Source organism: Leptinotarsa decemlineata, unplaced genomic scaffold (genome assembly GCF_025532065.1).
Source record: "Leptinotarsa decemlineata unplaced genomic scaffold, Ldec_3_MD MMD2_tig00000026_RagTag_RagTag, whole genome shotgun sequence".
NCBI classification, from domain to species: domain Eukaryota; kingdom Metazoa; phylum Arthropoda; class Insecta; order Coleoptera; family Chrysomelidae; genus Leptinotarsa; species Leptinotarsa decemlineata.
Genome location: NW_027412539.1, coordinates 9,065,170 through 9,353,527, shown reverse-complemented (window position 1 = coordinate 9,353,527; position 288,358 = coordinate 9,065,170). Strand labels below are relative to the sequence as shown.

The 288,358-nt window shown below is 34.2% G+C and overlaps 3 protein-coding genes across 7 annotated transcripts; 2 read left to right on the top strand and 1 right to left on the bottom strand.

Annotated features, from left to right (window-relative positions):
- Window positions 1–5,958: 5,958 nt before the first annotated feature.
- On the top strand, window positions 5,959–10,473 carry LOC141480939 (uncharacterized). Its single transcript, XM_074171687.1, has 4 exons — window positions 5,959–6,101; window positions 6,707–6,929; window positions 7,614–7,693; window positions 9,542–10,473. The coding sequence occupies exons 3-4, from the start codon at window positions 7,651–7,653 to the stop codon at window positions 9,832–9,834; spliced, it is 336 nt and encodes a 111-aa protein (XP_074027788.1). The 5' UTR covers window positions 5,959–6,101; window positions 6,707–6,929; window positions 7,614–7,650; the 3' UTR covers window positions 9,835–10,473.
- Window positions 10,474–102,845: 92,372 nt separating this feature from the next.
- Abd-A (abdominal-A) lies at window positions 102,846–236,855 on the bottom strand. 4 transcript variants are annotated; one of them, XM_074171675.1, is made up of 4 exons: window positions 231,399–236,855; window positions 225,651–225,695; window positions 185,344–185,403; window positions 102,846–111,076 (listed from the first exon to the last, which is right to left on the bottom strand). In XM_074171675.1, exons 1-4 carry the CDS (start codon window positions 232,060–232,062, stop codon window positions 110,679–110,681), a joined length of 1,167 nt encoding a protein of 388 aa, XP_074027776.1. In that variant the 5' UTR covers window positions 232,063–236,855; the 3' UTR covers window positions 102,846–110,678. The 4 variants fall into 4 exon arrangements, with proteins under 4 accessions (XP_074027776.1, XP_074027777.1, XP_074027778.1 ...); XM_074171676.1 differs by having other exon boundaries at window positions 225,663–225,695; XM_074171677.1 differs by lacking the exon at window positions 185,344–185,403.
- Window positions 229,125–230,686, top strand: LOC141480932 (uncharacterized). Of its 2 annotated transcripts, XM_074171680.1 has the most exons (4): window positions 229,125–229,695; window positions 229,890–229,943; window positions 230,029–230,133; window positions 230,241–230,686. In XM_074171680.1, the coding sequence occupies exons 2-4, from the start codon at window positions 229,913–229,915 to the stop codon at window positions 230,378–230,380; spliced, it is 276 nt and encodes a 91-aa protein (XP_074027781.1). In that variant the 5' UTR covers window positions 229,125–229,695; window positions 229,890–229,912; the 3' UTR covers window positions 230,381–230,686. The 2 variants fall into 2 exon arrangements, with proteins under 2 accessions (XP_074027781.1, XP_074027780.1); XM_074171679.1 differs by having other exon boundaries at window positions 229,125–229,943.
- Window positions 236,856–288,358: the final 51,503 nt, after the last annotated feature.

Genomic DNA, 288,358 nt, shown 5'->3' with positions numbered 1-288,358 from the left:
TTACAGAAATCCCCATTTCGTGGGCAATTTCTAGTAAAGAACAATCTTGATTAGCATAATTTTTTTAACTAGCCAATCCTAAATTGAAAAAATAATGTTTTCACTGTGTAAATTTTTATGTGGTAATATTTGCTTACCCATAACATTTATTTGATTCCTCATACTTCCAGTAACCACACATTTTCTGGTTTTCTTCGGGTATAACTCATCATACATATTCCTTGCCAAAACAGGATTTCTATTTGATTTTGCATCATTAAACAGCATTTCAGTCCTTTCTTGATTTGAATACATCTTTCATATGTTTTAAAACGTTTATAAAACGTCTGACAGTTCTCAACAGATATCAACAACGCATTAATTTTTCCTGCCCATAGAAATTAAGCAAAGCCTACGCGTTTAAGATGGTAAATGAATTGAGATGCTATTTGATCATACCAAATTATATAACAATCGAATTTCGACCAAAAACTGATATTTACTTCCAGTATTATGAATTATAAAAATTTTACGAATTATAATTGATCAGGGAGAAATAAAGCCTTGAAAGAAGGATTACGGCAATACAAAAATTTCCGAAACGAAAACGTATGAATTTTCATTTTGTTGGGATACCCACCTGTCGAATTTATCGGGTTGTCTGAATTATATTTTGAAGAAATCGGAATAATTTACAAAAGAAGTAACAACATGACCGTAATTTAAAATTGTTGTCACTGATGATGGTAGTTATTTCAAATGAAATGCTATGAAAATATTAAATGTGATATACTTTCGGATTGCGAATTTAATGCTTTATCAATATCAATAATAAAAAAGACTGGTCTGTATTTAAAAAAAAAAAAGTGGATGGTGGCCATGTTGACACGAAACATTTTACAGGATATTTATTATTACATCGTCATAGTACACTTTGAATTCAATAACATTTTTTTTTCCATTTTTTGAAAGTCTCCGAAACAACAATTCCATTCCAAAAAAAAAACAAAAATAGCATTTGTTGTTTTCCCGTATAACTCGAGAAGGGCGAGAATTCCCGTAAATTTTCTTCGGCCATTGTATTGTTCCCCATGACAGTTACCTTTTTTCTCTTTTAATCATCTTCGTATTTTTACGGTTTAGAATATAACAGTGTTGCCACATGATGAAAGAAATGGCCTGTATAGGAGTAGTTTTCTACTGTACTCGACTTTTTCAGTTGACGAGATAAACCGTCTAGTTGCTTTGGAGAAATTTTCAAGTAGAAAAACTATTTTTGCCTATTCTGTCTATCTGCCCGTCTATCTACCTGTTTATCAGTTCGAAGGTAATGATTATGATTGATTACGATTTAATCGATAAATATTTATAGGGATTAAATTCTTTGTGGTATTGTATATTTCTGGCTGTAGAAACATAAATTAATGAAAAATGTAGTGAACCTTGTAGTGAAGTTTGGACTATATAATACTTTCAACATGATACGAATTTATTTATATAACGGGTTTTTCATTAAGCGCTTCCTATCTTTGAATTTAAATAAAACAAAGAGAAATTCGTTTGAAAAACCTATTGGTGCCATTATGTGTGGAATATAACATCGTTCAAATGTTATCCACCGCTTCTATGTGTGAAGAGCATCCGAAACGTCCAATTTTCCATGACTCAGGCGCATATGACCGATGAAATGGTTTATGTTGACTTTGAGGACTGCTGTGGTTTGTGGCTTATTCGTATATACCTGCGACTTGAGAAAACCCCACAAAAATCTAACGGGGTCAAATCGCCCGATCTCGGTGGCCATTTCACATCACCTCCACGTGAGATGATCTTGCCTTCAAATCGCTCACGCAGAATATCCAATGTGGCATGAACTGTGTGGCATGTAGCATGTTGAAACTACATGCCGCTCTTGGATGTTATGTGGATTGTTATCGTGCCCAAATCGACAATTCTGTTTGTTCACGTATCAACATCCAGGAATGTCCTCATCGCTGAAGATTATTCTTCGATAAAAACTAGATAGATGAGACTAACACGTACGGTAAAGTTACCGCAGAACGGAAAAGTCTTATCGAAAAACAACTGCTGGAGGAGCTGTACAATGTTATCATCTCCGCCTCCGGTAGCAACAGCACACCGTCCACGTTCAAGTCGTGGACACACTCCGGTGAAATCATCAGAGCGGTTTGCGATGACGACGTGATGCTAGAGTGGTTGGGGAAAGCCACAGTGAACATTAAGCCGTCAGTGAGGACAAGCTCCCAAAGCTCACCAAAGCCTCGCTCTGGATCCCGGAGGATGCCCACAAGACGACATCTAGTGAAAAGGAGAGGGTTCTGGGTCGGCTGAAGGCGCAAAACCCTGACCTGATGGTAGCAAGATGGTGCACTTTCCACCATGAGGTGAAAGTGAACCCTCAGGGGCACCCAATCGTCTTCGGGGTCGGAGACAATGATATGGCTGTCCTCAAGAAGAAATCGATGAGGATAAACTACGCGTTTACCTCATTGACCATAAGGACTAAACGGAAAGAATCAGAGGGTACGTCTGGAGATCTTAGGACCTTGAAAGTCGAGCCACCTACAGTGGATATTGACCCTAAGGCCACCATCGGTCGAAAAAATGAAATCAAAGCATCTGAACAGATTACAGTCGATGACCTGGCGGCGGAGGCACCTAAATACAGCGAGGCCGCCTCCCTCTCAGCAGGGGCGCATATGGCCCTCTGAAAGCAACCTCGAATCCAACAGCTGCAACCTCCAACACAAAAAGGCGGCAACACTATGTCGCCACCTTGATGTATTGGGGAATGCAATAACTTTGATCCAGGAGCCCTGGATAATAAAGACCAAAATTACTGGTTTCAGTAGCCTAACTGGTCAGCTTACCAAGCAATCAGCAACCTAGGACTGCTGTTTACGTTCCTAGGAATCACAGAGCCTTACCGATGGCACAATTCTGCACCTCAGACATCACTGCGCTTAAAGGTCCAGATGTCCCTTCAGATGCAGCCACCCTACCACCGACCACAGAAATGGAGATACTAGTGGATCACTGCCTCAACCAGAGAGTGGAACTTATATTGGGTTGCGACTCAAACTCTCACCACTTGAGCTGGGGCAGCAAGGATATGAGGTAAGTCCATATATGAATTTATAATTAAGAAAGATCTAACAATCTTGAACAGAGACATTTATTAACGCCCGTAGCCAAATATTAATAGATCTCACGCTGACGACAACCAATATATCAAACAAAATCCAGGACTAGCAAGTGTCGGACCATTATCCTTTGACAGACTACCGCTGGTTGACCTATACGGTAAGCCAGAATCTCAGGACCACTCTAAAATCCCGTGACTCGAAGAGGACGGTGTAGCTCTCTATAATCGACTCTTAAAAGGAGCTCTGCGGGAAACAGAGGTCCTGACTTCTGGCAATAATGAAGAACTGAAAAGGTACACGGTATCTATCCAGAACAGAATAGACATTGCCTACAAGGAAACCTATCCGATGAGGATGGTTCAAACAGATGGCGCAACCAATACATGGTGGTGCTCTGAACTGGAACACCTCAGGAAGAGAGCAAGAACGACCTTTAACAAGGCAAAACGTACAATATTCGAAGAGGACTGGGATATATATCAAGCCAACCTCAAAGAGTTCAAGAAAGTCTGCAGACAAAAATTTAAAAAACCTGGAGAGCCTATTGTGAGGCAGTCAAATACTTTCCACTAGCTTCTAGGCTACAGAAGGCACTCTCAAACGACCACCATAAGAGTATCGGCCTCCTGACAAAAGAAAATGGCGACAAAGTCGCCAACCTCCAAGACAGTGCTGAGATTTTTATGGAAACTCACTTCTCAGGTTCTGTCTTTTCTGGAACGACGAACTGCACGGAAGTACAAACAATGCCCTCACAATACGACTGGCAATCTGCTAGTACAGCAATGAATGAGGATAAGATAAGATGGGCCATATAGGGTTTTTCCCCCTTCAAGTCACCAGTTCCTGACGGTATAAGACCAGCCCTACTTCAATGGGGATTGGATAGTCTTATGCCGTACTTGGTTGGAATATTCAGAGCCTGTCTAGCTCTGAGGTATATTCTCAGTAAGTGGAAAGAAGTACGAGTAGTATTTATACCCAAATCAGATAGGATGGACACATTACCAAAATCATTCCGACCAATTTGTCTCACATCGTTCTTTTTGGACCTATGTAGAGGCAATGTGAGCAGTACATAAGAGATGAAGTACTAGTTCACAATCCACGTCATCCAAATCAGCATGCATATACTCCGGAAAAGTCTATTGATTCGGCCCTTCACCATGTAGTTGGCAGAACCGAAAGATCATTGGACAACAAAGAATCCACCCTGGATTTATATCGAGGGAGTGTTTGATAAAACAACCTTCCCAACAATTATCCAGGAATGTACCTTTGGTACAATAATACTGGTATATTAATACTGGTACAATAGAGCGAAGTATCAATGTAGAAGACATCACAGTAAGAGGACTGGTCATGAGGGATGTTCACAGAGAAGGGTCTTATCACCCCTTTTTTGAAACATAGTTCTGGATACCATAATCAATCACCTCAACAATAATGGATTCTACACAATTGGATATGCAGATGACATAGTTATCATGCAGACAGGCAAATTTGTGAACACACTGTGCGATAGAGCGCAGGATGGGCTCAAATTGATAGAAACATGGTGTAAGGAACAGTCTCTGTCGATCAATCCCAAGAAGGGCTGAGCCTATGGCGAGAAGCGCTTACTGCGCAACCTCTGCTGCAGGCAACCAGGGATGCAATTGAATCCAGGTTTATGTTTAATGAACCCTATAAAATAGAAATAAAATATAACACAGAGAAAGATGCTACAAATGAAATACGCATATATACAGACAGCTCGAAAACCAAAGAAGTCTCAGGATCACTAAGCCTAAGAATCAAGTGAGGAATGAGAAAAAATACCAGCGTGGTTCAAACAGAACTAGATGGTATCTCAATCGCCACAAAAGAAATAACCAGGAAAGGAATTTCTGAACAGACGTGCTACCTCAGGGCTAGTACTAAAGTGCCACCAAGATTTAGCCAAAGCCTCGATAAATAATATTATTAACCTGAGGTGGATTAAAAGGCACGACGGGAGTAAAGATGATCGCATTGCCTAATCTTCAGTCAAGGAAGCGGCTGGACTAAGAATTTTAGGACCCAGTGGCACCCACGGCCTGATGACTTCGAGAATTGCGGAACTAGCCAAACATCACACTCATGTTCGATCCCTAAAGAGATGGGATGGAATCAAAGGATGTAATATTGCCTGTATCACCCTGGGCGACCTTGGGAAGCGGACGTCGAAGAAATATCTGGCGATGACCAGGAAAAACCTACGCTTAACAGTAGGATTTCTGACTGACCACTGTCAACTAAGGAAACACCTCGATAATATGGTGCTAGTGGACACACCTCTATGTAGGATGTGTGAACAGGAAGATGAAACTGTCAGACATGTCCTATGCGAATGTCCGGACTTATCGTCAATAAGAGAGTGTGTGTTCGGCGAGTCTTGGCCTACACTTGCCAATGCAAAGAAGATGTCTCCCAGGGACCTGTCCACCTTTCTGGAAAGAACAGGATGGACGGTGACTTAGGAGGGCAACTCCTTGGGAGGATGTACAATGGGTCACATGTGGCCAAAATGCTATGGGCCTACACTCACCCTCCCTAGTCTACAGATACAGAAGTATGTTGAACGGTTTTATTGAAAAAAAAAGGTTATAATGATGTAGATTATGTACTAAAAACTAAAGAATGATTCGGAAGGTTCTAGGTAGCAGTCATCACACCACTCCCTACAGCAATCTATGGTATTGATCAGATAAAAACAATTAAATCATTGGGCGTAGCGTAACTTAAGTAAATATGTAAATACAATTCAGTTGAACATAAAATTCATATTTTAGGTTATTTCATAATCAAATTTGAAGTTCCAAGAAGACCAAGAGTAAGCCGTTAGATTTTTCTGCAGCGAATGCAAGATAGAAGAAAGAATTTTTGACGGAGAGTGTTATGTGTTTCTCCAACTTGAAATGAATTTTAATGAAGGTAAAAATTGCATTCATCTGTAAACATATTATTTTCGCATTCTCAAGCTATTCAAGACAAGAATAATATTCTCGGTTCAAATGTGTGAATAACTCAACTCCCACCTTCCATACAAATTTTAGGCCATTTACAAATGGATCATCTTGTTTTTCGAAATCTCCTTTCATCTCATCACCTACATATATCTTGTGAGAATACATATACACGTCTATCAACTTATCATTAACGACTTCAAATCAAGGCTGCAATTTTGTCCCACGCTTTAGAATTTGTTTCCGTAAGTGGATTCTGAGAATATCTCAAGTGGTAAGCTAAATAATATTAACTCGAATGAAATATCCCATCTCACGCACATTACAGATAAGAAAAAATTATTACCGCTTTTTCAACCGTTATATTGGTTCAAAATATACAAGGTACATATTCTAAAAATATTTTTTTGAAGGGATCGATGTTTGTTATTTTTTTAGATTCTGAGCTGTCACATTGTGACAAAAATTGATTAAGCGATCAATTGAGATTCTATATCAGAAAAACCAAATCTGTTATTTTCAAAAATGTATGTAGTTTTCATCAGGTTTTAATTTTTTGTAACACATTTTCAGATCAGAGTCCCATGCTAGACCTGCCTACCTATACATACGTCTTCTACAAAAAACAAATAATTTCTGAAATGTTATATTCCGACTGACTGAAAATCAATCGATGGATGAAGATCTTAAAAAGTGCGAAGGGTGAAGAAAAGGGGAAATAGAGGAAAAGTTGTGTATTGTAGAGCCCACTATGACGATATTATGAACTATTTTTCGTAATTCCAGAGTTATATAGGTAAAAAAGAAAAATTCCATTTCGTCTTTTTACTAATATCTTTTTTGATTGAATACATCTACGAAAAACTTTTTGCACTGTGTCCTTATGCTGAAGAAAATATATAACACAGTGTAGAATTCTTTGGATCACCCCCCGACTTTGTCTTTTTTAATATGTACTTGTATTATTTACTACATTTATTATTTTTTTCTAGGTTCATTTTTTACTGAGATAATAAATATCAATCTCCAAAAGTGTGAAATATTTACTTTTAAGTGTGCAAATCATAATTGAAAGGATTATATTTTTAGGAGTCTTTAATTTTTGGGTGGTAAGAAAGTTTTTGGCTCCATCTTGATACAAAAGAAAGAGTGGGAATCTTCCAAAGAAAGGACGTGAAAGGAGATTTCGAAAAACAAGGTGATCCGTTTGTGAATGGCCTAAAATTTGAATGGAAGATGGGAGTTGAGTTATTCACACATTTGAACCAAGAATATTATTCTTGTCTTCCTTCCTTTCTTTGGAAGATTCCCACTTTTTCTATTAGTAGAAAGCCAAAAACTTTCTATAATACTTATTAGAATAAGCATACTTTTTCTTCCTGTCTCTTTGATGACATTCATCGTCCTGTAAACTTAGTAACTGAACCATGGTGATTTCTAGATAAATCGTAGCCTCACTGATTTATCGTTTTTTTCACAGACTGAAAATACTATTATCAAACTCAGAAGAATGCGATATGATCATCATCAAATCAAATAGAGCCTATTATTTTGGAGCAGGTAATATATTTTCATTATTTTATGAAAACTATTGAATATTTTTCACAAAAGAAATGATCCTTCTGAATCATCGCGTAAAATGGGCATTGTTATCTCAATTTTATAGTATCTAAACGTCCGTACCTTAATTACAATTTGAACGATAGTTCAAATGTTTTTCAATTGGAAAACGGACAGAAACCGAAAAATCCCTAGTAAATTACAGATATAGAAATGCACCAAAAATTATGAAATAAATCTGTCTGTGCAATTTCAGCTGGAAGAATTAAAAATCTAAAATCAAATGAACCAATTAACCTTACGTCATTATTTACATTACGTTTCAAACATATTTTAGATATGGAAAAACTCTCGGTCAATTTTAGATTAAAAGGCGACATTTTGTTTTCTTACGTGCAGTACCGTCTGTTCAGTCATCGAACAGTGGAAGGAACAACCCCAAAAATACGACTAGGGAATAGTGTACGAGTGTTCATCGTTTAAGAGCCCATACCATTTTTAAAACAATCGTGTACACCTTTTTCTCTTGGGATGAATCAAGTGTGAAGTTGAAATGACTTGAATTATTCTCATCTCAATAATTCGCTATTCATTGTCGTGAATATTCCAAAGGCGTTAAATCACACGATCTAGGCGGCCAATTGACGAGCCCCAAACGTGAGATAAACTGTTCACTGAAGGCGGCTCTTAATTGGGCCATTGTTTCGCGTGCCGTGTGGCATGTCCAATTCTTCCGTTTTGGGCAACAAAAAGTCGTCAATCATCACACAGTAGCGCTCGCCATTCACAGTAACGTTCCGGCCATTGTTGTCTTTGAAGATAATGCCACCGACCCATAATCCACACCAAACCGTGACTTTTTCGTGATGCATCGGTTGCTCTTGCAATGCTTGTGGCTGGTCTTCACTCCAGATGCAGTAATTTTGCTTGTTTACGTATCTAGTGAACCAGAAATGAGCCTCGTCGTTGAACACAATTTTTCGATAAAAATGTGGATCTTCCTCCAACTTTGCCAGCGCCCATTCACCAAATGTTAGACGTTGTGGCATGTCGTGTGGCTTCAATTCTTGCACAAGCTGTATCTTATAAGGTTTTACACCCAAATCCTTTCGCAAAATTTTCCACGTAGTGGAACAACAGATGCCCAATTACTGCAAACAGCGGCGAATCGACATTTCACGGTCATCACGAACACTGGCAGATACAGCCGCAATATTTTCTTCAGTCCTCACTCTACGTATGCGTGTTGGTGGTTTAATGTCCCATAATGTAAACTGGGTTCGAAATTTAGTCACAAGCTTCATAATAGCTCCCTTAGTAGACCGACGAAACTGGCCATAAATTGGAAGAAGTGCACGATGTTCTTTCTTAACCGAGCATGAATTTTGATGATAAAATTCGATGATTTGCAAGCGATGTTCATTCGTAAGTCAATTCATGGTTGAATTATAAACCAAACTGAACAAGTTTGACAATGACACAAGACACGATTCACGCGTGATCTGTCAAAAACAGTGTTCCAAAAAGATGCTAGCAAAAAAATCAGTCATTATAAATACATAATTTACAATAAGAAGTATCACTGACAAGGTGAATGAATCTCTTTCTGAATTGTTATTGGCACGCAGAGATATTTCTTGTCTAATTGAGTAATTTGTCCTTTCTTATTTGATACACTTTGAAAAGCTTTTTTGGTTTCCGGGAAGTGAAATCCCATAAGTTCTATCTAATGAGTTGTCACACGAGCGCATTCTGAAATTACTGTATTGATATTTTTGCAGATTTTCTGAAAAAAACAGCATTTTGAGCTTTGAATTTTTCAATACTAAAAATTCGAATGACTTTCAGGAAAGCTCCGGCAAGCCAACTGGTTTTGCTCTCCCGCAGCGCGGCAGGCCATACATCGCTGTCCGAAAAGGTCGTTAAGGAAACAAGAACAATATCTCCGGCAGCGGAAAGGATGCATCGCAGGGGAATCCGCAGTAAATGGAAATGTTGGAAATAAGAAGAATGCGTATCTGGGTCTTAAACCATCCGCGGACACCGCCTGCTGGCCTCCCATTGGCGCGCGGAGGCGCGTTTCCAAGGAAACGAGGAGGAACGTTTCGACTGCACCGAGCCAAGATTCATCGCCACCTTGAGATGTTTTAATGTTGCCTTTATTCAAATTAATGGTTTCGAATATTTTATAAGATTAAAGTGTACGCCGATCGTATCTTTATTTAAATTGGTCTGCATGCCTCTGTTGAGATTCCGGAGGATGGCAGTCGACGGGATTTATGGAGGTGTGCTCACCTTCGGAGAAATCCAGTTTCTGGGAGAGGTGGAGAGATTTGTGGGATTCGTTCGATTTCTACTGCTCGCTGTTAATTGTGTGCTGAAGTCGCTTTATAATGGCTTTTTATGGATTTATCCATCTACGCCTTTGAAGGACCAAACAAAAACCGTATTATCAATAAAGTATATCAATATACAATTTGAGTACATTCATAAAAAAATTTCAAAGAAATTATTCTTTTTTTCTAGAATTGCCAATAATCTTTCAACGGAGTCAAGTATCACAGTTTACAAGTCAATTGTTCAGCCACACTTCGACTATTGTTCCTCTATCCTATATCTATTCAATCAGAATAAATTGTCTCAACTTCAAAAACTTCAGAATGAATCGTGGTATGAGAATCATTTTGAAGTGCCGTAGAGATACTCCTATCACTATTATGCTCAATGTTTTAAATTGGCAATCCATTTCCCAAAGACTGCTATACTTCACAATGATCTTCGTATACAAAATATTGAACAATTTAGGACATTCTTATTTTAATCAGTATATTGTCTTTCATCACGATATTCACCACCACTTCACTCGAAATAATAATAACTTATATATTAACAGAACAAAAAACAAAAATACTATGAACTCATTGTTTTTCAAGGGTTTGATCGGTTCAACAAATTACCTAATGCAATTAAAATTAACCCATCTCTGAACATGTTCAAAAATGAACTGAAGAAATTTGTTTTAAATGTACAAATATGATATGTATTATGTCTTTGTTACCTGTAGCTGTAATTGGTATAATTCCATTCATCTAATGTTCGTTATATATTTCAAATAATTATGTAATTTATCTTTCTACATGTTGCATTGAAATTTTTCGAATGTATAATGTTGCTGTTTTTGTAGTAATGTCTTTAAATATATTTTATTGAACTTATGTTTGTCATACATTTAAGTCATTTCTATATGTAACACATACCTTTTTTTTAATTCTACCATTCTAGTTGATTTGTATATTATTAGGATATCCTATTTAAAATAAAGATCTATCTATAAAGATCTATCTAGAATTGTATCTTTTGTAATTTTATAGGTCGTACGTGATTGTTCATTAGTAATAGCAGGTAGATAAATTTCCAATAAAAAGTTGAAGAAAGAAGTTCTTGATACATAAAAATCTAGTGGTATCTCATTTGAACTAGACGATACTTGCATGGGGTGGAATTCTCCAAACCCATATTCAACCATAAGAAAACCTTCTAAAGGCATTTTTCATAGCGATTCTGCGTTAACCTAGTATATATTCACCTGAGAAACCATACAGTATCTAATATACTTACTATACAGTAAGTAGATCTTTATATGTTCAAACATCATACACCAATCGATATTTCTTCAAGTCGATATGACACCAGGACCAATAACTTATGTAATGTTTCTCACATGAAAACAACAATAGAACAAAGAAGTATTACTGGGAACAGTTATTGAAAATTCATCACCACAAAATATTTCAATTCTGCGATCTTTGAAAACGTTCAAATTTTCGTGAAAAAATTATGTATGGGCAAATAGAACTACCGTAAAAAATGTAATTGATACAAAAAATTATTTAGAAAGGTACCTTGAATATGTATTTCGAATATAACAGTATAATTAAATATAAAGTTATTTCATATACATCTAACCTATTTTTATAATTTTAACTTACCAGTATACTATTCATTTTATCTTTTTAAATAAGCTGTGTTCTATTCTAACAAAAGAATTATTATATCTGTACTAATCAATGGTATGTTCAATTTGAGTAAATATCTTCCTTTCTTGTTGATAGTTCCATTTGTTATTATCAATATGATCTGTTGTATTATAATATGCCTGTTTTTGATCTTTTTGTTACCATATTCTTCGTACCTTGTAAGTTCTGAGTATGATATATTTATATACATACTCTTTTGTTATATTTTATATGTTTTTGATATATTTTTTCAATTGTCAACGTTTGGCTAACCTGTTACTCATCAAATATAAACGTTTTCATTATTATTATACGGTCATTTCAAATGTAATGGCAAATTACTAAGTTTGACCAGAAATGTTAAAGCTTTCGAACACAATAATTGACTGTTCAAAACTATTTTTTCTCATTAATCATGCTTATATATTTGAAAAAAAATATATGAATTGAAAATGGAATATACTCCCCCTGTCTGTATATATTGAATGGAATATACTGGCTGAATCTATGCCGTGCTGGTAAACAGAACTGCAACTACGACTCTTCAAGGCGAGGCCATTAGGTTCAGGGTCACCAGGGGCTGCCCTCACGGTGGGGTACTATCACCCCTTCTGTGGTCGCTCCTGATAGATAGTCTGCCTAATGTCCTCGACAGAAGAAAAGTAGATCTGCAAGCTTATGCAGATAACCTTGTCATCTTGGCAAGGTCCTCATCGGGAAGGGTAGATTGTAATATCCTCCAAGGCACGTTGGAAGTTGTTCACAGTTGGTGTCTGAGGGAGTAGATGTCTGTCAACCCCAGCAAAACTGTGATAATCCCCTTCACCAGGGGGAGAAAATTGGACGATCTAACGACACTTTTCCTCAATGGTGAGGGCGTTCCATTTGGAACGGAGGTGAAATATCTTGGCATTGTCCTTGATAAAAACTCACCTGGCACGCTCACTTGGAAAAAGTTTTACACAAATCCAGACTGTCCCTATGGACATGTGGACATGAATTTGTGGTAAAACTTGGGGTTTAGATCCCAAACAAATCCATTGGATTTATGTGATGATTGTCAGACCAATGATCACTTATGGTGCAATTGCCTGGTGGCCGAAGGCTTTACAGAAAACGGCTCAGGCGAAGCTCTCTGGCTTACAGAGACAGGCTTGTCTGGCCATCAGTATTGCCATCAGTACCACACCGTCAGCAGCCATAGAGATCCTTCTAGATATTCCTCCTCTTCACATTTTTCTGGAGAGAGGTTAGATGAACTGCATACAGACTTGTGCACATTGCCAATTGCACAAATCAATTAAATGCAGAGTGCAACAGATTGTTGGGTGACGCTGGAAGTCACAGCATTCTGGAAATGACCTCTGATTTTATGCCTCCAACTGTCAACTACGAACTGCCTTATGAAGTACTGTTCCCGAGTAGAGAGGACTGAATCCTCCGGGAGAAGGAAATATTAAGAGGAGATGACCTCTGATTTTATGCCTCCAACTGTCAACCACCAGATTAATCACCGGTTTTAGTGCAGGTTTTTTTTGTCGCAGACCCAGGACAGATATATCTACCTGCCTAGGAACCTATGCGACTGTATTTCAAGCGGAAATTTACACTATTGAATTGTATGCGGAGAGATTAGAAAAATTCAACCTCATACACAAGTCAATAAAAATATTCTCGGACACTCATGCGGCGTTGCAAGCTCTTGGCTCCTACCGAGCAACGTCTAAATTGGTAGGAAATTGCCAAAAACGGCTCTCTTCGATATGAAGACTTAACAGATTGTCTCTGATTTGGATTCCTGGCCATACTGGTCTGGAAGGCAATGATGTTGCTGACTCCCTTGCAAAGGAGAGTGCTGCAAACGGCTTCATCGGACCTGTCATTGGCATCGCTTTAGGCTTTGCCAAACAATCATTGAAAACCTGGATGGCAAAAAGATTCATTGATTTCTGGCAGAATCTTTCAGGATTGGCTCACTCCAAGGCGTTTATTCACCCTTCGAAGCTTGCTTCCAAACAGTTGTTGGACTACAGTAGGGATGAAATACGATGTCTAACAGAGCTTCTTACAGGTCATTTTCATTTGAATCATCATATCTAGAGACTCGGACTGTCGGAAGACAGTGTGTGTCGCCTCTGTTTGGTAAATGACGAAACAGCAGAGCATATACTTTGTGCCTGCACCGCTGGGGGCCTAATCAGGTTTTTAGAGTTCGACAGAGCCGTACATAATAAACCCTTGCGGGTTGCGGTGGAAGCTGGAATAGATCCACTCACTTTAGACCTAACCTAACACCACTTTGGATGACTTCCTCTGTCCCTTTCCTCGAATCTTGTTGGAAAACTGATTGAAATCGCACGCAAATATACAAAAATCAATCAAAAACTATCGAAATCGATTGACAGTTTTTGCATTAATTGGATATTGAATTTCATTTGGCACAAAATTTTCTCAGTTCAGCTCCCTTTCTTATGAGAGGTAGCCGTTTGCGATTTTGAATTGATTGAGCCTGTATTCTTTTCTCCGTTCAACATTTTACTAGCTGTTTCTCTCAGTTTTCCTTTAGTTTCGTCGGGTTCTGTCATCATAATTTTGACGTTGTTCCAATTCATCATATGTGCACTACTTGTCAAATATTTCTTATAGATTATTCTGATGTGCGTTTTTTCTAATTTTGAAATGTCTTGAGGTTTCAAGAGTATCTCCAGAGGCTCCAATAAATTTAAGGCATCGCCACTTAGTGACATGACTATCGTCAAACTCAAACCAGTCCAATTCGTCTTTGACCAATTCGTGAAAATGGCCAGATTCAACGCCAGAACCACAGTGAACAATGACTGCATGAAGATTATAATATTGGTCGGCTAGATTGAAGTGTTCATGCATCTATTTCGAACCTTCGTAAGAGTTTAGTACTTCCGTCACACTTCGGGCAAATGAGCCCCAATGTAGCCATTATACCAAAAATATCCATATCTCCCAAACCAAAGCTTGGGAGATATCTAACCAGAATAGGAACCGTGATTATTCCCTGGGGAAAAATCCCTATAAATATTTTTTTTTCGAAAATAACTGTACTATACTGTCGCTAGCAAGAGAACTATAAAAAGAAAAGTGGGAAAACTCACCATCCGTGAAGGGTTTTATCTTGTAGTCACAAAAAAGGCATTGGCGTGATAAACAGATCACACTTTCCACAGTAAGCAGAAATACAAGCTGTAACTCTGAAAAACAAATAGGACTACAGCGTATGCAGTTTCTGTGAGAACAAGTTGAAAATAGAAAAGTTATGATTTATTCTGATGGTGAATCAAGAACTTATAATTTTCCTTGTAGTGACAACTTGTGAAATGTGATTTATCTTTAAAAGAGGCTTTTGAATCGATATTAGCATTGGGCAGGTTTCTATGGATGAGGTTAGACAAGCAACTTTACTCTGAAGCTTTTTTTTTAAATAACAAAATAGAGTAGCGAATATTTACATGCTTCAATATGTATACTTATATTTGAATTGTCACTTGTATTTTCATTGTTATTTGTGTCTTCGTGTTATTTTGCTCACTCATAAACAAGTGGAAATCTCCACTTCGTGGCTCTGAGCTGATTCATTCAATCTATTTCATCTATTTATTACTCACTGTATGATTCCAAATGGTGAATAAATATATTTATCATTTCATCACATATCAAAATTAATATCATCACGACAAGATATTGTATTAATTCAAAATTTTTCAAAATATTGATAACCATTGGGAAAAGACAGTTTTTGGCTTTGTACAACTCCATCTTGATACAAAAAAATGTAGGAATCTTTCAAAAAAAGGAAGGAAACCATCAATTTCAAAAAAATGTTTACTCTTTCATTTGGTATATGTTTAGGAATCCTTTGTATGATTTTTGATTCAATTCCAAACGAATGTTTGGAATACAAACTGAGTAGAGAAGTTTTTTTGTACAATTCAGTGTTCATAAAAAATTATTTGTTTCGAAAGTATATTTCTTTCGTGTAATTCAATGTTTATATGAAAGTAGCTGTTTCAGGAAGGTTTTATTTCCGATTTGTGTCTGAAAGTTACTTCTTTGCATGATCTACTAATCTATGTATACAGTTATTTCTTTTAAAATTAATTACTTCCTTCTTCTTTTTGGGAGATTCCCATATTTTTTATATCAAAATGGAGTAGTAGAAAGCCAAAAACTTTCCCAAAAATACATCACTCCTGAAAATATAACCTTTTCAATTCAAACAATATTGGTACATATTTATCAATTTGTTGGTTGATTTTGACAAACGGTTTTGTTGTATTGAATACAAAAAAACACAATCCGCAGAGATATAAGTACTCGTATATGCATTAAGGATTATATCCACCCTTTCTAGGTTAAATATTGACTAGAATTAATTACCTAGCATCTTCTTGTGTCGCTTGAAGATACCATTTTGACGCCTGAAGTGATAATCTCACATTAAAGTATTTTGTTGATGAAATTCAAGTATGCTGAATGAAAATAATCTTTGTGTTTGTTGTATGTATAATGTATAATCATTTATGCAAAATAACATGAATAAAGTATATACAGTGCATTCCATTTAAAACGAGCTACACTGAATAACTTTTGGTACAGTGATTTGCAGGAAAATTTAAAAAAAACTCGTCAAGCATAGTATACAGGGAGACACATTTTGACATATTCACATTTCATGTTACTTCCCCCAGTCACACCCCCAGAGCATGTCACCAATTTTTTTAAATGATCACTTTTTATTGTTTCGCATTATCAGATGCTCCATGATGAGCAGATTTCAACAAAGTATAAAACATATGGTCAGAAGCTTATGGTTCGGGAGCTACAAATTATTTGTGTTGAAAACGAGCCACCCTGAATAACTCTTGGTACAACGATTAGCAGGAGAAATAAAAAAACACCTCAACAATATTATACAGGGGAACACATTTTGACATATTCACATTTCATCTAACTTTCCCTATCAGACCTCCAGAGCATGTTACAATTTTTTTAATGGATCAATTATTTTGCATTATCAAATGTTTCATGATAAACAAATTTCTACAGAGTAGAATACATTATGGTCTGAAGCTCATAGTTTGGAAGCTAAAAATCATTTTACTGGAAAATGACCCACCCTGAATGAACTTCTGTACAATCTGATACCTAGGTTTCATTTGAAGTATACTTCATTTGTGAAGTATACTTCAAAAAAGTTTTTAGTGAAGTTTGAATTCGATATTCTCTTCGTTTTGTATTTGTCTCATTCTCCAATAACGATTACCTACCAGATGAAGTTACAATTGGTGTTATTGTTTTTGTGAATCCTTGAGAAGCAATGGTTTATACGCTTCGAGAACGGATTGAAATAGTAAGTTTGTACTATACCAGAATGGAAATAGTGCTAGAGGTGGTGCACGTATGTTCAATGATAATCATCCAGGAAGAAATGTACGACACAAATACGTTTCGGAATTATTGAACAAATTTATGGAAACTGAATCTGTTAACAAAACAAAGCATAACCGTTCAGGAGTTGTCAACGATAAAGCTAATTGTACTGCAGTTTTAGGGCACATCGGACAAATGTAAAATTCGCGATATCCTACTAAGTTATCCGGATAATCAGAAATCAATCGTACAAATGTTTTCAGGATCCTTCATGAGAACAAATTTCACCCATATAAGATTGGACTACTTCATGAATTCAACGAAAATGATTTCGATAGACGTATCGAGTTTGGTGAAAGTCTCTTTGAACGGATAAACTTGCATCAGAATTTCTTGTACCTATAAAATTTGTTTTTCGGATGAATGTACATTTAGTTTTAATGGAGAGTGATACGAATTCTCATTTATACCGTCAAGTTCATATCCAACGACCTCAAAAACTGAATGTTTGGGCAGGAATTTCAGGTAACCACATCATAGGACCTTTTTTTATCGATGATAATTTGACTAGTGATGAATTGAGGTGGATACAAATTTATTCGAAAACGAAATAGTTTCTCAGCAGGATGGTGCACCTCCTCATTATGCAGCTCCAGTGCGACACTTTTTGGATGATCATTTTCCTGGTCGCTGGATTGGCAGAAGAGGTCCTACAGAGTGGCTACCAAGATCTCCGGATATCACTCCTGTAGTTTTCTTTCTATGGGGTCATTTGAAGTCTAAAGTATATGAGATAGAATCAATAACATTAGAAGATTTGAGAGACAGTGCAGAGAAATAACTCCCGAAATTCTCAACCATGTGAGGGCCGCAATGGAGGTTCGTGTGTAACATTGTATGGAAGTTGATGGAAACGTTTTTGAACATTCTCTATAGAAAATTTTTTTCTTCTCATTGTCCAGTCATCAGATTTTGATTCAAGAATTATTAAAAAATATCTTTTTCTGATGTATTACTTACATATTTGTCTCTGGAACGAATATTGCAAAATGTAGCCTACTGTAGAATTGTTGAACTGTTTTTTTTTGCAAATCATTGTTTCAAAAGTTATTCAGGGTGGCTGGTTTCCAACTCAAATAATTTGTAGCTCCCAAATCATAAGCTTCAGACCATACGTCTTTGTTGAAATTTGCCCATCATCGAGCATCTACCTAATAATGCGAAACAATATAGGGTGATCCATTTAAAAAAATTGGTGACATGCTCTTGGGGTACGATAGGGAAAGTAACATAAAATGTGAATATGTGTAACTATGTCCTCCTGTATATAATTGTTGACGTGTTCCTGAAAATTATTTTACCAAAAGTTATGCAGGGTGGCTCGTTTTAAATATAATGCACTGTATCTATCTATCTAATTCCCAATTGTTAAAGAAAATGACAAGTTTATTTATTTAAGATACTATCAGAATTGTTCCAGGAATAAAATCGAAATAAAAATAGTTTAACAAAAGTTAATAGTGAATTTCTGCCTCAATTCGTTCCTAATACCTTGTCAGTATCTTATTTTATTTGTATGATGTTGATGAAGAGATGGACTTTAATTGCAATGCAAATTTGAAAAAAAGCATCTGTATTTTGCTAAATATAATCCAATCAACTTATATTTTATGACGATATTTCGAAAAACCGACTAAAAAAGAATATAATAAATAAGTTTATATGTTCACTATAGAAACAATTTATATGTAAATAGCCAATTAAGATTTCGACAGTATCATAAAATGAATTAACTACTAACAAGAAATACATTATTTAGTGGTTTTATTTTCCTCAAATTTCTGAATCAATGTCATCCTGGTAGTCTTCGAAATTCCAGCAAAATGAAGATGGAATGAGGTTTTGGAATAAAATTCTTCAGAATGTTTCAACAACAATTTCGGGTTTCACCTAAACCGTGACGTGTCATAAATTTGATGTTTATCAGTATCCAAATAGAAAACGGTTTGTTTATTGGTTTCAAAAATCTAGCTGCAAAATGTTATCTCCTGTACCAACTCAGGAAGACCGTCGAAAAATCTGTATTGATGATAATATATTTTGCACATTTTCATAGTATGGGGAGTCTCACAGGAGGTCGATATAGTACTCAGACTCCAGAAAAGAGCAGTTAGAAATTTCGTTGGAGTGACCAGGAGAGTAAGCTTTAAGAATATATTTGTACAGCTGAGAATCCTGACTTTCCATTCTTTGTATGTCATGCATATACTGATATATGCCAAAACAGAGTTGACCTCATTCAGAGCGCTGGAAAATAGTAGATATCACACAAGAAATGCAGCAATCCTGGAAGTGCCAAATCACCGTTTCCAAAAAACAGAACTCTGCCCAAAATACATGGCAATAACCGTGTTTAATCATCTACCAAACTGCTACAAAGATCTCCCATTGAATAAATTCAAAATAGTAGTCAACAATATCTTATTAAAAAAGCGTACTACTCTATAAGTGAGAATTTGGGAGACACATTTTTAACTGATTTTATATTTCATCAAACCATTTGTTTCAATGCTTTTAGATGTTTTTATGTATGATCTGTAATCTGTTTATAAGTTAAGTCTCTTATCTGTATAATCGAAAACTACGTGGACAATTTGCTCCTGACGCCTGACTTGTTCTGTATTATGTATTAAATAGTAATAAGAACCAATTACAAATAATTAACCACCAATATTATTTTATTGAGTCCTTTCACATGACTTCATGCTCTTAGTAACATCAATAAATATATTAATAATATTGACTACAATTTCTGTAAAATGTTTTTGATATCAATTTATCTTATACTGATACTGTACCTACTATACTGATTTGGTCTATATTATGCTAGACATAATCTAAAGAACTGATAAATTATTATTATTATAATGAAAATACCAAGCAACAAAATCGAATCGAAACTTGTCTATAAAAAATTTCACCAAAAGACGAATAAATTTTGATTACTGTGAACTTTCGAGAATTTGATGATGATAGGAAGGTAGCCTGGTGGGTTGACGTGGGTGGCTTGCTCCACTCACTCAATCGACCACTGTGTTAACCGGTGGTTCGAACCGCAAGGTCGCACGATCGATTTTCACTTCCTATCGTCCAACCCGTGTTGGTAATCACACGTTAAAAAGTAAGACCTCGTTAGCCTTTAGCTCACACAAGTTTTCACTTTTGAGAGTTGTCGTTCGTAGGGGGGCGACAACTGGTTAACGGAAAAACAGATTTTATCATAAAAAATCAATATGTGCGATAATACTTTCAACGAGTAGGTAAAGCTTTTTGAAAACTGAGCGATACGAACTATATTATAACAACTCTGTAGCCTGCGTAGACTTCAATTTGTAGGTTTTCCCGGTTTTCTAACAGCACAAAGTTCTTTTCACAAACTGTATTTATGGTTGAGCCAAATCAACTGAATAGTAGTTTTATAGTATTTTTCAACCAACAAATGTTTGAAGTGATTGTTTAAATTGACGCAACTCTGACACAACAAATATTACGTGAAACATACCACAATATTTTTGGGAAAGAAAATTTTTGGATGATTTCTACTACTTCATCTTGATACAAAAAAATATGGATATCTTCCAAAGAAAGAAAGGAAGTAATCAATTTCAAAATAAGTAACTCTATACATAGATGTGTAGATCATGCAAAGAAGTAACTTTCAGACAAAATGGAAGAAAATACCCTCCTGTAACAGCTTCTTTCATATAAACATTGAGTTACACGAAAGAAAAATTCTATCGAAACAAATACTTTTACGTGAACACTGAATTATACAGAAGACATTAATTATTCTCTACTCAGTTTGTATTCCAAACATTCGGTATGGAATTGAGTCAGATATTCACAGGATTTCTTCATAGGTAATATACTAAATGAAAGGTAAAAATTTCACTTACATGGAACACTGTCATCTTCACTAGTAGATATCGATGTTTCGTCATAATAAATAGGGACTTAGTACCAATCTGGATAACATTATAAAAAAACACACAATTCATTCATAAATTACGATTTTTTGTGACACGGAATAAGTTTGATCTATTTATGTCATCGATGACATCGTAATGACATTCATTCATCTATTTGATTAAATCCCAGCAAAAAAGAATCTTCTTTAATTTGAAAAGGAAATTATTATGATTATTTTTTCCCAAGGCAGAGTTTTGTAGCTGTCCAAAACATATTTGCTCACGTGTATGAACATTCCTGTCTAAATCAAATACAAAAAGATTCAAAAACTATTAAGTAATGGGTGCTACGCCATTAAAAAATTGTAATTTAAATTGTACTGTATTGTATTGTATTTAAATTAAAATTTAGCAATCACAGGTTTCAATTCTTTCTCAACGACGATAAAAATCTCTATTGAAGCCATAATTTCTATGAAATTCAAACCGTAACCCCACTTCGCGGCACATACATGAACTGAGGCGAGCCACCACAAAAAACGTAATAAAAGATTTCTATAACAACCCGCCATAAATCTATCCAACTTTCGAATTGAAGAAATCTGCTTCTACCATTACCAACAATATACCTTGGCCACGTCGGCTCCTACGATCGGTGCGGTTTCCCACCACGAGATGGCGAAAGTTTGAGCGGCATAAATCCATTTTAAGAGCGCATAAAACAAATTTCATCATCTCCCACGAACAAATATGTAACGATAACTATATTAGCACACAAAGAATGCTGCTTCTATAAAGACAGGTAAATTATCAATGGAATTGAACCATAAAACACGGCTAGGAATAAAATTGGCGTTTATTTCACTCTAAACTTAACGATCGCTTTAATCTGGGCCTTTTATTATTATCATCATCTCATAAACAGTGGTTTGATGATTGTGGCGCGTGCCTAGAGGAGCTCGTATTTTATTCGGCTATTTGGACGCACTTTTACAGTTTTAACTGCAGTAAAAGTCGCTTTAACGACCTTTTTATTGCAACTACCTACTACGAGTGGTTGGATGCTTTACTACTACAAATGTCACATAAAATCCTTTTGTTTTTATGTGGCCAAACAAACCATCTTCGTACTCTCAATGAGCCTTGAAATGTTGGGAAAGGATTATTGTTTTGTTAGAGAGGGGGATTCTTCCTTAACTGATATTTAAGCCATAATTAGACTATTGTTAACGTAAGAAAGATCCTAACCTATTAACACATCTTACCTTCTGTAAATCTATTATTAGCGCAATTCGATAAGTTGATTTTTTTGAAAAATCGCATTTTTGATCTGTAATTTTCATTGTGAAACAACACAGAACTCAGAACACATGAGAACACAACAGAAAAACAGCCCTTGTTGAACATGGAAGACAACATGGACATATTTTTGACTTTGAACATCGGACTATTCTAGATGTTCCAGATATTTTTTAGCGAAATACATATCCTCATAACACTAGAAGGAATGTCAATGGTTTCAATTTATTCAGTAAAATACCTGAATAACTTTCCTTTTTTATTCAATACAATACAATACTTCATTTTTTCCTGAGACTTTTTTACAAGCATGGCAATCGTCACATACACAGTAGAGATTGGAGTTGAAAAATATCAAGTGATAAAATATGGAACATACATTTAAAAAAATAAATCAATAGCAGATGTAGGAGATAATTATATAAGACAATTAAACAAAAACATAGAATAAACAGTAGAATAGTAAACAAGCAAACAATCGTAATGTCAAGCAGCCAGATCAGTTTGAAAATATTTATCAAGTGAATAAAAGGCATTTTTGTAGAATATACTTTTAACGCTATTTTTGAAATTAATGAGATTTGAAATTTTCTTAATGAATGTTGGAAGTTTATTAAATATTTTATAGACATAATATGAGGCCCGTTTGATACAGATGCTAATTTGTATACAGGAACTATCAGATTATAATTTTGCATAAGAATATAACCAGCAGCTATGCGTATATCCCTCTCCCTTTGCTGAAACTCATGGTAATGGTTCTTAATGTAAGTGACACAATTTAAAATATACATGGATATTCCAGTTAAAATTTGTAACTCAATAAATAACTGCTTACAAGAATCACCATATTTTTTGAAACACATGGTTCGTAGTATCTTTTTTTGAGCAATCAACAGATCATTCAATCTGCTGCAGTTACCGCAGCCGACTAAGCAATAATTCAGACTTGAGTGAACATAGGCACAGTAGTAGCTTAATAAAATATCAATGGGGACAGAATTCCTGAGATTTCAAATAACGAAACAATGTTTGGATAATTTAATAGAAATAGAGTCAATATGATCATTCCAGGATAATTGGGAGTCAATGTTCAACCCTAAGAATTTGACTGATTTTTTCTGCACAATAGATTCAGTATTAGCTCTAACCAATATACTGCTGTTCATTTCTCTAAGCAAGAAAACAATGGTATTAGATTTATCGCTATTTAGTACGAGGCCGTTTCTGGCACAGTAATTAAGCATAATAGCAACTGCAATATCAGTCTGGTGAGATAAACCTTCACAAGAAGAAGAACTCAATAAGAAGGACGTGTCATCAGCAAACTGTACAGTACAATGTTGTTGATTAATATTAGAGATGTCGTTGAGGAATAAAAGGAAGAGAGTAGGACCCAGGACACTACCTTGGGGAACCCCTGTTAAGATGTTACGATTTTCAGAATGATATATTCCAGATTTGAGCCTAACCTTAACAGATTGTGATCTACCAGTCAGATAAGTCTTAAACCATTTTAGATTTTGGCTGCGAACTCCAATATCATAAAGTTCATAGAGGAGAAGTTGATGGTTGATGGTATCAAATGCACGTGACAAATCAAATAGAATACTGATCGATTTTTGCCCTTTTCAAATTTGGATAAAACTTGATTGACCAGAGAAAGAGTAGCATCTTGGGTTGATAAACCAGATTGGAATATGTATTAGCTCTTTGCGGGTAAGTTATACTTTTTACAGAAGGATACAAGTCTGTTGAGATGTGATTTTTCGAAAATTTTTGAAAATGAAGACAGCAATGCAATACCTCTGTAGTTAGAGATTAAGTGCTTATCATTTTTCTTGTGAACAGGAACTACAATAACATGTTTAAGACACGAGGGAAATGAACCCTCAAGGAAAGAGAGATTAAGTAGGTATGTAAGTGGTTCCATGATCAGTTCGGCAACATTCAACAAGACTCTGCCTAGTAATTCATCAATGCCACTAGAGTTCTTGGACGATATGGACTTGATGATATCAAAAAGTTCACTTTCGTCTAGAGGATGAAAAAAAAGAGTTTGTTTTTATATCGTGATGATCTTCACCAGCAGGCTCAGTATCATTGGTTAGAGAATTTACAGTGTCAATGAAATAATAATCATTAAATACTTGAGGAATAACAGGACCACCATGAACCCGAGTTACATCATCAGTTTCAAAATAATTCAGAAAACAATTGCTCATATTATTGGATGTTGTTATGTTTAATTATACTCCAGGCAACTGTTATCAGCTACAAGAGATGTGTTACTGAAATATGCTATTCTCATTGTTTTTGTCATTGATAAAGACAGACACCACCTTATATGTGTCATAGATAAAGCCATTCGTTTATTTCATGCCTTTGTGTAGTGTTGTTGTCTTGAAAATTTAATTACAGATCCCTGAAGAAAAATTTGATTAAATTCGAAACGTTGGTAAGAAAACTGAGGATGTTAATAAGAAAACTGCTGTAAACTGAAGCAAGAAGTTGTATTCGTTGACAAATATGAATTGAGGAAGATATTTGATCAGTGATGAAACTGCATTCTGATAGCCAAATTGTTGTTATCTTTACCTTTACCTTCAACATTGGACATTGATATTGGGAAGACATATATACATGAACCTCTGCAGATCTTGCCTAACAATAAAAAGTGTGACTTATTCAATTATGTAATTTTTTGAGGACAAAACACAAGCACTACAGGAAAATCCTAAAGGCGCTCTTAGAGCGTCCCTGTGCGAAAACACTGAATCACATTGGGTTTAAATCGCTGAAGATTAAATCCATTTGGAAAAACGTCCACAGAAAGTTAATTCCACATAAACGCAGTTCTCCAGATGAAAGAAATCTCAAACAGTAAAGTTCTTGGTGTACTGAGTTGAACCTCATAAAGATGAACAGTTACAGTCCATCGCGTATTCCTGATACGTACCGCTCTTGGTGGAATGAAATGTGCCAAGTCACTTGAACACTTCCCGTGAAAGTATCTATAGAAGGGGTATGAATTTCCAACCTTTCATCAATGTTCCAGACTATCAAGGTTGCAAGTGATGTTTCCGTCTCCAATCAGGCGGATGGCTCCTTTCTGGGTGGAATCCAACAGTTTCAGATTATGTTTGGAGGCGAAGCTCCATACAGAAGAACAATACCCTAAAGAAGGTCTGATCTGAGCTTTATGAAGAATCAAAAGTTGCTGAGGTGTGTACAGTTTTCTGGTTTGGAACAGTGTTCCAAGCTTTTGAGAAGCAGCCTTTGCAATTCCAGCGACATGATTGTGCCAAGACATATTGGTGTCCATTTTAACTCCCAATCAACTTATCGAAGCAGAAAGCGGAAATGTCTGCCCTGACATTATTATATCCGGTTTGGAGACATTTATCTTCATGGAGAAAACCGATGCCTAGGTTTTTGTGGCATTAAATTGAATATGGTTACTTTCAACGCCAATTCGAAATTACTTCTATATCCTCATTAAAATATTCAACCTGCTGCTGCCGGTTGTCTTGGGATACAAATGTAATGACGAGATAAGTGTGCTGTCATCAGCAAAGGTATATATTGGATTCTTGGTTTTTCCCAATGAGTCGTTGATGTACAATAAAAAGAGGGGTTGGAGACAATATAGATCCCTAGGGACACCAGCGTTGATGGTGAAATAATTCGAGAGATATCCATCGACAGCCACTTGCAGGAAACGTTATTGACTCTTCACGTTCCTCAATTGCGTTATTCCAAATATGTGTGACCGACGATAGAAGGTCGCCTGTTGATCTTTGTTTCCGAAAGCCATATTGATGATCGCTCAAGATGGTGAAGCCTTCCAAATAGTTGAGGATATGGTGGTTTATGGCTTCCTCCATGATTTTTGATATTAGTGATAGCAAAGCGACTGGTCTATATTTATTTGGAAGAGTTTTCTTGCCCTTTTAAAGAATAGCCTGAACGCGAGCAAAAACCTTTTTCTTGTAAAACAGGTTGAAATGTCTGCAAAACACTGTTGCGAGTTCATCAGCGCACTTTTTAAGTACGATGACGGGCACTTCATCAGGACCATACGCCTTGTTGATATTGAGCTGTTTCAAAATTCGCCTGACTAGACTGATAGACCAATACTTGACATGTCATGAAATATTTCATTGATTAGGCCTGTCAAAAGGGGATCTACTGTGATTCAGAAGACTGTAAAGGTTGTCATTATTCAAAGATTCAGTTCAATCATATCTATTAACCCCGGAAGTTGTTACCAACTTACAACTTGAGGTCTTTAGTTTACCTTCTTACACTTTATTCTCTCCATTTTTCACTGTCTATTCATATTACTTAAAATAATTGACAAACTAAGAAATTTCAAAACTGAAATAAAAAACTTTATCCCAAAAAATAAGGAAACGGTCCATAAAATACAACGATAGGAAATATATCCACCATTGCTGGTAGCTCTGCCCTCTGACAATAGTCAAATATTCATAATTTTGGTTAAAATTAATGTGCACACATAAAATACACATGTGTTTGAAGTTATGCTTTACACTAGAGTCAGTTACCTTCCTTATTTTCACTTGTAAATTTTTGCCCGCCAAAATTTTAGCATAGTTCATGTACAGTACTAATTGTTTTTAGAGAAGCCCTGGACACAATACACACAGAGGCATTTACGCTAGGTAGTACTCAGAGAGCAAATCTAAACCCATTTTGTATAAAAAAGTTGTAATAATTTTATACATGCAATACTTGAACTTGAAATTTCATATGCTTTTTAATTTTTTATTAGGTTCTGGAAGCTTGTGCTTTTGAATCGCAAATTGCGTGCCAACAGGCCCCCCATCAACCAAGATAAGGTACACAGAGTAATCCTCTCAGGCTAGCTTATATCTAGGTCAGCTAGAACATATCTTCTAGTATATTTAAATATTTTAGACCTGCGTCTTACATCAATTAGCCAGTAGAATTGAAGGTTACGTAGACCTTTCCACTTTGTAGCATATCAAAGTCGCTTTCTGCATGGCATCTGGGACTTCGTAGACCTTGGAACCAACCAATACCACTCAAATCTATCCAGGAACCATTATTCGTACCACTGAGAAGGACAGGAAGCCATCTGTCATCCGAAACGTCAAATCTTTCAAAGTGAATTCAAGCCTAACCCATCGCTTCTGTATTTGTGCAGCTAGCAACTATGTTGATTGTAACAACCAAACTCAATCAATCCCATAAGTATTGTATCTTCGATCCTGCACATTGACTGTTTAATTGAGCAATTACTCTATTGGAGCGGTTGCAGATCTTATTAGAATACCTCTCTGAAGAAATCACAACTTTGTGTTAGTTTCTTTGTTTTCTCTGGGCTGAAATGTTCCTGTTGAAGTGTCAGATGAAGAAGTAGTTCCGATAATGGTAACTCTATCAAATACGAGGACACTGATAGTGGAAGGTTGCTTATCCTCTAATCAAAGAAAGATGTTAAGTTTTTGATGGCCTGATTTGAGGAAAATCTGTCGAAAAGAACGCAGCTTAACTTTGTTACAGATTTCCTTCAGCGCCCCACATTCGTCTTAGACATACGATCTTTGAGCTTCCTCTTGATCCCAATAGATGGCGTATTTGTTAGGGAAGTCCATATGTTTATTGGTTATTGGTTATTTAAAATTATTTTGAATAGTTCAACCATTTGAAAGGTGAAAAAAATCTGTTAAAATCATTTCTGTGTATCTTTTTACAGTTTACAGCAATAATTACCTCATTATTTGATCACACTTGAGTATATTAAGAAAAAAATTTGAAGAATCTATTCTCTGTATCATTCTATAGAATAATTTTTAGTAAACTAGTGCACCACAAAACTCTCTAAAGTACCTCATAAATACATTTCTTTTAGATTTGAACAATTGCCAAATTTCACATGGGACCCTCAAGCGTCGTAAGCACCCATAACCCCTACTAAGCGTCGATTCCGCCCAGAAAAAAATGATTACTTGTTTTTGTAGTTTGTGTGGTCCCGCAGCTGGCTGGAAGTATGTGATCTTTTGTTATTTTCATCGACGTAAAACAAACATTCGAAGGGTGATGGGGTGGAAATTGACGCAAAGCAATGGAGACAGTCTAACAGCACATTTGATGGGACATTTTCATCCCTTGTGGTTACGTTACCGTCGTTGTCAGCATGGGCGTAGGAAAAAGGCCGTAAATTCTGAAAAAAGGGTGTCGATTTGATTGTGGTGAACTTATTTTCGAAATTTTTCACAATGGAAAGTAATAGTAATGGTTAGTTAAGTATATCTTGAACGTTTTGAAGAAATAAGAAATATATATCTCAACTTATAACCCTGAGAATTTAAACATTATAATGTAAGTAAACTACTATTTATTTTTCACAAATAAATGATGATGTCATTTGATGTCGGGAATAGTCTTCACCTGGTTACCTATCCCATTAATGATAATGGAATATGGACACATAAGGTTTGGAGGAGCCTTCTTTGGCTATCTACTTTTCCATCAATATATAAGAAATGGGTAACTTCTGAAGGAAGAAAAATCAATTGCTTATATCAATGGAAAGAAGTTCATTTCAGATAAAAACCAAAAGAAGAAATCTTTCCGAAACATCTACTTTCAATTATGAACATTAAACTTTCACAGATATTTTCGTGGAGTAGGAGTCCAGAAAGGTTTTTCCCAAAAATAATTTATCCTATAAATATTTTCAATAAATGTAATTTCTTTGGCTGAGACTAAAATATCCAGATGACATTGAGAATGAGCGGATTTGTCTCTTTCAGTGGAATATTTTATGAAATATTTGCAAGAACTCTGAGCACGTCCAAAAAACTACTGGTGAGGAACTGAAGAATAAAGTTTTCTCCCGAAACTTTTTGAACCTACCTGGAGATTGATAGCGAAATTTTATATCAAAAATTTTTTTATACAATACACTTTGTGTATTCAGTTTGAACTGGTGCATGATCTACACATTCCTACAATATCATAGTTGATGTCTTCGTAAGGAAAAATGGCCATGCATACTTATACTCAGGTTTTTCTCTTAAGGACAGTTGAATTCAACAATAAGTTCAGATTTCAGCGATTAGATAACCTAAGTTAATCTAACCTAACATGAAGTTTTCACGAAGCTCCCAAGAAATTTGGAATGTTATTGGGAAAATCAAAACAAAAACAGGAAGTAGATATTTTCTTCAGTTTTTTCTGGTACAACTTCTCTCAGCTTCCAACCATAGGAGTGATGAATAAATTCACAGTTCGAGTTCAATACCATTTAATTTTTTCAACAGTGACTAGTATTTTTACATTTTGATCGACTTTCTCAAAAGTCAAGATGGAGCTGGACGTAACAGTTTTAGTTTTTCTTAAATTTTTGACAGTCAAAGAGTAAAAATATACGAATCTGGAAAATATGTTTCTCAACAATGGACATGAATCCACTAGGGGTTCCACAAGGATCTGTATTGAGTCCTGTATTGTTTTTCGTATATATGAATGAGTTGCCCTCGATTTTATCAGATACTTTTACTACATTATATGCAGATGACACCACTTTACTAATCAAAGATAAAAACTTTGACTCATCACAAACAAAAATTAGGAGCTCAGTCAACAAATTATCTGTTTGGTCCTCTGACAGATCATTGTTACTGAACTCTAGTAAAACTAAATATACAACATTTCATACTTAACAAAACGCAAACATACCGACACTAAACGTCAATATAATTAATAGTACCATTGATACAATAACAGATGTTACATTTTTACGAGTATTTTTTGATTCCACAGTGTGTTTTAGAACTCACTGTATTAAATTATGTAAAATTCTGAATTCTAAATGTTATCAATTGTGAAACCTAAAAAGTTCATTAAGTTTGGAGCATCTCCTAAGATTTTACCGTGCTGAAATTCATTCCAGAATTTCTTATGGAATTATTGTATGGAAAAACACTTCAACTGCACATAGTGTGTTCCTATATCAGAAGTGTATCCTAAGATGTCTAGTGGGCTGTCCATCTGGCCATTCATGTCGAAACATTTTTAAAGAACATAAAATATTACCAGTCAGGGGCATATTAATTCTTGAACTGTTGACATATGTACAATGTAATCAAAATACCGTCAGAAGAAACTGTAACCAGCATACTCACAATACTAGGAAAAGAGATAACTTTCAGGTACCCTTCAGGCACCTGGAACTATCCAGAGAATTACCACATAGTTTTGGTTTGTACTTGTACAATTCATTTCCACAGAAGTTGAAGAGTTCACTAACACATATTTTTGAGCGAAAACTAAAAAATGTTCTTGTTTGTAAAGTAAGATCTTTTTAATGCTTTTATTGACTTGTCCTATATCACATGTGATCTTACAGGATGGATAAATTATTGTATTTGTAGTTGTACAACATGGAAGGTTCAAAATATTTTGGCAAGTTTCTAGAAATTAGAATGGTATATAATGGTATATTAAGACAGTAGCAAGGATTGCTTACATTAGAGCTATTACAAAACCCTAATTTATTTGATAGTCATCAAAAAAACCTAGTAAGCAATTAATTGCTTACATTATGAGACGTTTCTGGGACAATTTTCTCTGAAGCACTCCTTATTCTAACCATAAGCTGTGGAGGAGACTGCGGTTACGTAACTTTAGATTTCACGAATCCCGAATCCCTATAAAAAAGGAGTTATAACAGGGACTATGTTTACCTATCAATCAGTTTGACTAATTGGTATCCAGCCACTCCAAAACCAATCCGCTGTAATTAAGAAGTACCTACCTCATGTTTCTAATAAGATCAGTTGACAACTCAAGAGCCCACTGGAGCACCTGATATGACACCTCTAGATATTTTTGGGGAAAGTTTATGAAACACATCCACAGCTCATAAAAGAAGTGCTATATTTCATAATGTAGGAAATAAATTTGTAAACAGACTTGATTATTGTCGGGGAGTGAATGGTAAACATTTTGTATTGGAATGAACTGAAGTGAGTTTTGAATATATATTTTTTTGAAATTATTTTAATTATCGCTTGTTTGAGGATTCATAAAACGAATATGAGACTGCTAATTACTCTGGAACGCCTATTCCGATACCCCAAAATAAAAAAGTGTTGGATAGATGATTGAGAAATACCTATCAAAAAAAGTTGGCAGTACCCTCTAGGCGACGAGTGATGCAAGCTTGTTATCATTTTTATCAGAAAGTACTAAAAATGATATATTTTTACGTAAATTTTTTCCGATTTTTCCTTGACAACAGATAACACAACAAAAGGACATAAACAGCTCCTTATATAAGCGAATGTGTGATGCAATGGCTCACAAGTAAGAAACTCCTGAACAACACAAATTATGTCCTGATCAATATGAAGAATCTATCAAGGTACCTAAACACAGAAAACAATACAGGAACAGGAAACAAGATTGTTGCAATGGGTTTCATAAAATGGATGCGGGCTTAAAACCCAATATATCAAATTCAAAATAGAGTTGAAAAAATTTGTTGACAATAATTATGATATGCCTTTTCTGATACCTGAATAGGAAATATCTATTATATTAGAGGTGTCTTTCAGAGCGCATCACAGACAGATCTTTCTGTCTCACTCTCTCTTTCTCGTCCTCCATCTTCTTCTTACTACCTCTTCCTTTCTACCCTCTGTTCACTATGTTTGGGTATACAGGAAAAGATATACTATTTAGTTTGCTGGCTACAATACAAGCTTGCATAGGCAGCCGTAACTTTCATTACAATTGTATAATCTCTACATTTCATGTATCTTTATTCATTTATTTCATTTTATTTTATTTTATTTTATTTTATTTTATTTTTTATTTTTTTTATTTTATTTAATTTTATTTTATTTTATTTTATTTTATTTTATTTTATTTTATTTTATTTTATTTTATTTTTTATCCTTTTGTTATAGACGACTATGTATTTTGTCTTATTACTGAATTGAATAAATTTACTTACTTACTTACTTACTTACTTCCTATTGAGAAGAGTCGTTTTTGGCAATTTGCTACCAATTTAGACGTTACTCGGTAGGAGCCAAGAGCTTCCAACGCCGCTTGATTGTCCGAGAATATTTTTATTGACTTATGTATGAGGTTGGATTCCACCAATCTCTTCGCACACAATTCAATAGTATATTTTTTCACTTGAAATACAGTCGCATAGGAAATAACATATGAAAGAGCATAAAATTTCACTTTCACCAAAGTATATCATCCTAAAGTTGTACCTACTTCCCAATTGAAGGAGTTTTCTACATAATACATAAAAAATCTCTTCAAATTAAATTTTTTCGTTATTTGATTGACATCCTCAGCCTTACCTTATCAAGTTAACCCTCCGATGAAACGCCTTTGGCTTATTTAACTGTCTGTGAAGTAGAGGGAAGCACCGGTCCTATGAGCTTTGCTTTATCGATTTACAGGATATTCCGATTAACTTTCGGGTGTGTGCTTGCATGAAACCCGGTAACACGTGCACGAGCGGAGAGAAAGGGGGACAACTCGATATTCTCTCGACGATAAATCAGCTTTAAAAATCTCTGGAGGCAATCTTTTAAGAATTCGAGGACCTCCCGAAATTTTGTTTATGGTTCGTCTACGTAAACACGAAGTATTTTCGAAGGAGTTGAATAGTGATGGAATTGGAAATAGATGAAGGAATGTATCGTTGGCATTGTGTTGGTAGTTTAGTGTCATTTTAGGAAACGGGCAAGAAAAATATAATTAATTTTCTGTTGTAGAAAATTTTTCTGACTTTAATTTTGATTTATTTTCATTTTCAAGGATATGAATCAAGTTGTGAGATGTTGTTTTCTAAACTTCAAATATTACAATACGGGATCTTTCACCATAGGCGTTCATTAAGTAAAAATAAATAGGTACAATTTTAAATTTGTTTGTCTAAGAGAATTCTCATAATACGTCTCGTTGAGAGGTTGCCTTATGCGTTACTTTTGATATAAATGAAGAATTGAGTTATTCTAAATGTTGTAAACTCCTTTTACAAATACATTATGTTAAGGTGAAATATAATACCTACATTGTAGTTTCGTAGGAATGTACCATCTTTCGCTCCAACCGATTTCCTGGAGTCTTTGAAGTGCACTAGATACTCGTTACGACAATAAGATGATTGTTCCGAATTCTTGGGGTTCTTGTTGAATACTCTTCGTGAGCAAAACAATAGCAGAATCAATAGTCCTGACCGCTCTGGATTGAATGATTCCGTACAGTCTATCTCGTCTTGTGTTTGTGAATCTTTTGCTGGAAAAATTCTCACTTGTTTACTTTGTAGTAAATGTTCAAGAGGTAGCAAAAACGCATTTCTGGAACTTCAACTAGCGTTTTCTAATATGACTAATTACCAGTCCGTGCAAAGCTTATTGTTGAATCATCTGAAAATGGAACTTTCAACGTATGATGATCAACTGTATTGCCAAACATGCGCCAAACTAACTGACTATTATGAGAAAACAAGTATAACTAAGACACCAGTCAATCTAATAATAACGCTGATGATCTTTAAACATGACTCAACCTCTGAAGGAAGCACCAAACTCTTACGAAGATTCGAAATAGATAAATATTTCAATCTAGCAGACTACTATTATAATCTTCATGCAGTCATTGTTCACTGTGGTTCTGGCGTTGAATTTGGTCATTATTACGCTTTGGTCAAAGAAGAAATGGACTGGTTTAAGTTTGACGATAGTCGTGTCATGAAGTGTTCTGGCGATGTTTTGAATTTATTGGAGCCTCTGGAGACACCCTACATTTTGTTTTATGAAAGAGGGGACATCGGCAGGTCAAGATCTTCAAATGATGTGGTGCTGCAGGTTTTTCCGGGTTTTCCTGCAGCTGAAAAGGCAAATGCGCCACTGGAATCAATGAAGTCGCCCCAGAGCGCCAATTAATTTTTGATACTGTTTTATAATTTCATGATTTGTATTTTGGATGTGTTATTATACCTATAGATGCACTAAAAAAAACCTGCATTATGTTACAAATTTGATCTTCCATCGCAGTCCAACTTTCTGTCCAAATAGAAAATTACTTTTATTAACAGTAGGCAATTTAAAAATCTTCCTGGCCTAACCTGTGGAGGTTATATTCTGTTTTTGAATAAGCGTCCAAACTCCTTCAGAGCGAGATATTTTTTTCAAATTTTTGAAGCAATACAAACCGTCATGTGAATGTTTCATTTCGAATAAAGTCACTGACGTAACTAGTATGGGTGGCAGTGTGGATGTTGGTGTCAATCCAGCCAAGAGACAAACAATTCAAAGCAATAAAAATCTAATGAATGCCAAATACGATATATTTGAAACATAGAAACAGAAGTTCCTCTTGAAGAATACTAATTCAAAATATCTTCTTTGCAGTTTGCGAATTTCAACTTTATACGGGTACAGGCCCAAGTCACGACGCCAAGTTGTGGTCTGCGAAAGCCCGAGTTATTGTGAGCGACGCAAAATCGGCAGATCTTGCGTATTATGATCTTTTTTGTTTTTCCATATTTATATTTTGTCTACAGCTCGTAGTTATTTGTATTTACAAAAAAATAAAGTGTAGCCTCCAGTGCATAGGACACATAATAATAATAATAATTGATTTTATTGATAGGAACAAAATACAAAGAAAAAAATATATATATATAAACAAAAATATAACCTCCTATCAAATGGCAGAATTGAATTCCTGACCATGCTACGGAGAAATCTCAACATGAGCAGACCTTGCTCTTCCATCCAACCAAAACATATTTTTCATAATTGTTTTCCACGTTTATTCTTCACATATACCTCTATGTGGGGAAACATTTTATATAAAATTCACTTCATTCTGTACTTAATCATGGCAGAAAAAGCAGTCACAAAGTATTTTGAGAAGTTCATCCAGTACAAGACACTCGGTAATTTCTTGAATTCTCAGATATTCAAAGTGTTATCTGAGAAAAAATTGTATTTCAACTCACCTTTTAACGATCAATAACGAGAGTCTTGGTGATGTATATCAATAAATGAAATTCAGAATGGAATTCATCCCAATTTTTCTTTTGACAAATATGTGGAACAAAATATGTACTTACACAACCCAACAAGACGACATATCCTAAAATGGTAAACCACGAACAAATTAAAAACAGTAATGTACACATTTGAAACAACTTTTTCACTCTAGAACAACAAAGTAAACCTTACAACTAAGTCAGGCTTCTTACGAAAAGTCGAATCCATTAAATATAAGTAGATACATTTTATCTCATCTGGTATAAAGAGATGAGCTTAATGAAAGAACGTTTGGTTAAGATCTCTGATCATACATACTGTAATATACAAATTCATCCCTTACAGGGGATAAGTATAAACCTAGATTTTTCTTCTGCACCAATGAAAAATCATAAACATTAATATCAACGAATATATCAACAGAAATATCTTGTTTTCTGGATCAGGTCACATTTCCCCTTTCATTGAATAATACCTTGAATTGTCGAAATGAAAATAATGCTAATTCTGGATCAACACCGATTGTCAGAATCATTTTGCCAACGCTTTCAATCACCGGTAAAATTCAACATTACCTACACCACTGCTGTCACAAAAGCGGCCAGTGACCTTCTTTCTCACTACAGCATCTGAATTAACGAATCGTTTGATATATAGACACCATGATTCTAGAACAATTTCGAAAAGCTAAAGTGTTTTCCCTCTATGTCGAAACTGTTTCATTCCCCAAAACATAATCCAAAACCGCTCAATTTTATCCACGCACCCTTCTCAATCGCGAAATAATTTCATTACACAGAATATGAATTTCCATTCTGACTGTAAGTAATAAGGAAAACATCAGAATCCACCCTCTCTCTATAGAAGAATATTCACCCAATAACATATTTTTTACGAAGCAAATTCTGAGCTTAACCTGAGCGCTTATAATATCTTAAATATCCCGCGAAATGTCCCATACAGAACATAAACCATAACCTACAAACTGTTTATGTCGCTATCACCCTCTCTTCCACTGAGTAAAACGGCATAGAAACCGAACGACAGTCCAAACTTTCACCAGATAAGCGATTCTCAATCGATTATTCCGACTATCAACGACGTACTTGAAATCTTTCCTTCTTGGTTAGTTCTTTGCTAATGCTCGACTGCGGGATTGAGAGCTTGTCGCGCTGGCTTCCTAGCCAATAGCAGACTCGTAATGGCCTCCGCATGCTTCGTTACACTGCCGGCAGATAGCTCTTAAATAGCACGTCGTAAATTTTATTTATCTCCCGCCCATAACCCTGCAAAGGCGGTACTAGCTTTATGACGTCAGAGCAACGTGCCCCACCAAAATTAGCAGAATTTTCGGGTTTTCTCTTCTCTCTCGGGTCCGTTTCGTTTGCTTGCAGTGGTTGCACAAGGAAGGACGGCGGTATACGCTGTGAATTTGTTGTTGAGTTTGTCATATGTTTCGTTGAAAGTGTACAATGTCCATAAACAACAGCTGGTTAAGCAAATCAGGGGGAAATTGTTTATGTTTGCATTTGGTGAAGCCAAACCGTCTATGAACTTGGATTTTATTTTACTTTGGTCTGTAATCGTAGGGTAATTCTCTTTATATATATATATTAGAGATTTCATATACATTGCGACTTCTTATTAAATTTTTCATGGCAAAACCTGAAAGGTGAGATTAATATTTTGAGGGGAAAATGCAATGAGTTTTCAAAAACTCAATTATGTATTGAATTCAATATGCAAGAAAAAAAAATGACAACTTAGTAGTACAATTGAATAATGTAAACAGATTCGGAAAATATTTAATAACTTCTTCAAGAAAAGTTATGAAAAAAACGTATTTTTGTATGAATTCATATCTATATGTTGAAAATATCGTGCATATGCTCTTAATATTCAGGAAAACCGTATTCAAAGTCGGAATGCTTACTTTGTCTGCCTGTCTGTCTGTTTTTCCGTTAACCAGCTGTCGCACCCCTACGAACGACAACCCTCAGAAGTCGAAACTTGTGCGAGCTAAGGATCAACGAGGTCTTACCCTTTAATGTGTGATTCCTAACACGGGTTGGACGATAGCAAGTGAAGATCGATCGTTCAGACTAGGGCTTGAACCACCGACTAACACGGCAGTCAATTCGAGTGAGTGAACAAAGCACCAACGCCGAACCCCTTGGCTACCGACCGACCTTTAGTCACGACTTGTGATGTTTCAAATATCTACTAGGTATTTGAGTAATTGAAGATAAGACATTTTGGTATTTCTTTTTTTGAAATAATCAGGTCTACATACTGTTTCAAAATAATCAATTTTGATATAGTTCTACAGTGATAAACGCACTAATATTGTTAAAAAGACCAGAAGACACAAGTTGCTTTTCCACCGGCTTGGCAAAAAATAAAAATGAATTTTTTATTTACTTTCTTTGCGTATACTTTCACCTTCCACGATCTGAAAAATATAAAAATTATAATGGAGAATTTTATACACGTGTAGAAAGGGCAAATTTTTATTGCAGGAGAATGAACATCGACAATTCATCAGAAACAGACAATCAACAGAATAAAAATTGTCAGAACACATTCTGAAATCAAACGGTGCACATCGAGTTGAATGGAACAAGACCAAAATGATTGCCAATGAACCTCACTCTAAGAGAAGGAAACTTAAAAAATCAGCGTATATTCTCATATCTGAAGATAATTGTATTTCGAACAGCTCCTTAGAAATGGATCGTACTTGGCTATTCATCTTGAAGAAAAATTTGGATAGTGGCGAAAGAACAACAAACTGATATCAGAGAACACCTTGTACTACATGTACAAAGAAAAAACTGTAAATGAAATTAAATTTTGTTCACTTCTGAAGATAGAGACAGAGTTTAACCTCAGAAAAGTTAAGATGAGTATTTCATAATGTCTTAGCTCTTTTTCTGATCGGCAAAATTATTAAATACGACAAGTAACTAATGAACAGAACATTTTTCTTTGTGAAAAATACTTTCAATTTACACAGTAACTTTTCGGTTTAAACTAAAAAAAGGTCGATAGAAAACTGATTTTTTCTTCACAAAAAATGACTTTCGTTCAATAAAAATGAATAAGTAGATTTTTATGTTACTTGAAAATAATTTAAAAAAATTTGTTTGAATGAAGGTTTTGAGTTTAGACGTATAACATGAAAATAATAACATAGATTATTCGACTTCACTGCAACTTATTCATTAGCTTTCGCAGGGCCTGATGTGATGTTCTATTTTGTTAAATTAAGTGATGACTGCTGGTTCAATTATTTTAATTAATAGAACGCTTTTTTGTAGTTTCATTCAACTAGAATATGATAACTATCGACTGAAAAGACGATGCACTCAATAATTTGAAATTCGCTAAGTTATCAATAAAAATAAAATAGGTTTTGCATACCTACACCGGGAAAAATGATTGAAATTTACCTCGGAATTTTCATTTCGAACGAAGAAAATTACTTCAGTTTTATTGAAAATATACTTTCGCTATTGAATAATTCACATCCCCGAGCGTAATTTCAGTAGGCAATGTACTTTTCATTGAGAATTAAATATTCATCTAATATATGTGTGAAATCATAACGTATTATTTCATGTGAAGAGAAGAACTAACTGGACGATGGGTATTCCCCCTTAGTGAAATGTAAATTTTCGCCATCTCTTTATCGAATGTAAAATTACGCTTGTATTTGTGAGTGATTATTGTATTGTTCATTCTTGTCTATAGAAGCGCATAGGTTTGTCTGACGTGTGCATTACAATATTTTTGTTGTTGGTGAAAATAAGTAAAGAAGGTGAGTACATTTCTTGTAAAATTTCAATAACTAGTCCAATAAACAGATGAATTCATTGAGTTTTCTCGTTATGCATTATAGAGTGTTTTTTTATTACAAGTATATCCTAACCTCACATCGCGAATTATTTCATACTGTATGGAATAGTACAACATATTTTAACTGATTTTCAAATAATTACAGAACATATATTTGAAAATGTTTGTGATAATTACTGAATGGTATTGAGAAAAAGAGATATACTCGATAGCAGTGGCGTGAATCATCAGTGACGCCGTATGCACTATCCATTTTAAAAATGAATTTCGATGAGGAATAAAGTTTCGTATTGGTGGTTGCAAATATCGGACAATGTTAAATCGTAATTTCATTCACCTAAAAAATATCTGAACGTTTTTTTCGTATCTCTCATAATTTTGGATAAATTTGAGGATTTGTGATTCTTATTATTGAACTTGAAAACATTTTCGCGATGGAAGGCAAGTTGAAATTGAAGGAATCGAGAAACACTTTAGGACCTTTTTGTTTCTGTTGAAGAGGTGAACAAAACACTTCATCACCACTTCATACCATATCATTATAGTTATATTTGCTATATTTCAGAAAATGTTGGAAAACATTTGGAAAAATCAAATTTTTTATTTAAACGGTTGAATATGTATCAAACATTTTTGAGAAATATCAATATTGAATTCAAACTAGCAGTAGTTTTTCTCTAGGAATGTGTGTTCGTCAACTTATTGTGATTTTAGATTTCTAAACCTATTCATTTGATGATATTTCATTTCTCTTTTAGGATAATACCACCATGAGCAAGAAAGAAAATGTGTTAATTTGAAGAATGGTTTTTTTATTTTGTACTGTTATTTGACTTTTTTGAAAATGAAAAAAAAAATGTTTTGTAGAATTTCATTTCAAGAATGTATATGAACTTATTTTGTATATACAATATAATATATCAATGTGTAATATGTCTTGTGCATTCAATTATCTAAATTATGAGGAAAAATGGCCACTTAAGAGTCAAAAGTTAACATCCGATTGAGGTATATATAGTGTATTCAAAACTACTCTGAATACGGACCTTCTTACAACGGAATATCCCAAGGTAATATAACCCGTAAATAAAAAAATACAATGTAAAATTTTATCAGACTATAGAATTCCACTGTGAAATTATATAAAAGTGTAAAATTCTACTGTAAAATTCTGTGAAGAGTGTAATATCTCGATATAAATTTATATCGCAAATTTACCCTATAAAGTTTTATTTCAACACAAAAGTACACTCAAAATGAAAAATTACACTGAAAAATTCCACACTTGTCTTCGGGGTAGAATTACGAAATAATATTCCGCATGGAATGTGAGATCACACACGAAAGTCATTTCTCGCTAATATGGGCGGTAATTAAATTGCCACCGGTACTGGTGGAAAAATTTTTACCAGTGTATGCATTTTTCTCTCTTAGAACCAGTTGTCTTCTACTGGTGATCCTCAGAGTCTTCAGTTAAGATGTGCCAAGTAGGTGTACAAAAGTTATTTGAAAGTGTAGATCAGATCAGACATTGATTTTCATACAAGAAATTAGATATTTCGACACCAGACCTTGAAGAAGCTTCCCATTATAAGCGATAGCTTGGCAAAGTTAAGCAGATTTTTCATTTTTTATTTTTGACTAAGAGACCCCGTATTTCTATTCCCTTAACATTCACAAAACTTGGAAAGTTCTTTGGGTGAACACAAGTTATACTTTTAATGAGGTTGGCCGTGTCAAAATGAATGTAAGAATTATAAAAACAATAAATGTCATTGAGATAAAACAATTTGATTACTAAATGAGGCACAATCATTATATGAATTAATAAATCGTGTCAAAAAAATCCCCATACAAAATCAATCTTGAATATTTCAGTAATAATTTTCAAAGTTCTCGTATTGTTTTGTTAAAAGTTTGGCAATAGTGTTTTCTCTTTTGTAAGCACACTTGTAGTGAGTAGAAGTTAATTTCTTCAGAAATACGCACATGCAGATTTGCTAGAAAACAGAAAATTAATAAGTGGTACTCAGAAATGATACCTATTCAATCAATTGAAAAATTTTCAAATAAGGGGCAAACTATAAAGCTTTCCTGATGAATAAAAACTGAAAATTAGAAGACTCGGACAATAAACGATGTGATGAATACTGTTTTGTAAAAAAAAATTATTTTCATTTATAATGTTGCTTTAGGAGATTTAAACTTTCGAAAACGTCGCCGTAGCATCGTAAATTATTTCGATAGTCATCGAAATAAGATTTGATTGTCTTGCCGCTTTATGAAGGAAACGTTGGTGAAACGGAAACAGATTGGTTCTGAGTCGTCCAAAAAACTGTCTCGGCATACCTATTCCATTCAATAAGTAAAGTTGTTAGAATACTCTAATTCAAATGTTTTTCCACATAAAAATTCCAAAAAACTTTCTTGTTCCATGTTTCCTCAACTAAGTTAGCATGATCAGGAGTAATTCATTCATAAAAACATTTTTAAGTGTGTTTATGTACAATCGGAAATTATGATAATCTGATTTAAATGATAGTAAGGCTGCTTTAAATGATAGTAAGGCTGATTTAGTCCTGACTGAAGGATCAGCGTGAAATTATTTGTAAATATTATTCATTTTCTCAAATCAAATCTCAAATATTCATGGTTTTAAATCGAATTTGAGAAGTTGGACTATGAACTTTATAGAACGGTATTCACTGTGTTAAGTAAGTATAACCAATATACCTATGATCTCACTAACTGAATAAATTTTATAATTCCCAGTTCAAAATTGAAAAGATTGCTGTAATGGGTGAGTTGATACCAAAATTATTTTTGAAAACGGGAGAGTTTTCATCTGTACTTATCTGATACAGGTAGTTTATCATTTAAATTGAAAAGAGAAGGGAAAGGTTTTGGTGGTTACTTCGTAACCACCAACCATGATCTACAAATATTTGTAAAAAGGTAAACTTTACATTATTTGCTTTCTTTAGAAGATTCCTATATTTTCCAATATGAAAATATAATGATAATAATATAATAATAATAATGTTTATTCAGATTCAAATCACAAAAAGAAATAAAATAATATCTACCTACATACAGTTGAATAAACATCATAGAAACCACAGAAGCATCAGATGTTGCTTGTATGTGGTGAAAAGGATATCCAAAGGAAAGAAATTAATATATCATAAATATTAAAGTATGAGAATGAATTATACAAAAGGGATTTGCATATGAGAATAAACTACTTAATATATGAAATTAAAAACACATAAGATAATATAAAATCACAAATATAAGTATAAATATAAAAAGTTTTCAGTTTTGACATATAATATTATTTAAATATAAAATCATACAAACATAAAACTAAATTGACAATTAAGTATAAAATCATAATTGTAAAGTACGCATACTAGTAATAATATATAAAAACATGTTGAAATCGATATGGATGTTGATGTTGAAAGGAAAACCTTTCTCTCTCTAAAGTTTATTATATACTGAAAATCTTTTGGGATTTACTTCAGAAACTATTATGAAACTCCTTACTTTGTGAATATATCTGTAAATATATCTGCGTAAGACGAATAGAAAATATAATGGAGATATTTTCAAAGTAGTAGAGATAAGCCAAATGAATGGTGTTCATGAAATAAAAAACGAATATTTGAATATATTAAAACATTCAATCCCACGGATACAAATTTATCAAGTTGCCATTGATTTACCATGCTTATTAGAATATAAATTGAAACAAGCAATAATAAATAATGGTTGACTATCTAAATGTGGTAATGGCCAACACTCTTCGAAGAAAACACAATTTTTCAATTTGGTCCCAAGATTTTTTTGTTTTATAAAAATGTGGTAAAATCATTTGCATTCGAAAATATTTTTAGTGAATGCCATCTACATTCTAATAAATAATGTACCTACCGCGAATGGCCTTTACTTCTCCAAATAAACACATTTGAAGAGGTGTTGGTTGAAATGAGAGAAATAGTAATTTTTGTGAATCTTGTTATCGATTCCGACCTTGAAGGTCATCAAACAATTTTTTTTTATATGGATACGATTTTCTATGGATTACGATTTTCTATGCGTGAATAACGTGCTCTTTGAAAAGTGGTTACTTTTCCGACGGTAAAGCATCTAGTCGGAAGGCAGATTATTCATGAAGCAATATTAATAATAACCGATGACTATAAAACTGTATCGTTAATGTTATTGGTCAAACTAGTAGAAAGTTTTATGTTTCGTATTTGATTTTAAAGTGTTAATTGGAATTTTGATTACGTTTCTATAATATATTTTAGTGGTTTCTATAAATCACATGATAAATAATGATCTAAATACATAACTTTTCATAGAGATGAGACTTCCACTGTAGGTAAATAGCTTTTGAATACATTCATTTGAAAATACAGTCTAATTTATTTCTTAGGAATGCCGTTTCCAAAGGAATAATTTTCTAAAATTTAGTTAGATGTGCAGCTACTATTAGCAGTTCGCAGCGTGTCTTTAACAGACACCTCTTTCGGAGGAATCAAGAGGGTTAGTCCCGACTTATGAAGGTAGATTGTGACTTGTAATGATCATGTCTCCAGTCGAGAGATTAGGTTATTTTGTGATTGAATCCAGTACCTACATTTGGTGCATGTTATATTTCCACTTGTGAACCATTAGTTATACACTCAGGTGCATTAAAAACGGCTACCTTGAAATGTCAATAGAATATTTTTAGCCCGATTTTAATATATTGCTTCAATGAATGAAAGGACATTAATCCCAGATTAACCCACATCGAAATGATTTCCTGATAAGGCCTGATTTATACATATTATAGAGGGGAAAACAGAGATATATTCCTATCATCTAGGTTTAACACACTATGTGATGAAATACAGCATTTGAATGACTCTCAAAACCTTCCTGTATGCAAGCTTGGTTCATTACCCCCACATTATTTCTCCATTCACTTTGATATCACGATTCTTTCCAATATATGAACTGAGTGAAAAAAATCCGAAAAACAATTGACCCTGCAGGTTTTTCTTAACAACTTCTCGATTCTTCTAGCTCAAAATTTTGAAAATTATTTCACGAAATCGCTTGAATGGAAATTTTCAAACGACACTATCTGTTTATTGAACGCGTCGATTTTCGACCGCTTCCCCTTTTTTTGAAAATTTTCAATTATTTTAGACGGAAGTTGAGAATTCAAATTTTTATAAAAATTATTTTCAAGGGGCCTCCATGCTTTCGAATCTCCAACAACACAAGCTAGTTTTTTGCAGACACTACTCGGTAAACGAAATTGTGTTTGAAATCAGTTACACCAGCACATATACTGAACCTCACAAACAAATATTGGATCAAGAAACATGACTTTGCTTCAGCAAGTATCTTCATTGCAACAAGTTCAGCAGCTATTCAACAATTTAACGAATAGCCAATTTTGAAATGTGGAAATTCCAGAGGCTATTTATTATATAGGGTATTTCATTAAGTCGACCTATAGTGCTCGCCGTCGACAGTGATGGCCTGGCCAACGTTGTTCTCAAAGAAATATGGGCCAATGACGCCGCCAGCCCAAAATTCACACCAAACAGTGACTTTTTCGGGATGCTCTTTAATCTTATGTGGATTGGTATCGTCCAAAATTCGACATTTTTATTTGATGAGATGAAGATGATTTTTCGATGAAAAAAAGGATCAGTTGCCACGTCGTTGTCTATCACTTTTGAAAATGCCTTTGCCGACACGATGGAACGTCAGTTTCAGCTTAACGTTGACAACGATTACGACATCGACCGCAATATGCTGTTGGAAGACCAGGTTCACCGTATCCTCAGGGAAGATGACGATGATAACATCCGTCCAGCTTCCGTGGAAGAATTGAAGGGTTACATTAGGGCCGCAAAGGCCAAGAAAGCTCGGGGGGTCGACTCGATAACCAACAAGTTATTGAAGAGGCTCCCAGACAACTGCGTCGACAACCTTATGTACATAATAAACAGTTCGTTGGCCCTCAGATACTTCCCCAGAAGGTGGAAGCATGTGTTCGTCGTTATGATCCCAAAACAGGATCAGAACCCGCTGTTCCCACAGAACTATCGCCCGATCAGTCTACTCTCGTCGGCGGCTAAGCTGGCTGAAAGAGTTGTTCTTCAAAGGCTCAACGAAGAAGTTGAGGACCGAAATGTTCTGCCTGACGAACAATTTGGCTTCAGGAGAGAACAGGCTCTAAGGCTGGTCGAAAACACCATCCATGAGCTGAATACTAATAAAAAAGTGCATATTGTGTTGCTAGATATCTCGAAGGCCTTCGTACGTGTATGGCACGAAGGTCTTCTGCACAAATTGATCGCGTTCGACCTGCCCCGGAGCCTGATCCGGTGGATTGGGTCTTTCCTGAAAGACAGAACATTTCAGGTTAGAGTAGGGGCTCTCTGTCTGACAACAGAGAGATCCTCGCTAGGGTGCCACAGAGGGGCCGTGCTCTCTCCGACGTTGTATTCACTTTACACCAGTGACCTTCCGAGGCCCGAGCGTGTGAAGATATCCCTGTACGCCGATGACACGGCTCTCCTCTCGTCTACCATGGGTCGGGAGCTCGGCGTCGTCTACATGCAACGTGCATTGGACGACCTGGAGCGCTGGTACATTGGAAGATCCGAACCCGAACAAGCCGATAACCATGGGAAGATTGAAATCTTCTCCGGCCATAAAAGTGAGAATTTCTATAAGGGAAATTGACTGGCAAGCGCAGGTAAAGTACCTCGGCATTCTAATAGAACGTAGGCTCACTTGGAACCCGCACATTATGTACGTTAAGTCAAGGATCGAGGGTGGGATAGCTAGTCTGACCCTTCAACAGAAAATCTAAAATAAGTTAAAAAAACAAAATTACCATCTACAATACGATGTTCTAGCCTGTCATCATGTATGCTTTAGGCGTCTGGGGACCAGCGGCTACGTGCAATATCTCCATTTTGGAGAGATTACAAAACAAGTTAATGAGGATGATTGTGAATGCTACTTGGTTCGTGCGGAATGAAGCCATCCGCAGAGATTTGTAGCTGCCTTCCAGTCGGCAGTCCATTCAGTCGAGGAATCGACGAGTATTTGATAGCGAGGAAACTCACGAAAATCCGTTAGTTAGGGAAGCTATGGATTATGCTATAGACGACTCCTCCCGATATAGAAGGCCCCGACATTCTGTCGAATGAGCTTTTCCATCCATCCCACCCCAGCCAGGTAGGGGTACCCCGTGAAGGGCGGTACTGATGCCTGAGGACTTGATACCGCCAACATCCCCTCGGTTATTTATTTATTTATTTATTTGTAATACAATACTCTACAGGACATAGCCCAATTACAGAGCAGGAACTAACAGAGTATAATAAATACATCACAAACAAGTGACTGTGAAGTCTGCAAACAATACAAACAAGTGACTATAAACACTACACATTTTATATTTATTATAGGTGACAAAACACTTATTTTAGGAAGTGGGATTTTATATTTGACAATTTGCAACTAAATATATCTAAATTATCGCTAACAGAATTTGTAACTTTACACACGGTATGGATCGGAGAATTCTCCAGAACATTTGTGCGAGATGTTTTTATAAAGAAAGTACTCGGGTGTCTGGAACAGATTCTCGGAATGCAAATATTAAACTTTTCAAGTAATATTGGGCAGTCAACTATGCTTTTGATAATTTTATAGGTTAGTATCACCCTATAATATTCACGCCTTTTTTCGAGACTGCAAAAGTTATGCTTTTGTAGCAATTCAGAGTGGGTTGTTCCTATTGGAGGATAAATGCCATCGGATTTTTCGGCTTAGCAATTCAATTGCTTCTATTCTATCAATGTGATATTGATATGAACCCATTTCCCCTTCTTCGACAAAAATCAGCTAAAAGGATAAGGGAGCTGGGCTCCATCCTGATTGAACTGAAGAGGTTTGGTCAGAGGGTCGTTTACCTTTAGTTCCTGGGTCAGTTGAATTTTATATGGGTGCAGGCCAAAGTCACGACGCAAAATTTGCCAAGTTGTGATATGTGAAAGGCACACTTTCACAGAGAGCGGCGATCGATGTTTACAACAGATCTTGCGATTCGTCGACGAACGGTTGTTGGTCGATCGTTTACTGAACCGGTGGACTAAAATGTATCCACCACATTGCGAATAGTCTTCTCGGTAGGACTATTATGGCGACCGTAAAATCAGCGAAGCGCGCGGTACGTTGCCCGAACAGAACACCCATTTTGATAAAACAATTTTTTGCTCGTGTTGTTGAATGCTATATCCGTCCAATAGTGATTTGCCTAAACAGACTGAATAAATGACAACTAATTTGACAGAGCTTCGAGAAGATCGCCATTATCAATTATCAAAGTTTGGAAGTCTCTGTTGAAAGACCATATATTTCAAAATACAGAGTACCTGCATTCTATTCGACTAATACCAGTAGGATATATTAAAAATCAAGTTAGCATCATCAGGTGATAATTCTACTTCAAACATAACTAAAATTGGCATACTGAATTTCAATGAATGCCCATGTAACGGTTCAACAGTTGGAAATTTGAATCACATGCAAATAATTCCAGAAAAACATCAGGGCTTTCTCACATAATTTATTTTATTTGATATACAAATTTACACTGACTTCTGCAATCACAAGAAAAAAGGAAATTTCAAAAAAAAAATAAATAAAAATATGTGTCCATTTCAAATTTATGTTAATCAATGAAAATTATTTTAAATTTTTTCAATTATGACGTAAAGTATTGATTTTACATAGATGGGAATTGTCCTTTCTTTCCACGGAAAAATTTGAGAGAGGGCTTATACAATGTATATTTTCAAAAGAGTGACAAAGATACGTTGAAAAGTAGCTCTATAAAAATTAAAGACGAATCTATAAAGCTCTGAAATTATCAGGTAAGAACAATCAAAACCAATTGTATCTTCAACAAACTTTATAAAAAACGAACAGGTGAATTATGTCGAATAGAGATCCTACTCAAAGCGTCAAGAAATTGTTGTATTTATTTTCATATAACTGAAATTTATGTATTTCCATAATTTATCACACAAAGTTTATTTTGAATGTTTCAAAATTTATAATACGTTTGTACGTTTAGTGTAATGCATACAGGAAACTTTTACTAATCCAATCAAGTTGTATTGACCACTTCGTCCCACTGTTACGAAAACTATATTACCGAGTGTTCAACTTATGAAAAATCAAAATGAGAATCTTAGAAATTATTATGTCAATTATTATTCCCTATGGAAAGACATTTTGAGTTATTTCGACATACAGTCTCAAAACAACATACTTTTCTGTGTAGAATTTACACTAACCCACAATATCTTCATAGAAATTGTTTCAAATAATCATCAAGCAAATTCATGAATCAAAACTTTTTGCAAAGTTAGGATACTCAAAGATTCAACTCAAAATCCTACCGTGTCTTTCAAAAGTTGTTGAGATGATAATTAAGAACCAAATTTGCAGCTTCATAAATGATAACCAAATTATCACACTTGTGTAGTCCGGTTTCAGACCTCAACACAGCACAACTACAGCTTTACTTTCCATCACCGACGACCTCGTCAAGGTTGTCGATGAAAGTAAATGAACTTCTTTAGTACTTCTGGACTACAGTGAAGCCTTCGACACTTTTGACTCTGACATCCTGTGTGATAAACTCAGCTTCTTCGATTTTTTTGTGAGGGCGGTGTCTCTGGTTAGAAATTACTTATCGAACTGAACGGTATCAACTCTGCCCGTAACTACAGGTATTCCTCAAGGATCCATCCTTGGTCCTTCACTATTCAGCTTATATATTTGTGACTTCCATCAGTCGGTAGAAAAATGTAACGTTCACTATTACGCAGATGATACTCAACTGTAGTTCTTTTTTTACTTCCCTGACGTCGATTCCGCTCAAAAACTCATCAATCGTACCTTAATCTACAGACCATCAGCTAATAAATTGAAAAAGTCGGCAGTAATGATCTTTGGACCGAAAATATTGCGAGATATTGCTAAAAATAGTCTTCATATTCATAAACTTGGTGACGTTCTTTTGTAACTGAAGCAAAGAACTTACAACTTTACAAAACACGTTAGACATTTGATCCAGAAGTCATTTAACATCTTGAGGAAACTGTTTCCAAATCGGGAATTACTCGTCAAACAACTCAAACCAAAATTATATGAGGCGCTATTCATTTCGAAAGTTTCATATTGAGATAGTATTTATGGCCCTGCGTTACTTGAATATGATTCCCTCCATCTTCAACGAATCCAAAACAGTTGCCTTCGGTCATGAAGGAATCAGTTTGGCTGAAACTAGAGAAACTCAGGACAGTACCTACCCACAGACACCCACAAAGTCTTGAACACTGGAATGCAACATTATTTAATGAAAAACTTGAGTTCTTTCTCAAATACGAACAGCTTTTCTACTAGAAACAAATCGTTACTGGTCATTCCTGAACACTAGTCTTCTGTTTTTACTCGCAGCTTCTCATACAACGCAGCTAAATTCTACAAACTCCTGCCCAGTGAATTCAGGTTCTACACGTTGAAAAACTTTAAAAAAATGCCCAAAGAGCATTTATTTGAGTAGTTCACATTCCTCATGCTGACCGTGGCTCTTTCGTTTACACAAAATATTTGGTGACTGAATAATAATGATTTTTTGAAAATATATGTATGTACTGTAATTTTTTTTATTCATTTCAAGTTTTTTTTTTCGAAGGTTGAGTTTAAAAACAGCTTTGCTGACACTCTGCACTTTCACCTCAATATGTTTTTGTATATTCTGTATGTTCTTACGTTGGGTGAATAAAGACGTTTTATTATTTTTTTTACCGTAGTATGCGGTGGTCAGGCCCTATCCCCCGAAGCCCCGATGCATTCGGAAGGGCGCGCCAACATTATCAACCATCGACCATTCCCCGTGGGGTAAGTAATCATTAGGTACGAGAATCATATGGCCTGAGCAAGCGCAGTGAGCTAAGAATGACATTTTTCTGCATCTGAGCGGCTAAAATTTCTGCCTTACTGCGGCAAGCCGGTATGATTTTCAGATTCTAGAGTAGGGAGGGCATCATTCCACTAAGGACTCCAATAATCAGAACAACCATCTTGACAGAGTGGTCTGTATAGGGTCTGCGGAGTTCGAAGAGAAATTCTCGATATTTTATCCGTTTATCCTCCTCTTTTGGACGATATTCGTCTCACCAGGAGCCTAAAACTCCACGACAAATATCGTCTTGCTCTGGTGGTCGAGAAGGACTACATCAGGCTTATTAGTTTGTATAAGCCTGAGGGTGGGGAACGAATAGTTCCAAAATATTCGGCACTTCTCGTTCCCCACAACGGATTTGATAAGCCTAGGTCATTAACATGTTATTGAAGAAGACCCCATGCATTGGCTAATCCTTGTGTTTCCGCAGAAGTGAGGTGATCTCTGCAGCTTTTATATGAGCTTTTTACTGAACGGGTTCCAACTCGGTGACAGAGAAGAATGCAGAAGAATTGCACAAGAATGTTTCTTGTGCAAATACCAGATTCCAAAACACATATTGACAGAACTTTTATTGTAATTGGACACGAAAACCTGCTGTTGTATAGACAATATTCAACTTCACGGCCATCCATTAGTCCACATAACAGATTATTGGTGAATTACAAAAAAAGAAAATGTTCGATTGAGCCTGTTGGTATTCACAGTATAAGGATGTTCGGATTATGTATTAGCAGAATTTTTGCATTAACCCAGTCCTAAAAATTACACAGGCCAAGGCATTCGTCGAACTTCAGCGTCGTGATTTGAAAATGAGTATTAAAATGTTCGAAATTTTGTTCTACGTAAAAATATAATACAGAAATGTGTTATTCTACACGGTCGTCGAAAAAATGTGTACGTAACACATCCGAAAACCGTTTTTTCCGGACTTGTTACGTAAATAACAATTCTACAGAACAAACAACTGATAGGACTTGGTAGTAACGAATCTGAAGCCGTCCCTGACCGATATGCCGACCGACTAATCGAACAAGCTCATGACATCACCGCGAAAGAATGCCGTCGGGAATCGTCGGTAAAACTCTAGAACCGAACCGACTACAGATTTCTAGAAACGACCATTACCGATATAAGCCCGTCTTTCCGACCCAAGAGGGCAGTTCAGAAACTGAATCGAGCGGCTAAACAAGAAATTCAAATAGTTGAAATAAATTAAGCGTTAGTTGCTAAGTGTTGTGAAAAACTTAGTTCGTGATTAGTGAAATATTGTTGGAAGTGAATTTGTTTCTGTCATTTCTTTAATTTCTTACAATATAATAACTTCTAGAATTTGATAAAATACATTTTGGAATACCAATGAACCTAAATAGCAAATCCAATAATTTGAGTACTGATCTTGTTGGTGTACTTAGCAGTAACACTTGAAAGGCTTTGTACACTGCTGTGTTTACAATCAACATTTTGTCTCTACCCAAAATGTTGATTAGGTAATTCTCTCAAAATACTTTACTTTAGCCCCGATCGCTCATGTAACCTTATATTTTTCCAATATTTACTAAGATGTAAACTTAAGACTTAATATTAAGTATTGGCATACCAATAAATTTTGGTATTGTTTTTTGAATTACAGAAAAGCGAGGATGGAAAAAATTCGAAATTTTTCATTTTCATGAAAAATATAAAAAACTTCGAAAAATCCACGATTATTTCATTTTTGAAAGGATAATTCCAAAAATATACCATCAGGATGGTGTGAAACAGACTACCCTCAAAGTACGGAGCCACTTTGAGTTCAGACGCCCTGTACGTAAGACATAAACGTCTGAAATATAAACAATGGAATGTGTACCATGTAACACTGATATGGGCTAAACAAATAAATAAACGTATTAGTCGCAACAAATCTTTGCTTACAATGTTGAGCACGGATCGAATATTAAAATACATCTCGCGGCGTTCCAAATTGCCACTAAATCATCCGTCATGCTTTGACTTATGCAAACTTCTTATATTTTCAAAATAACTCGACGTCGAGAAAATATACTGTAACACATCAATTATGTATTCCATCCGTTTGGAGCATGTTTAGATTTAAATATTGATGAGTGTGTTTCATTGAAGAAGGCTTTCGACGTTTTTCGGAAATGGAGATCTGATGGAATTGGCCGATACTTGATAAAAAACAATGTGAGATTATTACTGAGCAGCACGTGTTTCACCAACACGTGTTTCACTGAATACTAGCTTTGGATTTTGTAGTCTGAGGCAATGAACTCTATTATTATTATTATTATTATTTCGAAGGTAGAGCTGTCAGGCTCTGTAGGCTCTGTCAACAAAGCTATGATATTTTCAGCAGGACGCGTCAAAGTCACCAACCAATATCCATCCCCCACAATGTGAGGTAAGTGATCATTGGGTCCAAAAATCATGTGCTCCAAATAGAGGCAATGGGCCAAGAGTAGCAGCCTTCTGCATTTGTTCGACCAAGATTTCTGCCTCAGGGTGGCAGAGTAGGGAGTCGAGGGGGTCTCATTCCACCAAGGACTCTAATAATCAGAATAACAATCTTAGCATAGTGGTCTGGAAAGTCTGCGGTGTTAGAAGAGAAAATCTCGATATTTCATTCGTTTTTTCTCCCGGACTCCACGACGAATATTGTCTTGCTTTGATGGTCGAGAACACCTAGATCAGGCTTATCAGCATGTAAGAGTCTATGGATGGACAATGAATAGTTCCAATAAATTCGTGGTGTGGTGCCATCAGTACCACACCGTCAGCGGCCATGAAGATCATTCTAGATCTACCTCCTCTCCACATTTTTCTGAAGAGGGAGGCTAGATGGACTGCATATAGATTTATGCACATTCCGAATTGCACAAATCATTTTAATGCGGAGTGCAACAGACTGTTAGTTGACACTGGAAGTCACAGCATTCTGGAAATGACCTCTGACTTTATGCCTCCAACTGTCAACTACGAACTACCTTATAAAGTACTGTTCTCGAGTAGAGAGGACTGGATCCTCCGGGAGAAGGAAATATTAAGAGCAGGTAGTTGTTGGTTCACAGATGGATCAAAAACACCTACCGGTTCCAGTGCAGGTGTTGTCAGTCGCATACCCAGGGCAGAGATAGCAACCTGCCTAGGAACCTATGCGACTGTATTTCAAGAGGAAATTTACACTACAGAATTGTGTGCGGAGAGATTGGAAGAATCCAAATTCATATACTAGTCAATAATGAAAAAAAGAGAATTGAAACTTTCTATGTTTTACCACTTTTATTTGTAACTAAAGTTACGGCAGTTTCGCCCTATTGGGACATTTTCAAACTCTAATATATGAGTTTAAAAATGTCCTTAGAAAGTTTCAATTTCCTTTTCTTCATTATGATTTCCTACCACATCCATCAATTTATTGACAAGTCAATAAAAATATTCTCGGACAGTCAAGCGGCGTTGGAAGCTCTTGGCTCCTACCGAGCAATGTCTAAATTGGTAGCTAATTACCAAAAACCACTATCCTCAATAGGAAGACTTAACAGATTGTCTCTGGTCTGGATTCCTGGCCATATTGACCTAGAAGGCAATGAGCCTGCTGACTTCCTTGCAAAGGAGGGTGCTGCAAGCAACTTCATCAGAACAGAACCTGTTTTTAGCATCGCTTCAGGCTTTACCAAACAAAGATTGAACACCTGGATGGCAAGAAGATGGACTTCTGGCAGAATATTCCAGGATTGGCTCACTCTAAGGCGTTCATTCACCCTTCGAAGCTTGATACCAAACAGTTTTGGAGTACAGTAGGGATGAACTACGATCACACTTTTGTCTATTTTCCACGATATTTTTTTATTGTTGACTAGTTTCGGCTATTACACCATTTTCAAAACCAACTGATTACATTTGAATCTGAGTAATTTATACCTAAGTTGCCTATCCTATCATGAATAATTTGGTACCTACATTTTGTATACCTGTAATATCCATGAACATAACAAAACAAAGCTTATGATTTGAATTGAAGGGGTTATCTTTTTAGGAGTGATTAATTTTTGGGAAAGAAAGTGTTTGGCTTTCTACTACTCCATCTTGATACAAAAAAAGAATGAGGGAATCTTCCAAATAAAGGAAGGAAGTAATCAATTTGAAAATAAGTAACTCTTTCTCTATAAGTAATCAATCATGTATAGAGACACTTCCTTCTTTTATTTGGAAGATTCCCTCATCATTTTTTGTATCAAGATGGAGTAGTAGAAAGCCAAAAACTTTCTTTCCCAATAATTAATCACTCCTAGAAATATAACCCCTTCAATTCAAATAAGATTCCTCTTGGCTGGGATTAAGTCAAATAGGTGAATGAATGTCATTACGATGTCATCGATTACATAAGCAGATCAAGCTTATTCCGTGACATTAAAAATCGTAATTTATGAATGAATTGTGTGTATTTTCTATAATGATATCCAATTTGGTACTAAAGAGCCTTGGGGCAAGTGTCTTAAGGCGAAACATCGATGTATACCAGTGAGGATGACAGTGTTCCATGTAAGTGCAATTTGTTACCACTCATTTAAAGTAGAACTCATATGAATGATATCTGATTTTTATTCCACAACGAATGTTTGAAATACAAACTGAGTAGAGAAAAGTATCTTCTGTATAATTCAGTGTTCATATAGAAGTATTTGTTTCGAAAGAATTTTTTTCTTTCGTGTAATTCGAAGTTTATATGAAAGTAGCTGTTTCAGGTGGAGTTTCTTTTAGTTTGTGACTGATAGTTAATTCTTTGCATGATCTACACATCCATGTATAGAATTACTTATTTTCAAATTGATTACTTCCTTCCTTTATTTGGAAGATTCCCTCATCCTTTTTTGTATCAAGATGGAGTAGTAGAAAGCCAAACAATTTCTTTCCCAAAAAGCTTTTGATATAATGTAGGTTTTGGGAACTGGATTATAGGTTCAGGAGAGGACTATTATTTAGATCAAGTTGTTCGTTGAGGACAATATAATTGGGACTTTTCTTTGACCTGTTTATTTCCATAGATTCCAACAGATTCATCATTTTCCCTTTTTCGCATGTGTGAAGGATCTTTAAATTATCTTTATCTATTTTATGTTTCGAATTTTGAAGATGTTCGTACATTAACGATTTTTTATCCGAAATGACATGTTCATGGTACCTTGTATCAAAATTTCTACCAGTTTGGCTTGTATATATGGCGGGGCATTCACCACATTCTAGCCGATATATAACAGATCTCTTCCCTTTGTCTCATTTAGGTTTGGCATTAAATAATCTGTTTTCTAAATTTCCGTTGGATGTGTAGGATGTTTGTAAATTGAATATTGAGAGGTAATTTTTAATATTCTCGGGGATTCTACCTGCATAATTGATACTAACATATTTGTGTTCTGGGCTTGTGGAAATTGAATATAGTTATTTCATTATTAATTTTTGTTGATAGGCCCAGTCACTTTGGAGCTAACCTAACCTCACCTAAGTAACGCGCTCTGTTCTAACTCACTAGATGAAGAGAGCCAGAGCAGTATCAGTTGTTCAAGGCACGCTACTATTTTGTCGGGGACCGCAAGGCATCTGAGCAAATGCAAGATGAGCTCATGCGATAATCTATCAAATGCCTAGCAGAAATTCATTCAAACCATGAAGTTTCATCCCTTAATTACTGTATTTTTCTTACAGTACCAGTTGAATTCAAATGATATGTACAGAGAAACTACAACTACTCAAGAATATAATCACAATGATGGTAAAAATTGTGGAGAGGTGGAGAGGCAAACGCTCTTGTACCATGAAAACAAAAATCGCACCGAAAATATCGAGCAAGGAAATCAAATTCCACAAGAAGACAGAATAGCGAGAAAGGATATAAGAGAAGAAACTGAGATTATTGAAATAAAAAAAACATCCCAGTATTCGTTCAAAAATGTTCTTATAGGACGAAACTGCTGTAACGTTAGTTACAAATACAAGTGGTAAAAAACATGGAAAGTTTCAATTTCATAAAGCTAACTCTATACAGAGATGTAGATCATGCAAAAAAGCAACTTTCAGACACAAACTGGAAGAGAAAGCGCTCTCGACAACTCCCATGAGTTGCAACGTCTACGAGCTAGGGATTAACGAGGTTTTACCATTCAACATGCGATTCCTTACACGAGGCACGAGGCGGACGATACGCATTGAAAATCGAAGGTTTGGTCGTAGGGCTCGAACCGCCGTTCACACAGTTGTGGATTTTGTGAGTAGAATGAATGACTCACACAAGCCAACTAGCTACCGTCTGATTTTGTCAGATTCAGAATTGGTTTTAATATAATAAAAAAGGACCAATTTGAAGTCTGAAGCACTGCCGTATTAACTGAAGTACTCCGGACTTATACTATTTCAGCTGAATTGTCAGCAAATTTTCTATTTCTACTTTTCGCGATGATAATCGACGCAGTTCCCAGAGACACCCTGTATATCTGAAATCACGTCAATCATACTGAAAAACCATTGAATGATAAGTTGGTATTCACAATTTATCTCACCATTTCTGAGTCGATTAATGTCAAGCAAACGTTTTGTTCGATGATTGAGATATGGGCAAAGGTTTGATCAATTTATCATATCAAAAGAGAGAAAGTGATTTCATTTTTTCCGTGATGAGCGATTTATAGACCCGAAAAACAGCACTTGAACTCTCAATGAACTTTTTGTGCGGAATTTCAACATCTGGTGTGTTTTAAAGTGGCACACAGAGGTTTCTGGCGTAATGGAAGTAAAATAAATTCAGAACGCGAGATAAGTTCTGCATATTCATTAAGGAATAGAATATTTACAATTCACAGTGACACATAATTATAGTAATTTGTTTGAGTTGTTTTGGGAGGCTACACCTACCTAGTATTAAAGGAACTCATTCGATGAACTAACGAGTGTGTTGCATTCGAGATAATAATAATAATAATGATAATAATATGCTTTATTGTCCAAAGACTATTAGGTCTTATTGAGAAAGCTGCAAATTTTCATCAGTCATCATAAACATAAACATATAATATACATACATACATATATACATATATATATATATATATATATATATATATATATATATATATATATATATATATATATATATATATATATATATATATATATATATATATATAGTAGAGAAAAGTATCTTCTGTATAATTCAGTGTTCATATAGAAGTATTTGTTTCGAAATAATTTTTTTTCTTTCGTGTAATTCAATGTTTATATGAAAGTAGCTGTTTCAGGAGGACTTTCAGTTTGTGTCTGAAAGTTACTTCTTTGCATGATCTACACATCCATGTATAGAGTAACTTATTTTCAAATTGATTACTTCCTTTCTTTGGAAGATTCCCTCATCCTCTTTTTTTTGTATCAAGATGGAGTAGTAGAAAGCCATAAACTTTCTTTCCCAAAAATCAATCACTCCTAAAAATATAACCCCTTCAATTCATATATAAGGATCTTTAATAATTTTCGGGTATGCAGTCAACAAGGGGATGGTGAAATAACTGAAATCTTGTTTCTGTTTTAGCTTTCGAGTATTTATTTTCTCTTCATCAGGAACTGAAAGTGGGGTTAGGTTAGGTTAGGTTAGGTTGCCGCGATTTGTAAACATAACATATCCCAAACGACAAACACTCTTGCTAAAAAACAACATGAATATAAAAACTTTACATTATGTAATGATTGATCAGATTATAATTATTTGAAAAACATCAGTATTTATTTATCAAATCATGGTCTCCCATGGAGACTAACGGCATAATAATTGAAGTAACCACTAAATATCAATAAATGTTTGTTAATTGAACAAACTGTTTCTAAGATAAGAATACTCTAGATGTATTCTCGTGATCTTTTGGAACATACATTTCATATTTCCTAGTGCATAAGAAAATATCCTTAGAGGACGAAACTGCAGTAACGTTAGTTACAATACATCCACCAATTTATTTTTGAAACTGATTACTTCGTTCCTTTCTTCGGAAAGCCAAAATGCTGTCGATATCAACCATGTGACATGTTGAAAGGTCGATTAAAAACTACAGCTTGTAGTGTCGGCAATTTTGGTTTTGCTTTAGGAAAAACTTGAAATTTTCCATAGGAGGTTGACTCACAATTCATCTCTTAATCTCTCTCTCTCTCTCTCTCAAAACTGTCTGTTTAAAATACACTGTTCAATATAAGATCGCGTTAACCCACTTCGTGTACGCTACTGACAGAATAGTCGTCAAAACAAGCTAAAAGGGTATTGTTTTGACGCCCAGCACAAACCGTTTTCTGTTTGTGAACGTTCATGTGCCTTTATCACGAATTTCGAATGAATTTATGACGGAGGTCAAACGGCTTCTTCGGACAGACACATTCATCAAAATGTGTTTAGCCTGGCGCTTGGAACTGATATTTTGGAAGTTATTGTACGGCACAATGGCAGAATTAAGGAAAAAAACATAGTGAATTTATTACTCTGAGAAGACGACATTCAATGAAAGTCATTCGTAAATAGTAGGAATTGATTCAGGGTAGATTCATACACCATTCTTAAATCGTATATCTCAAGTTTTAAGTCTGCCCTGCAGGGGGGCATTAGAATTGTCCAGCTGGATTCTGTGAAACCCGTCGCGGTAAGAGTCATCCAGAATGACGCCTCATCCTAAAGTGTGTGTTCGTGTTAGGAATCACACGTTAAATGGTAAGACCTCGCTAGTTCCTAGCTCGCCCAAGTTTCGACTTTTGAAAGTTATCGGTCGCAGAGGGGCAACAGCTGGTTAACGGAAACCCAGATTTTAACAAACAGAAAGATTTCAAAACTGAACCTGACTGAACCCATCAGTAACACTAACAGAACCTTCGAATTACAGGGCCTCTCGTAGGACCCTTTATGGACCCTGAAGTAACCAGTATCCAGTTTTCCAAATCATGATCCTGCATTGTCCGTTTCGTCAGGTTCATCTGCCTTACAGATGCCCTAACAGGTTGTTACAGTCATTAATTTAGGAACCGTGCACCTTGAGCATCCGACAATTTTAATGTTGACCAGTTAAGTGAAATCTCTTCATTAGGTCATCATGGCTGCCGTGAAGAATATTCCAGCAGATGTTCCACATGTACAATTTCAGAGTTGTTCATTCCTCTGGATGGCTACAGGTTACCTGTGAGGAACAGAAGAGCATTCCTTGTATGGAGAGTCTAGTTGGTACTCTGCAGGCATGAGAGAGCACCTTCCTGAAATGCATCACGGGAGACTTACTACCCAAGCCACACATTGGTGGTGCTAACCTACCTGACAAAGATAGTCGCAGACTGGCCGCCGACCAGCTTATCACTAGATTGAGGAAAATGTACAATGATCTATCAACCACGGAGTGCTCTATACTATAATTCAGAATCTGATAGCAGAGCCCATACTATGGTCTACCCTGTCCCGGTCCGCATCAGATTTTCAGCGTTCGGCATAATCAACTAACTTGAAATATCACTTACCAAATGAGTAATAGGTTTTGTCAAGAAGCTGGCATTATTTGGTTGAGTTTGAATAGGAATAAGTATAGTGAGGGGGCTTACATGAAGCCTGGCTGTAAATCAAATTATTTAAAAGAACAATTCGTTCAGAATAGTCTCAACTCACACTGTAGGTTAATGTACTGACAGAAAATAACTACTCCTCTAGCAAGTACCACGAAGGGCGTTGGAATATATCTGACAGGTGTCAGTGCAGGATTCTTCACAAAAGTGATTCCTGCATATGCTGTTGGCGATACTACTACCGAAATCGATTTTCAATTATTGGAACGGACACACGTTTCGTTCTGCAAGTCGTAAATTTCCCTCGAACCCACCTGTCAGATATATTCCAACACCCTTCGTGGTACCTATAAGTTGTTTTCTGATCTGTGTCGGTCCATTAATCTACAGTGTAATTGAGTTGAGACTGGCCTGAATAAATTATTGGAACATCTAACATCTAACATTGTGATGGATACTGATCTCTACGAACAGAAGATCGAAGAGGTGCTTCAAAAAGGAAAATACATGAAGGTGTAAGGGATCCTCCTGCATCAATTGAACGGAAGTTTTACCAGACGTTGAAAGAACAACAAGTCTATTTTTAGGAGAAAGAGAGATCATCCCTAACACCGCACCACAGTAAGCCCCCTCTCTTTAATGGACTACCCAAAGTCCACAAAAAGCATGTTTCGCTCAGACCGATCATTAGCTCCAGAGATTCAGCAACTCAGAACTTGTCAAGTTTTTGACTACCAATAAAATTAAACCACTGCAAGGAAAAACATCATCATTTGTGAAATATTCAAGGCATTTTGTTGAACTACTAGGGGGAATCGAAGTCAAAAAGCAGGATCAACTGATCAGTTTCGACGTAGAAAACCTGTATTCCAACGTCCCTGTTGAGAAAGCATTACAAATCATACAGAGGGAGCTATCCGAAGATGGGGACCTAAAAGATAGAACAAACTTACCGATACAAGTAATCATGGAATCACTAGGATGCTGTGAACGAAACTGCTACTTTCAACTGATGGACCAATTCTTTACGGAAGATGAGGGACAGCCAATGATATATATATATATATATATATATATATATATATATATATATATATATATATATATATATATATATATATATATATATATATATATATATATATATATATATATATATATATATATATATATATATATATATATATATATATATATATATATATAGTGGTTTGAAACTTTGGCCATTGAAGAATCCCACAAGAAGCCCCGAGTCTGGTTGAGATAAGTGGAAGCATGGGAATGCAGAACTAGACACCTTCCTGAAGCACATCAACAACGTAAGTCCTTCCATTACTTTCACAATGGAGAAGGAAGTCCACAACGATATACTATTTTCAGACGTATTGGTGGAGAGGACCGACACTAAATGGGAAACACCTGTATAACGAAAACCCACTCACACAGGACAGTATCTGAACCAGGACTTCAACTACCATCAATCGACTAAGAGAGAAATCATCAAGACTCTACCAGACCGTACTTTCGGGCTCTGTTATATAAAGGAAAGTCTCGAAAGGGAACTTGGCATCATCAAAAATGACCTTCAACGGAATGGTTACTCCAAATTGATGGTGGAACAGTTTTTAGCTAGAAGACAAGAAGAGCTCTACAAGGAAGAGAAGCCGCTGCAACCAGTACTTGTACTTTCCTACATCAGAAAATTGTCGGAATGGATAAGACGGATTGGGTCCAAGTATAACATCAGGACCTGCTCTAGATCTGAGGCAGCCTCACGAAAACCAGGCCACCAAACGCGGACTGCGTTTCCAAGAATTGCATTTACCAGATACCATGCGAGTGCGGAGAATCATACATCGGTGAAACTAAGAGGCCATTGAAAGTTCGCATTGCCGAACATAAGAAATACACACAGCGAGGAGAAACTAGCAAATTGGGAATAGCGACCATGTTTGGACTCATCAACATAACATTGACTGGGCTCAAGATGAAATCATACACAGGGAGGAAACTGGTTTGGAATAGTCAGATCTCGGAGGAATAAGTCCAGTTATCACACGACGACGATTGTGGATACTAACAATCGAAACGTCGTGAAGTAACTTGGTTTGGAATCTTTTAATTTTCTTTTCTTGTTAATAATTTTTTAATTTTCATCACGTGTTAATATTTAAATTTTTTGGATTTTTTGATTTTTGCTTGTATTTTATTTCATTGTGATTTCATTTTTTTTGCTTGATATCATTGTTATTTTTCAGCTAATCTTTTTAATTTTTTACGCATTCTTTCAGGGATTTCAAATCAATGTATATCATGGAAATCCGAACAAATGAAATGCACCACGAAACATTGTCAACCATCTTCAAACAAAAGCTATCTAGGGCCTTCTGAAGATAGGTGCAAGTACTGACTGTGGCTTTGCCTTGGCAGTAGACGATGAGATGAAAATATCGAAGTACAAATGTCGTTGATACTCATCAGGAATAAAGTGACGCCAAGAACCGAGCCTTGTGGAACTCCGTTTTCTGAAAATTGCGGTATAGATATCTGCCCATTTGTAACCACTTTAAAAGAAGTTGGTTAAGAAATTTTGTAGAAAGGAGAAAATGTTTCCAGTTAGTTGAAAGTCTATGAGTTTTTCGAAAATGGTAGTTTTAAGAGTCGTGTCGAAGGCGCTGTCAATATCTGGACTAACGGCTAACCTAAATTCAAAACTGAAATGTTCAGACGATCTTTCACCTACCAAATTTATAATTTATATAATTCCGTTCCTGAAAGTTTGAAGAACCTCAGTATTACTTGCTTCAGATCAGAATATAAAAATAATTTATTCAAAACACAAGTCTAGATACCCCTCTGCCCCGCTGCCAAACCAACAAACATAACGATTTTCGTCACTTATCACTCATTTCTCTCATTGTCTATTTGTCAATTACATGTACAAACGCATATGAATTCTTCGACGCACTGTATTAGGGTTAAGTGGAAGAACATTTTCGTAGTAAAACTATCGTTTGTCTGCAGAAAATGAACTTCGCCCTTTATTTTCAGAATTTTTTTTATTTTTTGCATACAATGTTAAAATCTATATGTATATTATTTGAAAATAATGAAGACCTTTATTATTATTATTATTATTATTATTATTATTATTAGGTCTTTTGTACTTTCAGAAGCTTGTGAGATGTCTATATGTAAAGTAACCAAGTTATCTAATGTGCATCTGTTTGATAGAATACCTGCCTGTTCTATAGTTAAGTGGTTTTGCAATTCTAAGTACCAGTGTGAGGGTCTATTAACCATTTTCTCGAAAATTTTGCATTGACCACATGTTAGAAAAATTTGTCTAAAGGAGTTGGGAAGATTAGTATTCAAGTTGTTTTTTTATATTGTTATTATGAATGCTTCCCATAGAGCCGGAAATTGTTGGCTGCACCAAATTTTGTTGTAAAGTTCCAGCAGTTTAATTTTTGTTTCTGACTGTAAATATTTTAGGAAGATCATTGGTATGTCATCAGGTCCTGAAGCAGTTGATAGGGCTGAGGTTAATTGGTTTTATTACTTTTTTCTATAACAGATACAAGTAGTTGAGCGAAAGTCATTTTTTGTGTAGCAAACACAGTGTTTTATCGACCTTCAATGTGAGAATTGAGAATAACCAAAGACGGTGGATGAAAAAAAATTAACTGATTTTGTTATATTCAAAGTTCGACACGATTCGGGACTTCATTTATCATTCAAAAAATTTGGAGAAAATTAATATTGGTCTGAATAAGGTACGGAGTACGTACTACGTCTGTTACGTTCGCTAAATACCAAAGAATGACTTATGTTCATTTTATAGAAGAGTGATCAGCGACCTTGAAACCTATGAGATTATTCACAAAAACCCAAACCACATTTACACACACTCCGGTGAATCCAACCTCGCCCTTGAATATTTCAACAGCAACTTTTGAAATTCTCCATGCCTCGTATATGAACAACAATAAATTTCAATGAACGGCGACGTTTTCGAAGATGACTTTTTATATTTTATTGGCCTCGATGAATCCCCATTTTCATATTCCCGATTCACGGTGCTCTCGAGATTGCCCCTGCGACATTAGGGACTCACAAATTACATTTCCGCTGTCAAATACACGTTGCAGAACTAAGAATGTTTTATAACTTTCTCCGTTACAAAGGATTCTTTCCTTCAGGCCTCTTTTATTCGCACAGGGGCAAGAAATCGTAGTTTTCGACGTGTTTGCAATCGATCTTTTGTGAATGTGCTGTGGTACATAGATTACAACAATATCTTGAGGTTTCGTTTCAGAGATATTTAGTTTATAATGTACAAAGTGGGCCAAATTGGACAATGGATAGATGAAAACCGATGGCTGTGTCTGAGCAAATTTTCTGGCATACTCAATGGTAAAAACGGCATTTCGATATCTATCATCGATTCTGAGTTAGTGTATTTTTTCCTGTCAAAAATTTCTTGTTTCTATGAAAACATTTTTTAACGAAGAATTCAATAGGATATACTTCTTGAGACAGTTCTTGCAAATAATGTGCACCCATTCAAATTTTAGTTCTTAAGGCTTTTCAAGAATTTTCCTGCAGTGCGTATGTATCTCCAAAAAAGTAGGTCAAATGATTTGATCCTCATAAAGCCTTCTTCGCTCATCTTGACTGTCAAATGCTTCTAATGATCGGTAGATGTGGCTAGGTTATACTTTGTGTATACCTAGTTACCAGTTGATTCTCCGACAAAATTAAAAGATTTCTATTTTTTCCCAGTCTTTTCCAAAACGATAGTTGTTTTTTGATGTTTTCAGACACATACATCAAAAATGGTTTTTTCGATAGTATCCAGGGTCCATGAGCATGCTTAGGGGAGGAGCTGCATGTAACCAATGTCAAATCAACATCCAATTTGGTACCAAATGCATTAATTGACTAGCTAGCAGTGTTATTATTTAGGACCCATCATATAAACCCTTTTATGAAAAACTAATTCCTAGGTTTCCTGGTCATACTAACTCAAATTTCCTTCAGATCTCTGCTTGTTATCATCAGCAAAAATATGCATTGGTAGCTGAGGTTTGAACATCTGTATTGAAAGAAAAACATGAGTACTACTGGCATCACAGTACACAAAACGGCTCATCTTTTCCTTCAACACGGAATATGGATCCTTGGCTGAAACAATTTATGATGGTTAGTAAAAGAGAAACATTGATGATAAATTGAAGGAAGAATTAGAAAACTGGGAAGCTACGATAAAAATGAAGAGCAAAATTTCAAGGTAAGAATTATGGTCTAAAATAATGAATGCAAGGCAAAAGCAGAGCATTAGCCGGAAATTAGAATTGAAAATTAATATTATATATCATATCAGAGTCGTCTCATTTGCTATTCAAAAGTAGGTACTATTTTGATTGTTAACACTCCAGTGAGCCTATTTTAGAGAAAAATATATCTGTGATAAAGACCTACTTCACGACTCTACGAATGAATTTGGAATCCATTTCTTTCTTTCTCGAGATATCAAGAGAGAAAAGGATTTCGAGGTCATCAAAGTGTACAACCCTTCCATTTTAACTCATTGGAATTCTTCCGACACTACCAATATTTTGCCCAATGAATCATTCCGCTTTCTTGTTTAGTAGTCCGTGAAATTTATAGCTTTTTGGTACTCTGATTTTTATGGGCCTTTCTGAGATCAAAAATTATTCGGCGGTCGAATGCATAGAAAATAAAGCACGAATGACATTTATGTGGGAATCACGATGAATGATGCTCATAAAGGTATTTTTATAATTCTCATACAGTAAGATACCGATGATAACTCACACGTAGAGGATAAAAATAGCGTTTCATCTGGAGAGGTATACAAAATAATTCGCTCTAGGTTGAACTAATTCATTCGGTGTGAACTGAGGGATGTAGTAACGATTTCTTCAAGTTGGAAAAATGAAAACAAACATTAAAATCATTACACGAGTTAATGACTTTTTAGAGATATGGTTTTTTGCTATAGTCCATTTTCAAACGGCGTGGTAACCAATCGCTCAAAACGAATAATTGCAATGATTTGCTTACTTTTTGACAGCAATAAATGGAAAAACCCGTGGGCCTCTCGGGACGCTGTGTAAATAAATTGGGAGTGTTTTCGAACTTTTACGGTGAGTCCTCTTCCTGACACTTGTGATACGTTCCCGATGGCCCATTCTGCATATGAAATATAGGGATCTGTTTATGTTTCTGTAGAGTAGGGAGGGTGAGTGTAGGCCCACAGCACTTCGACGACATGTGACCCATTGTACATCCTCCCGAGGAGTAAATGTGATAACGTGGAATTAAACAACTTGGCCCTAAACAACTTTCATTTCAGAACTCAGGAAAAGACCCGCTTCTATCAAAAAGTACAGTCATACCATAGATTATATCTTAAAAACTACTAATTCGGTTGTTAACCCCACTTTTTTACAAAAACTGTCAAGGCATATTTTCGCGACAACATGGTGTAAATGGTAATTTATATGATACTACTACTACTTTTTGTTCAATATCAGAGTTCAAAGATGACCACCAAAAAGATGACCGTGCATTAGTTTTTATTTTTGTAGACTGTTACCCTGTTGCCCCACATTATGATGCCTTGGTCTACTGATAATTCATTTTCTCTAAATAAGAAAGGTTTTAATAGGTCATTTTCAACCTTATTAGGAAAACCATACCTAATATAATTAAAAACTGCACCCAACAGTGTATCTTTTCTCGTTTCTGATGGAATTTTTATAGAATCAATTGGCGATAAACTTTTTACCATATTCAAATAATTCTCTTCAGGCTCACAATTCTCACACTCACAATCGGGCAATGACAAACGCGACAAAGCATCCGCTTTTACATTATCAGCCCCTTTTATAAAACGGAAAGTATAATTAAAACTATCTAGAAATAATGACCATCTCTGGACACAGCCAGATGCCATTTTTCGTAAGCTTTTATATTCCCCGAACAAGGCTTGTGAGGGCTTATGATCGCTTAAAATTTCAAATTTTTGTCCAGCTGAATATTGGTATAATTTCTTAACTGACCAGTAAACAGCTAATGCCTCCTTCATAATCATAGAATAGTTTTTCTCAGCTTTCGTTAAAATACGAGAAATATAACAAATTGGTCTTTCTGAACCATCAGAAATTTCATGCAATAACACAGCGCCCAATACATTCTCACTCGCATTACACTGTAAATGAATTGGCTTACTTGGATCATAATGAACCAAAATTCAATCTGAAGCTAATTCTTGCTGTGCAAAATCAAAAGCATCAAAAATAATTCTCTTCCGGTAAATTGAGAGTCTTGGCTTGAAATGATCCCTCAGTTGGTGCATAAGCTCGTCAAATGTTTTTTGACTAGGTTTCAGTGGGCTGCATAAGTTTCTCAAAATTTTATATATGCCTTCGCTTGAAAATGTTAGCAAAACATTAACTTATCTGCCTGCCTCACCCATATTAGCTACGATATATTGCTCAAGCCTCTCCTCAAAAACTTCAAAGTCATCCCCTTGTTTGAAAATGCCCAAAGAAGCAGACACATTTCCAGCATTAATAACATCAATTACCGGTTGCTGTCCTGTCGAATTTTGTCTGTCCTGCATCATTTCAGAGGCTTCCAAGGAATTTCAAGTTACTCATCATGTGATTTTTCTAACCATAAAAAAATTGAGCCGACTTAGTTTCAAAAAATTGCTATGGTATACTTATGATGCACTGTTTGGAACCTTTGGTGTAGTAATGAATATTACTGGAGTTTTTTCCCAACACCAAATCGTTATTTTTACACCTCGACAAGTGTTTCGATCAACAAGTGATCATCTTCAAAGAGGAAGATTAAAACTTCCTCTTTGAAGACTAAAACTTCCTCTTTGAAGATGATCGAAACACGTGTCGAGGTGTTGAAAATAACGATTTGGTGTTGGGAAAAAACTCCAGTAATATTCTACGGTATACTGTTTTTCCGGTTGTAAATATTATGTTTTTCTCGTCGCCAAATATTGTAATAACGTGCAATTAAACAACTGGGCTCTAAAGAACTTTTATTTCAGAACTCAGTAAAAGACCCGCTTCTATCAAAAACTACTCATTCCATCGTTAACCCCACTTTTTTACAAAAACTGTCAAGGCATATTTTCGCGACAACACGGTGTATACGGTAATTGACACGATACTACAGTAATCGTCCATCCTATCCTTTCCAGGAAGGTGGACAGATCACTAGGAGACATATCCTTCATATCGGCAGGTGTAGGCCAAGACTCGCCGAATACACACTCTCTTATTGACGGTAACTCCAGAAACTCGCATGACACATGCCTGACAGTTTCATCTTAGAGGTGTGTCCAATAGCCCCATAATATGGAGGTGTTCCTTAGCAGGGCAGTCGCCAGTCACAAATCCTATTGTTAAGCGTAGGTTTTTCCTGGTCATCGCCACATATTTCTTCGACGCCAGCTTCCCAGGATCGCCCAGGATAATCCTGGAAAGACTGCATCCTTTGAGTCCATGCAATCTCTACAGGGATTGAGCATGGGGGTAACGTTTGGTCAGTTCCGCAATTGTCGAAGTCATCAGGCCGTAGGTGTCACTGGGCCTTAGAAGTCTTAGTCCAGCCGCTTCCTTGGCTAAAGAGTCGGCAATGTGAAAATCTTCAATCATGTCGTGCTCTTTTACCCACCTCAGGATAATGTTATTATCTACCGAGGCTTTGGCTAAAACTTGGTGGGACTCTAGTACTAACCCTGAGGTAACACGTTGTCTGTTCAAGGCTAATAATAGAGCTTGTCCACTATTAGTGCCGATTGTTATGTTTTTGCCAGAAATTTCATCCCGAGTTATTTTTTTTTGTGGCGATTAAGATACCAGTTGGCTCTTTTTAAACCACGCTGTTATTTTTTTCCATTCCCCACTTAATCCTTAAGCTTAATGATCTGGAGTACACTCCACATCCTGAGCCTTCTTTGGTTTTTGAGCCGTCTGTATATATGCGTATTGCATTTGTGCATCTGACTCTGTGTTCTGTTTTATTTGTATTTTGTAGGGTTTATTAAACACATATTTGGGTTCAATTGCATCACTGGCTGCCTGCAGAAGAGGTTGCGCAGTAAGCGCTTCTCACCATAGGCTTAGCCTCAATTGACCCATTCCTGCTTCGAGGTTTACACCAACCGTACGCAATCGTAACACGGCCATTAACGCAACCTCCTTAACGTACAGGTCCAGAGAAGTCAGACCAGATTGGAAGAATGAAAACAGACATCCAAATCATTACACGAGTTAACGACTTCTTAGAGCTATGGTTTTTTTGCTATAGTCCATTTTCAAAAGGCGCGATAACTAATCGCTTAAAACGAATTATTGCAACGGTATGCTAATTTTTTGTCAGTAATAAATAAAAAAAAAAAACGTGTGGGTCTCGGGACTCTCTGAAAATGAATTCGAAGTGTTTTCGAATTTTTACGGTAAGTCTTCTTCCTGACACTTATACCTTGCGATACGTTCCTCATTCTGTATATGAAATATAGGGATATTTTTTTATACTGTCAGATAAGTAGTTAGGTAAAAAATGCAGTTTATTGTCAATCTATATGAAACATAATATACTGGAGGGTTCAATCGCATATTTGAGACGCCTAACTTGAATAACTTCTGTGGATATCAAAGTTCTTTCTAAATATCATGAGATGGAGTCAATAGTTTTTTTTAAAATCTGTTTTTCCGTTAATCAGCTGTCGCCCCCATACGAACGACAACTCTCAGAAGTTGAGAAACTTGTGCGAGCTAAGGACTAACGCGATCTATCTTTTAACGTGTGATTCCTAACACGGTTGCAGAATCATCCCAGCTTCAACCAGATAAATTATCTCGAGAAAAATATCTGGTCGAGGCAGAAATCGAACCCACGGTCTTCCGATCGTGACTCGGGCGCACTACCACCGCGGCCAATTACACAAGTATCCATAAGTATTACTTAACGAAATAAAACGAATAAAATGGAATTGTTACTTCCATGAAAATTAATTTATTGCTATTTCAGTTTCAACTGATTACCCTGTAGATGATTTACCAATGTCATGGAGCGATAACGTCTTTTTCAATCGTGAAAACAGAACAGCACATCGCAATGAATGAATTTAATTGCTTTCAAAAAATAGTTCCAACCCACAAATGTCAACGCGATTTTGATGTTTGCTATCAAAACATTTTGGTGGTAATTCGATTTTATATGAAAAACATAAAATTCTTACCTCACACTTCACTTAGGTATAGCTCTTATAGCTCTATCACCTTCACGCTGGATCTGAAAATAAAGAAACTATTTTGTATCATCAGATATTAAAAATATGAAATTGAAAAAGAACCGGAATATGACAATGAACTGACTTAGAAACAGTAATAATATTACACTAATTCAGTGGGTTCTATATTATATTCGCGGAAAACAAATAATCTCTGAACAATTCAAGTAAATCAGACTATTTGATGGAATTCTAAATTTTTTATATTGTCCCCGAAAATTTCGATCAAAGTGTCATTCGATTTGTTTTGTCATGTAGAAAGTTTAAGGGAAAGTTCGAAAAGGTGCTGAAAAAATTACATAAGTTATAAACAAATTAGTAAAAAAATGAGGCTTGTTTTTTTTGAATATGTCGAAAAAAAACAATCCGCGACGGAAAAAATGTTTCCATTGATCATGCATTTGTCAATTAATAAATTTTTATAAAAACCCAGATAATTAACAAACTAAACCTTTGGATTTTTTTTCACTTCGTGAAGATATTCTCAATAGGCCAATGAATAGATCGACGTTGCATAAATTACAAAATTTTAATTCTCCACTTTTTTATTAACAATTGAAATTTGAATATTAAAAAAGGTAAATACATTTGTTTTTCCGAAATCTTAATTGTTTTTATGTCTAACTGTTGAAAGCTACTGCACTTGTTTGAACATTGTTATTAAAAAAAAATGTTTTAATTGAGATTAAAAAAAACCAATGTTTTAATTTAAATTTTAAAAAAGCAATGTTTATGAGTAAATATAATTTTTTTTTCGTAGTACACTTATTGATGGAAATTATAATTTTAAGAGAAAAACGGTTCCTAAAAAAATTTATCTGCAGCTAAAAAATACATTTAATTATTAACCATCGGTTTTTGCGACCAAATAATAACATTAAGGAACCATTTTTCATTTCTATAATCAAAATGAAGACGACATTGATAGTTATCAAGATTATCCAATGGGCGTTGAAGAATACTGCCAATCAAGACGACAATGAAATTATAGATATAGCAGAAACCATAGATGATGAGCCGCCGACCCAAAAACGATCCAAAAAATTGCAAAAGAGTAGTCAAAAATAATTGAAAACGTTTGTTAACTGTAAATGATATGATTAAATTATTTTCAACATAATATTTATTTAATTTTTGATTTTCTTAATATAATTCTTTATTATAATTTCATAAGATGTATTTGAAGATGTTTCTAAAAAAAACTTCATTACAATTGTAAATTGAAAAGTTGATGAGAAACTCCTATTTAATTTCAGCCAATAATGAAAGATAAAAATAAAATAAGAACAGTTGTGCATTGAAAAGACTTGGAATTTTTTAAAACAATATTCAATAATTAAATAAATAATAGAGCTAGAACTGAAATGAAAAGGTGAATTTGTTTATTAATATATAATAAACAAAAAACCTTATTATTGTCATATCTGCAATAGTTCAAGAGTTATTATAATTTCCTTTATATTACTCGTATATCTACCGGAACCAGAAAAAAATCTCAATCACAACCTATAATATTAACATAATTTAAAATAACAAACGTATGTCAAGACTTGAGATAAGTTTATGGTTATGAGTTACCGAAAAAATTCTGAATATCTGGTGAACAAAAATGTCTCAACAATTAAATGAAATATCCAATTTCCACATACCTCTATCCCTTAAACTACTGTAATTATTTAGATGTTTATCTATCTGAATATGGCTCCTTGACATTTTGAATAATGTTTTTCATTCACGTTAGGCGATTCTGAAATCAACATTACGTTAATTGATTGCTACATTAATGATGTCACATACCAATTTTCCGTATCGATTTCAAGAAATTAACAGGTGAACTGTTCTCAAGCGTTTCAAAAATGATACGTGTACATTATGTAAATATTCAACTAATGATCTAATGGATGATGGTTTCGAGTCGGGCCAAAATATTCGAACAGAAACGTACAAATTAACGAAAGAAATTTCGACGAAGAACGAAATATTGAAGAAGGAAATATTGAATGGACATTTGGGATAGAAATACGAGACCTGTTGAAACAATTAGGTAAGTGTTCAAATTTTGCAGCTGGTATGTTGGTATAACTATCTCGAACATATTTTCACAGTTACTGCTGTTCAGTTTGTTGGTGCGATGCATGAGTAAAAGTTATGTGTGTGAGAGCTCAATAGCTCCATTACATATCCGAAGTGAATTATATCTTAGGGAGGCTACTTTCAAGGGTACAAAATAGAAATAGATGAATAAATATTCTTTCGAGAAAAACGAAAATACACCCTATTTCAACACGCTTTCATTAGCTTCACCTGTGTGTATGTATGTTTGTTTGTTTGTTTGTAACTCCAGAATTATTGACATTATTGCTTGATCTTTTCGCGGAAAGATGGCGCTGTACGTAACCTCCTTGATATAATTCGAACTCGCTTTACATGTATTTCTTCATTTGAAAGAAGTATTTTTTTAATCAACTCGCGCGCCTGCTGCCTTCCTTGGGCTTGATAGCTGATTTTCAGGTTCCCTCTCCGGGATCGGAAAATATCAATGGTCATTTTTCTAAACAATATACGGCTGAATGATCCCAAAGTTTAGATAAAATGATAAATATAGATTAAAAAGACTAAAAAGCACGTTTTGAAGCATACGAAACCGAAAAATGAAAAATACATATAGTTTTAAAAAACCAAAAAATACGCTTCTAAAGAACATCGAACTAAAAAGTTGATTTTTTTTTTAAATGAGCTTAAAACAATAACGAACAAAAAATAGTAGTTTTATTGTGAATAAAGCGTGGGCATTTTGTGCCATATTTTTTGTATATCAAGCGCCCGTCGGTTTTTTCACAATAATACCAGTATTTTTCGTTCGTTATTGTTTCAAGCTCATTAAAAAAAATATTTTTAAACTTTTTAGTTCGATGTTCTTTGAAAGTGTTTTTTAGTTTTTTTTTCCTACTCTACAGGGTGTAACAAAATAGTGTAAAACATTTAAGGAGGTAATTCCTCATTGAAAAAGAGATAGGATCTTTCATAAAAAGAAATTTCATTGGAGCATCCCTTGTTGAGATACAGCCCCTTAAAGGGGGTACATAAAATTTGTATAACAATTTTTTTCAAAAGCACTGAAAAAGTTACAATATTGAAATTAACCTGATATTTTGTACTACCAAAAAGACACTTAGCCAGAAATTTATTTGGTTTACCTCATGGTTGTAAGGAGAGGAAAACGCAATCCCTAAAATTTATTTCCAATGTAACTTTTTGTCTTATTATTTTTTCACCATTTAAAAATGTATATCCGATAGCCTGTTATATTCTAAATAAAAAATGTCTCTTGGGTTTTTTGTCCAAAATGAACCAGTTCGCAGCAAAAAATTATTTTACGAACAACTACAGAGATACATCGTCATAAATGCGAAAATACGAAACTAATCTATCTAGTAGGTCGCTATTAGCGATAGTGACAATTAAATTGATATGACGCTGTCAGTTTGTGAATTTTAATAATTCATTTGTTATTAAAAGGGGATACACAAATGAGGAAATGGCTGATATGCATTACGTTTACGGTCTGTCGCAGGGGAATGCTGCAGAAGATATGCTGAAATGTACTCTCAACGGCAGCATCCTTCACATAGAATATTTGCTGGACTTCATCAACGATTACGAGAATATCGTTTATTCGACAAAAGATAGCAGGATTGTGGTCGCCATCGAGAAGTACGAACACCACAGCTTGATGAAGCAGTACTTAATTTGATTGAAGAACAACCTACTACCAGTACTAGAAAGATTGCTTGCCAGAAATGTTGATCATATGACGGTATTTCGAATTTTAAAGGAACAACTCTTATACCCTTACCATCTGCAACGAGTACAGGCACTGTTACCGCGAGACTTTCCGAACCGTCTTGAATTTTGCAATTGGATGCTGGAAATGATTAGAAGAAATTGTGACTTTCTGAAGACGATAGAATTCACAGACGAATGTAGTTTTTCTCGGGACAAGATTATTAATTTTCAAAACCCTCACGCTATTGTCGAAACTAACCATCAAGAACAGTTTTCTCTTAACGTGTGGCTCGGAGTTATTGGGGATGATTTGATTGGACCTCATTTTCTACCTCCCCGAATAAATGGTAAGGCATACGTTCAGTTTTTAAGAGAAGTGCATCCAGTACTGCTGGAGGACGTTCCTTTGGGAGTCAGAAGGGATATGTTTTTATGCATAATGGAGCTCCCGCCCATTTCAATCCAGTATGTTTGTTGATGACGTCACGATTTGAAGAAAACGGCTACTACGCCGCCATTTTGAACAGAAATGGCTACTTGTATTTTATCGCTGAGAAATGAATTAATATTCTATCAAATGATTTTAAAAAAATATAAAGCGTTTGGTTCAAATTTCTTGATTAAGGTCCATTTCTCGTTAAACCGGAAGTGATTTTCAATTCATTCAATCTCGGCTCCGATGAGCCATACCTTCATTTGAAATTTCTCATCTCACTGAACAGCGCCAAGTATTTCGTTGCCACTTCGTAAATTGAATTTTCAACAAATCCTGTAATAACAATAATTCAAAATTTCAATTTCGAAATCTTCAGTAACAATCACAAATTCATTACCCTGCTCTCGTTCACTCTCAAACGTCATCTCAAGCTGCTTTGAATGTTCTCTGCAAGAAATAGACTCGTCAGAATAGTGATGCTTTCAAAAATTAGCAAAAGCTTATGGTACTTTCATAGATTCCCGGAAAATTGATAATATCAACTTTTTGGGTGTCATTAGTAATCAAGTACTCATGATTTTTCTAAATTGCGTGCCTATATACTAGAATTTAGCATTTCCTGTAATTGGATGTTTATTTGAAACGAATGACTATCTATCTATCTATTTAACATACTAGTGTTGGTCTTGTTGTTGATAGTGTTTTTCTCCTCTTTACGAATCATATTCATTCTACCCACACCTGAATATAGTGGGAAAATATTAGTTCTGATAAATACCGCACTTCCCATTTCAAATGATACATTCAATAACCCCTGGACCTGGAGCATAAGACAACGGCGTGTTGAAAGTTGTAATGTCCAGTCAGTCTCGTGTTTGTGATGTGTACCGCTCTTAGTGGAATCGAATGTGCCAAGTCACTTGAACACCAACCTGTCTTCTACGTTCCAGACTATCAAAGTTGTAAGTGATGATCATGTCTCCAATCCGGTAGATGGCTCTTTTCTGGATGGAATCCAACAGCTTCAGGGTATGCTTAGGGGCGGAGCTCCATACAAGAGACCAATACTCCAAAGAAGGTCTGATCTGAGCTTTATAAAGCATCAAAAGTTGCTGAGGTTTGTACCGTTTTATGGTTCGGAACAGTGTTCTGAGCTTTTGAGAAGCAACCTTTGCAATTCCAGCGACATGATTGTGCAAAGACATGTTGGTTTCCATTTTAACCCCCAACAAACTTATCGAAGCAAAAAGCGGAATTGCCAATAGGTTGAGGTCCTATTTTCTGAGGACCTGTTGAATTACTTTTTTCGACTTCAGCCCACTTAGAAGAAGCGTAGATCAGGTGGTAGTGCTAGTCGAGTTCTTCAATGTTATAGAAATATAACCCAAGTATTGACCTATTCTTGTGTAGCCGCGGGAGTAAGGTAGTCTCTGGTATCAAGACGGTGCATAATGCTTCCTTCTACAATATTTGTATTCCCGTTATTATTGTATTTTTCAGAGGAGACCACTACCATAAGCTCATCGCTATCAATGACAAGTTCCATTTATTTTGCCTCTGCTTCAGATCATACAATTTTAGAATTCGTACTCATTTTCTTTCCAATATACAACTCTTCAAGAATTTTCATAAGGATTTTAACATCAATAATTCCATTTGAAAAATCAGAAAATGTTACTTTTAAAAGAATTTTCGATAATTCAAAGAATACTTTTGTTAACTACTGTGCCTTCAAGATTATTCCATAACAGTCCGAATTTTGAAGATAGACTGGTATCATTAACCAACTTTTTCAAAGAGATTTTAAAATTATTTTTCGAAACATAATTTTCAGAGTAATATCAACATTATAAGGAATTTGAAATCAATTAAGAGCAATTACCATTTCCAATTCTGAATTCCATAACAAAAATCTCCAATTAATTGAGAATCACCTATTGAAAAATAATTCTCCTAGAGCTCTTATAAGAAAAATAATTAAATAAAGAAGTTTCTCCTCACAAACTACAGGGGTGAAACCCAAATATCACAAAATTCCATTTGTAAAAAATGTATCTGATAAACTTGGAATGCTACTCAGTACCGAACAAATTGAAGTGGCCTTTTCAAATGAAAATACAGTTCGAAAGCATTTTTTCTCGAAATAAAAAACAAAAACACCACAAGAAATACAATCCAATATAGTGTACAAATTAAACTGTGGAAGCTATCACAATTGCTAAGTTGGTCAAACCGGACGGTATCATAAAACACGAGTTTCAGAACACATGATAGACTCTAAGAAACTGAATATAAAAAACTCCACAGCTCTCGTTGAACGTAAAAAGAATATTGACACATTTTTGATTTTGATCATCCAACATCCAACTATTCTAGATGTTCGACCATACTTATCCAAATGACTTTAGAGCCAAATGATATGCGACATATTCTCAAATGCGATAGTGTCAACACTAGAAGAGATGTCATTGGCATTAATAATGCATATTTCAATTTGATGAGTAAAATACATCAATAATTTACCCTTTTTTCATTCTTTTTCTTTCCGCCATTGATTAAAAAACAGACACCACGTTATCAGAATCACAGATAAAGCTATTGGTGTAGTCTTGGAAATTTGGTTGTTGCAATGTTTTTTATTTTATTTCAATATGTATCTAATATGTCTCATGGTTTTTGAAATAGTGATATTCAACACGAAAAAACAACTTTTCGGTGAGTAATTTTTTCAAGATCTCATTATTTCTTGAGAAATTGAAACGCTAATAATCGTATAAGTTTTGTGGAAGGTATGAAAATTCATTGTTACAGAGCCGTGAAGAAGAATTTAATATAATTCGAAACGTCGGCAAGAAAACAATTGATGTTTTTTTAAGAAAAAATTGATCCTGTTACCTAACCAACCTTTTTTCAGAAAAATTATTGTATCATGAAACTAGTTAAATGAATACAGATGAAGCTTCATTTTTCTTGCAGAATAAGTATCTTCTACTCGTAGTATTATATTTTCTTTTTTTACGATTGCTCTTAATACGCTCTGATCTTCATGTGATTGTTTCTGTTGGCGTTGTCGTCTTTTTTAACGAGTACAAAATGTCAGAAAAGGAATTGATTTCATAGGAATACCCTCGAAAACTGTTTCAGAAAGTAATTTTTCCACTGAAAATATAAAAACGATAGCTTCCGTAGCAATACTATCTGCTCAATCGCCCTGAATTCAAAATACCCCATTTAAGAGATTCCAATACCCATTTCCAGGGAACCAGCAGCACTATTATTAAACTAGTTTCCTGAAGAGAGTTCAATAAATTTGAATCACGTGTGTGGCCGTTTGTGTAGAATGTTCTCTCATCATCTAAGTGGGCGGAAAAAACAACCCATCAACAGATAAGATCCAGTTCGCAAGTTTTCCTAATTAGAAGGAAAAATAAACGGAACCGAGGCAGGTAGAGAAAAAAAGAACGGGGAGAGCGAGAAACATAATTGATGGGAATGGATAAGGCCGCTCGGTATCCAATCTCATTGGATCGCTAAAACACATTGGCGTGCCTCTATTATTCAAATCACAAGGAATGAGATCGCTATTTAAATAATTTAAATTCATCATTACTGGATGAAAAGTTGACAACTCTCAAGTCCATATTTTTGAATACTTAGAAATTAATCATCTTGAAGTTGAAATGCACAAGAAGTAGTCTTGGAGTTTTTCAACTTTTCATTACCTGAAACTGACAATCTGACAATCAAAACTTCTAAAGAAAATCTTTCGATCAGTCAAGAATATACTGAAGAAAGAATTGTCATCGTTGAACCTAACTAGAAGATTTCGACGATTTTTCATTATACATTATGAATAACGTAGTTGAGAATTCTTATGAATGATTGTAAATAATTTGGATATATTTATATTTAAATGACATTTGTTTAGACTATGTAATACTGAATTTTACCTAGAAAAGAAGTATGTTCAGCATGTAACATGCCAGCATGAGTAAATTCTTAACTTTCAATTGAAAAAACAAGAAATATTACCAAGGTCCCTATAATCAAAAAAAGCGATTTTAGTTTGTTTGAAAGTGATTGACAATGTCTCATGATGAATTTCATCAGCTCGGACTTCCATTGTCAGATATTATATAAAATGATTTTAAATCCCTGAAAGATGTAATAAAAAAGAAGAATTAAAAAAGAAAAGCTGGAAATAGGTAGGAAAGTAGGTAGGTGTAAAGTGAGTGGGTCTATTCGACCCTCCACTGCAACCCATAAGGGTTTATTTTGGCTCACATCCATTCACACTCGACCAAATAAACCCAGCTTCTTAACGAAGCCGATTAGTTTGTATGGTGAGTGGTCTTTCAGGTCAGATGGTGAGAGTACGGATCTGCCGAACTACTCTGCAGTTTCATTATTTTCCAGACAGAGGCGACACACACTTGCTTCCGACAGTACAAGTCTCTGCATCTGATGATTCAAGTGACAGTGACCTGTAAGAAGGCTTGTTAGACACCGTAGTTCATCCCTACTGTAGTCCAACAACTGTTTGGAATCAAACTTCGAAGGGTGAATAAACGCCTTGGGGTAAGCCAATCCTGGAAGATTCTACCAGAAGTCCATAACTCTTCTTGCCATCCAGGTGTTCAGTGTTTGTTTGTCAAAGCCCAAAGCGATGCCACTGACAGGTTCTGGTCCAATGAAGCCGCTCACAGCATCCTCCTTTGCAAGAGAGTCAGCAGCTTCATTGCCTTCCAGGCCAGTATGGCCAGGAATCCAGACCAGAGACAATCTGTTTAGTCTTCCTATCGAGGAGAGTCTTTTTTGGCAATTTGCTACCAATTTAGACATTGCTCGGTAGGAGCCAAGTGCTTCCAACGCCGCTTGACTGTGAGAGAATATTTTTATCGACTTGTGAGTGAGGTTGAATTTATCCAGTCTCTCCGCACATAATTCAATAGCGTAAATTTCCACTTGAAATACAGTCGCATAAGTTCCTAGGCAGGTAGATAACTCCGTCCTGGGTCTGCGACTGAAAACACCTGCACCAGAACCAGAAGGTGCTTTTGATCCATCTGTGAACCAACAACTATCTGCTCTTTACATTTTCTTCTCTTGGAAACTCCAGTCCTTTCTACTTGGGATCAGTACTTTATAAGGCAGTTCGTAGTTGACAGTTGGAGGCATAAAGTCAGAGGTCATTTCCAGAATGCTGTGACTTCCAGTGTCAACCAACAGTCTGTTGCACTCTGCAATGAATTGATTTGTGCAATTGGCAATGTGCACAACTCTGTATGCAGTCCATCTAGCCTCTCTTTCCAGAAAAATGTGGAGAAGAGGTAGATCTAGAAATATCTCCATGGCCGCTCACGTGTGGTACTGATGGCACCACTGATAGCCAGACAAACCTGTCTCTTGTTAGCCAGAGAGCTTCGCTTAGGTCGTTTTCTGTAAAGCCCTTGGCCACCAATCAATTGCACCATAAGTGATCATTGGTCTGACAATCATCACATGAATCCAATGAATTTGTTTGGGACCTGAACCCCAAGTTTTGCCACAAATCCTTCGACATGTCCATAGAGACAGTCTGGCTTCGTGTGAAATTTTTTCCAAGTGAGCGTTCCAGGTGAATCTTTCATCGCGGACAATGCCAAGATATTTTACCTCCGTTCAAAATGGAATGACATTGAGGGAAAGTGGCGTTAGATCGTACAATTTCCTTGTCTTGGTGAAGCGTATTAACACAGTTTTGCTAGGGTTGAGAGACATCTGCTTCCTCAGGCACCAACTGCGAACAACGTCCAACGCGCTTTAGAGCTGGAAATAACAATTATATTAAGCAAAAAACCCTGACATGGAATAACAGTGAAATGAAGTACAAGTAAAAATAGAACAATAAAAAAATGAAAAATTTGATGACTAGATTAATTCCTCCGAGAGATGAATATTTATGGGTCATTCGAGTAGGTACTTTCACTTATCTTCGCTTTCCTTTTGTCGCTTGTCTGATATTATATAAAATGATTTGAAATTAATGAATAGCTGAAAATAACAATTATATTAATAAGCAAAAAAATCTTGAAATTAAATAACATTGAAATAAAATACAAGAAATAACAGAACAATTAAACAAAAAATAAAAATAAAAAAATAAGAGATTCCAAGCCAACTTACTTCACGGCGTTTCGATTGTTAGTATTTATAATCGTCTTCAGGTGATAATTGGACTGACTCTGAGAGCTGACTATTTATTGGTCATTCCAGTACTTTGACTCAGTACTTTCCTTTTTCTACGATTTTTTCCGGGATTTCAAATCAATTTATATAATATCAGACAGCGGAAAAAGGAAAGCGGATATTAGTGAAAGTACTCCAATGACCCATAAATATAGTCATCTATCGGAGGAATAAGTACAGTTATCACCTGAAGACGATTGTGGATACTAACAATCGAAACATCGTGAAGTAACTTGGCTTGGAATCTCTTAACTTTTTTAATTTTTTTTTCAATTGTTATATTTTTACTTGCATTTTATTTCACTGTTAGTTCATTTCAGGATTGTTTTACTTAAAATATTTGTTATTTTTAGCAATTCTTTTTCAATTCTTCTTTTTTATTAATTCTTTCAGGGATTTCAAATCATTTCATATAATATCAGACAAGCGGAAAAAGGAAATCGTAGATAAGTGAAAGTACTGAAATGACCCATAGTCATCTGTCGGAGGAATTAGTCCAGTCACCCCGAAGAGGATTGTCGACACTAACAATCGAAACATCGTGAAGTAACTTGGCTTGAAATTTTTTTATTTTTTATTTAGTTGTTATATTTTCACTTGCATTTCATTTCACTGCTATTTCATTTCAGGGTGTTTTTTTTCTTAATATAATTGTTATCTTCAACTATTCGTTTTTAATTATTCTTTTTCATTAGTTCTTTCAGGGAATTCATTTTATATAATATGAGACAATGGAAGTACGAACTAATGAATTTCAATTTTGGAAAATTTGTCGAGAGAACTAGTCATAATTTTCATTTTTGGTTTCCAGGATATGCAACGACAGCTCAAATACAATGAGCAAAAATGGTAGCTGAACTTTTTCTCAAACATCTGCAGGTTATAAGAAGTGGAAAATTCTCACTGGAAATGCATATTAGAGGTTTATATCATTTCGAATTATTGGTGAAGTTTTCGACAATAAGCTGTGATACTTGAAAAATAACGATTGCTTCTATTCGAGTTATTATCGGTTTTGATGGAATATAATATAAACTAAAAACAGAAAATTGCTACAAAAAATATAAATCAGTGTTTGAAATTTCACAGCTGAGATTGTCCCAAGTCTGATGACACCCTGTATAAACATTCGATGTTCATATTCTGAGAGCATCAAAAAAGTTTCAACTGCAAACTGTAAACAGATTTCCAATATCACTGCAAAATAAGGTTTTGAAAATTTCGATTCATCTCGTATATCTCCAAAACCAAACAAGCTAGAGTCGATTTCTTGGTATCATACTCGTAGTACCCAGAAGCAGACAAATTTGCCATAATTTATCTTACTTTCTATCTCTTTCCGTTTACGAGATCTTCATACAGACATTTAATAAAATGCTTTCACACTTCAGCAAAAGAAATATTTGTACTCAACGCCTTTGCTCAACGAATAAAGTTGATAATAGAATGCAGACAAGTGAAACAGAGACACTGAAAAAAGTTGAAAGCCACTTCCAATCCTTCATGGATTGACGACGGTTTGAAATCTGACTTGAAAAAATTACATACAAAAACATAACTTTCATGTTAAAAGTCTGCTTTTAAATAAGTATCAACAATTTTCGTTAGAATTATTTGAGACACTTTTCATTGTAATCTATTACTGCTATTATTGAAAGAAGATATTTTCAGCAGTGGTAATATCTCCATAATTATTTTGATGTACACGCCACTGAGCTGGCATGAGAAAGAAATACTGTAATTAGATACAGAGCATCGAAAATTGGAAAGAGGGGCACAAGAAAAGCGCCGGTGTCAGACCATGAAATTAGAACTCGCCCGTGGGGCCAATAGAAAATAGGAACCTATTGGAGGGTGCTTGACTTTTTCAATATGCCTTAGAGATGGATGGTATTCTCTTTCTTCGAAAATAATTCAGAATGTTCAGGATAATTCGTCGTTGTAAATCAACAGATCATTATGAAAATTTCTAGATATATCACAACTAGGAGAATCTTATTGAATTCTTCTTCAGGGCTCTGTAACAATGAATTTTCATAAATATCCTTCCACAAAACTTATGCGATTATTATCGTTTAAATGTCACAAGAAATAATGAGTTCCTAATTAAATTACTCACTGAAAAGTAGTTTTTTCGTGTTGATGATATTACTATTTTAAAAACCATCGGACATATTAGATACATATTAAAAAATAAATAAAAAACATTGCAAAATAACCAAAATTTCCGAGACAATACCAACAGAAAACGACATGAAAGAATGAAATGGCTCTATCTGTAATTCTGATAAGGTGGTGTCTGTTTTTTAATCAATGGCAAAAAGAAAAAGAATGAAAAAAGTGTAAATTATTCCAATATTTTACTTATCAAATTGAAATATGAAGTATTAAGGCCAATGACATCTCTTTCAGTATTAACACTATCTCATTCGAGGATATGTATCATTTTGCTCAAAAGTCATTTGGATAAATATGGTTTTTCAAAGTTTTTCAAAGTCTCATGTGTTCTGAAACTCGTGTTTTAAGATACAACCCGGTTTGACCAACATAGCAATTGTGACAGAACAGTACAATTTGTACACTATATTGTATTGTATTGCTTGTGGTGTTTTTGTTTTTGTTTTTTGTTTCGAAAAAAAATGCTTTCCAACTATATTTTCATTTGAAGAGGCCACTTCAATTTGTTCGGTACTGAATAGCATTTCAAATTTATCAGATACATTTTCTACAAAAGGAATTTGGTGACATTTGGGTTTCATCCCTATAGTTTGGGAGGAGAAACTTCTTTCTATAATTATTTTTCTAACAAGGGCTCTAGGAAAATTATTTTACACTAGATAATTATTTCTCAATTAATTGGAGATTTTTGTTATGGAATTCAGAATTGGGAATGGCAATTGCTCCTGATTTCAAATTATTTATAATATTGATATTACTCTGAAAATTATGTTTCGAAACATAAAAGAGATAACACGTCAAGAGAAATTAAAATATAATTCTCAGGTATAATTTCATTTTTGATCGAATTAGAAAATTCGAATGAATCTTTCACATAGAATTAATCTTTTTCGAAACCCTGTGTCAATATTTCGCTAATCTATTTCGAAAGCCTATATACGGGAGAACCAACAAACCTAACGATAGGCCTCAAAGGTATTCCATTCTTATGTATTTTTGGTAAAAAATAAATTTGTTGGATGAAAGACCTGCTCGTCGCAATTTCGATTTCTCTGTAGCATGTTCAGAAATTGAATCCTGCCATTTGATAGGAGCATATGACATATGAGGTAGAACCAACGGGAGAACCAACAAAACTAACGATAGGCCTCAAAGGTATTCCTTCCTTATGTATTTTTGGTAAAAAATACATTTTAGGAAAAATTCCGTTGTTACATGTGAGGTATTCGGCCTTTTCAAATGAAAATACAGTTGGAAAGCATTTTTTCTCGAAACAAAAAACAAAAACACAACAAGAAATTCTATTCAATATAGTTTAACAATTGAACTGTGGAAGCTGGCACAAATGATATGTTGGTCAAACTGGGCGGTATCTTAAAACACGAGTTTCAGAACACATGAGAGGCTCTGAGGAACTGAATATGGACACATTTTTTATTTTGATCATCTAACAATTCTAGATGTTCAACCATATTTATCCAAATTACTTTTGAGCTAAATGATACATATCCTCAAATGAGATAGTGTTAAGACTGGAAGAGATGTCATTGGCCTTAATACTTCATATTTCAATTTGATAAGTGAAATACCGGAATAATTTACCCTTTCTTCATTCTTTTTCTTTCTGCCATTGATTTGAAAGACAGACACCACCTTATCAGAATCACAGATGAAGCCATTCGTTTGTTTCATGTCGTTTCGTGTTGGTGTTGTCTCGGAAATTTTGGTTGTTTTGCAATGTTTTCTATTTTTTTTTTAATATGTAACTATCTAATATGTCTGATGGTTTTTAAAATAGTTGGTTTTTAAAATAGTACTACTTTTTGGTGGGTGATTTAATTAAGAACTCATTATTTCTTGTGACATTTAATCGATAATAATCGTATAAGTTTTGTGGAAGGTATATTTATGAAAATTCATTTTTACAGAGCCCTGAAGAAGAATTTGATTAAATTCTAAACGACGGCAAGAAAACAATTGTGTTATTAAGAAAAAAATTGATCATGTTACCCAACAACCCTTTTTTAGAAAAATTTATAAAATATCAGAATTATAGGAATTATGATAGTCAACAACATGAGTATTGAATTTTTGTCCACATTTTATTCAATCGTTAATCAGATTTTGCACTTGTTTCCATGCCATTATCCTCATCCCTGCTGACCTTCTGTTTGCCAAGTTTTCACTCAAGAATTATTTATTGTAAAAAACATATCTGCAACCTTTTTCAGTTTGATATCTGCAACCTTCTATTCAGTGTGATGTGATGCGGTAAAACAAAAGTAATCGAGAAAACTTCATTATATTTTTCGTGACTGAGGTATGTGAAAGAACAGAAGAAGAGTAGACATAAAAACAAATTGAACGCTAGCACTGTCGTTATTTACGAGCAGGATTCTACAGAAACGGTAATGCGCGTCACTATCGATAGCGCAGAAGGTGTATAACACTTTGAAGAAACTGAACTTCATTTCTAAGACGAAAAGAGATCAATACTGACACCACATCATAGCTAGTCGAATTATTTTTATGGACTAACGAAGATACGAAACAAGAAAGTAACTCTCAGACCACCGAATCCAGAAGTTTGAAACCAAAAACTTCAGAACTGAGATTTCCACTTCTAGTAATTCAGCCGATACGAGGAAAAACTCATTATGCGTAAGGAATTTGATTTTCGTAGAAATCGTGTAGACCAACCAATCAGTTTCTATGTAGAGAGCCTTTACAATAGATTGCGAAGTTCTTGCAACCAGAACTATAAGTTGGTAGTAAGGGAAATTGATGCTTACTTGAAGTTGTTCTCTGTCAATCAGTTTGAAATAAGTTCTTATACAATATTTGTTGTGTTCATAAAATATATTCTTCCTTGGCCACGATAATCATGGATAACCATCGAGAGTCTATCAAAAATCACGTTCCAGGATTGACCCACTGGACGAGACAGAAGCCGTTTTCTGCTTCAAGAATTATCTTCCTTTCGAACAAATAAAACGCTGTGATACTCTCATTTATTTCCCTGTTTATAGTATTATTGGACAACTAGGCATATTTTTTACATTATTGGTATATTATTACGTCCTAAGCGAACTGCTGCTTCATTCTGCGAAGCCATAATGCCCTCGCAAAATTCAATTATAATTTCCTGATTGAGTTAGTGATGAATTTCATCGGTTTCAAAGACCAGGATATGAGCCAATAAGAAACACGAAGAGTACTGGAAAATTGTTCTGGGAATGATTACGGGAAAACCTTTATAACCACCTAAAAAAGTAACTGCTTCAACACAGCAGGAATCGGCTCAGTATAATTCCAGGGTTAGTCACTGGACAATGTCAATTATGAGTGCACAAAGACAAAGTAGAACTGTACAACGGACACTTTAACTACAGACGAAGGAACAGAACCAGAACCTAAAAATTTTAATGTACATTTAAGAGGCAAACTAATTGACCAAAAAAATATGACAAAGATCCAGCAAAGAATATGAAGAACAAAAATTGTTAAAATGGGTGTCATGCAAATGGGTAAAAAACGCAATAAACCCATGAAACTTTAGGGGGCCCAATTTGTATGACCGGTAGAATTATGAAGGACTTTGTGGTACTTGAAATATCACTTCAATGTGTAATTGTCGATGATAAATGGATAGGAATGCATTGACTGCAACTGACCTAACCCACCTTGACTTTTTTCTGCATGATTAATAGAATAGTGAGAGGAGAACAGTAGATGATGCAAAAATTGAAAGTTACTATTGGCAGGGCCTTACTGAGAAGTATTCCAGCAGTTCAGCACAACAGACATAAAATGTATTGAGAAAAGGGGTGGCTTGTTTTAGTAATAAAGTTGGAGTTCATCTTCTATTCATCCCTCATAACAAAAAAATTGTCAAATGCTTTCATGATGAGGTTTTCCTGTAATGCTGATTTAGGGAAAGAATGAAGTGAATGAACAGATAAACCTTTACTTCTTCCGTTTCCAAAATCAACTACAACAAAATATTCACCATTTTATGAAAGGAAAACACTACAATCACATTCAATCACAAAGAGGCTTTTCAGAATGGAGCATACTATAACTTTTTTTTTGTACGATTTGTTATTAGCCTCAAAATAGCCCTCAGTATCGACGATTACTCTTCATCGGAGCTAAACTTCTCTCCAGCGAACATTTTTTTGAGGTTGAAGAACAGGAAAAAGTCGCTGGGGTCAAATCTGAAGAGTACGCTGGATGCGGAAGCAATTGGAAGCCGAATTCATGTAATTTTGCCATCGTTTTCATTGATTTGTGAAATGATGAATTGTCTTTATGAAACAGGTCCTCATATTCCTCAAATGCGGTCGTTTTTCCGTGAGTTTGTGTTTCTAACGCTACAATAACGCTATGCATAAGTCGCTGTTGATGGTTTTTCCTTTTCAAGATGGTCTATGAATATTATACCATACTGATACCATAACCTTGCCAGCCGACATCTTTGCAGGCTTTGGAGTCGGGTCGATTCAAATGACGATCGTTTCATTCATTGTCCGATTTTTCAAGGGTTCAAACATTGCTTACTCAGAATCATCAATTTATTGTTGTTTTTGGTTGCGCGGCACTGAACAATGCTTTCGCATACCTAAATATTCATGCACGATATTTCCAAAACGTTCCTTTGATAATTTTGGAGCCTTAGCTATTTTGATCGACTTCATTTTGTAGTCATCCAAAATTATTTTATGGACTTTTCTGATGTTTTCATCGATAACAGCATCTTTGTGGTGTCCACTGCGTGCATCGTCCTTGGTGCTCATTTCACCTCGTTTGAACTCAACAAACAACTTCCCATCGGTAGATTTTCCTGGTTCAAATTCCGAATAATCTGCATCAAGCCAAGCCTTGGCTTCAAAATTATTTTTTTGACCAAAAGAAACGCTTTATCAACACACGAAAATACTTTCATACATATTCTTCAAACTAAAAAAAGTTGCTTCACTCAAAGTGTTCAATCCAACACACCAATAGTCCAAAAGCTGTGAAATTTATACACGTTTTTTTATGGTTAGAGTTAACTAACAATCATATGAATTTATTACTAGTAGAGCCATCTGTGTGGTAGCCTACGAAGTTTTCAGACCATCTAGTATTCAGGGCGATTCTTTGTGAATTCTTTATTGAATATAGTCAGCAGAATAGTTTTTAATGACTTTTTATTAATTGGTGTTATGAGAATACAGACAGACAGGCACAGAGACAGACGGTATGTTTTTACTAAAACGTTATTGAAATATTACAAATGGAAAAATAATGCGGGACATGAAATGGAATGAGAATGAGTACACAAAAGCGAAAAATAAAAAAGAAATCCGTCATCAAAGAAAAATAGCCAAGAGGCCAACTCAGATGTCTCGTGCAATTCAGTATCTACAAATAATAACTTATAATAACTTTATTCATTCATTTGAAAGGTTTCACACAACACAATAATAATAGTAATAGTTGAATAAAGAAAAACGACGATGAGTGCAAAAGCACTTGCTTCGTATAACAGGAACAATACAATTTCAAGAATTCATTAAAAAACAGATATAATATTATATAGATATAAGGTTGAACCTATAACACTAATGATAGTAAAGACAATAATATGTAAGAGTTCAAGATATAACTATCGATAGTGGTAATTTCAGTTATACAACGTGAAATACAATATAAATAAAAGTAAAACTTTTAAATAATGGAAAGAATAATACATACCTATATACTAGTAAAAGAAAATGACTCAATAATTGGAGTACAATAAAATATATAATATAAATAAAACGATGTAGTGTGTGGTTTCCTAATTGAAATGATAGTACCCAATCACGTACATTGAGTTCAAGTATTTTTTCTGCCAACAAAATCGGAAACTAGATTGAGAAAAAATGAACAGTCTTGATTTTTTTTAAAACAAATGAATTATTTGGAAAGTACCAATCTCTTCAGGAGTAGCATTATACAGTTTCGGAGCCAAGTAAGTATAAGAGTGTTGAAAAATTGATTTTTGTGTCTGGGGAATAACTTGATCATTTTTTCTGCGGGTGTTGTGCAAGTGAGTCGCTAGAGCGAAATTTCTGTTCTTATGGTAATGGATGATATTATAATAAAAGAACTGGCGAATATCAAAACCTTTTGCTTCGTTGAACAAAGTTTCAGTTGAATAATAAGGCGGTTTGGACAATATTAACTTCAGGAACCTGTTTTGGAGCACCTCAAGAGGGCGAAGGTGCGTATGGTAGGTTCCAATTCCGTAGCTCAGGTGAATCGCTTCAAGTGCATCGTACAAAATTTTGAGGTTAGAGTTCGTTAATATTTTTACCAAAAATTCAAGTTTAAAAAGTACACAACGCAACTGATTACAAATATACTGAATAAGATATGAATCTATCATTATACTGCTAAGTATTTCACTTTAGCTTCAGAAAGTATTACATATTGATCAATTTTCAGTTGTGAAAAACAAGGTTTGCTGGAATTATTGCATCTGAAAGGTATACAGTGAGTTTTCTCCAGTTTTCTTCAGAAAACTCACTAAATACCTTTCGATGTTTGAGCCAATTTTTAATGAAAACCAGATCCGATTTAACTACATGTTCCAGTTGCTCCCTGCTATTTGCCTTGTAAAAAATGGCTTTATCATCTACGAAATCCAATATTTCACTCTGCTCCTGATGGAATATAGTCCATTAATGCTGAAATGGCTGAAATGGCTGATATGGTTTTTGCATACGGCTTGGCTGACGGAAATTCAAGCGAGGCCAGACGCATCTATCAGGAAAGGTATCCCCAACGCGTGACTCCTTGTGCAGCGACATTTGCGAATCTTTTCCGGTGACTTTCCGAAACTGGAAGATTTGAAACGAATTCTTCAGTAGGACGGTCACGGACTACAAGAACTGTAGAATTGGAGGAGGCGGTTCTCGAAGAAATTAGTGAACATCCAGAGACAAGTTACAAGAAAAATTAGTCAAACTTTAAATGTGAGTCACATGACAATTTACAGAATTTTAAAGGAACAGCAATTATATCCTTATCATATTCAGCGTGTCCAGGCACTTACGCTACGTGGTTTCCAACCACGTATCGAATTTGCTCAATGGCTTTAAAGAAAAGTCCTCTCCTCTCCACAGATGAGGCTAATTTTTCAAGAAATGGTATCATGAACTTCCATAACAACCACATCTGACAGATTCTCTTTTAATGTATGGGCAGGCATAGTTGGGGATTATTTAATTGGGCTCTGTTTTCTCCCCTTACGTTTGAATGGAGATGCTTACCTACATTTTTTGGAATACTAGCTTCCCCAACTTATGGAACATGTTCCCATTGGTCTCCGAAATCACTCTTGGTGTATGCACGAAAAAGCTCCTGCTCATTTTAATGTGATAGCAAGAAATTTTTAGACGTATCATATCTCCAACGATGGAAAGGAAGAGAAGACTGAGCATGGGCCCCCGAGGTCACCGAACCTCAATTCCGTCGATTTTTTCTTTTGGGGACATCTAAAATCACTAGTTTATGCTAGCCCCATTGAAAATGAGGAAATGTTGAGGGATCGCATCATAGTTTGCTGCGAAACGATAAGAAACACTCCGAACATTTTTCAACGGGTGCGGAATTTTTTGATGAGGAGAGCAGAAGTAAGTGAAGTAATACAATTACTTCACTTACTTACTTACGTCACTTTGAACAGTTGTTGTGATAGTTGTTTCGTTAAATTTTTATATGTTTATTTTCCTAATAAATAACATAGTACTTCTCCGAATTGTTTTTTTTTACAAACTCCGAAATGTAGCACTTTCTAATTGAATAATTGAACCTGACAACTCCGGGTACCGATTTTCGTGCAAATAACTTATTTTAGAGTTATTTTCAAAAAGCGAACAAAAAAATTCAATTTCAACACCCCGTATCTCCGAAACGAAGCAATTTCAGACACAAGTTCATAAAGACTTTTTTTCTAAAAATTTGTCCCAGGAATTCGTCACTTGAATATTTTAACGTGCTTATGTTTCACCCTGTATATAATTGAATTCATTAGCGATTGCATGTTTTTCTGTAAAAGTATTACCTTCTTCGTTTTCTATTCGAGTAATTGGACGTTTCTTTTTTTGAGTATTGCTTCCTTCTTTGGTTATTTCCCATAAATATTTAGAGTCTGATGAGTTTATTTCAATTTTTTTTTTGGTAGTAATCAAATTTTGATTTTCTTATTAGATTTGTGAGTTTATTTTGATATATTCTGAGATTTTTCAATCCATCGGATTCAGTCGTACTCGCTTAAGTAGCTCATTTTTTGTGCTAACCGATTTCACCAAACCATTCGTTATACATGGTGTGATCTTCGTGTTTTTTATTTTTAGTCTTATTTGAACTATGCATTGCTTTATGATGATATTCAGGAAAATGTTCATCGCATAGTCTGCTGAAGTTACATTGAAAATAACATCCCAGGTTATATTATTCATCTGTTTCTTAAATTCGGAATGATTGGTACGGGTTTTTATTTTTTGATTGTTTTTTTATTACTTTGAGGGGTATCAAACATCAGATGCAGTGCAGTTGAAAAATGATCAGTAATATCAGTTTGTATCACCATGGCAATTATTTCCTCTAATAGTTGAGGAACTGTTTTGATAAAGATATGATCGATACAAGATCTGCTATACAAAAGCTGTACCAATACAAAAGCTTTTTAGTTTCCACTGTGTTCACGAAAGCCATTCTTCATCTCTCAATTTTCAACAAATGACTTACACTTCCATGCGTATCTATATGCTAAAATTATCGAAGAGAAAAGCAGAAAGAAAAATGTAGTGGCCGTAAAAGCTGTGAATTCGGGAATATCTGAATGCATAATGAAAAAGTGAACATAACAATATGTTCCAGGCGTATAACACACATTCTTCCAGTTTTCCCTTCCCTTTACTACATAATAAGACCCTTATACTGAGCTGGATGGGTCGTACAGTTCGTGTCTCGATCGTAGCCGAGGATACAGTAAGAACCACGTTAGGCTGCGAGAGAATAGTCCGTGCTGGGGCGGAATTGATCAATTCAATAACCGCAATGTGATACTAAACTTTCTGCCTCCTCCGCTGTTGTATTTACAAGCTGGAATACTGCATATACTGAGAGAATCGTCGCAAGAGCAAAGGAAAGGTTTCGGTGGTCTTTTGGATAGTTCCGTATATTTTTCCTAGAATGAATGGAAAAATGAATGAAATAATTCAGTTCTGATTATTTGTTTGAAGGTAGTTGAGAATGTTTCGTGGTATATTTCATCAGTTCAGACTTCCATTGTCTAATATAATATAAATTAATTTGAAATCCCTGAAAGAATCTGTAAAAAACAAAATTAAGAAGATTAACCGTAAAAATAACAATTTTATTAAACAAAAAACTGAAATTACAAAGAAATAACATATAAGCAACAATAAAAAAAATTAAAAATCGAAATATTAATACAAGCTGAAAATTAAAAATATTAACAACAAAAAATTAAATATTTAAATTAGAGGATTCCAAACCAAGTTACGTCACGACCATTCGATTGTTAGTATCCACAATCGTCTTCGGGTGATAACTGGACTTATTCCTTCGAGATCTGACTATTTATAGGTCATTCGAGTGCGTTCACCTATCCCCTCTTCCCTCTCAACGCTTCATTGGTTTTAACGGGAGATGACCGTTTGACGAGAGTTGGTCGTTTTCCGCTTGATTAGAGATTTCCATATGTTACGTATCTCTACGTTAGCTTGGCTAAATCGTTGTTGGACAACATATACGCGGCTTCTTAGAATTTTCTCCTAAACCAGTGTTCCTCCTCGTGGATGATTTCAGCTTGAGCCCACTTGATGTTATGTTGATGAGTCCAAACATGCTCTGCTATTCCGGATTTGCTGGTTTCTTCTCGCTGTGTGTGTTTCTTGTACTCAGCAATGCGAACTTTCAATGGCCTCTTAGTTTCACCGATGTATGATTCTCCACACTCGCAGAGTATCCGGTAAATGCAATTCTTGGAATCGCAGTCCGCGTTTGGTGGCCTGGTTTTCGTGAAGCTGCTACGGATAGTGTTCCCAGATCTGAAGCAGGTCCTGATGTTATACTTGGACCTAATCCTTCTTATCCTTTCCGATAATCCTCTGATGTAGAGAGGAAGTAAAAGTACTGGTTGTGACGACTTCTCTTCCTTGTGGAGATCTTGCTGTCTTCTAGCTAAAGCCTGTTCTACCAACACTCTGGAGTAACCATTACACTGAAGGTCATTTTTGATGATACCTAGTTCCTTTTCGAGACCTTCCTTTATATTACAGAGCCTGAAAACACGGTCTAGTAGAGTCTTGATGATTACTCTCTTAGTCGATTGATTTCTGGTTCAGATACTGTCCTATGAGTGGGTAAACAGATGCTTCCCATTTAGTGTCAGCCCTCTTCACCAGAACGTCTAAGAAAGGCAATTCGTTGTAGACTTCCTTCTCCATTGTGAAAATGATGGAAGGACTTACGTTGTTGATGTGCTTCATGAAAGTGTCTAGTTCTGCATTCCCATGGTTCCATATTATGAAGGTGTCGTCTACATATCTCAACCAGATTTCTTGTGGGCTTCCTAAATGGCCAGAGTTTCAAACTACTCCATATATATATATATATATATATATATATATATATATATTGGCTATAACCGGTGAAAGAATTCGTCCTTCACTTGGAAGTAGCAGTTTCGTACACAGCATCCTAGTGATTCCATGATTACTTGTATCGGTAAGTTTGTTCTACCTTTCAGGTCCCCATCTTCAAATAGCTTCTTCTGTATTATTTGAAGTACTTCTTCGACAGGAACGTTAGTGTTAGTTAGCATTTATTAGGGACTCTGAAGTATATTTTAACACGAAATTGAAATTTAACCGTTATATAAGTATATCACTAGGTTTTTTCAATAGAATATGCAGAGACTTCAACGATGAAGCTGGTAATGAAACTCTTGCTTTTGTTTCAGGCAAGTTGTATTTTTTTAGCATTATATTTAATCCATAGTATACCTAATACAATCAAACTACGTTAAGAAATACTCCAAAATAGATTAGATTTCTTAATTTCCAAATAACTAAAATCTGTTGTCAACCCAATTGGTAACGTTAAGCTTTCACAATAAAGAAAAATCATTTCAGAGGTTCTGATCTATTATAAAATTTTTACGAATCTTATTGATTGCGTGAGTTGGTAACAATGGTATCTTTCCATGTTACCCAGAGACTAACAGATCTATTTGACATATAGTCCTCCAATTTGGAAGTTTTTTCCATTATGAGGATAATATTCAGTTATCAATCTTTCAATATTTAATTTAGGATTAAGACAGTATGTCCCATCGAATGTAATTTTTCAGCTATTACAATTAATTTATTAGAGGATATTTATTTGGGTTTTAACCAGTATACACCATAAATTTTGAATGAATATATGAATGAATGAATTGATACTGAGTTCCAATCTGGAATTTTTTTTTCATGACACTGACATTATAAGGATAATATTCCGTCATCGATCTTTCAATATTCCTAATTCAGATTTGAGATACTGTGCTAATACAAATAATATTATTGTATACTCATTTGGATTTTAAACTGTATATGTCATACATTTTGAATAAATAAATAAATAAATGAATGGATACTGAGCTCCAATTTGGGGATTGCTTTCATGTCTTTCATATTATAAGGATTATATTTCGTTATTGATCTTTCAATATTCCTGATTCAGGATTGAGATAGTGTGTCTAATCGAATATCATTTTTCAGCTAATACAGTGTGTTTATCAGTGGATACTTATATGGGTATTAACCAGTAAATGTCATAAATTTTGAATGAATAAATGGATGAATTCTGGTAGAAAATACTTCCAATAATGATTTGTTGAGGTTTCATTGGAGTGAAATTCTCTTCACATCGATGAAAAATGCGAAAAAAAATCCTATTATAGATTTGTGTTTAGTTCTAGCCTAAGTCCTCCATAAAACTATCTGTTATCATCAAAGAACAATAAAAACGTCCTTCAATAGAGTTTATCCATTCAAAATAGTATGTCAACGCCTAAAAAATATTGAGCTGAACATTCCGTTAATTACTGTTTTGAATTTGTGGAACTCGCATTAAGTTTACCAAATGGATAATTTCAGCATGGGCTGAATAGATAGTGGTGTTAATTTTGTATAAAATGTCAACTCTGATATTACAACGACAACGGTTTCATATCCGTATTCATATGCCCTTATCTAGCTCAGACACCAATAACATAAATATGAGGTATAATTTTAACGCTTCTTGAAATTATTAAATGAAGCTTGACCCTAAATTATTATCATGAAACAAATTCCAGTAGTTTACTTTTAAAAATGAAAATGAATTTTATAAATCCTGTCTTTGTCCTGACTTTGATTTGTTTTTTGAAATGTTAATTTGATAGTCAGGCCTATCTTCCTTCGAGTAATAATGTCATCACCGATTTTTTTTGAAAGGAACAAATATTTTTATTATTCTGGAGTTATCTTGAAGACGAGAGTTGAAAGAAATATACCTATTTTCATCCGAGTGCTTTTACACATGAATTTTTCGGGATTACTTACCGAAACATAGGCCATTTTGAAGAAGCTGGGTATTACAATTCGATTTTTTGAATCATTTGTTTCATTTGTAGACAAAGTTTGTGAATGAAAGTTACTCACTAAATGGAGTCTTCATTGGTTCAAACTATGTAACTATGTATAGTAACTTCTCCGTATAGTAACTACCCTTCAGCAATTTTGTTCATTCATCAAATTGTGGAAGGATATGTATCCAAAAAGAAGCAAAAAAAACATTTACTCCTCCACAAAATATGTCTTTCAAAGAATAAAGTTATACATTACTGTGATTTTAACGAAATTACTTGAGGAATGAACGTATTTGAAATTATTAGATGAAATTACGTTGTTATGCAGCAACTAAGCACACTAGCTAAAACGAAAAAAAATTACAGGACATGTCAAAGAGTATTAAATTCATCTCTGATATTTTGCACACAATGTTCTGCAATTCCTGACAGATTCGATCTTTGAGATCATGTATATTGACAGATCAATGTATTCAACTATTGTAAGTAACTAATTAAATAGAAAATTTTATGAGAAATCGAGAGTTTTCGGCAATTTTCTGTAATATTTTCAATTTTATCCATAACGAATTTATGAAGACAATGTGAAATGAAAAGGTTATATAAAGTGACTAGTAGTCCACTTCAAATGAAACTTATAACCAAAATTTTAACTCCATAAATGAATTTTTGCTTGAATAATTCTAGACAATTCTTCTTTAGTTATAGCGTGCTATGGTGGACGCATCAAGATTGTATTTTCTTTTAATTTTCAATAAATCAGGTTTTTCCCTAAAATTTTTAACCATAAATTGATAAAAGATGCTTCGTTTTCATTTTCACACTTGTCTACCACATTCCTAATGATTCTCCACACTTCCATATTTATTTTTCAGAACATTCATTCTACTTATTTGGATTGAAATTCGGTATTTTGTATAGATTGAAATATCCAGAGAGAAATGTTCACGATCAAAACTGTGGAAAAGATATTGGAAAAACTGTTTCTTTTTGAGAATCGTTTCCTTATTGAGATACATTTCCCTATCTAGCCTGCTATTGATAAATTAGGGCTTCACCTTTGATTCTCAAAGGTGCTGGGTGTTTTTCTGAAAACTGCATTCAGCCCTCGGTTCGTGCAAAATTATCATTTAAGAAGGAGAGAACTACTTTTGATGCTTCACATTTTTGTTGTCTTTTCATGTGACATTCCAGTTTCTTTTGCATAGCGGTGTTTTGAGGCAAACCCTTCGAAGGTTCCCAATATTTGGTACCTACTACCGTCCGGGTAACTGTACCCATACTGTTTCAAAAGTGTACTTCGAAGTACCGTGATGTGTCACTTCGTTTGATGTTCGTTCCTTTACATATTCCGAAAAATGTGCATCATCCTCCGTTAATTAAGAGGTGTAAAAGAGCAGAATCAGTTGTTTCTTCAATGTTGCTGTTGGTGGGGTTCCCACGCTTTCAAACTTCCATGTCAAAACATTAGTACATCTGATACCATCAGGGCCATTTCCCCTATTTTTAATTCTTCCTAGATAGTTCCAGGTAGGCCTGATATCTGACATCTCAAAAAAGCGAGGGCGAGCGAGCATGAGCGAGCATTCGTGTACGTTTGCTCGTGTGCGCTCATGTTCGCTGGTGTTTGCTCGACATATCTTCAAGTTCGTAGTCGTGGTTGATCCATCTACTTTGTGCGAGCACCTTTGGATGTACCGCCTTCTTCTCGATTTTTTTTGAACGCGAACAAGCATACGTTCGCTCGCTCGTTAGCCTGTACTCATCAGACGATTATTGATGCAGCTCGTGCTCATTTTTTTGGTGAATACGCACCTTCAGATATTCTTTCTCCCCGATAATTTTATAATTTCCCCTCAAAATTGGGGTATGGTACCTCCATCCTTGTCTCGAAACCGGTTTTTTGCATTTGTTGGAATTTTTTTACTTTCAAATTTGAAGCACTGCTGATAATTCGTATCTTTCCCAAAATGAGACGTACCAATAACTTCTACACAGAAAAGGAAATAGTTTAGTGTAAAATAAGTGCTGGAAGAAAACTATCTTCCACACTAGTGTGGAATAGGTAATCTGCACGTGCATCACACCATACATTTTCCACCGTCAAATTGAAAACATATTTATTCAACTTCACACTACATATAGGGCGTTCCAACGAAAACTTGACCCTCCTGTAAGTCAGAAACGGACGTGTAATCGAAATCTCGAAGAAATCGTCAATTTTTATTTCTAGAAGGAATGATTCTGATATGGAAATCATATCCGAAACTTCACCCCCTTGCGGTCAGCAACTACCCCCCCCTATTTTTTTCAATGGTATGGGGGTTAAGTAATACACCATTTGAAAGGTCTTTTGTCCCTCTATTACTACAGTATTTTTTTTTCGAAATTGGTTCAATCGTTATTGAGAAATTAAATGTTCAACGTTTTATTCAAGAAAAAAACAGAAAATTCGCTGTCGCTGTCACTCAAAAGTTTAGAATGACCTCCATCTAGTTCCATACAATACAGTCTACTTTCGAAAGCGTTCCGTACATTGTTGAAGATGTCCCGAGTCTGAACAATTCTCTGTCGCAGGTCTTCTGTTCAACGTATTGATGACGCACGTTGTGGTCTGGATGATTCGTTTTATAAATTCTTGCAGTAACTTTAGCTGCTGCAACAATTTCTATTCTTTCTTTAGTAAAATAAACCATGTTAAAACACAGTGAACAAGAATGACTGAATAATAATTCGTGAAGAAGTGACAGTGGCCAACTATCTACTATCTACTAGATTCAAAAAAATTTACAAGTGCAGAAAAAACTAACAGTGTCGTCCATTTCAAAACGTTTACTACTAATTAAATAAATTCTACAAATCTAGAAGACCTGCGACAGAGAATTGTTCGGAAATGCCGATTTTTAACTCCGGACATCTTCAATAATGTAAGGAACGTTTTCGAAAGTAGACTATATTATTGTATGGAACTAGATGGAGGTCATTTTGAACACTTTAACCATTGATTATATAAATCGGTCATTTGCAGTGGGAAGTTTCCCGGAGAAATTCAAAATATCGGTTATTAAACCCCTATACAAAAAAGGTGATAAATTGAACATGGAAAACTATCGTCACATATCTTTATTAAGGAATTTATCAAAAATCATGGAGAAAATTCTGAAGAAAAGACTAGTCAACTACCTCAATAAATATAATATTATATCTGAAAATCAATTTGGATTCAGAGAAGGTCGATCGACTGAAGATGCATTGGTTAAAATCACATCAGAAATATATTGATCACTAAATGACACCCAACGACTACTTTGTATCTTCATTGATTTAACAAAAGCCTTCGACAATGTGAATCACATTAAATTATTACAAGTACTAGTGGCATTCGAGGAACTCCACTAAAATTATTTTCTGATTACTTGAGTAAAAGATAACAATGTGTGAAAATAGGAGAAACGATTAGTGAATTCAAAAATGTTGAATACGGAGTACCTCAAGGCACAGTGTTGGGACCTATACTGTTTAATCTATAGGTTAATGATTTACTCTCGTTGGAAACCAAAGGGCAAATAATCAGTTTTGCGGACGATACCACAATTTTGTATAGAGGACGCGGACAGATTTAAAATGCAAAGTTGAAACAGATCTTCAATATATATTTGCATGGTTCAACAATAGACTATTAACAGTTAATTTCGGAAAAACTTACTTTATCCAATTTTCTTGCAATAAAAATAAGCAACCAGATTTCCGAACATTATCAATCCCTACAGATGATTCCGATATCACCATACGGTCCACCGAACATTGTAAATATCTAGGAGTATACATTGACAGCCATCTGAAGTAGGATAAGCAAATTATGTTTGTCTGTAAAAAAGTGAGATCTATTTTACCAAGATTCAAAATTCTGTCTGACATACTAGATATAGAACATCTCAAAATCCTTTACTATGCTCTTGTAGCAAGTCATCTGACCTATGGAATAGTAGCTTGGGGGAGAACTGCAGATATTCATCTAAGAAATCTGCAAGTCCTTCAAAATTATTTCCTAAAAATAATGTATAAAAAAAGTATACCTATCCAACCAAAGAGCTTTTCGACGAAACAAAACTTTTTGATCTGAAGCAAATATTTGTTCATAGTCTACTATTGAGGCAGCTTAGAAATAAAACTGAAATCGTAATTATAGATCATCCCCACTCAACAAGACATAAAGAACCAAATTTCAAAAATCGTATCAATACTTGGGACCCAAAATCTACAATTTATTACCAATAGAATTGAAATGTATTAACTCAAATCCGCTTTATAAAAAAAAAACTTAAAATTTTGATACATTACTACCCAAGAATGGATTTACACCGTCTCATCAATTAAAACGACCAATACATTTGAATATCATCCAAGGCAAGAATGACAGCCTTCTGCATCTGTACGGCTAAGAGTTCTGCCTTAGTGCGGCAAGACGGTATGATTTTAATATTCGAGAGTAGAGAAGACATCATTCCACCAAGGACTCCAATAATCAGAACAACCATCTTGATAGAGTGATCTGGATAGAGTCTGCGGAGTTCGAAGAGAAAATCTCGATATTTTATCAGTTTTTCCTCCTCTTTTCTGACGATATTCATCTCGCCAAGAGCTGAAAACTCCACGACAAATATCGTCTTGGTCTGGTGGTCGAGAAGGACTACATCAGGCTTATTATCTTGTATGAGCCTGAGGGTGGGGAACGAATAGTTCCAAAAAATTCGGCACTTCTCGTTCCCCACAACGGATTCAATATCCCCCGGAGCGTAGGGCAACACCGGTGTCTCGTCAATACCGTAAGAGTGCCGTAGATGGTAGTATAGCACTCTTAGGGCCGCGTTATGTCGATGGATATAGGCCGAGACCGCATATGCTGGACATGCTGATAGCAAGTGCTTTAGGGTCTCGGGCACCTCGCGGCAGGCCCTGCACCTTGTGTCAGGAACCTCTATACCCATCACGCGACTGCGGTAGACTAAGGTGTTGAAGACACCATCCTGGCAAGCCATGATGAACCCCTCAGTTTCCGACTTCAGCTCACTCGACCTGAGAAAAGCGAACGTCAGGCGCTTTGATAAGCCAAGGTCTCCAATGTTATTGAAGAAGACCTCATGCATTGGCTTATCCTTGTGTCTCCGCAGAAGTAAGGTGATCTCTGCGGCTTTTATCTGAGCTTTTTGCTGAACGGGTTCCAACTCGGTGACAGAGTTGTAGTCACCTCGTTCAGAGTCGAAAACTATACCGAGTTCATCAGCTGCTCGGGCAGCTGCCCTAAGGAGAAAAGCTCCAATTTCTGCTATCTCATGGTCACGGACCATGCAGAGAAGGGGATCCGAACTCCTGACGACTTTACAGGATGTATCCAGTACCATTCTGTCATGTACACACTCCAAACTCAAAAGTCCACGGCCTCCCTGTTGCCGGGGGAAGTACAACCGTGGAACGGACGATTTGGGATGCAAACTCCTATAGAGATGCATCATTTTTCGGGTCTTTACGTCGAGTTGATACAGCTCCTCCCGAGTCCACTTTACTACCCCAAACGAGTAGAGTAAGATTGGAACGTTGCAGCAACAAAGTTGCTGCAACAAATATGCTTGCCGCCATTATTATTATTATTATTATTTTATTGTCATTGATATTACTTTTGTTGATTTCCTCAATGAAATGAGCAACAGCGAATTTTCTGTTTTTTCTTAAATAAAACATTCCAGATTCAACGAATGAACCAATTTCGAAAAAAAATACAGAAGTAATAGAGGGATAAAAGACCTTTCAAATGATCTATCATTCTACCCCCCATGCCATTGAAAAAAATAGGGGGGGTAGTTGCTGACCGCAGAGGGGTGAAGTTTCGGGTATGATTTCCATATCAGAATCAGTCCCCTTAGGAATAAAAATTGACTTGTCCTTTGGAATTTTCGATTACACGTCCGTTTCTGACATACAGGGGGAAGTCAAATTTTCGTTGGAACGCCCTGTATTTTATAAATTAATAGCTGCAAAAATATATACTGACAGTATTGCAGTTAACAATATTGATTGCAGGTGCTTTATCTTGAATTTTCACTGACTTTTCTATTTTCTAGAATTATAAATCCACTAATAGATGCCTCTATATAGAAAATGTAAGGAATCAATATTACCTATATCATAAAGCCAAAGAATTCTTGACATATGCAAGGTGTTTATTAGTCTAATGACCGAACGGCCCCCTTTTGGTTTTCGTGCCAAGTCAAGAGTTTTCATTTTCTTTAGCCCAAACTGAGTGTGCGGTAATGGCAGTGTAAAATAATACTTCGTATGGAAGCAAAAGCCAAGAAAACCTACATAGAGAACTTTCTGATTTATTGTTCACCATGAAATGAGAGTAGGGTTGAGTAGGGAAAGGAGCGGGAAATAGTTAAGACTACAAGAAAAAACTGAATTTCCAAAGAATATTTATTCAGTTCAGACAATCTGTACAATACATATCATAAGGTTATACAGTTATATATGAAACATGGCATTAAAGCAAAAGTAGCACTATAGTTATAGTGATACATGGTTTATAGTACATTCAAGTATAATTCGGCTTTGAGAGAGCGCATCAATAAAATCTACATCATACAAGTACGAAACATGTACACCTATTTTACTTACGATATTATAAACATTTTATAATTACGTGAAATACAATCAAACAAGTGTTTTCTAGATTTAAATGTTTGGTTGAGAACGTTTTCTATTTTTATTTTTTCGGAAATCCGATGAAAACAAATACTCTATCAGTGAATTACAAAAATTCAGAATTCACGACACTTCAATGTTAACCCATTTTTCAATTTACGTCAAAATTTATGAATGGTTGAAAACGTTCCAATGAATGACAGTTTTTCAAATATTTGAACTAGACATTGTGATTGAAAGTGATTCAAGACTGTGCAAAATGATGGATCATTATACAAATCTATTTTGAAAATATAAAAGTAACTTTATATACAAAAGAAAAGGAAAAATAAACATAGTTGATCGGAAAATCAAAACAAAGTTTTACGCTACAGTTTGACAAATATCACCCAGATATATTGCAGATCACTCTTATCATAAATAATAGCTGCCTTCAAAATACGATTCGTTAGTATATTCAAATATAATGCGCAACCAAACTAACAAACAGAACACAAATCTCAAAAATTCATTAACATCACCAAATCAGGTCACATTGATTTCTTACACTTACAGCAAACTTAATTAGAAATTGTACCAAATCATGCTCTGTATCGTTTCTTTCGAAAAACGATGTTAGATTGCACAGGGTTTTGCCTACACTAAATTTACAACAAATAATAAGAACAATTTTCGAACACAACATTTTTTTTGTTTTCTCTCTTCGAAATATATTGCACTAAATCCTTCACTACCACAACATACACAGAAAATCCAACGTGAACCTGATTCTGGATCAATGTTAATTGCAATCAAAATTCTATTTCACTTCCTGAAAGGATATTTCTATATCACAGGCTAAAACAACATTCTTTTTACAAAACTCAATGCATACAACAAATAGAAAGAGAGCATGTGCTACGAATTCCAAATCATCAAATATTTATTGCTTCTTCAAATCATAACTGATTTTTGGGCCGTAGAACCTAAGAAATAGGTATATTTTCTAAAAAAAAAAACAGTAAATTAATCATGATTACCAAATAAGTTCAATGGTTATTTAAAGAGGTTGTTTGAATGTCAACACTCCATTCTTTGTTTCCTGATTGGAATAAATTGTTATTCCAATTTCAATGTTCAATTTATCGTTATCGACTTTGAATAAATGCCAATCGAAACAAGAAATTTAGATTCGACGGTTTCAGTTCGATGACTGAAAATGCGTGAATGATAGATTTCCGTTATTGGTTTCGAAACTAAAGTATAGTAATTTTCCCCACTTAGAAAATATTTATGAATATTAAGGAGACGTTGATGCGTGAAATGGTGTTAATAACTATGATATGATAACTGTATTATTGAAATATTTTGTAGATAACAAGTTGAATCATCCTTTCAATGACTCGACCTGATCCTCGATCCTGAAATTCATTTATAAAATGACAGAATTTGACACGAAAAACAAGTATATTGGAGTGGCACTCAAAATTCAGGATAGTTTTTTCTTCGAATTTCTTCGAAACAAGTATCAACTACTCAACAAAGATGAATACATAAGAGTTTGACATAGATCAAATTTTCTCTTTTTGGTATTCAGTGATGAATTTTTGAATAAAAATAACACATTACAAATTCTTGGTGAGGCACACTTGTTTTCAATTTCAGAGTCCGTTTTCATTCTTGTTTTCCGTAACTATATATTTTGAAACGAACTGCCAGTTCAGTGATTACGTTCGATGTTTTAAAACATATTTTGAAATAGGAAAATTCTCAACGCTCATTTGCTGTTGAAAATAATTAGAACTCGACTGTAAAGTTATGCATTTGTAGTGAGGATGAAACTGACCAACTGTGTTTGTTTTGAAGGTGTGAATTATGAGATCATTGCCTAATTACCCAACAAGAATCGGTCACATATTTCTATTTTCAATAGTCATAGTGAATTATCCAAATCGTCTAATCTCTCAATTTATAGACAGAACTTTCTTGAAAGGTGAAATATGACATTGAAGTGAGTTCTCACAAATCAACGAGACCGAAAACGATATCAGATGAAATTACGACCCTGCTAGTCGTTGAAGATAATTCTATAAAATAATGAAAAAAGGTGCCTAACGCGTTTTCTACTGAATAATCGAAGTTATCCTTCAGTAAGAAAGATCAATGTTTGGACAGGAATTATTGATGATGAACATAATACTGGTTCATATTCTAGCGATACCCCTGTAGATGGTGATCTCAATTAGGGTTTCTAAGAACTTTTTCAGTTCCAATATTATTGAAACTACTCTCTCTAGAAGTAAATTGTCGGTATTTTTTTGCATTATCTTGAAAATTAGTATCTATTGATTTTGTATTTGTCAGTCTTTCATGAATGACTAAATCTTCTAATTATGATAGAGGAAGGAACTGAGAATTATTCATCAGGAGTTCTCCAAAAACTTTCCACGAGAAATTATTATGAAACTACATATTTGACTACTTACTATAGAAGTGGTGTACCAAATTTTTGGCTTTCATTGAAAACTATTGATTTTAATTGTCAAAATGGGGCCAACTATAGAACGTCTGTGTAGAAAGTAACACAAAACTTATGTACCCTACTATATGAACACATTTCTAGGTCTTAAATATATGAAAATGTCATACCATCCATTAATCGTTTATGTATGGAATGATAAACTGGGGAGAAGTTTCAAATATTCACTTGAATAATGGTGGAAAAAACTCAATATTCTGTTAAACTTCTGATATGAACCAGCAATATAGTTTAGCTGTAGTCACTTTTCAGTTCGAAACGAAAAATCTGTTAAACGATTATGATTGCAATAGCAGACCCAAAGCTAATATGCAGTTTAGAATAACGTTAGCCGAATGATACAATGGCAAAAATATAATTTATTTTATGTAAATTATTTGTGAGAAAATACAATGTGCGCAAAAAATTGAGGAATTAATCAACAACGATACATAGATGTGTATATATTTATGAATTAATATGTACCTAGGCTTTCATTCGTGGCTGAATGTGTGAATGTGATTGCCAATTCTTAGATGAAAAAACACGTCAAGTGCAGATAATTCACTATCAAAATTCACCCGGAACAGTAATATATTTCGATAGAAATATTGAACGATATTTTTCAGATACAGTATATACTTTTTAATTGTTTTAGTTGTTCATTTCCTAATTGAGTTACATCAATATTGTCGAATTTCTTTCTATATTTAGCATCTTGAATAGATGAACAGTATTATCACCATTCAGTATTTATTAGAAGTTTTTTCCAATAAATAGGTTGGCAGGTGCGTTCAATTATTTTTATTGGGTTTTTGATGATTAAAATAAAACTCAAGAGATCAGACAAAAAACTGACCTGACAACGTTGAACATTTTAACAACCATTAGACATACTTTTTAAATAGAATATTAACACGAAGAAACTACATTTCGAGCCCTCAAGAAGAATTTAATTAAATTCGAAACGTTGATTTTTTCAAAGTGAAAATTGATCTTGTTATCCAATCACCTTTACTTCAGAAACATTATTTGATCACTAAACTAGTTAACAGTTGAAAATTTGATAGACATGAAGAAAGACTCGAAGAGATTCGAACATAAATCATTATATTATTTAACATTATGTGGTTTGATTTCGCTATTCTTCCATTCTGAAGTTTTTATTCAACAGTGAAATAAATTTTCTAAAAAGTATGAGTATGAAGATATTACAGAATTTCATGCTAAATACCAATTTTTTTATCTAATCATCCAATTTTTATAAAAAAGTTACTGTTTACACAAACGTCACTTTGAGAGGGTTGAAATGATGGCTAACATTCTCATGTCAAAGGATCATTTCCGGAAGGAAATGCTAAGTCTTTTAGCGCCATCCTAGTGAATTGGCAGTAACTCACGAAAAAAAAATCATCCATTACCATAACGGATAAACCATTATCTTTTAATTGCATTGTATAAAGAAACAAACAAGCAGAATAAAAAAAATTATAAGCACCGAGTAATGACATTAAATATTTCTATCGTGTTTCGCAATATCAACAAAAACATAGCATTGAGTTTTGTAAAATACGGCATAACTCATTCAAACAAGACATTCACACATAATCAAAGAGGCCGGAATTGAACAAAGAAATGAATATAAAATCAACGGGATATATAAATAACTACAGTATGTTAATCCATACGCGGCAAGTTTTTAACGGTAATTGTACTACTAATAAACTGTTTATTCTAGTGTGAGTTATTCTACAATTAACAACAAGCTTCTTTCTTTCTTAAAAGCATTAATCAGTCCAAGTTGCTTGAATAAGGAATTTATAATACGGCAAAGTCTACGTATATAGCACTATATATCAATATTTACACAAAACTGTTCTGTACAACATGAGAGAGAGAATGAGAGAAGGGGAACGACGGAAGAAATTCATTAATTCATCAGAGAGAATCGTCTTGAATTGATTCACTTCAAGATTTTTTTCGCGAAACTTGTTGCTGGTTTAGTTTTTTTGTTGCAACAGAATTTCAACTGATTCGAATTATTCCAAGCATGGGTATGTTTTTGGTTTTGAATTCCAATGATTTCATGACATAATTGTTAGGAATCATACGTTGAAAGGTACGACCTCGCTAGTCTATAGCTGACACAAGTTTCGATTTCTGAGGGTTGTCGTTCGTAGGGGTGCGACAGCTGGTTAACGGAGAAACATATTTAAACATTATTGTATTTCAGTTTGTTTATGAAAAAGTGTATCAAATTCAGTTGCAGAGTTAACAAGGATATAACTAAAACTCTGTAGGTAGAGAAAGTTGATAATGATTTCATCTGTGTTCTAAAAATGTATATTTATGAAAATACGTTAATACAGCATGTTAACTAAAATTGGCAATTATAAGTCCAAATTATAAAGTGTATTTTCTTGAGAAGCAAAATATTTAGGAAGTGATACTAAAAATTCTTCCATTAATATACCGGGTGTAAACCGATTCAGGCTCGCCGATATTACATTTTTTGTTTCTCCTGGTATCAATATGAGAGTTTAGTTATTCAAATTGTATCACAAGAAGTATGTGTGACTGATGACTTGCTTATTTTGTGTAAATTCATTATCACTTTAATGAAATGAATAAAAACATTTTTGTCTAATTTCCATTAGTTATTTTTATGACCGGTTTCGGGTTTCACCTCAACCCCATTATCAAGTATAAATGATAATAGGAAATACTGATGTGATCTCCACATAGATGAGGAAAACAAATTGAATATTTTTCAGTAGGCATAGCACCCTGAACAAGTAAAAAAATTACTTCGCTGTATTTTCCCACAAAAACAGAATATAGACATTCAAAATGAACTGCTCATAATAGTTAACAAAATAAATATGATTCACTACTTGCGGTTAAAATTAATGAAATAATGGAATTCGATAAACCAAAAACCACATACTCGATAATGATTGTGGAATTACACAAGTTCTGCGAATTAAATCGAAAACGGAATTCAGGATAAATGTTCTCGATTCGTCTAGAATAGAACAAAAACGACTCTAGTTCGCGTATACATTCATATTTTTACATATCGAACAGAAAAATTTACATGTATCAAATTTACATATTGTGTTCAAGTTTTTGGAAATATTGTACAATTTTACGTATCTATAATTGTGGACAAGGCTCCCAAGCCCCGATAGAACTATATAGTAAGTATTCACAAAACAACACCAAATCTCAAATCTATAAGAAAATATTTTACACGCGATAGACGATTGGGAATACATGACAAAACTATTATTATTATATTTAAGGGTGTGTACGGGTGAAATACGTCCTCAATCCAAGATATCATCGGGAATGGGATACATCTGATTTGAATACTTGAATAAATTTTCCTACGAACGTTCATCCCATTTCGTTTATCTCAGTGAGATGCGTTCCCTTACCATGGAAATTAGGTAAATTTCGGTTAGGGATGCATTATTAGGGTTTCACTGGATCTTGAAAGAGGGGCAGCGTGATATTATATCAGCTCCAATAGCAAGCTAAGGTCATATGTTATTGAAAATTTTACAATTTATTTTTGGGGACATCCCAGAAACGAACAAAAACTACAATACTTGAATGAAAAATAGATTAGTCCAGGACTATAGAGTGTAAGAAAACCTGAATGCAACCCCTGAAAGGTATAGAAAAATCCAACCGATGTTTTTCATATTTCCAGAAATAACTCCAGAACGATGAAATGTGGTTAACTTTTTGTTTATTACAAAATTCTCTACAAAAAAGTCCTATAACTTGTATTTGCAGAAATCACCATTTCTTGAAGATTCAATGTAAAAATATCTCAGGAGCTATAAAAGCTATAATAAAAAAAATCTTGAGTTACTGTCAGATCAAAAATGTTACAGAAAACCAGATAAAATGGAATGTCGAGCCACACATAATTTTAGGAAGACATGTAGATATAAATCACAACCAAAAAATTTTTCTACAATATGCTCCAGATTGATCAAAAAATATATAATTTTTGCAATTTCATCAAGAATTGTGATTTCAATGAAGGTTGAATTGACCAGTTCACCATTTGAGACCAATTTCATTGTTATTTTATTGTGTCAACTAACAATAAACCTGAATCTTCAATACATTATTTTGTGAATGAATTCCTTGGAATGCACATGACAAAATATCTATGTGGCGGATTACGAATTGAAGGGTGAATTTTTCGAAATGGATATGTCAATTTTTTTCAAAAAAGGCTATTTATACGAAAAAAGCATTAGACCTTTTTCAGAGAGAATTGTACGACATAATAGCTCATTTCATCGTAGCTCTGTTATTTTCACTATATTACTATTGCATATTAAAAAAGATAGTACCTATTCTTTTTGAAGATCCCATAGATCAGATAAGAAATGAGCAATCCAAAAATTTTCATGTTACACCATTTCAAATAAGCTGCTAATAATAATACCCTAAAAGAAATTGATTTTTTGTACTTTCATCTCTTGCGTGATTAGAGTCAACCAATTTGTTTAAAATTGAGAATAATGTCATTATTAACGACATTGTTGTATAACGTCTTGATTGAAATACATATAAATTCAATTTCTTAATCAAACAAGGAAATGATCCTGATTGTAGAATGCCAAAATTGAAAAAATAAAAAGTTTCTTTTCATAATATATTTCATAGTATCTTTTATACACATTAATTCTAGCATATTCTCCATACGCTCTTTTGAAAATATTAATATGCATAGTTTCAACTTTATATATGGCCCTGTATGAAAGAAATGTGACTTTCTTCAAACATTATTTTTAAAATCAAAGTGAAGAACCATTCTTCTAGCAATAAGGATAACAACTCACTATGTAGTACTGTTAGTTCTGGAATTATTTTTGTTGTATCTTTAGACTTTTAATGAAAGAAGTTAACCCCCTATCAAAATAAAACATGAAACGAAGGAAAACATTCAGCGGGTTGCAGTTTCATTAGTCGAAATGTAAAAGTCCTGGTCTATACTAACAATTGAATCAGAATCCACCCGACCATGTTTACAGATGTATTTCACCCATCCTTCACGCATTTATGAAATCACTAGAAGTAATTCTGTTTCTTTTTTTCTACTGAAGGTTACTTTAAGATTGTTCTACCCTGACACCAAATTACGTATAAGAGTACTAAGAGTTACTTACTCGGCCATTGAGTCTGTTTTTGGAAATGTTTCATTTCACTGTAAAAATATATGCGTCGTTCTGTCATCATATGGCGGATTGCTTGTAAAGCTTGGCACAAGGTTAAATCAAAATAGTAACAAATAACAGTACGGTGGCCAATATGTCAATTGGGATGAATGAAATCAAAAATTGAATTGTAGCAGCACTTAACGTAACGAAAAAAATACTGATCCCGATTCAGAAAAACTGCATTGCTTTTTTCGAACTACAAAATCATGTCGTCAAATAAACTTTTTTCTCAATGAAAATTATTCCCAATCTCATACTGGACCTAAAATTAAAATTAACCACCTGTAAACAAGAAAAAAGTTGCATTTTGAAATGCATCATCGAGGAAACTTAAAGAATAATGATTAATCACAACAATTGTACGTAAAATAACGTGAATGAGTTCAGATCTGATCCGATTATAATAAAAAACTTAATAAACGAAATAAAATTACTTTAAGTATAAAAATATTAACGGGAACACACTATTACTATTTACAACGAATTAAACACAATCAACGAAGCTCAAAAACAAAATTTTCGAAAAACCCGCTTCAGAGAAGTCCGAATTTTTTCAAACCGTTTTAATCACGAGCTAACCTCACTTTCGGTCTACATAACACAAAAAGATAAACTCTAACCACCAAACGATCTTTTTTATGTGGGAACTTTCGATACGGATTTCAGCAGATCCGAAGTTCCTGTTTTCTCTAAACTCATCTTCATTGGATCGTGGTGGTGGTGGATCGACGAGTGATTCTGTTCGATCTTCTGTTGTTTTTCTTGTTGCTGTTGCTTGTGGCGTTCTTGTTCCTCTCTCTCCCTTCTCGCCTGCTCGTTTATCTCTTTTACAGCTCGAAGTTCTTTTTTGAGTTTCATCCTTCTGTTTTGAAACCAGATTTTTATCTGTCTCTCTGTCAGACAGAGAGCGTGCGCTATTTCGATGCGTCTTCGTCTCGTTAGATAATGGTTGAAATGAAATTCTTTTTCAAGTTCCAACGTCTGAAAACGGGTATACGTCTGTCTGCCTCTCCTTCTTGGACAACCATTTGGACCTGAAACAAGAATATATGATATAGAAAGTGATATCCTACGCACTGCGCTCATATATTTCATAAGATTAAAAAAACAATGAAAAATAATTTTTATACAGCGGAAGCAACATTTTAATTAAATGTTATTTACATGAAATCTGGAATAGAAAACTCAGTAAACTTTTGTGATCACAATTTGAATTTTAACTTGAAAGTAAGACGACTTTAAATAGAAAGTTTGCAGATAAGAAAATCCATTGGACGATAATCAGAGATCTACAGGGCGGTTGGGAAATTAGATCGACTTTAGATTACAAAAATAATGTTTGATAAGTTATTATTTGTTAATAGAAAAATTAACATTTTTAAAATATCTCAATAACAAAACAAACCCTTCAAGGGAGTTTTTTTCGAATGGGGATTGTTGAATACACACCTGACCTATACTTTTACAAAAAAACTTTTCTGAGGGAATCCGAATATGAAAAGCAATAGTTTTTACTACGATTTTACGTGATACCCTGTATATTGGTAAACAGTCTCAAAATATCCAATGAAGCCTTATAAGTAAATTTCGTTGTAAAAATTGATATAAACCTAGGAAATATGAACGGCAGATTTTGTGAAAGAATTTACTTCACCAATACTTCATATTTTTAAAGAGAATAAGAAGTATTTACTATATTACATTGAAATGAAATAAGCTTTCTGAATAAAATCGTTTTCAAATAAACGAATCACTATTGGGATTACTTTTTTATATAAACTCAAAAATTTGTTCTAACAACCCCTACAAGAAAGTACAGTTATCAAAAGGCGTTAAAAGTTTGGAATGGACAATGAGACTGTTTTCAAAGCAAAACGTACATCCTCTATAGTTTTCCTTTATTCCTCAAACACTGATAAAACTTTCACAACAAATTCCGCTTCTAAAAACTTCATTATCTTGTTGAGTAAACCCTTTGGATATTCGGTAGGTAATAAAAAGTTTCCCGAAGCGAACTTTCTTTTTTTATTGTCGTAGGGGCGCTGTAAAACCCTTTTTTTAAATAGGTAAAAAAGTGAAGAATTGAAGAGAAATCAAGAAAGTGTTTAACTTTCGCCAAAAGGGTTTTCGGAACCGTAACAATATCTTGTAAAACGTTGTTACCATAAAATAAATTTTATTGTTCATCAACTTGGGCTCTAAACAGCCGTTATAAAACACTTTTTCAGGTTATTCCGTCGTTGGGTGAACATTCATGGAAAATTATGTTGTATCAGTTTATAGTAGAAACTTGAAATGTTAACATGTAATTTGGTGCCTTGTGTGATGGGAATGACACTAAATGAAGTGTGTTATGCAATAGTTTCACATGTGAAGTTGTTATTCCATGTTTGTGACTAGTTGGGAAGATTAAATGTGAGTGAAGATAAATCTTGTTACTTCATGACTTTCTTGTTATGGAATAGACATTCATGAAATGCATGAGAAATTCATATGATATTAACTTTTCCTTCTACTTCTCCAAATTAATACACGATATGTCAGTGACTATGACAAGATCTGTAAATAACACTTTCCGATGACCAATTCACCAATTTCTTCTCTCTTGTAATATCATTTAGAAAGCATAGCAAATAATATCTTCATTGATTTTGAAAATCGACGAACTATAAAATTCTTGGACATTTGCTAAATATTTCAATCTGTCGGTGATTGAATATATTCAGAATCAAATTTTCAATTTCTCAGAAATGTCCAAAACTAACCATTACTTTATCAGTATTTTCACTAACAATATAAATAGAACTCAAAATACAGTAGATATAACGTTATATTTATAGAAGGCTTGAATAATACAGTGTGTCCGCAAAGTATGGAATTAATTCGATATTTCCAAAACCATAGGTCGTTTTACAAAAACCTGAAACATGTCGATTTTTAATTTTAATATTCTACATTTTACAACAAAGTTTCATTATACAGGGTGTTCCATATTACTGTGATGACGTCATCGGTAATTTTTTTAAATGCAACACCCTGTCAGTTTTAGATAATCCGTAATGAGCTGATTTAGAAAAGGTTGATACTTGGAGTCTAACGGACAGAATTTGAAAGATGTGCGCTTAGAAAATACATTTTATTGATATCTAATAAAAGCAGAAATTAATTAATAATTTTATATTTTTTCTAATGCTTAATTTAACAATCCAGTAATAAATACATTACTTCATTTTAAATGTCCGAACTGTAATCCTTGCTGTACTTGACAGTAACCATGTTAACAAGTATTTCTTATTAATTTCAAAAAACTAGGCGGCTTGTTTTTTTGTTATTGTGAAATGTCATTATTTCGATTGACGTTCAGTAACTGTCAAATGGGACAGTAGTTGTTCTATTAATTCGTGAATTTTCTGTAGTATTGCTTCGAATAAACGTAAAGTAGTATTGAATTTAAGTGTAAAGCAAAAAATTGAAATACTTTTGATGATTGGCTATGGAGACAGATCGCGAACTCAGATGGAAGTGTGTAACTCATTTAATGAAAAATAACTCGGTCAGCTACCTGCTTTTGAAGCTTTTGTGCACATTTCTCGTGATTTCGATGTCAGTAAAACAACTGTACACAAAGTATTGAAATTGGAAAAATGGCATCCCTTCAAAATCGAACTTCTACAGGAATTAAACGAGGATGATCCAGATAGAAGAATAGAATTTTGTGAAGCCATGATGGATAACTGTCACCGAGACCGTCTCCTCAAAAAAAAATTATTTTTAGGAAGTTCTTACTTGAATCAAAACATCATATGTTATTTGGCACTATGAATGTGTTAAAATACTTTATGAAATTCTTCTTATTATTGACATTAAATGTCAATTTTCAAAATCATGTCATTAACTATCAAAACTAACATTTATATTACAGAATATAACACCATCGAAAACATTTTTCAAAACTGGATTAATCTCTGGATTATTCTCTCCGAAAAGCTTTTTTTCATATTTATACATATATATTTTTGTCCATGCTTTTTATATTTATGTAATTTTTTTTTCGGAATCATTTTAAGAAACAATCATCAGAATGTATCTTTTCTGATGAATACAAAACTTTCGATGTTTCAAATTTAACTTTTGTTTAAAGAAATTGTTGCCGATAGAGGTAGGTCAATTTCGATAATTCTTCTAACTACCTATAACATAACTAATTAGATGTTGAATTTCAAAATAGCCAGAATGCATTTATGGGTAATTTAAATTCTATAATTCTATAGAAGTATTTCAATAATTTCAAAATATTTTGTCGTGGAACTGTAGGAATCAATTATCTGCAGAAAATTATGTTACTGTTGAATGATTATTAGAAATATCCATAGAAACCGTCAGAATTTTGACGATTTCAATTTCGACGGAGTTCAGATATTAAAAGTTCGACTAATATGGGAGAGAAAAACAAATTTTAGTATCGAAATTGAGTTAACTATCTGATTGAACGGATTCATGATATTTTCACTTCATTCAAATTTCATTCGGAAGAAAATATTTTCAATCGATAACTTATTACAAAATTAATCTAAATCAAGGAACTTTATGAATAATATTCAGGAATAAAATTACCGCTGATCAATCAAAATAACTATTCATCAAATTGAAATTACTTATTCATGAAATATAGTAAAATACATTAGTTTTGCGATAAGCAAAAGCAACAATCGAAAAATATAGCCATTACTAAAGAAAATGGGGATTTTGAACATTAGGAATATTGAAAAACTCCGACCATTGGTTTACAACAAGCCTATCAAATTCTTTAGTAGGAAATATAAAGCTATATGCGTTTCTGAAATTAGTATTGTTTTTCCATCAAGTGACTAAACTTATTTTACTTTCTGAGGTACAGTATTTATTATTGTTGTTCGTTAGAAATTATATTTTTCTAAACTAAGTGACAGTTCATTGATTAGATATGACATTTGAGAAGTAGGTAAATGACAGTGAAACATTTGAAGTAGGTAAATTATTAAGGCTCACCTGCGATTGAAAATAATTAAACTCAAATCATGAATATACTCATTTTTGAGTGGCCTCAAAGAAATTGAGAAATGGATCATTGACTATTCGAAGGACGAAAGTAATAGTATATTATTCAACGAGTCAGAATCATTCAATCTAGAACCGGCTATTTCTCGCGAGTAGAATACTGTACATACAATTTCTGTGACACATATCAGGAATATTTTAAAATAATATTCATTTATTAAAGACAGTAAATGTCAGTAAAATGTTATATAATTATGAAAAAATATTGAAAAATTATGGCTTATGACTCTTCCTAGTATTATTATTTTAAACTGACAAAATTTGCAAATCAATTCATTCATAAAATATTATGAACAGACTGAATGAAATGAAATATAATTCAATACATGCCGTTGGGTTTTGAACTCGTTTATATTCGTACTTTATCACCAGACAATTACCAGACTCTTGACGTAAAATATTATTATACTATTATTATACTAGTTTGGACTTCTATTGTCTAAAATAATTCTCATATGATCAGAAATGTATGAGAGAACAAATAAAATTAAAATGAAAAGCTAAAAAATCAATTATATTAACCAATGAAACGTGAAATGAAAATACAATAAATCCAATAAAAATAAAAACGAATGATATTTAATTTTTTTCATTTATTTTTATTTTTTTTTATTACTCCTTACACTGTGGTAATATAACTGATATTATTGATGAGATTCACATTGTCACTTTCGAATAAAAATTAATCTATTACATAATAATTTGAATTTCAATATTTAGATTCAAAGTATAATTTCAATAAAATCTTGATGAACTGTCAACCCCTTGTAAATATCAACGATATCCAGTAATATCAAACTTCTAATAAAATTCTATATTTCCCAAACAGTGTCAATAAATACAGCATCAATTCCCATTAGTTTTCACGATAAAACTTCTTGAGAATGCCACTCCGTTGTTTCTCCTCTGCCGATATAGTGGCGGCCAATTTAACAAATCACTCAATGGCTATTACAAGATTAGAAATGGCCTTAGAAATGGTTGTTGCGGAACCATTTGCCATCATCATTTCTGCTGCAAGCGCCATTTCGGCAAAGTTATGACCGAGACGAATGTGCGTAATTTATGCTTGTAAACAGACACTTTACATAACGAGATGTTAACCCCCGGCCGCGCCCTAAATCCTTGAGGGGATGACGAGGATATTTTTGGTTTATGTTAGCCGTTTTCCGCATCTAAGAGCATTTATTTAGGTGTTTTCTCCATAGCGGCAAAGACCTCCCGTAGTTTCGACTTAGGTAGAAAAAGAACTAAAAAAGAACGTGATTTGTAGTCCAATCTTTTTCAAAATGGTTGATTTCTCTTCAAACAACTTATGGGATCTACTGATATATTCCAATAGAATAGCACTTACTTATCATATACCAAAAACCTTCTTCAAAACGTTACTGGTACATTTGGTATACATTTTTTAGATAACCAAGCATGATTTCTTTGTAAACATTCAAATAATTTGTAATCAAAAGTACTACTTTATGGATGAATATTCTCTTATTCAGCTCATCAACAAATGTGAAAAAACATAACAAAATTCTCTACATATTGATGCTGATGTTTTTGAATCCATTCTTTAACAAATTGGGAAAAACAGAGGGAGGAATAAGTGAATTTAATAATGTACTCATTGACTTATCATAAGGAGAATATATGAATACGTGTTATTAGTAATATATTTCACTGTGGTCAATGCCATAATAGAAAGCAATATTATATTAGTCAACGAGCGACAATTGTAGCCATTACTCATGAGAATCAAGTTTGAGTAAAATACTTTTTCACGACAAAAATATTTCAAAATATAAATCATTCGTGAAGGATATCCCGAATGAGAGAAATATTATAAAATTTCATAACAAGAAGCAAACTAAAAAAAAGCATTGAAAACATTTCGTATTTATGTCATTTGATTCAATTTTAGATGGTTTGAATATTGAGTGGGTTAACAAAAATGAGAATTGAACCCAGAACCAAGTCCAGCGCTCTAACAACTAATAATAATAATAATAATAGCTTTATTGTCCAACAGTTACCCATTTACAAGACAATATAAAATTCTATTCACAATACTTAACTATAAACGAAAAATAAAATGAGCAAAAAAGAAAAACTAATTCTAATTACCTACTTCAAGTACACGTTAGCAATTCGAATAATGTTATGAAGGTTACTGAAGAATAAATCACCATGGGCACAAATGCTATTGAAATTTGTGCACATAACATATATTGGGGAATTGAGCATAATGTTAGCTCTTGCTCTGAGAGGTCTAAAAATGGATTGAGATCGTGAAGCTGGCCTTGGTACATTGAAGTTAATTTGTTCAAGAATTTTAGAACAGTCGACTTTCTCATTCACTAACTTGAATAAAAATATGAGCGACGCACATTTTCTGCGATGCTCTAAACTAAAAAGTTCCAAACGTTCATATATGACATCATTACTGATACCTCTCTCAGGGTAAGAACCATCTATTTTGAAAATTAGAAATTTACACAACTTTCTTTGAATTCTTTCAATGGCTATGTCATGAATCTCATAGAATGGACTCCAGACAATACTTGCATATTCTATCTTCGAACGTACGTAGGTGAAATACAACAGCTTCATGGCTTTGATATTATAAAAGTTTCTGCAATTTCTAACAACGAAACCATAAGCTCTGAGAGATTCTGAAACTTTTTGTGAAATATGCCTACCAAATGTTAATTTATGATCGAATATTACCCCTCAGTCTTTGATCTCATTACATCTCAGCAAATCTGAATCCTATATTACATACGGAAATGGATAAACCTCTTTTTTCGAGTATAACTCACTACTTTACATTTCTCCACATTGATATTTTCAATTCATTATTGCTACACCAAGCAACAAGTAATTCTAATTGAGATTAAAGATTTACACAATCACCTACTTCCACAATTATAGAAAATAATTTCAAGTCATCCGCGAAGCATAACCGCTCACAAGCTAAACTTTCACATAAGTCATTAATAAACAATAATAATAAACAATAAACTACTCAAAGAAGCAGCTTATAAATCGGTGTTGCATTAAGCTATTCAAGTTTCTAGTAACTCTCATTTTGCCAGGTGACGAACTATTGAAAAGTATCAATTTTTTCGCCACATTACAAATTCTTGATGAAGTACACTATAGTTTTCACTTCTCGACTTCATGTTTCCTTTCTTTTTCTTCGTTGAAAACTACATATTTTTCAATAAATGCCAGTTCAATAATTACGTTGAAATAATTGAAACTCATCTGTAACTGACATCGAAGGTAGTGAGTTATTATCTGGCACTTAGCCTGAATGTGTGAGTTATGGACAATCTTGCCTACTTACCGAAACGGTTATATAACTGACGCTTTTTCTAATAGTCATAGAGAAAATTATGAAACTTATAACTTTTGGAGAACCCTTTTGGAATTTAATTGTAAAACTCTTTGGAAGGTTCGAAATAGATGAACATTTCAACCTAGCAGACCACTGTTATAATATTCATGCAGTCATTGTTCACTGTGGTTCTGGCGTTGAACGTGGTCATTATTACGCCTTGGTCAAAGAAGAAACGGACTGGTTTAAGTTTGACGATAGTCGTGTCACGAAGTGTTGTGGCGATGCATTGAATTTATTGGAGCCTCTGGAGACACCCTACATTTTGTTTTATGAGAGAGAGGACATTGTTGGATCAAGATCTTCAGATGATGTGGTGCTGCAGGTTTTTCCGGGTTTTCCTGCAGCTGAAAAAGCAAATGCGCTACTGGAATCAATGAAGTCGCCCCGGAGCGCCAATTAATTTTTATTGTTGTATTTATTTTATTTTTAATGCCATTTGAAATATATTGTAAAATAAAAAACTAACCCAATATATGTACTTAATTCACTACTGGGATATCAGATTTACAACTTTGATAAAGTTCATCAAAGTTACTCAAAAACCTAAGTATGAGTATAGTGTGTACGAAGTCAATTTGAATGGCATAAAAATAAATTAAATAGTTACCGAACAGCGGTAGTTTCTTTGTATGGCATGGACGGCATGGTTTAATTTTTTAAAAATCAATATTTTTATGTGGGAGGCTTTATAAGGTATCAAACTAGTAAATTTTATCAGACCCGGTACATTAGTCTTTTATTTGGCTATTCGGATTGACTTCCTATAGACTATAACTATGGGCATATCCTCTGAAGGAAACTCGTTGCAAAGCAAAGGTTTGATATCTATCACCAAACGACAGTCGGCTTCTATCTATCTTTGCAAGGCCACTAGATGATAAGATAAACCAGAGGTCATTTTTATCTCCAATATTTGATGAATATTCCAGATAGGCATGTAGTGGATTTTTGATGTTTGTATTACTTCAGGCAAGTCAAACATAGCAAACAAGATTGGTTAAGGACAATACCTCAACGAATTCCAAAGAATGTTACTCTGAACTGTGAAATGGAATCGATATGTAATTCCTCATACTCTGCCATATAGATTGTCTGCAATTCAAGATGAAATATATACTTACCACTCATTTCAAGATAATAAAAATAAATAAATAAACTGATTCATTTCTGGCTGGGATTATATATGGTTCACCACTTTCAACAACAAAATCCTAATGGGATACTTTACACAAAATATTTGAAAAACGTGTGGCAAGACATGGGTCTCAAATCGTTAAAAGTAGATGCAATGGATATTTTAAGTAATGGTATTTCATCTACTTATTACACTTCCATGACACCGATTATATGAAACATTACTTTTTGCCATGTCGAGCCACTATTATTACGTTATCTACGTACCTCCATCAAGATTTTTGTTATAATAATACCCTAATTTTCAATTGAAATGTGTATCTATATAGTCTTCATATTACCAGTTTTGTTAAATCGTTTTATATGTTACATTAGGTTTCATTGGCGATACATTTGCTACTTTATCATAGTATTTACTTTTCTAAATTCCCTTCCATATGAATTTTTCTACTGTGAGCACATAACCATTGAATCTGTCGTAATAAATAGAATAAGTTGAAAAAAATTACGTTTAACGGATATATTGGAAAAAAAAAACAAGATAATAATGATAGTGATACCAAAAACTATGAACATTTTCATATATAGTTGAACTTTTTAGTTTTACTATGAATAAAAATCCAATTTTCACATATTATTTAAAATGCATACATTCTGGGGGTTTAAAAATTGGATTTAATAATTTTAGAAATATCGTTCTCACTACTGGCCGTTGTTCTAAGTATTCTTCACCGGAATACCGCGGCAATATATTTTTTTTGTCAGTGGGCGATACTCCTTTGAAAAAAATCGCTTTCCAATAATTTATTCTCGAAGAGACCGACAAAAAATCACCGACGCGAGCGAGCGGCAGACAGTAAGAGCAATTAATTTCGCTGGGCCCTACCCAACGCGAATTCCACGTCATCCCGGCCGGTAAGTGCCCGAACGGCATACAATTTACGACCAGGATCCAAAATTTATTAATCACTGCTCCCAAATTGCTAATAGGAATATAAATCACTTTTGGGCGATGTTCGGGTATAGCGAGAGGGTGCCAACCGCCACCCCGGGGTCGGTTGTCATGGAGACGACCAGTCAGCCATATTGCTTCCCTTTGGTTCGCCTCCAGTGTTGCCAGGTAACGCAAAATACGCTAAATTTGCGTATTTTCAGTATCTTCGCACCCTGCCGCTTACCCCAGCAGATCGGTTTCACCCCAGTGTCTCGGGGTCATTGTTATTCAGTGTTGAAATTTTTGACGGAAATAGACCTAAACACCTCCAGACCACCGTTAAGAACCTGAAAACAGTATATACCCTGTTGACGCCGGTTGTGACATCCTAAACACCATGACCATCTGATATTTTCATTTAGTTTTTTTTTCATTTATCTGCATTTGTGAAATTTAAGGTCTAGAGGAGGAGGTTATGTTCAAGAACGCGTTTTAACGTGTTAGGAATCACACTTCAAAAGGTGAGACCTCGTTAGTCCTTAGCTCGCACAATTTTTGACTTTTGAGAGTTGTCGTTCGTAGAGGATTGACAGTTAGTTAACGAAAAAAACAGATTTTTTCAAAACAGATTTTTCCATGAGTTTGTTTCGCGCTTTTTGATTCGATTTTGTCTCAAAGGAAGGAGAAATATACAGATGGCCTTTGTCACGTAGACAAAATATCAGCGAGTTGTTCGTTTGTACACAAACCTTTACCACTGTTCAAGAATAGACGTGATATGTTTATTTTATATTGTGTGACAATTTATTGTCCTAATTTATTATAGTTTTTATTTATACAAAACTGTGAATTATAAATGTTAATTTTAATCTATTTTTTCAGAAGTTCCATACATATATTGTGTTTATTTTATTCAGTGACTCTTTATTTTCTAATTCATTGTAGTGTTTTATTTATACAAAAACTGAGAAATATAAATGTTATTTCATTCCATTTGATATCTGGATCGTAATATTTTTGACCCATATTGTTTTTAATTATCATAAATTTTAAATGTTTTCAATTGTTCTGTAATTACTCTTTACACACACACAGGGTTTTACCCAGAGTGGAAGTATCCGTTTATTCATCGAAGAATATGGTACTCCATATACTTCACTTTATCTTTATGTATTATAATTTATTGATAAATAAATTATTATTATTATGAGATCGAGTTTTGTCACTACATATCTATTTTTTCTTGCGTTTGTTAATGTTTATATAGAGTGTTTTTCTACTTTTTTTACTTTAGTTTGACTGACTTCATTTCGTGTTGTTTATTTTGTGAGATGATGTATGAATATTTTCGATTTATCGTGTACGTTGCATTGTCCCTGTCTGTATCCTATGATGGTAATAGATAAACGGTTCACTAAAAATCCTAAAGTATGACAGAGACGGTACCTATGAGGATTTTGCGGAATTTTGACATCGACCCTGCGCAAATCAACTTCACAGGTTTGGCAACACTGCCAGTCGGATTCCATTCTCTCAGAAGGATTTTGATCTCCGAGAACGTTACAAAGTTCTCGTTGCCACCGGACGAAAACTGGTCTTGAGGTGAAAGTTATAAAGGTCAATATCGAAAGCGCCTCCAGAGGAGAGCTGTGCTTTTTTCGAAATGGAAACACTGTAACTGCCGTGGTCGCGTAAGTCTTATCTCTAATGTATATAGCGACAGCGAAAGCATTAATAACCTGATAGTATATCTCTCACACATTCCTTCAATCGGTTTGAACTTGGTGAGAGATCATTTACCTTACAAATGGGCATAAACAGTCGATGTTTATTTCTCAATCTGGCAGTAAAGTCCGCCATACAGGAAATAAATTAAGGGGTTCCATATAGGTACGCTATCAGGCTGTATTTCGACCTATCAGATCGAATAAAATAACAGGTGATGGTTCAATTCGTTGGGCGAATTTGCAATACAACAGAAATCTGAAAACCTCTGGTGAGTTATTGTCTTATATTTTTACACGTGGATCCATTTAGCAAGAACATACTCGATATCTACTCACTGAAACTGCTAATTGTTCCTAAAGAATTCATCATTTATATAGGTTATATTTAGAATCGATGAGAAATTCATCATTTAGAATAATAGAAAAGGTTATATTTAGAATCGATGTATCTGTTTGCATTTTTAGAAAAACGTATATCGACGCCAACTAAAATGAGTCAGCGCAGAAACGTAAAATCGTTCTGTGTTGAAAGACTCCGCTCACTTGAGTCATATTTCGCCAATGTACTATTGACATTAGGTTGTGTGACCAATAGCCATCTTCTGTGGCGGGTACAATTTGGTTTTAAATGCGAATTAAAATCTCATATTAGTTGGCGCGTACTATATCAATTCATCTGTCAAATGAATTGAAGTCACACAACTTACAGAGAACTCTTCATGTAAATGTATATAATCAAGGTAGGAAGTTCATGTTCCGAATAAATCAAATATAACAATAATTATCGATCAAAAGTAAATATGAGTCCTTCACCACTCGATTAAAATTTATTCAAACTAAAAAGTGGATTGTCTATCACTCAAAAATGTTCAATTCTTCAATTGGTGGAATTGGAACCTCTGGCGTAAAATTATTCTGACGAAAACATTTTTTTCACACCAGAACATGTGCGTTTTGCTACCTAAATTAGCTTCATCAGTACATCAAAAAAACGCCAACATTTTTTGATGATGCTAACTTGGTTAGAGAAACGCGTGTCGAAAAACAGTGTTTTTATACAACTGTCATTAAATGTGACATTTTTGGTGGTTACTAAGAGTGTTATAAGATAAGTTTACAAAGTAGCGTATTAAAAATATTTCAACACTTTTTCGAGCAAATACCAATAAACAAAACATATTTATTCAATTTTCAAGGAATTTTTTTATGAACAATATATATAGAAAATGGAAGAAAACACAACAGAGGTTGCAATTTTACCACATATAGATATCGATTTTCTAACGCAGACAATTCTGGCCGATATGAAAGTAAATGAATATGAAGTACCTAACGGATGGTTCAACTGACAGAAAAAAAAACAAAAGTTTAAATCCTACAACTGATCATACAGAGACACGTCCATTTAATGAAAATTGAGAATAAAAATATAAAAGTTGCAAAAGGAAATGCCTGTTCCCAACATATCGGAAGGGTAACGTCAGTGGTTCCGACTTAAAAAAATTGTCTTTTGTACGAATCACTTCTATAACATCTCTAATTTCTTGTTCTAAAAGATATCCAATCTCAAAAAATTGATTTGGTCTTCAAAGAAGCCGTTAAAACAATACCATACAATAATTTGAGGTTACTATTTCTATGTTTACTGATAATAATAGTGGGTTACAAAGTACTGACCATGGCACACCATGATAAGTATTGATTTAATGGATTTAATTCACTAATTAGGAATTCAACAAGGATCAAAGTAACGACCATAAACGAGAATTCGGATTTTTATAGAAGAAAACTGTGTCATTAATTTCTAAGTAATTAATTCAGACGAAGACCCAAGAAATGTAATTTCACAATCCGCAGCTAAATTTCCCGAAATAATCACCGCTCCAAATACATATAATCCCAACCATTCCGCGCACATTTTTCTTCGACCTAATGACTCTTATTCAAATTGAAAGTAATTATCCATCCGAAGGAACGTTAGTTCAACAATTGCACGATCGTTGGCGCCATCTGACGCCCGAACGAAACGTATGCAAATCAAACTCACGAGGCCTCGGTGTAGGTAGAAATGGAATATTCGACGCACGTAGGTTCTCCCTTTCTTTCGCAGCCTTCTTTGGTGGTTCGCAGCCGGTGCATGGTACGTGACTGCGAAGATATTACGACAAAGTCCTGATCCTGAGGCTCTTACAATGTTTACTGTTCAATGGAGAATTGTAATTCAGGCGTGAATAGTAATTTATAATGTTGAATTCAACATAAAACATTACTGTCACAGACATATAGGTTTTCTATGTGAAAAATTATAACAACGTCAACAAACTGGAAGGTAGAATGGTTTGTAATAAAATCTAAAACAAATAACCACACTGCACCAGACCCGCACATTGGTAAAGATGTAGGAGAATGGGAATATGAGTAGAGCTTCGGGAAGGGTCTCGTTCACATTTTTTGCATAAAACTCGAAAACTGCGGCACCTAATGGAAAAAATTTGAATACTGAATCATCAAACATAAAATTCTCTACAAAAAAATGTTCCATACATTTCTTCAACACAACCAGTTGTGCAGCGGAAAATATCGTCTTTTGCCACAAGATCGTTGGTGATGAACGGAGAATATTACTTTGTACTTTTATGGCTCAATCCCACTTAATGGATGGTTGGAGTTGCTCAGTCACAGTGGTATTTGTAGAAAAGTAGTGTTCTTAGCATTGTGCTAAGGACTGAAGTGGAAATATGATCTCAGAAAGTGTGGTCTAGCTGCCCCTCTGGTAAAGGAAAAGTGACCAAGTCGAAGACTCCACCAAAGATCGTAAGAAGGCATTATATCTCAATTTGTTGAGGTGTGTTGTGTACCGAGTTGCTTGGAAACTGGTCAAGAAAAGTTTCTCCATGGCCTCCACAATCTCCTTCGGTGACACCGAGACAAGATTACAATTAGAAAATTTATTTCATGACCTTGGGGTTCGCAGTGATCGAGTTGACCGACCATTCCACCTTCTTCCATAGTATTGCCTCCAGAAAAATTGTGAAGAAAGACAATCAGGTTCACTTATTAGAGGAGAACGTAACCACTGTCTATGACATTGGTGGCTATTGGTGTCTATTCTATGAGGAACTAAGTATGATTTGTTGATAAGCAGTCGCGAGTTTTGTCATTCATGAGATACTGATAATTTTTCAATGGATGAATGAATTTCAAACCTCCCTTCTGGAAATAAAGAATTTTAAATTCATGACCCAACTTATGTTGTCGCGTAGGTTTGGTAAGTTGAATTTATTTTTCCATTCTGGATATTATTGCTAGGTTCAAAAGACATTTGAAGCAGACTTGAAAATGCGTACCTACTCTAATTATTAGTTTGATCTATGTATAACATCGAAGTAAAGTAAAGAAAGATACGATATCGAGAAAATGTCAGATGAATGCCAAAAATTAATGTGTATTATTCAAACATAGAATATAAGTCAATTTGGAACGTAAATTCAGGAAGCATGAACCAAAATACACTGAAAATATAAGTTATGAAATGAGCCATAAAACTCGTGTTAAACAAAATTATGTCCAGAAAAATATGACAAAGAAAATAAAGGTCCAGTATACGGAGACTGATATATTTTCCAGATACCTAATAGAATATAGGTACTGGTCTATACATTTTCAATTTAGAAATTCAGTAGTTTGGCTATCCGGAGACATACAGAGGTATATTCTAAATGCAGCACTTTTTGCTCATCTGATATTTCGGCATTTTATGTAAAATGTTGTGTTGTCTCTAGTACCTTTTGGCAAGTAATCAGTGTTAGTCTATCTAACATCTTTTGGTAGCAAGCAACAATCTAGACTTTGTTGCATGACCGAGTTTTTACTACTACTTTCTTTTTTACCGCCAAAAGCCAGGTTTCTTCCAAAGTAAATTTCAACACATGCATTTCTCGTAATTTTGTGTCACCAAAGCCCATTGATATTCGTTCCAAGGATAATGAGTCCAGGGAAACCAGCCTTCCCAAAATGTTAAAAGAGATATTATGGTATATCCTAAACCTATTATAGAAAAAATTATACGACATTTTGCTTGCGTTTCTAACCACTTAACGTTGGCACACAGCCCCCTACGACTCTAAAGAATGACTCTCAATGACAATATTACGACAATTTGAAACACATTTTTCAAAAAAACATATGATAGAACCAACTGACATTTGATGAAAATCCATGATATTGTTTCCAAAAAATATACTTTGATGTGAGATTTCCACTCATTTAGATCACTTGCTGTTGTGTTGCTCTTCATTTGTTCCTTCGTTTTCATAACCCCTGTATGGAAAACTATCAATAACATCATTGCTGAAAGTAGTTATTGAAATAACTCTCAAATGAGGTATCAAACATCATCAATAATAACAACCTTTTGACAAAATGTTTCTTTGATATTATACTGCCATCCCAAAAACATCTCGATCATTGTATATGAGAGATGTGCACGAATTTGAAGGCAGGAGAAACAAAAATTGTGCCCAAATTTTAAATATTTGAAAATTGATTGAAAAAATGTAAACGTTTACGCCCGGAGATAACTGTGTGAGAGCTATTTTACGTTTTTTTTTGGGCGGTTTCTGCCCGACGTTTTGTCTACTACTGCGGTAGACATAATCGAAGGCGATGTGGTAACGGTTATTGTTCCCGTTGTTTCGAACACATTAACTCAGTTAACTGAGCTAATGCGTTAACTCAGTTAACTGAGCTAATGCGTCCAGAACAACGGAAACAACTCTAGCACCAACTGGGACACTGCGAGCGTTACCACATCGCCTACTGTCTACCGCAGTAGTAGACGAAACCTCAGTCATAAAACCCTGCAGACCACGGCCAAAAATCCCGGAAAATATCTTTGACACAGTAGTCGAAAATTGATACGTATCATTGAAATAATAACCAACTGCAGTGAAGTGGAAAAATGAGTTTATTGTAAAAGTCCCAATTGGGTCGTGTCTTTAAAGTTCGCAATTGATTCATCACCGAGACAGGGAACCTTGAATACATTACTGAAGTAAAAATGTATACGAAACTTACACGTTAATAATTCAATTCTAATGGAGCAATCCAGCAATTTGATTTCACGAAAGATCTTGTACCGTTAAAAATAAAACACGAAATCTGATTTATAAATGGCGTGTTACTAGCACATAACCTCAATACAATAACGGGCTATTATAATTATAATAATGGAAATGTTTTAGGGAGATTAGAACGAACTATTAATTTGGAACTCGATTCGTGTAGTGCGTGTAAACGGGAAATATTTCACATTGTATCAAAGAATATGCTGTGTTTATAAACTATGAATTTCTCTCAGGTATTTTGATTCACTATCACAAGTGTTTCACAACACCAAAGAACGCGTGGCAATTTTTTGTGGATTTATGGAAAATTTTCGTCACTGCGGTTCAACTCTCAAATATACTTATGATATAAAATAAACAGGTTATGTTAGGTCCAAAGTGAGTGGGTCTATTCGACCCTCCACCGCAACCAGCAAGGGTTTATTGTGGCTCACACTCATTCACACTCGACCATATAAACCCAGCTTCTTAACGAAGCCGATTAGTTTGTATGGTGAGTGGTCTTTCAGGTCAGGTAGTAAGAGTACAGCTCTGCCGAACTCTAAAAACCTGATTCGGTCCCCAGCGGGGTAGGCACAAAGTATGTGCTCTGCTGTTTCATCATTTTCCAAACAGAGGCGACACACACTGTCTTCTGACAGTCCGAGTCTTTGCCTATGATGATATGTAGATACCAACAACTGTTTGGTATCAAGCTTTGAAGGGTGAATAAACTCCTTGGAGTGAGCCAATCCTGGAAGATTCTGCGAGAAGTCCATAAATCTTCTTGCCATCCAGGTGTCCAATGTTTGTTTGGCAAAACCTGAAGCGATGCCAATTACAGGTTCTCGTCCAATGAAGCTGCTTGCAGCACTCTCCTTTGCAAGGGAGTCAGCAGCCTCATTGCCTTCCAGGCCAGTATGGCCAGGAATCCAGACCAGTTGAAACTACCATTCATTAAATAAACAAGTAAACAAACGCCTAAAAAGTATAATGTTGCTTTGAGGAATATAGAAATGCTTTTACTCAAAAGTAGTGTCAGGGATAATAAGAGAAAAATCTATAATATTAGCCCGTTTTTCTTCATAAACGATGTCACAGGATTTTCCAAGTTGACAAAACAATTTCAAATTGAATAGTGCATAATTTTTCATAACTATTAGTATAATCATCATATGATAACGTTAGACTAGTATTATAATTCTTCATATATTTTAGGAGTATTCACAAGTAAAAATAATGTACCCTGATTCAAAATTATTCTATTATCAGATATTTCAAATCCACCGTGTTTTTTAACTGAAATGAATCAAAATTTTCGGAAATGGTTACGTTCTAATGTTGAGTGATCATACAAACTCGATGGTCAATGGAGATGATATTACATGCAATTCATAGCAACAAATTCAAGAGACTGAACCCAGGTGTAATATTAACCAAAAATGAAAAATTCTGTTGGGAATATACATTTTCAAAATACAACTTTACCTTTTTAATTAAATCAAGATACAAGAAAATTGACTTAAATGTAGAAAGAACCATTCAGTAATGTTTTTCTTAGCATGGAACATTTTTCAAATTTACAAAAATAATGAAATGATGCATGAGAATGTTAATGAATTGTTGTGAATACTTTGTGACCGGAGTTGACTGCACATGAATATCATAATATGAAAACTGAAGAATAAAACGTCGTATTTTTTTCTGATTTTTCATAATATAATCTCCTACCACGTAGTTAACTGCAGCATCCATCAATTTAATACAGAAAAATGCCCCTTTCCGTTTAAATGAAAATCTACTATTTGAATTTTACTGCATGTATTTACTGATGTTGAAATTACGTGAAAAATAGTGTAATTTCAAATGATGACTAACAAAATAATTGAAGAATTCAATAGACAGTTTCGACATTCCCACTTTTTGAGAAACGCTTTCATCTAATTTCATAACAGATGATATTATGTCAAAAAGTATATTTGCAACCCCTCACATCACAATAATAGTTCTTTTATACATAATTTTTTACTTTAGTTCAGACTGTGTTTCGAAGAAATGATTGATTACAATACCTATGAAGACTCTGGCATTTCAAAAATGATATCTGTTGTCTAAAGCATCATTAAATCTGAGGCTTGAAACTACAATAACCAATGATAATGATTGTAATTTTGATAAAAATTACCTCATTGTTTGGGGCTCACTTTTGATGCATTGACTTAAAAATAGTTTTAGTTATTTTAGCGTAACCATGGACAGTTAGGGAAGCAATAATATATTTCATTCAAAAGTAGTATACCTATCATATTCGAAATAGAAAAGACAAGAAAATTATGTACTCTTGCCTGTAACCACAGAAATGACGTTATTGAATAACGATGAATACAAAAATCATGAATGCCGAGTGCAATTTGCTGTCTCACCTATCTATAGCTTCCTGAGTATGTTGCCACCATTCAAACGAGGATACATAAAAAACTTGTATCGACAAACCAAATTCCTTCTTGTTGATTTATCGATATTTTCAAGGGAAGTTTAAGCGGATAACATCTGAAGGAGGCGCCAGTTGAAGTACCTTGCAGTAAATTGAATTGTAGTAGTTTCAGCTATGAATTAATTTTTATCTCACTATTCAACATTCCATTTTCTTTATTTCAGATTAATTCAATCTCAGGGGTGTGGAAAGTTGACTTTCAACATAATCAATGATTGATGGTGGATGATTGATTGAAAGTTTCGTGGTTAGAAGTTGAATGAAAACGCAATTTGGAAATAAGATGTACACCACCGAAGACTCCTAATTATTACACAACATTAAAGTTAGTCAAAATATAGTTATGTGAGTATTTCTATTCATTTCAAGTATTACCATTTTATCATTCACTTTTACATATAAGGCTTCCAAAAAGTTCAAGTCATTCCTTTAATACCCAGCGATTTAATTGTTATATCATGAATAACAGATTATTTTTCCAGCACAATCTTATTGAAAACATTCTTCTTTCTCAAATAACGAAGTTTCTGATTGTTCAACAGTAAGTCGATGGTGATTATGTTGCATTCAAAACTGAATAACAAAATAATTTCAATTTTTGAAACGATTCGTGTATATTATTTTTCAGTCTCCACGTTATGGTTTTATGGGAAGCTAGCTAACTCGAATACGACATTTTTCAATATATCGATGCCAAGTAAACCTTCTTACGAAATAAAAGTCTCAACGTTATGAAAATGATTTGTCATTACAAAAAATATCATCTTTTCATATTCCTAATGGTAATGATCACCTGATAATTGAACTAATTCAAATTTATATCACCCAGAAATATTCAGGTTTTCACGTATGCAAAAAAAAACAGAATGTTCTTTTTGAATTTTTTTTTAATTTTGATGCACCCATTATCACTAAATGATTTTGGTCATATACTCATAATGGAAAAAACTTCATCCGACTTCTCATAAAAAATTGAAAGGGTCGATTGGAATAGTATTTTACAAGTACCTATACTCGTCTGGTAAATAGTCGAATATGATGTATAGTAGGATTTCACTGGATAAAAATTTTAATAAGCTTCTATTCACTACCATGATACCAGGGCCAAAACAAATGTAAGGCTACCCAAATATAGATTAGGTGAATCGCAAAACTCTTATTTATATATATCTTTGAAATTTTTTAACGTGTTACCATATGAGTTTCAAACTTTAGACATGAGTATGAAAACCTTTAAAGTGAAAATTAAGAATATTCTTTTACAGAATGCCTTTTACACATTCGAAGAATATTTCAATTATTTCGACTCATCAACAAATTTGTTGCGTGTCTAATGATAAATATATTTTGATTCAACAATATTTATGTATTTATTTGACTGTATTGTGTTACATTGATTTTAATTTATATACTATTCATGCCATAGACGTATGCGAAAACTATTTATGTATACATTGCACGAATAAATTCTATTCTATTCTATGTTCCAAATTGGTTAGTAATACAAAAAAATATAGGAACATAGGCTTCCACTTGTAGCACCAAATGCTCTGCTGCAGTAGCAAATGAAATGTCTGGTACTACAAATTCCATTTGAAGACGACCTACCAACGCGTATTTGGGTCTATCGAACTCAGAAAAGGTCAATGCACTGATATCTGCAACTTTTAATGGAAGCTCGATGTGACATTTACTGTATTTAAATATTTATGTGACTGAACCAAACTTCTGTGAACAAAATTTCCAAAATTTCATACCAGTTATTGATATGTTTTTGTTAAGAAATTTAAAAAAAACACCCATTTCTGAAGATCAGTAATGGCTACATTCGAATAAACATTCAAGAAGTTTCATAAATTCTTTTTCTTGGTGGCAATGTAAAGAAATATTAAAAAACACCCCCAGAAATAAAATGAGCAGTGATTGAAATAAAAGTCTAGCTAATGAATATTCAAAGCTCAATTTGTTCCACGTATCCAATTATCTCAATCGAAGTAACCCTCATGGCGAAAATAAAAGCTAATTCAGTAATTCCTTACATCCCAAATTATTCGCCCCCCTTCTCTGAAAAGGCATACCGACCACATGGCGGACAACGATCCCAAAACCCATCCACCTCGCCAATCAAGATCCTCATAAAATGTGCAAACGAACAGTCTAGATGGCGTACACGACCTTGCTTCCACCTATCTGCGCACTTTTCATTTCCTTTCCACCGTTACTTTATAGTTATCACTTCCTTCGACCGGGTTCGACCCATCTCTGGCCGGGATGCATCACCCCTTCCCCCTCGCCCTCACAATTTCAATTCCTCACACGAGTTAATCCAATAGATGCCCTTTACCAACATTAATCTCCATAAATGTTCGCCAAGAATTACTTTTTTCGAATCCAATTTGTACAAATGGGAATAAAAGTCAGAAGGTGAGAGAATGTGAAGTAAAAATCATACTGAAAGCATTGTTTGGGTCTACTCGAAACCTTTCAGATAACAACCATCAAAAAATGGAAGAGAGTAGTTCTAACATTGTGTTTCCTGGAAACGGTCAACTTTGAAAAGTAAGTACGCTTCCACGTGGAATGGTTTTCTCGCCATATAGGATTTGAAAAACAACATAACATCATTTTGGGATCAGGGATAATCTTCTAGTGCACCATAAAATGAATTTACAAGCAAACTTTACATGGACAGATTCAGAGAGGAGCAGAAACGAGACAAAAATGCTTCAAAATTAGCAAGGAAAACTCATTTAGTTATATACAAGTTCGAATGATCCTAGAAAAGACATTACCAAAAAAGTCCAGGAAGTTCATCATTGATAACACTTTCTCCAGACCAGAACAGAAATATTGTCTCTCTGTCTCTTGTTTTGCTAAACAAGTTAGCATCTTCAGGAGATAATAGCCATTAGATCTAACAACTAACTTGGATTTTTATATGCATCTGGGCAAACTTTTACCTTCGATAATGACTGTCAAATGAATTCTTAGTATCAGTTATTGTATTTTATTTTTATTGTATTCCAATTCATATTCATATATTAAACACTACCTGTTTGGATACATTTACTCATTTACCTTTAATAAGAGAAAACCAGGGGATGTTTGTGATAATACTTTTTTCATTTTTCATAGATCTCATTCCACATTCTTCTGCTTCGAAACTTTCAAAGGAATGTAAAATCTGGTTGTCATGTACCGGTCTCTACAATTTTGAACATTTCCCACTTATTTTGTGACCGTTATCGAAGCCATGTTGAAGGATACTAACTAGACTTTACTGGTATACGAAACCGAATATGTGAAATATTTTCCTTATATAGAGTTATTACAGTCCGCTTAGTTTGACAGACATCTTGTCGTCTTTCAGGTTGCTCGACATTTGTTGAAATGAACAAGTAGTTCTCAAATACACTTTACACTTTCATATTTTGAGGTTACTTTTTTTTGAAAAGTGGAGGACATTCGATCGTTTTCTAATTTGTTTCAAGGATATTCATTACTTTCAGCTATTTTTCAAAATATTTTTCTTGATATATCTTTCTTTGCTCAAGGTGACCAGTATATGGGCAAGAAAATGTAATCCCGCTATTTTCTGTTGTGGACAATGGTGACAGCCATCAAGCATATGATAGTGCTGATATTCTTCCTACCCTCAACAGACAGAACGATACCTTCCTTTCGGAGCATCTGATGGCCCTATTGAAGCATTTGATTTTTTTTTTCGTCTGCTTATCGGAAAGAGGACACTGTTACTCTTCCATTGATCTTCTGTGAAACAGCTTTTTGCTAGCCGCCCTTAATATCTCAAAGATATGTGTGAGATTTGGTGTTCTTCTCAACTGCGATAAAATGTTGAAAAAAACGAAAACATTATTTTACGAAATGAATTATGAAGAGACAATCTTTAGTTCTTTTACAATTGAAAGAACTATTAACATCACATACAATAGTCTGAAGAAACATACAACCTATAAACGTTAATTGAAAACATGCAGCATTAACATATATACAGTAATTGAAATCCAATTCTCATCTGAAACTTGTGGCTAAATTGATGACGATACAAATATGGAATCCTTGAAATCATTTAAAACGTTTTAGAGGTATACCCTTGAAAAATACATACAATTCACGAATTTTTATCATTGTTTCTTTGAAGGTAAACTTCTGAGATGGAAACAGATCTGGGTTATTTTATATCACGACTTAATCGTCGTGTAAATTATTCCCTTGAATGATTTATGTTGTCATTCTCCTAATAAACTTAGTGAAAATTGACAAAATATCCCACGGAGGAAGTAGTTGTTGCAGATTGTTATTTTCTTCCAGTAGGCATCTGTATGAAGTATTTGAGATAATGTTCTTGATTTCTACGAAACTTTCGTTTTCTGAAACTTTTTAAATGTCAATTTTTTTGCGATATAATGTTGGTAGTCCTGAAAGTGAAAGTATTAACTGTAAAAGTAGAGAATGAATGTGATTCTATCCCAATACTAATTTTTGAGTTGACATTCATAAAAAGTATACAAATATTCGTTTCTGTTTTATTTCCACGTATTTAGTTGTGAACATCCCGCGGGAGAAATGGAGAGATTGTCAATTATCGTTAAATAAAAATAATCCTAGAACGAACTTTCTGCAATACTCTGACAACAGCATTTATTCGATAATATTTTTTCATTCTTAGATCACAAGAGAAAAACACTCTTTACACTTCAAACATAGTAATCATCCAAAACTTTTTGATATTTAGTTTCTCCTCTTGCAATTTGTTCAATAATTTATCCACTGCCTCATCTCCGTATTATTATTATCTGTATTCTCACAATCAACTCCACCTCCACTGAGAACTTGGTAAACAAATAACAATTCACACAATATCTTACTTTCAAACTCACACAATTAGATTTGGTGATTTTAAAACTACTGCACAAAGTTGAAACCCACAATGTCTGCAAGTCGGTGTAACAACATTAACACCTTTTGTGAATACGGCGATACTGCTCAATTTTACAAAACCACACCGATTTGCACAAAGCATTGTTTTACTGAAAATAATTTTGGGAATTGGAAGACTGACTAATTTAAAGCAGCTTTTTTTCTACACAAATTTGAAAATCAATACTTTTCAACTTTTTCAAACAATAAACCCACGTTTTCAGGCGGTTTGTCGAAAATAACTAATAAAGAAGTATTTTGTCGAAAAAAAAACACTACCAATTGAAGAAAAGCTTGAAAAACAAAAAAAATGGTGGGGTTACAATTTTTATAGACCCAATCCAATAAGATTAATGGCTCGTTGATGGTCGCGTTTTATTCGTTGAATGCCAAAACTGAAAGTTTCAACATGGAATAACTAAAAACAATTCATTTTCCTGGAAAAACTTTTTAAAGTGCTTAAAAACCTTCATTTTCATTTTTTATAATAGTCCCTACCATCAAAACTTAGTGAGTAATGACGAAATAATTATTTTGGTCCAAAATTACAAAAATGCTCAATTTTTTGTCAAAACTAATAACTTCAAACCGGCCAAACTTCTAGAACATCGGTGTTGTTTGGCAAAATTATACGGAAAAAAGGTCATTAACTGGACGAATTGTTTTTTGGTATAAAGTTTTGTTCTGCAAAATAGTCTACAGAGGTTTAATCCACACATTATATTTTCCTTGAATCTAAAATACCTACAGTTTCGCCATTAAAATTGTTTAGTAGAAGATTACTTTGAAGAGGCGGTGTTACCTGTAACAAAACGCTGAAGGTGGAAGATTTATTACATGATTAATATCTGTGAAGTTTATGTTACTAGTTCTATGGAGCAATTTTGCCCGTATGAATTTTCCATCTCTCAATGTTCATAGAGAAAGTTTATTTTGGTGAAAACATATCTGAAGTTATCTTTTCTCTGGTTCATAAAAACTGACATGGTTGAGAGAGAGATTAGTTTTTACTTAATATATTCATCTACATCTTATGCATCTGCATCATCTCTCACAGATACATGCCTGTCAGTGCTTCTTTACGATTTATTTAATCAAATTTGTAAAACCAGTAGCAAAACTGATTACATCAACCGAGAGTTAAATCAATCAGATAGACCCTTAATCATTCGAGTATAACGAGGAAAATGTTGCAAATGAATTCCAGAAGACCTGAATCAGACATAAAATGAACCGAAATAAACACTGACAACATTAACTTTGGTTTTATTGGACCATAAAGTTTTTATGACTTCAAACAGGTGATAGATTCGGTAATATAATTTTTTCCACACCAAACTAACTCGGCTTGACGTTTAGTTGAAAATGATTTTATAGACATTAATTCATATCTTCCGTTCTGGATAGAACTACAGGGGGTCATACGTGATTATAAAGTATCAAAATGAGCAATTTATTCAGATAGAACAGCTTTTTTATTTCCGCAAAACGAATAGACTACGTGTGAAATCGCCTAAGTATTATGTAGAACATGGGTGATCAAGTAATTGTAGGTGAGATCCGGATACTGTGGAAAAAAATTAAAAAGGTCCAGAAAAAACAACTGATAATAATTGAGTGCTACCTATGTATTATTTTGGTTCCAAATCAAATTCTGAAATATAACACAGAAGGCCTAAAATTAATGTGAGAAACTATACCGACGCCGAATATTTTTATTGTTTGGTTCTCGAGAGGAACAGCAAATTAGAAGTGTGTCTTTGACACAAGCGTAGAATTGCCACGAATTTTCTTAAAAATAAAATTCACTCAATCAAGAGTTTTGAGTCGGAATTTTAAATTATTTCAAAATTTAATACGAAATTTCATAGTATCAATTTTATTAAAGTCCGTTTGGAAATTCATAACTTATAGATTTATTTTACAAACTCGTTTGTGATCCAACACACGTTTTTTTTTGTAATTTAGAAAAAAAAAACAAAAAAATCATATAGGTAGTAATCTTGTTTGACTTTTGACTTTCTACTTTTCTATCTCATACAGAAATTGTGGGAAGAAAAGAAGAAAGCAGTTAATTTTAAAATAAGGATGGAGAAGTAGAAAATCAAAATCTTACTTTCCCAAACGTACAGGTAGTTCTCACAGCAAATGGATCCGAAAATACTACTCTGTATTCACAATTTTCAATACCTTTGGATGCGAGAAATTCTATCAAAAAATCATATACCTAAATCTAGATTATTTTTCGATAATGCCTTTTTCATGAGTTGGTGAACCAAAAAAATTATCCGAACCCAAGTCAAAAATTGATGATTGGGAGTGATTTCGTAACCATACAAGTATAAACAAAAAATTGTAAAGATGTAGTTGGTAGTTCGAAGGGTGAAATATAAAAAATGGCGTAGAATATAATGTATCATAAGTTCTGAAAAAGAATCCAAACAAATCAAGAAAAGATAAATACAAATCTATAGAAAAATGTTTTTTTCTGATACAGAAACACACCTGTATTTTCAAAGAAAAAAAGAAATGGAATTTGCCACCAAAATTCCCAAGAAATATTCTATTTTCAGTTGAAAATATCTTCTTATCTGAACCCTACCGAAGTCTGTATAAAAAGTTCTACGCAGAAGTCTTTTCAGTTAGGAATGTTTGAAAAGTTAAAAATCGTTCGGAAAACAAATACATTTTGAGAGTGACTATCAAAACTGGAAAAACTGGCCTAATAATAAATTGATACAATATTTCAGGCCAATCCATTGTTGGTCCAGATCAAAAGCAAATCTATCCCAAATGAAGTAACTGTCTGATATCAGTTCGTGAAAAACCGAATTACAATAATGAAAAAACTTATTAGCAGGATTCATAATGGAAACTAGTTGGAATTCCAGCTAGAGCTTGTGAGATGAGCATTTGGTAGTACAAAATGAGCTTTTGCATAGAGAACGCAATATAAACAATCCATATCATCTCAGTTGCATTGCGCTCAACCCCAATTATTATTGAAGTGTCTCTGTCTAGTCCCAGAGGCGTCGCACAAGTGGTTTACGAACCTGATTTGATAACATTTTATACAACATGAAATAATTCCATTAGGGATGTGTTCGAAAAGTCATCAGAAATGAGGTTTTAATAGTCTGAAAATCACTCTGTCACTCAAAATCCAGTTCTTTTGAAATCTGGTATTCCTACTGATGACTATTTAGATATTTTTGAAAGTGCTGAAATCGAAAATATCAAGATAGTGTAAGCTGAGAGACAGTTATTGACAATTTACTCTTAATGTAACCGCAAATAATCAAATTTTTCAGACAGCCTCGTTAGAAGTACAGGTTAGGCAGTGGTTACTTTCGTAAAATATTCTAAGCCAGGGGGAACAATAGACGTTGTAGCCCAAGTAATCGCGACAAGAGAACAATAGGACAATAGTGCAGAGAATGTATTAGAACTTGAAAAATATGTATTTCTCGAATTCGACTAAGTATTCACTGTTTGGTACCAGCTAATTATTTTCAAAAACGAACTATTTCATGATGTTGAATTCAAGATAATGGTCATTGACTGAGGGGATTCAATAAAGGTGCTCCCTACAGAAAAAGATTATCACTCTACACTTCCATCAAGACACTAGAGGCCTTGTTGGTGGACCGCTAGGTTTCAGGCTGGACCCAACAGAGGTATGAACTTCTTAAACTACACCTTACGATTTGATCTTCACAAACTTTATTTGAACAATATATCACCATATGATTCGCTGACACAGTAGCTTCTTCAACAGTGATTTGAATCTTCGTTTTTTTTTTGGTCATTCATTAGAATGTTTGAAGTTTATTAATTTCCATTGCTTCCAAATGATTCAGTTTCATACCTTTACTTTCTATATGTAAAATTTCGAACTCGTCGTTAAAGATATGATTTTCTTCTAAAAGATGATTTGAATATGTTGAACTTGTTTTCTTATTTACATAGCTCATACCATGTTCCTGGATTCGATTCCGAAATGTTCTGCCAGTTTGACCAATATATACCTTGAGGCATGTTCCACACTTTAATTCATATACTCCTGATTTCTCGAATTTGGATGTTTTGTTATTTTTTTTAACTAACTTTCCCAACGTATTACTTGTTTTATATGCAATATTAATATCTCGTTTCCTCAAAAATGAAGCCACTTTTTCTTTTGTTTGTCCAATATACGTTAAAGCTCTATAATTTTGATTTTGATGACCTAACTTATCAATAGGAAAAACGTCTCGAATTGCTTTTGCGTAGACTTTTTTGGAAAGTATTTTGTTTATCACATTGTTTACTGCAATTTTTTTGATGATATTAAGTTCTTTATCGAAATTATCTATTGAAAGAGAAATACTCTTCCAAATAACTATCGAGCATTTACTTTATCATTAGTAGTACCAAAAATCACAGAGAAAAAAACTAAGACATCAGTGGTGGGACGGTAGCCTGGTGGGTTGACGTAGGTGTTTTGCTTCATTCACTCGATCAACTTTTACTTCCTATCGTTCAACTCGTGTCAGAAATCACGCGTTAGAAGGTGAGACCTCGTTAGTCTTTAGCTTTTCTAATAAGGTAAATATGACAGTACCAAACGATATTTGGTCTAACAATATCTTGAGTTTCAACTGGATGTCATTTTATTATGGCACAATAGCGTTACTTGAATAGTAAAGGAAGCTTCTTAGAAACATACGTGATGGTTTCATGACGTCAATTGTTAACTCAATTATAAAAAAATTTAATTGTATTCATATACATCAAAATGAGAATTTATGAACTGATTTGAAACTAGTATGAAATAGTATATTAAACAAATTGAAATAGCTCAGAACCTCGTTAAATAGTTAAAGATTAGTTTAATATTCTTCGAAACACGTGTCGAGGTGTTAAAAATATAAAGGTTTGGTGTTGGGATAGAACAGGTATATACGTACATACAACACAAAACAAAAATGCAACTTCATTTTATAAAAATCATTCAGTTATACACATATAAACCTTCTTCTTGAATCATTGGTGAAAACCGTATGAAAATGCATTTGGTAGTTTATGATTTTGACGACTTATTTATAGAAAATCACGCTATAGTTATCAAAACTCACACACTATTCTTAGGGGTATTTATATATGATAACTTAAAATTTGATGAGCATTTAAAAAATGTACAACCACCTTCCAAATGTGCTGTTGACCAATAACAATTTAAAAAAAAATCAGACCTACACTTCGATTAATGATGATAATTATCCATATAGGTATTAGTGGGTCGTTTTCATTACCTAATTAAAGTTTTGAATCTTCCAATCCCGCAAGTCATTTCTTCAGTTTCGGAAAGCAAGGCAGCAGCAGAATTTCCAGTCGACCGAATAAAATATCTGATGTGTGCCATGTAACGAGTTTTTGGAGCTCATTTGGTTTGTCCAATAAACTTTTTTATGATAATCATCCCAGCCAGTTTCACAACCAGTTAACAAATTCCCAATTTAAAGTTTACAGCCACATTTCGAGAAATTTTTCAATACTCAAGTCAAGCCCCGGGGTCATGAAACCACCCCCTTCGCAAACGGCCCTGCCCCTGCCCAGTAACACTATAGTCTGGCTCTCGAGTCGGCAGTTCAACTGTGGATGGAACTGCATAACAGCAACATAGCGCATTTTCAGAGTAATATGGCGTTATCTTCATTTGCGCGGGCCATGATGGGCCTGCAGGGAAGGGGAGGGGGCTTCTCGTTCCCAAACGACCGGCTGCATGCACGCTCGTATTGTGCGGTTTGCATCGTAATGAGAAATGCAATTCCAGGCTAAATGCATGCGAAATTGCGAATGCTGCAGCGCCAGTTCAAATATTTAATTAGGGATCATACCAGATTTCTAATTACTGGCATCGCTAATCCCGGATTCGGATCGTAGTGATTTGATGACGGTGATTTGTATTCATGCAGGTATGAATTTTGATTGTGTGCACATTGTTGACTATTGGATCTATGTTTATGGTAGGTTGGCAGCATTGATTATCCTGAGAGCGTACTCATTGTTAATTATCTATTGAATAATTGAAGTAATAATAACTGATAAGTAAACACAAGATTTTCACAAAATAAAGTTGTAATTACTGCCTATAAAATCAATAATCACTTGAGCATGCATAATAAAAATAACAAAGACAAGATTCCGGTGTCAGATAGATCGGTTTGCCATATAGACATTATCAGATGTGTTACATAGGTCAGACTGTAAATACATTTGAAACACGAATAAAAAAACACATAAACATGAATTCAACGAAAGCTACAGAGGGACATGAGCGCAATCATGAAATCAATATTATTAATTTCCAGAGGAACGGGTTGAACTTTCTGGAAAATATGGAAATCAATAAATTGAAAAATTTAACTATATACGATCAAATTAATTTGAATGATTCGCCTCTCTCACTAACAAATCGTAGACCTGAAAAGAATGAATATGTAATCGATAATTCAGTTTACCTGTTTTTGGTTAAATGTTGAGTTCCCATAATATAAACAAGTTTAATTGAAATTTACGAAGCAATGACTCATTATGTTCCATCTGAATTCGCAGAATATTCCGTTATTTTTTCTGCAGTTCATACAAAACAGTCAACAATATAATTAGTTACCTGAAATAAAAAAACGGAGAACTGTTTGAAAATCCTAAAACAGATAGTGACTAAAAAGTCAAGAATATCCGAAAACTCACCTCCTCATATACCATTCACCTACACAAAACCTCATTATGATATCTCGTTTTAATACTAATTTCAAACCATCCTTACTATCATCAAACTATTAACGTCCCAATAGCTACCTACCTATTACAAATCTACAAATAGTCATAGTATTTTTAAGATAATTGAACTTCACCTTTCACCTTCATATAACAATTTAATTGTAGCAGGTTGATTTGCGTGAAAAATGTATTTGAAGATATCTAATAAAGACTATATTATTATTATTATTATTTACTGAAGTATGCGCTGGTCAGGCCCTATCTTCCGAAGCCCCGATACATTTGGCATGGCGCCAGCATTATCAACCAACGACCACTCCCCACACCGTGGGGTAAGTGATCATTGGGTCCAAGAATAATGTGCCCTGAGCAAGCGCAGTGAGCCAAGAATGACAGCCTTCTGCATCTGTGCGGCTAAGAGTTCTGCCTTAGTGCGGCAAGCCAGTATGATTTTAAGATTCGAGAGTAGAGAGAACATCATTCCACCAAGGACTCCAATAATCAAAACAACCATCTTGACAGAGTGGTCTGGAAAGAGTCTGCGGAGTTTGGAAAGAGTCTGCGGAGTTCGAACAGAAAATCTCGATATTTCATCTGTTTTTCCTCCTCTTTTCGGACGATATTCGTCAAGCCAGGAGCTGATAACTCCATGACAAATATCGTCTTGCTCTGGTGGTCGAGAAGGACTATATCAGGCTTATCACCTTGCATGAGCCTGAGGGTGGGGAACGAATAGTGCCAATAAATTCGGCACTTCTCGTTCCCCACAACGGATTCAATATCCCCCGGAGCGTAGGGCAACACCGGTGTCTCGTCAATACCGTAAGAGTGCCGTAGATGGTAATATAGCACTCTTAGGGTCGCGTTATGTCGATGGATATAGGCCGAGACCGCATATGCTGGACATGCTGATAGCAAGTGCATTAGGGTCTCGGGCGCCTCGCGGTAGGCCCTGCACCTTGTGTCAGGAACCTCTATACCCATCACGCGACTGCGGTAGAGTAAGGTGTTGAAGACCCCATCCTGGCAAGCCATGATGAACCCCTCAGTTTCCGACTTCAGCCCAGTCGACCTGAGAAAAGCGAACATCGGGCGCTTTGATAATCCAAAATCTTCAATGTTATTGAAGAAGACCCCATGCATTGGCTTATCCTTGTGTTTCCGCAGGAGTGAGGTGAGCTCTGCGGCTTTCATATGAGCTTTTTGCTGAACGGGCTCCAACTCGGTGACAGAGTTGTGGTCACTTCGGTCAGTATTATTATTAGTTAAGTATTATTATAATTTTTTTTCACCATAGTTTGCGCTGGTTTGGTCCTATCACCCGAAGCCCCGATACATTCAGGAGGGCGCGCCAATATTATCTACCAATGTCCACTACCCATCACTGATGGGTAGTGATCACTGATTCCAAGAAGCATGTGCCCTGAGCAAGCGCAGTGAGCCAAGAATGACAGCCTTCTGTATCTGTGCGGCTAAGATTTCTGCCATAGTGCGGCAAGCCGGTATGATTTTAAGATTCGAGAGTAGACATTCCACCAAGGACTCCAATAATCAGAACAACCATCATGACATAGCGATCTGGATAGAGTCTGCGGAGCTCGAAGAGAAAATCTCGATATTCTATTAGTTTTTCCTCCCCTTTTCTGACGATATTCGTCTCGCCAGGAGCTGAAAACTCCACGACAAATATCGTTTTGCTCTGGTGTTCGAGAAGGACTACGTCAGGCTTATTACCTTGCATGAGCCTGAGGGTGGGGAACGAATAGTTCCAATAAATTCGGCACTTCTCGTTCCCCTCAACGGATTCAATATCCCCCGTAGCGTAAGGCAACACCGGTGTCTCGTCAATACCGTAAGAGAAGTATTATTATTATTATCATCATCATTATTATAACTAAAACTGTATAAGTAATGGCTTATCTAATAGATTCGTTGTCACCTAGTATATAACAAAGCTTGAGGAAATCAAAGTACTCATTGGGATGGCAATGTGCTTCTTTCGAAGGATTATCAGATTCTGATAAATAACAAACTCAAAAACTGGAGGAGAAACTACGAGGTTCGGATATTAAATAACGAGACTGCGCTCCTAGAGGGCGCCATAGAGGGGTGGGGAAAAAACAAATAGTGCGTTGAGTATCTGGAAATCTTCTCTTTCCATGTACCAAAACACGTTTTTGTCACTGTTTATAGTATTTATGCGGTAGCGGTTTGAAACGAACGTGTTTTTTTCCCGTGCCGAAAACCATGTGTATCAATCTCAAATTTCTCGTTGAATTAAAAAAAAACTCCGAATGAGTGCTATAAATTGTTGCAAGAGACCTATGGCGACACTTCTTCTATCTCATGCGTGTTTTTGAGTGGTGTAAGCGCTTGTAAGGGCCGAGAGTGCAAAGATATCCAAATCGAAATTCAAGACAAAGTTGATCGTTTTGTTCGACACTAACGGTATCGTGATGACTGAATGAGTTCCAGAGAGTCAAACTGTCAACCAGACTTACTATTTGTCAGTTTCGGCAACACTGCGAGAACGAGTTCGTAAGAAACGGTCCGAGTTGTGGAAGTACAACCTGTAGATTTCGCACCAGGACAACGCACCTGCCCATAGCGTATCATCTGTGAAGCGGTTTTTAGCCGATAAACGCACTCCAGTGCTCGAACACGCGCCGTACTCGCCAGATTTGGCGCCATGCAACTTTTTTTTGGAAAATACAATCTGCTTTGAGAGGTACCCGATTTGAATCGATGGAAGTGGTGAAGCAAAAAACGGCAGAGCTCCTGAAGGCCTTCACCAAAGAAGACTTCCAGCACTGCCTCGATTAATGAAAAAAATGTATGGAAAGGCGAGGAGAGGGATGTGTATTGGAGGGGAGCAATCGAATGTAAAATAATTTTTAAAATAAAACCCATTTTCGTAACCAGTCTCGTTATTTAATAGCCGGACCTCGTGTAAAAGATCTTCTTCGGGTGCAGTTTTCAGAGTAAGATGGAGATTGAAATGAAACATTATATTGGCTCTACACATTAGTGATTGAATTCATGAACACATGAGTAATGAGAACCACACCAACAGCATCATTGATGACATTCTGGAATCGTCCTCATTCAAACCATGTTATAATGGTGGACACAAAATTTCGGAGTATTTGAAGCAACGAACATCATGATCGCAGGTCAAATTACATCGAAGTATATTTTCACGAGTTTGAACAGCTCAAAAAATCCGAAACTGTCCAATGAATGAAAACATACCACAGAAATGTAATTTCTCCGTGATTCTCAGAAACAGCTTATGACCTGCAGCTTATGACCTGCAGTGTCAAATTGTCTTCCCGAAAGAACGTACGAAATGTGGAAACTGGTATTTTGGTTTGAAAAGAAAATAATACACGTCGAAATCTTCCGCCATTCTATTAACTCACCCGGTTAATTACAACGACAACGAAACGGCAGACTTTACCTCAAATTCCCCGCTTTCGAATTCTCGAAACGAATTCCGTAAATTTCTCCAGCAGCCCACCATTAAAAGTATCTAGAATCGCTTCGAGAAAACGACGCCATTATCGGATGTTTATGTGACAGGTAGATGTATAATTTTTCACGATAACTGTACTGACAACATTCAGCTTGTCAATTCGCAACTGTAACGATTTACACTTAACGGGCAAGACTTATCTCGGCGAAACAGCGATGAAACCGATAATGGTGTTCTCATTGAAACTCATTTTACCAGCTGATGAATTCGTCTAAATTATGCTCGAGCCGACGCATATGGCTATCCTGCACCATAATTCGATAGTCGTATCAATGGACACCAGCCATTCCTACGACGATTACGATTAATGATTATGGCCTTTGTTTATTGATATTGACTACAAACAGCATGATTGCCTCGGAGAGTATCGTTTTATATAGATATTCAAGGAAACGTTTCTACTATGAGAGTAACTAATGTACACGTGGCAATTTAAGAATTATTTATTTGTATGATTTACTGATTGATAAACAATAGTCGGTGTGTTTTATAAATACATTTTTGGGGCCATTGTATCTACAATTCGGTCTGTTTTTGCCTCAGTGTTTGGTTCATATGCCTAAAGGAGTATAAGCCAGAAGTCGTCTGCGCATTAAAAAGTACTGATTAAAAATTCGAGGAAAGATGAAATACAAAGTTTTTTAATGGATAATAATTTGTATTTTGAATATAACTATACCAAAAACCAACTACTTGAAGTTTTACAGACAAAAACATTTGAGAGTATTGCTGAAAAGTATGGACACACCATACTGAAACTTCCCTCCTATTTTTGTGTTTTTAATCCCATCGAGTTGATTTGGGGAAAATTGAAACAAAGCATAGAACGTAAAATTATTTTCCAAAATTTGATAAGAAGGTGATACAACTAGTTAAAGAAGAAGTATCTAATATTACCGAAGAAGGCTGGCATATATATATATATATATATATATATATATATATATATATATATATATATATATATATATATATATATATATATATATATATATATATATATATATATATATATATATATATATATATATATATATATATATATATATATATGTTAGATCGAAGGTTTTCACGGACAGGAATATGTTGAAATAATTCTTCGGGTTTGTTCCGTGTGGTGTATTGTCATCCTCGGTGGGAATGAATTTCGCAACGTTTCGACAAAGTCTCATTTGTCATCCTCTGGCGATTTTTGTTAAGTGTTCGGGAGTCATCTGACCCTACTCAGATGATATTCATTCCCACCGAGGATGACAATACACCACACGGAACAAACCCGAAGAATTATTTCAACATATTCCTGTCCGTGAAAACCTTCGATCTAACATTTCAAACCTTAACGGGGAGAAGAGGTCATATCGAGAAGAAGAAGAACTCAGGTACCAAAACATACGGGTACCAAATTCAGGTAATAACCAACGGTATATATGTAACAGAATCATTATACCCACATAGTAAGAAGTCACGGGCACCGATTAAAATCAATTTGGGTCAGTCTTTTTCGAACTTTCTTTCTGAAATTTGTAGGAGGTTAATCTCATCAATTGTCTATTCTCTGTATGATAAAATTTTTTATGCGGTTGAACCTTTTCGAGAAAAAATCAATTCTACTGATTTTATAACAAACTAGATGAAAACAACATATCGAATAATTTCGATGATATATTAATCACATTTTGTTTCATTATGAATCCATAAGAACTCATATTATTTCCCACGAATAGCTAATAGACATTTACCGATATTCAGATCAAATAATGTTTTGTTATTAAACGATAATGTTTCAATAATAAATCCATAAATAATAGTTTCTTAATTGAATGTTTATAGTCGGCTTTATCAGCATAATTGTCAATTAAATGATATTTATGAGACATTCTATTTATTTAGTTTTGCATGAATTTCCTTCTATTAATTCGTAATTTGCGACGTCTAGAAAAGGGATGTGTGGTTTTTGGAAAGTCTAACACTTTCGTTTCTGTTTTATTAGCCACTCGCTCCCCTTCTTGACACATTTAATACCATTAACAGAAACCTTGTTGTTCATATTGATTCTGATCTAGTATTACCTTATAAGGTGATTCATCGAAATGGAAAACATATGTTACTGATTCATCTAAATGGGCTAGAAGTGTAAATTTTATCTATATCTTTCATACAGAGCGTTCTTAAGATATTGAGAAAAATGCTAATTCACCTTGGATTTTGTTTCAATATTGTGAGTTAGTCTCGTAATTTTATAATTGAGTTTCCTATTTACATACACTTGACAAACACTGTATCCCTGAAATTTAAATGGGAATGAGGAGTCAAATGATACCTCTTCTGAAAAGTATTTCAAATTTTTTTGTACTAGAATAAATTTGTTCAAGAAACACTTTTACTGGACGCCTGATGAAGCTATGGCAAAGCGAAACAGGTGTTGCAGTTATATGGATTTTCATCAAATATCACATTGATTATAGTCTATTTCAAAAGAGTGTAGAGTAATAAAATCTCATTAAGTATTCAAAAGCGCTACAGGGTGATCCGTCAATAAATTCTGTCACTTCCCTAGTCCGCATTGCAAAATTATGTCGTTTCATAAAGAGCAGGTAGGTATCACCCTGTTTTAAGGGATTTGTCCATTGTTATCGACGGATAAATACTGAGCCAGAGGCGCGCTAGTGGGATAATTGCCAAAAGAATATGCATTCATAAAAATTATATTAAAGGAAATAAAAATTTAATACAGCAGAACAGTGTTATTAAAAAAATATAAAATGTAACAATAAAATATATACGAACCGAAATCGGGAAATACTCACAAACACACACGAACGAACTTTACGTATTGAAACACTTGTGGGGACTTTAAATCAATTTATTCACAAAAACGACAAGAACTTTACTGGATACGTTATTACAATTTGACACTTGAACAATACTAAAACTGTGAACTTCCCTTAACGTTTAACAACACTCTATTTATACCCTAATTGAATGTTCTAGAGATTACTAGGTACAATTTTCGAGAACCTTCCGAGAAAATAATTATTCAGACTACCCTTAATTCTAAACCCTAACCTAAGCAAAAGTGTCACTGTCACTGATACACTGGTCTCTGTCCAGATTGCTTATCCCGCTACAGTATATTTACAATTCAATTAAATTATTCTACATCAGTATAGTCTTCATCCGAAGAACTGTCATCATCCCCTGGTGTTATAATTATAGGGTCAACCACCTGATCGACCAAGTTGTCCAGTTCCCACATTTTATCTTCCTCTTTTAAAACATGCTGGATTGCTTTTTGCCAGTTTTCTGATGTGATTTCCATAATGGCTTGATCAAACAATACCTTGACATCTTTCATTTTAAATGTGGTATTGTGCCTTGCAACATATCCTTTAACTTGTGCCCATATAAGTTCTATAGGATTTAATTCGCAATGATATGGCGGTAGGCGCAGCACAGTTACTTTATACTTTTCTGCTACATCTTCTACGGCATATTTCATGAAGCGAGATTTATGTTGTTTTACTATGGCTAGTAGTTCCTTCTTTACTGAATTCGTCTCAAACTGAATACCTTTATTTGACAGCCAGTTAATAATTTCTTGCTTTCTCCAAGCTGAAGTTGGTACCTTCTCTAAGCGCCTTGAATGGTAGCTTGCATTATCCATAACCACGACCGAATCAGCTGAAAGAAATTTTAACATTTCCCCGAAGTAGTCTTCGAAGACATCCGAATTCATGTCCTCATGATAATCTCCCGTCCGGCACGACTCAAAGCTTAACAATCCTTCTTTTAAAAATCCGTCTTCGCTTCCAATGTGAGCAATTATAAGCCTCTTCCCTTTTCCCGAAGGCACTTTAATACCCGTCGAAAGGCCTTCTATGAAAGCTTGGCGAGAACTTGTTATATTTTTATCTTGCCACATTTTTTTGACTATATAACCTTCGTTTATCCACGTCTCATCAAGATAAAAAATTTTCTTTTGCTCTCTGCGGTACTGCTTTATAGTTGTCAAATATTTTCGTCTCCAGCAAACAATTTCATCACTTTCCAGTAATAGTGCCTTTCAATTGTGCTTTTCCCAGGCAAAATTCATACTTTTTAAAGTTTTCCATAAAAGTTTTCTGGATATCAAAGGAATATCGTTATCTTGGCTTATCTCGATAAATATTTTTTCAAGAGTGGGTATTTCCTTTTTAAAATAAAACGAATGAACTTTTCTTCGAATGTCACATTTGGTGTCTTCATCTAAGATTTTTATTGGTCTTCCTGATTTTCTCTTGCATGGACTTACCTGGCCTGATATCTTTCTTTCTCGCAATAATTTAAAAATCGTGGACTGTCCAATTCCAGTCATTCGGGCACATCGCTCAACACTTTCTTGCACAGACAAACTAGGGTGATCGTGTTTTATGCAATCATATACATTTAAAATTATAACTTTTTCGCAAACAGATAGCGGAGAATTTTTTACACTTCTTTTCTTTGGAGTAAATGTCCCCATTTTATAACTTTTTCTCTATTTCTATATCACAATATCACTGTACGTTTAATTGGTGTAGTAACAATAACTATTATAACTCGAATGTTTAAGACACCATTACAATATATTTAAACCCTTTTTCTTAATTACCTGGGTTTAATAGGTATTGCATGATTGGTGGGCAGGGTCAAAAAGGGATTATTATAATGACATGGCACCTCGGAACTAAGTGTTAACCCTTTTTTGAGAAATCATGCTCAAGTATATGAACCCAAATTGCATATTAAATAAGTTTACAAGAACCACTAAAATTAATCTTAATCTTTTTTTAAGAAATTTTACTTACCTAAATACATGTAGGTACTTAGTTTTAGACCAAATTACTTCCCAAAAATGGCCTTTTATTATTATCTATGTCTGTAATTTTTAATTTACTTTAATTATTAAGTTTAATAATCCTAAGATTTGCCTACGCCCATGGACGACAACGAAATTCAGGCAAATTTTATGACACTTCATGATTTATTACTCTACACTCTTTTGAAATAGACTATAAATGAATTTAGTTTTTTATTACTCAATCTAGGATGTAATTATGTTTTACTATGAAATGACAAAGTAAAAAAAAACTAATTAACATTATTGAAAAAGGTAAATTAATATTTACGTAATCGAGCTTTTAAGTTTTTCTGAAAATTATTTATTCGGAATTTATTGGTAATTACGAAAAATCTACCAACGTCTGATTTTCACAATAAACAGAGATTCAATTGGCGATAGGTGTAGATATACTTATCTTATATAAATTGGAATATTTAAAAAGTTATAATTTTCCAAATTCGGAACAAATCCTGGATATTTATATAGCCTGATAAATTATTCTAATGTCGTAATTTTGCTAACAATCCCTAAATGTATAAAAGTTTCTCCGGAGTATGATTTATGATGAATTCTCAACCAACTTTGTTGCAAATTATTCAACTGTTCCGCTAATAATTAACTATCCATTGTTGGACATGCTATTTCTAGAAACAACAATTATAATTATATAACCATTATGTACGTTGCTCCTAATAGGCTTATGGCTGTGAAATGTATTTTCTAGCAAATGCGTGATAAATTAGCAATTCAATGTCAACTTGATAATTGGCTGGCGATGTGAATGATTGCTAAACGATACATTATGCGGATGTTCAAGAAATATACAGGATGATCAAGTTCGATTTTCATTTTTATAAATTTTTTAATCTTTACAAAAAAGTAGAATTCTAAATACTCTGAACGGTTATGACATGCAATTGTTCCAGGAGGAAGTCAGTTGTTGAATTTGGTTAAAATTTTATTTTGTCTAATATGTATTGAATCGGTATTTTTGGTGTTATATATTAATCTATCTTAGATGAGCAGTAAGTACTTGCATGAGAAAAATCAGAAACCGTGAATGATACATAGTCGGAAACGAAAATTGTCCATTTTACATTTCATTTTACAAAGACAGTATCAATAATCTCGACAAGCATTTCGTCAAATAATCATTGGTTTTGCATTTCCCCATTCCACGGAATGAAAAATAGCAGCTGGAAGACGAATCAGGGTGATTAAAAACGACAGTAATGGTCGTTCCGGTACCGGAATCGTGGCCAGTGTTGCCAGGAATCCAGACTGGAGATAATTTGTTGAGTAAATTTATGGATGTAGCCGTTACTACGCGGTAGGAAATCATCATGAAAAATGAAACTTTCTATGTATTTTTACCACTTTTATTTGTAACCAATGTTGTTACTGCAGTTTCATCCTTTAGGGACATGTACAAACAATTACCTACAATAAATTGAAAATAAATCATAATGTTAGCCCTCATATCTCTACTGTAGGTAAAAATAGAAGTCCTTAACTCAATTGAGTGCCTGAAATGTATTTACCCGTGGTTGCACTGCTTAGTAATTTCCAAGGATTCCAAATAATTGAGTTTGCAACCCTTCCTTGCAAAGTGCAGAATTTCCGTATCGTTTAGATTCGGAAACTTGTGGTTGCATGCTAAGGAATGGTTTGAAAACATCGAATCATTTTTTCCTAGTCTGAAGGACCTTTCATGTTCAGCATACCGTTATGAGAAATTTCGACCGCATTGTCCTACATAAACATTATTACACTCCGGACACTTAACTTATTAATTCCAGATTTTTTCATCTTGTCCACTTTATCTTTAGCAAAAATAAGAAAATAAGATAATTTGGCATGTGGTCTGAATGCCCTTCCACATGGTGGTTTTTTTTCTGAAAAGTTTTATTTCTCATTTTTCGGTTGTTTGAGTCTTTCTATTGGGGAGAGTCTTTTATGTCTAGTTATCTACCAACTTGAAGGTTTCTCGGTGAGATCCAAATGTTTTTCAGAGTCGCTTGGTTATCCAAGAATGTTTTCATTGATTTATAGGTTATAGGACTCTCGTCCTCAGCCTACAACACTGTATGAAAATATTATGACTGAATCAACAACTCGTCAATCACAATTGTCCTTGTTCTGACAATCACCTCCAAATTATGGTAGAAGTTTAAAATTCTTCTCTCAGTCCAGATGTTATGTTTCATCACCCTTCCTTGCAAAGGAGTCGGCAACAATTTGTTCAGATGTTTTTGTTGAGGAGGTTTTTTTTTGAGTTCAATGCTAACTTGGAAGTTACTCAGTGAGAGACGTATGAAGTAAATTTATGCCTAGAATACGGTGGCATAGGTTGATAGATAGATCTGTCCTGGGTCAGCAAAACTATAGTGTTCATATCAATTTGTAGTCCTCGGCTTCAACACATTAGAACAAATGTTTGAACTTCCTCTTGAAGATGATCACTTGGTGATCGAAACACATGTCGAGGTCTTAAAATAACGGTATGGTGTTGGGAAAAAACTCCAGTAATATTCATTACTAGATCAAAGGTTCCAAACAGTGCATCAAAAATATATTAGAATAAAGATAATATAACTGGATCAACAACTCCTTTCACGTCAAACAACAATCAAACACAACGATCGGTTGTTCCGGAAATTACTTTCAAAGTTTCGTCTTTGGTAACCGCGGCAATGATTGAACAAACTACAAGGGCATACTTTTTGTTCCAAACAAAATTGCTTGGGTTGTTCGGCAGTCACGAGTCGGTAGGAAAAGCGTAGGTAGCAGCGAGCAGGGGATTTGTATCTATGGATTCCGCTTCGAAACAAAGAATTCCCGACATTTACGATACTCCGGGCAGCAATTCCGCCAGTAAAACATTTCAACCTATCTCTGTATCGATTCCGGGAGGAACAAAATGTCTATTTATTACTCTCATGTTCGAGGACATTAAGGGTGCTGATAAATAAGGATCATTCCTTTTAGTTTTTTATCTCGGTGCTACGTTGTACGGTGCAGGGGAATTTTATTAAATTTTATGAAAGCTATTCCGCAGCAAAAGCGAGATCCTCCGCGATAAATATTCATCAAGGTGGAATTGGTTGTGTCAACAGAGGTGAATTGTTGGTTGTTTGTTCATTAACAACAGCCGAGACCTAATAACAAAAGCATAATTTGTAAATACGGGTAATGCTGATTGATATATTTCAGGAAAGGGAGTTTCATAAAAGTTAATTGTCAATGTTTCTAAAGAAATAAAACAGGACCAACTGTTTTATTTCACCAACTTTAAAATTCCATAAATGATACATACACAACTTATATTTCGATGCCAAAAAATGAGTTCAATGTCTTTTTTCTTGAACTATTAAATTCATCATCAGTGTGAATAGCTATCATCAAATGTTCAGTACGATAACAACGGAGTATCTGTTGAAGAAATAGTATTGGATCACTGATCACTGGTCCCGTGCGAATGGGCATAGATAAGGATAGGACCCCTCAGTTGACTAAACACATCCATAAAACAATTGATACTATACAACTCTCTGTTGGAATATTTTTAGATTTGTAAAAAGTATTTGATACCGTCAGCCATGTTTTTTTGACCACCAGAAAATGACAGCATAAGAATAAATGCTCTCGCTTTGATGAAATCGTAACGAACACACCGAAAACAAGCCGCCAAAATAAATAATATCATCAGTAACCCAGAATGAATAGAATATGAAGCGACGCAAAGAACAGCATGCCAATGTTTATCTGCTTGGATTATTTTTTGCTGGGAGTAATGGAAAATGTATTATCTTTGATACTGTCAAATTCTACACAGAAAATAGTTGGATAGAGGAGAAGAAAGCTGCAGAAAACGATCTGGCGTTGGTATTGCCATGTTTATTACGTCGTGAAAAAGGTCAGATGAAAGTTCCATCACTTTCAAACTACCATGGATTCAAAACATTAAAAAACCTTTCATTATAATCTAGTACAGAGCCATCATACGAATAATCTTATAGACGTATGGGGAGAAGTTTTGAAAATTCATGATCTCTTGAAGTCACCTAGAATAGGTTTTTGAAAATAATTTATAACAAGATATAATACTAACGAGTCGTTTGAAGAAATCAATATTTTAGATGTCAGGCAACCACATTATGCTGCTAATCAATCGGTTTAAAAACATAAATGAACTAACCTCATTGGATCATACATATGTCACACGCAACAAAATACGATTCTATACGATTCATAGGAAAGAAATCATATGAATTTCTAAGACCAACATTTTTTAATAGCATACTACATCATATACAAGACTGTATAAGCTTTTTATATCATAACAACTAGTGGACCTACTTTCAAAAGAGAGGAACCGATGAACAGGAAATCGAACGCCTTTTTATAGAGTTATCACCTGACCAACTTTCTCATTGAAAAATATTTGGGGGATAACACGTTTCGTTTTCAATTTTTGCCAAAAATCTTTAACCTGGCAGTTCTGCCTAGTAGCAGAACGTTTCCGATTGCCCCCTCTATAAATTGAAAATCAACTGAACCTTTTGATAGAAATCATTAAAACTCGCAACGAACCACTTAGAGGAAATTGCACTTTCAAGACACAATCGGAGAACATTATGTAAATGACGGAATAAATTTCATCGCCATTGATATAATCCTGAGAAGCAGCTACTATCCTTAATGAGACTTTCAGACAACTGCACTTAATGTGCCAGAGTAAAAATTACGATTTCCAATGGAAGATGTAATAAGACAAGTGCCGAAACAGGGACGGTTTCCGCACCCCATTTGGATGGAAGGGGAAATTCTATTTTGAATCCCGAGGAAAATTAAGTGCTGCAGATGATTTCACTGTTCAAGAAAAATCATGAATGATTTTTATATTATCCAAATGAAATGGAAACTGTACAGAAGGTACCGGATGACTTTATTATACATATATATGCTTTAGAGGTAATATATAAAACAATCGAACAATTAACCGAAATGAAGAATATTCATACAATCATATCATTTTCGGTGTAACAATTATTAATAATCAATTGACATGAAAATGAAGTAATTCAATGCGACAATTGAAAAGTTATCCAACTCTGGTAAATATAAAATAAATATTTCATATCACAAACATGTGTTGCACTTTCGTAATTCGTATTAAGTAATTTATGATGAGATTATAATTATTGATATTCAAACATTCACAGCATATACAAAAGAAGTTTAGTAAATCTAAATAAACAATGTTGGATAATGAAAAGTTGTAGATATGTGGAATGAGTCACGAAGAATGTGACAAAAGCATATAGGTCAGACTAACCCAGTTATAAAACTCGTTTCAAAGAACACGCGTAAAAATCAGGAAGAGCCGTCTGGTAGCTGAAAAATTAGTTTTTTTTCAATATTCAGAATTATTTTTTTGCAATTATACCAGTCCGATATCCAACCTATATCGTTTTCTGCAGCTTCTTCTCTATCCAACGTTTCCTATGTAGAATATGACAATATCATCAGTAAAGCCAGTACTCCCAGCAGAAAATAATTTATTTTCATTGGTTGTGGATTGCCCCGAGGACTGTTCTTTGCGGCCACGTTAAAAAAACGTGCTAAGTACACTACCTCAAAGGTGGTGTGGAAACGTGTACATCTTATGACGATTACAATTGAATTTTACTAGTTCGAACTTCCATTGTCGAATATTATATAAAATGACTTGAAATCCCTGAAAGAACCAATAAAAATGAAAAAAAATAAAGAGAATAGCTGAAAATAACAATTATAATAAGTAAAAAAGCCTGAAATAAAATTTTAGTGAAAAAAAATACAAGTGAAAATAGAACAATTAAAAACAATAAGAAATTAAGAGATTCCAAGCCAAGTTACTTCACGACGTTTCGATTGTAAGTATCCACAATCGTCTTCGGGTGATGACTAGACTAATTCCTCTGAGAGATGACTATTTATAGGTCATTAGAGTACTTTCACTTATCTCCCTATTTCCGCCTCAATGGTTCAGCGGGAGATGATCGTTTGGCGGGGGTTGACCATTGTTCGCTTTATTTCCATATGATGCGTATCTTTAAGCTAGCTAATCTGAACACATTGTTGGACAATACGTATGCGGCTTTTTTGAATTTCCTTCTAAACCAGTGTTCCTCCCTGGGCATGATCTCAGTTTGGGACCACTCGATGTTATGTTGATGGGCCCAAACATGCTTTGCTATTCCTGATTTGTTGGCTTTTCCTCGCTGTGTGTGTTTCTTATGCTCAATAATTCGAACTTTCAATATCCTCTTAGTTTCACCGATAAATGATTTTTCGCACTCACAGGGTATCCGGTAAATGCAATTCTTGTAAACGCAGTCCGCGTTTGGTAGTATAGGGAATAGCAGAGTATGTAACATAAAGTGGTCCCAAGCTGAGATCATACACAGGGAAGAACACTGGTTCAGGAGGAAATTCAAAGAAGCCGCATACATGTTGTCCAACAATTTATTCAGCTAAGCTAGCATAGAGATACGCAACATATGGAAACTCATAATCAAGCAGTAAATAGCCAACTCAAATATGTGAAGCGAAAAGAGGAGATAAGTGAAAGTACTCAAATGACCTATAAAAAGTCAGCTCACGGAGGAATCGGTCCAGTCATCACCCGAAGACGATTGTGGATACTAACAATCGAAACGTCGTGAAGTAACTTGTTCTATTTTTTACTTGTATTTAATTGCAATGTAATTTCATTTCATGGTTTATTTTGCTTAATATAATTGTTATTTTCAGATATTCTCTTTATCTTTCATTTGTATTGATTCTTTTACGGGTTTCAAATTACTTTATATAATTTTAGATAATGAAAGTCCAAACTAATGAATTTCTATATGAAACATTGTCACCTTTAAACAAACGATTACAACTCTTCCAACTTTTTGAATCGTTATATCTCAGAAACAGTGGCTCTATAAAGAAAATTCTGTGATTTTTCATACATAACTATCTGATCTACAATTTTACAATAACATTTTTTCACCTTTCACCCCGAGTACATTTTTTTCCAGGTATTGGATCGATGAGGATTTTTTATATTTTATTCACGACAATCCTATCAACTTTGAGCTGGGTGCAAATTATTCTGCCTAAACTCCTATTTTTTGGACCAATTTGACCAAATAAGTTCCACACTGTATAGTAAGTACTAGTATCGATACGATACCTTCAATTTTATTAGATTATTTACGTCTATCGCTTGACTGTTTTCTCCATATTTATTGTAGGATAAATATATTTCATTTGAATTTCTCTTCTACGTAAAGGTGCTTGTTCTCTTTTCGTTCGATAGGCTAGTCCACCCCTGCACCGAAAAATTAATTTCAGAGGAAAACTCCCCGTTCCACCGCCTACAGCGTTAACCGAGCCGTACTCGGAACTACTTGAAAACTTCAGGACTCATTAACTTCGAGAGAAAAGTCGATAGAGTTGTTCGAAGTAGCGAGAAAGTTTCGCTAGGGCAACAGACCGCAGAAGACACAAAAAGAGAAAATAAAATATAAGTTATGAGTTTTAATCTCGGGCTGCACAGAACTGAGCAAAAGGCCAAGCTGAGCTATAAATGTCACCGACTCGGCGTGTGCGGCTCACAATTCTGCTAGATAGCGGTGCATCTCGCATTTCTCTTCGGGATGCCGGGTTACAATCTGTTCACAAATTCATGCGAAGTACTTTCATGTGAGGATTTCAGCGGAGATATGGTGCCAGTCGATCATAGATGTCTGGGTTCGAAGGAAATGACATGGCAGACGCGATGTACTAGATATTCAAATGGAAGTAACAGTTTAAAAAACTATATCTGGCTATTGGAAACTAGAAAGGTGGAATAAGCCAGGTGCTTTATTGAGTGGGACAAATGTGTTGATACTGGTTACTTTGTAGTATTTTTCCGCTTTTACATAAATAACAATATACACCGTATTCGAGCATCACCTGATGAAAATTAATGGGTTACACTTTCCATGATGCTACAATACAAAATTTTCACAATAAATCATCATCACACCAGTAACTCACCAAGTAACTGTACCAAAACACGTTTCAAATAAAATTGATTGTACAAGTTCTATAAGTATCATCATGGAAAGGTAATAAAATTATACTAATTTCGATTGCCATATATCGTTATTTATTTGTACTAGAAAAAGAAATAAGACTTCGATGGAGCATAAATAAGAATATCTATTCTTCTTACTGTTTTTGGGGATTTTCTTCACGGAAGACCTGCTTAGCCACAACCGTAAGGTTATAAGGTTAGTGGTGGGTCTACTAACGGGACAAAGCTGACTCAGGAAACATGAGCAACATAGGTCTGACAGACAAAACTCAAGGCAGGTTATGTCAAGAAGAGGAAGAAACAGCACTGCATGTGCTGTGTGAATGCTAAGCGATAGCAAGGCTGAAACACGTAAGATACATGGAAGAGAAACCAGAGGCTGCCAGCTATACGAAGGGATCAGTGTCAAGGCTATGAAGTCTCATCAAAGAGATCAAGCTAGACAATGAGCTCTAACAACCAAGGAGCATCACAATAGATCTGAAAAGGTCGCAGTGAATCAGGCCATCGGTCAGCTCCCCGACAATCGAATCTAATCAGCTGTTGTTTTGGGTATATTACCTTCCACAATCTGCAGAAGTGCAATAAAGAGCAAACTGGAAAGTTCACCCCAAAAAGTTACTTCGTAATATAAAACACTGAAGGGCTCCAATTAGTAAGTAACTTGTAGTATTCCTAATTGAAAAAATAAATTGAAGAAAATTGAATAGTTATACTTAGCTTTCTTTTGTATTCAACCTTTCGGAAACAATAATTTCAAAAAACTTGTTTCATTCTTTAAAAAAAATTCTTATTATACAGTTTACTTAATTTCCTTTTCAAAAACTGTGTCCAAAATTTCAAACTGTTTAGTTGACCCGATGACACCTACGGTCTGATGACTCTGACAATTGCGAAACTAGCCAAACGTCACACCCATACTCAATCCCTAATGAGATGGGATGAATCAAAGGATACAGTCTTGCCAGAATCACTCTGGACGATTCAAGGAAGTTGGCGCGGAAGAAATATCTGGCGATGATCAGGAAAATCCTACGCTTAACTGTAGGATTTCTGAATGGCCACTGTCAACTAAGGACTCCATATTAAGGGTCTAGAGGACACCTCTATGCAGGATGTGTGAACAGAAAGATGAAACTGTCAGACATGTTTTATACGAGTGTCCGGAGTTATCGTCAATGAGAGAGCGTGTGTTCGGCGAGTCTTGGTCTACACCTGCCGATATAAAGATGTGTCCTAGTGACTTGTCCACCTTCCTGGAAAGGACAGGATGGACGATGACCTGGGAGTACAACTCCTCAGGAGGATGTACAATGGATTAGATGTGACCTAAGTGCTGTGAGCCTACACTTACCCTCCCTACTCTACAGATACATTTTCACTGTTCAGTTTTATACTTTCATGATGTAAACCAAACGCACTCCATAAATATACTGAAACAATAATATACATACCTCTTAAGTCTGAAATACAGTAAAACTGTTCATTAATTGTTTGATATTAAGTGGAAGTTTGGAATTAAGTGGGGGTTAAGTGGAAGAACATTTTCTGTGATGCATTGCATTTTACAGACGATGAACTTCGCCCTTTATTTCGTTTCGTAGGTTAAGGATATAATTATGTTAATTTCTTCTTATTTTTTGTTATGAAATAATAAAGACGATATTATTATTATTATTATTAACTATATTCATAATTAAGAACGTGATACAATAGCAATGTTGTAGATGTACAAGTTTAAGTTTCAATTATATGATTTTTCAAATATTCACTGCCTTTAGACCGCCTGGAAAATCAGAAGTGATGCTTAACTTGCTCAATTAATCATTGGGGTAACATATGTCAATCTTTTGCGTGTACAAAATAACTTTGATGAAATGAATGAAAACACAATTGTCTAACTTCCTCTAGTTATTTTATTTTCACGACCGGTTTCGGGTGTTATTCCATCATCAAGTATAAAAACTAATACATTTGAAATCTAAAAAACGTGGTTATATAAGGACAAAAGTAGTTTTATTCATTAAATTGTAGTGATCCGTGTTAGGAATCATACGTTAAAAGGTAATACCTCGTTAGTCCTTAGCTCGCACAAGTTTCTCAGCTACTGAGAGTTGTACTTCGTATGGGGGCGACAGCTGATTAACGGAAAAACAGATTTTTTTCAACAGATCATGAATTTACACAAACAAGTCATCAATTACAGAGATTTGTACAAAATACACTTTTTAATGATATGATTTTTTTTAATTTTTGCTATATATGCACCTCCTCGGTCAACCTGGAAAACTGGGGCGTGATATTTATCTTCTTGAAGCGTTAAACAGTCTTGTAGGTGTAAAAATTTGATTCTAAATTATTTTTGCAAATTTTGTCCCATTTCCACCCTCATAGACGGCCTGTGAAACCCTATTTTACAGACGAACTGAAAAACTGATACATTTCGCCAATCATTAAGCATATTTTATCGAACGATTGTAGGTGTACAAAGGCGTTGAGCACATCTACCCCGAAAATGTACCTGTGTGTAACTAACACAATTTGAAACTTTTTTTTGAGTTTCTTTCGGAAACATGAATTCAATGTGATTAGGGCTTCAGGTCATGCTAAAATAATCAAGTTTACTACTACCCTAATGCTGCGTATAAACGAGTTAGTGCAACAACGACGTAATTTTTTATGAGTACAAATCAAAACAAAAGCATCAAATATTTATTTGCTTTGAAGGCAATCTCATCAATGTTTATTGAGATTATGGTATTTATAACCCTATTGTTCTGCAGAACTGAATAATCTTTAGTATTATTCATAAATATAATGAATTTTGCAAACTGAAAATGGTGACTTTTTCCAGGACGGATTAGTTTATGAAAAAAAGCGTTTTGGCGTTCTACTTCTCCACCTCCAAACAAAAAATGTGATAAACCTGATTTAAAGTTGTCACTTTTGCTACTGCTTTTACAAAACACTATTTTTAACGTTCAAAAATATATTAATAAAATTGTAAGTGTAGGTAACACTTACGTCATATCACGATGTAGAAGAAAAATATAACGTTCCAGAAACCCTGTAAGTCATTGAAATTTTTATAGAATCCAAAATCGAGAATGAAACCCGCCTACAAAAAAAAAATACTATTGTATATCATGTCAAAGGTGCGTATAATGAGCTCAAATTACAGCAGAAAATTGCGCCCATGCCCTGTAGAATTAAACAGGAAACAGTCACATTCCCTGAGAATGGCAGTTTAATTAATATTTATGCTCGCAACAAGCGGCGCGGTTGTTTTCAATTAAAAACGGATTAAAAAATTTGTTAACAAAGGATGAGTTCGAATATTAACTCGTAGCTAGAACAAGGGGTTCCATGATACAAGGAACAGCAAATTAGTGGACAGTTCATTGTAAGTTAAATGAAATAAAAATCTATGAGGGATGCTTCATGTGTTCACCAAGAATTTATAATGAAAGTCATAAAAAAGTGAGTCGGGTTTAACCATAAACGTCCATAAATGCTATTTTATTTCCAGTTCAAAGTTAGTGTGAGTCAGGTTATCATCATAAACATCATAACCATAAACAGCTATTGCATTTCCGGTTCAAAGTAATTTCTGCCTTTGGTACTTGGTCCCCAGATAGGCATTTCATAATCGAAACTGGTTTCTTCAACTAGTTGATTTGATTGATAATTATGAATAATTACACTAGTTTACAGCCAATTTACCACTGTAATGCGAAAGGCGGTTCTTTGTAAATTTTTGATCCCTAAATGCGAAAATGATAGTAAAAATTCCCTAACACGTAAGATTTTGGATTTTGGTTTTTTTTCACAAAAATTTAATGAACACGACAATCCAAATTTGCTTTCCCCTAAATTGAGGAAATTGTTTAAATTTAGCAACACAGCGTCTAAAACAAGTTTAAAAGCCGTTCTGCTCCATAATGGTAACAAAAGACCCTCTATTACTCTTGCACATGCAGTTTCCATGAAGGAAACACACGAAAGTATGTCACTGATTCTAAATGCAATAAGTTATAATACATATAAGTGGCAACTATGTGGTGACCTAAAAGTCATAGGACTATTACTAGGTCTTCAGGGCGGATTTACGAAGGCTGTTTTCTTTGCCTTTCGAACAGTAGGGCAACACAGAACCATAATCAAGTAAAAGAATGGCTTCCGAGAGATTTTGTAAAAGCATTGGACAAAGAAGGTGATGCTTTTAAATGTCTCAAACATGTTTTTCCAAAATTAAGTGATGAAAAGCTCAAGGAAGTTATATTTGTTGGACCAAAAATTGGAAAACTACCTACTAAGTGATCAACAGTTTGATAAAAAATTAAGTAATGTTGAAACATGGAATTCTTCCAAAAGATTTGTTCCAGAGTTTTAAGGGAACAAAAAAGTAGAAAATTACGAAACACTTGTAGAAGAACTACTTGAAAACTACTGCAGAATGGAACGTCACATGTCTCCCAAAATCAATTTCTTGCACTCCTATTTAATTTTATTTACAGAAAATTTGGGTGCTGTCAGTGACGAAAAAGGGGAACTGTTCCACCAAGCCATACCGGCAATGGAGCAACGTTACCAAGACAGATGGGATGCAGCAATGATGGGAGATTATTGTTGGTTCCTTATGAGGGAAAATGATGACACATTTGTCAACATTTGCAAAAAGGTTATGCACAAAAGACTTCATTTGAATGTTTTTTCATGTGTATTGGAAATAAAGTCTGTTATCCTCAAAATATATTGTTTTGTTCTTGTTTTGATCTTATATTTCGCTATAATATGTGAAAATTTTCGTATAAGATAAAAATAACTATAACTAAAAATCTTTACGTGATAGAAATTTTTTTATGTTGAAGTGGCAGTCAGGATGCTTCAAACTCTGATGTAAAGTCATTATAATATAAGTCGCAATTTTTGTTCTCATTTGTTGGCTAGTGTTATGAATTGGTTTTGAATCCTGAATAAGAGGTAGCCAAACGAGTAGAACACTCTGTATTACATCAGAGTGTTTTGACGAACCTCAAGAGTGGTAATTACGATGTTCGAATTCTTCGTTTTCATCATATAGATCTCTAAATGTAAGCGAACTCAAAGCTAATAGTTTCAATATAATATTTTCCAAAATCACAAATTGAGCATTGACTGAGTCTATCACCATTTCCAATATGAACAGCCTTTTATTTATTTCTCTTCAATAACATAATTGATTGCAAAACGACTCACAGTAATTTTTTGTTGTTTTTGAATTTTTTTGTATAGAATTTATAAATTATTTAAAAAAATTATTGGGTTATTGAAGCAGGAAATGTATGTCTACGAATTTTTTTTACAATCTTCTCAATTGTAAGGCACTGCGCTTGAAATTTGCATTGTTTCTATGCTAAATATCAAATCTGTTTTTCTTTCAAGCCATTCAAATGCTGTAATCAGAAACTATGTCTTCCACTTACAAAATACAAGTGCACTTGTTGTTAGAAAACCATGGTTTTCCAACAACAAATTCGTTCAAAAATAAAATTGTTCAAAAAATTATCTTGTTTCACATTGTAAGTTGTAATTTCATATTTGAAAAATATCTGTATACCATGTCAAAAAAGTCATTTGGTAAATTAATAATTAAACAACTAGTTTTCATATATATTTTCGTAACAGTATTGGCCCAAGAAGCTTCCTCTGTAGAATTTCATATTCAATGATTTATGGGTTGGCTTAATTTTTTCAATAATTTTAAAAATTATACTAATTTCTCAAATATTGGGAGTTCAGCAAAAAGTGTGATATACTCTTGAAGACATCCAATGCCTTGTCAAGTTTAAACAAGTATTGGAATTTTCTGAAGATTTTCCTTTTTAGAAGATATTTCATTTTGATGGAAATGGTTATAATTTTAGGAGTGACTAACTTTTTGGGAAAGAAAGTTTTTGGCTTTCTAATACTCCATTTTGATAAAAAAAAATCGTGGGAATCTTCCGAAGAAAGGAAGGAAGCAATAAATTTTTAAAGAAGTAACTATATACATAGATGTGTAGATCATGCAAAGAAGTAACTTGCAGACATAAAATGGAAGAAAAAAGCCCTCCTGAAACAGCTACTTTCATATAAACATTGAATTACAGGAAAGAAAAATTCTTTCGGAACGAATACTTTTATATGAACACTGAATTATACAAAAAACACTTCTCTCTGCTCAGTTTATATTCCAAACATTCGATATGGAATTGAATCAGATATCATTTACCGAATTTCTACACAGTAAACTGAATATATTTGTTTTTTTTTGTTAAATAGTTTTTCGATTATGTTTGTTATGTTAGTTATTAATGAAACAGGTCTGTGATTGGACACTTTTTCTGGTCTCCCTTTTTGAATAATCGTTCAATTATTAACATTATACTTGCAAAACGATAGAGAAATATGAATTGCGAATTGAATTGCCTTTTCGTATGTTTCTGACTTCATCGAATTCATATCCTGAAGCTCTGTTAAATTTGAACATATCAGTTATGGGATTCAAAAAAATCACATTTTTTGTCGATTATTGGAACAAATATTTTTGCAGAATCCACGAAATAGCATAACACGCTGTTAGATATGACTGAAATAATGAAATTTGACTTTCATGGCTGTACCAAAAGATGGTAAGTAATTAGAAAAAAAAAATATGAAACTCACAATTCGATATCCAAAATTACATGACATCCGAAGCGAATATTCGAACACGTAACCCCGCGGGATTCATCTAATGTAAAATTAAAATCGCGGATGGGATGAATCAGCGAAACAGAAGGGCGCGGTAATTTGCAGACGCCATGTTGTAATTGGTCTGGAGTTTTGGGCCCCATTGTTCAATAATGCACGTGATTTATGTCTAGTAGGCGAGGAGGGTCCCAGACGACACCTGAGTTAAGCATTGCTGCACCAGTGACGCGGGCTAGATGATAGTTGAAGAGGGGCAATCTTATATCCCAAAAAATATTGAAAATTATATTGAAAATGATGCTATTTAGTTCAACAGGACTATACAGTTAGGACGGTGAAATATTGCTCACAAACTGATGAAAACGAAACGACATGGCTACTGCTCAGAACTTAAACTAACCTCATAACGAAAAATCCCTTTTTTTAATTCGCTAATAGTGAAAGCCTTATGTTACTACTTTGCTTTGATTCCATAAAATCTGTCGAAACTTTTCAAACAGATTTTTCCCGTATGCGGAACATTAGACACAGCCATTCGCAATCTGAGGTTAAAATTTATAATTGCAATATACAATTTACTAACTGTGAAATATGATCTGCCCACGCTTAGTAGTGGTGAAAACAATTGTTTATCTGGTGAAAATAATTGGAACCCTTGAAACTTTTCAATAAACAACATCTCAAAATTAACAATATTGCTTTTGACTTACGTTAGTACCGATAGTACAAGCTAGCATAAGAGTTTTTTCTGATTGAACGTTAATTACTTTGTCTTCCCTTCTCACTAAATAAAAGAATGTGTTTTATTGCGTGACATTCTTGATAACACATGTATTCTAGAACGCTAGAAGTGTATGAGTAGTGTATTTGATGAATGACATCAGAGCCCAGAAACAAGCATACGTTTCTTAGTGGTGTTAAGTTGAATCAAGAATATATTTTGGGACTTACGAAGTCACCATCTATGGTTTACTGATTATCGAGTTTCACTTATGTCTGAAAATGTATTCGTGGTTCAGCATAATACCACCAATGAGATGTATGACAGATCGAATCAGCGCTATCTAATGACTGTCTTCAACGAATGCTTCGTTTTTTTGGCTCTGATTCCATATAATTACCTTACAGTGAGAGCTGCAGAGAAAGACAAAGGAAAATTTCCCATTCGACGGTCTTGGAAGAGAAAACTTTCAGTTTTTTCTCGCTTTCTCGAATTACAATTCAAACTTTCATATATAAAATCCATAAATCCCGTAGAATTTATAAAAAAAATGATTGTCAGCTATAACTATAATCAGACTAGAATATTCTAATGCATTACATCTTTTTCTAGGCGAAATCAGGGAGGAGAAAAGTAGTCACATTCAGTTACGAGTTGTTTTGTTGAGAAATTCGGAAAAAGGACTTTGACTGATTTATAGATTTAACAATTCGAAAGTTGAATTCAGAAAAAACATTGATTTTTGCCGTAAGAAACCATGGTGACTAACATTCAACTATCCACTGATAAAAATGAAAACAATAAACAAATGCATGGATGAAATGCTTTAGGTAAGTAGTTTTATAAGGATCAATATCATATCTATTCATAAAAGGTTTCCATTTATCATGGCCATTAATTTGAACATTAAAATGGGTATGGTAAACTATCCTTAAAAGATAGACATATGCCATCTTATACTTTTTTGTTGGCTTATTAAAATAGAACAGTATGGAGTGAATTATTTTTTTGTATTCCAAAGGGATTGGGCAGCATTTTTGATGAAATATGACTATGACATCATTATATTTAATTATAAAATTACATCACCAAAATGCAGAATTCATACTTATCCTTTGCTCTGATTAAAAGTGCTCTCTTTATTTTTCAAAAATCAGAGGAAAGCGAATTTTATTTCTGATTTCTTTGTTTGAAAGTAAATATTTGTTTGATGATGAAACTGATAAAAAATAACCAAATGGGTTGTAGTTTATGATTATTTTATTATTGTTACCTGTCCCAGCATGGGTAAGTTGTGTTATTCAACTTCTTTATAAAATATTATCTGCGAATTCAGTAGCAACAGACCGAACTGAAGTATTGATATTTTGAAACAAACATCGATATTCATATTTAATATATTTTCCTATATATATTTTAATATATTTCCTTTATTTAATTCCTTGAAAAAAGTATACAGCGAATAGGGTTTTTCCCACAAAATCAGAGAAAGACTTCGTTTTACTCGACCAACCAATTACATTTTCAAGTGTATAGATTTTCGATTCAGTAGTAGTAATAGTTTTTGTATTATGTAATATATATCAAGAATTTCATAAAAACATCACATTTCATGGTTTTTTTATAATAATTTTGAAAAAAATAATGTGTAGAATATCTCAAGCTGCATTTTGTTTGTCTTTTTGTTGCATCAACTAGTAAAATCTCATGATTTATTATAATAATGTTTATTGAATATTTACGCGAAGAAGAAATGAAGATTTTCAAAAAGAAGATATACAAAATATGTGACTTTTAAGATTGTGGTATTTTATAGACAATTTTGGAAGAATTATTTTAAATAGCTCAGTAATCAACTTGTATTTAATTTCGGCATTCTTTACTTTGCAGAGATCAAACTAGAAAACATTTTTTTCTGCTTGACCCATATAGGTCGATCATTTTTAGCCGAAACTATATCGACAAACAATAATTAAGCTTTGAGACAACTAATCTGTAACGTGGTTGTAACTAACTGGCCAAACCCTGATCATACCCTTAACAAACACACAGGAGATACGACCCTGTGTATCCTTTATGGGTGGGTTTCCACTTTCCCATTAGTCTTGACGAACAATGGACTCGGACTTTGGTTGGACGGCCGGCTAAAAGATTAATGGCTATCTTGTTAAAGGAACTGGTTTCATAGTCATTCCCACTTCTTTTGTGCTGCGCTGGAATCAGGTAAATCTCGATGCTAAATCACTCCTGATCTTGAATATATTAATGGCGGTGGAATCTTTTGTGAGTGAATATAAATAATAGTTATTTATTGGATTTAAATTCAATTTAACGATATGAATGTGAGAAACGATGCGTTAGGATGAAAGAACATTCATACCGACGAATTTATGACTAAAAAATTTAGTTACACTTGTCGGCAACATTTTTCATCAATTGTTAAGAGTAAAAGCTGAATGAGGAAAAGTGATTTTCGTATATTCAATTGTAATATATTTGAAAGTATCAGTAGATCTACAGATCTTATGGAAAATTTTTACTGATATGATGTAATAAATTTATGATTCCTTTCTTTGTGAGTTTGCCACTTTCTGTATAAGTATAGACAGCCAAAACGTTTTAAAAACGTATTAAAATTTTGTCATTCCTTTTCAAAATATATCAAAAACTGTGCAATTTTAAACCTGTCAAACCTGTTTTTGATACCAAAGAACTCACCGCAGTGTTTTTTTTTTGTGGAAGAATATAAATGAATTATATTTATTACAATCTATTATATAATCTCTGAAACGTGGTTTAGATAATTTATATGGAGATGTTTTTTCTACTCTGGCTGAACATTTAAATACAAAGGAATATAAAAATTTTGAATAAATATTAATAATATTACAATAATATGATAGCGCCATAATAAACGAAACTGAGATCAGATTTATAAAACAGATCGGAAGAAATTTTGTAGTTCAAATATTTTTATTTCAGATATTTCTATGATATTCGTGCATTGATTCTTCTGTCTATCCCATAGATGGCACTGTTTTCTGAAAACTTAATCGATTCTTAAATCCATTCCATTCTCACATATTTTTTCAAGGCGTTTGATAAAGTCATAAATGTACTCGACTATTACAAAATATTGAACACATCGAAATTTGTGACAAAGTTATCTCATGCATCGGATACAGATAACTCGAGTTAACGTATAAAAACATTCTGGAAGCCTAATGCCTTCCAGTGTATCCCAAGGTTCCTATTTGGATCTCCACGAGGATTGAGGAAACTGTCACGTCCCTCAATGATATAGAGGTGGAGTGGAATATAGGTTGAGTTTCTGCAAACGTAATAGAGCAATAAATTCTGTGACATGTCTTTGATCGGGGAGATTGTATTTTTGTATTGTTGGTTTTGTTTTCTATGCATATATTGTTGTATACTTGACATTCAAACGATAATTTTATGATTTGTGTTACTATCTTCTTGAATATATTATAGTATTCAATTCAATTATACTTTTACAAAAATTTCATTTTTCAGGAAAATTGCATACCTAGAGCTGAAAAAATCAGTCATTGTTGCATACTGAATACATTACATACTATAACAAAACCACAAAAAGACCAATGGAGGATGAAGGATGATGTTACTATCAATGATAACGAATAATTCAATGGAGAAAATGTTATATATTTCATTAAGTATTCCTTAGACCATTAAATGTTTAGATAACTGAAAAATTTAACAAATAAATGTGAATGAAGAATTGAAAAAATGTTTCTTTCAAATCCAAAATACCCTTTTACCAATATAGGCAATTAATATTAAAGCACTCTTTTGATTTTAATATGCGATACGGTGATATATTGATGGCCACATTCAAACGATTGTTGATATGAGTAATGAATTTTAAACAAAGTTAACCTTAATAAAAGTCGGTGTCCTTTTAGGAAGTCGCTATATATGGATCGACAGAAAACTCCAATCTATTTTTTGTAGTACATTGCACATCAAATGACCTATTCACAGTTTCTCAAACCCGTCCATTTTCTCTATCTTCAGTATGACCCAATAAATCTGAGGAGCGCACATTCTTCAAAACATAATGAAAAAAAAACGTAAACAAAGGAATAACCATTATAATAGAATCTCCTGCGTAGCACTATTCTCATGATAATTACATCGAAGTTAACTATAATAAAAACAGAATTTACGAGGTAGTGCATAATTTACAGTTTATAAATTATATTCCAGTCACAATTTGCATAAAAACAAACCACAAACTGATGCTTCGCTGCACGCAAACACATTACTATAAGTGGTTAATTCAATTGAATTATTGTTAGGAATTGCGTGAAACAGTTTATGCCGATGAAGCATGGAAACGGTAAACGTTGAGTTATCTCCGTTTTATGATTTTTACCATGTTCATATAATTTATCGACAGCGTCAGAGGGCATTACAAATCAAAAAAAATATCCAGAGAGATAAGTTACATTAGTTGTTTGAAAAGTATTGTCAGTACACTTTTGCCAAGGTAATACAAGTCGAATAATCCCGTCAGCATAAAAATTGGGTACTTGATTCGATGGAGTCGACGAAGGCCGTTTTCTCCTTGTTCTGACTGGCGAAGTTTCTACCGGTGAGAAAGTTATCAAAGTGCTTGAAAAAATGGTAGTCGATCGACAAGAGGTCTGGAGAGTGAGGCAGAATCACGATCAATTCGTTCAATTTTCGGACGGTGATTTGTGATTCGTGCTGACAGGCGTAGTAGTGGAGCAATTTCGGACTTCTTCTATTAACCAGGGCCGGCTTCTGCAGACGCGACTTTCGGTACATTTCGTCGATTTCCTCACGATATACTACGATCAATATATATTTATTGAAATATGGAGCTACAAAAATATATGACATTGAAATTAATTAAACTTTTGAAACAAACAATAGTTACTATTTCTTTCAGAAGGCTACTTGTTTCTTGTTTGCCATTGATCTTATCCAAAAAGAATATCCAATCAGATGAGAGGTAACGTATTCCAAAAACACTTTATTGTGAGATTTTCACTAAATTGTTTTACAAAAATGCAACACGTGTTTCGCCATACAATGGCTTCATCTGGCGTGTCTTTCAACACGCCAGAAAGACACGCCAGATGAAGCCATTGTATGGCGAAACACGTGTTGCGTTTTTGTGAAACAATTTAGTGAAAATCTCACAATAAAGTGTTTTTGGAATACGTTAGTTATGGATTTTCATCAAGTATCGGCCGATTCCATCATATAGATGAGAGGTAATGTACATTGTTATTATGTTTTTTGATGAATTATGTTGAATGTTTCTAAATAAATAGGTATACTTGAAATGTTTATTCATTGAAGGGTTGGGTTAGGTCCAAAGTCAGTGGGTCTATTCGACCCTTCAACGCAACCCGCAAGGGTTTATTGTGGCTTGCACCTATTCACTCGACCAAATAAACCCAGCTTCTTAACGGAGCCGATAAGTTTGTATGGTGAGCGGTCTTTCAGGTCAGATGGTAAGAGTACGGCTCTGCCGAACTCTAAAAACCTGTCAGTCCCCAGCGGGGCAGGCACAAAGTATGTGCTCTGCTGTTTCATCATTTTCCAAATAGAGGCGTCACATACTGTCTTCCGATATTCCGAGTCCTTGCATATGATGATTCAAATGACAGTGATATATAAGAAGGCCTGTTAGACATCGTAGTTCATCCCTACTGTAGTCCAACAACTATTTGGTATCAAGCTTCGAAGGGTGAGTAAACGCCTTGGAGTGAGCCAATTCTGGAAAATTCTGCCAGAAGTCCACGAATCTTCGTACCAGCCAGGTTTCAATTCTATGTTTGACAAAGCCTAAAGCGATGCCAATGACAGGTTCTGGTCCGATGAAGCTGCTTGCAGCCCCCTCCTTTGCAAAGGAGTTAGCGGCCTCATTGGATCCAGACCAGATACAATCTGTTAAGTCTACCTATCAAGAAGAGTCGTTTTTGGCAATTTGCTACCAATTTAGACGTTGCTCGGTAGGAGCCAAGAGCTTCCAACGCCGCTTGATTGTCCGAGAATACTTTTATTGACATATCGATGAGGTTGGATTTATCCAATCTCTTCGCACACAATTCAATAGCGTAAATTGAAGTTTGAAATGCACTCGCATAGGTTCCTAGGTAGGTTGATATCTCTGTCCTAGGTATGCGACTGAAACACCTGCACCAAAATCGAAAGGTGTTTTTGATCCATCTGTGAACCAACAAATATCTGCTTTCAATATTTCCTTTTCTCGGAGGATCCAGACCTCTCCACTCGGGAATAGTACTTTATAAGGCAGTTCGTAGTTGACAGTTGGAGGCATAAAGTCAAAGGTCATTTCCACAATGCTGTGACTTCCAGTGTCAACCAACTGTTGCACTCTGCATTAAATCGATTTGTGCAATTGGCAATGCGCACAAGTCTATATGCAGTCCATCTAGCCTCTCTCTCCAGAAAAATGTGGAAAGGAGGTAGACCTAGAAGGATCTCTATAACCGCTGACGGTGTGGTACTGGTGACACCACTGAGCTTCGCCTGGGCCGTTTTCTGTAAAGGGGTTAAGTTGTCATTCAAAAGTTTAACTAGCCTCACGGAGAGAATGAAATTATTGACATTAATGAAAAAATAGTACTGTTGATTGTTCAATCAATCAATCAAAATATGCTTGATATCAAAGAATAACATCTTGTTGACATACATGTCAACAAGCGTTCATCTTTATTTTACTAGAATCTCTATATATAAGAATGGGTGAATATTTCTTCAATGTAATAATGCATAAAAACAGCTTTCTCCGTTGAAAACTAATATTCGACGTTGAAATGGACCTTCTGAAAAAAATCTTTGAATGTTAGTTCTGACCAACTTCCCAACAGACATTGGCATACTACATAAATTGTAGACTACATTTGAAATTGAAATTCATTGAATAGAAAATTTATAAAAACATTCTGTGAAAACTAACAAATTTCAAGATTCTGGAAAACGAAAACAATTATTTTTTCTTAAATAGATACCTAACAATGAATACTCGATGACAAAAGTAGTATATTCGTGGCATAACCTTACAATACTTGCTTATTTATGGGAATCTATGCAGCTCGCTGTTGTGACGAGCTTGTTGAATTCGCTAGTCACAACATTCAAATTTGGTGTTTCTTCGACACCCCACGGTGAGATTTATAATTTATGTGATGATTGGGACTGCAGTGAAAACCGCAAAAAAGAGGCAGAGGAAGATTTCTCATTAGGCGATCGATATCTTATAATAATAAATACTTGGCAACAATGCTTCAGCTCCTTTCTGAAACGTTCAACCTTGTTTGCTGACTTTCAGTACATTCAAATTCTTGCTTTTTTAAAATTATTTTTGTCTGCAAATAGTAAACCTTGAAAGTATAATATAGTTTATAGCCAGTCAGCTATTGAAAAATATAGTTTCGTAAATACAGCGAAAAAAGCTTATTAGTGAAATACTAAAGTGGAAGGGAAACACATAAACAGATACTAAGAGGCTTGCCAGAATGTCAAAATTTGTAAACATATATTTAATAGAACCTCTTGTTTGGGTATAATACTATTATACCACAAAAAAAAATTAATAAATATTTACATGTAATAATAATAGTAATACATTTATTTTTCCGAAGATGATAAAACATATAGGAATAGTCACTTATTATCTGAAGAATAAAATATTCATCCAATGTATAATAGTATTTTATGCAACGATCATGTAAGGATGGTTATTAAGACACGAGCATTAAGCGGGATACGAAACGAGCCGAAGGCGAGTTTTGTATGGTATATGCGAGTGTATTAATAACCATTACATGAGAGTTGCATACGCTATTTTTTCTAAACCCGATAAATAATGAAAAACTATAAATATTATATTTGTATTGAACACATTTACAGTAATTAACTCATATTTTAAAAAAAACACAAAACTTAATGGTATTATCATGGATATATGAAAACTATAAAGATTCTAATTATATTTATATTGAATATAACAACTGTAATTAATCTGATCTTTTAAATATATTGGAGTCGATGGTATTCCTTCTATATCGCTGTTTTCAGACATTTTGATAATATAGGTATGTAATATGAAAACTGATTTTGACAAATAAAGCAATAAGTTACTTAGGTTAGAATATAGGACAAACAAAGGAACAGGATTCTTGATTGAAAAATTATGGGTTTCTATTGGTTGATAATCTGTATCGTTATGAAAAATCTGTATCATAATGGATATCATTATGAAACGGATTATGGTCATATAAGTGTATTGTTAGAGTACGGGTGTAGAAAAAAAGCACTGTCGAGTAAATATTTTCTCAAGCGAGTTTTAAAAATAGAAATATTGGCGAAATATTCTTCAGGCAGTTTATCAAAAAGCCTCAGACTCAAATATTCAGAAGATTTCGAAGATACAACATAGTGATACAACGAAGATACAACACAGTGAAGAATGTGAAAATCATCGCAATTCCTCGTATCATAACTATGGACTTGTTGGATTCCAGTAAATTTATTTTTATTCGTGTCGTATACACACATTTCTAAAATTAAAATACTTGTCATTGTTAAAATTTTTGATTTTTTAAAAATCGGTCTACAGGATGCTTTGCTTGGGGTATCACAAATGATTTTTAAAATGAGTTTTTGTGCAATAAATACGTCTGGTGCAAGAGTGAATTCACCCCAGAAACATATGCCATATCGTAATCGGGAGGCTACTTGTGCATGATATAATACAAATAATTATTCACGTAACAAAATGTTCTGAGGTTTTCGGAACATAAAACATAATGAGTTCAATTTTGAGATCAAGTTGGTACAATGTTCTTTCCAGTTTAAACCAGCGTCTATGGTAATTCCAAGAAATTCAACTGATAAAGTAGGCTCAATCAAGATTTCATCAGTTTATATTGTTACAGTTTCGCATTATTTTTGGTAGCTGTGGAATCGAATTATATTTGTCTTATTACTATTGAAATAGACAGACTTCTGATCACACCATAAAACGAGGTAACCAACCGCAGTTGAACACTTTTGTTTCAAGGTATTTTCACATTTGTCATTGAGGTCATCTGCATATCTAATAAAGCTGGTAGAAGATTCGATATTATCCATGTCATTCGTGTGGAATAAAAATAAAATTGGCCCCAAAACAGAGCTTTGGGGAACGCCCATAGAGATATTTTCATATGCAGATTTAGTGGAAGTGTTTTCTGTGGGTCAAGAAACTACGTATCCAGTCGAGTGAAACTCCACGAATACCATATTTGTGCAATTTAGACAAGAATACCTCATGCTGAACGCCAGTCAAATGCCCTGCTGAGATCACAGAAGACCCCAACAGGGCACTTACCTGATTCGATTGCCTTGATCAATTTTTCATAAAATGACAACGCCGCACTCTGAGTTGAGCGTCCAGCCAGGAAACCATGTTGGTTATCTGAGAAGATGCTATGACTTAATTCAAAATTCATAAGTCTTTGGAGATAAGAATATTCAAAAACTTTGGAAAAGCAGGATATGACAGTAATGGGCCTATAATTTTCAAGATTTGCTGGATTTTGCTTTTTGTATACTGGGATGGAAAACATCCACAAGTGAAAGAAAGATTAACTAGATAAGATAGAGGCGAACTAATGTGACGTAACACCTTCTTCAAAATAAATGACGTAATATATCACAAGTCTGCAACAAAAAAAGTCTATGTATTTAGGTGTTTTCAAAACTACAATAATCCCCAAAAAATTCCAGAACGTCAGGTTATTTTGCAAAACGCAAAATTGTATTATAAAATAGGGAGTTTTTAGGACTAACCAAATTCCATTGCTTTTGTGGGATAGTCGAGACCGAGCAAATCACTGAATCAAAAAGTGTTGGCCTACGAGGAAGCTGCCTCCTCATAAAGTTCGTCTACCACCGCTTCACATAAAGCTGGAACTGATGCAGCAATGTATGAAGTCACTTCTACGAAATGGAAATTGCCTCAAATTCTTAATATCAAAGTTTCCAGGCCACTCAGAGACAAACTTGAAGGAAGGTGTTTTTGTTGGATCAGATATTAGACGGCTTATGGCTTATGGCATCACCACCATGACCGAAGTGAAGGGTGGATTACCTTCAAAGAGGTCATAGAGAAATTTGTAGGCAATGAAAAATACCCTAACTACATACAAACCGTCAATAGAATGTTAAAAGCATTTCGAACTTTAGGTTGCCTAATGAGTTTGAAAGTATCTTCATTCCCACCTCGAGTAGTTTTCGGAAAATTTGGGAGATATGAGTGAAGAGCAGGGTGACCGATTTCACCAAGATATTAAGGAGATGGAAAAAATATACCAGATAGACTACTGTTGGACGCTTCAGATGCTTTCTACAAACGAAAATGTACCAAAATGAAAAAAAAATAAATGTGTGTAGTGCTTACCACTGAATGTATTCCAGATGGAAAACAAGTTTTGTTATGCAATTATGATTGAAAAAAAAATGTTTTTTAGTCTTCCATCTTTTATTTTAATACGATAACTTGTTCAACATAGATAACTACAGTATCAGAAAACGTGACGTTATTTTCGGATTCAGCACACCCAAAAACATATCGATTACGCAAACAAAACAGCCCTCAATATATTTTTGCAGACTTCTGTAATTAGTCTGAGTTAGGTCTGCCATTTTTCTGTCAATCTCTGAATTGATAATGGTATGGTCAGGAAATAAATGAAATAATATCGGAGTGAAGATTTCGAAGTGGAGCAGCGACCAAACCGCCATTCCAACCACGTCTCTTGACCTCTCCAACAGCCTCGACGAGACAAATGAATAACAAAGCATGTGTAGCGTGTCGAGTGCAATAGAGCTGAGTATGAAATACTCCAGCGCGATTACCCTCAATAACGGTCTAATATTATCAAATTATCGCTCACACACGGCCCCAGCGGGCCGGCACTCCATAACAAGGCCCATTACATGGCATTAGCTTTGTAACCGCACTAATCCAGGTACTTTATGATATCATTAACGCTTCAAGAGCATGGCATGCCTTGCCGAATTTCATCTGGGCTTTGAGCTTTCATTTACATATCGCATGAGTCGACGGTACGTGCCTAATTGTATGTATTCTGGCAAAAGTTTCAACTAAAATGACAGCCATTAACTATAAGACTGTTTTATAGTGCACGGCGAGCAAACATCGAGGCCTAGTTGGAGTTTAATGTGATTCAGGAAGAGGAACTAATCGAGAATGAGTTTCAAAAACTGGTGGGTGTTTCGCAATATTTTTGCACATTGGTATGATCGAAGTAAACGATATTGTGTATACTTAAAGTTGGCGGCACTTTCGAAGCCCAAAAAACTGATACTAATGAACCGGCTGGGAACTAGTCCACGTGGAATGTAGAATTGGCGGTTCGTATTGGATAATTTTTACTAACCGAGTTTAATGATTGGCTGAAGGGCCATAAAATTAAATTTGAAGTCATATTACGGTGATGCGTCATCGCCGCGTGTCATCAATATTCAGTTCAGGAACTGATCGCGATTTGAGTGTTGAAATTCAATATTGGTGCAGTTATAATCACTTAAAATTTTTGTTATTTAATGTGGCGTCCTTTGACAAGTACTAATAGTAATAATGAGTGTGATAACAACGCAAACTTTTTCCAGTGTAGTGATTCCAATAGCGATGGTGAACAATGCGAAAAAGAGATACCAGTGAATATGATTCGGATGTATTTGAATATTGAACCAAACAGAGTATGTTTCAATATACATAAAAATCTACATCTCAAGTTTGGTTTCGAGGGAAACAAACTATTACAAGCAACATCAGATTTGACCGAAATTCCTTTCTCATCTGTACGTAAAATAGTCAAAAATAAACCTTATGAACGCAAAGGCGATGTAATACAGGATTACCAAAATGTTCACCTAATAAAATCATTGAAAAAACAATATACGACTGTTACAAAAGCAATGAGATTCGTACAACTAAAATCATAAGGAAGAAATTGAATACTTCCGGCCATAACGTGAGCTGCTGTGACAAAACTCTTCAGAATTGGATAAAGAAACTAAAATTTAGATTTAAAATAATAAACAAACATCAAGCAGTTATGGAAAGCAGAAGAATAGTGGAATTGCGTAACAAATACTTAGAACAAATAACTAAATATAGACCAGAACAACAGCAAATTTTCTATTTGGACGAAACTTGGTATGACACTCACGACACAGTTACGAAAGGGTGGACTGATAGTTCGAGAATGTGTACGCCTAACATACCTGTAAGCAAAGGATTGCGACTAATCACTGTGCATTGTGGTGGAAGTAAAGGAAAGGTTTCGAATTATTTGAAATTATGTGGAAAAAACTTGAGAACTGCAATGTTGACTATCATGAGAAAATGGAAGCTAGTATTTTTGAGGAAAGGTATGAAAACATATTGATCCCAAATTTGGATGCGAATAGTTCTTGATAATGCTTCCTATCATTCGTGACAGCTCATCAGAGTACCGAATAAATATTCGAGGAAAGATGAAATACAAAGTTTTTTAATGGATATCAATTTGTAATTTGCAAATTACTATACTTAAAACCAACTACTTGAAGTTTTGCACACAAAAACATTTGAAAAAGTGTATGCCTTTGAGAGTATTGCTGAAAAGTATGGACACACCATACTGATACTTCCCCCCTATTTTTGTGTTTTCAATCCCATCGAGTTGATTTGGGGAAAATTGAAACAAAGCATCAGGCGTAAAAACAATTTTCAAAAATTTGATAAGAAGGTAATAGAGGTAATAAAAGAAAAAGTATCTAATATTACCGAAGAAGACTGGCAGAAAAGGATTAAAAACTAAAAACTAACACGCGGACACGTGTTTCTGGCTATTGGCCTCATCAGCGCGGTTTGCCCCTATTTTTTGAATTATTTCATTCTTGATTTGTATCATACACACTCGATACAATCTCTATCTGTATTTATATCCTGGACCCGGATGTCACGCAGGTAGTTATAGCTGCCTACGTGGTCATGTCAGATGTAGCCTAGGAATTCTAGGTCTTCTAACTGGAACCACAAATGTGCTTTTGTTGTTGACTCCGTGCGTATGTGTTGTTTCCTGCTTTCGGCAAACAAGTGTTGTCCATCTTTACACTTGGCTGCACCGCGCTGATGAGGCCAATAGCCAGAAACACGTGTCCGCGGTTAGACCTATTTTTTGAATGTTGTGTCCACGAATTATTTCATTCTTGATATATATATATTGACATTTTGCCATTCTCCGTCAATATATTACTTATTCGAAATTGAGTTTATTTTGTGGAAAAGTACAAGCATGGAAATGAAAACTTAAGTTCAAAGTAATTTCCAACTGATATTTATGTGCCAATTTTTGAATCTGTGCCTTTTTCCTAGAGTGGAAATTCTAAACATCCTATATAATAGAGATTACAATGGATTCTCAACTCCTCTCCACTCTTCTTGCGATTCTTACGTCAAGCCTTCTTACGATACCATTAACATTCCGAATCACTAACCCGAAACGAACATTGAAACCGCTCATTCACGTTTTGATTAATGTCCGGATTAAGCAGCCATCAAAAGTGGGTTAGAAGCTTAGGTAGGAGACTCGAGAACACGAACACTGAATGCCGAAAGGATACATAAACACGCGTGAAGGAGGCATTCGCCGTAACTTTATCGCCATTTTGAACAGTTTAGAGCAGACACAGAATGCGTCGGAGGTGGAAGATAACGACGCCTGATAGTCTAATGAGGGGGATCTGGAGATCCCCGAACAAGGGAGAGACACTCCAATTGCGAAATTAAATTGGAAAATATGATTCGGATTACGGAATCGGTACAAAGATAATTCGAACCAGGCTTCCGCAACGGCAAAAGGCTGGTATAATCGGTTGAATTAAAAACGAGTTGAATCAAGAACGAAAGTTTCCAATGTGACTGGTTTGTTTGTAGTATTTTGTAGACAGTAACAGACAACACTCTTCCAATTTTCAATTCAGGTGCTAACCAACTATTTAACTCACTGAATGTTCAATCTATGTTCCGAATCATGATTGCCGTTTTTGTTTCAATAGGTCGATGTTTCCCCGCTCATACCTCAATTATTTACCAGAGTTCACCTAACTTTTCCCACAGCATTGAAACGGGTGAAGATGAACCATAAAATTGTCTCCACGGTCACCAGATTTGTTACTCCGTGATTTCCATATGTGGGATTACTGAAAGTTGAAATTCACACAGGACGACTAGAGTCTTTGGAAAATTTTCGTCGAAAAGTAATCGACCAGTGGAGATGAATGACGTGTGAGAAGGTTTTGAATGAAATCTTTCTTTTTGTATGGACGCAGACGGATATTAGTTTGGGCATTCATTCAAATAGGTAGTGAGCAAGCACCTGCATCAATAAAAAAGGTGGAAAAGACTAACGACGGAAGAAATGTACAATTCCAGATGAACCTTATATCATAGCATATACATCAACCATATAGTATTGAGAATAAAGTTTTGTAAACAGTATGTTTCCTAATTACGGTAAAAAATTTCAGATGGTGATTCCTTAGGTTGTTTTAGGAAAAAAGTTTCTATAAGCTTATGTCCGGAGTAGCTCTGTTTCTGAGATTTAGGGCGTTGAAGTTTTAAAAAAATGCTAATCCATAAATAAAGTACGTGTCAGCCATTTTAGCATTACTAAAATTATTCATTATGGAATCACTGCTAATTGAAAACTCTGACTTTCACTGATATGACAACATTATCACTGTCAGCTGTCTCCCAAGCTGGTGTTCATGATAGGCAAAGTGGCTTCAATTTTTTTCTCGAAAAAAACCGACATATGTTCATAAGAACTTTTTTCTTGAAAGGACCTAACGAATCACCCTCTAAAGTTTCGTACCGTAGTTAGGAAACACCCTGTATTATAAAGTTCTGAGCTTTTTTTTCGGGTGAAATATTGCGTTTTGAGAAACCTTGATATAACAATCAACTGATCATTTTTATTATTTCTGGCCATGGGTATGTGTATTCGGAAACAATATATATTCCTCAATCGTCAAAATATTCGCCATCAGTAGTGATGCTAACCAGACGTTTTTAGATTCCTCAATTTCATTACTAGCAATTGGCAGGTTGCAAAAGTCAAGAATTGAGAAAAATGCATTTCCAGTTTTTGTTTTATTCCTTCAAAAGGAAGGACGTACACAAATTTGAACTGTCTCTTCTGTGAAGTTCTCTTTTGAATTCCTCCCAGTTTTCAACTTTAGACAGAATGAAATACACATCCTATATTGGTGAAACTAAGAGCCATTGAATGTTTCCATTGTCGAGCACAAAAAACACACACAGCGAGGGGAAACCAGCAAATCAGGAATAACAGACCATGTTTGAACCCATTAACACAACATCGAGTGGTCCATGCTGAGATCTTACACAGAGAGGAACATTAGCTTAGGAGAAAATTCAAGGAAGCCGCATACATGTTGTCCAACTATGTATTCAGCCAAGCCAACGTAGAAGTACGCAGCATATGAAAACCCATCATCAAGCGAAAAATGGCCAACTCCCGCCAAACGGTCACCTCCTACTGAACCAGTAAAGCGGAAAAAATGGAAAGCGGGGAATCGGAGGAATCAGTCCAGTCATCACCCGAAGACGATTGTGGATACTAACAATTGAAACGTCGTGAACTAACTTGGCTTGAAATCTCTTAACTTTTTCACTTTTCTCTTTATTTTCATTTTGTATTTCTTTATTTTTAATTTTTGTTCAATTGTTTTATTTTTACTTGTATTTTATTTCACTATTATTTCATTTCAGGTTTTTTGCCTATTATAATTGTTATTTACAGCAATTTATTTTCAATTCTTTTTTTTAGTTGTTTCAGGGATTTCAAATCATTTTATATATTAGACAATGAAAGTCCGAACTAGTGAAATTCATCATGAAACATTGTCAATCACCTTCAAACGAACACATGTACCTTTTGCACAAAGCATGCCATGCATAAAATACCATATTTCCTAGAATTTACACAAAAAATTAAAAATTTACATTCCCTATAAATTTCCAATCAGTATAAAATTCCTTAGAAATTGAAGAATTATCACAGATTTATCGATATTAGAATACACAATTCAAAACGCGCAAAACTTTTTCACAATGAAGGATGCATTTTAGATAGAATACCAAAAAGTTTGACAAACAAATTAAATTTCCTAAACTACACCACACGATTTGATCTCCAGGTCGGTAGCCAGGCGGTTCCACGTGGGTGCTTTGTTCAGTCACTGCCGTGTTGGTCGGTGGTTCAAGTCCTAGTCTGAACGATCGATTTTCACTTACTATCGTCCAACCCGTGTTAGGAATCACACGTTAAAAGGTAAGACCTCGTTAATCCTTAGCTCGCACAAGTTTCGACTTCTGAGGGTTGTCGTTCTTAGGGGTGCGACAGCTGGTTAACGGAAAAACAGATTTTAAATAGATTTTTTGTGGAAATCAAATCGTGAGGTGTAGTTTATTAAATTACTATAGATCTTCATCAAGTAACGGCCGAATCAACCAGAAAAAAAACAAACTGAAGGAGTGAAAAACACTTCACATTTGAACTTTCACGACCATAACCTCGGAAATTTGCAAAGATTTCATCTGCCAAAATTCAGAAAACACCAAATATGTACCTCCCTAATATAGGAGAAACTTCCCATTGTAATCGAAAATACGGAATAGGCAGTTGTTCCGAGGGTAATAACAAGATCACGTCGTGTTGCCTTTTTCACACAAGGGAATCATCCAGTCTGTGTTATGATGTCATCCTACCATAACCACTCCATTGGCTTGGAAGTTCAGATCTTCGTATTGCATTTTTGATGCCTAGACTTCGGTAAACAGTTTTGGTTTCTCCTTCTGAATGAAAATCACTATCTTATAACGTCTTATGTACGGACTTTTGAAGTCTGTACATAAGGGTTTCATTCCCAAAAATGTTATTTTATGGAAGTGAAATTATAGTCAATCGTTATAGTAGGTTTATAGTAGTTTTCAATCTTCTCAAATCTAAAGATGTCAAATAAAGAATTGATGAAATCAGGACTGATAAAAACAAAGTAGATACAGCAACTGACATCATGATTGAAAAATAGTTTGAAAAAAGATATAAGCCAATAGACAAAATTTCCTTATTCGATTATTATGAAAAAATAACATCAAATCTATTGATTCAATATTTTGATTAGTTAGTTGATTAGTTACATATCAGCATGTCGTTAGCACTGTGAGGACAATACAGCTCCTTCTAGTGTCTACCGTAGACGTAAACGAAACGTCAGACATAAAACCTCGTATAATAGCTTTGACATAGAAATGCACTTTGTATAGCTTGATTGGTATAATTTTAAACGATTGCTTGTGTAAGCTTAAATTGAGGTCAACCTTCAAATCCAGGTGTAGACTAATTCGAGATATTTTTCGCTTGCATAAATGAGGCGAAAATGATAATACGGAGATGAGAGAATATGTCTCTGAGGAGAAATGATCTGCAAGAGAAAGTGCATGGTATGTTCAAAATATCTCGTTTTAATCACGAATAGGTACTACAGCATATTATTTTAATTTATCTTGATTATCTAGCTGCCAAATAATAACAGAATGAACTGATATTTATTTGCAATATTCCGTCCACCTGATGGGATTGAGAGAGATGATTATCAATAAAAATCTCCAGATATTTAAAAGTTTTACTTGTTCAATCATTTCATTAGCCTTTTCAAGTATGTTATCAATCATTGAAAGCAACAATATCAATTTCAAATCATTTTGGAAAATTACCACGTCGTTTTCTGCCGCATTACCGCATTTCTTTCCTTTTTCTAAAAATATCATGAATGAAATTGTTCTCAATATACCACCTTGAGGTGCACCACTTATGAATTTTTTCGATGACTTTAAGATTGCCAAAACCATTACAATTCAAATCAATTTTTTATTCTCTATTATCAAAGACATTTATCTATGAATAGACTAGATGGCATACCTCATTTATAGAACTCATTTAACGTCATGATGAATTTCATTAGATAGGACTTCCATTGTCTAATTATATAAAATGATTAGAAATCCCTGAAAGAACCACTGCAAATGAAAAATTTAAAAAAATAGCTGAAAATAACAATTATATTAGGTAAAAAACCTTGAACTGAAATTACAGTAGAATAAAATATAAATAAAAACTAGAAACAATTAAACAAAAAATAAAAAATTAAGAGATTCCAAGCCAAATTACTTTAAGACGTTTCGTTTATTAGTATCCACAATCGTCTTCGTCTACTCTTCACATGGAAGTTCATCTCGAATCATGAAAATAAGAACAGATATTTATTGTTTTAGTTGAATTTTTTTATTATATATTTGTTTCGGAAATCAAAATATGCATTAAAAAATTTGTCGTTAGTCAGAATAGACTCCAACCGAAAACAAAAACATCTTTAAGAAAGGTGTTGATGAAAATCTGTTGGAACTTAATAGGTCATCTGGGGTAAAATAAACCTATTCAAAATAGTTTTTGAAAATTCTGTTTGAATTAAAAAAGGTATATTTTAAAGAGAGATTGAATTTTTGGGAAAAAAAGGTTTTGGCTTTCTACTTCTGCAACTTTATTCAAAAAAGTGGGAAGCAAACTCTATACAAATATGTGTAAATCATGCAAAGAAGTAACTTTTGTATATGATTTACACATCTTTATATAGAGTTACCCTTTTAAAATTAATTGCTTTCTTTCTTCCTTGGCGAGATCCCCACATTTTCTTGCAGATGGAGAAGTAGAAAGTCAAAACCTTTCCTACACAAAAATTATGTCTCTTGACGCGTGCTTCACTAACCAAGTTAGCATCATCTGAAGACGATAAGTCTGATGTTGCTGACTTGGTTAGCATCTGATGATGCACGTAGTTCGTGAAACGGGCGTCAAGAGACACTATTTTACTCCTTGTGTGGGACAAGAGCTTTCAATAGAACCCAAGAAATGTATATTTCATATTTCAATTTTGCCATGAACATTCAAAATAAGTTAGTTAAGTATATAAGAATGATTTGGTACCTAATGCTTCAGATGTTTCTTTTCTATTAATTTATTCACCTAATCTGAGAAGATATTGTTAAATGCTGAGCTAGCTGCATCCTATGAAAAAAGGCTTTTATCGTTATCATCAACAAAATAGTTTCATTAATAATTTTTTCGTGGAGTATTACTATTATTGTTGACGTGTCATGCCGTTCGAGAAACATCATTTGTCTTTTGTTTAGTCCACTTAGTCTCAACTATGTGACGTTTATTCATGATTTCATCAAAGGTATCACTGTCATTTTTATATCTGATTAACTTGAAAAATAGTGGGCCTCTTCAATAAGTTGAAACTTTACTCATGGTTTGTACGAAAATTAATCAAGTTTTAAGGAGTGTGTCTGAAAACTGAAGATTTTCGAAATGTTAGTTGCATTATGAGTTTGGAAAATAAGTATTTCGATGACGGAATTAATATACTTGGAACTAATATATTGAAAAGAAACTGAGAGATAAAATTCAAACTTGTCAGAGATCATTTGATTTTTCAGAAACGCGGACGGGGATGAAAGAAACAAGATGGAGATGGTTAGCGGTGGAAAATAAATGAAGATCACTTACCGTCAACGGTATCAATCATCATTCCGCTATATGGATGAGAAACGTGGACAAGCGGTGCAGCTGAAAAGAGAAGACTACTATAGGATTAAAATTTATTGACACTCCACCAGGATGAGACTATCAACAAAAAGGCCGGAAGGGAAAAAATGGAAAATAGATCGATTTTATCATATCCAGTAAACTGACTTAATCTGAAGTGCCTACTTATGTTCGAAGCGGGTGCAAAACTGTGGTGAAAAAAATTAACTCGTTGGTTACAAAAAGTGTATCCGCAGTATAATGAAACATTTAGGTATAAGTAGGATCCATCTGCAAGTAATAAATTTGATAAGATTTATTCAAAAGCAGGTATGACTCACAATGTGAATTTAATTCGGAAATTTGTGTACAGGTACAAATTCAATGACAAATGTGGCACTTTTCAAAGTATCGACCACATTCGATAAAATCAATAAATTTCAAGCAAAATACTATAAATTTCATTTATACATGAAGAGATGATTCTAGAAAAAATTATCTATTTCGTTCAATATCAAGTTTCATAGTAATTCCAAGCAGAAGTAATACATTTTCAGTTCACTGATGATGGAGAAATTTGGAACTGCTATGACATAAAATTACTCATTTTGAAAACATATTGGCACTTCAGACATTGGACATGCTCTATAAAAGTCGAAAGCTGATCTATTCTCAATTTTTTCAGTTAATTTGATATTTTTGCAACATTTTCGGACATAGTGGAGTGCCAATGAGCTATGAACATTTTCAGAGAAACGTATGAACCAAACATCAGTGATTTTGAGAAAACTAAAAATGAGACTATCAAATTTGAAACAATCTTGATCTGAAGGTATCATAAAGAATATATAAAGAATTTCTGAAAAGTTATACTCGCATAAAGAAATGAAGGAAATGGTATACATTCTGTTTATAGAAAATAATAAAGTGAAATGATTCAAATATGATTCTTGAAAGAATGTTTCTCTGTGAAAAAATAATCAGGTTCATAGCAATAAAAACTAAAAGGTTTGATTCATTATTCAGACTGCATTTTCATTATTTTGTAATAATAATATATAAAGTAACTGGCAATTTTGATTTTATCACTTGGAGTAATTTGACTTCCTACAAAGATGACACGGAAATATAGTACTGAATATAGAGTGAATAATTAGTCGATGGTTTGTGTAATATTAGATTTGCCACATGCCAAATGTAACATGGATATATATATCTGTAGAATATAAGATACAATAATTATAGACTATGAATTTTTTGAAATAGGTGATTTTTAAAATCACATGAAAAAAATTTATAATAGAATTGAAAGATATCACGGTTAGACATCCTTCGAAACTTCAACACCAGGTGATAATGATAATATGATGATAATTCCAAAAGAAATTATACCAGAGCCATAAGTAGGTACTCTTTGCAGATATGTCTAATAGTGTAAAATCACACGACTACTTTGACCGTTTGACATATTGCTTTGTTAATATCCAGAGGTTTAGGTACAGAAAATATCTGATAAAAGCCCATAATCCATCAATGAATTAAACAAATGATTAGGGGAATTTCTATATAATATGATGCCTTTACCTCAGGAATGAAGTGAAAGCTAGGATCCACAAGGTGTCATAAATATTATTATATTTTGTCTATAATTTTGGCGTTCTGAGTTTAAATTGGGATATACACCTTTTTGTTTTTATACATAATTTTGGTTTGCAATCTGAGCAATCGTATCTCCATTTAAAGATACTGTAAATAAAAAAAGCTTTGTTATAGGTATACAAAATCATAAAAATGCCCATGTATTTTAATTATTGCAATACGTTATTTGACACAGCCTTCGTATTTGTTCATTACAATTTCTGAACACTAAAATTGTAAACTAAAAAAATATATTAACATAGCTTTTATCAATAAACAAACATTTGAACTATTAAAAACATTGTTCAATGTTTCACTCATGATTTTAATTGTTTCAATATCTTTGAATGTCGTTCATAAATAAATGGAAAATATTTTTCCAGCGAAGATCTTGTTTGAAGCCTTCAAGTTCCAAAAATTGATTTTATGTAAACCTTCAATTCAGTGAAAAATGAGAAATAAAACTTCTCTTATGTGTTTTACCACTCGTATTTCTAACTGACGTTACTGCAGTTTCGTTCTACAAAGACATTTTCAAACGAATACGATATGATTTCAAAATGATTTCCTACCACATAGTAAGGGCTACAAGCATGAATCTCTTCAATTGCGGAGAAAATGCAAGTCAATTGAGGAATAATTAAGAGAAAAATGCAATACAAAATGTTTGCCAAGGGATTTTTCTCTATTTAACTACTCACCAAATATATACCGAAATAAATTGATGGATGTAGCCGTTACTACGTGGTAGGAGATCATAATGAAAAGAGAAATGAAAATTTCAATGTTTTTTACCACTTTTATTTGTAACTAACGTTACTACAGTTTCGTCCTATATGGACATTCTCAAACTTATACAATAAACTAACAATGATTCATTACATTCGGCAATATATACCATTCAGGTACTTGATTGAGTATACCTAAATTTACAGTTCACAATGCGAATGTGCCATTTTAAAAACCGGAGAGTAAATTAAATCGATTTGGTCATTTAACAGGTTGCACCCGCAATGTTTATGCTTGTGAATTTCCAAGGATTCTAAATGATTGAGTTTGCAACCCTCTTTGCATAGTGCAGAATTTCCGTATCTTTTAGATTCGGAAACTTGTGGTTGCATGCCACAGGTAAGTGAATTTCCGGCTTTGTTTCCTAACTTCTGAATAGTATCTGCGTTGAAACTATTATTATGACCTATCTGTGTAGTCATATCAATTTCCCTAGCTAGATTGTCTGCAGACAAAGGCAGTGAGAATGCTCTATGCAACATTGAATTGTAGGCTGCTAATTCTCTTTTCAGAAAACCTAGCTATACAGACATCACCATCCCAAGCGATTCTTTCCATCCCGAAAGTCATAAATTAGCAGCCTACAATTCAATGTTGCACAGAGCATTCTCACTGCCTCTCACTCAACTCAATACTTTATAACTTATAACTTTGAAACTATTTATTAGTTCACCTCGGTTCAAATCGGAAATTACAAACCGAATGACACCTCTATTATAATTTTTGATGAAGGCGAACGAAAATCATGTGAAATGTCATTAATGAACTAATCTATGCATGGCCTAGATATTACATTGGTCACGCTTCATCTGCGACACAGTGAAATGTACTTCGTCGTTGCCAACTAAAACGTTTTGACCTGGGTGTGCCCAGCCTTACGGGAGATGTAAAAAGACCAGCGAGCTGAGGATTATTGGGGTCTAACCTTTTAACGTGCGATTCGTTGCACGGGTTGGACAACAGGCAGTTAAAGTCAATTATTCGGCTTCGCGGCTTGAACCATCGTATCACCTGACGGTGGATTGAATGAGTGAAACAAACCACTCCCATCGGTATATATGTATACTACTTAATTCACAGCTATTTCCAAGTATTTTTTTCTCTAACAAGAAATAATACTCGTTTAAATGCAGTCGGGATGGAAATAATCAAAATGAGACGACAAAAACCTCCAGAACCTCCATTCATTCATTACGCAGTTTCCTCCAGAGATTCAAGCAATCCGCTCCGCCTCCGTAGCCGTAGCACGAACTAATTAGCAATAAAATGGTCGCCGTTCCAGCTTTCCAGGGCGCATCTTAATTAATTTCAATATTTTAGTATTCTCGTCCATTCGAACGATCATAACTAGGATCTGTGGTGGGTACATTCTTTATTAATTACATTCCGCCTCCACAACATAGAGTGACTGCTCGGTTTCCTAATTACGATTAGGCCGCCAAAGCGTTGCAATCGCCTCGCAATATGCCACCTAATGGATACGAGCCCATAACTCATCCGAACAACGGGTCAAATTAATTTAGACTTTGGGGAATGGCTCGTAATCATCGATGTGGAAAGTGATGGACGAGTCTGGAACGACCCTTTATTCGCCATGACTCAATTTAATAACGTTCGCCAAAAATTGCTCGCCGAGGTGAGACGAATTACAGGAAGAGCGGTTACGAATGTAAAATACTGTAAAATATTTAACAGATATTTCATAAAGGGCGTCCCAACGATCAGGACGCCTTTGACAGGGTTGTAACATTTTCGGGGATAACGAAATAATGCTCTGAATCAATTTCATTTTTGAAGAACTAGGTTGGGATGGGTCCAAAGTAAGTGGGTCTACTCAAACTCCACCAAACAACTACGGATTCTCAACGAAGGTGACTGGCTCTGCTGTTCTGAACAGATCTGAACGAGTCTCTACACGCTGTAGTCCAACAACTGTTTAGTGACATTCTACGATAGGGTTATGAATATCTTGGAATTGGGTAGACGTAGCCAGTACTCTGAATATTTCTAACAATCCAGGTATTCAGTGTTGGCAAAATCTAAAATACGCCATACGACAAGTTGCATGGGAGTCTGAAACTTCAGTACCTTTCCAGTCAGTATGGCGAAATTTTAGTCTTCCTACTGAAGATACATTTTTGGAGTCCAATATCCACTTGGACTTTGCTCGGTTAAAACCAAGTGCTTTTGGAGTCGCTTGGCTATACGAGATATTTTACTGATTTATGTATGAGATTGGGTTTCGCCAAACCTTTTTGAGGAGTACGTACCTTTCTTGTATGCTTTAATTGGTATTAGATCATCAGGTCATTTACCACCACCTAGAGTGGGTTGTTTTATTACTCCCCAAGAATCTGTTAAGGGGGCTGGAATTCACTTTGCCATCTACCGTTGATGTTATTTTGAAATATATTTTGGAAATATACGTTCATAGCCAAATAAATTGATACTCTGATTATTTTCTGTCACTCGTTAGCCAGATTTGGCATTGTGTTTAATAATAATAAATGCTTTTATTGAAAGGTTACTCAGTACAAGAGATACTAATCTAACCTAACGATTGGTAGAATCCTGCAATCAACATTACATGATAAATTAAGGCGGATATTGCTCTTCCATCCCACCAGCATCACTTTTATCGAGTCAAATTCGATTTTTCATTGAGTAGAGTTCAATAATAAGTACTGATATAAAATCAAAAAATCTGCCAACTGTGACTTTTATTCAATCAATATGGGTTATTTACTAAGATCTATTTGATGATGCGAAGAGTTCGGCAGCATGTATTCCTCTGGTTTACGTATTAGGTCATCTACTTTTCAAGATGTAAGATTATGGTAAAAAGATTATAAATACTATTTTATGGAAATAAGAATTTATCCACGAATATATTCTATAAGATTCAGAACGGTCAAAATTGAAGAAAAAATATTACCATTAAATGTTGAGATATAAGGAAGTTTCATGTAACCCAGTACCATTTTAGCAAGGCGGCTTGGCTGTTCTTGCTCATCTTTTACTGCCTGAACCACTGTGCATGCTGTTTTTGGCGAGTGTATTGGCTTGGGATATGGGGGTTGAGCAAACCCGCCATCGGATGCCTGCTTCCACGTATCCCCGCTGGATACGGAAATGACAGAATCACTTTTGGTTCTGTTATTTCCTAACTGAATGGCATCCCAACGATGGCATCCGTGCCGAGAGGATGAATGACACTGAGCCTATGAGTTGTCTCTACGGAACCTTCGAGATAGCGGGCGCCCTCTCGTCGTAGCATCGCCTTGTCACGGTAATGCGAACCTCTGCTGTAATTGACCTTTCCCTAGCTACTCGTGGAACTTTTATTGACAGAGTAAACTTAAAAATTATTTCTGACGCTGAGCCTACAGAGGAGATGGATGTCGAGCTTACGCCTGCAACTGACCTCCCTGTAAATTTAGATCAGGAGCGAGAGGTTCTCAACTCTCCAATTCCTGATTCAATAACTGAACCTAAAAAAAGGTATGATGGTGCAGCCAGGAAACTATTGAGTCATCTCCTCAAGAGCGGGGTACCTTATGAAACTGCCTTGCACCAAATTCTTGAGCGGCGTACGCAGAATCTATCTCAGATGGAGGAACAAACCCCCCATGAGCAGGTTAGTAAACGTTTGCGCTCAAGTGATGATTCACCAAAACCAGAGGCGAAAAAGCCCTGCAAGGTTGAATCTAAGGCATCGTCAGGTGTAGCTGACGTGCAAAAACCCTCATATGGGAAGGTTGTCGCAGGTATCAAGGTGGAAATCTTGCACCTTGACTATCCAACTACCTCATTAACGATGAAACAGCAGAGTATGTACTTTGTACCTGCCCGCTGGGGACCGAATCAGGTTTACCATCTAACCTGAAAGACCACTCACCATACAAACTTCATTAAGAAGCTGGGGTTATTTGTTCGAGTGTGAATAGGTGTGAGCCACAATAAACACTTGAGGGTTGCGGTGGAGGTCGAATAGACCCTTTCACTTTAGACCTAACCCAACCTAATCTAACAATGATAGCAAAGTAAATTCAAATTTTGCATAGAAAATATTGAGTTCACTATCGAGAGGTTTTATAAACCCATGTACTATCGATTGGAAGGAATATTTCAAAACTGTTACCTAAATTTCAAAGCTCTGTAGTGAAGTTCAATTGTACATGTCATTTTTAGGTCTTGGTGGAGGGGTTGATGTACCCACCTCGGTACCAAAGGTCGTGAGTTCGAATTATCAATCGAGCATATATTTTGCGAGGGCTTGCTCGATAGAATCAATGGGCAAATTCAATAGAACAATATGATTCTAAAATTCCTGATTTGAAAATATTCAAGGCCTGTTCATTGTACATTCTTTCTTTGCAAATTCATCTGCTCTAATAGTACTTGTAGTTTTGAATTATTTTTTTGAAAATATTGCTCATAAGATGTATTTGATAGCATGTACTCAGATAATGAGATAAAGCAATAAAGCATCTTTAATTTCAGACCATTTAGTACAATTAGAGGTTATTAATATACTTCTAGCTTCTCCGGTGAAGTTTGATTTGACTTGTTCAGAGAGTAATTTATTAATCAACATAAGTTCTACTTGTTTTCTAAAATGAGCGAGGTTTTGTGAGCCGCCTGAGTATTCTGGCAACATGTCTCTGGCTACTTGAGTAGGTGTACCCGTTATATTATCGGAATGTCTTGAATTCTCAAAAATGATTGGTGATCTTGATCTACTTCTACTCATAGAGTTTGGAAAAAAATTTTTCATTTGGAATTTATTCGAACATGGAAGGAGAGGACTCAGAGTACTGGAATGGAGATCACAGGTATTGATGCTTTTGATACAAAAAAATTGATTCAATTTCATTTCTGACGATATTATCAAAACATATTTATATTGGTAGATGAACTTACTTTAAGACAGTTCCTCGAACATAATTGCAATCAAATCATGTACTACAGTTTTCAGGAATTATGAGAGTACGAGATTTTGATCAAAGTAGCTGCGACATTTTAAGAAACCATGTCATGAAAATCTCAATTCTCAAAGTAAATAGTTTAAAATGAGAAGGAAGCAGTAATTTACTTGTCAGATGCATGAAGTAATAATAACCTCCATTTCTCAATACATAAATCTTGTAAATCAATGCAAGTTGTTTTTCATAAATGACTCTACTTCTTCACTCTTCAACTTAGTTCTCTTGAAATGAACATAAAAAATATTCACTTGACCCACAATGAGGACAGTTTTTCGAAAAATGCCACACATTTATGTACTTAATGGTTTCAGGTAAATGATTGTCATTAATTTGGTAACAAAATTACGAATCTCATTGTATTCTCATTATGGAATTATATAATCGCGGTTTCACTAAAGTTATTAAAAGCAAGTTATAATGTAATAGCTCTGCCTAGTTTATTAAATTCATTATATAATTATGATGTTTTTCTTATATAGTTTTGCAGAATATTTTTTCATTTTGTTGAATACATAAATTATTATTGTCCACTAGAAAAAATTAAAAATGGTGAAGTAATATTAAACAGTAGCAATCCAAAATAGTCCGCAATGCGATTTTATTTCACCGAACGGTACAAACAAATATCTGGTAATCATAGGGTTATTTTCATGCAACAGCTCCACGTATAAACATATGAAAAAAGATGATGACACAGTTGCCTAAAAGATTGAAGGTAATAATTTAGAAAAAACTAAATTACTTGTTTGATCAATAAATCTAATTGCAATTTAAAAATATAATTTTAAAATGAAAGCAAAAGCGCTACAGCGATTAGAGTCACATAATTTTTTTATACCAGAAATCTAATTAGAGAACTAACTTGATTGCTTTCAATAGTTGCTCAATATTTCAGAAGAATCAAAAGAATTTATAGAATTGTTGAAGAAGTAAATTTACAATTTGTGCACTAATTCATTTTAATAAGGTGTCTTTACATAATTTAATTGACGTGCTAGCGGAACTACTTTGAATTTATATTTTACACCACGATTGTAGTCTAATTTCATTAAAATATTCGTTTTTTTTTGTTTATCATTAATATATAGACACGTAGGTAATAGCACAGAATGTATCTCAATATAAAACAGATATTTCCCAAACAAAAAGGATATTGAAAGGGATATATTTTCAGGAAAGATTAATTTTTGGGAAAGAAAGATTTTGGTTTTCTCAGTCTTTAAATAAAAAAATGTGGGAATTTTTCTACGGCTGAGATTCTCCCAAATAAGCGAATGGATGTAATTACGTAGTGTCATCGATGACATGAGTTCATTTAACCTCGTGACATGAAGTCATAATTTTATGAATGAATTGAGTTCTTCATCTTGAAATGTTATCCATATTGGTGCTGAAAAGGCAATAAGGCAAGTATATTGTTTCGAAACATCAAATGTCCACCATTGAGCATGACAGTGTTCCATGTTGGTAAAATTTCACCCCTTTCATAAACTATATTTTGTAGCAATCCTGTGAACGCTATCTGATTCAATTCCGTAATGAATGTTTGGAGTGCCAACTGAATAGGTGTAATTCAATGTTCAAATAAAAGTAATTGACAGGAAAGTATTTTCCTTTCGTGTAATTTAATGCTTATGTTAGGAATCACACGTTAAAAGGTAAGACCTCGTTAGTACTTAGCTCGCACAAGTTTCCCAACTTCTGAGAGCTGATGTGAAATTGAAATTGAATATAGACAAATATCATAAATTCAGTATTTTCCGAAACAAAAATCTCATAAATATGTAGTCCATATGAAATCAAGCAATCGGAATTGGAAGCAACAAATACAATCAAAGATTCAGAAATCACTTTTGACCCCAAAAGGCGAGTCAAACCCCCCACTACAACTGTTAGTTCTAGAGCACTAAGAATGTTAGTTTTCACTCTTAGATCTACAGAAGAAGTAACTCTCTCTTCTTTTAAAAACATATATTGCTTGGTTATCAAATACTTCACAGTTTGGCGCCCTTCATGTAATGAGGATATTGAAATGCTTGAAAGTGTTCAAAACAAGTTTTGAGGGTACTCTACATATAAACTGGGATATTATATAGGTTAATATAACTATAAAACTAAATTGGACACTCTTGACTTGATAACTCTGGCTCATAAAAGATTAGAATCCGATCTTCCACTAATTCACGAAATAATCAATGGTAGCATCAATTCCTCGGAACTTGCTGAACTTGCTTAACTTTAAATGTGAATCCAAAGAGAACAAGAAATACAGAAATCTTCAAAGTACCCTTTCATCATACTCATAATAAGTATGATGAGTAGGATTTTGAGACTTGCAAATACTTACAAACACTTCAGAACATTTTAATTCAATTTTGAAATCATTTAAAAAGACTGAAAAGATTGTAGTTGATTGGCTTATTTTTGTCTCTGTGTTTTTCATACTTTTTCCTTACATCTTAACGATAGTAATAGTACATTTGTGTAAATATGTTAATTATTTTGTAAAAATAGGTAATGCCGTAAATGAAAACTGTATAATTCAATGTTTAAATGACAGCAGTTGTTTCAAAAGGGATTTTTCTTCAAGTTTGTGCCTGAAAGTTACTTCTTTACATATGCTTGTCGACGATATAATTATAGCCACAGATCAGGGAAATTGTACTCGTTTGATATTATAGGATTGAGAATTCCATCTTATAGGTCTCGCCGATAGTGCTGTTTCGCTCTCTGGATCATTCTTGGAAAATCGTCAGCAAAAGAACGGAGTTGAATCCCAATATATTTCATTGAACCCTGGGGTCCCTCAAGGGTCTATTTTGGGTCCACTGCTATTTGCCATATATACGTCGAATTCAGTCGAAAGTCTTCAGTACTGCAAAATACACCTATATGCTGATGACACTCAACTTTATTATAGCTTTCCTCCACAAATGACTGACACTGCTTGTTGTCGAAAAAATGAAGATCTCAAAGCTTTCACAGGGGTAACCTCAAACCACTGTCTGATTTCGGCTGTCATTGTCATTGTTTTCGGCTCCAAAATCAGTCGCAGTACTGTACTCAATGATTTTGATGTTAGTATAAATGAAATTCTCTCACAACTGTTGAAGAAGCAAAAAGTCTGGGGGTTCTCCTAGATGCTTATCTCAGATTTGAAAAACACGCAATATACTCTCACAACGTGCATAATTCATGTTGAGAATTATATAAGTTCAAATACATTTCTTTTTATTGAAGTTGAGGACAATATTATGTGGGGCAACAGTCCTTTCAAATTTCAATTATGTAGATGTACTCTTTGGTCCATGTTTAACTAGTCAATATAAATCAAAACTTCAAAAAATCCGAAATTCTTGCTTGAGGTCGATCTATGGCATAAGGAGACGTCAAAGAATTTCACACAAACTTGAAACTGTTAGCTGGTTGAATATGAGTACTCGTAATAAAAGGGTTCTTCATTCTGCAGGACTCTTCCATAAAGTCATACTGATCAAAACCTCAACATATCTGCATGGAAAATTCACTCATCGGACAAATGTTCACAACCTCAATGTTCGGAATAAAGGTTTAACACCTCCTAGTTTTCGACTTGAACTTTTCAGTCGCAGTTTCAGTCATCAAGTTTGCGCAACCTAAAATAATATTTCTGAAATAATAAAAAAAAGTGGGCTTCAGCGATTTCAAATTAGATTTAAAAAATATTTATTCGAAACTCAGTGATCTATTTTATTATTATTCTCATCATACGATGCCTTGATTACAGTAGAACGGAGTATTTTATAATAATGCTCTTGTAACACCGCAGCGCCTTTTTGAAGTCAAGTGGAAGAGCAATTAATAACTATTTATCGTAATGAAAATTGAACTTCGCCTTTTGTTTCCACGTTATTCATATTTTTGTCCATACTGTTCATTAACTGTTGAACCTTATTAGTTGTAAACAGTAAAGACATTTATTATTATTATTATTATATACACATCTTTGTGAAGAGTTCATTTTGAAATTAATTGCATTCTTTCTCTCTTTGGAAGATTTCTAAATTTTTTGTTTAAAGATGGAGAAGTAGAAATCCAAAACCTTTGTTTCCCAGAAATTTTCCTTATCAGTTGTACAGTTCACTGTTGGTTATTCTATGTATACCTCGAAATTATTCCAGTCACCCTCATCATTTGATAAAAAAACAACCGCTGAAAATGAAGCCTTTCGCTCCGTTGTTAATTTTATGGAAATAACCCCATCTAGTTGCCGCAAGTGTCGGGACGAACCATAAACATTCCCCTTAACGCACACACCCTGCCGTACGATATAATTTTCTAGATGACTCCCCAGCGGCAATCCCGTCCTAACCGTCGATTGTCCATCGCGAACCGAATGGCCTATACAAGAGATAGTAGCCATAGTTTGCATAACTGGCAATAGCCGGTATACGCGCCATTGTATGGATCGTTTTCTTTTTATGCCGGACCCCTTCTGGTCCAGGCCTCGTCCTACGTTCCCGAGGGACAGATGCTTTTGTTATTTCTCTCGGCAGCGTCATCCCGGTCCAACCTCTTTGGCTATTCGAATGATACGTGATTATCATACGAGTCTAATCCGCCGGAATTGCTCTATTCTTTTACTTTGTTGCATTGTTACTAGTGGTATTTCTTGTTTACAATGTGCGTGTTTTGGAGGGTCACTTTTCAATGGAGGGTCAGTCTCAGTTTCATTTTATCACCCCGGCTGGGTGGTGAATTAGGTGCTAGATATTCCATTTGGGAGATATAAAAAAATTGACTGGTCTCCAAAATTATTTAATCAAGCCTAGAAAAGGGTCCGAAGGACGAATCAAATTCTTCAATACGAGTTTCATTCCAGTGGATCAGTTACAAAAAAATATTATGCTCTCGGACTTTCTGGAACGAGTTTTCATTATTTCTTGGTTCTTTATACCCATTTCTCAGAAGCAATTTGCAGAACAAAATTCTTAAAGAAATGTTACCCTCCAAGTATCTAACACTATTCTCTTTAGGTTTTTCACTAACCGAGTTGGCGTCATCAGGAGACTACTGGATGGCCTGAAAAGTTTATAGGTTAACACACACACTATTGAGTCTACATGATTATTAGTTAACCCTAACCTTCAGAAGTCACGTGTAAACATTTCACAGCTTTCGGACTGTCACTTTGTGGGATAGAACATTTTGGAAGCAACTTCTGTTATTTTAAAAAGTATGGACGACAAGGATTTTCGTGTATTAATAAAACATTACTTTTTGCCGAAAAAAAACTGCTGAAGCCATCGCTTAGCTTGCTAAAAATGATTCGGACTTTGCAGCAGAAAAATTAAGTTGAGAAGTGGTTTGCTAAGTTTAAACGAGTTGAAATGAGCACCGAAAAATGCACGCAGGGGACGCCCCAATATAGAACGCTGTTATTGACTAAAGAATCAGAAAAGTCCATAAAATAATTTTGGATGATCGCAAAGTGAAGTTGATTGAGATAGCTGAGGTTCCAAAGACATTCGCCGACTATCTTGAAAAAGGAAAAACCTTCAACAGCGACTATTACATAGCGTTATTGGAGCATTTGAAGGATGAAATCGCGGAAAAATGACCCCATTTCAAGCAAAAGAATGTACGGTTTCATCAAACAATGCACCGTGTAACAATCAATGAAAACCATGACAAAATTTCATGAATTGGCCTTCGAATTGCTTCCGCGTCCACCGTATTCTCCAAATTTGGCACCCAGTGACCTTTTCCAGTTCTCAGATTTCAAGAGAATAGTCACTTTAAAATTTAGCGCCGATGAAAAGATAATCGTCGAAACTGAGACCTATTTCGAGGCTAAAGACAAATCTTACTATAAAAATGGTGAGTATCGAAAATGACTATAATCTTTGTATTGCCCTCGGAGGCAACTATATTAAATAATAACTCAAATTGACAATATGAAGCTGACTCAGTTGGTGAAACACGCGTCCAGAAGAATGCTGCAGTTCTTGTGTGGAAGCTAGTGTCGTAGTTAGATTCGTTATACATCAGAGGTTCCATTATATACCTTCTGACAAGTAACTTCAACTTAAAAAACACATTAACATGATAGAACCTTGAAATTTACTGTGTTCGAAATTATTGCCGCTTGATATACACTGATTAAGAAATATTTGAGGGTATAGAACGGCTTTTCTTGTTCCCAAATTTACCATCAATGGTAGTACCAGACAAACAAACAAAAATCCGGGCTGTTAGACCACGGTCGAATAAAACTTGTAGTACTAAACGTTTCGTCCGCTACTGAGGCGGACACCATCAGTGTTATGTGCATTTATTGCGAGGACGGAGACTAAAGAAGCATTTGTTAAGAAATGGCATTATTGTCAGCTTTTGACACAATGTAATATATTATTGAAATCCGTAGGGGAAAATGTGGTAGTACAAATCCAAATTGAAATAGTAGCACTTGTCAAATAAAATTATTACTTTAAAACGAAAATGTGGAGCCCGCGCAACACTGGTTAAACCCATTACAACATATTGAAAATAACCCAAATAAACCCCAGAAGAATACGATAGTATGAAGCTGTACAGACTAAACTAGTACAGGATAAAGATTGTTGAAATGATTGTTATGAAAGGATGAAAATAAAAACGCAATAACCCCATGAGAATACGGTGATTTCCAGAGACAACAAAAAAGCTGGAAAGATCAACAAGGAACATAGAAAAGCTTCCATACTTATGAGAAATTTCCTAAAATGACACTTGCCTAAATTGAAACTTTGATTCAAAGAGGCATTGACAGGAACACAATATAGATTTATGAAATTTATGACGATTTATTGAAAGCCTGACTTGAATGGTTTTGGTAAAAAATGAGATCAAACTGATTTTCTGGAAAATAGAATTGGAACAAATAAATTCTAAAGAATTTATTTGATGCATTTATTTTCATCTTGGCAAATTAGTTGTTTGCCAGCGCCCCCCTAGAGTTCCCAACAATTTCAATGCCTGAAGTGACTCTAAACTTCAGGATAGTTTTGGATTTCATTTTCAAAAACTCCTATGAGGTTTTTTCTATTGGCTATTTGTTTATTCAGGCAGTTTTCAACAATTTCAACACACACCTCAGCTTTACAGTTTTATAAACCACAAATTCGAAAAATTTCTGAAAAGAATGGCCCATACAAGAGCTATTCGTGTGATTAGGACCCAAAGAGTAGAACATATGTTTCATGGATGCTTTTAAGGAAAATATTCCACCTAATTAACAGCAGCGTAAATCGCCACTTCCGCACAGGCACTGCTTTCAGAGTTTTTGAGGTATTTCCCGGAAAGTTTTGTACAACTCCATAAAAAACAATTAATGAACGGTTTCATTAATGAATTGTTCAACCACCATTAGAATGCTGTAACTATCTATAAATTTAAGTAATCGAAAAAAATCTCCCCTTGGAGACTATACCAACAAGAAAATCAATAAGGTTCAAATCGGGTGATAGCTGAGGCCACTTCACTGCTCACTTTGTTTTATCCCATAGATTCTAAGTGAGCGAAAATAATCAATTATATACATAAATAAATGTATCATATTTCATTGCAATTGACTGCTTCCAATTGCTTACAGTTTTATCTTGACCTGTACGAGCCGTTGAAACATTTAGTTACAAAAAATACAATTCATTACCATATCATTATTACCATTGGTAATGGTTTCAAAGTATTAATTCACAACTCATCATAGCAATTCACGAAAGTACTAACGCAACATTCCATATAAGTTTCAGTCAATAACTTATTTCACAGGATCGATGCATAAAGTGACAGATGATGTGGAAATTAATTAAATTCGAAAGCATTTCAAGGAAAGCAATTAATTATATTGAAAAGTATCACATCGTTTTGGTCATCAATAATGCTTACATTGAATAATAAAAATATTAATAATTCATAACTGCCAAGCACAAGAAAAATGTTATAGACATAAATTTGAAACTGAGATAATGATGATAACAGGATGTGTGTGCTTACGATACCAATTAATGTCTTGTTTCTCACCAGTTTACAGATACTACAAATGAAAAATTAAAAAAATGAACGTTACACAAATTATTCATTGCTATTGTTCAAATTGTGAGATCAGTATAGGAACTATTTTTTGAATTTTGTAGATAATTACCAATATGTCCATTAACAGATTTTTGATTTTTTAACAGAAAAGGTCAGATGTGTTTTCACCTTCCATAATTTACATTGAGTTGCAGTTTTTTCTAAAGAAAAAATTTTTTTTGATTATGTGCGTAACAGCTCAAAGCAAATTATCACTTTTTCTTTTATATTTGTAGGATTGTTTTTCTATTATCTGACTCATCAGTCGCAACCTGAATGTTTTTTCAACACGTCATTTCATATTCGTACTTGTTTTCTGAAAAATGAGTCTCATCCTATGCAATATTCACATATTTCAGTAAAAATTTACTTGATTTAAAAAATGGTTTACACTTCTAAGAAGCAGAAAATTTTCAGACTAATAACATTAGTTTACAGTCAATTTATCACTGTAATGCCAAAGGCAGTTCTTTGTTGATTTTGGTCCCTGAATCCGAAAATTTCCTAACATGGAAGATTTTTGAGTTATGATTTTTTTCACAAAAATTTAATGAACGATATTCCATAGTTGCTTTTCCCCTAAATTGAGGAAATTGTTTGAAATCCGGCAACACAGCATCTAATACAAGTTTAAAAGCCGTTCTGCTCCATAATGGTAACAAAAGACCCTCTATTACTCTTGCATTGCACATGCAGTTGCCATGAAGGAAACACATGAAAGTATGTCACTTATTCTAAATGCAATTAAGTTATAATACCTAAAATTGGCAAATATGTGGTGACCTAAAAGTCATAGGAATATTACTAGGTTTTCAGGGCGGATTTACGAAATTTTGCTGTTGCCTTAGGAACAGTAGGGCAACACAGAGCCATCATTAAGTAAAAGAATGACCTCCGAGAGATAAATATATTCCAGGTCAAGCTAACGTAAACAATATACCTTTTGTTAATCCCAAAAACGTGTTTAACCTCTATTACACATTAAACTGGGGTTAATGACAAATTTTGTAAAAGCATTAAATAAAGAAGGTGATGCGTTTAAATATTTTCAACACGTTTTTCCAAAATTAAGTGATGCAAAGCTCAACGAAGGTATATTTATTGGCTACAAATTAGAAAACTACTAAGTGATCAACAGTTTTATCAAAAAGTGAAAACTACTGCAATATTTTCCCAGAAAATTTGGGTGCTGTCAGTGATGAACAAGAGGAAAGCTTCCACCAATACATAGTGACATTGGAGCAACGTTACCACGGCAGATGAGATGAAGCAAGATGGGGGATTATTATTGGTTCCTTATGAGGAATGTTTTTCAATGTGTTTTTTGTGAATAATGTCTGTTAATTGATCTGTATGTAAAAATTTTTGAATAAAATAAAAACAACTATAACTCAAAATCTTCACGTGATGGAAAATTTTTGATGTTAAAGTCAGGATGCTTGAAAGTCGCATGTGCCATTATAATATTAGTCGCAATTTTTTTCTTATTTGTTGGGTAGTGTAATTTATATACGCCTTAAGAATTTATTTATGAATTAGGCCCTCTAACATATATAAATGCAATGGCAAATTGGCCGCATTTGAACCGATTAACAATTGAGGTACAGCAGAGACACGAAAATGACTCATCAGATTTGCATAGCAAGCTGAACTTTGTAATACTTCTTGAAAACTCGTAGTCCTGAATAAATAATCTTGCATATGTATCAGAAGACATGTGAGTTGGTAAAAATGTCGCTACAGAAGCTACAAAAAATATTTGTCTTTGCGTTAGTCAAATCGATAAGAATATTCAACAATTTGTAGATAAAGTTTAATTTTTTTTGTGGGAGAAATTATACCGGTGTCTGAACATGATAAAGTTAACTGCTTTCATACTCATTCCACATATTAAGGGTAATGAAGGTCTTAGCCTATGCCTCAGCCTACTACATACAATTTCATTGTATGTAGTAGGCTAAGTAGCGATTTGTAATCGCTATATGTTTCAATATTATAGTTTAGTATTTTCAAGGACACAAATTGCTTTGACACTCCTGGATTCAGGATCTTCCCTCTTCTCTTTATTCTCAAAAATTTTCTACACGTTTCCCAATATTAATTTTTCTTGTAGAATACAGTTTGGTAAATTGTTAAGATTTCGAATTACTGCTACCTACGTGCTCGACGTTGTTACATTTCCAACCAACATAATGTTGGTTGGAACAACAATGATTATTGTTCAGTCATTGAATCATGATTAGTTGACAAAACAGGACAATGATAATTTCAAGAATAAGAATAACAAGAATACGTGTAAAATCAAAGTCAAATACTCATTTAGAGTATATTTATTTAAGCTGAAAAGATTTTAATACCATTTCTTTCATCCAATCAGACGATTTATGAGCTATTGACAATATAATCAATCAATATTAATTTTTCAATAATTTTTATTACTTGTGTACCCACTAGAATAAATGAATAATTTCGATGATTTATGATCGGTTACGAAACACGAGCCCAAAACGTACTTGAAATTGAACAGGGTTTACTTGTACATTCATTTTGTATATGTACGAAACAAGCGATTAGTTAAAATATAAAAACATGAGAACGAACATAATACATCATTCATGTGGAAGAGTTTCGTGCATGTTTATTAGTTTTATAGCCTTTTTATTGCTAATTGTAGCCTATAAAAAAGCCATAAAATGCAACGCGCGTTTGCCAAAATAATAAATCTGTATGATAATTTATGAAACTCCAAGAGATTGTTTTGTGATTTGGTTATTCTCGGATAATTCAATGGATTTCGGTCATTCAGTTTAAAACGACCTCATTCGAAATGTAAGATTGAGTTATATACAGGAAATGAATAAACAATCAGCCACAGAATAACAACAAAAACGTTTGAAAATGAGTTACATAGGAAAGATACGTAAAATAAAAAATCAACGAAGAGGTAGAACAGTGATTCTGATCGTGCACCCTTCATCTTGAAGTAGAAGCAAACGGATAAAGATTATTATTATTAACAATTACAAAAGAACTGTTAAATGATTCGGAAGCAAAATTCTTCTCATGAGCCTCAACAACTATGTCGAATTTTCAATCATATGTCTGGAATTGCAAAGGCTGCTACTCAAAAGATTGGAACACTGTTCCAAACAAAAAACTGTACACACCTCAGCACCTTTTGATGCTTTATAAATCTCGGATCACATCTTCTTTACAAACCCTGAAGCTGCTGGATTCCATTCAGAAAAGAGCCATTTCTGATTGGAGTCGAGAACATCACGTGCAACCTTGATAGTCTGGAACATCGAAGAAAAGTTAGGGATTTGTCTCTCTCCTATAGATACTTTCACGGAAAATGTGACTTTGAACATTTTATTCCAACAAGAGCGGTACAAATCACAAATACGCGAGGAACTGTGGCTGCTCATCGTTTTGAGGTTCAACTCAATACATCTCTAAGTTCACTGTTTAAGAACTCTTCCATTTGGAGAACTGCGTTTATGTGGAATAAACTTCCTGAGAACTTGGATGTGATCTCCAGCGAATCAAAACCAATGTAAATCGCTACTTTCGTACAGGCACCGCTCTTAGAGCGCCTTAAGGAGTTTCCTGTATTGCTTGTGTTTTGTTCTTAAAAAAACATTTCATTGTTTTCCAGATTGTGTATGGTTAAAGAAATGCAAATAAAATAGTGATACAGTCGATTCAAGTTTTAGTAGCAAAGTTAAAAGAATCTACTCTAGTATCAAATCAAAAGAAATCATTTACTGAATGTAACTTTCATGACATACTTGATAATGACCCATGATGACTATTATCATTATTAAACTCATATTCGATATTGAAACTTGTTCATGAACTCTGTAAGTGAAAAAAAAATTAATAGATTTGATGCAAACCATGATATTGTTCCATCTGACGATTTACTAGATGGATTTGCTCATCAAAATATTATATGAAATAACTAGAACACGAATATAAAACCACATGTTGATAGAATAACATCTTTCAGGCATGTTGAAAATTGAATAACAAAAATAATAACTGATGAAATTCAACCAATGATCTTCACAAGAGAAGAATCTACACTTCTAATAGTAAATTTTCACATTTATACAATTAACTAAATCGCATGACGATGATTTATTAAAGGCAATTGTTTAATATCAATAGAATGTAAAATTTGCATCAAATAAACATTTTATATAAAAAAATCCGCAAAAAACCAATACGGAAATCAAAAACACGAATAAAGTTACTGGGTTCCAAAAATTTTATAACTGAGGGTATGTTTTCCAATAATTGAGCTTAAACAAAAAAAAGTTTTCATGATGGCAAGGCCATATTTGGAACTTGAACTTGTCTAGACGTTTTGTAAATTAACTCCATAGGTAACAAACTCACGACTCAAAACAGAAAATGAACAAATTCGCTATAATTAACGCGTTGTTTGCTTCAACCAGTCAAAGCTCAAACTGTTCAAACGTGATAAAATCCAAAACTACTAGCAGTGTTTGTAAACATCATCAAAGCTTTCAATACTTAGTAGAAATTTAATGGCAAAAACGATGAATGTAGTTTATATAAACAGTCGTTATCGATGTCAGTATTGGAAACTGATATATTAATTTATGTTTGGAATCTTATGACATTGAGTTCTTAAGCTTATATGTTTTGGAAAATCAATATTATTTGTTGGACCGTTACTTAAACATTCATTTCTCAATATCATATAATAAGTCATCATGGCATACCGAACCAAAATATAAGGAAGGCATGTTCAATGAAGTATTTGAAAAAGCTGTAATGAAATTGTCACCAGAACAATCATTCATACGAATCTCTCTTATAAAATACATAAAAATAATGAAAATTATGATTTTTGTTAATTAGTTTACTTGAACATCTTCTCAATTTCACAAAAATACATTTAAGATTCAAAAGTATTCAACCATTTCTTTTCAATGAATAAGTTCTTTGGATACATTGTTTTGAAGAAAGTCTTTAAACGTTTCGAAAAGAGATTTGAATAAATATGTAAATCACCAGCAATGAAAGGTTCTTATTGCTCAATGGTATAAGAATGAACAAAAACATATCTGAAACAGTCACTTCTTGAACGGACATTATCTCACATATAAATGAATATCTCAAATTGAGAGATACAGATGCAGACAGAAATAAAAATTTCATGATGGTTATTATAATAAACTATCATCCCATATGATTTGAATATCTGAATATATGAACTTGGATATTTTTCAGGTTATGCTATGATTTTTTGTGAAACAAAATACTCGCCTTTATTGCCAAGACAAACCCAAAGTATGTCATGAAAAACACAACAATTACCTGTCAATTAGAAAGTTCTACACTTTCTTAAAAACCCTTTTCATACAAAGAGCGTAAAAAAGGTAGATATAAAAGGGTGAAATATAGTCGTAGAAAGTTGGACATTCCCAAAACCGTGACGACCTTGATAAAATCGAGACCATTCGAAATGCACATTTAATCTTGAAATATTTCAAAGTGAAAAGAAACGAGTTTCGAAATAAAATATCCATTGAGAATCGAAAATTCAGAAGAAAAAAAGAATTATTTATAATTGATAATAAGGATAAATTATTCAGTTAAACATGTACTTAATTAGAAATGATAGTGACACTCAATTTTGTTGATTGTCTTATATTACATTCGAAGTATTTAAGCAAACTCACTTAGCGTCTTATCACTCTGAGTATTCCAATATTTTTCTGCTTGTAATACAGCGTGTGTAACTCCGAACTTCCATTTGAAGTTTGAGATAAAGGAATGAAATTATCAGAAAAATTCTTCGTATAACAGTTCCAGAGATCAATGCACTGAGTTTTTTTGTATATTCTCCAATAAAAGTGGTAAAAAACACTTTTTCTAATTTAAGAGCATTTGAACTCTTATTGCTAAAATCAGCTAAACATAGCTTTTTAATGGCAAAATATTCAATTCATGAAAATGTTTTTTTATTTGTTCTTTCCAAATTAAAATTTATACTGCACTCACATAAAGAATTGCTACACATTTTACCAACATTGAAATGGTCTATCAAAATGGTCTCTGTTGCGATCTCTTCGGGATCACGTCACGCTGCTTCCAATTATATTAATTGGAACTTTCATAAACGCCATTTTGGCACAGACACGATTGTACTTTTACAGTACAACTTCATATAGTAGTTTAAAGACAGTAAAATTACACAATTTCAGTTTGAATCATTATTTAATGACTCAAAACCACAACAAGAATTATAACAACACCTTCCAATACAACAGTAGGGTACCAGACATAATAAAACCCAGTATTACCAAGCCAATGGAATGCCAATGGATAAAGTGTAAAAGTGTAATTTGGAATTGGAAGATTTCCATTTGCCCCGTACTTTCAGTAATATAAAACCTTATACGGGATATCACTGGAGTTTTTTTCCCAACACCAAACCATTATTTTAACACCTCGACACGTGTTTCGATCACCAAGTGATCATCTTCAAAAGGAAGATCAAACTGGGGGTACGAGATATTCAAATATCTAGTATAATAGGAAATCGAAAATAATATTGCTCTGCATAATAAGTGAAATTGTAATACCTATAAAATGGAAAAGAAATACATAAGAATGGAGTCTTAATGAATTCAAAAGTGCACCACTTGGGAGCACGTCACTTAATATGGATTCCTATCACTTTCCAGAATTGTTGTCTTCGGAAAATAATTGGCATACCTACATGATATTCTAGTAGAAAGTGATGATTTTCCTTCATAAAAATATCTGCATGTGCAGATATTTTTACAGTGGCAATGATTTCATTCAATTCTTTCAATTTTTTAGTAACATTGGGTCTTTATAAAGTTTGTAGGATGTTTGTGACATACATGAAATGGTGACGCACATAATTATAAACCGTGTCAGCAAATGACTAACATACTTTGTATGCAAATGCAACCAGGTTCTTCACCTAATTCATCCTGCACCAAAGGAATTTGAGTGCATGAACAGATAAATCAGTTTTATCGTTGATATTTTCCCATCTCTGACAAGGTTGCACGAGCAGTGAATGCAGCGCGAACTTTCTTCAGAGCCACGGTTTCCTGGAAAGTCCCCTGAGCCCTCTTCAAACTACTTTATAGGTTTTTCTTTTCCCTGCCCACCCCCAAAGCTCGAACGAACAAGCTTGATCGGGGAACGAAGCTGTAAATTTGCCCGCCCCAACCCGTTTCCGACCCAACTGCTTGATTCATTTCTCGGAAGTTCGAGCTTACCGTTTCATTTACAGTGTTGCCATCATGGCAAAAAATACGTCAAATCTGCGTATTTTCAGTTTCATATCGGAGATTGCCTCACGGCATTTCCAGTTCAATCAGACTGACAAAACCACCTATCCGGCTATTTCAGTGTTCTCTATACCATAACCAAACTATCAACGCTTTAGCATCATTTGATCTTACAGATTGTTCAATATTTTCGGGTTTATCAGTCGTGGTCTGTAGGTATTTAGATCATCAAAGGTCGCATAATGTTGGCAGACGAAACGTCAAGTCCAAAATCCTGAAGACCACAACTTATGGCCTTTTGAACGCAGCAAATGATCCATCAGACACCAGCCGTGGTGCTATGCTATATAGCATAATTAGTTGATATATTTGTTTACTTTTGTTACATTTTCCTTGAATCGCGTTTGGTTACAATTCAGGTTTTTTTATTATTCTCGCATTTCAATGCGAAAACAAATTCATTGGATTGGCAACACTGTCCGACTGCTTGATTCATTTGACAGAGTTTCATTTGTTGCCGGCTAGATTGGAAATTGTGTTTTCCAGCTAACGCAAGGTTTGTCTGAATTGGCGCAGGTTCGAATGAGATAAAGTGATTAATTGCGATTGGCTTTTGTTGCACGCGATTTTGTCACAAGAGAAACTTGGTTCTGAAATGCTTTTACGAAGAGTAATTAATGCAGTTTTATCACCGGTTCCTCGAATGGAAACTTATCATTTGAGACATTGCTCATGATAAGTCCAATTTGGTATTCATAACCAGAAATCAAGGAAAAAGTTTTTGAAATACTCTGTTTATTATCCGTAAATCAATGATCCGAGAATTACGGCAGATGATCGGAAACAAAAAGCACAAAAAATGGTCGCCACAAGGAATGAGAGTAGGAATAGATCTAAATGAAAAAATATACAATGATATTATATATTTATAAAACAAAGTCGAAAAATTCTACACAATTCATAACTCAAGCACAACTGAACCGATTTTCATGATTTTTGATTCTATCGATTTGTCTCCGCCTTGAATAGCAGAAAAACTATCAAAACAGTTTAGAAATGAAAAAAAAAATGGAATTGGCAAATACTTGAAGAAAATTCATAACGTCAGAATACGCCTGAAAAAGCTGAATCTTTCAGTGAAAATCTCACGATATTCGGTTTGTTGAGTTTTGGCAGTTGTCATGGTTCGCGTAAAGACAATTGGGGTTATGACATTTGTGATTGTGTTCAATTACTGCGAAACAACCCGCAAGAGATGAAGAAAGAATCGCACGCAAGAAGTGCTGTTTTCAGTGTTGCCAGGTCTACTATTTTTACAGTAGATCTCCAGCTACTGTTTGAGAGTTAAAATCTACTGATGACACAGTTTACTTTCTACAATAATTACTAAATGTTTGTGATTATTCACTACTTGGTGCGAATATACTTGATTCTGAAATTTTAATATGGAGAATGATGATGAGGATGAGTGTTTTCGTATTTCCCATCCTTCGAAATACATTTACAATTTCTCCAGTAGTGATGACTCTTCGGTATCGAATGAAACTGATTGACTTTGTCTATTTGACGTGCATGTTTAATTTTTAAAGTCTTGTTAGTGAAGTCATCTATCATGAATGGCTAAGTTCTTGTAGATTAAAAAACATTACATGTAATTTTTGGTAAGGAACTGTTATTGTAGAAATTCTTTTTCGCTCCGTATATTCGAAACAGAATAGTCCAAAAAATAGTCCCTTGAATTTTTGCCGCACATTTAATAAACACCCTGTATATTCTACTTCTATATTCTACTTATTCGTTCCAAATATTTAATTGTTTTAATGATGTTTCATCATTCCTACATAATATGTTTTTGAAACCAAAGTTGAATTTTTTCTAAGAGAATAATTTTAATAACAATTAGCTATTTAATAACATCAGTACATTTTTTACTATGAACGAATGATCTTGAACTACTATTGATATCATTATTACCCAGAAAAATTACTGTAACAAGTTGAAGAATTAACTGTCTTAAACAAATTTATTTCCAACAATATTTCACTGTCACAAACTAATTTATTTACAATACTTAGCAAATAACGCTTAATTTATTTCCACTATTTGAATTCCTTGTTAAACCGCTCATTTCGCTTTCTGAACTCAACTGCCCTCTTGGAACGACAAGCCGGCCTTATGTATCGGTAACTATCGTTCTAGAATTCTATAGTCGTTTCGGTACTCAACTAGAGTTTAATCGGCGGTTGCCAACTGCGGTGATGTCATGTGTTTGTTCGCTGGCCGACATATCGGTAAGGGGCGGGATTGTGGATATGAATATTTTTTATCGGAAAGAAAACTGTGGAACAAGAAATATACTGCTAGATATAAATAGAATATTGTTGAAAAGACAACTACTATTAACCGTCCATTTTTAATTATGGAATAGTTGTATATGATACTCATAATTGATTATTTCTGAAATTTCTGAAATTATTTCTGAAATCATTGAATTTGAATATTTTTTAAAGGTAAAAATTTTCAATTTGTTTCTGAGCAATTATACAGTTGGTTAACGGAAAAACAGATTTCGACAGATGTTCATCAGATTCAATAAAACCAATAATTAAATGAATAAATTTTAAAACCCCTTTTTTACATTTTGCGTATAAATAGGAACTCTCATGAGATTTTACGGCAGATATTTAAATATACGTGGACAAGTTTTATAATTGTGAAATTATAAAACAACGATAAAAATAAAAACAATAAAAATGAATTGGCGCTCCGGAGCGACTTGATTGACTCCAGTGGCGCATTTGCTTTTTCAGCTGCAGGAAAACGTGGAAAAACCTGCAGCAAAACAATGTTTTGTTACGAACAATAGCTTTTGATTCGAGGAAACTGCGTGCGGCTTGAAGATAACTTTAAAAAAGGTTTATAGCAGCTTCCCAAAGCTACATTTCGAATATTCATTCATCACGTTTCATTTACAGAAAACATAATTGGTCTACGCTGATTCTAGACGTTTGCTATGGAAAATTAATTCAATGACAACCATCGGTCTTTCGTTTTAAATTTCTGGTAAGCTCATGGTTTTCGAATAAAATATATGTATCCTTTTATCATTATATCTATATTTTGATATTATTATTATTATCTTTTGATATTATTATCTTTTGGTTTTTTGAAATATTAGGTGAATATATTAGGTGTTAGACGAGTCGAAATACATACACAGTGTTCATAAACAGAATATCAATGGATTGGTGAAGAAACGGGTGGCATTTGGCTAAAAATTAAGTTCAGAAAGCAGTTACATAGTTTTGTCTAGTAGGTATCAATAAATGAATTATTTTTTCATCAATGAATTATATTCAAAAAACTTAAAAAGGAAATTTTCATGTTGGTGTTATTAACAGCTAAAAACTAGTTTGATTGTGCTTTTGTTACCAACTTTCTATATACCTTCCGTAATAGTCATTCGATTTTGGTAAGATTTTTACAAGTTGACTCAAAAAGACCTTCGAGAAAATGTTAAATAAAAAAAAATAATTGAATATTCAGTTTCAGCTACCTGGAGAAATATTATAAGAAATATATTTAGGCTAATATATTTCTGCTTCATCAAGCAAACAAAAATCCGTACCTTGTATTAGAGACATTTCAATATGGTTGAAACAAACCAAAATTTTTATTACTTCACTAAAAACATTACGGGGCAAACAGAAGAGATCACACAGTATAGTTGATTGAGGGGGTGTCTGTTGGAAACCATTTTAATGCAAATTTGTAAAATCTGAACTCTGCTCAAAAATAAACGTATAAATCGGTCCGGATAAAAAGGAATATGAGATCATCTCGTACACATTTCATTTTCCGAACAAAATACGAGACTGATTCATGATCGTATCCAGCAAAACAAAATAGCCAAACATTAGTTTGAATGTGCATTTGAAACGCGATACGGTCTTTACGGCCTGCATTCTTTACTGCAACAAGTCGAGTCGAGAAAAATGTTTATGTGGGTGATTAACTGTATGCAAGCACGTTCAGTCTCCGTCTCCTGTACAGATTTATGTATTATTCAGACAAAAGCTCGTTTAGTTCTTGCTCAGAATTAATAAGACCGTTAACGTCGGACTGGTTTCCACGTAAGGCGGGATAAGAGCCACAAAAGTGGATTTTTTTCAGTCTGGGAGTTGGATCGAATATTAACTAAAAAGTTCAAGAACAAGTCATGAAGTGGCAGTCCAATGCAAGACATATGGAACAAAACTCGGTAGCAGTAAAGATGATTTTATTTCCCTCGAAAAAAAAAATTGGAAAAAGCGGTGAATTTAGACTTCTTTCTCCATAGAACTTTCAAGAATGTCAACTGAATCGACGTTTGAGTATATTTTATTGGTATATGTATACATCATTTATACTGATTAATTCAGAATATTCTCAACTTATTATATTCTTACAGTAAAAATGTCAGTCAAACTAATGAATTGAAGCGCTGCCTAATAAGATAAAATTTTCAGAACATACTTTTGGGCTTTCTATATTTCTCCATCTTCATATATGAATGTGAAAAATCCGAAAGAAGCAATCAAATAAATTCAAAATCAACCGTTCACAAATATCTATGTGTAAGGAGTTTATTTTGAACTCAATTTCTTTCTTTTTTACTACTGAAGATACTTATTTTTTGCAAGCTTGGGATGCAAAGCTTTTGCAAAGGTTTTTGAGATTCTGCTGGAGCGAGTATATATCGGCATGTAAGTTACATTATAAGTATAACCCAACACGATTTTATGAAAAATCTTTCAACAGTCACTAATCTTCTGACTTTAACCCAACATATTGCTGAATCTATTGACAATAGGGCCCAAACTGATGTTATTTACACAGACTTTTCTAAGGCCTTCAACAGGCTTGACCATGGCATTGTACTAAACAAACTAGTAGCCTTTGGATTATCTCCATCCTCAATCGCACTGTTTCAGTCCTATATACGGGATCAAAAACAATATGTTCATCTCAATGGTTTCAAATGTACCGAATATAGTGCTTCTTCCGGTGTTCCACAAGGGTCAAATCTGGGACGGTTGCTCTTCAATATATTCATTAATGATATTGCAGACTTTATAGATGTGTATTTCCTTTTGTATGCCGATGATCTAAAACTATTATGCCTCGTTGAGAACATAGATGATTGTGTGAACCTCTCAGCAAAGGTAGGACGGGTTGTAGAATAGTATTATCGAAATAACTTGTCGCTAAACCCGGATAAATGTAAGGTCATGTCCTACAGTTTGAAAACGAACATCTTGATCTTTGATTATTCAGTAGAAAACGTTTCCCTGGTGAGACCAGAAACATTTACTGATCTTGGCGTCACATTTGACACTGCACTGCATTTAATAGGAATATCGATAATGTTGTAACCTCCTCCTGTCGTTTGTACATATTAATTGCACGTAACAATAGTGATTTCAAAGAAACTTCGACCTTAAAAACTTTATTCTATGCTTTCATAAGATCAAAGTTGGAATACGCGTCAGTTGTGTGGAGCCCCTTCTATCAATATCATATTTATAAAATAAAAGCAATTCAACGACGATTTTTGAAACTGCTTAGCCTAAAAACCGATGGCATTTATCCTCCAATAGGAACAACTCACTCTGAATTGCTATAAAAGCATAACTTTTTCAGTCTCGAAAAAAGGTTTGAATATTATAGTGTTTTACAAACCTATAAAATTATCAAAAGCATAGTTGACTGCCCAACATTGCTGGATAAGTTTAATATTTGCATTCCTAGAATATGTTCCAGATACCCAAATACTTTCTTTCTATATAAAAACCATGTGTAAAGTGACAAACTCCTTTAGCGAGACTTTAGGTATATTTAGTTGCAAATTGTCAGATATTAAATCCCACTTCCTAAAATAATTGTTTTGTGACCTATAATAAATATAAAATGTGTATTGTTTGTAGTGTTTGTAGACTTAACAGTCACTTGTTTATGATGTATTTATTATACTCTGTTATTTCCTGCTCTGTAATTGGGCTATGTCCTTTAGAGTATTGTATTACAAATAAATAAATAAATAATTTATTAGAGAAACACAGTCCGAACTGGTAGGACGTATTCGAATGGAACTTGTAGTATCGAACGTTTCGTGTGCTATTGTGACAGACATCTTCATCAGTGGAATGTGCGCCCTCTCCAAGATATAATGTTCGTCCTCGCACTGATGATTTCTGCCGCAGTAAATAGCAGACGAAACGTTTGGTGGGCTATTCGACCGTGGCCCGGAAATTGTTTTTCTAATCGTGGCCGTAGAAGCCTGAGTCACTATGACATATCTCATATTTCAAATTTTCTTCAAAATAATTTTAAATGAATGTTCAGAAATAAACCGCTGCTAATTCTCAGGAGCGTTGAGATGAGCACTTATAAAAAAAACTCAGCTTTTATCTTTTGTTTTTTTCTGATCGATTGGGCCGTTACTTGATGAAGATCCATAGTGATTTCAAAAACTACACCTCACCATTTGATCTCCACAAGTTTGTGGCAAGTTTTTGAAACTTCCTCTTTTGAAAGGTAAATTAGTATTGAAAAATAGCATATTTTTCGTTGATGAAACTAATTTATTTTCTTCAGTAACTCAAGAAATTGAACAAGAAGTTTGTTCTTGTGGAAAATGAAAACAAAAAATAACTTTTATTCGATAATCCAGAGTGTTCATGATTGCCCATTACCAGAAAATTCTCAGAAGAGATTCTCTAAAAGTGTCAGAAGAGACTATCAAATAGCGTATTGAGATATACATATTATATTTTCAAGGATTTTATTTTCAATTGCTGTTTCTTATCTGTATTTAAAATGCACCTATTTAACGCACCTGGAGAAACTTCATTCGAAATGATGTAAATGGGAGTTTGAAACTTCGTCAAAATCAAAAAATATTCTTCAGAACACATCATCTCTCAGTCAAGGTGATGAATAAGACTGTTTTTACTCTAGCCATAACCTCTAACCTAACCTAACCAAGGAAACGTGCGAGAGCAAGAGAGACACAGGCGCCAGGCAAACTCTCAATTTTCAAACGAGGGCTATTTAAAGCCTGCAGAGCATCGTCCGAAAAACGTGACACTCGCAACTGCAGCTTCACGAATAAAAACGTCCTTGAACCTTAGTAAAAAATGTTTTCAAACAGTTTTATCGCGACCGCCTGTCATCATATCGTTCGTATACCGTCGAATGTGTTCTGTTATTGCTCTCAATGTGATATCCTTGACATCTAACGGCCCTAGAATCGCCTATAAACAATTCCGCAGGTCATTTCAATTCGGCCGATGGAAAAATGTAATGGTACAAACAAGCTATTATTTACGTCGAGGTACTTCGAATGAGTTCACGAGGTTTTCAGAGACACTTGATACTCCTGACAGGTGATGCGAATGAAAGTGAAAACGGTCTTGGGAGGATTGAGAGGACACAGGAAAATTAAAATAATACATATTACAAACAGCACCTATTGGTTGGTGACTTTTCTTTCGAAGACACTTCGAAGAAACTAATGGTTATACAATATTTTCGTTACCCTTCCTTCGAGCTACTCATGACTATTGAAATGGGGGTGTTCCATACGCGTTCCAAAAGAATCTGACAAATGTCAAGACATATACTTCACAAATATCTCGAAATTCATCGAGGCCACCATTAAATAAGAAAACCAATTTCTTCAACATTTTGACCGAATTCCCGCCAACTTGACAATCAAAATCATATTAAACGGTCGCCATTCTGTTCAAATAATATAAAATGTCAACTAAATGCCGCGTTTTCAAAATCCGGCATTTAATTCAACTATTCATTCATTCAATATATCTATTGGAGTAGCTCCGAATTTATCCAAGTTAATTTCAAATGAGATCTTACTTTTTTTATTCATCATTTTCACTTGGTACTTTGGTTATAGAAAACAGATTGAGAGTTTTGGACCCCCATATATAATTATAATCTACTTGGTGAAGGTTTATTGCGTTTTTGTTACAAAGTGAGAAAGTTGAACTATCTAGTGAACGATTTTTCACATATTTTTTTTTAATATTGGACATTTTCACTGACTATTCAGCATATTTTTCTTTCGAAGTAATGTCAGGGCGTGAAAGTTCTGCTTTTGACAGGACAAGAAGTGTTGCTTTGCATGATTCTGGACATTCCAATCACCATGAACCCAGAATGTTAAACATTTCAAGATCTTCTATTGAGCGAATAGTTTGTAGGTATGAGGAATTTGAAACAATGGAAAGAAGACTACTTAGTAGGTGACCTGGAGTATCACATAGAAAAGAGGATCGGCATGTGGTAATGCCGATATTATTGAGCATTTTTATACATTCGAGGATGAGATACTCATTCGCGAAAAAGCTGTCAAAGGTCTAGGGGTGATCTAGGTTGACATTTGTTGGCCACACCAATACTGTCGCGGCATCGGCTACAAAAATATTTGTCTTTGTTCTGCGCTGCTCTAAATCATTCACCGATATTAGGTACTGCCTTAACTATATTTTATACATCTCTCGTTCGCTCCATGTTAGAACGATTTGGTATCCTTTCCTTATGATGTACATAAGGAAACCTTGGAAAATGTGTAAATGTGTTTTCTGAAGTTTCTTGCGTTTATAACTGATAACGTGTACCCTGCAAGGGGAACTGACCAATCCACACTACTTCAAAGATTCAGTGTGCATTTCTTGGAGCAACGTAGAATTTCATCAAGTATTATTATTTTGCATTGTTCTGTTGATGCACCCTCGTTACTACAACAAATTAACTTCAACGTTTCTCAAGCTACTACACGTAGACAGATCACTTTCTATACCCTTTACTAAATTCCTATATATTTGATGTGTGGAAATTATAATACCCACTGCAGTCAATGCGATATTAATTTCAATCTACTGAAGACCATTGAACATACCATCATCTAGCTTACTGTGTTCATTTCATGTTATTTACAAATAATCAATTTATACGTCATCTTTTTTGTTAATTTGATCATGTATGTGAATTTATTTCTTAATTTGTCAAACGTTTAATATGTCAATCTTTTGTTATATATTTAGCTTAAGTAGCCTTTATTTACACTGGTTTATTATATGATATATTGCCCTGTAAGTGGATTCGTCTGTTGGGCAATAAAATTTATTTTTTCTCTTCTTTCTTTTCTTTTCAATATGTCCGTAGACATCGAAATGCTTCAGCTCCGGCCCTTAGAGCTTACTTCCATGGTACATTTTGCCGTGTTATAATCTAGCCCCGTGTTAGAAATCACACTTTAAAAGGTAAGACCTCGTTAGTCCTTAGCTCGCACAAGTTTCTCAACTTCTGAGAGTGGCCATTTGTATGGGGGCGACAGCTGACTAACGGAAAAACAGATTTTAAACAGAAAACAGATATACAGTTAAAAAACTGCATCGGACAAATCTTCAGATAAAAAAGGCTTCAAGGGTGCCAACTCTACTTTCACGACACCAAGCATAGCGAATGGCTTTTGCAACAGTGGCGATGAGTTTGGGTACAGATGAAACCAGGATTGGACTAAAGAGTGATGACTATAAGCAAAGGGTCTGGGAAAGCCAGGTCCTCAACAAAGACTAAATTTTGTTCGGGAGGTTGCTTCCTATCAGGGAGAAACAATAATTTTTTTGGAGTGTTTTTCGAAAAGCCTTCATAATATTAGGTTTCGACAATATAAAAGGCATATTATTCCAAAAGCTACATATTTAAAAGTACCGATTCAATATTATGTCTGCAAAGACAGATATATTACCTGGTGTCCTTATTTGGTCTAACATGAAACAAATAAAGAATATTAGAATAAAATGAATTATATCGTTTTCTCGCTAATTATCTCCCTCAAATTGAACTGAGAGGCAATTGGCAAAGATATTGTAGAATACCCATAAAATACTTGTAAAACAATTACACTGGATATCCTCCAAGTCGAATATTTCAGTGTACTGGTCCGACTTAAATTTAGAAACACATTCTCAAGGAAAATGAGATTTAAAAAAAACCAATTCAAATAATTTTATTATTTACATAAAATTTTTACGTTTTTCATAAACCAAAACAAGGTTCTATATACGCTACTAACTCTGACAACCTTCAAAACCTTGAAATGAAGGTCTATTCCAACATAAGAAATTTTGTAACGCATGGTTAATCAAAATACTTAGAAATAACAACATAGTTTTTATATATTACTACAAGCTGGTTCGAATTTGCAAGAATGGCAAAGATCATCCGTGTTCAACGGTAAAGCCACAAAGAGTTAACCTCAAATTAAACACAGGAGTTGTAGAAACATATTCCATATAGAATTTTCAATTCTTATTGGTCCAATAACTTGAGGATGATTTTAGTGGTATATTCGAATTGACTCATCGCTAACTTATATCTTCTAATACTTTGAAAACCACAAATTTTTTTCGAGAAATTCTCCCATCTACAACTAACCCCCAAGTAATGATAAGAAGAAAAATGTTCCTAGATTTTATATCGATTCTTTCGAAAGTTTATTCCACTTTTCCGAAAGTCAGCCCCATAGTTGTCCACTAAAAACTTCAACCATCTGATTTTGGTATACAAATTACATACAAAATCTGCATATTCACAGTTGAGCACGAACAATTTTTCAATTCATGGAAGTAATTACTAAGTCTAATTCAAAATTAGCTGTGTTTCTTGTGGTTCAACATTTTGGGCAACTTCCTGTTCAACTAAATCACTTTCGTTTGGCGATTCAATGGACTTTGCCCGCATGTATTTATTCAACTGACCTTGAGTAAAACCGAACTCATTGCTCAATTAGCTCATGTTTTCGAATAGTAAAATCGAATGGTAGTACAACTGTCTTAGCAAAATGTCTTCATGAATATATGACGACTATGGATAATAAATGATGGCCAAATTCCAAACAAATGGCGTCATACTAGCATCTAAATTTGGAATATTGTGAAATATCTAACGTTTAGAGAAATCAGAAGAAAATACGGTAACAATCATTACATGAAATATTAAGGAAATGTAAGATCAATAATGATAATAATAAATTTATTCGTTCTCGAAAGATACCTCATATGATATGCCAGGAAATACATCACAGAACACCAACGAAAGCAATAATAAAATAAAAAACAAGGATGAATATTTTTGATCTTCCTCTTGAAGATGATCACTTGGTTATAGAAGCACGTATCGAGGTGTTAAAAATAATGATTTGATGTTGGGAAAAAACTGCAGTAATATTCATTACTACACCAAAGGTTCCAAACACTGCATCACCAGGAGGATGAAAATATACAGAGCGATGCGAAATTTTGTTTACTAATAAAGCTGATAGAAAGACGATTGGAAAATCTTATAGCAATGATTTTTAAAGATCTTTCGTAAAGCAAATTGATATCTTTTGGGATCCTGAGTAGGTTATTTGGAATAGAAGCGAAAACTTTTCACTTAAAAGAGAAAAATTCAACTATTTAATCAATTGGCAATTGATATTTTACCTTTCACGTTTTCTCAATGTATCTTGTCTTATTCCATTATTCATCCAACAGTTTATGTTTAACGATATTGAATATTACTGGAGTTTTTTCCCAACAGCAAACCGTTATTTTTAACACTTCGACACGTGTTTCGATCACCAAGTGATCATCTTCATTGTAGGTAATAACACTTTTCAAAATTTTTACTTTAGTCCAAATCATCGTAATGTTCTGTTATCATCAGGAAGCTGATGATAACAGAAACCATTGTAGAAATATCGGAAATATAATATTATAAGAGTGAACTTTCGCTGCTATCCCACTATCCCAATTAATTTCATATACCTCCACTGGCTATATGTTAAGAAAAATGAGAACTCTTTTTTTTGGTTCAAGTTTTCAAGGCTTTGCTTCAGGAAATTAAAAGGTGAGGTTATGAACATGAAGCCAGCATAAAAATCAATGTTTTCCTTGGCGCATCATTAAATCTGAAGCATGTAAAAGCACTCGTAAAATTTAAACACATGGAAAAAACCGTACACAGATAAAACGACAAGATGAATAAAAAAAAATTATAATAATTGTTTTCTAGGACATGTCGAAGTTGGTTGACTTGGACATTTGATGTTTCGAAGAAAACATTAATTTCCATGCTGGCTTCATATTCATAACTTCACAAGCTCCTGAAAAAGAGCCAATCAAGTTTCCAACAGAAAAAAGAGCTATCATTGTTATTATTTCCGACTGCAATACCTGCTTCAACCTAGGAAAATACTTGAGAATTTTCTCTCTCTCTTGCTCTCATGTCATTCGCATATAGAATGATATTATTAGAACTCATTTGATGTGGCACATCATTTATGTAGCAGAGAAAAATTTGGGGACCTAATATGGAGCCCTATGGAACATCAAATTCAAATTCTCCCAAAGAAGATTTACATCCTGAGATGTGTACCAATATTTTTCTATTGACTATATCAACGCCTCTCAAGGAGATAGAATTGAAATTAAACTAACTGGTGTCATCTATTTTAGACCGAGACAATAAATTGTTAGTTTCACAGATTCAGGGGTGCCACTATTGTTATAGTAACTTCACTACGTAATATCGTGTGGATAATAAAACATTGTTCTGTTTTGGATGATTGTAAAATTTTATGAGATATCTGACATCGTGAAGAGAGCTATAACAATGGACAATAACATATTGAATCAAAACGACCAAAGACGCAACAGTAAGCGGATTCTGCCATTGACTACTGTGAAGAAGAGATTATATAGTAAATACTATCAATTCGATGACAGGAAATGAATGCAAAAATGGCCCCAATTTCAATGAAAGCTATGCTGGGTAAGTAAGTTCACAGTTATACAAAGTGTTGGTACATTCAGATACAATTAGTAATATCACAATAGTAACAAAATTTTTAGGAAAACTAAATAAGCATGAGATCATATCGAATTTGAAGTTTCTCGGTTGTCCTTTATGTTAACGGAAAAAGTGAGACAAGGTTTCTCATATAATAATCTTATTTGAAAATCGGTAAAACTTTATAATGATGAAATACCCAAACTCTGCATGTTTATCAAAAATCAATTGAATTAATACTGAAAAACTAATAATAAAAATTACATCATAAATTTCCTCCTCTGAAGTGCTATGTCAAGTTTTTTATTAATAGTATACTTATATCATGTCGATCTCTCATCTCAAGTTACAAAACTTTGTTGCAAGTGCATATCAACATAAACAATACGTATACAAGTCTGAATAACCAAACAAGGTCAGTCACGTTCCATGTGTGCAAAGAAGAGAAAATATATTCGAGAGATTAAGATAAGACTGCAACGAAAATGTATCAACCTAAGAACATCGGCAGAAATAACTCTTCAAAAGCCTTGAGTATGAGTAGGTACCGCCGTGCAAAAATTTTCGCCTTATCGTACATTCGCTCATTATATCGTTGAATGAAAAGAAAAATATAGTGATATACACATATCTCTCTTCTGGACTCGTTTGACATCCAACCCATAAGAACACTGTTTTGTTAGTTGTTGTAGCTTAAAAAAACTTGTGAGTTACATGTAACTGTCACGTCGCCAAACATGAAATGATTTGAAGAGAAATTGATGTTTGTCGTTTCTGTCAAGGTTTTCAGTGACAATCTGGAGCGGAATGAATAATTTATAGGCAACAAATACATGAATGAATAATAGGGACAATTTCATGCCTGTGACATGAAAGAAACAGCAATTAGTGGCTTCAAAATTTGTTGAACCCGTGTTAGGAATCACACGTTGAAAGGTAAAACCTCGTTAATCCTTAGCTCGCACAAGTTTCGATTTCTGAGGGCTGTCGTTCGTAGGGGTGAGACAGCTGATTAACGGGAAAACAGATTTTAAAACAGACAGATCTAACCTGAAATCCATCAACATGCATAGAAAATACATGAAGATTAAGATTTGAACTTCTTTGAAACATCAGCTAGAGAAGTCTTCGAGGTGAGATTTGAAGCAGGTGTAACCAGCCTCTGAAAAATACCCAATACAAGCCCAGCGTGCAGTTCATTGTAGTAAACGTATTGAACTAAGACGTGAGAGCCTCAGGACAACCCCGTCTTCTTTCAAGCAGATAAATGCGAATCCAAACTAATTTGGGGCGAAAAACCTGCCCAAGACAGGAAAAAAAGAAACCTGATGTGACTGCTGCATCACACAAAATTGACGATAAATTAAACTGATGAAAAACAGAGCAATATATCTTTTTTGTCAGAAACTTTTCATTAGATTATCACCAAAAACAGCTCCATGATTGATTAAGAAAACACTCATGAAGATTTCTTTCATCACTCTGTTCAATAAATTTTCACCTCATGTAGTAATTAATGGAAATAATTTTGGCGTGATTGTTGATGAACGACGGGAGAGGTGACTTTTTTGAATTCCATTTTTAAATATTTATTTATACCTTCTTCTCTTCGCGGATGGTAAAAGATCAAATCACTGACAAATGGAGATTATTTTTCACTCAGCTCTGACTTGTAGAAACAAAAATTTGAATTATTCATGAGCATGTACATATATTTGATATTAATTTTCGAACTTCTATTCGGTTCCGAAAATATTAATAAGCAAATGAATAACAAATATGTATATTAATTATGAATGAGTAGACTCCGTGGTTTCTGATTCATCTGTGGTATAAATCGTGCGACCATTAAAAATATCAAGTGTTAATTTGAATGATGGAGTGAATTATCGAAACGAAGCAAAAATAATTTTCATTTATTTCTTGTCTAAGGTCATAGTGTTGTTGGGTAATTTAATTGGTTAAAATAATTTACAACTTTGAAAGACAAGTTGAACAGTGAATTAGCAGAACATGCATCATGAAATAACTTCCAAAATTAACCTGTTAGACTTTTTTCAAGCACCGCCTCAATCCTGCCACACTGTCAAAGCCTAAATCCTTTGAAGGCTCGCAAACTTCATTGTTATCAACCGACATTCTTAATAATGGAATTATTAAGAATGTCGGTTGATAACAATGAAGAATATCAACCCGCTTTCCGTAGAGAAATGTAATAAACAAGATGCTTCTGCCACATCATTGCTTCCTTAATGTAAACTTTGACATGTCTCGCTGTTTTTTGCAACAAAATATATTCACAAAGAATATGAATGTGAACGTTTTTGATCACGATTGAAGAGAATGAAATGCGCGCTGGTAGGCCATGGCCGGATGGCCATGTTTTGTCTGCTACTGCGGCAAACATTATCATCAGCGGTATGTGCGTTGACTTCGAAATATAACCTTGGTCCCCGCAGTCAACGCACATATCACTGATGGTGTCTGCCGCAGTAGCATACGAAACGTTCGGTAGGTACTACATTCGACCGAAGCCTACCAGTTCGGAATTTGTTCTCTCTAATCTTAGGTGTTTATTAAGAAAGTGTCACAAAATGTGTATTCATCAATCATTTGTTTATAAATTGAAATACTAAATTTTGAGGTTAAAGTAATACTATAATGTGGCCATTCGGCGCTTCCTTTATCATATTAGGGACGCACTATATTTTCTACTTCTGAAAAAATAAACCATGGACAACACTGCCCAGTTGACGATAAAATTTTGAATCAACCATGCATTTGCCGTCAAATATATCATATTCACAGAAGTATACATGGATTATTTCTATAGTATTTTTTACAAGAAACATTTAAATTGAACAACTAATCAGAAAGATGAGATGAGTGGACGATAGCTGCTTTTCTAAATGAGATGAAAAAATCACAAATAAAAGTTTATAGAGAAATGATTAACCATCAATGAATTGATAGATGTAGTAGCCGTTGTTACCACGTGGTAGAGATCATCATGAAAAATGAGAAATAAAACTTTCGATTTGTTTGAAGGTGGTTAACCTAAAAAATAACAAGTTTATTAAACAAAAAACTGAAATTACAAAATTACAAAGGAATAACATACAAGCAACAACCAAAAAAATAAAAAATAGAAATATTAATACAAGCTAAAAATTTAAAAATAAAAAAATTGAAAATATTAACAAAAAATTAAAATTAAAAATTAAAAGATTACAAACCATGTTACGTTATCATCCGAAGACCATCGTGGATACTAACAATCGAAACATCATGACGTAACTTGGTTGGGAATCTTTTAATTTTTAATTTTCATTTTTTGTTAATATTTTAATTTTTTTTAATTTTCAGCTTATATTAATATTTCAATTTTTTATTTTTTTGGTTTTTGCTTGTATGTTATTTCTTTGTAATTTCAGTTTTTTGTTTAATAAAATTGTTATTTTTCGAGTATTCTTTCTAATTTTTTACAGATTTTTTCAGGGATTTCAAATCAATTTATATTATATTAGACAATGGAAGTCCGAACTGATGAAAAAAGTTTCTATTTTTCTAGCGCTTGTATACAAGTGGAAAAAACTTGTTTGCAAGTGGTAAAAAGTCGTATTCCTTATTTTTCAAAATAACCATCAATATACATGTATGGCGTTTAATAAATTTGTGGTTTATCGAATTTTAGTTTTTAAAGTAGAACACTTCAAATATTTTGATAATTGATTTCCTCTAAAACATTTAATTTCAGAAATGAAATTGTTTCAGTTAATTTTATTGCTTATTTTCTCAACATTGAATAAGAGATCGTTATTGTTCTGATTTAAAGACTGTTTCATACGTTATTCAAGAATTAGATATATTTTCGATAGAAAAGAAGAAGTTGGCCATTGTCTAAAACCGCGTGGCACGAACTATTCTGATGTCGCCCCACTTACAGGGTGTTCCATAAAAAAAATTAAAAAGGTGATTCTTAATCTTCATAATCCCTAAATGTAAAAAGCGCTTCTTGATGAAAATATGAATGAATGAAAATACACTATTATCAAAGATATTTGATTGAAAAATTTTCTCATTTCATCTGATCGAGTAGAGGAGATATTAGAATATATAAGGGATTCATTTTGTAACATAAGTATCACCATTACTTCTGAACTACTCGGTATAAACCCAAAAAAACAGAATATTTCTGAAATCAACTTTTTGAAGGAAATCAATCGAGTGGATACATACTTGTTAAGAAAACAAAAGTTTGATGAACTACACATTTATTGAGCACACTGTATATTGAAAGTTATTTTTAAAACATCGCTTTCATTACTGTCTACAAATTTTATCTGAGACATGTTTTTATCCCGAATAGGAAAGCAGCATAATCTATCGAAAATTTACACTGATTTTACTAAATCCAAATATGAACGAATGTATTTGCTGAAACTTTGTAAGGGCTGTTCGTTTTTCGGTAATATTATCACATTACAAATAGAAAAAGACTAACTTTCAATGTGTTGCGACACTGTATAAAAATATTTCATTAAAACAAACAAAATGAATGAAAAATATATACCATTGTACTCACCACAGACGACCCGGTCAAAGGGACTCATCCAGTCTAAAACAAAAAAGGGGTTATCGCAAAAGAAAACAGGAAATGGTTCAAGTTACAGTAAATAATAATAAAAATAAAATAACACAATTTCAAATAATGTTACGAATGAACTGATAGGACTGTTATTGAACTTAATTAATAACCAATTCATTGGTAGTAAAGGTTATGCTAAATTTTCCATATTGAATATCTACGTTTATAGTTATATTTCCTTCACAAAATTGAATGAATTATTATTGATATGTGCGAGGGATTGATAGTGTGAGTTGACGAAACATCTATTTGGGGAACACTCAACAGTTTTTGGGTTTCCAAAGCAATTTACAAAGGTTCAATTTGGAGTCTGACACACGATGATTCCTTTTGGCTCCACAGCTCATTTTTTTTTTCGTCCAGTGTCCTTTGTCTCTCTCTCCTCCATATAGACCGAACAGCAAATTTCCAACTCGTATTCATCAGTTCGGATGATGAATACTTGAATGTTCAAAACATCAATTTGCATCCACCGTTCCACCCAGATTTGACACCTTTGGATTTTTTTTGTGAATGATGAATGTTGTGAAAATTTTAAGACATTTTAAATAGGAAAAGTTCATAGGAATTCATTATTGAAGATACATTTTAAAAGACAAGAGCAAGAGGTTTTTTTTCTTTCCGGATACATCCACAAAGAATAAACTCCGTACCATCAGCTTGGATTTGTCGTTCAAATTGTGCGCCCCTATAAAAATACTTTCAGTTACTAATCCGGTTTCAATTGATAATGAGGTTGAATAACAAGTTCTATAATCATTTATTGGACACGTTTATTACGATTAATCAATTCGACTTAACTGTCGTCTGTCCCAATTAACTGGAGATATACAATGGATGGAAAGATGGAATCTCTCAAGTCAATTCTATTAAAAAAATAGAAAAGGAAGTGAAAAAAGGAACTTCTTGCTCGACTGAGAAACTAGGTAGTTGACTTGATTTGGCTCCTTTTTTCAATTTTGAATGAAATATTAGGTACCGCTGAAATAAACGTAACAAGTTAATAATCATAATTTTAGATTAATCGAATTTACGGTGTAGAACTACGGTACCGTTTTTGGTAGCCTAAACATATTTTTCAATATCTCAAAAAGTTTTCTTATATGATCCGATGCGACGGATAAAAATATCTGAGATCAATCAAAAAACAAAAAACATTTTATTATTTGTAATGCATAAACGTGAGTAAATAATTCAAACTCTTCATAAATATTTTTATTTTAATTGTAGTAAAAGTATGCCAATATCACCCAACCTCGTATAAAAAAGGCTTGTTGTCATTCAACAATTCTATAAAAATTAAAATTGATGATTTTTCTACCGTTCAGAAGGTCCAGGAAATGAATGACAATTTCAGTTGTCTTATAAAAAACAACCTGACAAAACAGTTTCATGTTGTATTGAAAAGTATTAAGCTGCGCATGCCCATTGGGGTTTTAGATCCAAACATATTAAAGCTAATAGGCAAAGTTGTGCCAATCCAATATTTTTCTTTTTTTTATTTCTCTGAAAATACTATTAGTATTTTAGATTCATATAGATATATAGATGACGCATTATTCACGTCAAGCTGAAATGAAAAAAATTCTCTATAAAACTCGATCAAAATATAAGTATATAGAATATAAATCTTGTAACTTCCCATATTTTTTATTATTTTTACAAACTTCTAAAAATTACACGTGTTTTTTGAAACTATTAGAAACAAATTCTCCGTTATCTCAAATGTTTTGAAACAAATTCGTCTCTAGAACGTTAAAACATAAGTTTGTTGTAATTTAATTTTTCCTGGAACCACTGCATACATTTACTTCCAGTATGAATAATCCGAAATTTTATAGGGACAGTCACGTATGTATTCACGTTGAGTAATAATTTACTTTATGTGTTTATACGCATGTTTGAACAGAAATTTCCTAGAAAATAGAGGTAAGAAGATACCTACACCGACAACATTCTGAACAACAGAAACGTATTATTACAGAACTTGAAAATACAACTGCTTGTTTTATTAGTGCTTTACTAATTCCGGGATCTGATTTGGGAAAGCGCCAAACACGAAAGATTCATTTGCTTATTTGTCGAGACCATTTCAAAGGAGAACCCACAGAACTTTGATTGGAACACTAATAGTGATAGATAATAGTGACTAGTCATTTGGAATTATGAGGAATTAACAGAATTGATTTTTTGTCTTGGAAACTCCAAATCGAGGATTCGAATAGGTTGCGAAAATTATATGAAATATCTTTGCAATGTTGAAGGTAAAAACATTTACTGCTTGTGTTGTAGATGAAAAATAAATCATTGTATTCCTTTGGAAGACAACTAATTCGGTACAGGATATCTTAGCCTAGCTTATTATTTACGGTTGAAGTTTCGACAATACCTACTGATGAGATAACTTTTGAAATAGTTTCAGTTCACGACCGTTCAAATGAAATCACTTCATTTACTCCACTTTATATTTCTTGAATGTCTCATTCTGTACCATCAATCGATTTCCCCTAAATCCCGCGTTGTTATCTCCGGTTATATATATATTCATACATATATAAGTTATCCTCCATTCACAACTTCAATCAATATTATTTTTGATTTCCTTAATTCCATATACTCAAAGCTTTGTGCCAGTATTGGTTATACTATGAGCTCTTATTCCAATTTGTTCCAACCAAGTGAAATAAATTCATCATTCACCACATCAAAAATAAAACAATCTTATTGAAGATTGCACTTTAACAACCGCCTTTATTGTTATGACCCACTAAATAGCCATTAAACGAATGTTTATGACTGTATTTGGAATGATAAAACTAGTGACACAGAAACTAGAAGGAACCCTCGCTTGCCGACGGAAGCACTAGGAAGGTGTCCTTTTTAGGAACCATAAAACTGTTTTATTGCTGGTACAAGTTAATTGTTGAGTGTGTCGGAAAAACGCCATTCATCGATTATTCAATCGTAAAAATGGTGAATTTGTAAAAACGACGCATTCGAATAAGCTAGACGATTAGTTACTTGGCATGCAAACAGTGTCCATGATACATTTGCTCTGTGGCGGCAAAATTTCGAAGGGATCAACAACAGTCCTATCTTTAATAACTATATCTATTGTAAATCTGTGCAGTAGCTACATAGCTATTGTAATTTATGAAGGAAAAATTAATATAGGTATGCTATTTGAACCAAAGCACAATTTGATTGATGATTACAGAAAGCTGATCAAAGAGATTGAAAATACTGAGGCACATGATCATGTCATGCTTAAAAAATTTAGTGGCGCATGCGCCATGAACATTTATTCTATCAAAATGAGTCACAGAGAGTCACTCAATAATTTGCATCTAGAATAACAAACAATAGTTAATGACAATTACTGCTTCTTATCTAAACCACAAAACAGCCACACATAGAAATGTAAGTTAAATGGGAACACTTGGTTATATGTTACGCGGCTGCCAAACCAGGGATGGCGACACTATCGGGGTTTTCTCCAGTTTTCTGTAATGAATCACGTGCCTTCTGCGCGCGCATGATTCAAATTACTGTTTACAGAAGAAGAATGAACTTAAATTAGGTAGGACGTCCGTTAGTTTTGTTGTGATAATAATGTATAAATATGGTTTGGGACTGTTTTCCTTTTCAAATTGTGTTTTTGCTTGTGTACTGTCAGTTTCATATTTTTATTTATCGTAATGAGTACTTCCGAACATAAACGATATCGAAAAAAGTGCTGCGTTTCCTTCTTGTGAGGATAGGAAGAGTAGTCAACATCGGTTTCCCAAAGATGACCCCGCTGTTTTCGATGTTTGGCTCAAGAATATAAACAATAAAGAACTCTTCAAAGTACCCCATGAGACAATTTATTGTAACTCACGAGTTTGTGACAGACATTTCGCTGTTTAAGATAAAATTACTAGCAGAAGAGGTTTAAAACGACATGCTGTACCTGTTTTATTTCTTCCTGGTAAGTAAGCATAATCCTTACTCCTTTCGATATCTTGCAATTCTAGTTTATATATCTTATTCATCATATTCTCATTATTAAACAACAATTTGATTAACCACTTATCGAGTGCACCATAAGTATTGCTATATGAATTTGCAGAAAAATAGAGATGTTATCATGTGGTTGAATAATAGTGTTCTATATGTTTTCAGAAACTATCGAAGAACCAAGAGGTATGGCAAGAATGAGTAGGTCTTCTGTGGCAGGTAAGAATTATTGTAAAACTGTAGTTCCAAAATATATGTAGTTTATAGAAAAAATCCATACAAATGCTGCAATTTCATTTTATAGGCCAAGAACAATTTGAGGACATGTGTCAGCCCTCCACTTCCATACCTGAGCAAGAAATTTGTTTTGGTACACCTTCCAGAAATGAAATTATCAGTGTTACCCAAGGTATGAATAGAAAAATCTTGGAATGTTCATCATACACACCAATTTGTTAATTTTACACAATATATGAAAGAATGAAAGAGAAATTATATATTCATGTAATTTTTCAGGTCATGGAAGCTGTGATAATAGCTATATAAACCAGCCATCAACTTCCACTTTTGAGCAAGAGCAAGAAAGTCATTTCCGGACACCAACAAGGAATAGAATAAGCGTTTGTGTAATTTTACAAATATTTCACAAATTTTGAGGAAAATAATACTAGAGCAACTATCCTTTAACCCAGTCAACTGTCCAGATCATTCTGACAATGATTCAAAACTGTGTCATCTGATTGTTAGATGCTGTTTGTATTTTTGGTGTAGAAAAGTCAATTTGGTTACTAGGGGAAGAGATAAAAAATTCATTAGGTTTTTGAACACCCAGACAAACAGCAATTTCATTGATCCAATTATATTGTCTGCTCATGAAAAATTTTTGAAGAAAAAGAATCGTTCATTGAAAAAACATTAGTGTAAGTTGAGGTTTACGTATTTCCAATAAATTTTGAACTGAGTTCATATAGTTTCATTACCTACCACATTTACACAAATTTAACTGAAAATAAATATGGTTGATCATAATTTGAGGTAATTCAGTTCACATATTTATTGTTGCTTCACTTGTTGATATTTTTGATTGGTCAAGGTTTTTCCCAGATGATTTCTGTGGAATCAAAACCTGACCGGTAGTGAAGCAACAATAACAATAAATGATGAGATTGGAACCTGTGGTGTAACAGTTGAAACTTTTCCTAGAGATCAATCTCCCTAACACCAAACTGATATTTTTGCACTCGACGCGCGTTTTGCTATCAAGGTTAGCATCTTCAGGAGAAGAAAATTGATACTGTATCAATTTTCTTCTTCTGAAGATGCTAACCTTGTTAGCGAAACGCGCGTCGAGTGCAAAAATATCAGTTTGGTGTTAGGGTAATTGATCTCTAGGAAAAGTTTCAACAAAAAAGTAAAATGCGAACAGCCACTATTTGAATTTCGCGCTATATCTCTTAGGTTCGGCTGCCAAACACTGGAGGCGCTGAGAAAAGTGGTTCTGTCGTCAACATTGCCGTTACCGTTCTATGTGTGGCTGTTTTGTGATCTAAACAATAACAAGACCATAAACATATAATGAATTGTTGTTAATGGGCAATAAACAACTACTCAACGTCGATCTGATATGTAATGGCCCACAAAAATACTAATTAATGATTGAAGAGCGTATCTCACCTGTGATCGACATCCAGGGATATCTGGGAATATCTGGAATTGGTTGTCCGCCGGGAGCAGTATTCTGTGAGCAGGAATTCAACGGATCCACGACAGCACTGGCTGCCTGATGGTAAAATTGCGCCGCCGCCGCCATGGAAGCCGACGCGGCACTCACCGAGCTTGCAGCCGCCGAAACGGCTGCCCCATTCTGGTGATGGTGCCCCAAAGTGTAATTGACCATGGAGTCGGAAGGAGCCACGTTTCCGGTGAGGCCCGCTGTGTATCTGCAGGACTTGTCGGCGGCGGCGTCTACTGCTGCGGCGGCGGCTAAGGCTGCAGTGCTGGCGCTCGACGGAAATCCTCCGGCAACCATGCCCCCTGAAGCGGCGGCGGCTCCGAAAGCTGCCGCAGCTACGGCTTGCTGCTGATGATGGTGATGGGCTGCTGCGGTTGCCGCAGATACGTAGGGGTACATCCTGGAGGCGGGCGACGTGGAGGACGCGCTGCTGCTCGAGTGCTGAGGAGAAGATCCACTGGGGGAGCCGGAGGAGCTGTAGTTGACGACGGATGCGAGGCTGGCTTCGATCGAGGCTGTGCTGACGGGACTTGGAAACAATTGTTGATGGTGGAATTGCTGGTGGTACTTGGGTAGCATGCTATCGAAGATCAATTTGGAACTCATTGCTGGTCCCCGTCACTTAACCGTCGCGCACTCTTTACCATAGTCCAATTGCACCGCACAAGGTTTACGATTACTGCCACCGGCCACTTTCGGTAATGTTGCGGAGTATTTCTTACGCGTCCTTCTCCTCTACTTCTTCGAATCCTTTATGACCCATGTATGTTCAGTCTATAGCCCTCTATGCCTCATTCACGGTACTAGAGAGTAATGGCGCCCCACCACCGACATGCCAATCCGGAGCAGGTGCTGCTCGGGCCAATGGGGAAAGGAGTTCGGCACGCGGCGCTCAATACATGCCGGCCCTCGACCACGGCACTCTCGGATAGACACGCAAGTCGACGGCCCATACCGCCGGTGTTGCCAGCAAGGGGCAAAATACGCGAAATCTGCGTCTTTTCAGTAGGTATCTTTGTTGATTTTTGCCAATTTTCTGCATTATTTACATTTTGCAGATAACCGGCTTCACCCCAAAGTGCCTAGGGCCTAATACTAATCACTGTTTAATGTATTCTGCTCTTTCATGTTCTCTGTACCAATTACCGATCGATATATGCAATTTCACTTTTCACGAGAAAATAACCTCTCTATGAAAGTAACAAAGACAAAAAATAGAACAAAACATCATTTAATCCAACTGATTTTTTGCTGTTTTGGGATTGGGTATCTGTGGTCTGCAAGTTTTTGGGCCACGGCTGATAAACCTGAAATCACACCCCTTGATCATTTGATTTACATTTGGAGCGATAAAAATGCAGTTGAGCCTTCAACAATACAGGCGATAAAACACCTAATTTTCATTGCATTTTTTTTTCTACAAGCTCAAAACGAAGACTAAACAGTTAGCGATTACGTAAAGTCAGTGACAGCTTTTTCTTGGATGACAGCTTGTACCCAGTACTCTGAAGAGAGATAGCTCAACATACATGAGTCGCAATATTCCTGATTTTCAAACCGTTCAGCAGTTTTCATTGTTTACATGTTGTATATTGATAAGTTTTCACGGTTGCAATTCTTTGATACTAGACAAATAGTTGTTTTCACAACCCATGAGCTCAAATTTCACAGTAAGTAACTTTTAAATGGTAAATTGGGTCTGACTGTCCGATACTGGAGTTGAAAACGGGGGCATTTCACTATCAGTATATTTCAAAAATGAAAGCAATTTTTCATTAAAAGGTTAGGTTCAAAACATTTCATTTTCATTAGTATGTGCTATTTTATGAGCTAATATCTGATGCATAAATCGATGACACATACCTATGCATTCTTTTGTCGTACCCAACAGATATTGTTTATTTTTGTAACTTCGAACAGTACTTATTTCGAAAGATTTTCTGCTGAAGGGCGTTTTCGAAATCATGATTCAATTATGGATTCACTATTCCATCAATAAATACTTCGCGCTAGTCGACTAGATTTTGCGAATTTTTTAACGTCAACCCCGCACAAAACCACCTCATTCTGTTGGCAACACTGGCCACGACACTAGAATAGACACGCATTTCGACATCCCATTCTACTTTGGGATCGAGAGCTCGTCATTAAGGGATCATTTCGATTATTTTGTCGATAAAATGCATGTCGTACCACTCGAAATCGAGTGTAGTCCGTATGCAGACGAAATTTCAGTTATCAAAATGGAAAATTGAGCTGCAAAATTGGCCACGACGACACGACAGTGCCATCTGTGCTGGGAAGGATCAAGTTTTGAATCTTCTCAGAATTGGAAGACCATGGCCGACATCGGCGCACCGTACATATTTTTGAAAAAGGTTCTAGGTGATTTTATCAATATGAAAATATTCAGAGATTCATCAAACTCTTTGCAATGAGAATTTTCAAATATTCATTATTTTTTTTAAGTTCGAAGAAATAATTATTGTAACCACAAAACATTCAAAATTGAACAAATAATTCTCACCTCTGTGATCTCTTACAACTGTTTTCTTTATTGGTTGTAGTTTTTGGTGTAGACAGTTTTAACCTTGTTTACTCAAGAACTTTTTCGATTATTCTGAATTTTCTCGAACAATATTTACGAATCATATCCAGAACAGCCAAATTTATGAATTAGTTAAATTACTCGCCCAATTCACTTACAAATGAAACATATTCACAGAAATCCAAGAGGTAGAAGAGCAATTGAACATGCGACACTAGTCATTAAGTATACGCTCATCATTCATAAAATGGAAACGTTTACAAATTTTTACTGCTATCGGAGATATATAGGTAATTTGAAACTATACGAATACTTTGAATTCATTCTGAATTTCCCCGTACATTTGAATGATAATTCATGTATTGAACCTCCCTTGTTTAGATTTAAAAAGCAACACGTTCGTAAACACAGTTGGATTCAGTTTTATTTAAGGCCGTCTTCATTCAAATTCAAGAGACTCATGATGACACGATTATTCCAGATACATATCAATAAAAGGAACATCAAGGATTACTTATAAATATAGAGAAATCCCATGATATTTTAAAATTTTTGTTTTAAAAATTGTAATGTGAAGTTGCATAGTTGCATTTCTGCATTACAATAGTGAATGATAATAATAACAACATTGAAAATTTATTTGCGGCAAATTTCTAAACGATTACATAAGTATATAAATAGGATCCACTCGTAGATGAACACTTTTTGACAAGTAATCACTCAGTAACTTATGATTACCTATTTCTAACCACAAAATGGAATAAATGACACATTTTCATTTCATCTGTCATCATGCACGATTTTTCACTTTTGAAATGACGAACACTTCAAACAGTTTAACGTAAAACAATGCTGATGTCTTCAGGGAAACGTGTCAATAAATGGGATATTCTAAATCATTGTTCTATCCAGAAAGGAGTCAATATATTTCGTAGAATCAGAAATGATATTTTTTCGGGACCAAGATAGGTAAGTTCAAACTAAGTGGGTATAGTCAATCCTCCACTGCAACCCGGAAGGGTTTATTGTGGCTCACAACTATTTAAACTCGGTCAGATGAATCCAGCTTCCTAATGAAGAGCTCATTAGGTTAGAATACTTTCAGGTAGATGGCAAGAGTGAAACTCTGACAAATTGTGAAAACATGAGGCGGCAAGCATTGTCTTCGGACAGTGCAATTCTCTAAAACTGATGATTCAGGCGACAGTAGCTTGTTAGACTACGTCGAATTATGACCTTGGCCTCAGAATGGGCCAATCAATCAGTGTTTGTTTGACAGTCCTAAACTTTGCCAATGACAGATTCTGGTCCAATGAAACATCTTGCAGCATGCTCTTTTGAAAGCGAGTTAGCATCTTCGTTACCTTTCAGAGATAACTTCTTGAGTTTTTCTATCATGGAAAGTTGTTTTTGGCATCAACTGTCCGATGGTTTTTTGTGTTTCCGGTATACTAAGGGAATTATCATTTCTGGTAGAGGTTGGTTGTTTCTGGTTATCTTCTGATATGAAAGCATTGCACAATTACCTAACAAATGTTTTTGGGAGACGGAACGTCAAAATATTTTGTAAGCATCTCAATTTATGAATTTTTCGCCTCAGTTTTTTCATAAAGTAGTCTATGTACTAATTAAATTACAGATTTTTTCATAAAGTAATCTATGTATCTACTAATCAAATTACAGATAGTCAATGACAATTCCCAGCCATTTTATAGTGGTCACTGAGAAATTCTTTCAGTAAATTCAACCTCAATAACTTTATATTTTGAAAAAGTAGCGGATAGTATTTAAATTATTCAATAAAAATGCGACAGACGTAGTAAATGTTGAACGTTTGTTTTTAACGAAAGGTATAGAATATGGATCGAATGGATTTAGCAGAAAATTGTGTGCTTCAAGAACTAACTTGGAAGGAAATTTCAAGTATTTCACTCTCATAACTTATTACCTATATACTTTTTCTCTAATGAGAAATAATTTTTTCATACACAATTTTGATATTCAAGATTCGAACGGTATAATCATATGACAAAATCATACTAAAATCCATTTTTATAGTGTGATTAGAATTGAAACTGAAACAAAGAGAAACTGAAACAGAAATAATGATATTTATGAATGAATCTAAAAACTTATTCTCCTTTTCAGTAATAGATTATGTTAGTACCACCGTCCAAATTATGAAAATGGACAGACTACAATGTGATGTCAACTATGAACAGCAATAAAACGTTACCTACTACAAAGTTCCTTTCAAAGTATTTTGAATCATTTTGATAAGCAAATCCTAGAAATCTCGTGACGTAAACTAGACTTCTTAAATTTTTTATAAAATCTCTTGTGTTAGTTATCACGTGACAATTTTACAGATTCGATTCGAAAATCATATGTACTGAACTACTCGTATTCTAACTAGTTCTTACCTGTCCCTTGTATGCACTTGCATAATACATCATACATTGTCAACGTTGAATCTGATACGTTAACGTATTATACTCCATGACCTATAAATTCCTAAAATCCAAATTACCTAGGAGAACATAAACTATTTTGTATAATATATAGTATTATATTATTTTATTTCTAACGTAAGAAGAATTTGATGAATAGAAAAATTGCTGAACAAACTTAAGCACATATCAAGATTATATTGGATGAAAACTGAACAAAGACTTTCACGTGAAATTCAAATTCATACTGAGCTGAAAAGAGAATCAGCACTAACAGCAGGCCATGAGATACAAGAGTAACTATTAAATATATGCAAAAATTATGAGTACCTAGGTAGTACCACGAAAAATTGGCCATATGGAAAAGTCCATAATTCATTCATTTGTATTTCCGGAATTAATGTGAAAAAATTACTCACCAATCCGTAGTTGAATTGTTACCTGAAAACAATAAAAAAACTGTTAATTCGTTGTTTATATAAATCTATACAAAAGAATGTCGGCAATTTATTAAAATTATATTTCCGATGCGTTTCCCAAGTTTATTCTGAACAAACTAATATTGAAAAACCATCATTAGTCAATATAATTTCCATTCTATCCGGAATAACTCAAACGAACAACCGCAGTTTTTATGAACGACGAAAACACTGCCGGTTTTAGTATGAAGTGACAGCAGATTATTGACAGTCATAAAATTTAACTACCAGTTTATGGTACAATAAAATACATTGCTACTATATTTCACACAAATCTAGCGTGGTTGTAAATCTTCCTCTCTTTTGAACCGCAAGAAGAGAAACATCCCACTCAAGTGTGTGTGTGCACTACACTGCCATGTCGTTAAAATAAAGAATTCAGAGGAATTCAGCAAGTATTTTACAGGGGCGATCGGAAGTTTGATATCGTTTCTCACCAAATTACTGAGATTAAAGGCGTTTCCTATTGGTAAAACTTGTGGACATTCAGTTTATCTCTGTCCTTTATTCCTAATATATTCCTCATAGATCTGCGATATTTTTTTTGCTCTCTTTGGTGATACCATAATCAAAAGTATTGATTGCCTGTGTCCTGTCGTTGATTTCAGTTATATTCCCTAACGTCAAAATGTCTTCTTCGAAAATAATTTTTGAACAAATATATCCCCGTTAAACTCTTCAATCAATTTGTGACCTTATCGTTGAAATATTATCTTTGGATAACGGCATTTATTTTAGAGAAATAATATCCTTATTTTCATTGTCTTCTTTCAGTTAGCTGACTAATGAATTCAGATCACTGATTTATCCTTCATAAAGTGATGAATATCAAATAAACATTGAAAAGTTAAATCACCTCCTTTTTGTATTGTCTATTCACCAGCAACATGATTGAATCCAAATGAGATATAGCTGTTCAAGATTCAATATGAAAAATGATCCACCAAAACTCTTGAGACTCTCAGATCCACCCAAAAGGAAAGTTGAAGCGAGTCAAACTTCCAATGAAAGGAAGAAAGACATTACTCTGAACTCTTTGCAGAAATGTGTAGATCATGCATAGAAGACGTTTGTATACAAATCAGGTCTTTGGAAATTGTAAGTGTTGAAAAATTTCTATTTCTATTTCATACACTATTCTACAGGATGAACCTAATCACAGAATAAGGAGTAACAGTGTCATTTACGAATATGTACTTACATAATATAATTTGTGAATCTATATAAAAAATTAATCAAAAATGTCTTTCGATTTGTATAATCTGGCAGTTGAATATATCTAATAGAATAAGAAGTATCGCACATTATATAAATTGGGGATTTTTTCATTATATTTGTTCGCGGAGTGTTGAGACACAATGTGACCCTATTCCTAGATTACCGTCTAGGAACCCAAAAATTCAACATATGTTACAGAGCCGGTGATGATATTGTTTATGACCTTGAATAAAAAAAAATGAATAATATTTACGCCTTACCTCGAGACTACAAAAATTGTGAGTTTCAAGCAATTCATAATAGAGTATTGCTACAGTAGGATACGCGCCTTCAAGTTTAAGAAACATATATTTTAGGAAGCGCCTCTGTAGGGCTTCTAGATGATTTATATGAACCTGATAGTAGGGACTCCACACGACAGATGCATATTCCAGCCTAGATCGAACAAAAGTGAAATAAAGTAATTTCAATGTTGAAGTCTTTTGTATTTAAAATCTGTTTGAAATATGTTTTTCCTTTAATCACCTGTCGCCCCCATACGAACGACAACTCTCAGAAATTGAGAAACTTGTGCGAACTAAGGAATAACGAGGTCTTACCTTTCAACGTGTGATTCCTAATTCAGGGCGAGACGTTCGCAATCATTAGAACATGTTATATTGTGATAGAGTTTCAAGTCATCTGCGTATAAAAGGAAATTGACATCAATCTCAGCTCCGATATCATTGATGAACATATTGAACAGTAGGGGTCCTAGGTTTGACCCTTGTGGTACACCAGATGTGGCTACATATTCAACATACTTGAGGCCATTGAGTTGGACATACTGCTTACGGTAGTGAAAATACGATTCGAAAAGAGTAATTGAGTCATTGGATAACCCAAAAGCCGAAAGCTTGTTGCGCAAGATACTATGGTCAAGTCTGTCGAACGCTTTAGAAAAATCAGTGTAGATGACATCAGTCTGAGACTGACAATCAATACCCTTCGCAATACATTGAGTGATTGTTACAAGATGGGTGGTGGTTGAACGTCCTTTCATGAAACCATGTTGAATGGGGCTAAAAATGTTGCTAACATGACAGTAGATTGTCTTCTCGAAAAGCATCTCAAACACTTTACAAAAGTTGCATACGATAGAAATTGGTCTGTAATTTTTTATCTCACTTTTATCTCCTTTTGTGAAAATTGGGCAGACTTTCCACATTTTCCATATTGATGCAGTTGATGTTTTCAGACATATATTTATTAGACTGGTTAATAGTTCAACCAGAGCTGAGGCACAATCTTCAATGATGAATGCTAGAATATCATGAGGTCCCTCAGTATTGACCAATAACAAATAAAAAAGGTCAATTTCATATGATCACTAGTATTTACTTACTCAGATTATATTTTCTTGTTTAGTAGCCTTTTCAAATGATAAGGCTATAAAGACTTTGTTTTTGATCGCTAATAATGAGGTTTCAAAAAAACTTCCATTCACTTTTGTGTATAAATATGTCTCAATTTGTTCCCGAGAAATGGAAAACATTTTTTAATATCGATTTTTCAGAAATTGCTACTATTTAAGAAAAGTTTTGCATCCTCTCAAACATTTTATTTGAAAAACAATATTTCTTCAATGGGAAACCAACAATACAAGGGAATACAAAGTTAAAATAACTCATGATCTACTTCCAATTTACATGAAGAAATTAATTCAGTAGGTTATTTTGATCCAACCAGAAAAAGCAATCGAGATATTGACCTCAATAGTAATTTTTTTCGAGGCGATGCAGTACTTTTTCAGTAAGTACATTTTTTGACGAATCGACAATGAAAACGTTTTCCATTTGTAGAACACAATTCGAGACTCACAATTTATCATAACTTTATCGAGCATCTGAGATCGTAATTTCAATTGACTAACTATATTTTACAATCGAATTCGTGTGTATTGTGGAGTTATAGAATTGATTGTTGGATAAACAATATTACTCAATAATATTCATAAAGGAAAGTAAATAATTTTTCCAATAATCTCCTCTCGTACATATTTCATCAAAAGTCTAAACATATATAATCTCATTCACCTTCTTCAAGAACATGATGTATTAAACTAAAAAAAATTGGAATTCTAAAACTATTTGTATTACATGACATTTTCATCTATTTTTCAATATTTTTCAATGTTCGATCATCATACTTAGAAATGTATTGTATTACATAACATTTTCATCTATTTTTCAATATTTTTCAATGTTCGATCACCATACTTAGAAAATCTGCTCAAGTTTTTGTTGAAGTAGTACCCGCCACCCCTTCAGAACGCCACTGAGTGTCAGGATTGCAAAGAGCAGGAACCGTCAGCGCCAGACACCGAATGACGGACGCAATAGGGCTGCGGATGACACCGTACTTAGTAAAATAACCACAAAACGGTCATTTACAGTTTTATGGCGTCTTTTGGTGCCGCCTTTTGCCCAGATTTTATCTTGCAACCAGGCTATGTGAAAAGTGAGGTGGCAGTCTTATTTTATCATCACCGAATGTCATAATGATACCAAATGTCTTCTCCTGATTCGTTTTATGTATACTCGAGAATGAATTGTTTATTGCCACGACTTTTTTTCCACGCTTATGGATGTTTTGATTTTATGGTAATTTTCCATCGGGGTGGAGGAGAAGGTAACAATCGATTAGTACGTGGGCAAACAACATGAAATATAAGTTAGTGTCTGTATTATAAATCAGTTCATCTTTCTTATATGTCGACATATCGCAAATTTAATGAAATATGTTTTGATTTTTATTTTCACGCAACAAACCTTTGTAATGTATGAAACTTTATTACTCAAAAGTTAATTGCAAAACACATTCGATATATTTTTTGGGAAAGAAAGTTTTTGGCTTTCTACTACTCCATCTGATACAAAAAAAATGGATGAGAGAATCTTCAAAAGAAAGGAAGGAAGTAATCAATTTGAAAATAAGTAACTATATACATGGATGTGTAGATCATGCAAAGAAGTAACTTTCAGACACAAACTGAAAGAAAGTCCTCCTGAAACAGCTACTTTCATATAAACATTGAATTACACGAAAGAAAAAAAATTCTTTCGAAACAAATACTTCTACATGAACACTGAATTATACAGAATATACTTTTCTCTATTTATACAGAATATACTTTTCTCTATTTAGTTTGTATATCGAACATTTGTTGAGGAATAAGAATCAGATATCATTCACATGAGTTCTACTTTGATGAATGGTAATGAATTGTACTCACATGGAACACTGTCACTCTAACTGGTATACACCGTGTTTCGCCTTAAGACACTTGCCCTAAGGCTCTTCAGTACCAAATTGGATAACATTATAGAACATACACACACTTCATTCATGAATTACGGAATAAGCTTGATCTGCTTATGTCATTCACCTATTTGATTTAATTTAATGAAAGTCATTACGATGTCATCGATGACATAAGCAGATCAAGCTTATTCCGTGACATTCAAAATCGTAATTCATGAATGAAGTGTGTGTATTTTCTATAATGTTATCCAATTTGGTACTGAAGAGCCTTAGGGCAAGTGTCTTAAGGCGAAACACGGTGTATACCAGTTAGAGTGACAGTGTTCCATGTGAGTACAATTCATTACCATTCATCAAAGTAGAACTCATGTGAATGATATCTGATTCTTATTCCTCAACAAATGTTCGATATACAAACTGAATAGAGAAAAGTATCTTCTGTATAATTCAGTGTTCATGTAGAAGTATTTGTTTCGAAAGATTTTTTTTTTCTTTCGTGTAATTCAATGTTTATATGAAAGTAGCTGTTTCAGGGGGACTTTCTTTCAGTTTGTGTCTGAAAGTTACTTCTTTGCATGATCTACACATCCTTGTATATAGTTACTTATTTTCAAATTGATTACTTCCTTCCTTTCTTTGGAAGATTCTCTCATCCATTTTTTTTGTATCAGATGGAGTAGTAGAACGCCAAAAACTTTCTTTCCCAAAAATTAATCACTCCTAAAAATATAACCCATTCAAATCACATTCGATATACTTAAAACCAAATACTTAGCGGTTAGTTTACAGATTGATAATACCTACCTTGAATGCAGTAGCAGACACAGGCAGAGATATAAGCCTACCTAGTGATCTGTGGCTTTTTCTGAGCAATGTCCAATAGTCAAAAAATACTTAAAAAATTGTACCTGGTAATGAAGCTACTGACTCCCAGTTGCAGACCTCTGGAAAAATCTACCAGGATTGGCCCATTCTAAGAATGTGACTAAACTATTGTTAAACTTCATCAGATATGATTTTTGTTGTCTAATAGGTTCACTTGAGGTCACTATTACTAAATCATCATGTGAAGACACGTGAACTGTCGGAAGACAGTCTATGTTTAGGAGATAATGAAATGGCAGAGCACATACTATGCGTGCTTGTCACTTCCTGATAAATTCGCACCCAACTCCTCTGTAAACCTTGGTGAATATTAGTTCTATATTAATATTGTATCTAGAAGTATATTGAAGGCAGACCAAGTAAGCATAATTTCACGAATGGGTGATATTAGACTGTTTTTTTTAATACCCTCATAAATGCAGTTAATCTTCCTGATATGGAGACAAACAACTCCAACAAAAGTGTAGAATATTCAAGAATACATTTGGAAAATATTTCCATACATCCAGAAAAATCGAAAGAGGTGACAAAACAGGTGATTTTAATAGTAATGAATCCCATTGAGTGCTTCCAAAGACAAGCCTGTGTGAGGGTGAAACAGCTATTTTTATGTGTTTGCTCTAATTCCCAGAAATGAATTACAGGTTCTCGTAGTCCACTTGCTATTGAAGTTTCCCAGAGTTTGAACCACCAATTTGTTTTTATGCCTTTAATACAAGCGAATGAACTTCGTATTGTGAAGATTTGCACAAACTATTTTTCAAACTGCACAAATTTCGCTATTCAACAGCTTCATCAAACATGAGTCAATCAAATTTGACTCAATAATCTATACTACAACACCTGTGTCTCATTTCAGTCTTAAAGTAAATGAATATCATTTTTGATGATGCCTAGTTCCTTCTCGAGACCTTCCTTCGTATTACAGAGCCCGAAGGCACGGTCTACTAGAGTCTTGATGATTCCTCTCGAAGTCGATTGATGGTGGTTGGATTACTGGTTCAGATACCGTCCCGTGTGAGTGGGTTTTCGGTATACATATGTTTCTCATTTAGTATCGATCGTCTTCACCAATACGTCTAAGAATGGCAATTCGTTCTCCATTGTAAAAGTAGGTAGGTAGGGTAGGTAGGTCCAAAGTGAGTGGGTCTATTCGACCCTCCACCACGACCCGTAAGGGTTTATTTATTGTGGCTCATACCTATTCTCAGTCGGCCAAACAAACCCAGATTCTTAACGAAGCCGATTAGTTTGTATGGTGAGTGGTCTTTCAGGTCAGATGGTAAGAGTATGGCTCTGCCGAAGACCTGATTCGATCCCCAGCGGGCCAGGAACAAAGTATATGCTCTGTTAATGAGGTAGTGGGATAGTCAAGTTGCAAGATTCCCACCTTGATACCCACGACAACCTTCCCATATAAGGGGTTTTTGCACGTCAGCTACACCTGATGATGCCTTAGATTCAGCCGTGCAGGTCTTTTTCCCATTGTGAAAGTAATAGTAATACATTGTTGATGTGCTTCAGGAAGGTGTCCAGTTCTGTATTCCCATGGTTCCATATTATGAAGGTGTCGTCAAGGTATCTCAACCAGACTCGCTTCTTGTGAGCTTCTTCAATGGCCAGAGTTTCAAACCACTCCTTATATATCTTAAAGTGGCGATCCCATTGGCAGTCTCTCATCTTACTTAAAAAATTCGTCCTTCAGTTGGAAATTGCAGTTTCGTATACAGCATCCTAGTAATTCCATGATATTGCTTCCTAATTAATGCGTTTTTGGTTTAACCATTTGGTTTATGGAAATCTTTACGATGTTATAAAAATAAAGAGGAATCAAATACTCTACTGTACTGCTCCTAATTAGCACCTGCACCAAACGAAAAATATTTTTAAATTATAATATACTTTTAATGGAACGATTGAATAAAAAAGTATTTTCGTCTCTTCCAATTTTCAATTACTTCGTACAAATTAGCGTTTCCTAAGCAATGAAAACTATCCCTTCGGTGGCATCAGTCTGCCTGACTTATCAATACTGCAGCCTTTCTTCTACTATTGAAAAGCTATAAAAATCAACTAGAACAATATTGAGAGTGGTGTAACAAGTGGTTGTCACTGTTGATTCTTCATATGAATGAATATATTTTAATTGAATGTATTCATTGCTGTACATCGAACTTCTTCCATTCTGAAGATAGATTTATTTACTTTCACGTCGGCCACTAACGGGCGATGATTGAAGACCATTGATCCTATACGAACGCAAGTAAATATCTCTCCAGTTCATTTCTAATACCAGTCTTCATGAAACTTTTCCATATCACATCTTTTCAAGAAATCATTATCGATCCCAATAGTTCATGCTGTTTCTTCTAGCATCCAACTGACTTTTGTAGAGATCCCCTTTCTAGTATATACTTCAAGCTCTTGACTTTGTCCATGCTTTCTCCAGAGCATTCCATTTCTTTTCATTTGGGGCATTTTTTCCATTTGCGGAAATCTTTCAATTACAACATTTCCGAATTTGTTGTCAGACTACATCGCAGATATCGATGATATCTGTATCTGTAGAGTAAGAAGGGTGACTGTAAGCCCACGCACTTAGGCCACATGTGACCCATTGTACATCCTTCCGAGGAGTTGTCCTCCTAGGTCATCATCCATCATGTCCTTTCAGGAAGGTGGACAGTGGGTTGTGAACACATACTTCTCATAGCCACATACTTCTCTTCACTTACTGGGAATATACCTCAGTGCTAGAGGGACTGTGAATATTCCATCCATGTGGAATGGTAATGAATTTATTTCAGTTGCTGAATGAGGTTCTGTATGTTCCAAATGTTCTCCTAATTATATTTGATCATTTATTTTCTAGGATATTCTGCAGTATTTTCAAATCGGTTTTTTCTGTTGAATGGCCCACAATGACCGATAAGTTGAAGTAGTGGGAGAGTACTTGATACAAACATAGGTATGTTAAAACTGATTTATTCAGTAACTTCTAAATCTACTCGTATGTGCGATGCCTGGACTCAAAAATTTAATGTACTTTGGAAAGTGTGTTTTTTGTGTATTTTTTATTAAAAACCCCCTGTACCTAACACTTTCTTAATTTCTTAGAGTTCTTGGCTTCTTGTCTATCTAATGGTCTTCAGTTGGTTACTCATTGGCATTCAAACCATCCATTCAAACAAAATAACTAATTGTTAGGAATCACACGTTAAAAGGTAAGACCTCGTTAGTCCTTAGCTCGCACAAGTTTCTCAACTTCTGAGAGTTGTCGTTCGTATGGGGGCGGCAGCTGATTAACAGAAAAACAGATTTCAAACAGATTTTTTTTTAAACAGTTTGATAGTTGTATAACTTTCATACGTTTGTGACATAATATTCCGATTTTTTTGTACATATGTTTCAACTATCCTAATAATTTCAATATTTTGTTATATTATCAATTACATATAATCGAAAAAAAATATTTCCTTACTTGTTATTCACATTTATTCTTCAGTTTACGGTTTATTTCATCTGTTATGACAATTTGTTTGTTCCATATTTTCTAGAAATTTTAAATTTGAGCTATAACATATAATACCGCATTTCAATAAGCAGATATTATTCAATGACTTCCACATGCTAAACATCGGATGTCGATGAATAAAGGTATTAAAAAAAAGGTTCAGAATACACATAATATTCGATACAGGATTCAGTGTGTAAGATAATGCATAGAGCGGCTACCGACCGACTATCGGTTCGACGTGGGTGCTTTGTTTACTCACTTAAATAGACCGCCGTGTTGGTCGGTGGTTCAAGCTCCAGGCTGAACGATCGATTTTCACTTGCTATCATCCAACCCATGTTAAACAACCTCGTTAGTCCTTAGCTCGCACAAGTTTCGACTTCTGAGAGTTGTCTTTCGTAGGAGTGTGACAGCTGGTTAACGGAAGAACAGACTTTGAACAGAACAGAAATAACAGAATTGATCTGTATTTTTAGTAATTAGAGAGGAAGAATATCTTTTATGTGAACTGCTTACAGAAAACTCATTCGATAATTCTATATTCTTAATGAATTGTTTAAACATGTTAAAATGAATGATAAAGGTTTCATAACATTACTCAACATGATTGATTGCTATGCCTATGAACTAAATTTCATAATGGTACCAAATGTCTTCTCTAACATGAAGGTGTTTCGATTTAATATCGCTTTAACGGTGTCAAATGAACTATTAAAACAAACTGATAGGAACATTGATGACAGTTTCATAGGTAGGTGTTGACATCGATTTTAAATAACCAATGTATTTTAATAAATATTTATTTCTTCTGTTGAATGAATGATCGTAGTAAAGCAATTTCTCTCAAACTGGTTTTTGTGAATGACAACTGTAGGAAGTTTATTTTGTGACAGTTTGAATATTTAGGCATTCACAAAAATAATGTCTTTCAGTGGAAAAAAATATGAGGAAGTACATTTTTCAAACTTCTCTATCAGATCATGTATTCAACTGATTTCGGTAAGATTCATCAAAGATTGAAAAACCGACAGTGATATTTGAAAGACAAATATTCCCCCAGGGAGGTTGATATCTTACTTTGTCGTTTCTGTAAGCGTTACAATTCTGATCTATTGGTCCTGTAGAAACCTTTCACGAGCATGTTAAGAAACTCTATGAAAATGCTTTTCAACACGAATCTACCATCGTCAGCTTGAATTTTTCGTCATTTTACGTCGCGAAGTGTTTTCATTAGCTTCATATTTCTTATAAATACCATGTTTTCAATAACCCCACAGAAAAATCCACAGAGATGAGATCGGGAAACCTGGGAAGCTATTCAATAAATCAGTTCAATTTATTATCTTCGAACAATTTGACTAGAAATCGACACGTTCCTTTATATTTATGAGCAGATACTCCACATACAAATTAAGCCTAAAACCCCTATAAGTTTGAGGTAAAGTTCATGATAAAAATTTGTTTAAAGAGGCGGTGACAAACTTTCATAACAAGCACTATTGAAGCTGCTATGAGAAAGGACTGACCAATCATTCTTGATTCAAGTTTTCAACAACAAACAGTATAAATGAACTTACCTGAAGCCTCTTTGAAATATTGACAAAAGATTTTCTCTTGACTAAAATATTATATTATACTTGTTTCATTTTAAACATATTGCTTCGATTCTCAACTCTTCCATAACTCCTTGATTTTCAGTTTTACAAGAAAAACAGTCATACGTATTTCGTACTATAAATAACAAAGTTAACAAACAACTGTGCGCAATTCAATTCTCTCACCCTGTATAATTTTGTAATGGCAACTATAATGCAGAACTTGACATTACTTAAAAACTCAAAAATGAGTATTAAAATATGATGATGATATAGTGATGAATCCATTATAAAAAATTAGCTTTATTTAGAGCTTAATTGAATTTTCATATCTCTAGTCTCAAAATCAGTTTTTAAAACATTGCAGTATATTTCTTTGGCCTGTTTGAGCGACTCTAAGGAATAATCAATAAAAAATATGCGGAAAATTCCTAAAAATTTTCATAGTCATTTCCCACCCGATTCTAAGCCATAATTGCCATAAATTCTTCCCATTATAACTTCCTCCATTAAGCTTATCAACAACGCTATTCTACTACCAACTGGGCAACAAAAGAAGGTATATTCTGAGGGAGAATTTTAGTATGATAACGTTCTACAGGGCCATTATTATTTTATGATGTTACAAGACATCAAAAGTAATCGTTAAACGTTACTGGGGCTAATGATTGTTTATTTTAATGTGTTAAAAGACATCATTATTTACTTGTTAACACTGTTATGTCGTAACGGAGAATTTGTGAAATAGGAACTGAAGAATACATTTGATGTTTGATACTTGAAATACAATTTGATTTTATGGATGTGAAACTGTTCTTTGTTGTATAGTTTACAGAATTATTTGTAGGTATTGGTATACTTAGAATTGGGAAATTTAATATTTTTCAAAAAATACCGTATGCAGCACCAAAAACGAAACAGATCGAATATCTTGAAGACACAGTTGTCGAGAAAAAAAGGTTCAATTCAAGGGGGGCATCTTTTTATCATAACCTCAACTATTATATTTCCTTCCTCGCCACATGGTGTCCATCACCCTTAAAATTTGAAGGATGAAAGTACTAAATTAATAAAAAGGTATATATTATGAGGAATTGTGGTAAAAACAATGTCATCAAGTAACTTCAAAGATTCTACAAAATGTCAGGCAACTTTTCGAGACTAATACTCATGTATGGCTGTTCGAGCATCATTCGTATTTTAAATTATGATACTTCATTTAAAAGATAATCTGTCAGAAAATGATAAAAATTTGAAAAAGTGAAGTTCCTGGCATTTTAAGCATTTTTGAAGTTACGTGACGACACTGCAAGAGGGCGCCAAAATGAAATGTTACTCAGTTAACAGTCACATTGACATTGTAATTCACCCCGCCAATAATCCTCTGTGTTTGATGCGGTTTTGCTAAAATAAAAAAAAACTTCATGACTCCCAATAGTTTTCCATTTGTAGAATGAAATTACTGAGATATCAGCTTCTAGATATCTAGACACTAACATCCAAACTCTTTTACCAATCGATTTCTTATTCCTACCAGGAATCGCACGTTGACAGGTAAACTCTCGTTAATCCTCAGCTCAATTACTGAGAGTTGTCGTTTCTTTAGGAGCGACAGTCGTTCAACGAGAAAAACCATATGTACCCCCATCCCAGACTAAGAATTATTGGATACCAAAATTACCATTCTTGAGGTGGACTAAAAAGAGTAACGGTGAAGTACCTTCGTTAGAGTATAAAAAATAAAAAATTATAGAATTTTACTCAATTCAAAAACACATACGGGTTAGAAACGCTCCTGCCCTTGCATTGTGACGGAATCAACGCGTGTCAACCCTTGCGAAATATTTTGGTAAATCACGCCACCTACCGTCCACTAGGCCAAACTTGGTATCGATTTTTAAGAACTGGCGCATTCGCCAAGTTTGGAAGTTGTGAAGTTTCGGGTGGATAAAAAATTGTTTCAAGTACAAAAATTGTTTTACCTAAAAAAAATAATTTACTTGGTTAACACAAAAGTTTTTTTAACTATCTGCATCGTCGAAATTCCAAAATTATGCTCATTCATAGAACCTGATGAAATTTTTCTGAAATTCCTCAACAGCAATTTGATTATATGACAATTATTAATTCAGATTGGAGTGATGTATGGTTACAAACATATGATAACTGCTCTCTGGGAAATCAAGTTGGCTAAGTCAGCTGAACGATTTCCATGAAAGTATTCAAGGAAGTACTTCCAAAAATAGCATTATTCTCAAACACCAGAACTGCAACACTCTTATCAACGCACGTTTCACTAACCAAGTTAGCGTCTTCAGGAGATTCAATTCATTCTTTAATTCAATGTATTCAACACAAATTGGATATTTACAGAAATCGAATACATTGTTAGAGAAATATTGTCAGCCAGTGGCTCAGAATTCACCTAAGCATAAGATATACTTGTGCTGTTATTAGTCTCTTCTTCTGACTGGCAATTAAAAACATATCATACACATTTAATTGAGTCACCACTTCGTGTTTACCATGAATCAAATGGTCTATGCGAGAAAGCAAATATATCACCAAAGTTGAAGATATTCCTAATATTAAATTTAAATTCACCGAGTTTCTTCATCATCTGAATGTTTTGAGGTGAAATATTATATAGCTTCGGACAATAATAAAACAGAAACCATTGAGTGCGAGTTTTTCTGAAAAGAATCAGCTTGAGTTAAAGATTCCGCATGGATCTCTTTTCAGTTCTTGAATGTGCATGCTCAAATTTATGTTTATTAATTAAAATCCAGGTTAGGAAATGATAAGTATATAGACATCGAACGTTGAGAAGCTTCAAATCTAGTCTATTTTTTATAAATAAAATGTTTAAACATGTTCACTGAGGATACACTACAAAAACACACTTTTGTTTAAACATGTATTTTGGGTTGCATGTAGCCGATTTAGGGAATTATTGAAAATGCACTCCACACTTTGATATAATAAGTCATTATTGATTCAGCAAGAGAGTAATAGACGATCATGTGGCTTTTGTTGGCTAGAATGTCCCTCAGAGCATAAAACTGTCTGAACAACACTCTCAGATTTTTTGTTACATAATTAGCATGGACATCCCACCTTACATGTTTATCCACCACGACCCCCAAGTATTTTATTTCTTGTGTTCGTTCTTTTGAAGGCCAAGAGCGTATCTTTATTAGGCTGGTAGCTTTGGAGTATTGAAAACTTTATAAATTTAGTTTTATGTATGTTTAGGCTCAACAAGTTGTAGTTCAGCTATATTCGGAATGTCTGTAATATTTCTTCAGAATCTGTGTACACTTTGTCCCAAAAATGTCCAGTTGCAACTATATCTGTATTATCGGCATAGAGACTTATGTGTCCTTCGATATTAAGGATAGAACTGATGCTATTTATATAAATCAGGAACAGAACTGGACCTAGTACTGTTCCTTGAGGAATCCTTATTTTCACTTTTCTGTCACTGCTGATTTCATGATCTAGTTTGACTTTTTGCATCCTACATGTCAAGTAGTCTTGAATCAGAGAGATCGTTTGTCCTCTTATACCAAAGTAATGCAATTTCTCCATGTGATACTGTGTCAAAAGCCTTGGCAAGATCAAGAAAGATTGTTAAACACTTTTCTGATCTCTCCAAGGCTCCCACAGTTTTCTCAACAACGTCAAGAACTGCATTTTCGGTATTGGAGTTCTCTATGAAACCCAATTGTCTGTTAGTTATAAATTGATATATTTCAAAGAAATCCGTTAATCAATTCTTGATTGTTTTCTCAAAAATTTTTTCAAACTTTTTTATTACCGAGATGGGTTTGGACCTTTGGTGTAGTAATGAATATTAATAGACTTTTATCCAAACACCAAACCGTTTTTTAACACTTAGACACGTGTTTCATTCACCAAGTAATTATCTTCAAAAGGAGGATTGAACTAAATCTACATAGTGTCATAAGTGTCATGGGTGTCACACCAATAGGTGGTTCCTTATGTTTCGCTTGCGTTAACGCAGCTATTTTTATCAATTACTTTCTTGGTTTTTCCTCATTTTGTCTTCAATCGAGGACCGCCTGCCCGGTACTGACGATGCCCAATAGGCTGAAACAGCTGTCTACCGGTGGCTCTTAAATTGAAATCAATACCAATAGGTATTGGTCCACCATCGTTATTCACAATATTATTATCTTTTCTTATTTCTACACTCTCATAGGTATCTAGATGCCTGTTGTTATTAACTAACTTAATGAGCTAAAGTCTATGAACTAAAGTCTGTGGAATGGTTTTGTTGCAGAACATGATGGGTAACTGCTGATTTTTCTGGTCTACCATATTTTAGGTGTGCTAAGTTCTTTATATATCTTATTTTAATAGATTTTTCAGTCGGTCCATAATATTATCGCAGTACTTACATTTAATTTCGTAATTTCGGAAAAGTCTGGAATTCACGAAATTGAATGTAAGGACTGCGATGCTAATTATAATGGACAGACTAAAAGATCTATTGAAATAAGATATAAGGAACACTCAGCATACCTAAAATATGGAAGACAAGAAAAATCAGCAGTCGCCCATCATATTTTGCAACAAAGTCATTTCATAGACTTCAGTTCATTAAGATTAGTTAGACACGTTAACAACAACAGGCATCTAGATGACTATGAGGGTATATATGATTTCAATAATCGAATAATTGATGGAAATACTTGACGAAGAACATGTTGTTGTTCGTAACTATCAAGATGGCTTGTAATTTTTTGGTCTCCAATCAGGCGAATTTGATAGAATATAGCAGTTTTGCTTGGGACGGAAATTCATTCTTGTACGCAATACTAAAAACGAAATGGTGCAAATTGCTGTTAAGGCTTCTAAGACGCGGCCCTTGACATGAAATTTACTTGAATATATCATATGAATACCCACAACATCCAACAGGCGGTTCAGAAGTCATAATTTCATCAGTAACTTGCACCATTTGCCAGACATCCAATTCATTCCCTTCAATCTCTATAATTGCATAACTAAATACTGTGGAAGCCATAAACATTTTATGGTACTACGAGCGATTTATTGCTCAAATGTCGAACACATTGTATTCCCATTGAAATTTTATTGCCGACTTTATGACTATTCATTCTTGGACTTCATGTTTGTACTCGGGTACTCAAAAGCGGATGTAACTGCCGATTTGTTTTATCGGGGTCGTAACATATTCCAATAATGTTAACGTAATGATAATAATAGCTTTATTTCCACAGATCTTGAATAATATAGATATCTGGCATAACTAAAATGTAAACTACATCCATAGTAAAGTGTTCTGAGAAATATACCGAATTGATATTTCAAATCCTAATGATAAAGCCAGCAGGTAGGTACTTCGACAGTGATGACTATCGTTAATACTCAGGAAGTTTTGGACTATACTGTATTCACAACCTCTAGTCAAAAGTCAATTTGGTATATCTCTGAAAATACCATCTACATTATATTCTTCAAAAGATACACCTGAGATTTTCCTGAATAGTAACAATCTACTGAAGTCGAAACCTCGTAACAATTTTTCGAGTATAGATTTCATTAACAGAAATAAAATCTGGTGACAATTCATAAAAACACTCAATTATTCAATACACTTTGTTTTAAATTCACTATTGCAAGCTTATGTTTAGAAAATCATATTTTACATTGTCATTTCGAAATATCATTTTCCATTCTGTTTTATATTTGTGTTACAATCCAAAGTAAACATCGATGTTACACCCAAAAGAAAACGCTGAAATGCTCTCTTGGAAAAAGTTTTGCACAAATCCAGACTGTCTCTATGGACATGTCGAGGATTTGTGGTAAAACTTGGGGTTTAGGTTCCAAACAAATCCATTGGATTTATGTGATGATTGTCAGAACAATGATCACTTATGTTGTAATTGCCTAGTGGTCGAAGGCTTTACAGAAAACTACACAAGCGAAGCTCTCTGGCTTACAGGGACAGGCTTATCTATAGATATCAGTGGTGCCATAGGTACCACACCGTCAGCGGCCATGAAAATCCTTCTAGATCTACCTCCTCTCCACATTCTCCTGGAGAGAGAGGCTAGATGGACTGCATACAGACTTGTGCACATAGCCAATTGCACTAATCAATTTAATGCAGAGTGCAACAGACTGTTGGTTGACAGTGGAAGTATCAGCATTTTGGAAATGACCTCCGACTTTATGCCTCCAACTGTCAACTACGAACTGCCTTATGAAGTATTGTCCCCGAGTACAAAGGACTGAATCCTCCGTGAGAAAGAAATATTAAGAGCAGATAGTTGTTGGCTCATAGACGAATCAAAAATACCTTCCGGTTCTGGTGCAGGTGTTTTTAGTCGCAGACCCAGGACAGAGATATCTACCTGCCTAGGAACTTATACGACTGTATTTCAAGCGGAAATTAACGCTATTGAATTGTGTGCGGAGAGATTGGATAAATCCAACCTCATACACAAGTTAATAAAAATTATCTCGGACAGTCAAGCGGCGTTGGAAGCTCTTGGCTCCTATCAAGCAACGTTTGAATTGGTAGCGAATTGCCAAAAACGACTCTTCTTAATAGATTGTCTCTGGTTTGGATTCCTGGCCATACTGGCCTGGAAGGCAATGAAGCTGCTGACTCCCTTCCAAAGGAGGGTGCTGCAAGCAGCTTCATTGGACCAGAACCTGTTATTGGCATCGCTCTAGGCTTTGCCAAACAATCTTTGAACACCTAGATAACAAGAAGATACCAAACAGTTGTTGAACACAGTAATGATGAAGTACAATGTCTAACAGGCCAGGTCACTGTCATTTGAATCATCATATGTAGAGACTCGGACTGTCGAAAGACAGGGTGTCTCGCCTCTGTTTGGAAAATGATGAAACATTAGAACATATACTTTGTGCCTGCCCCGCTGGGGCCGAATCAGGTTTTTAAAGTTCGGTAGAGCCGTGCTCTCACCATCTGACCTGGAAGAGCACTCACCATACAAACTAATCGGTTTCGTTAAGAAGCTGGGTTTATTTGGTCGAGTGTGAATAGGTGTGAGCCACAATAAACCCTTGCGGGTTGCGGTGGAGGGTCGTATTGACCCACTTACTTTAGACCTAACCTACACCGAAAAGATGTTTCTTTAAATAATTCCTTCATCTTGTTCTGAAGTTTATTGTCTATTTTCTCTAAGACAACTACTTCATTCATAGAAAGATGAAATTTTTGACGACATTAACTAGAAAATGGATCATTTCATTTGGTATTGAAAACAACGAGGAGTTACCATTCTTGGATGGCATGGTATTCATGGTAATTAGAAGTAACCAGTGTCTAAAGTTTAATGTCTATCGGTATTTTCAGATATTTTCTTGATAGCTCACATCATTATTCACAACATATAGTGGCCGGTCCAAACTTTCTTGTCCATAGACTTGTTAGATTTCCCTTGAGTGTAAAGAAATGTTATCAGGAAAATGGCCGAAAGCATCAGGTATTCTTCAAATATATTAAATGAGTTGATTAGGAAACGTAAATTCAGAGATATTCTTTGTGAATATTCAACTTTTTGAAAATAAATTGATTCAAAGTTCATTGTTACGTAGGTACCAAGAAACAGTAAAGTATTACTTCATCATATCAATCTGGAAAATGCGAACTAGATATGCAATATACCCAAAACATGAATTCATAATAGGATTAGCGGGAAATACAAATTGCTTCTGTGAAAAAACAGGTAGGTCTGATCATTTAATTCTAGAATGTTCCGAAATGACAGAATATATTGATAACCACAAAGAACTGAAAAGTGAAAGTAGGAGATAGCCAATAAGATTGTAAGAACTTCTAGTCAATAGAAAAAATACAAATATTTTCAAAATCATTTTCAAATATATGAAAAACGTAAATTTAGAAATAAAATTTTACTTTTCGGTGAGTATATATAATGTACCTACACTCTATATAGGTATTGTAGAATGAAAATAACAGGACTACTAGCTAGTTTATAAGTTGTGTTCTGTCAGGTTCCAAATGAATGTAAATCGATTTGTATAGTGTTTTCTCCTAAGATATCCATCGACGGCCATATGCAGGGAACGTTCTTTCAGGAAGCTGGAGCTTTCAGCAAGCCATAGCATCGAAATTTGGCCAGCAAACCCCCATGCAACACACGGTCAAAGGCCTTAGAAATATCAAGCGCAATAGCTTTTGACTCTCCATGTTTCTCGATTGTATTGTTCCAAATATGGGTGACATACGATAAAAGGTCGCCTGTTGATAAAAAAATGAAGAAAGAGAAGGAAAAAACTGAAAAAGAATAAGTAGAAATAGTTTCGTCTATAACAATATTGGATAAAACACTTCTTCTTTATAAACTTGTCATTTGCTTAGCAAAAGTTCACTTGGGACATAATCCTTAAATAATGTTTTAGCACTCCACAAATTTCATCTCTAGTATAGGATTTTTTTATTAATTCATTATTGGATTAACATTTCTACTCCAAAATGTATTTGAAAAGAATCAGCTTGTTCGATTGATATAATCTTTATTTGTAGAAATTCATATTGAATATAGGAGAAAGAAAATAAGTTTTGTCTAATCTACTAAACATTTACTTCAGATGAAAATGAGATGAAAGTTGTTTGCTTTATCACATATTCAAAAGGAATTAGAGTGGTTAACTATCAATATCCTGAAAATTGAATCATCTGTGGAAATTAGAATGATCTAAACTAATTAAATTAGAGAAAATTCAAACTTGTATAACCCTTTCAATTTATATATTCACTTTCACCATTCCTGTTTTGTCGTACTTCACTGGAACCCTATTGTTTTTTCAGGAAAACAAAATTAATGAAATCAAACAAGAGCAATTGCTTGCAAGTGCTCATTTGGCTTTGGTGTAATTATAGCCAGTGACTTTCCTGTCACAGGTGTATGTTATATACACTCGACGCCCCATGGACGGGACCCGAAAATGAAAAATTCGCAGTGTACATTTTGTGCAATGTTGCGCCACCTATTATTGAGTAGCCAAACGTGTTTCACTCAAATCGATGCAGACTGATTTTTGCATTTCGTCCTGATAACATTGTGGAGTGAAGAGATAGGAACACAATTTCATATTGCTTCTTGACTCAAAACGCGTCCGAGTATTGACATTCTTACCAGATTTAGTGAAGACATAAGTGAGGACTATGTCATTAAAAATGTGATGTAAGGCCTCTGAATCTTCATAGTTGCTATCGTTTCGAGTGAGACGTTGAATGAAAGTGGAGAGTACTTTACATTCATGATTATTAATCTAATACAGTACTGACATATATTGAGAAACAAAAACAAATTTTGAAGTAAGTGATTATTAGTCTTATATTCAATAACAATTCACTGTGAGATCTATTCCCAAAATTAATAACGTTATGCATTTGACAAAAAAGATACTGGGTTTGAAGTTCAATTATTGACAAATATAATGGTCAATTTTTTTTATCAATCAGCATAACTGACAATTCCATGTAAAGTTGAGGTTCAAACCACAAGTTCGGGTATATTTGACGCATCAAAATAATTTGTCATGTTAGTGACAAGTATAGGTACAAGAACTATTTTTTTTTTAGAGAAAAATCCATTCAAAGTATCTTCCTTGACCGAATTGGCCTTATACAAATCACAAGTAGGTAATTATCGCTTCCCGTACTTCATTTATTTTATAATAATTATTATTGAACAATTATGTAGCGAAGGAATAATGGCATATCCTGGCAAAGAACTCTAAAATTCGAAATGTCAGAAGGAAAGTAAAAGTTAATAACTCAAAAGTTGGAAGACAAGTTGGCGAAGCCTGAGAAAGTCAAACGTACTATTCAAAAAATTATTTTACACTTTTTTCCACAATCTGAAAAATAAATAAATCCAGATAACATGTGTAAGTTCAATAAAGGGCAAACTGAAAAATTCACCATGAAAAGTTAGTGTGTTATACAAAACTTTTCAGTTGCCCTTCATTGAACTTGTGCGTATTCTCTTTAGATTAAGATTTACACATTTTTCTGATTGTAGAAAACTGGAACGCCGAAAGTTAAAAAAAAATATATTTAACATTTCAGATATTTTAGGAATATCTGCCATATATATCTGAACCCAGTTTTTCAGTTACTAAAATCATGATAACCTCCGGTGAAACTAGTGGATGGTAATATTGAATGAATTTCAAATAATTAATGAATGTTGAACTGGTTCTGTTGAATTTTGTCATTGATTTCTCTTGCCAAAATTTTTGACATGTCAGGACATGATATTACATATCATATTTTGAAACTAGTGGAACCTCAACAGTCATCACACAATTCTGTGATGAAAAGTGTCATACTGTAAGAGTTGCACTTCACACATGCCTACACTTCAATTGGTGAGCAGTGTATATTATTTCTGCACGATTATTTCCAAACTTCACTTTTCCTGACCAAGTTAACTGCATATCTGAGTCATTTCAGCTGTTCTCAAACGTAAAATACAAAATATATTTCTCGATTCTGATCAGCAGAATACTTCATTTGGCAATAGTGCACCAAACCGACCTTGCTTTCGGCAATCGAGACGTTTTTATCTAAATATCTGATGACCTCGCAGGTTTCCTGCTGCATCGTACAGTTACTAAGATGGAAATAATGCGATAGTGATCTATGCCAATCTTTTTACACTGATATCCTATTACAGATGGGAGAATCCCAAGGATATCTAAAGAAATGTCAACAGGGATAATAATAATTCATAGTCTCTATTGATTACTTTCACTTCGAGTCCCGTCGTAAGCAAGCACTTCGATGTATGTAACAAAAAATAAACACAGTAGATAATCAAATCATAAGAACGCTTTTTCCATTTCACTCATCTGCCGTTGATTCGGTATTAAACGGAAAAAACGTAGTCGAAAAATTATTATGAACCTTATAACTCATATTTTTTCTTCTTTCATTCGGGCAAATTTGGCGTGTCGTTCTTTGATTTTTGCTGTTGAATATCTTTTTCAATACATCCTCACCAAAATAATTTTTCTATAGATATACATTTTTTCCACGTGGAAAGTTTCTTTTTAGAATGTTTTATAAAACACGCAAAAATAAGAAACAAAACACTCCTACTGGTTAATTGATTTTACTACAAACGCATGAAAAAATAAATTGTATCTTGAATAAGTTCTGAATAATTTCAGGATGGGGCTACTACTGAATGAACGAGAAACACTGCGAGACAAGCCTCTGTGAGGTACATTGTGTCTGTCTGATATAATTCAATATCTACCATCTCTATTGTTTCCAAAGTCGTTGAAATAATAATGAAAAAGCGTCTGTATGATTACTTCGAGAGCTGTAACTTCTTCTCTCAGGGTCAATATGGGTTTCGCAAAAATCGTTCTAATTCTGTTGATGTTGGATCTATTGTTGAAGGATACGAGAAGGATGTGCACACTGTCATAATGCTCTTTGATTCGTCTAAGGCTTTTGATTGCGTATCACACAGTATACCTCTTAAAAAATTGTATTATTATGGAGTTACAGGGGTATGTCTGTCACTCATAGAATCGTACCTTCCAAATAGCAATCAGGCGGTTTCGTGTAATGTTATTACATCAAATTTTGAACCTGTTGAACACTGTGTTCCACAAGGTTCAATACTTGGGCCCCGGCTCTTTGTTATTTATGTTAATGGCATAATATGTAATTTCATGTCTCCCTATAACTGCATTCTCTATGCAGATGAGATGACACAACTTTAATATATAGCGATCAATCATCATCTAACATTCCACAAGTAATGGAAGAAGAAGTTGAAAGTTAAGCCAACACTTGGTTTCTAGCAGATAAATTAAAGTTAAATAGTGACAAAACTCAAAATCTTGAGATCACCACTGTAGGTTCAGGTAAAAAAAGTGTAAAATTGCTTAACATTACTTTCGACATTACTTTTATCTTCGCATCAACATACAGATCTTCTCGCAAATAAACTATCTAGTGCAATATATATCCTTCATTAAGCAAAACATCACAAGCGGTGATATTCTAAAAATGACGTAATTTGCATTATTCCACTCACACATCAGCTACGGTGTTGTTCTTTGGGGGAACTCTCCTGGTTCGATGAGAATTTTCAAACTACAGAAAAAAACTGTAAGAATACTGGCAAGTGCAGGTTTCCGGAATCACTGTAGACCATTATTTAAAAAATTAAGTATCACGCCGTTGCCAACATTATATATTAATCAGACGCTACTGGAAATCAGAAAAAATGCTCAGTTGCCAGACAAACTGTTTGACATACACCAACACTTCACGAGAAATGCAAACAAGGTAAGAACATGCCGTTGTCGTTTGACCAGATCAAAAATGAACTCTGTTGATTACAATCTTTTCAACTCTCTGCCAAACAACTTTAAAGAGCTTAGTATCACCAAATTCAGAAGAGCCATCAAGGAAATGCTACTCAGACAATTTTTTTACCCAGTCTCGGAATACTACGATCATTTTAGGACAGTTCACGTCAGCCATGCCTACTCGAGATGAAACATACTTACCGGTATCGATTGTGCTGTGGTAGTTTGTAAATACCCCTATTATCATAGGTGAATATTTATTTCTTTATATATGTACATAGGCAACTCCGGCGTTACTTTATATTTTTACATTTTTACAATTTACTTCTTTGTTTTATATGTTTATTTAAGAATGCCTATACACCTGACTCGCTACAATCATGAAAATGTAACGTAGTCGATAAACTATTCTATTCTATCCTATCCATCGAAGTATTAGCCGGGGAAGTAGTTGTTTTCCAACAGACGTTAATGAGATGTGTAGGTAGTTGGGAGAGATTAATATTTCTAAATTAATTTCCATTTACTCATTTTCTTATTCAAACTTTTTTCTACGCCTCTGAAAAATATGAACGAGGTGTCATTCGAGTCGGAATAGCGTTTAGATGATTTTTTTTTAAATTCAAGTGCCGCTCGCAATTGCAAAAGTCATAAAAAATCAACTGAAAACCAAATGGGGTTTGTTTTTGTGCAAAAATATAAAAAAATATTTGACAATGTTCGAATTTTGAAAAAAATTCAAAAATTGGAGGATCATTCATCAAAATCAATAGATCTTGATTGATTACGTTATGTATAGATCATAGAAAATCTATGTATATCATGTTGTGCTGGTAAGATCTTAAAAATACAATGAATGAAAAATATATAGCATATGAATTTTTGATTGCAATAAAATTAGTAGAACTCTAAATTGAAAATTAGTATTCAATTGAACTTGCCTCCCTTTTTGGAAATTCATTGAAGCAAATAAATCTATAAAAATGTTTTCCTGTTACATCCAGTAAAAGTTTGGAATTCTTGATCAGAAGGCTGAATTAAGTGAATTTCTTCAACTATATATTAGCAAGAAATAATGGATGTCGATTAGTTCTCTGACTTTGATAACTATAAAAACACGTTTGGAAAAGAAGATTCAGTGATCATATTTCAGTACATTATCATCTCAAATTCAACTATAAAAGCTCTAAACTCTCTCAGTTCAACATTTCCTAGCAAGTGATCTGTGCAATTGTTCTTTGGGTGGACGAAACTTCAAATTTGGATCGATAGCAAATCTGCACTAGGAGTGATATAGCGACATCTCTACGAATACCCTCGAAACTTATAGAATAGGGATGCGAATTGGGGTTGTTGCAGATTTCTCCGCTGATATGAACATGTTCAGAAAGTTACTTTACCGACATTCAATTGTATTTTATAGTCTAGTGAGTAGGTTCATCGTTTACAGGGTGTTATAGATTTTGACAAACAAATTAATCCTTTTTTTCTGTACAGAATTCTTGTTATCTATTTAAGTATTGATTATTATTTTTATTACTGAATAGCCGAGACATGAAGGAAAATAACTGAAACATCCTTCGTCTAATCAAAGAAATTAATAATTCAGATTCTGTAATTATAATCCATTTGTATCTCTCCGAATCATACCCATAGAATATTTAATCAGTCTATACGTTTTCCAATCTTCGAATATTCCTAAACGTATGGCCTATTGACGTACATGTTACTAGATACTCGAAAAATGCCTCAACAAAACTTTGGTGGATTCAGATCAACGCATCATGCTGGTCACTTATAATACCACTTTATCCAATCCACCTCTCTTAGCATATTTTTCTCTAGGAATTTTGAATATTACTGGAGTTTTTTCCAACACAAAATCATTATTTTTAACACCTCGACACGTGTTTCGATCACCAAGTGATCATCTTCAAGAGGAAGATTAAACTGATCTAATCTTCCTCTTTTCGTGTCGAGTTGTTGAAAATAACGATTTGGTGTTGGGAAAAACTCCAGAAATATTCAATACTACACCAAAGGTTCCAAACAGTGCATCATATGTCTAGGAATCTTGAAAAAAAAAATATGAGAAGGGTATATTTTGTGTTCAGCTTCAATTCACTGCTTTCCCCGGGAACTATAAATACCGAGCAAATATAAATAATTGACTTCAATTCATGCTATTTGGAATGTCTGTAACTCTGAATGAAATCTTTTGGCATCATCAATTACAGTTACAGTTACATGCGATAAAAGGGTGACAATAACTAAGAATGTAAAATCTTTCCCTTCAACCGATTTCCTGGAGTCCACTAGATACTCGTTAGGAGAACAAGAGGATTGTTCCGAGGGGTTCTTGTTGAATATTCTTCGCGAGCAAAACGATAGCAGAATCAATATTACTGACCGCTATGGATTGAATGATTCCGTACAGTCCATCTCGTCTTGTGTTTGTAAATCTTTTGCTGGAAAAATCCTCACATGTTTACTTTGTAGTAAATGTTCAAGAGGTAGCAAAAACGTATGTGAATTTCTGGAACTTCAACTAGCGTTTCCTAATATGACTAATAACCAGTCCGTGCAAAGCTTATTGTTAAATAAGAAAATGGAACTTTTAACAGATGATGATCGACTGTATTGCCAAACATGCGCCAAACTAACTGACTGTTATGAGAAAACAAGTATAGCTGAGGCACCTGTCAATCTAATAATAACACTGATGATCTTCAAACAAGGCTCAACCTCTGACGGAAGCACCAAACTCTTACGAAGGTTCGAAATAGATGAACACTTCAATCTAGCATACCACTATTATAATATTCATGCAGTCATTGTTCAATGTGGTTCTGGAGTTGAATCTGGTCATTATTACGCCTTGGTCGAAGACGAAACAGACTGGTTTAAGTTTGACGATAGTCGTGTCACAAAGTGTTCTGGCGAGTTGAATTTATTGGAGCCTCTGGAGACACCCTACATTTTGTTTTATGAGAGAGAGGACATTGGCAGATCAAGATCTTCAGATGATGTGGTGCTGCAGGTTTTTCCGGGTTTTCCTGCAGCTGAAAAAGCAAATGCGCCACTGGAATCAATGAAGTCGACCCGGAGCGACAATTAATTTTTGTTATTGTTTTATAATTTCATGATTTGTATTTTGGAAGTGTTGTTACATTTACAGTAGTACTAATTGAAATGACAAAGTTTGTATGTTCGGGTTTTACATAGCTAACACATAGCTGTGTTTAATGACGAATGACAAAATCTTGATTTTCTTTGGTTTGTAATTGAGATTATAATCAAACTTTATTCATCGACAAAGTAATAAAAATCATGAAACAAAAACAAAAATTATTTAACGCTCCGGGACGACTTCATTGAGTCCAGTAGCGTATCTGCTTTTTCAGCTGCAGGAAAACCCGGAAAAACCTGCAGAACCACGTCATCTGAAGATCTTGATCTGCCAATGTCCACTCAGTGACACGACTATCGTCAAACTTAAACCAGTCCGTTTCTTCTTTAACCGATGCGTACCTAATAATGACCAGATTCAAAGCCAGAACCACAATGAACAATGACTGCATGAAGCTTATAATAGTGGTCTGCTAGATTGAAGTGCTCATCAATGTAGAACCTTCGTAAGAGTTTGGGCTTCCGTCAGAGGTCGAGTCATGTTTGAAGATCAGTGTTATTATTAGATTGAGATTTTACTTCAGAAAACAAATTAATTCCCAGACCAGCGACGGTTTCACTTTTAGGTTAATCAGTGCCATGAGTGCTATCAGGATGTTTGTAGAATATTGGTCCGCTTCATTGGGAACTCAAATCAAAATTATTCAGGTATACATTATGAGATTGAATAATACACTTCGGTCTTCAAGACTGATGTTTATTGATAGAGAGAATAGCTATACTGATGTTTATTTCTCATCACGTAGCTCTTGTTCCATGTCTGGTTTTCGAAACTTTTCTTAACTAGATGTTTTTGTCTAGCATATTCTCAAGATCACTTTCCACTCTTTCCACTCTTTCCACTCACATGCTGTGGCTTTGAATGTGTATTTCAGTGACATTAGCTCGTGAACATGTTTGATGTTCATACCTCCTTATTTATTGCCGATAATATTTTCCAATCTGTTGTAATTACGTCAATTTTCTAGTCAGAATTGTCGTCTCTTCCACTTTCATAAGATTTAGAAGAGAAAGATTGAAGGGTATCTTAACTTTTGCTGTTGGTAGGGTTTTCATTGCACTCGTTATTCGCAAAAAATCAAGTTAGTCTATTAATAGCGGTATTTTCTTTCCTTTGGTCAATAACCAGAAATGATATAGCCCATACTTTTTTTTGGTACCTTGGGAGCTGTCTGACTTGTCCATTCAGTCCAAGTCTCCAAAGAATACTGCAGCGTCTTGGGCTTATTACATTTATTCTCCCATCTTCTCATGACACCCATTCCATCAGTCTCGTTCCCTGTACTAGTTTGTACAGGTTTCGTGTTGGATGTTCGTCATATCCTTCTGGATGTAATTTCGTACGTCCATATATTGCCTGCCTCCTGTGATTCAGTGCCTCACATTCGCATACTATTTTTAGAGCTGTTTCTATCCCGGAGATCTCAGCTGCATAATCTGCAGCTGAGGTCTCCGTTGTACAGCCCCATTTTATTCAGGTGTCCTCTAAGCGGACAATGACTGGTTAGTAACCCTGTAATTATTCTGTGCCGGTCCCTACTATATTGAAGTATTTCTTCGGTTCTCTTCTCGGACGGTTCCCCAATGAAGGTTCTACTGTGTTTGTTGCCAGGTACTTTTGTGCAGTACTCTGTGTGCTTCTCATTGGTCCATGTCCTAATCTGGTTTCGTATCAATGATTTTGGTACCCCTAGACCTGGTTCAGGACCTATATATGAAGTTGATGAAGTTGATCAGCTTTATCATTACCTGTGATTCCTGAACGCCCTGGCACCCAGTACAAAGTTAATTTGTTCCTGTTTGCAAGTTCATTCAGTTCTCCATGGCATTGGCAGACCAGTTTTGATGTCACCTTCGGGTTTGTCAGAGCCCCTAGTGCACTCTTGCTGTCTGTAAAAATATTGATCCGCTCATTTCTTTGAGTACTCAATTTAATAAGCCTTGCACGCTGCAAGATAGCATACACTTCCGCCTGAAAGACGGATGTGTGTAGTCCTAGTGGATAGCTGTAGTTTAAATTTCTATCCGCTCGGTATATTCCAGCTCCCGTTCCATGTTTGGTCTTCGATCCATCTGTATACCAGGTGTTTTTTCCAAAACATGCTTTCGGGATGACTGATGGTCTTCCACTCTTCACGGCTTATAATTTTGGCCGTGAAGTTTGTGTTAAAGGTGTACTTCGGTGTCATGTGGTTCGTGCACATATTCAATATGTGCTCAATATAATCTTTTGTAGTTCGGTGAGTTTTCCAGTCTGAATTGGCCCATCCTGGCCTCCCTCATTATCACAAAGTGTAAAGGAGGTGGATTCAGAAGTGTCCTCAATACAGGCTCTTGGGGTAGTTCTCATTGCTCCCGTCATTCCTAAACATGCAAGTCTTTGCACCTCACCTAGTTTGTTGATGGCGGTCGTCTGCTTCATCTTTGGCCACCAGACCAGAGATGCGAATGTTATCATGGGTTCAACCACCATTGTGTATAGCTAATATACCATGTCTGATTTGAGCCCCTATGTTTTTCCATAGGTGCATCTGGCGAGCATCAGTGCTACCTCCGTTTTCTTCTTTATCCTGTCCAAATGTTGGTTCCAGGTCAGTTTGGAATCTAGAATTACTCCCAGATATTTAACCTCCCCCGACACTTGTATTTCTTCACCTCGAAGTTTTAGAGGTTCGAGACCCTCCGTCCGTTTTAGTCCTCTTGGTGAATGCTACTATGGTTGATTTGGATGGGCCTATGTTAAGCCCTTCTTCGGTCTATCTTGTTATAATATCCAGGGCCTGCTGTAGCCCATACCTACATCATATAGGTTTCCAGACAACACGTCTTTCATTTCAGTCCCATTTCAGCCTGTATATATTAGGTTATTTCAAAAGTTTGTATTTTTGTAGCTCCATATCTCAAAATAAATATTTATTCTAGTGTTTCGTGGTATATACTCCATACGTTGTGACGTAACTTCGTTTGGAATCTTTTAATTTTTATTTTTCATTTTTTGTTAATAATATTTTTCAATTTTCAGCTTTTATTGATATTCCAATTTTTTATTTTTATGGTAATTGGCTTGAATGTTATTTCTTTGTAATTTCAGTTTTTTTGTTTATTAAAATTGTTATTTTCGGTTAATCTTGTTAATTTCTTTTTTCAGGGATTTCAAATCAATTTATATCATATTAGACAATGGAAGTCCGAACTGATGAAATACACCACGAAACATTGTCAACCACCTTCAAACACCCCTTGCTATCTATATTATTGATGGTTTTCCATGACGGTATTGGATACCTACCCTGTGGCTTGAAAAACCTTTCAGTCATATTGATTGATTGATTGATTGATTGATAGCACTTTATTTCCAACAGGCATTCACCCAATTACAGGAAATGTACAGAGTTGTTGATGAACATATATGCAAAACAGTATAATTAGTTAAAAAAAAAAAGATTGCTACAACTAAGAGAAAAATGAGTAGAAATAGAAATATATCACAAGAAGCGAAAGGAAAAAGTGATCACAGTCGAAAGGTTCAAGTGAGAATACATTTTAAAATTAAACTTTGAGAACTATGATTAATATCGCACATATCACATATTGAATTATAGTTGTTACAAAGTATTGACACTGGTGCTTTCAAAGTGTTATTTGTTCTGACAAGATCACAGTAAAATGTCGTTTGATATCTGGAATTAAGGCCTGGGATGCGGAAGTTGATAATTTGTAAAAGAGGGGCACACGAGATCTTATTGTTTAGCAGTTTGTGAAGAAAGGAGATTGTGACAAAAAGTCGTCGTGTATTCAGAGATATTACATTAAATTGATTCCCCTCTGAGGATATATTCCTGTGACCTTGAAAGATAGATATTTTAAAAATTTTTTTTGAACAGCATCAATATGATGTATGTGGCAATTGTAAATTGGATACCATATTAACACGCCGTATTCTAGTTTAGACCTCACATAGGCATTAAACAGTGTTGTAATCGTATTGATATTCTTGAATTCTCTGGTACTCCTAATAATAAAGCCCAACATTCGATTTGCTGATGAAATAGCCTGGTCTATGTGGGAAGTGAAAGTGAATTTATAATCAAAAGTGATTCCAAGATATGTCATCTCATTTACTCGACTAACTGGACTGCTGTCAATAACATAAGAAAAATCTATTATATTATTTTTTCTAGAAAATGATAAAATGTAACATTTCGATATGTTCAAACGTAAATGGCTCTTGGAACACCAGTCGAATACTAAATCGATTTCATTTTGTAAAATTAAGCAGTCTTCATAATTGTCAATTACTTTGTACAGCTTAAGATCATCAGCGTAAAGAAGTTTTGGGCAGTTCATCATCTTCGCCAGGTCATCAATGGAAGGCTGAAATAGGCCCCAAGTTCGAGCCTTGTGGTACCCCTGAGCTAGGTATGTACAAAGAGGACTGAAAACCTTCATGTTCTACGTATTGCTTTCTGTCAAAGAGATAGCTTGTGAAAAGATCAATTAAACTTCCAGAAAAGCCAAACGATGATATTCGCTGAATGAGGATGTAAAAATCAATTTGGTCAAACGCCAAAATTAACCTCTTTGATTATCAGCATATCATTGAGAAACACCCTGTATATTCAATTTATAATTTATAACCCAAAACAAGGCCAAACCAACCTTCAAATGTCAATGTTTATAATCGTGCAAAAATGCACCCAGCTCGTAAAAAAAGGGTTAAATGATCATTAAAACTACCCTTGGATTCCCAGTCCGTCAAAATGAAACAGTTTACTTTTTACGATGTTACCTCTCGCTATCTTTGCTCGTCTTGGAAATAAAGCCAAGTGACTAGTGGAGTTAAGTTCTTATGTATAAAAATCGGAATTCGTACTTTGTATATAGTGTGCTTGAGAGATAAAAACTTCTTTCATGGGGTGAGTTTACTCCACATAATTATTTTTTGTGCAAACTATAGTTTCTATACAGAAAATATGTTCGAATCGAGTGGATTCTAAGAGATATCTTCAAAGACCGAAAGTATAGAGATATAATGAAAAACAAATCGACTTTCATCATCTAGTTTCCGAAAATTTTGGGCATTCTAGATGAAAGAAATGATATGATGCAAGAAACCATTTTTTATTCTATTTCTTTTTTCATAAGTTATTTCAGGTAGCCTCTGGGTGAAACGTAGGTTTCATCAATATTTATACGGAGTTTTGTTTCCTCTTAGAAAACTTTGTAACTAACCACTATACGTATACGAAGAGGTTCAGTACAATCCAATCACGTATTTTTTCAAGCAAATGCTTGAAAATCTCTTAAAATTAATATTTAAACAGAAGCCGTTCCATCAGTTCAACTAAAACCATGTAAGATATTGATAAATATTATTTTCACAAAAGAAAGTGATTTTTTGTTCAATCATCAATCAAGTGCAGATATATATATTGATCATTTGTACGAAAAAGTTTTTTGAAGGTTGAACAAAACTGTGAAGTTATTTGGGAACAGTAGAACAGATCTGTACTTTTGCAACAAAAGTTATTTCAATATTTTGTAAACGTTTATTATCATCTTTACTAGAAAGCTCTACTAATTTGTACAAATGGCTAAATGGCTAAATGGTCATTGAGGTTATTCGTATCCAGAATGTTGTGAAGAATAATATACATGTTAAAAAGGAAAAATGCATCCTTAGGTTAATATTGAATATAAAGTATTTCATTAATATATCATCTTTAGCAAGATGTAAAAGCTTTTTAAAATGCAGCTCGTTCTGCTGATTTAACACCACTTGCAATTTTGAAATAAACCAAAAGTGCGAAGTTGAGATGGAATGAAATTTCCTCCACAACACAATATATATATTTTTGAAAATTCTAGATTTTTATTTTAGAAAGATCTATTTGTTCCCATGAAAGTTTTCAACCCCATTTTTACAGATCAAACCTTTCATTTTTTTAAGAAGTTTTTAAGTTGAGTTATACATTCTTTGAGAGTATTTCAAATTATCAATAGCAACAATTTATTTTCATTTATCTAATACTTACTGGAAATAAAACTATTTTCAATATTGAATAAAAGTATTTTCAGAAGAATTGCCTTCTTTCTTTCTTTGCAAGATTCCCACATTGTTTTGTATGAAAATGTAGAAGTAGAGGGCCAAAACCTTTCATTTCCAAAAATTTTATACTCCTTCAAATTTAAATAAGATTCATATGACTGGTATTGAATCAAGTAAGCGAATGAATGTCATTACGTACTGTCATCGATGACATGAGTAGATTTAACCCATTCGTGATATAAGATCATACTTTTACGAATTTCATTAGTTCGGACTTCCATTGTCTAACATGATATAAAATTATCCGAAATGACGAAAGAATCAATAAAATTAAAAAAGAAAGCTGAAAATAACAATTTTATTAAGAGTGCAACGAGTGAATAGGAGAATACAGAAACTATAACGTACCCAATGTTGTCACAAATATTTTCAATGATTCATTGAAAGGCAGACAAGCTCACAAAGAAAGTAATGTTTTGGTGATGGTGATAAATCTAAATTAATACTCATTCTTTCCAACGAAATATAAATTGAAACAAATATGTGCCAACGAACCACAATAACTATAATAAGTAATGTGAAAAACCTAATATTCCCAAATCATTTAAAAAACAAACAAATTTTTATTTATAGGACGAATATATATTTCTGTCATTCCATAATTCACATTTCAAAATGAAACACCCATAATATAAAGAGCCATATAGAATTGCGCAAAGAATTTAAATGCAATTTGAATAAATGAAAAATTATTTGTGAGTAACGCATATTCATAAAAAAAGAAAACACGAACTTCTGTCTGCCTATAAGCTAAAATCAGTGAAACCGTCTTGAGCAATTTCATACTCGAACATTGAACTTCAGACTGACTCCATAATCTCAGTTCCATCTTGACCTTGACATATTAAAAAGAGATAGGAAATGGAGGCAAGTGTGTGGAGTGTTGCCAACAGGACGCAAAATACTCAACATCTGCGTACTTTTAGTATATGCGTCCATTATTGCGCTTTCTGATTTTTGTGGATAATATTGCGCAACAGATCAGTTTTATTTCAAAACGCTTCAGGCCGAATTGACTTCTACTCTTTAGTGTTCTGTTTATCAATTACCGATCGATCTATACTACATATTTTTGGTAAAACAGTTTTTCTAGACATTCGTAGAAAAACCGCAAAGCTTTACAACAGAATAAAACAGCAAAACAAACATCATTTAATCAAACTTATTATTTTATTTCAGAATAAACAAAATCCGAACTGATGTGCCGTGATCGAATAGAACTTATAGGACCGAACGTTTCGTCTGCTACTGCGGCAGACATCATCAGTGGTACGTGCGTTGACTGCGAGGATAAAGGTTTTATCTAGAAGTCTCAGCAACAACTGACTGAGTAAGCCCGGACTTCGTTGACTCTAATCCTGACCCTGGTCGTGAAAGCCTATGTTGTGAGATTATTTGCTGTTTTTTAGTTTGTTAACTAAGGTCTGAAGGTCGTTTGGTCTGACGTTTTGTCTGCAACTGCGGAAGAAGTTATTGAAGGCGATGTGGCAATACCGCTGTCAGATTGTTATCGTTTTTTTCCAGGCCTCTTCAACTTTCCTTAAGGAAGTATAAGTATCTTTGGCAATTTAATACTAGTCTAGGGTTGAAACATTTCGGAACCTTGGTCAAATTCTGGAGCATAGAAGAAAAAAATACAGCCAAATCCATATCAGCTCGCGGTACAAATCTTCAATTAGAACAAAAAAAAATAACAATAAGATTTCGAGGTCATCCGATACGAACTAACTGAAAATTACAAAATAAAAAGTAAAGAAAAAGAGAACTCAAAATTATGGAATAATATTTTTTATATATACACGAAATTAACCAAGGAAAACAAATCAAGTACTATACGAATTAGATGTCTACTATTTTTACGAGGTCGATGTAAACAAATCAAATATAGAACTATGGCTCTGACTATGCTATAAAACATTTTAGGCCTCTAATTTGATTGGTGCCCACTTTTAATGTTGTTAGCTTCACCGATACGGATTTCGAAATAAAGCACATTCATGATTCACGACATATTTATCTGGCCGCACACAAGTAGTTGAGACAAAACCAATCTCAAGTTTAGGTAATATACAATGTGGTGTTCCGCAGGGATCAGTATTGGGTCCAGCTTTGTTTCAACTACTTACCACCATACTATGGCATAATGATAAGAAAGCTGATCTTCATCATATCATTAATTCAGATATAATAAAGGTCAAAGAGTGGTGCGTCTGGAACTTTTTATTCTTCAACATATTTAAAACTAAGATAGTGTCCTTCAAAAGTACAGTTGCTGATATTTCTTTAAACCACCAGATTATTGAAAACAGTGTTTTTTCTAGATGTTTAGGACTATACATCGACCACGGTCTCAAATTCAATGAGCATGTCAAAAACTTAAATAAAAAATTGTCCTCTGGTTGTTATGCTGTGAAAATTGTCACAAACGAACTAGGATATCCAACCGCAAAGACAGTATACTACTCTTTGATAGTCACATTTGCGATACGGCATCCCATTCTGGGGAGTGTGCAGTGGTAATATTCTTCAAAGTGTTTTTGTCTTACGAAAAGAGTCCTTAGGTACCTCTGTAAACTAAAATTTCGTGATTCGTGCAGCAACATACTGACGGTAGTGTCTATATTTATAATTGAAATAGTTTGTCTCATAAATAAACACAAACAAAATTTCATTACAAGGAATAGATACTCCACTCGTCAAAGTAACCATCCCAAACTACCATTACCATCTTCCACTCTCGTTTTTTTTAAAAACACTTTATTCAATTCATAAAAGTAGTACAATAGTAGTAGTAGAACTTAACTATTATCACAGTGTGAGAATTTATTGAAAGAAATAAATTTTATGAGAAAAATCAACAATATTACCAGTCTGTATCATATTCCACCTACTTCTTCGAAGTGTATCTATAAAACCAGTCAAATCTTTGAAACTTTCTAAATTGTTATACAGTAAAGCACTGTATATCCAAAACCACACATTTGTATCTTTTTCCCTTTTGAAGGAAGTTTTAAATATCTCTCTTGGATCGCCACTATCATTACACAGGCGAAATTTTTTTTTATATGCTCATAGCACCATTTCCATGGGACCTTCGAGATTAGACAGTTTTTAATACGGTGCGATATGTTGTCAATATCGTCACATTTCGAACACAAATTGGAGTCGCTAAGGCCATGACGTAAAGTTTTAGAACCTACCGGGTATATTCCATTTATCGCTTTGTAAACAGCAGATCTCCACTTTGACGGAATTCTACAATTTCCGATTACTTTCCATACCGTATTCCATTTAATGTTCGGAAACTTCAACTCTATGGGCGGTTTAATGTATTTTTTTTCATAAAACTTTGGTATATTAGTTTTGTTTTCAGCAGCATATCTTCGTTAAGGATTCAATTATATATAACAACTGCAAAATGTATACCGTCGAACGCCAGATTCAGAAAAGCAGTAAAAAGAGTTCTTTCCGATAGTACCTATTATAGTTTGGAAGAATATTATGTGTATAGAATAGAATGAGAAGTAGACCAAAACTATACATTTTCTATACACTATACACTTTCCATTGCTTCTTATATTTTAAAATTCAGATAAGTGACTAATTGTTTTCAATTGTTTTCAATTTTATAAGATACCTAGTGATTATTTTTATACATTAATCAAATGTTATTAATTTAATTATATATATATCTACATTTATATATACAGGTTTGTCAACAAGATGTTATACTTTGATATTAACCGACATTTTGATTGATTGATTGATTGATTGTACCTATAGGTAGATATATGAAAAATGTTGGTTTATGGCTTTCTACTTCTACAACTTCATACCAAAAATGTGGAGAAGTAGAAAACCAAAACCTTTAATTTCCAAAAATTGATTTCTCCTAAAAATATACCCTCTTTCAATTTAAATAAAAAATATTATTTCATATAATCCATACTTACTTTCTTCATTAACTAAAATTACTTAAAATTTCTCGTATAAAGGGTTATGATTCGGAGTATATGGGTTAATTTGTTCATAAATTTATGTTTCTCAAAATCCGATCGATTTTGAGTATTTTCAACCTCAACTTCACGCAAAATAACTTTGGGTTGGCAACACTGAGTGGGTATGCAATATTCGTTATCGACCCTAGGACAACAGAATGTGCAGCTGTAAATTCAACACTACATGAAATTAATCAGAGGAGAACAATAGCTAAAGGCACAAAGAGACAAGTTTGGGCGTAGCCACACGCCGCAGTTGGTCGATATACCAACATGGCTGCCGTTCATTGCCAAACATGGCTTGGATCCCGGGCCAAACTCGAACAAAAAAACCAACTCCAGTGTCACCTAAAATTTGCAGCAATAGTCCACGCAAACTATAAAAATAGTGATATGTCATGAAAGAATCAAGTGCGTGGTGTATTTACGTGACCATTCGCGGTTTATCATGAAAACGAGGCTTGAGGTAGGTCAGAAACAAAACAAATGTCATAAGTTTTCTTATTATTCCGCTCTGATGATGGTATTTGTTGAATTTATTAGCGTACTAATGCAGAAGGGTCGTAAAAAACATATAAAACGAGCTGTAAATTAGGAATCGTTTATAACTGGGTAATAAAATTGTTAACAATGCTTTGCAGTTACTTAATATGCAATTGTAAACAAAATATGAGTGAGGCGTGCTGGTTGAAAAGTACCGCAGAAGTACTCATCAATGCTCAAGACGGTGCGAAATGAAGTATGCCTTCAAACGAAGTTGAGAATGTGAATATACTGGCGGTAAAAATTATTGTCGGATAGTTCTTAGGTTATGTTTATGTCGATGTAAATGAGGACGCTTGAAGCTACAGTATTTGCATTAATAATGAGGTAAGCACTGTTTGCTAGACTTTCAGTATCCATTACAACAACATAAAACAAAATTACTGTTTTCGGAAACTAACAGTAAAAATATTTCATCGTAAAAAACACTGATACTAGTTTCCGAGATGATTCAGCATGATGTATACATATCTTGTAAAGAACCATAAAAAATTGCGTTTGTAATGTAAAAATGAATGAATAGACTGATGATATTTGGAATTTCGTAAACCACTAACACATATCAATATTTTTAACACCATATATTTACAATCAAATTTCGGGATACAATAACTTTTTTAACATTCACTTGGGTACAACTTCCATATGGAGCTTTATAATAATATCTCTGTTCTCTCAATCACCGCATAATTGCGTATGTAATTTTTATATATTTACAAATTAAGTTTTCATCATCAGTTACTATGTTATTAGCAAAAATACAAAATTTTGTTTGGAGTAATAATAGTACCATTTCTACCTCTGATGAAGATGAAAGAAAGAAAGAAAAATTGAGCATAGGTGTTTAAATTTTAAAGAAAATTATATAATATACAGGGGCAACCCTCTGTATACTATATTTTTCCAGAAAAATATAAAATTTTGAATAGAACAATATAAGTATTACCATTTTCTTCCAAAAATGAAGTCGATGGTACAGTTTCCGAAGATATCAGTTGAAAACATCATTGAAATAGTTTGTAGTTGTCAATAATTCTGTTATTGGCTTTATTGTATCAATTTTTAATATAAAGATAAATGGTTTTCTCTCATGAAGAAAAGTGAGATATAATAGAATGTTTGGGAAAGAAAGATTTTGAAGATTCCTCAATCTTCATACAAAATATGTGGAAATGTGCCAAAGAAAGAAAGGAAGCGATTGGTTTAGAAATGAACGTATATATGTCAAAAAGTAACTTTCAGACACAAACTGGAAGAAGAAACCCTCTAGAAACAACTACTTTCATATGAATTATGAGTTACAAGAAAGAAAAAAATACTTTCGAAACAACTATCCGTATATGAACATTGAATTATACAAAAAACACTTTTTCCTATTCAGTTTGTATTCAAAAAAATCGTTATGGAATTGATTTAGATGCGATTCACAAGAATGTGCTACACAATATAGTATACGAAAAAGGTAAAATTTCACTTGAATAGAACACTGTTAAGCTCAATGGCGGGCATCAATGTTTCGAAATAAGACACTTTTATTGCATCTTCAGCACCAATCTGGATTACAGGGGTATATTTTTATAAAAATATTTGAATTTTATTTACTATGAAGAAAATATGAATGAGATTTTGAAAACTTGGTGCAATTAATAATAATAGCGATTTGTTTTCCATTTTACATAATAAATAAGTTTTTCCAACTCAAGTAGGTAAGCAATTATTGGCACAATAGCAGCTTTATTTAAAAAATGGTTTGGAAATACAATTTAGCCGCTCTTTTGCTCAAATTCATGAAGGGCCATATAACGGAAAAGGTAAACAAATAAAAAAAATCTCAACATAGTTATCGAGGGGTGTTCTGTTCCATCAATAAAATCATTTTCGAATCCTTTTTAAACTCGTCTACCGTCATCTCTTTCAAACTGTTCGGAATCTCATTGTAAATTTACAAATGCTTTTGCTTCAACAGGAGCAAACGTATCAATAGTCATACACTTTTTGTATTATTTTCAAGTAAACCGGATTTTCAGTGAAGATACCCTGCGTAACTGATTTAATCACAATCCCCTTTTAGAGAGGAGAAAATTGTTAACGCATGTGAATTGTTCATTTCTTAGCGTTCAGAAGAAAATTTCGTCACATAATTCCATATCCTCGCAGGATGGATAGATACCAGACTGCATACCTAATGCCCTTATAATTTTTAGACACAATGTTCAGAACGTGATAATTACAACCAAAGAAAGATACGGAGACAACAAATATCAGTTAATTTCAATAGACCATTAGTGTCATTCTAACAATTAATCATACAAAATGAGAGGCCTCCTGGCGGAAACCACCAATATCCGGTTGGCTTATGCTGATGACAGCCCAGTACGTAACTATTTCTACAGTCAAGTATTGTTCAGACTTCAACTGCGCAACCTCACTGAAGAGGAACACGTCCTCAGAAACATGTGATTTTAAATTCTCACGATTATCTAACAATAATTAATGATTTTGTGGATGAGAGCTTCCCTGCAAAATATATTCGATGTCGTTTTATGGTCGCCAAATAAATCGATTTTTGGGAGTTTCGCAATCAAATACTGTTAATAGGAAAGCTCTAAACTATTTATTCATTAGAAAACTGCATTATTCAGAAGTAACATAGACAATATTTCATCCGGATGTCCCTACGGGATCGGAACTTACGCGAATTATTATCTTTGTTCTGTAGTTCACTTCGTCCAGGTGAATTAAGATTATAGTATTCATTCGTTATTTCCATGCTCACACTTTGTCCAAAAAGGAAAAATAGTGGACTGGTGAGTTTGAAGCCTGCAAAGATTTTAGATATTCATCTTTGTATGGTCCTCGTGTTTGGCATTTTGTGAATGTAAATGTCTTTATATCGAAGAAAATTTAACATCTTGAGAGAAGAGAGATATATATTCGTAAATATTGTCTGTGTTCTGTGTCATTTGATTTATAATCTAGTAAGAACTATTATCATCCTAATACACCAATATCCTGTATCAATGTTAACTAAATTCTCAGAGGTTATGGCAAATTGTAGGTATATTGTTTATTCCACCCTCTAATGCAACCCGTGAAGGTTTACTGTGGCTCACACCTATTCAAACGCAACTCAATAATCTAGCTTTTTCAACCGATCTTTCGAATCGGCTGGTAAGAGAGGTACTCTGCCAAACGCTGAAACCTCATGGTACACGGTGAGGCAAGCCCAGGGTCTGAATTTCCTTGTGAAAAATAACCTCTTTCAATGGTACATTTTTCCTTATCTAGTGAGGATATGGTCGGGGGTCATTCTCCTAATGCAGATTCTATTTCTGCTGCTAAAGATGGGCAGATATTCATATAATGAAACCTTTCTGTTCATTTTCCAAATGAATATATGTTATGATTACGAAAAGTGAAGAATCATTCAATATTTATCAATATTTGACTCCAAAACAATAGTGTCAGTTTATGTCTCCAATTTACTGGTTCAAATGCCATAACGGTCTAATCTTCAACGTCCAATTTATTCTGATTGTTTACTTATATTGGTAAATGCAAGGTAGATAGTCGGTAACCGGCCATTTTTCCTGAATGTCAACAACATGTGTTATTTTGCGACTGGTAACAAGAAAATTCCCTTTTGGATATTCTTCAAGAAAAAGTCACCCACATATTCAGAATGGTGCCTCTCTCCGATCATGAAAAAAAATCAGCAGCGAACGACCGACTTCGATAAACTGCACGGTTTGATACCTGTAATTTTCATACATACTTATAAATTATGAAAATTGCATACCTTTTTACCTCTAGCATGGCGCATTAACGCTCAAGTTATCGCACGCATGCAATAAAGAACCGCGCTGATTGTAAGAATTATATGAATAATATCGTGCAAAGTGCATATTATAAATTTTAATGTAGACAATATTATATTCACATATCATTTACCCCAGACATTAAATAAATTGTTAATGAAGTAGGTAAACAAACATGCAATTCGCATTCACTTCAGCAATTCAATGCAGGTGTAAATAACCAGATAGAGTAATTAATTAAAACTAATAGGTAATGAAACATACGGTAAATATTTCTCCCTCTAATTAGGTAGTATGATGGAAATGGAGTCCAAAAAAAATGCAAGTATTACTTTGACGAGTTAAGAGAAGGGACTTTCTAGTTCCTCATTATTTAAGTGAGAAAACTTGCAGTAGCAAGAGAAATTCGCCACAATTGTCAGTTCAATGAGGAAATTATTGAGTTCTTTTTGTCTAGAGTAAATCTCTGATATCACTGCAGCTTCCTGGTTTATAATAAAGACTGTTGATCTAAAAGTGTTCCCTATAATATCTTTCCTCTCTTTTTTCTAGATAATTATTGAAAGTTGTCCAACTACACCAACTGTATCATTGTTCTGCAAAATATGGATTTTGACTATGTGTGATGGATTCAGCCGATAGTTGACGAGAATCCATAACACATTCAAGAAACACTTTATTGTGAGATTTTTCCTGGACAGTTCAATAAAAACGCTATACCTGTTTCGCGTTACAATAGCTTACAGCTTACAGAACGTAGCTTACAGAAGAATAATAGTTCAAGTAAATTCATTGAAAACCATGAAGACAAAACTTCAGTGTCGGGTAGATCAGGGGTATATAAGTTGACTTGTCGCTCTTGCCCAAACCTTTATATTGGCCAAACGAGGAGAACTTTTTTCCACAGAATTAAAGAGCATAGATGTAGTTTTTCAAATGAAAACCAATTCCACATTTTCAAACTATCTTTTAGCAGAACAACATGAGTTCAACTGTGACTATGACATATTACATTGAGAAGGAAAAAGTTTGAAACTTAATCTTTTATAATTTTTGAAAATCATTAGATTTGAGAATTTGGGTGATTTACTGAATGACCGAATAGTAAATAGCTCCCCGTTGAAGGTTTCTTCAATTGAAGTTGTGCACTTTCTTATGTTAAGGTTTATTGATTTATTCCCAAACTCAGGTATACACATTCAACATTAATCGGCTAGGTAAAACTCTGGTGCTTGAAAATAAGGTACTTCAAATTGAAAAAAACATATTTATAAAGCATGGAATATGTAGATTTTGATAAGTAAAGACACTCCTGAATAAGCCATTGTATAGGGGAGAGTGTGTATGAAAAAACCAGGCTTTCAAAGAGCCGATGTTATTTTCTACTATTTACCAAAATCCTACCATAATTCAATTTTAATGTTTGTATGGCACCACTGAATAGCTGCCATTCACAAACATTTGACAGTTTTGCGAAAACGAATGGCGTCAGTAGACCACATCAAATATTTTAGGACCAAAAAGTATGATTGTTTGCGTTTATTCTATCTGTTTTACAAAGAAAAGTGCAGCATGAGTTGATAGATAAAATTGATATGTTGTATTGTTACGCCTATATTTAGCATTATTTCACGATAATATTGATGTCATAATGTTTACACGAAATAGTTGTATTTTGAGGTTACAACTTAAATGACAAAATGTTTTGAAAAAGCCACTTGTATAGGCTTTGAAAGAGCCAGCTCTTTCATGGCACGGAAACTTACTCTTTCAATTCACTACAAACTACAAAATTTCGCAGTTTAGAGATGCCTAGTTAGCAGCTTTCAGCCTACAAAATGTTACTCAAAGATTCATGAAAACTAGCATATAACCCTTAAATTCTGACGATGCGTTTCTTGCATCATATGTGACCGACAGACCTAATCCAGCTTCAGAAAAAAATAAAACGAGGAAAAAGAGAAGAAAAATAAACCTAGAAAAGTTGGTGTCGAGAAAATGTCAACAAAACAAAATATAAAATAACTAAGTTCCAAGGTACATGATGAGTCCAGTGATTCCAGCGCCAACATATCTTTGCACGATGATTTCTCATTAACAAGCTCAGATGATGAAATTAATCTATTTGAATTTAAAAACAAGTAGTTTACTTCATACCAAGATAAAAATTATTGTATTGTGTGTAATGGAGATTATTCTAAGAGCAAAGTAGAATGGTACTAGTGTAAGATTTGTGATGACTGGGCACATGAGTCTTGTGGCATTGAAGGTGTTACAAATTTCTTTTGCCAAAAATGTTTCTAGTTAATCATTTCATAAGGAGACTGATTATAAAAAATTATAATTGTATTATATTGTAAGATTGTGATTTGAAACTGATAAATTAATGGTGATTTTAACAGAAATAAGCAATGTTAAAGTTTGATTAGGTTTTTATACGGGATGAATAGTTTATTAAGGGATTACCATTTCTGAAAAACCGTTTTTTTATAAAGAGGAGCCTTGTGGCATTACATAATGAAGACTGACTATTGAAAAAATATACATTATATTGTTTAAGACTGTTGGAAGATTGTGATTTAAGACTGATAAATAACTGATTTTCACAGAATTAAAAAAAATTACAGTTTGATGAGATTTATATAACAAATAAATATTTCATTAAATAATTTTTATTTACTGAATGACTATGTTTTTGTAAAGAGGAACCCAGCTCTTTCATAGCACATGTCTAGCTCTTTTATACAGATTTTGCTTTGAGAGCCAACTACCCTTTTTTTTTTAAGTTGCCACATTACTAATTTCTGTCACTGTATCTCACTTAATTTTGATTGAACTAATTGAACTAATTATTTACAAAAAGCAATTTTATTCAATAACCACCATCTGACGTTAATTTTTTTTCATGTTTTTCAAAACTGGATCTTTCATACACATCCCCTATATCAAAAATCGTGTTATGTGTTTGTGAAAGTGTTCAGTGAAAATCTCACAATAAAGTGTTTTTTGGATATGGATTTTGAAGACAGCTTAAATTTTAATTTTATAGAACCTCATACAGGTTAGAATCCTTGTGAATAGTGATGTTACAAAAATGTTATTTTTTCTAAGAATTTCACACAATTAAAAATAACGTTTTAGCTATTGCTATCTAGGAAATGGTTGAACCTACAAGGTCGGTTCAAAAGGACAAAAGTTTTCTATTTTTGGGAACCAGAATAATATTTTTTCACATCGAGAATGTCAGTGGTTTTTTATGAAATTTTCGCCAAAAACTAGAATTGTTAAATTTTGTTTTTTTTGCTGTACTCTATTTTGAATATAAAAAGGAATTTTCAATTTTGATATTTGTAATAATCTAATATAAACCAATATGCAATGCGACGTTTCGTTGATTAGATTTCATCATCATATTTTTGTAAACACGGATCTCTAGTTATTTTCAGCCCCATTTGAAACGATACATTAGGCTATATAGATATTACAACACAGGTACATATTGAAAAAAATAAAGGTTGATGATGAAATCCAATGAACGAAACGTCGCTTCGCGAATTGGTTCATGTCAGTTTTGAAAGTTCTTCTGCCTTTTATATATCGTTCGAAATGGGGACGGTGGAGCTATAACACAAAATTCGATAATCATTCTAGTTTTTTGCGAATATTCTCGATCTGGATCTTACCGTTTCCGAGAGCAATAGTGGGATCAGCTAAAAAACGACCTGCATAAGACAATTGCTACAATATGTGATACATCAAATTAAAGTAATCGTTTTGAAAATTGCAATGGAATTATCGATAACAATGAGTATGCCATGAATATTTAAAAGCATCCTTGAATCATATTCCTTGATCGAATTTCAATAAGTTATTTTTACTCCATCAGTAGTGAATGTAGTGTACAACACAAACCATAAACCGTGCGATCTTTATGATGGTTATAAATTTTTTACGAGTACTAAAATGCCGTTCACAAAACGTTTGAATCAGGTCTCACTTCAGACTCCTTCGACTTTGAATGAAATTGTACAAATCTTCGATCAATTAGAGTAATGAGGAATTAAAATCACGAAGACTGTTAGTTATTCAACAGCTGTTAAATGTAAATTGAATAATTATTTTAATGGCCTTTTGATACCAACCTATATTTTTTTGTTTTTTTCATATTCAAATTTCAATTTAACTGAATAGAAAACTTATAATGTCGTCTTATAGTCCTGGTATTAATTTCTTTCTGCAGCATAATTTTCAGAATAAAAAAATGTTATTATATGAAGAAGTTTCATAAATATGATAGGTAACTTTTGAATTAATTTTCATAAAAAATTATATGATCTATGAGGTACAAATATACAATCGTTGAAGAGTTATTATCTAATATTGAAATACTTAATTTTTTTTGTTTGTAACTCAAACGGACAGATTTATTTTAAATTTTGCATACTTATGAAGAATCGGTGATAGTACAATAATTTCATATGTTTATCTCATTATCCGGATCAAGATCCCCAGGAGTGAATAATTTCCTCACACAGTCTCTGTGTGAGATCAAGTGAGACAACCATACATCCTGCGCATGCGTATATATTTAATATTAAAACAAATGGGCTTGAAATAGCAATCCAAACTAAAAAGTGGAAAGTAAAAAACAAACTGAAAAATAAAAAATAATTTGAACTCATTTAAGATTGTGTTCAACATCGATAAAAGTCCTATGGCTTGATGTAACTAATGATTTTCAATAAGTCTGAAATCAGAATAAATCTACTTACAAAAATAATCAATTTTGTTATAAATACTTGGTTAGGAGCTGTTTGTCAGATTGGAACCATAACAATAATATAATTTAAAATTTAAAGCATCCCACACTTTTTTACAACAAAATTAATTTTTTAGTTATTAAATTCATTCTGATTTCAGACTTATTAAAAGTCATTAGTTACATCAAGCCATAGGACTTATTATCGATGTTGAACACAATCCTAAATTAATTTCGAATTATTTTTTACTTTGTTTGTGGGCATTCTCAATCTGTAAGAATGGCCGTAAATAATTCGAGTGGAATACTATACTTTTTGCATGAATTGAAGGGGATATATTTTTTAGGAGTGATTAATTTTTGGGAAAGTTTTTGCATGTTACATATCAGAAAGTATTTCGAATTATAAGACATAATTGTACAATATATTCCGATATCATTATGTTTCATGAAAAGAATCAATCTATGAAACACCTCATATATTCAATTTTTGTTATATCATTTAGTATCAAATAGTTTTAAAATTGAGTCGTTAAAAAAGAAGATTGAAAAAAGTACAGTGAGTATGATTCAAACTCACGATCATTGGTTTACAGCCCACAGTTGAACTACTGTAAGAATGGCCGTAAATAATTCGAGTAGAATACTATACTTTTTGCATGAATTGAAGGGGATATATTTTTTAGGAGTGATTAATTTTTGGGAAAGTTTTTGCATGTTACATATCAGAAAGTATTTCGAATTATAAGACATAATTGTACAATATATTCCGATATCATTATGTTTCATGAAAAGAATCAATCTATGAAACACCTCATATATTCAATTTTTGTTATATATCATTTAGTTTCAAATAGTTTTAAAATTGAGTCGTTAAAAAAGAAGATTGAAAAAGTACAGTGAGTATGATTCAAACTCACGATCATTGGTTTACAGCCCACAGTTGAACTACTGCTCTATCAAGTTTTTCATGAGCAAGTGTGATACAAAGCTCTTTGAATTTCTAACTACTCTCATTTTGTTATTAAGTGTAGTACATCCGATTTCACTTTTCGAGTTCATGTATCCTATTCTTGTGTTTTAGAAACTATATTTGTTCAAAAAAGCAAAGTATGACGATTAAAAACAATTTCGAAGTAGATAAATTCTCAAGGCTCACCCACTTGCGAATGAAAATACACTACCCAACAAGAAAGATTGACATTACTCATGAGTTGAATACTATACTTTTTCTATGACTTATAACAGAAATATTTGAAAATGAGATTCAATTGTGAAGAGCTTCATAAATGAGAGAAATATCATTAAATTACCTAACAAACAATCAAACATATCTTATATGTTTGTTATTAGATATATTCAATTACAGATAGTTTGAAAATTTAGTAAAAAAAAAGAAAAATCGACTCGAGCTAGAGATTGAGCCAAAGACATCTGGCATTCAAGCAATCATTCTAACTGGTTTTCCAATTGGTGTGGCATAAATCTATTTTTGTTTCTGTTGAATACACTCGTTTTCACTTCCCGAATCTATGTTATTTTCGTTAGAAACCACATATTTCAACACGAATTACCAGTTCATTGATTGAGTGTGATATTTGAGAAAACATTTTGAAGTAGAAAATTTTCAAGGCTCACTTGTGATCGAAAATAATTGAAACAACTGGAAAGTTATAAGTTTGCTCATCTGTGATTAGCTTCAAGGTGATGAGGTTGTGAATCTGGTCAACTGAGATTGGGTCGAAAGTGTGAGTATGAGTTTTAATAGTCACAGATTACCTAGACAACCATAACCTTTGTAAGGTTTTCCTACTATCCACTTGATTCGACCTGAATTATCAGAGCAAAACAATAGAAAGATAGTTATGCAAGGAAGGGTTGTAAACTCAATTATTTAGAATCCTTGAAAATTCACAAGCATAAACATTGTGGGTGCAACCTGTTAAACTATCAAATCGATTTAATTTACTTTTAAATTAGCACATCCGCATTGTGAACTGTAAATTCAGGTACTCAATCAAGTCAAGTACCTCTATTTCTATTAGTACCTACAGGGGTGGTATATAATGGCGAATGTAATGAATCATTAATGAATCATTGTTAGTTTATTGTATAAGTTTGAAAATGTCCGTATAGGACAAAACTGCAGTAACGTTAGTCACAAATAAAAGTGGTAAAATACATAGACATTTTCATGTTTCTTTGCACTTTATTATTTTTTTTTATTTTTCATCTGATTCTCTATTATATATGATGTTTCAGTAAATGATAACCCGTAACAAAAAAAACTCATTTCTTAATACTGTGAACATACATCTGGACAAGTCTGAAAATAATTTGACATTTCTCTGAAACAACATGTGCAAAAAAAGTTAATAAAATTAACCAGACCAAATCTCAGAATATTGCGGTACAATTTGCGGACAAGTAAAAATAAACACTCAATAAAAAACACATTTTGAGGTATAGCTCCCGACCAGCAAAAATAGGCGAATACTTCTAAAAATAGTAATAAAACCCCAAACGTCACTAGATAATTCCGTTCAACCCTTCAGCGACGATTTACGGCGGTTATTCATTTGAAAAGGATTTTTATAAATTACCGAAATGACCTCTGAAGGATCTGATCTTATACAACCCTTTTTTACGATTAACTTGTCCTTGTTTCTCGACCAGTTGATGTCAGTAGCGGCAACAGTATAACATTTCTAAATGGTAATAAATTTAGCAGATGAAAGTAGATGTAATTTTTTCGAAAGAGTTGAAAGAAAATTGTTAGACATGAATTTCTAGTAAAATAAGAAATGATATGGTATAAAATGACGTCGTAACACTCATATACCGAAAAAAATTAAAAGTAGTCGAAGATAGAAATCAAAATCGGTCTGATAGATCTGTTAAGCACAGTTACATACGTACTGAGGTTTTTAGATACCTTCGGAAGTTTAGAAATCCTAAAACGTGAAGTGAAATCTATAAATAGCGATAAAGGTCCCATTCCAAACAGCCAGTTGTTTACTCTCTCACGTGATAATTATTAATCAATTGAAATACAATAATAAAAAAACAATTAGTAATACTAGGAATTAAGTTAATGACCAGATGGTATTTAAGTTAATTCAACGTTCAGATGGATATAAAAACTCCAGTATAGCTGTAAGATTTAGTTTTCATCATCTCCTGATGATGCTAATTTGTTTAGCACAACGCGTCGAGATCTAGTAGGCACTCGTGCTCTGGTATGGAAAAAGTATTTTCAATATTATCGTTTTACGTCGTAGATGTTGCAATTCAATTAAAATTCTATTAAATGTCAGTTTCTTCCAACTCCATAAAAACTTTTGGATTTATTAAATATTTCTCACGGGTTCTAACCACCAGAACGTTTTTCCAAAAGGTCATGTCCTTCATATATGTCGTGATGCCTATTATGATCTTTTACTGAACAACATCGATGTTTATATTTTCTTCTATATTGGCTTTATCCTTAGAAAATCACTATACACTGACTAATAAGAAAGTTTTTTTTCCTTATTCAGAGGAATCGGGCAAATTACGGATATGCAGTTGGTTAGTATCTCGTCCATTAGATGGAGTGACATTTTGTGATGTTCACTCCAACTTTGGAAGAGGAATGAAATACTCTGAAAGAATTCCGATTTTCAATTGTGGAATATCATTGACTTTAGGTCGATGATGGTAACTATCTTGCACTGATGAGTGGCTAATAAGCTCGAAACCGGCCTGCAAGTGTGCCCGTTCCATAATTAATTGAAGGTCGACTCTTTCAGTTGTATTGCCAATTGCATATGCAGGAAATTTTCTGTGAAGATACCTGTACTGACGCCTGTCGGATATAATCCAACGCCCTTCGTGGTATTAGCCAGGGGAGTAGTTGTTTTCTGATAGGCGTCAGTCCATTAAACCTACTGTGTAGGTATATAGAGACTGGCTTGAACGTTTGAAGTTCATTTGCTTTAGATTCTTCCTTTGATACTTACTAAAAGTAATTTTTTTATACACACAACGCATCAGATAGTTTCGATATTTGTATTCCAACCTGATATTAATACCATAATTTGTATATAGCTACCCAACATTAAAAATAAATTTATTTTCCCTCCAGTGCTTGGACCCAGAAAACATTCATTCATTATCTGGATGTATTTCAGTGAAGTTTGTCCAGCAATTTCTTTCACAATGATATTTTCACTTCTTAGTTTTAGAGATTTCAGAAGTACCAATGATCATCTAAGTGGACATGGGAGTTGAACTTTGTTCATAAGTTCTCTGTCTTAGTGTGTAATCTTGCACAGATAGCCGACTTCAATAACATTGTCTCGATTGGTTTTCTCTGGGAGATAGTTTTTTATTTCATATATAGGGTGTTGATTGAACATGCGGCAAAAATTTAAGGGACTATTCCTTGGACTTTTCTAAAGATATTTTGTCCTATGATGATTTTTGATAGGGCGCTTTGTTTCGAAGATACAGAGGAAAAATAATTTTGACAATAACAATTTTGGTAATTTTAACATTGTTAACATGGCCGAAATAAAAGTATAGCGTACTACACTGGAACTACCAATTAATAAAAAATCTAACAATTCCATTGGTACGTATCAACAACAATCCGATTACTAAAAACAGCTGCAGACATTCAATTTGCTGGGTGTAACGCAATCAGAAACGATCCTGTTGTTTTTGAAAGAGTTCGGGAGTCAATAAGGAGAAGATTGGATTCATGCATCCGAACGGGCGGTAGTCATTTTCAACAGTTCTTATAGATTAAGAAACATTACATGTAACTTTTGGTAGTAAATTGTTATTGTCGAAACTATTTTTCGCTCTGCATCTTCGAAACAAAGCGCTCTATCAAAAATTATCAAAGGACGAAATATCCTTATAATAGTCCACGGAATGGTCCCTTAAATTTTTGCCGCATGTTTGATAAACACCCTGTAGAATGTCGAACTCTTGGAAGCAAATTTAACTACTTCTACAGTGATAGTATAAAAGTTTGAAGGCTGTCCAAGTCGTTCAACTTATTTCTTTCAGCTTATTCAAAAACTTATCAAAACTCATTCAAAAAGCAATAGTATAAACTCAAGAAGTTTAATTTCTTATTTTTCATGGTCTAATTCTGATTTTCCAAACCGCCTACAATTATTCCGGAGTAACGCTGCATACCAGATATGATCTGAAGAATATGCAAACAATGACTGTGTAGACTTGTAACTAAGGAGGTAGCAATATGATACGGTACCAGAGGACTAGTCACCAACTACCAGTTGATAATAAAATAGTTGGAACTGAAAAGTCAATATAATTTTAACAAGATTTCGATGTTTTTTAGGTTTCTAACGTTGAAAATATCTATTGCTGATCGTGGAAAAAGTTTCTGTTGAAATCTAATTACAATGTAAGGTTGAAAACAATCTCAAAATTTCATAGCCCCGCAGAAACCTAATAACTTGTGGGGTTGTGAAAAGGATTGAAAAATGCGCACGGCTATTGTCTTTTGAAATGAAACCTCAGAAATAAACCCTCGGCAAAAGGGACAGTATGGCAGAAACAATAGTTTTTCAAGCAGTTATGCTGCCAAAACTACGAAACATTCGTTTTGTTTGACAAAAGGCTTAATTTATTTGATTAATCTGTTAAAATATGTTGAAATATGTTTTTCCATTAACCAGCTGTCGCTGTCGAGCTAAGGACTAACGAATTCTCACCTTTCAATGTGTGATTCCTAACATGCGTGGATATCAAGAAAACAGTAACTGTAGCAGTTTTTCTGCTACAATACAGTGATGATTTATCTCTGCAACAGGTTGTAGGCTCAATGGTCGCTAAAAAAGATATTGAAGAAAAAGACTGAGTCCGATACACTAAAATCGCTTTGTAACGATTCAATTTGTTGCGTTTTGTATTATTCACAAAATCCCATCCCTTCATTAATCTCAGAAACTAAAACGAAGTAACATAGAAGTATCTATTTCTCCAAAACTAGCCCAGTTATATGTTTGAAGAAGTGAAAGGATTTATGAACGGCATGACGGCAACGATAAAATAAAAAGCAATGCTTGTGCATAATGCGA

Coding starts and splice junctions, on each gene's coding strand:
- LOC141480939 (XM_074171687.1), top strand. CDS start 7,651: ATGATCATCATCAAATCAAATAGAGCCTATTATTTTGGAGCAG. Junction 7,694..9,541: donor AGCCTATTATTTTGGAGCAG/GTAATATATTTT, acceptor AATGACTTTCAG/GAAAGCTCCGGCAAGCCAAC.
- Abd-A (XM_074171675.1), bottom strand. CDS start 232,062: ATGAGTTCCAAATTGATCTTCGATAGCATGCTACCCAAGTACCACCAG. Junction 225,696..231,398: donor TCCCTGGATGTCGATCACAG/GTGAGATACGCT, acceptor TTTTTGTTTTAG/ACTGGATGAGTCCCTTTGAC. Junction 185,404..225,650: donor CGTCTGTGGTGAGTACAATG/GTATATATTTTT, acceptor TTCTCTTTTCAG/CTGCACCGCTTGTCCACGTT.
- LOC141480932 (XM_074171679.1), top strand. CDS start 229,880: ATGTTTTCAGAAACTATCGAAGAACCAAGAGGTATGGCAAGAATGAGT. Junction 229,944..230,028: donor GAGTAGGTCTTCTGTGGCAG/GTAAGAATTATT, acceptor TTCATTTTATAG/GCCAAGAACAATTTGAGGAC. Junction 230,134..230,240: donor AATTATCAGTGTTACCCAAG/GTATGAATAGAA, acceptor GTAATTTTTCAG/GTCATGGAAGCTGTGATAAT.